The following is a 288,358-nucleotide window of genomic DNA, read 5'->3' on the forward strand; positions in this document are numbered from 1 at the left end:
TCTACTGTCCCTTGAAGCTGTGAAAAAATCAAACTTCTAAGCCAACGCAATCAAAAGATACAGCCGTTTATGCCGCAAATTTTCGACATTTGCAAGGGAATCAAAACCTACAGGGTGCTTCCCGTGAACTCAGAATCTTGAAATTTGGTACGAAGCAACGTCTTATAGCATAGATAAAGGAAAAATTACGAAAACCATAAATTGTACTTTGTAAACCTTGCAGGTTTGTACGGAACCCTCGGTGCGCGAGACCGACTACTCTCAATTTAAATTTCTGATTATTATTGACTGAAAAGATTCCATTTTCAGTTTTCCAGAAATTTCATTTGAAGAGGTTTTTATGTGTATTAAGGTAAATAAGTCTTTGTCGAAACCGTGACTTGATTCGTAGTTATTTTCAAATTGTAGATTTTAATAAATGGAGATATAAACAAGTTTGGTTGCCGACAGTCAGGCATTAATAATTATCTGAACCCAACGTGTGAACCCAACCATCCTAAATATAAGTCATACATATATAAGTCATATATAATACAGCCTCCTCAGATACATACTACATTAATAAAATGTAAATTAAATCTATATCTATCTTCTATAATATAAAAATGAATCCCAAAATGTGTTGGTAAGCGCATACCTAACTTAAGAACGGCTGAACCGATTTCGATTATTCTTTTTTTATTATATTCCTTGAAGTACGAGGATGGTTCTTATGTAGAGAAAACGTAAATATGTACCACGGGCGAAGCCGGGGCGGACCGCTAGTAGATTATAGATCATTGCTCTGTGGTGAATTCTCAAAAGTGTAAGTACTTACCTATCTTAAGTATTGTTTTTGAAATAGGTATGAAATATTCATAATGAAAAAGTCTTTTTTTCATAATTCACAAATGGTTGATTAATCATAGAGGTTTACTTGAGATAGGATGGGAATGGAAGCTTTATATATATTATTTACACATTTAAATTTTTTACTTCAATTAATATCTACTGCTACTAGATTTAGCAACACTCTTTAAAATTAAGAATAGCTCGATTGATTTATATCTACGTAAAATAAATAAAACCCAAAAAAGCAAATCCACTTGAAGAAAATTGACGAAGGACGAATAAAAATTCAAGGACTTCATTACAAATTCAAGAAACGAGGACAATAACATCTCGACAGGTAAAATATTAGAGTAAATAAAACGGTTCTTTTAAGACAAAAGGTGTAACGGGAAAATAATAAAGAAAAACCAGATAGGTACATATTTTCAGCGGCTTTTATGAACCATTGTGTGATTTGGATTTCCTCACATAAATACGTGTGAAATGTGATTCAATTTGTGGTGGGTAATAGTGGAAAATTTCATTTTTACCATTGTTATTTACATATACCTAGTTTATTTAATCAGATAAGGTACTTCCCATTTAAAATATTATATCTGTTCCCAGGCATTAGAAAAAGCTGCATATTGATATGAACAGAAAATTCAAGATTTGATATTCCGTCAAAATCAAAACAAATTGTTACTTATTATTCCCCTGATTAAAATTTATTTGTACATATATGCATTTTTGCAATCGCAAGTACGCAATCCGTCCGCGTCGCCATGACCATGCTTATCACAGATGCTTATGTTATGCCCGACCTCGGACATCCAAAATGGACGTCATCCATCACGCGGATAAAAATTTAATGCAACTTTACTTCTGTAAACAAATATGTGTCATAATGTAAGATGGAAAAGTTTTGCACCCCACATTGCACGGTACCTACTATAGTTTAGGAAAATTTTGGCTATATAGGTATAATCATTCTTAATTTTAATGCGTACCTATATATTATGTATTATCCTACTACTATTATAGGGGCGAAAGTTTGTAAGTATGGATGTATGGATGTTTGTTACTCTTTCACGCAAATACTACTGAACCGATTGCAATGAAATTTAACACACATATACAGGGTAACTTGGATTAACACATAGGATAGGTTTTATCCCGGAAATCCCACGGGAACGGGAACAACGCGGGTTTTTCTTTGAAAACGCGGGCGAAGCCGCGGGCGGAAAGCTAGTAATTATATAGACTTTAACCTATGAATAAACACATACAACTAAACATTTATACAAATTAATATGACGTTACTTTAACCTAGTTGAAAACTAGTTTTCTCAAATTATCACAATACCTCAATGAATAAATTTGCAATTTTGTAGGTATATTTTATTGAAAGAATAATTGTTTTTGCGCCAATGGTTCATAAAGGTCGTAAAAGTGACGGTTTAAATAAGCCTTGAATTTAAAAATAATACTATGTAAGACTATGTATAACATATCTAGGTATTATACAATTTTTGTTGCAGTGGTAAAACCAGACTTCATTTGAATGGGTTTGACGCATTTGGTGCACTTCTCAACTTGTACACCATGCTCAAATGGTGAACTTAGCAACTGGTGCACTTCTCAAATGGTACACTTCGCAACTGGTGCACTTCGCAAATGGAGCACTTTTTAAGATGAGTGGAGATATGGAAAAATTGTCAAAAAATGAAAAAATTTTTGGTTTTGCGTAGATAATTTTCTTAAAAATACAATTTGAAGGGGAACCCATTTGAAGGGAACAGTGGGTTGAATTAATATCTTTAAACCTAAAGGTTTGTATCAGTATGGCTGGTTGATAGATACCTATGATATGAAGAAGTCTGTTACTCTTTCATACAGCAACTGTTTGGGTTATTTTTACGTCGTTTTAATTATGAACTACTCTACCTGTATTAAATAAATATGTGAATTAAAAATTATTTCTTACTCTTCACATCATACATCATCATAGATATAGGTATATCAATAAATTCTGCGCGATAACCAAAATGTTTAAATCGCTAAATATTTGACTACCAAAATGTGTGAAATAAATATTTATTTCACTCGGTTTTCACTCCCTCATCTCGTGTTACATGTTAACTGATATAATTGAATATACTAATGGTTTATGGATATATTGACCACTGATGGATTTCCTGATTTTACGTGTTCGTGATTGCACGTTAAAATATTATTTGTTCATGAATATCTAATCTATATTCCACGAAGATTTGAGTAAGCGAGTGTATATAATACGAGTAATGTTTATACAGTGTAGCTATATATGTAAAGATTTGGTGTGGATTTAAAAATATTTAATTAACTACGCCGCGTTATAGACCGGGAGATACTGACACAAAATTTCGAGTCATTTGTAACAGGATGGCGGTTCTACAGGGTTCTAAATACGCAATGACAAAAAGAAAAACCATGGTGTGAACGCTGGTACCGGCGGCTTAGTCGCGTGGGCGTTAGTCGAACTCGTCGGAAAAATAGCGAAAGTCAAACGATTTGTAACACAAAAATTTTAGAATTTACCGATAGCCCATAAAAAAGAAGTAGGCGGTAGTGTCATGCCATACTTTTCCGGTGTGACTTACAGCCCGCCATACCGACGCGAATGTGTTGATTTAAATAAAACAATTATTCAATCATTTGTATCAGGCTAACTTTTGCACAGGTAACCATCGTCGTGCAGCCATTTACGAAAATCGCCATGCCATACTTTTCGGACGATTCCAAATGGTCGCCATACCGCCGAAAATCTGCAAACAATTTTTATTTCGCCAAACTTTTTGTACCAGTATTGCATTTGGATTTTTGGAGAGTATTTGATAAAATGTGACCATTATTATATTTGCCATACTTCTAGTAGGGGGAAAAAGTGCTGTCATACTTGCAAAATTAATTTAGTATTAATTTATATAAGTGAAGATTTCCAACACCTAGATCTTTGAAATTTTGTATTTATATTCGTTGATCCTCAAACTTACAGGAAAAATAAGTGCCATACTGATACAAATCGTTTGACTTTCGCTATTTTCCGACGAGTTCGACTAACGCCCACGCGACTAAGCCGCTGGTACCAGCGTTCACACCATCATTTTTCTTTTTGTCATTGCGTACTAAGAACCCTGTAGAACCGCCATCCTGTTACAAATGACTCGAAATTTTGTGTCAATATCTCCCGGTCTATTACAACTTCGATGAGCTTTGCACGCGATTGTGATATTGTGACAATAACTGCTAGTGGAACATAAATAAACTAAAGGAGAAAATATTGGATTGTTAATTTATGATGGACCTATCTGATAGTTTACAAATAAAACGCAGACTACTGAATTGATTCAAAACATTAGTAAAATACCTATGGAAAGCAGGTGTTACATGCCGGTTACAATAGTTTTTAAATTATTTTTTTCATAACTTAAATCTTATAATACTTATAAATCATTCAATATGTAAAATATTTTAAAATTTATGAAACCATAATTCAATAGCAGTAGGGATTTTTTTAATCCTAAAAAATAATAATAAATCCAGGATTGTTTGAATATTATCTATACTTTCTTAAATCAATGGTTCAAAAAATCACTGTGTTACCTTATATTTCATTGAATCAAACGCCATTTCTAGAATGAAATAAAAGAAGATATTTCGTAATCGTATAAGAATAAGATAATAATTTACAGGTGTGGCATAAACAAGGATTTTCCATAGGGAAAGACGCCTGAATTTGCATGAATTGTTAGTCAAGGTAATAGCTAATGTATCAGGAAATATGAAAACACTATTACACAGAAAATATAATAGCAGGTTTTTTATATTTTATATAAATAAAATATATTTTTTATTCTTTTTATATATTTTTTTGAAATGATAATTGGTATCAAGGAAGCAAATAAAAACGACCTATTTATATGAATAATAAAATGCCAAAATTATTTTGCTAAAAAATAGTGATTTTTTTAAGATTAGTATGGTAACCCTACTCTGTACTCAAAGCCTGTCACAATAATTTTAACACTAACCTTATCACTTGAGTTGATTCTCAAAGTAAATAATAATATTTCTTGTAATTACAATCACGAACTACTTTAGTTGATGACGAATTTTTTGTTTGAATAAATCGACATTATGCAATCTACTATAAGTTACAGAGCATAATTCGATGCTGAAAGTTTGAATGCTATAATCTCTGGTACTATACTACTGGACCGATTTTAAAAAATTCTTTCACCGTTGAATATGGACATGATCCTGAGTGTTTAATAATATTTATATTATGGCTGGCATGGTCTATGGTTTACCATAGGCAAAGCTAGCTGCTACTGTTACGAGCGCGCTTTGCAAGAATTTTAATAGATAGCTTAGGAAAGCTGTGTTTCGGCTGATGAGCTTATTGGTTCGAATTGAAAAAATATTATTGTAGTGTTTACTTGTACAGCTCATTTATCTAGGAAGAATAAAACCAACAAACAGGAGCTGGATAGCAATGAAAAACGAGGCAAATAGCGTTTTGAGATAGCTACCATAGATATGTCATATGCATATACAGGCACCGATGCTTAACAATTCGTCTACTAATATTATTATTACTTAGGTACCTAACTCACTCGAAGGAAACTTTGTAAGGTACTGCATAAATATTAGGTACTAGCTTCCGCCCGCGACTCCGTCCGCGCGGATGTCGGTTTTCGCGTGGATGGTTTATTTCTCCATTTTGAGTAACTCTGACAATATAACATCTTATAAATATCTATTGGACCCAAATACGGCTAGGCCTATAATAATACCCAACGTGTGTTCGCGGTTCAATGTCTATGTATAAAAATTAAGATTATTTTTTTTCTACGTATTTTTCCAGGATAAAAAGTATCCTATTTTACGCCCAGGATAATAAGGTATAATTATACCAAGTTTCATCGAAATCGAACCGTTAGTTTTCACGTGATGTCTTCACATACAGACAGACAGACAGACAAAAATTTTTTTAATCACATATTTGGGTTTGGTATCGATCCAGTAACACCCCCTGCTATTTATTTTTTCAATATTTTCAATGTACAGAATGGACCCTTCTACAGATTTATTATATGTATAGATATAGATAGTGAGTCAAACAAAGATGACCACGTCACGTGTGATTTATTATGATAAATTCCTCAGATGTTTATTGTTATTATATTGTTTTCAATACAAAGCAAAATATGTCAATCCGCAAAGAAAACATTGTTTTGAGACAATGCTCTATAAAAATTATATATTTCCGGATGTAAAGGTGTTTATATGGTTTATTCCATTGGGTGACTGCTAACAAATTTATTTTCCCATAACTGTTTGTAGACACGTAGTTTTTAATTTTTAATTTCTACGTGCAATAGATTTATATGAAATTGGTACAAAGATATTAAGATTTTTTGGGTCCTGAAAACTCAGAAAGGACATCTTTATCCCGAAATTCCACAGGAAAGGGAACTGTGCGGGACTTTCTTTGAATTCACGGGCGAAAAGCTATTGAAAACCAAAACTAAATGTAAACTACAAAAACTACAATGTAACTACGAAAGTAAACAAAATAATATTGGAACTTCAACATGTGGAATTAACTGTAGGTATCACGTGTGTTTATTTTACAAAATATTCTGAGACTTAACAATATTTCATCAAGTACTGTAAAAACACCCAGGCTAAGAGTGTTTTAGGAGTAAAGTAATAAGGGTTGAAGAAATATATACTTACCTACTAGCGGTCCGCCCCGGCTTCGCCCGTGGTACCTACATGTTTAAACTATCCTATCTCTCAAGTTGGATCGAACTGCACATGGTGTGCGAATTTTATTATAATCGGTTAATTGGTTTAGGAGTCCATTGAGGACAAACATTGTGACACGAGATTTATATATATTAACCCTAGAAGCCTAATCTTTAAAGAATGTACACAAAGCCTTAATATACGTCTCAGAGGCGTACACATATAAAAGCCCTTTTTTTAGGTATATTGTTTAATTATTATTGTTGTGAAGATATGTCTTGTTACAATTCATTTCCAAAATACTTGAAACCTTTGCACTTACGTTTAAAAGCGTACACGTCAAAAGATAAAATTCGTCACTGTCAACATTGTAACCAAACACACCATATGTATCGTCCTTATCAATAACATGTGTAATACGAGCCATCAAATTCCGATCTATTATCATTGATCATTGCAATCGAAACGATACAGTTATGTACTTGAAACTTGATCGCATGTTGCTGCTTCTGCGCATTTGTAATATAACAGTACTTGCTTATGCTCACGTCTTCACCTGTGTAGGTATAGGCATACCGTAATTAGAAAATTAGTAGGTACGCACTTTCGTAATTTTATTATCTTCGGCTTCCATATTCGGACCAATTTATTTAAGTAACGGACACCTTTTTCTGTGAGGAAATTTTGCATAGCCACGAGTCACGACCCTTTGTTATTTTATATCCTAGTTACCTAATTGTTTCTTTTTTTTGTTCAATTTATAGGTAAGTGGTAATAGTATTGAAAACTTAAACGGTTACTGTAGGCCGGAATCCATAAACCCGGAACTCGACTACATTACAAAATTCGAACTGGAAAAAAATTTGCACTAATGAGTAATCTATATCTATACATATAATTAATCTGTAGAAGGGTCAATTCTGTACATTGAAAATATTGAAAAAATAAATAGCAGGGGGTGTTACTGGATCGATACCAAACCCAAATACCTATTTGATTAAAAAAATTTTTGTCTGTCTGTCTGTCTGTCTAGGTATGTGAAGACATCACGTGAAAACTAACGGTTCGATTTCGATGAAACTTGGTATAATTATACCTTATTATCCTGGGCGTAAAATAGGATACTTTTTATCCTGGAAAAATACGTAGAAAAAATATAATCTTAATTTTTCAGTTTTATCCATAGACGTTGTTCTGTAGAACCGCGAACACACGTTGGGTATTATTAGCCTAGCCGTATTTGGGTCCAATAGATATTTATAAGATGTTATTGTCAGAGTTACTCAAAATGGAGAAATAAACCATCCACGCGAAGACCGACATCCGCGCGGACGGAGTCGCGGGCGGAAGCTAGTGTATAATATATACTGAGTAAGTACAAATGTGCACTAAATACTAATGAGTAATGTACAATAACTGGAGAAAATGTGCTCATGAGTTTGTTAATACGTACAACACAAGAACTACTGGTTCGAATTAAAAAAAAATCTCCTTGTTTTAGACGCTTTACCTTGGAAGGCTATAAACTGTTGATCAATAGAATCAGATCTTCAGGGAAGTAGGTATTCTAAAATAGTAGTTAAACATATTTCTTTTGGAAACAAATGAATTGCGTGGGTCAGCTAGTTATAATCATAAATTAATATAATGAACTGCTAACAAATTGATTTATTATAAAACATAATTTGCTACCCAATACAAGCAAGGTCTACTCGTAGATTATTATTTTTATAGTCCACTGTTGGTCTGTTGAGTGGTGAATCAAGGCGGTTAATTTATTTATTATGTATTGTTTTGTCGTGTCCGGAAGAATGTGTTTATTTTCCTACGTCCCATTATTATTAATACTTATATCTTATAAGCATGGCTTATAAGTATGATTTTTTATCATAACTCGGAATTTGAATTTGAAAATTAAGCAGACGTGAAGACTGTACAAAATCATTTACAAAATATGAATTATTGATAATTAAAAAGTAAATATTCTTAAATAATCTTTTGCTTTGATATTTTATAAGGCGCCAACATTCTGTTGTAATATTTGCTAGTGGGGACTATTGAAACTCCTATTATTACTCGTATTAGTTATTACTTATTGAGTTATTAATGTTAAAAATGTTTCAATCCGCAATATTTTTCATACAGGAATTTAAACTTCACGTAGTTATTACTTATTAGTACTTATTATGTTTAAATAAAAAAAAAACTCATGTGTTTCTTTTATTTATTTACAATAATACAAAAATAAATATTATTTCGTTCTATTTTTCATTCCTTCCCGTTTCTGTTTCTTTAATTCTCTATACGCGGCAACTACGTCGAGTCGCGCCCGTTCGCGCCGCGCCAAATCTGCCGCATTGACAGTTGCATTTTTTTTACTAGTGTTGCTAGATAGCATCGCGTTTAGAAGGAGGTCTTTGCGGCCAGGCTGGAAAAAAGTAGTTAGTAAAAAGTATTATTTAATGAATAATGATGATAATAAAAATGTTGGTTATTTAATAATAAACATCATTGTAGTAATTTAATTGAACTTGACATCATATTTTACTGAAAAATAATTCTCAAATGAAAAAATACAATAGAATTTGTTAATCTATATCTTCGAAAGTAGAAATATTTTATCTATAACATCAATTTATAACTATTCAATAAAAATCATTGAAAATAAAATTTCTAGGTAATCTGTACCTTCATATTCTTAGTTATTTACTAAATAGAATATGTCACTTTAACTTACTCTAGGTGCTCCCATAGCTGTAGGGTCTTGTCCCCTCATTTTGGGTCGAACCGTTAATGTTGGAGGCGCGTGCGTTATATCTCCAAAGCCCACTCGTTCATAGACTACTTCCTTAATTTGTTCTTCCTTGAATTTTAAACATATTAAATTAAAAGTGAAATATATAGTATGTGGGTGCAAGAATTACTTGACTTCGACTTGTGTTTGGCTCCAAATTGAACATGATTTTTTTTTACTTAGAAAGCGTAAGCTATACATATATTGACTGATTTATTTCATTGGTCGAAATCACCATATAAAGTAAGCAGGGATTCCCAAAGATGGTATAACAAAGACATAAAGACATGAATCAACTTATAACTTTCATTGGTTGTTATCTCGCCTGGGGGGGCTGAACGACTATATAATTCTTGGGATAAAACCTATCATAGTCCTTCCTCAGGTCTCAAGCTATCTCTGTACCAAATTTAAGTAAATCCATGCAGTACTTTTTGAGATTAGCCCGGACATACATACAGACAAACGGATATGAATGCAGTGTTATCTTAAAACAAAATTAACTATTGATTAGACATTTTCAGTATTTTCTTACCTCACTAGCTTTTAACATTTTGGCTTTCTTCTTCAAAGCTTGTTTTTGTGTGCGAGTCAGTTTAGGTTCGCCATCACCCTGTTTCCCCTTTCGCTTTTTCTTTCTCCACTCATTGTGATCTGACATCTTTTGACCTTTAACATCTTCTTCTTCCAGGTCTTGCTTTAAATAGGACAAGAAAATAATGTAATACATATATTAGACGACGCGGTTGGCGCAGTGGTAAAGTAACTGCCTACTGAGCCAGCGGTCCCGGGTTCGATCCCCGGTCAGGGCAAATATTTGTGTGATGAACTCAATTATTTGTTCTTGGGTCTGGGTGTTATTATCTATATATGTATTTATAATATTATATTTATCGTCGCCTAGTACCCACAACACAAGCCTTAATTGAGCTTACTGTGGGACTAGGTCGATTTGTGTAATAATGTCCTATAATATTTATTTTATTTATTTATTTATTATCTATAATCAATAAAATTCATACTGAAATCTGATGAGATCAAACCTTATCTCATAATTAAATTTTATATTCTCAAATCAAATATGCACTAAAATTACTTGCTTTTATTCAAAAACTTTACTTAAAAATGACGGCATTTTATTTATTCATATTTGCAGCCGTTTTCTACTTTTTATGGAAGAAGAAGTATTAAAAATTTAGAAAACTAAACATACGGGGTAATCCTCCTGGTCAATGGGATCATGTAGTGCTCGAATAGCACTGTTAATTCTCAAGGAAAAGCCTCTACCAGATTCACCGGGCAACTTTTTAAGCCTAGATATAGGATTATCACCAGTTCCCCTTGCAATAGTTTCTGAAACCAAATAAAGATTTAATTATTTCTTGGCATTATTTAATTATAGGATGAAAGCATCCTTGCATTACAACGAAACAAATATGAGTCAATAGTAATTAGTAAATACAATTTGAAGGTATGATATTTTGCTTAAACTTCGATTAAAATTAGGTTCTACTAAGCATTATTTAATTTTTGCTCCAATTACGAAAATTTTACCATCACTGGGTATGTGTAACCGCTTTTTCTTCTTTTTTACATCTTTGTCTTTATTTTGAAACGCAAATAAGCGCGATAACGAACGAGGCACAGGTTGATCATCAGGATCCGTAGGAGGAGCATTTATCTTGTCTTTAATACTGTAATTAGAAGTTTATGATATGAAAATAATAAACGACAGTAAATATAATCCTGCAGAGGCCAGAAGTATAAAATACCTTTGCATTCGGCGTGCATGTTGAACCAAAGGATCTTTGACGCCACGATGTTTCTTTGCAGGTATCTTTCGCCCCATTTTATATACTCTTATTATAGACGTACTTTAATTTGTAATTATATTCCTGAATAATTTTATTTTCTTAATTATAGTAATATCCTGAAATATTATGAATTTTTGAGTCAACAAAAACACGTGCAAAATGAAAACAAAGTTGTGTCAAATTATGTCAAGTGTCAATGTCAATTGTCAATCATAAGCACAGATATAAACAAATAATTATTATTTGAATGTGAACAAAAAGCATCACATTTAATTAATTATTGTACAAATTTTTATATAAAGAGAGATCCCTCAGATATATAAAAGAATTAATAATCTATGAAACCATCTTGACACGGTCAAATAGTTCCGACTTATTGCCAAAAAAAGATTGAAAAAAAAGAAAAAAAACTTGACAGTGACATAAGAATACAGTGTTGCCCGAATGAAATCCAAGTACTCGGAGCAATTAACAAGCCTGGAGAAGTAACAATTAATTGAACGTTTCTTATATAGTGGCTCTCTTTTATTCAATACCCTAATTAATGCGATAGAAAGAGACAACACACTGTTATCTGCTTGGCATTCAAATCCACATGTAGCCACTTTTTGTTCTAAAAAGGTAGTGCTTGCCTTTACTTTATCGAATACTAAAATATCGATAAATAAAAAAATTAAGTTATAAAATTGCTTGAACATAATTTAAGATTCGTTTAATTTTGAATTATTCATTTACGATGCGTATTGACTGCTTTGCATTGTATGGTAGTGGTATTTATAAAAAAATATTATTAGGTAGTTACTTATTTCGGTTTAGGTTGTTTTTATGGTTTCGTAAAAAGGTACGTATTTTTTCCTGTTTTCATAGATTCATTCATAGAATTATACGGTTGATCTTTTTACAAATCAATAGTCGTATCCTACTAATATTATAAAAGCAAAAATATATAAGAATGGACATATTTTGATACTCTTTCACGTAAAAACTACTGAATGAGTTTTTATGGAACTTTACTATATAGTTTAAACATCAGAATAACATATTTAAGCTACAATTTACCACAGGAAAATAACTCATTCCCACTGGAAAAAATTGGTACAAGTTTAAAATAAATTGCTTCAAATAAAACAAATAAACATTTATTTTTTAACAACATTTTATTTCGATACTTAATTACCAAATTACAATATTTATTATTTAAAATAGATGCCACCTTAAACTTGTGGCACAGCATCTCTGCAAAGCACTTTACTTTTCTTCCCGTCTGATTCGAAATGATTTGAACAAGGCCGAGAATGTTTTGAAGGCTTCCAATTTTTCCTGTGCTATAGCTTTAACTCAAACATCTTTTAATTGTTCTCAAGCCAGAAACCTGCAAATAACAATAAAATCCATACTTAAATACCTTTTTTTTCTCCTAACCTAAAGCAGTCATTATCAATGAAGTACTTCGTTCCTACTCAAGTATCGATAATTGCACAACACTATGGAAGTTATATTTTGCATTTTTTCTAAAAACTAAGCTGATTATGATTTCATTTCAATGATTACGGTTAGATAAAACATAGATGATTAAGAAAATAAGGTAAATTAACTTATTTATCATACAATTAACAAAAAAATTGATCAAAACACTAACCTGTGAAATGACAAATTTCTATCTTCGTCCGATTTCACATTACTACGGCTTTTACAGCCGTAAGCAACACAAGCCATGTTATCTTTAGTCAATTGTCTTTTCATAAAATAACAAATTAAACTAAAACACTCGTTTTTCACTTCAAAAATAATAATTAAAATCACCATGCGTCCGTGACCAGACTGGTCACTGAAACAAATTGACATGGGCACATGTCATTTCAAACTGTCGAACTGACATATATCTGTCCTCTTTTTTCGCATGACATTTTGCCATAAGCCAAAAAGGCCAAACTAGTGCTATATTGTTCAATTAATTGTTACTTCTCCAGGCTTGATAATTGCTCCGAGTCCAAGTAATACATACATTTTTTCTCAAACTTCTTTTTTTAAAATACCTAGGTATATAAAATAATTAATCACAATTTAAAATTCATTGAAAATACGAAACATTTAATAATATAATTATATATTCTTCTTTTGTTCTATACTTCTCTGCAATTGAGATTTTTAATACTGGCAACTTCTATCAATATGTTGAAGCAAAAATTGATGGCGAATGGCAAAACTGTGTGCGGGAGGGGGCTTGTTTTTAGCAGTCAGCAAGGTCGTTCTTTGTGTCAAAAATTAAGCTTGTGACGAATATTCAAGTTTTTATTATTTACATCTGGTGATTGACTGTTTGTGCGTGGTAACAAAGGTCGTAGTGCGTGTATGACGATAATATAAATTAGTTTAAAAAAAATCGTAATTACGAACGTTCCAATGAGTTTGGGAGGAGGTAATAGCACAGAGGGATCAAATGCAGGAGGAATTTTTGTACAATTTAACCAGGATTGCACGTAAGTGGACGTCTATTCATTTGTTATGCCTGTTACATAAATGGAAACACTTTCAGAAAGCGTTTATTTATTTACGGCTGCAAAATATAAATAAAAATAAAATATATTTTGATACAATAATGAACGTCAAGGCTGTAGTATCGAGTTTGGTAGTTGCTAAACCGCGAAAGAGTCACGTTTTAACGCTGCCTCAGTTAGAAACGCAGTTAGTTAGGCTTGGCGATGATGCAATATGTCATTGCCAATGTTTTCGTAACCATTTTCAAGAGCTAATTGTAAACATCGTATTTTATCAACGGAAGTTAAAAGTGCCTTCCCCTATGTATCTGCCACAGCCTTCGGTTAACGATCCTGGCCTCTTTTATAGGTACATCAATATCTATGTTTGTATTCTAAACAGCTGACTTTTGTTATGGTTAGTATGAAGTTTCCTCCTATACTAGGAAAACGATTGTTTTAATTATTGTTCTTGAGATAAGCCACTGTATGTGATGCATTATTGATAATATTAATCAATAAATAAAGTTTGTTTTTATTTTATTCTTAGTTAATATTACTTAAAGTATAATGATGATGGAAATGGTTTTTATTGTAAACTGTAAACCATTTAGTGGCAGTGTTGTTTTTTTTTAATAATTTATAAAATTTTAATTACATTTAACTTGGTTACAATTTTTCAGTTTTAATTTTTTTTGTTTATTCATAAAGTAATTAAAATATCAGCATAGGTATTTTTTTATTAAAAAACACTTCATCTATTTTTATAATTCTTATATCATGTGAGGTATGAAGGTTATAATTTTGTATACATCCAACTTTGGTTCATACACAGTACACACAGCATTTTCTTACAAAAATGTTTAAAACAGTTGAGGTCATAGGTATATCTAAAAAGTCAAGTCAAGGGTAACTTAATAGAGCACTTATTTTTTCGAACTTTAATAATCTTATTACAACACTAGCAATATAGGTTTAAACTACATTTAATAATTCAACACAGCTAAATTTTCTATGAGGACTAATTTTTTTGGTTAAGCTGACCTTGAATACTTCTTCCTTAAAAACAAAACAGATTAACCTAACATGATATGTGAGATATTAGTTCTAGGCTCTTTCCTGATTACTAAATATTTACTCTGATGATGCCAAAATTAAGACCAATTATTCACATAACAACAAAATATTCTTTTCACCTACTTATCTACACTAATATTATAAAGAGGAAAAGTTTGTTTGATTGATTGTAATGAATAGGCTCATAAACTACTGGACTGATTTTAAAAATTATTTCACCATTCGAAAGCTACATTATCCACGAGTAATATAGGCTAGTTTTTATCCAGGAAATCCCGTGGGAACAGGAACTATGCGGGTTTTTCTTTGAAAACGCGGGCGAAACTACAGGCGGAAAGCTAGTCCCTAAATAAAAATCAATCACTGAAACAGATGTACATGCGTAATGCATCTGCCCCTTACTCCACAGGATAGAGGTCTTCACGTTTACTACCACATATTACCATACCAATATAAAATGACATTTGGTGAATGTAACATGTGTTAATTTTGTTACAGCTCACTAGTAGCCGGTAGCAGTAGTGGTTACCACTTGTTTGCGCTAACGCCCGATGATGGAGTCGAAGAGATATATGCGAGCCGCTCCGGCCAGGAGACGTGTCTTGTTGACCGACTGTTCAGCAGTTCGCTGGTGGCGATTGTTACTGTTTCAGCTCCCAGGTTAGTCTTATAATAGCTGAAGAAATTGGTAATAATACACGGGTAATAATACACTTAGGGCTATAGTTGACTTACTAGTCAACATAGACTTAACCCAGTTCATCTTATGAACTATTACATAAAAAATCAGTCACTTAATGATTGGTAGGCAAGAATATTTGTTGTATGAATTATTAGTAAAATAATTCATCAACTTCAAAGAGCAAAATAGGATCTTGACCTCCAACACAAAAGTTTCCAGGTTTTACACATTAGCGCCCTGGTGTTGAGGTCTTCTATTTGAAGAATGTCCAGATCTTTTTGGACTTTGTCTCTGTAAATAGTGTAAGATAGAGTACTAACTTTCAATCAACATATTATTATATTACCTGTCATTTCTATATGGTCAAACATACAATAGAAATGTTCGTAACTTCATATACACAAAAATAAAACAAACAAGGCATTTTTTAAGTCGATTTGAATGTGAAAAAGATGTATAATACTGTTGTCATTAATTGATGTATAAATAATCTTAATAGTGTTGCACAACTCACTGTAATGAAGTTTAATAATGTTGAGTCATTTTAATAACTCAGACCCGGGAATAACAGACACAATAGAAAATCTATTGTGTCGTGGACCGATCGGGCCGTTTGGGGCTCAATGGGTTAAATAAGAAATTATATTTCTTTATTAATGACTACTAAACTATACGGACATTCATTATACTGTAACATATTAACTATAAGTATCTATTTTCGTAAATTCTGTAAATAAATTTTCTTTAACTTCTTCGATTTAGATTCATAAACTTGACTTAGGAAATAATCTTATCTTAATACCATTAGCGAAAATAGTAATCAGATAATATATCTATTTATATTGTATCAGTATTTATTACCCCATAAAGAAATGTTTGAGGGTTTGTCTAATAAGGCCCTTCTCTAATGTTCTTTAATATGAAGTAATTCTCTCTTAAATGTTTTACTCTGAAATATTGCACGCCTCATAAGCGAAGCGTTGAGGTGGGTACTACTGTCACTTCGCGCAAAACATCTGATTTTTCAAACTTAAAATGTCTTTATGTATCATACATTGCACTTGTAAGATAATACATACACACACATATTAAGAAAAAACACTATTTATAACATTCATGATATTTTTGATGTCATTTTTGTTATTTAAACTAGTTAAAAAACAGTTTAAAAAAGTTCTGTCTTGGACGTCCGTGTGTCTGTATGTGCGGAGGATTTTCTTGTTAACACGATAGCGACCGAAATACTTTACTAATCGAGTCTTTTTTTTTCTCTTACGCTTGAGTATGCTCAGGAATAGAACCCTTTCATTTTTCAGGGTCTGATTCGATGTGGTTTAATTGTTATTAAATAAACAAAAATAATAATTAATAAATAATTATTAAAAAAAAATTATGAGGCGTGCACTTTTGGATTTTCCAAACTATCTATTTCTTTGCCAGAAAGTTAGATGTTGGCAAGCGAAAAGAATGTTACTATTACATATTTATTATGTATACAAATAAGAACGCGTAATGGATTATTGATAAATGATAATAAATATGAGTAGGTATAAATGATAAATAATACATGAAACATAGACACAAATAGGCTAATTCTAATAGAATACATTTGTACAGCATTGTGAAGGAAAATGCATATCACACTATCGTGGTAACCCTGTGCTGCTATCCTTGACTAAATCTATAATTATTACAAATCTGAAGAGTTTGTTTGTTTGTTTGAACGCGCTAATCTCAGGAACTACTGGTCCGATTTGAAAAATTCTTCGGTGTTAGATAGCCCATTTATCGAGGAAGGCTATATATAATCAAGCTAAGTCCAACAGGAGCAGAGCAATGCTGGTAAAGCCGCAAGGCACAGCTAGTATGAAGTATTTAGCAACAGTTACGTAGCGACCTTTGTCGTCGCCTATGTCAAATGATCTATTTTTAGTATCTAGAGTTCTACTCTATTTTGGGAGATTTTTCTGACGCCGCGCTGACTGAGAGAAACTTTTGATTTTAGCTTGAAATATCGGGCGGAGATAATTTTAGTCTCATTATAGGTAAATGCAATGAAAATCATTTATTGGGTTCGTCTGGTTACTTTTTGGAATCGTCATTTATCTGGTTACGTCGAGTAAATAGCCGTTCCAGAAATAAATGTCTATTCATATACAAATAATAATTTTGTTATTTATAATTTTGAACATACTAATAAATGACTATAATATATCTTTATGGGAGTGTCAGATAATAGGGTATAGCGATATAATTGTTATTTGTTACGAATAATTATATTGCAGTAATGGTCTGTTTTTGCGACTTCACTCAGGTATGAGTAGAAATAACGGCAAATCTTTCACCATTTTAATAAAGAACACGCGAAGATTCATATCCTTATAAAGGGTCGTTAAACTTTAGTATTCCTTTGTGTTGTTTAAGGCTTTACTGTTATTCTATACGAGGGTGAAACCAGTATTATAAATACAGGTACTTTTTGTCCTACGGGTAATAAAATTCGCGCTTTTAAATGTTATCGCCAGTTTTATTATGTAGACCATTCTAAAAACAATGTTTGTGAAGCTCTCCTTTTTGTCTGCGATGGACGTTATCGATTCAGGGTTTTATTGCTTTTTTGTTTGCAGTGAATGACTTAGAAAATATTCAAATATTGAGCTAGATAACATGACCGCAGTTTAGAGTTAACCTTAAGCAATTTTTGTGGCCTTAAAGCGAATGTGCGTGGGATTATTATTACCAAAGATCTTATTAGAATTCATTGTCGAATTGACTCAAGTGTATTTGCAACTAATGTATCGTATGTTTTGTGTAATGTAGTGTATTTAGGAAGATTAGTGAAGATTCGTACTAATTGAGACCAATTAAAAGTGTCATGAATTATACCGACCTTTTTATCCAACTGCTCTAGAAAGAAGGTGGAAAAATACTTTTAACGGTTTAGAGTTAACAGTGTTCTATATTTTAACTTTATACAATATATATTTCAATTGTAAAAGTTGTACGAGGTATAATAGTATTAAAAAAGAGGTCATTGCAGTCATTGACGTCTTATTATATTCACAGTGAATTAAATTTTGAGCATATATTGATACTAGGTTTCCGCCCGTTTAGGCGTGATTGAGTAACAGACAGACAGACAGAGTTACTTTCGCATTTATAATATTAGTATGGATTATTATCGAGTGGTATTCATAACAAGAATCTTCAAATTATTTGTTTATTTGAGTTTGTGTTTTTTGTTTCACCTTTTATGGAATAAATTTCTCGCTTAGTTAGTGTGTTTTTTTTGTGTATAATGTAATCTATCCTTCTTATGTCCTCAGTTCACTCACTGCCCTATGTTCAATGATAAAAATATATATCTTCGTAAATAAATATAATGCGAATATATTATTTAGTCTTTCATGTTAGTAATAAAAATATGTATTGAAATAACTGAATATTTGAATGATCAGTATTCAGTAGGTAAACATGTAAAAACATTTTAAGATAATAAGATAAAAATATTACGTGTTTTTTATACATATTAGGTAAATATATTTGCATAACAAAAATAAAAATATATAAAAATACGTTTCTTTTCATAGTACGACTTCCAGAAAACGATAAGTATTTACAGAATAGTAATGTATTTTGATAACTTAACATCAAACGATATTATCCACAGACGGACATTGAAAATGTGTTTTTGAAACTTGTTTTTCACGAATAACTACGTATTTCGAACGTATTAAAAAATACGTAAAAATGTTTTGTTTGCGTGTTTTAGTGTCTTCGTATCGCAAATCGCAATGATATAATTATCGTTGCTTTGGTATTATGAATCAGATTTGTCGAATGTATGTAATCACAGGTGAGAATCGATAGTATGGGGAGGTCGAATTTCTACCATCGTCCGATCCTAGTAGGGATTACGACTCACGTCATTTATTTCAAAGGATTTATTTTTATTGTTTGTTGACTGTGATTATACAGAAATTTTAATTTTTCTAAATTGTTAATATTGTTATAATATAAAATTCGTATCAAGGATGCCGTTTTTGTCCATTTATATTAAAGTTTAAACTTTAAACCATACCTATGCAAATAACTTTTTTGCGTATTCAACTAAACGCTTATAATACTTAAGTTATCGTAACAAATTCCACTTAAATTTCTAGTTTCTAGCGATAATATAATTAATTAAATATTAAAATGATGCTTTCGTTGTAACAGTGTGACGTATAACTTATTTTTATACCATTTATTATTCAATATTCATTAATGTTGATTCGTAACGTATCGCGTATATAGACAGGTCGCTCTTGACCGAGACATTCACTCGCCTCAAATAACGTTATAACTGTACGATTTACGATAGCATATATTAACCTTATCTCATTGCTTATTTCCGTACACAAGGTGGAGTTAATTTCTTTATGAGTAAAAGCTGCGTAGTAGCTAGGTAATATGATACTGTATCTATGGAATAATCTCTAGGATTAATGCCATAGCCAGCTGATGTCCAAGAAACACGCCAGCTGTTGTCGGCTTTTCTATTAGATGGCGATGTTGATAGTACTGACTGGTACTAGATAACGAGGAACTTCGATGACGTCTGGCTTACGATGACGGTGTGATTCAAATGCTGCTAGAAGAGTAACTGACAGTATGAATGTAAATGATAGATTTGTGTATACAATTACGTATTAACAATGTTAAATATTAACAAGCTTGGTATTACTATATTGTATAATGAAATTAGTCTACAATTATTATATCAAACTACAAATTTGTAGATATTTCCTCAAACAACATCGTAAATCATATTTCTTAAGCCGCTTAAACAACCCGTATCTTTCCGCGGTTTTTTAATAAGCAAATTATAACAAATACAGGTTTAAAATATTACCTATCTGAACGACAGCTCATTTTTTTCAAAGATAAGATTCTCTGTCTGCATTTATGCAGAAACTTTCTTTTATCAGAATATTCAACTAGACATCTTGTGCTAGTTTCCTTTGAGATTTATACTTTATTTTTGCTCACGATTGTGAGATATTTTCATATTTGTATCGCTACATTTTTTGGAATATTAGTTTCACTATATTAAATATTTTAATGTATTCTTACTACATGTGTACTGCAATTTTATTAAGTATGTCTGTCTAGTACCTAATTAATCAGGTGTAAATAACGTTACAGATTTGATATGCATATAGATAATAGAAAGATGGAACTTAAAAAAAATTGGAAACAGTTCGCAGTGCCTTCTTTAGGATATGAAATGCATGTCATTTGTTCCCTAAGAGCGGGGGCACACGATGCGTTGCGGCGCCGCACCGCAAAGATTTCACCGTGTCAGTGGGCACACGAGCGGTGCGGCGCCGTAACGTTTTTATGTCGCAGCGGCGTCGTAGCAGCGTTGCACAGCGTGTCCTTCCTTGTGATGCAAGACAACTGAGCGGTGCCGCTCCGACGTCGCACCGCATTCACCCCTCCCCGCCTCGTCTTGGTGGTTACAAGTCCGGTGCGGCGCCGGAGCGCATCGTGTGACATGCCACAGATATTTCTATGTAAGACGACGCAGCGACACCGCTCCGGCGCCGCACCGCCGCCGCAACGCATCGTGTGCCTCCACCCTAACTTTTGACATTCCGCAAAAACTGGTAGCTATAAATAATAAATATTATACAATCGTACATGAGTTGACTCATAAAGTTATTCCCCACAGTGCGCCGCTTAGGGACTCGTCTTTGTGTTAAATTGATCATAAATAGTTATAATTTAAAATCGGTGTACAGCAAAAACTTAGTAATGTGAATGTTTGTTGATTGACTACACGATATTCTATTACTTACCCATATATGAAATGCTACTATAAAACGCTTTTGATAATTTTTCTGGATAAATTTTTACTGTCAGTTTTTGAACAGGTTTAAAACGCGATTTATTCCTTCGTTCAAATTATAACCTACCTCTTGTTATAACAGCTTTTTTTTGTGTGGTGTCTCTCAATGTTAGCCAGAAGGGCTTCTACATTTTAACGCGGACGCGTGGGTGAACTGAAGGTTCACCCTGGATATAACACCGCTGTGGTTGGTTGTATACAGGAGATAATTTCTGAATCGCTTAAATTATACACAATGGAAACGCTAGCCAATTACTTTTAAAGTATAAACTGTTTCTTGTTCTCAACTGAGTACTAATCTCCCATTTGTAATATTATGTTAATTCAATAAGATCATGTTCACACTTGTGTAGTGGAATGAATATAATTCATACCGAAAAAATAATGACCAAACATTTTTAAAGCGTTTTTACTATATAAAATATTAAATATAGTAATGAGGAAGCTAATTGTATTTGATAATGTTATTCATATGACGGTGACCTTAGCGCGTAGATTGATACGGCCATAAGGCATAATGACATGTATTGTTACGATAATGTGCTATCTAATTATCATAGAGCTTGTGGTATTTACCTGATAGTAAATGTTTTGAATGACTTTGCTCTTGGAAATAGTAAAATAATTTCAGAATATGTAATTCATATTGTAGAGCTGTTTAAATAGATTTATCTATGTTTTTGTTTGTATATTATATTATAAGTATGCAAAATTTCAAAGCTAAACAAAATATTTCCAGTACAAAATTGGAAATAAACAACATCGATATCGATAACCTAAGCTCTGAATGATAGTAATAGGCAACTAGAATACTCAAAAACAAAAATAAAAACATTTTAGTTAGTTACTACTCAAATTTCTTATTATTAATAAGCGATGCGTATAAAAGAAACAAAACACTACGTTATAGATGTTGTTTATACACAAATTAATTCAAATTATTTGCACGATTATCATACGCGACCTCGAATAATATGGCGTGAGCGTTACGCGATAAAGCGAAACATACGAAAATAATCTATACTAATATTTTAATACTGAAGAATTTGTTTGTTTGCATGAAGTCACAGATCTCAGGAACTACTGCCCCGATTCGAACTGGTCTTTCAGTGTTTGATAGCCCATTCATTGAGGAAAGCTATAGGCTCTATATCATCACGCTAAGACCAATAGGAGCGGAGAAATGCGGGTAAAACCGCCCGGGCACAGCTAGTGTTTGATATCAAATGAGCTAAATTAATATTAGCATTTCTAACTTGTTCTAAAAATGTATGCAATAATTTATTGATATCTTTATAATTTAGGGTTTAGTGAACCGTACGACAGGTTAGGAAACTCAATATTAAACGTATTGTTAAATAAAATTTTATAAATATGCTTGCGTGACTACTGACTGTTACCAAGGTTCAACGAGTGAGTGATACTACACTAATCGAGATAATGTGTACAATTTGCTTTGTTTACGTTTATTTAGTATACGTTTTGTTAACATATTTATTTCATTATGAATAAGGTGCGTTTATTTCGAAACTTTTTGAATCAACAAGAATAGAAGTTACTTTTCAATGTTAAACGTTATGAAAACATTAAACTAGAAGATTAATTATACTTTCTATGCTTCAGGTAAAATATGGTTATTCTTATATAAACACACTAATTGCAACACGCCAGAAATATAGAACTTAGTCATCTATACTTATAATAAATCTGTAGAGTGGCCAATTCTGTACATGAAATATATTTAAAAAAAAACTATGAAGGGGTGATAAGGGATCGCTACTGATGCCAAAAATACAATCAGTAAAATTTTTGTCTGTCTGTCTGTCTGTCTGTCTGTATATTCGTTATAGAAACAAAAACTACACGACGGATTTTAACCAAATTTGGCACAATTATTCTTCATACTCCTGGGCAGGTTATAGTAAAAGAATCATGTAAATCGGTGTAGAAACACCAAAGTTATAAATGAAATACGCTATAAGTCATCGCGCGAGAATACAGAATCATGCCATAAGGATTATTTTTGTGTATCAGTTGCCGCGTTCGACGCGCTTCGCGGCGGGAGCTATAAAAAGGCGGCGGGTCTGCACCCGTTTCGCGTTGTCACGGCATCACGTGTGAACGGCTGAACCGATTTCGATAATTCTTTTCTATTATATTCATTGAAGTACGAGGATGGTTCTTATGTAGAGAAAACGTAAATATGTACCACGGGCGAAGCCGGGGCGGACCGCTAGTAAATAATAATTTAATGATCTTATCAGCTGATGTACCTATGTAAGAAGTAAACTAGCTAAAGATCCGCTTTAAATACAGTAAGTTACATGCATCTTTATTTCTTTATCTATTGCAGTTAATTTTGGTTTCTTCTTTTTTGGTTTTATTGCAAACGAAAATTAAGACGTAAATCAGATCTCTCAGAAAGACCCACATCCTGTTTACCCAATTTAGTTCTGAGCTGACATTATGTTAAGGATATAGAAAACTTACCTGAATGGCCTGACTCTATATATTTTGTAGAGTCAGGCCTTATAGGTAGCAAATATTATATTTCAGATTGTATTGAAAATTGTTCTGTATATTTTAAATAAACATTACATACACTCAAGATTGTAGTCGGTATTTTAAAAATTCAATCGATGTACCACCCATTCGGATTTGTAAATATTTTCAATAAATTATTGGAACCGGTGCCGCGAACAGCTGTGCCAGAATAAAAACGATATTTCAAGCTGATTTGTACGCATTGTACTTTTATTTTGTTATTGTAGATAATGAAAAATAAAGGATATGATGCAATCATTTGTTCTAAGTAATCGCATACATTTGCGCATTTAATTATCGCGGCAAGAGAACAAAAGACATTGCTTCTCTTCAGTTTTTCCTGCGAGATGTGTGATGTCGATTAATCAATAATCAGATCATTCTGAGAACACTTTTAATGTATTATCGTACCTAGCTTTTAAACTAACTTGGGTTTTTGTACAATATATGTACTTTCATTTAGCAAGGATATTTCGGAGTGATTATTGTATGAGATGTCATACAAGATTAAAATTACCCGCATGGCTATCTGGACAGATAGCCATCTTTATCTTATTATTCAATTGAAATGCTGAATTATTATAACCACAGAACATGCTGTACTTTTCTTATGCATGCCATTTGCAGTACGTTGTTGTATCAATTGGGCATACTATTCGTCCACACACAATCTAGTAAAGAGATACTGAACTTTCACATAAACCATTAACAGCGTTAACAAAACAATATTATGTTAATAAATAACGTGATTAAATAAATAAAGTTGACGGTATTTAAATAGACTAAGAACTAGGTCACTTGGAGACGGAAAGCTCTGCGAGGTTATCAGTGTAGCGCTATAGATCCAGTACTGCTGTGGAAAAGATATCTGAATAAACATTTATGGAGAAGTTGTATAGAATTCTATAGAACGACTTTGGTAAGGCATTTTATTGTCTTGTCTTTGTCAATAGCTCAAAAGCTCCTACAATTAAAGCGGAACAACTACTTTTGACTGATGAAAATAAAATTGGAAGTGAAGGATGGAGAAGTAATTCAACTAACTTGCTCAAATTTTCAAAGAGAACATCATTCTGTGAGATCATCCATAAAGCCTTTCCAATACCTTTATTACATATGGACGTTTAAATTTGACCTTAACCTATCAACAAGATATTTACTTTCGATTATAACAGCTGACACGTATCGTTCCCCTAATGACACGTTTCCTCGTTAGTAAACAATTAGTTGAAATATCGAAATATTATGTCATAACTCAAATATATTTTTACGTTGTTAGTAGAAGTAGTAGACATCTTTGGTGTCTCAAGAAACTGTAGTTCATTAAACTAAGCAGATTTCTAGCAGCGAAACCCATGGCTTTTATATGTATATTTTCGCTTATGAATTCGGCTTTAAATACAGCTATTTCCTGATTTATTGTTAACCCAAATGCTATGGATTTAACTAAACCACGATATGACGTCAGGTGGCACGTGCATCGATAACGTTCGTCACACGTTTATCTGAGGGGAATAATAGAAAATTACGTCTAACTTTATGTTATTACGTATCAATAATATTATTTATTGTAAGAATATAATTACAGTAGACAAAGAAATATGCCATATTTTACTTACCAGCTGTCAGAACCGGTTTATATTGCCATGAATAATAAATATCATGAAGACAGTGCACCTTTTCAAGGATTAAGTTCTTGGTAAAATTTGGTAATTTGGAGCAATTCGTAATATTATGCAAAGCTGTAATACCTTTTCGAATGTTTCCCTTGTGGCCATTTTATGGAGATGCCCTTTGTCTTAAAGGCATTGAGATTGTATATTCATCAATATGTATGACTGGAGGACAAACAAATGTAATTGGAAAGTCAATTGGTATCTGATAAACGAAATAACCTTTCTGATAAGTTAGAAGCAAATTTGCTATGTAAACAACCAAATTTGGAGGAAATTCCCTGGGTACCTACTTGGGTCTAAATTGCCTAACTTTTCTTGGATTTCTGGAGAAACATTTGTCTTTAGACGCAACACTCGATAGAAAACTAATAGAAAATGTAAAATTTTGCCCCAGAAAAAACATAGATATGCAAAGTAAGAAGGTTAGTTAACTGAATACATCAGCATATGACGTATTTACTGCGTAGTCGATAAGTCTTAATGCTCTCTGATAACGTTATGACCTATTTCTCGCGACGTGGTTCACTTAATATTAGTAATTGAGAGTATTATTGTTCCAGATGATAACTTGTTAATGAATACATTATATCGATCCATGTTAAACAACATAATATTATGTAGGATATCGTATTGAGGTTAAAATTTCGCCAGATAAAACTGCGAAGTTAAAACTCGAAAAACGAGTTAATTCGTCAGCTATCATAGTAACTTTCCAATTCTTTATTTGAGACTATTTTGGGTATCGCAGACGGCAGAATAAAAATAGAATAAGGTATAGTCATAACAATGAATCAAGTCTCGACAGTTCATCGAGCTTTACCTTAAGTGGAACCTTAGAAGTTTGAATTCTTTAAAACACAAAGGAATATTTTTTTCTTAATTTTATTCTTAGCAAGAGGAATGTATTCCTCGCTTGCTTCGATGTGGCTTTACAATATCACCTTCAGAACACCTACGTCCTCTAACCTACTTATCTAGAAGTCAGCTTCCTGGAAATCTTGTCAGCACCCAATCATAAATTATCAACGCTCGTGTCAGACTGTTATACATGTTGTTTCATGATATGAACTAATCCACCAGCACGATTATACAATCTCTTATCGGAATCATAATAACGCGCTGTGTACAAACGCAACACCTATATTCCATCCATCCATCTTCTACCTAGGTCAATGCTCGTCTCCAAAAGTAAATAAAAGGTTCCTTATCTGCACATTTTAACGATTTAGAAAGGCAAAATCACTTCGTTTCTTGTAAATACATCGATGTACATAATCACTCCTTATCAACAGCGTATTGTTTATTTTCTGGTAAATCTTTTTTTAGATAACGCAGTTCGTTGACATTTTACTTGGGACAAGTTTAATTGCGAGAAAGGACGTTCAAACCCTTTTCGTATTGGGATTCATGACTTGGCAATTTTGCGGGACTTATGTAAATACTGAACCAACGTACGCGTGTCACTATGATATAAGAGGGGAAAGGGTCGAGAGATAGGCCAAGCTGACTCATCATATGGAACGCGACATTGTAAATGCTACGACTATGCCTTGGCGATCTTTTGTTTGCCTTTGTTAGAGACTTGTACTAGACAGCTAGACTCCCACGTGCTGAGTTTATCATTGATATGTTATACACATTTCTCTACAATGTAGCTCGTTGCTTGTTTTTGCTTTACATAAGTTATTGTAGTATGTACTATTGTAAAATTAATCGATTATGTAATTTAATTAAATGAGAACTGACATCAAATTTGTTTTTTCAGATTTATACCTAAAACGCAGTTGTGTTTTGGTTTAGCTTATAATGTGTCCTAAGTTACGGGTAAATTTGGCTGATCGTTAAGGTCAAAGTCTGTGTTGGACAAGTTTCAATCCAGTTATACGGAAAGCCCCAATAAAAATAAGTACATATATAAAAAAGAATAATTTGGAAAATCCAAAAGTGCACGCCTCATAATTTTTTTTAATAATTATTTATTAATTATTATTTTTGTTTATTTAATAACAATTAAACCACATCGAATCAGACCCTGAAAAATGAAAGGGTTCTATTCCTGAGCATACTCAAGCGTAAGAGAAAAAAAAAGACTCGATTAGTAAAGTATTTCGGTCGCTATCGTGTTAACAAGAAAAAGGATCCGCACATACAGACACACGGACGTCCAAGACAGAACTTTTTTAAACTGTTTTTTAACTAGTTTAAATAACAAAAATGACATCAAAAATATCATGAATGTTAAAAATAGTGTTTTTTCTTAATATGTGTGTGTATGTATTATCTTACAAGTTAGACCGGACTCTCAGTGGAGTTTCGTTTGCAAAAATACCGGACCTAAATCTGACTTCTGATATATATTGTATAGATCCCAGACATCCTATAGACAGATGTTGCCAACCAGTTTTGTGGTCCCCTTCCCCGCAACCCGGTAATTAAATATGGCATACAAAGAAAAAAATAAACATTTCCAAAACATGCCGCGTGGGGTATCAAATGAAAGAGCTTATTGAGTAGATCACGAATATATAGCATACTATAACATTTCTTACACTTTCTCTAAGATTTTTTAGAAAATTTACGAAAATGGTCCATTTTTGAGTTAACTTTAAACCACTATAGATTGAAAACTCATGAATATATTTTTTAAATTATTATTTTAAATAATTAACAATAGTCCATTGTTTACGATTCAATAGTTCGTACAGTGAAATAGTTGCATGGGGGAGTGGGGGGAGCATTCAAAGATGGCGAGTATATTTTCAAGTTTAGAAGAGGCTGATGAAGTTAAGAGGCTGATTCAAGAATGTTCTGTCATATTTTTCATTCTGTCAAACACAACGACAGTGCAGAGATAATTATTCTAAGCCCTGACACCGATATTTTTGTATAGGCCTTTATTTCTGGCATAAACTTAAAAACATACTCGCCATCTTTGAATGCTTCCCCCACTCCCCCATGCAACTATTTCACTGTACGAACTATTGAATCGTCAACAATGGACTATTGTTAATTATTTAAAATAATAATTTAAAAAATATATTCATGAGTTTTCAATCTATAGTGGTTTAAAGTTAACTCAAAAATGGACCATTTTCGTAAATTTTCTAAAAAATCTTAGAGAAAGTGTAAGAAATGTTATAGTATGCTATATATTCGTGATCTACTCAATAAGCTCTTTCATTTGATACCCCACGCGGCATGTTTTGGAAATGTTTATTTTTTTCTTTGTATGCCATATTTAATTACCGGGTTGCGGGGAAGGGGACCACAAAACTGGTTGGCAACATCTGTCTATAGGATGTCTGGGATCTATACAATATACATCAGAAGTCAGATTTAGGTCCGCTATTTATGCAAACGAACATCTCCTTGGAGCCTGCTCTAAGTGCAATGTATGATACATAAAGACATTTTAAGTTTGAAAAATCAGATGTTTTGCGCGAAGTGACAGTAGTACCCACCTCAACGCTTCGCTTATGAGGCTTGCAAAAGGTTGTTTGAATTTAGGATGCAGTTTTATTTTTATTTATATCAAGTCAATGTACTATTTAGCACAACTTAGAAGCCAACGAACGATATATAATTTTCATATTTTTTTAGGTTTATCTTCCACCCGGTCGTTTCATGATTTTTTATATAGCACGAGTGATTTGGTCGTACGATGTTTATTATTGATAACATTCGGCCAATTTTCAAATTTGTTTATTTTTATAAACAAATAAGTTGGAAAAATAATTGATAAATGGAAAGATACCAACACATATTTTTATTATGTTTTAGAAAAAAATTGATACGATTGTCATTGAATTTCCAATTTATTACCTACAATTTCTAAATACATATATTGCAATGCTGTACAAAAACATAAGTTTTCCACGTCTTTTTTAATAATTATTATTTGCAATAACCTAAAGTTTGAACGGCTATAAAGTGTAAATGTCGCTATAACCTGTTTAAATACTGAGTGAATGGTTTATTTAACTACTTATAGCTGCATAATTTTGATTAAATACAATACGATAATTTTCCGTCGATTGATCATAGCTAAACTTTTTTTGTGGATACATGCGAGACTATCTGACTCCCGTTGACTCTGAGGCTTTAATTTTATTGAACTGTATTTCCCGCTTGTTTTTAAGTATTATGTGGGACCAGGGATTTTTTATATCTGTTTCATTAATAGATTCTGTTTCTTTATATTAGGTAGTTGTTTGATAACCACTACTGTTCTGACTAAGGGTGAAATCGAACCTTTAGTTCCAACGCTTACAATTATTATTACCACAGAATAAACAAGACCACTTAATAATCACAACTTAAAAAAATCTTTTCTATAAACTTTATACGGTTTCTGATATCATAGAACTCTCATTAAAATATTTAAATTGAATTTCAGGAAGCTGATCGTGTGCCACTACAAGAAAGGGACAGAGATATGCAACTACAGCTACAGCAATACAATCTTGGCTGTAAAACTTAATCGTTCCGTAAGTTTTTATTGGTTTTGTATTTTATAACGTTCTTTTATTAGTTTAATTCATTTTATGGTTTGCTATTCAGTCAAAGTTATATGGAGAAATAAAATGAATTGGAAGTATTGGGTCTAGAATCATTTGCTTTATGACAATACACTGTACCATTAGGATTAATCGATTATTTTTCATTTATTATTATTTATTATTTCATAGTTGTCAGGAGTAGGTTTGGGCATCTTGGGTAGATTAGGAATAATAAAAGTAGCGTAGTCAGTAAGAAAAAGAGTCTTTAAGGAAAAGGATACAACAAAGCAGACATAGCAATATCGCGAGTGTGTTTCCAATATTTTATATTATAGTTCTAGTAATACTTAATTTTTTTTACCACATGCGTACCCACTACCCATATTAAAAAATAATCCATACTAATATTATAAATGCGAAAGTAACTCTGTCTGTCTGTCTGTTACTCAATCACGCCTTAACTACTGAACCAATTTGCATGAAATTTGGTATAGAGATATTTTGATACCCGAGAAAGGACATAGGATAGGTTTTATCCCGGAAATCCTACGGGAACGGGTTTTTCTTTGAAAACGCGGGCGAAGCCGCGGGCGGAAAGCTAGTAATAAATAAAAAATCATTTATTGAACAATTTGTGGGTATAATATATTCCCACCTTCTACCAACCACAAACCTTGCAGAGACTGATAGTATGCCTCGAGGAGTCCCTGCACATCCACAACATACGCGACATGAAGATATTGCACACGATCCGCGACACGCCGCCCAACCCGCGCGGGCTGTGCGCGCTGTCGCCGTGCGTCGACCACTGCTATGTGGCGTACCCCGGCTCCAGTGCGGTCGGCGAAGTGCAGATATTTGATGCGGTTCATTTGGTGAGTGTTTGAAAGAAATGTGCCGATTCATTCTTAGGAAGTATAAAAATTTCGAGTAAAAATATGTTTGTTGACATCAAATCGTGCGATTAAAAAAATCACCGAAAGTCAAAATGGGATGTTTATTATTTTGAATTTAATGAAAATATTTTATTGTTATATTTATATTACTTTGGTATGTAGGAACACTTAGACACCTTTAAATAATAGCCCATTGATAGTTGGATTTGACAACGATATACTCTTAAAAGTCTCACAGATTTAAGATTTGACTGTTTTACAATGAAATAGTAATCTTTCTGATCATGTTCTAATTCATAGTATTATCTTCCAGAACGCGAAGTGCGTGATAAGCGCGCATGACAGCCCGCTAGCGGCCCTCGCGTGGTCCATGTGCGGGCGGCGGCTGGCCACCGCATCAGAGCGCGGCACCGTCATCCGCGTGTTCGCTGTGCCCGAACGCACACGCCTGTACGAGTTCCGTCGAGGCGTGAAGCGCTGTGTGTCGATAGCGTGTCTAGCGTTCAGCGCTTGCGGCGCTTTCCTAGCAGCTACGTCTAACACGGAGACGGTGCACGTGTTCCGGCTGCAGGAGGGCGGCGAGCCTGAAGCCGCTGCAGCGCTGCCCGAGCCTGGCTGGGTGGACTGGATGTCGCAGACGCTGTCCGCGGGGCTCGTATATCTGCCCGCGCAGGTCAGCGATGTGCTCAGTCAGGGACGGGCCTTCGCGTCGGCGAGGCTGCCGCGGGCGGGCTGTCGCGCGGTCGCCGCTGTTACTAAGTACGTGCCGTTTGATAGTGTATTTATGTTTTATTGATTGTTATAGTTAATTGACATCAAAATATTAAAAATTTTTTGATTCAAATTAATGTAAAATTAGAATTCAACTTAAAAAATGCTAGGTAGATTCACAACAAGAGAAGATTATTCTTTTACGATTACCGCGACAAGAATACGTCACGTGGTTGTTTAAATTGACACTACTTTTCAAAAAAATCGAATTATAATTTTGTATAGTTACTTAAACACTTAAATTAGTATTCCCAATAATTGCATTTTACGTACTATGTAATATACTAGTATACATAAAAAGCAACCCTATTACAATGTACATACGTCACATTTCAGCGTGGCCCGCGCGGCTCGGTTGCTAGTAGCAACGTCAGAGGGTGTACTATACGTGTATTCCCTGGACGCGACCGACGGGGGTGAATGTGCGTTGCTGCGTACACACCCGCTGTTAGATACCGCACTGCCGGCTACTGATGGTATGACACACACACATATGCATGACACGTAAACATGTAGGTACATACACACACATGTACATACATGACATAAAACACGTACACGCTGAAAGTATTACACACACATATATATATATTCATGCATAGAGATACACGCAAACTCACTGGTAACACGCATACCAACGTTCGCAAACACGATGCGGACACGCATACGTGCAACCTGATGACGCTTATACAACATACATAAACACGACGCATATACACTACAACGACGCTTATACATACGACGTGATACACTAAAAATACTTTCACTCATACTTATACACCTGATGCGTATAGTGTACACTATACACGCACTAGAACACTTCATTATACAGTTGTACCAAGAAATTTTCGTAGAATGAGACTAATGCATATTATACACAATAAGAACACAAACTTCAACAAACTTATATACATAATAACCTGGTAAACACCTTCTACATAAATCATGTACGAGATATAGTTGGATAAACACATACACATATTGACACACCAATACTGACAAATCACATTTAATAATGAGGACAAATAAATAACACACACAAAACAATATGTTAACGTGCTTACTCATTTTAATAAATATGAATGAACATATGTGTCACAAAATAATAACTGGTTATAATACAAACCAGTGCGTTCACCTAACCTCAATTAAAATAGACACAGTTTTCTAGACTCTGTTTTAAATAAAACACTATCTATTGCATGAGTTAAAATACACTTGTCTCAACAATATAACAAAAGAACAACTCAGACATTACTTCCATGCATTCTTTATTTAATTAAAAAAATATAGTTAAGCATTATGTTATCGAATGTACACATTTGCATGAGTATACGTGCATTTTCTAAAAGTGCTTTCAAGTGTACAGTTAAAAGGAAAAGTGAATACCTGTACTCTTGTATGCACACATATACATACATATATATTAAAGTCTGTGTTATGGGGAATTAATAAAAATATATTGATATAAAAAGAGCTTTGGATTTTTATGTTCCCCATAACAACTGTGCCTAGAACATTTTACTATATTTTTTTTACAAGAACTAATTTTATTTTTGTTTTGCTTATTTTAACTTATGTTTACTTTGAGATAGATTTTCCATCTCACTTATGCAAATACAATCGCCTATATAATGCGGCACGGCGTGGTTTTCTCTCGCAATCGATTGAGAACCAACGTCACTGCCCTACATTTTAGCAGCAGTCTCGTCATTTTCTGTCTAATATTCTATTTTTGTTGAAATATCCTCTCCACTCCTTCCCCTGTTCACCGCTTGCCACGAACTGTCATCGATTTTTGTTGCATATTGTTTTAGCGGAAACTCCACGACATCTTTGTTCTCCTAACTTCTACATAGCATTATTAGTGATTACGTTGTAGCTGTAACCGACGTAACATATTCAAAGAATACTCCATTTCTTTCTTATTCCAATAGAGATTTCAATTGTTTGCGCAGTAATTCTCTAAATTTTATGTATGTATATGTATATTTTTTATTATATAAATTTTATTAATAGACATCCTCCCCAAATAAGAATTGTTTGTGAACAATTCTGTCCCTTCAGCCATTACGCCCGCACGACGCCTAATTTAGGTAAAGAATTCAATTGGACTTTTTTTTTTCGGCATTAATTCGGCTATTTATAATGTTGAGAGACAAAATTACATTTTTCGTAATTTTTTTTGTAAAAACATATTGTGTTATCTTGACAACACAGTTCTTATACAGATATTTACTTGGAACGATCACAAATATGATCATAGATATATATTTAACGTTGAAAGCTATTTCTAAACAAAATAAATTACTGTAGTGACACAACATAACATGGTTTATGAAATGGATTAGTTAACTGATCTATTTTAACTTTCTAGCAAATTTATTAAAATATTTACATTAAACTGTATGTCGCAGTACGAGGAGCTGCACATTTTATAAAACAAAATAAATGTGTACGTAGTAAAAATAATCAAATTAAAAGAAGTTGTTTTAGAATTGCTAACAGTATTCAGTAAAACACATCAAAATAGTAGAAACTTCCTAGTTTATAATAATGCTAAGTGTGTAAAATATAAAAAAAACATAATAGCAACTTGCTTGGGAATTCAAAAATCTGTCATCAACCTAATGAAAAGATAATAATAACTTGCTAAGTAATTAAAAAATCTGTAAACAGTCTAAAAGTCTGCATAACAAGTTGTAGATGAAAAGCGTCACTCTAGAAAGTTATTCTAAAATGCTCAAAATGTTTGCAAACTACATCAATATCAAATAATGAAGTAGCTAGCTGTACGGTATTGCTAGTTTAAAAAAAATGCTAGTAGAAGGTATAAAACAGGGTGTTTAAAGAGGGCTAGTAGTATTGTGATCGTTGCTAGTAAGCGTTAGGGTAGTGCGCGTAATGGCTGACGTGTTGTAACGTGCCCGCAGTCGCGGCCGGCTGCAGTTACGCGGGCGCACTCCGCGGCCGACACCCGGACCACATGACAGGTATAACCAGCTGCCTTTCCGAACATGTACCTTATTGTGTACCCACCAATCATTCACAGATCATCCATCAATCAAAGTAATGACGAATTATCCATCATCCAATCATGCACCAATTATTTTCCCAGTGACCGATTATCCACCAACCAATCTTACACTAATCAATCAGGTGACTCACTGACTAATCATTTACCCAATGAATAATCATTTTTTCGTCAATCCAGCAATCCATCATTTTCCTGTTCAATGTTATTGTTCTCAAACACCGTCTCTCACAAATCCTGTCCCTGCTTTTTTAATCCTGAACAAACGATCACATTCCGGTCACCCAGTCTAGTAAAATGAGTATCATCACTAAATTACCAGTTCAACATGCATCTATAGAAACAAACAAATATTTAAATTATCATTTTTACACTTCATTTTGTACCCAACCTTTCCACATTCCAGATACCATCAACCAATCATTCCCACATCATTCAATCATTTCACCAACCAACCAATCCCTCACCAATCACTCCTCCGCGTCGTCGCCTTCTGCGTTGTCGCGTAGGGTTCGATCAGGTCGCTTGCTTCGCACTATCGAAATCAAGAATATAAACTTATTGAACAATAGAAATTATTATTTTAATAAATGGATGATCTATTAAGTGTCAATTAAATGCTATGTAAAAATAACCAAGTTTCTACTGTTCAATTTAGATTATATTCTTGTCTATTTTTTAATTGTTTATCAGTCTAATTCGTCCTATCGGTCGAATCGAATGTCGAATTCGTCCTATCCCACCCTTGTATCCCATCGCTTTTGGTCCCGGCTTTGTTTGGCGTCTTTTCGTTATATGGCAATGTCTAAGCGCTCGTCGGTACCATACTGACGGGGGCTGACGACTGTTTTTGACAACAATAAGTAGTTATAAGGTTATGTAACTTATGTTAGTCACTAACGTAGCGTTAAGATTTGCTTGCCAGCGTTCGTTCGATATTTTATCACTTATTTATGTTACTTGGCGTAAGAATTAGTTTCTTGTGTAATTTTGAGCAAATGTTATATTTCTACATATTATATCTTCTTGAATAAGTGTGAGATAGAGATGGCATTATATTTTAGTATTGCTTCTCATGTAGCAATATCATTTTTATATTTCAATTACAAACAAATAAGTGTGAAACATCAAGCGTGCGTGCCCCATCGGGGATTAGAGTAGAGTAATAGAGCACTAGAGTAGAGTGCGGTGTGCGTGTGGTTGTGAGCGCGGTGTTTGTCGCAGACGCGGCGCAGCGGCGCGACGGCGACGCGTAGCGACGGTAAGTGCACACACACGCACTAGGGACTCGGGACTTGCCACTAGGTACTAGACTTGGGGACTTTGGGTCTGGGTACGTGGGAATGCTCGGGTACTTTGGAAAGTGCTTTGAATGCTTTGGAAGAGCTCTAGAGTTTGGAAGGACTTGAGTACTCTGCGAAGGCTCTTTGAAAATACTTTAGAACATTGGATATGTAGATCGTTAAATTGAAAGGACTTTAGTCCTTTCAAAATATTCGAATGCTTTGAAAGAGAGCTTGAGCTAGTACTTAGAACTTTGAAAATACCAAAAAGTTAAAAACGAAAGTTCTTTGAATCGTAATATAAGACTTGTGTGCTTGTTAGTTGTTACTACTGTACTCGAGTCTTTTAAATTTGATCATTAGATTAGATATAACTTTGTTACAATTATTCGACAACTTCAAGCATAACCAGGAAAACTTTATACGTCATGCGTCGCTACATACAGAAATAACGTTCGAAAAATATATTTTATAGATAAATGTTTTCTAATGTGTTGTATTTTTCTGTTGCATATTTCATATTTTTATTTAGATCTTTATGTTGTGTATTTTTATAATTATTGATAAATTAAGTTATTTAAATATTATGTTTCATAGTAGTTTCACTTCATAACTAAGGGGCTTTTAGCTTCAATTTTATAAGCCATAAGGCAGAGGGGGGATTTTAAAATGAGCTTCCTGTTTGACGAAGGATTATTTGAAGCAAGGCTTCGGTGAAGGAGTATATGTGTTTAATTTTACTAGACACTGTTTTACATAATATGAGATACTGAAATTTTTGTTAAAAATTAAGGAAGAAAAAATTTAATACAAAATGTAAATTTTTATTCCCATTTTAAATAAATTGTTTGTTTCGTTGTTATTTAATGCTTCTTTCAGCATCTCATATCATATAATGTGTCGGTCAATAATATTATGTAGTTAATGGACTTAGTGAAGTTTCTCTTATGTTCAATAACTACATACTAATTTTGTCACTAAGGTTTTGGTGTGTCCAATTTAATCTCAGTATGAAGGGACTAGTTGGAACTGGCCTTTAAGTTATGCCACACTCTTTATCATTTTTTCATTACAGTTTAATTTTTCAAACACTTATTCTCTATACACTGTTTTAATCTGTCTTATTTTGTCAATGTATTGCTTGGTGTGACCAGATGTGATATTAGGGGGGCAGGGATGGTATGTGACGTTCGCATTTCATAAGGGCAGACTATATTTTACCATGAAATAATAATTATAAAGAATCGTACAAAACGAATTAAAAAAGCGAAGGTATAAACAACGAGATATTTATTGGATTCTACCTGTGTGACATAATTTATTACCAGTTCCATGGCCCATCTAAAAAAATCACCCCCATTCTCATAAAAAATTATCTTATAGAAAAGTGCATAAAAATCTCCCAATAATCACCCAAAAAATCTCCCATAACCATTAAAAAGAACAAATAATTGAATATACAAACGGTGTTCAGAATCGGAACGCGAGCACGAGCTCGGCACCGCGCTGGCGGGCTCGCCCCCGCGCGGCGCGTACGACATCCGCGACCCAAGACACTTCCCGCCCATGCGTGCTCCTGATACTACCGCCGAATAGATAAATAACACTGACGATTCAATATGTATTGTTTACGAAACGGTTTCATAAGTTCTGGGGTGTGTTCTGTTTGGCCATGGTCTAATAATTCCTTCAAAGATTCATGTTCGTCATTATTATATTGAGTTGTGAACATTGTCGAAAATATAAGTCAAACAGGCAACTTTCTGATGCTGTCTCTGAGGTGCTATCAGACATTGGTGAAACTAGCCCTAACGATATTTGTAATGCTCTAAATATTCTTATATGTATGGTGATGTTAAAGAAATTTGTAGAATTCTGAATTCTGGTTGTGCAAACGTTTAAAACAAGTTTCACTAATTGCCTATTGAGTTTTACATACGTCATATGCCATTTTAACGAATAGAATAGCTAAACAGAACGTATCCGGAAAATGTGAAACTAGATATATAGATCTTTATAATATTCTTACAGTATAAAAAATTAAAGATTGTACAAGGTGCGGTGGGGTAGTTAAAGACAGTGGAGTAATTCTATTTAAAAATTTATATGTAGATGGTTGTTGTAATAAATAGAAATCTACTATATTTCTTCGTGTTTTGATAAGATTCTTATAATCAATGGATGTGAATTGTAATGGAAAACTTATATTAAGAAATTGGTCTACAAACTTACCCTACTGCACTATAATAGAGTAATGAAGTTTTATGACTATGTTACTGTAATAAAATTGAACACTGTTTCGTTATTGGGGGTCAAAATAGTGGAAATAGTATCTATTGTCAAGAATTTTCAAAATGATATTATATTCTTTTGAGTGGATAACCATATCCGACATAAATAAATAAATAAATCCACTTGCCTAGTGTTATATTGTAGCTTTTACTTTTCCTCAATGTCATTATAAAATTATATTAATGAAGAATAATATACCACTATTATAATACTTCATTACTCTATTATAAATTTAAATGTTATCTTTAATATCAATGTCTAAATGTATATTTACGCATACATGCACACTATACGGCACGATTATTTTGTTTAAATTAGGATTAGCATTTTTTTATTGAAAATTATGGGTCCTTTTTTCAATACACGATATATATTTTTTTATTTAGAGTCCTTTCGTTGATTGCAATTATTGTATTAATTTTATCAAATCCCTTCCTTCCTAAACCTGGGAACAACTGCTTACTAAATTTTCGAGTATTACCTACTGTCTTATAATAATTCTGCCATATAGTTGTGCAATAATTACTAAATGTAATATTTATATTTAAATTCCAACTTTGAACATAATCATAGTACATATTTACAGATAAAAAAAATTTATTTTATATAAATCAAGGTATATTATCGTCAGTGAGTGGTGTATTAAAGACGTGTTGTATTCTGTGACTTTGTCTCTGCCGACTGTTCATCATTCGGTGATAGAGCCTTATCATTATGTGATATTATTATATTACTTATTGATTTTTATTAGATTTCCCCATTTTATAAGTTATAACATTATTCGACTAATGGAGCTCCCCAAAAGTTGATGCATACATTTTCCACTTTCTATTAGGTTTTATCATAAAATGTATTTTTATTTTAGTGTTAGCTCAATAACTTGTGGAAAGTGTTGAAATGTTTATTGTAATTTGTATTGTTGTAAAGAATTTCATATAATAATGATTATTTTGTATGTAGTGTAATGTTAATTAAATTTTTGTTTATAATAATTGTATTTAATTATTAATTGCAATGATGAACAGAGGCGACCTCGTAATTTTAATTCAATTGACATTTATCTTGACCTGCATTAGAAGAAAAATAACAAAAAAAAATCATCTTATATTTTAGAAAGGTTTATATACCCTTATGTATTATATTTATGAAACTATGTAAGTAGTTTGGCTCCGAATATACGTATGTATGTCAAAATGTACATAGGAGTAAGTAATTTTTAAATTTTTAGATGTAATCTGACGATCTGAGCTCATTGAACATTTTAATATCGAGCGAAGTACGGGTTCAGCCCTTGTATATAGAAATTGTAATTATATGAGCCGTGTAATATATTTTTTATCTTTAGACTATGCAATGTGATAACGGTAATACTTTGTATGGCTATTTGTGTGATTATAGAGTTAGGGATGATTGACAAAGTTCGGCACATGACGAGTCCGCAAAAAAATTGAAAAAAATTGTAAATAGAAAGGCGGACGCGCTCTAAATTATAGTTGTAATGCACTGTGCATGAGGCTTTACGGAAATTATATATCGTACAATCTGTTTACTTCTAGACATTATAATGAATGTTAAAATATATGAAAATGATAAAAATAATGAAGTACAGGTAAAGCCGTTTGGGCAGTAGGTATAAGGGTTCGTTCGTTGTAACCGATTCAATGAATGGACGAATTGTGGCATGGGACATACAAACTTTAATATTAAAGCTAATAAATATGTAAGTGTAAAAAAAGATATAAAAATGTAATCAATTTACTATTTGTCGGATAAAAATTAGAGCGTGCGCACAATATGCGTATCCACGTGCAATTTTAAAATATTTTGTGTATTAGAAAAGATTTTAAATAAATAATTGCGCTCTCTGCTGTTTGTTCCGTGTTCGCTTCGACAGCACTGTCTGTACATGTCCCGTTCGCTGCTTAGATACAAAATTGTACATATTAAATAAATATTTTTACAAAACACCAATATTGTTTTTTATTTGCACCTTACCTACCCACACCCTAGAATGATATATTCTTCATAAACATGAAGAAATTATTGATAATGAAAAGATAGCGCTAGATTAAATATGAAACAAGCGGGCGAATCCGCGGGTGAAAAGCTTGTACCTAATATTTGTGTCTTACCTACAACTACGAGCTACGGCCGGCGCTGTACACAATAACTTAATAATATCCAATACAAAGCAAACTTATTGGAATGGTCTGAGTACATAATACTTTTATTATAAACAGCTTTGCGGCTGTCGTCAATTTTTAACCTAATGCTCTACCATCGTATCATTCGCCCTCAGAAACTTTATAAAAGGTGATTCAATATCAAGAACACCCCTTCAATCATTAAGATACAAAATCATTTATAATTTGATAAAAACATCCTCAACAAAAATACAGTAAACAGAAAGACAGTCAACATTGAGTGGACTTTTGATGCTTTGGAAATCCGACGATTCGATTTTTTGTAACGTCTCACGTCTCTATTGGAGAGCACTTAAGTCATAGAATACAATTACTCCTAGACTTAAGTGACTTTTCTCTGTAAATTTAGTATGTAAACACCGTAGAGGGAGAATGTACTAGAGATCACATCGGCGTATACCCGAACGAGATGGCGAATCCTTACGTCAATGTTGCCAACTATTACAAAAACTTTTTATCCGAAAAACTGGCAAAATATCTATAAATGTTTGGGTATTTTTTTGTAAGATAGGTTTATGAAGAAAAAGACAGATTTGAAAAGATTTTGTTATTTATTAACTTAACTAGCGACCCGCCCCGGCTTCGCACGGGTGCAATGCTGATACTAAATAGTAAATACACTACAGAAAAATTATGAACGTTGTATATAAAAACATAGCGGCCCGCTCCGGCTTCGCACGGGTATAAAATATATAGCCGGGCGGCTGGCCGGTACCGCCGCAAACGCTACGTCCCGCAATTTTTAAATCTATACTAATATTATAAAGAGGAAAGGTTTGTATGTATGTATGTATGTATGTATGTATGGTTTTCACGCTTAAACTACTGGGCCGATTTTGATGAAATTTGGCACAACCTTTTATTGCGAAATATGTACCACGGGCGAAGCCGGGGCGGACCGCTAGTATATATATATATATATTCACTGTTGTATTGTATTGGTTCTTTTTCCACACCACCTGTGAGGTAAGAACCTTAGGTGCGTTTTTTTTAAAGAGGTATCCCCAGTAGGCCTAGTCCTCCTTTTTGGCATGCATCAATATCTGGAATAAATCGGACATTAGGTACTTTATATTATATCTTATTATATAATTATTATATATAATTATAATATCTATTTATATTATATAGAAAAAAAATTGGACTTTGTATGGAAATCTGTCAGCTGATTAGCGAAGTTTCCTTACAAAGTCCAATTTTTTTTTTACGAATTCAGCAAAGTTGTAGAACAAAAGTTGTTCAGTTTCATGAGTAGAAGCTCCTGTCTAAATTTTTCAAATGTCTTACCTTTCACCTTGTATATCTATATCAAATGAACAATGTATTCAAGGTATTTAATTGGTTAAGTATTAATGCTGTATTGGTTAAAATCGCTTCGAAAATTAGCCATTATTTGTCGTAAAAAGTAAATGACAAAAAAAGTTATTGTGGGTTATCCATAAGAGATAGACATATACCATCGCGGACTTTTCTGTAGACCTTTTCAATGTGTATAATACTTAGTACATTATTTTGATAAAACTCGTAGGGTTCAGCCAGCGTTTGCAATGTAAGCGGAAAAAATGTAAATTTTTACGACATCACATTAGAAACCTCAAAAATAACAGTACTTCTCCACTATTTAATGGGTGTTATTATACATATAAACCTTCCTCTTGAATTACTCTATCTATTAAAAAAAACCGCATCAAAATCCGTTGCGTAGTTTCAAAGATTTAAGCGTACAAAGGGACATAGGGACAGAGAAAGCGACTTTGTTTTATACTATGTAGTGATGACTAATACAAACATAAAAAAAATCTTATAATTAAGAGTTAAGGATGGTGTTGAATCCTTGACCTTCAAAATTATTGACCTTTAAATAAAATTAACTTGTTATAAAAGTTGCGTACCTTGTCATCCACCTCAGACATTTTTTTTGTTGCATAGTGCATCCTAACTTTTATATATTTTCCGCAGATGGATTTAATTAAAAGTGAATAGTGACAGTCTAAAAATAATTGATTTTTAAAATGATCACTTATTCTTGAAAAAAGATTTTCATTAAGGCATCTTTTGAGACATTCTTGAGAAATAGTATGAAAATATTTTTTCTTACTCATATCTCTATTTTGACGGAAAATTTTCTCACTAAATGTACAAATGGCAACTACATCTTTACTAGGATATTGCAGTCCCCCCTTGTCTTTTTTATACAAGAAACTTTTAAATTTATCCGCAGTCAAAACTGACGTACAATCAGGACACTTAAGTTCTTTTTTCAGTTGACTTACAACAAACCCTGCGATATAAATAATAATTTGTTTCGAAAATTCGGTCAGTTTACTAGGATCACTTAAATAGTCGTGGTCATCCATAGTGCGGATAAAATCAATGTCACGTATCTCAGAATCATCAGTTTCATCTATTAGTTTAATTCTTTCTGTGGTTTTATTTATTGCAATTTCCGGTTTGGTATATGTTAGTATATTTATTTCCTGTAGAGGAATGCAATTACCTGTAGTGATGTGTTTAAGTTCACCATGGACTAGCATCCGTTTGAAAGCGGATTTAAATTGTTTGGCTGTAGGGTTATTGTTAAATCCACCTTTAGCCCTAATCGCGCTAAAGAAATACTCCAAGTGATCTTGGCTAAGCTTATACGTACACAGAAATTGTAAGGATTCACTTCTGGCATAATTTTCGTATAGAAAAATTATCCCTCGTATACAAATCATAAAGCCCAAAAATCCAGTCTTTCGGTTTGTATTAAGGATGGGCATGCCACCTAAATGTAACTTCATTAAATATTGATATATTTGTTCAAGAATCAATTTAGTATTTAAAAAGTTTCCCTCGAATAGAGGTTTTTTATGTGTATATGCATTCATATTTCTTGAATTTAATATGTCAAACAAGTCATTTATATTTTTAATAAATTCTACTGTAGCCTCCGAATTTGAGAAATTATCTATTTTAAGTTCTTCGTTACAAAATTCTATGGCATCAGCAACAGAATTACTGAAAGTCTGAGCAGCCAACTTTACTTTCATGATCTGTTGCCTAAAATTCATATGAGATCTTTTCAGTTTATTAGCTAGGTGAAGTCCTTCATTTTCCTGCAAGTCAATTAAATGTTTGATGTATTCCCAGGAAATAGTGCGTCCCTGCCTATCAATGATGGGTCCTTTCTGAGCCAAAGTATTCCGTACTAATTTAAGCATATGTGATGGATCTGGGTATATAATAATTTTTTTGTCACCTACTTGGAAAGTAGGATCTATTTGAGTATCTTGTAAACAACACCCTAATAATTTAGCCATTGCAAAGTTTGTTGGACAGCCATCGAATGTAAGTGATAAAATTTCTACTCCACATTCATCATGAACGGTTTTAATACAGGTCTGAACTAAATTGGCTTTTTGGTATGCCGAAATACCATCTATTAAAAAGTACCCTAAAGGTATTTTCCAACTACCATTTATAGCAGTTAGCATAAAGACAAGGGCTTCCTTAGCTAATTGACCACTACTTATATTATTGCCACAATCTACAAACCCTATACAGTTTTGACCATCAAAATCTACATGCTTTCTAATAGCCATTTCATCGAAACATAGGGCGCAAAATAATTTGCGAAATGGATTCACTATACTATTAGCTAATTTGAGTAGTTTTATTGCTTCTAAAGATTCTTTACTGATCCCTGGACTACCGTCTATACACTGGTACCACCGTGAAAGAGTTCGTGGGTGAGGAAGGCATGTATTGAAATATTTTCGAACATGATCGTAGGCTCTTGGACTTATAAAGTGGAGAGTTAATGCAAATTTTCTTAACTCTACAGAATACTTCCTAGGTGCGGATTCTTTACAAATATATCTTTTTAAAAAGTCCTTATTTGCCGTTTCTATAGATGACAAAACATCAGCAGATTCTTGATTTATTAAACATCGGGCTTTTAAATCTTCTAATATGCTGCACAGTTCTGCATTCTTTTTCTTTAACCGCCACGCCCTTGTCCTCAATACTGCAATTTTCTTTTTTCTTTGCTCGGCTACACGTTCTTTATTTATTAATTTTTTTCTTAATTTGATTTTTCTCGGTGTTTCCACCTGGAAAAAAAAATATTAAGTTATTTTTTGCAAACTTGAAACAGAAATATATAATAGAAAAAAAATCTTTAATTAAAAAGTATTAAAATAATACAGTTTATATATTTGGGGAAATTAAAGCATGTATTAGTTCAAACTTCAAAACTATGTTACAGGCTTTAGATTCCCCTCACAATTATAGTAGATTTGATTCCTTTTCCAACTTAAATAATTTTACAATTTTAAAAAATATAAGACCACACAGATGTACCTAAATAAGACAAAATATACTACTTATACAAATAACTCTAAACAGTTACAGTGCTCCCACGGTAACTCTTCAAAATATATTTTTTGGTCACGCTATAAAACCACGCTGTGGCAACATTTCCTATACGCCATTAAAGATATCACTTCGGCTGTTCTTTAACATTTGCTACGGTTTTAGTTATTGCGCGAGCACTATATAGTTTCACAACGGCGGCTCCTGCTCCTGGCCCCGTGATCGGCCACAAGCGCTGTCACCATGCGCTGGCACCGGCGTGATGAAATTATTACTATACTCTACTTCATTGTTTCAGAAATAAATGTATTCATTCATTAATTTATTGTTGTATATGAAATAATGATATACCTCAAAACTTGGTTCAGGGGCTTTCGACTGTTTGCTAGTACTAGGTAGCTCAATAATATCCTGTAAAGATAAAGTTTAACTTCGGTAAACCAGAAAATTCAAATAACATAAATGTACAAAATGTACCCAAATGAAATTATTACTAACTAGCTATGTCCCGCGGTTTCACCCGCATTGCTCCGCTCCTGTTGGTCTGTTGAGATAATATATAGCCTAAAGCCTTCCTCGATAAATGGGCTATCTAACACCGAAAGAAATTCTCAAATTGGACCAGTAGTTCCTGAGATTAGTGCGTTGAAACAAACAAACAAACTCTTCAGCTTTATAATATTAGTATAGATATATATTTCACCATAATTTTATAATATAATCAATTTACCTCAAGACTTGGTTCAGGGGTTTTCGACTGTTCTCTTGTATTAGGTAGCTCAACAACATCCTGAAAAGATTAAGTTAGTTGAATCAGATAATACTAAGAACATCCATGTACAAAATAAAAGGTGTAAAAAAACCGGTGACTAATCCAGGCTTCACACATTCATATGAGCCGTGTACATACACAACAACACCTCATAAACTTCCTCTCCACGGTATGTCGTGCAGTTCTAAAATAGTGCAGTGTTGTTGCTCGTGGGAAAGTGCAATGAAATTATTAATTTACCTGAAGACCTGGTCCATGGACTTTTGATTGTTGGGCAGTACTCAGTCGCTCAACAATAATATCCTAAAAAAATAAAATTTGATTTAGTATAAATAGAAAATATACCCCTATAAAAATAAATTAATAACTTGTTTTGTTTATTATGTAGACGTAGCAACAAAATCGGTCTATGAATATTTAAACTACAACATTTAAATCCAAACTAAATGCATCACAAAAATTACTCACTGTTGTAAAAAGTGTTGGAATTGCATTGGGCATCAAATAGGTTTTTTTTTTCGTTTTTCGAAAATAACGCGACTCAAAATGTATAGAACATATTCTGTGACTTTTTCCTGGTAACCAGTTCTTCCTTCCGGTAGCTCGAATCCATCTGTTTAATGTACTTGTTTCTTTTGGAAACCTAAAAAACATATTTAATATTAAAAAAACATTTCACGATTTTGGGGAAAATTTTACCCTGTACTGGTATCCCTAATGTTAATCACATGATTATACCATAAATTTGAAACTACGTAAAAACAAATGGCGTCCTGAACAACAAGAACACTTCGTAATTTAGTCGGATAACACAAAAAAATGTTTACGTCTATTTCGATGAAAATATTATATATTTGTAGATAATTTCACATTAGAGTTAATGAAAATGTATCAACTATATCCAGTTCTATAAAACAATATACTTCAAATAAGTTTACTTACGTGTGAAAGGTAATATTTGGTAATCTTCGTTCCGGCCGATTTTTACAACCAATCACACTACAACGCACCATATTTTCACTTAAAGTCGGATTAAAACAGATCACTGTCAACGTTTATTAAACTTTGAAGTCACTTAACAGCGAGAAAAAACAGAAAACTAGCAAAACAATGGACTGTAGCCGCTTGTTTGGGACAAACTGCCTTTGTCCCCAACAAAAGAAATCGCATAACATGAGAGAAACAAAAAACAATGTTTCTGTCTCGCTTGCTCTTAGCTTTATAGTCATAAGTGTATTTCTCTCACGCATTACTTGTCATTTTAGTGCCTCCTCTATGGTTCATTCTCACTCTACGGTAAACACCTATGGTAAACACCATCCAGTTCTTTTTTACCAAGAACGCATGCTTTGAATGCACTATACAGGGTTACTTGTAAAACACCAGCAACCTCGCAGGACAAGATAGCTAACATCATAAGTAACAACATTTGTTCTACGACTTTTGATAATTTGTTTGTGTTTTACAAGTAACCCCGTATACCTTTGCACCAGATCTCAAATTTTGCAGTACGGCCGGATCGGTTTGTAACCGCAAAATCGGATCAACTTCAGCAAGATTCGGTTTTTTTACCGTATCGATAAATCGAATGCATGACGTATGAACTCATTCATTGAAATACGGGTACCACTAAACCGAATCCTGCAAAAACCGATTCGGTTGAAAAAACCGCGACACCGTGTGAACACAGGGTTTGAATTTCTATAACGTTGAATTGATTTATCAGTGTATTTGTACATAGGTAGGTAGGTAGTTGTTTATAGTATCTAGTAGTTATAGTAGAGCCATTTTAATAGGCAACATTTGACAGTTCAACTAAATTCAACAACGTAACCTAGTAACGACGACATAGAATAACATGATATTTCGTTTTGTTAGAACTGCACATTTGCTTAACTTTTTTCAATTACGATTACATATTTATAATAATAATGACCGATACAAGTAATTTTAGGATTTGATTTTACTGATAAACCATTCTAAACATAATAAAAAATTTCTGATTTAAAGAACTGACGTTGCTACAATTTTGTGTCAATAAACCTTTTTTCTTTTTAAATACCAGAGACGTTACTCTAAAAATCGAAATCTGACATCTAGAATCGAATGCATTGATTAATTGGGAATAAAAATCATCATAAATTATTGACATGTGTTTTAAATTCGATTGACAAATGTTTCAAGTCCGTATCGATTAATTCACTTTAATCGATGTTTTTAAGCAGGTTACCACGCCCTATGAAGATAAAATTGATAGACGTCAAATGTTGCCTATTAAATTGGCTCGACTATAGTGTATATAATACTGTCGTTCTTGTAATCAGAGAAACAAGTTTCGAAAAAAATCGGTTCAACATTTATCGAGTTACAGTATTGTGGGATAAACATTCTTATTCAGTTTTCAATCTTAGTGCCGATATTTTTCACATGGATATTATAAAAATACTACTGTGTAATTTTAATTACAATGAATTGATTTATCAGAATAACGTTAATGTTTTATTTAAATACGACAGGCCTTATATCATTTGATCATAATATTCAATAGGGTCAAATCTATTTAAACTGATCTAAAAATAGAATAGGTAACACATAGTATTTTATTGTGTTTGATTTTCACGAGTATTATCATGGACTAATAGAATCTAACATATTTTAGAAATTAAAGACTAACGGATTTTAAACGCGATATTCATTAAAGAGCAACTATTGAGTTTCTTGCCGGTTCTTCTCCATAGATACTGCTTTCCGAATCGGTGGTAAATGTTAAAAATATGTAATGACGATTCGAAAGTTCTTCTAAAAGAAGTCCAATTGAATAAATAAATGTTTGAGTTTGAATTATATTATTATCCCGAAGTTCGCACACTGCAGCGAGTGGTCACGGGGAGACATCGTTAAGTCTTTAATTTCTAAATGAATAAGATTAAAGGATAGGATAGGGTTAAATAATAAAACGCAAATCTGTGTACGCAGCACACTGTATTTACCAGTTCTCATATAAAAAGTCGGCCCGTTCGCCGGCCCACATAAATATCATAAATAATATGCGTCTAGCGGACAAACACATCCATACTACTGCATTTGCACTTTATCAATAGATTAAGTTGTTTTTATGAATCAATTACATATTGAGTTTAGATTGTATTTCTAAAAATGAACAAAGATATACCATAATGATAAATTGCTTGATTTTAATTTAATTTAACTCATTTACAAATGCATAAGTTTCTAAACTTTTCACTGTTGATAAAGTGCAAATGTATCAAAATCAAAATTTGAGTAACAGCATTCTATTGTGATTTGTGATATGACAAAAACATAACCATCCTTAACATAATAACTAAGAGAAAAAAGTGCCTTGTATATAATTCCTTGCAATTACAATTTACACTAAAAAAAATAACCAACCACGCGTTCGTCTTTCAAAATCGAAAACAAAAAATTTGATTTACATTAAAATTATTTACAATGTATGCGTCGATATTTGGATTCAACTGGGAGGAAGATACATCGAAATAATAAATGGAATCTTTCTACCGTACAAACTCTAAATGAAATGTAAAAGTAACAACTAGCGACTAAAATTTATTTTTATAAACGCCTCGGAAGGCCCTCGGAGCGTCGCGTACAAAAATATGTCCGCCTCGGGACCGGCTCTGTAGGATCCACAACTACACCTCGCTCTTTTCTACATCGCGTTGTTTCTGAAATAAATATTATATCGTATTAGTGTAATAATATTTCACAGGAACATAAAAATATTTCCGTTTAATTAAAAAAATGTTTGACCGCCTCCTCGGTACAGTGGTTGACGCGTGAGCGTAACACCAAGGGGTCCTGGGTTCGATTCCCGGTGGAGACGAAGAAAAAAAATGTCTCGGTCTGGTAGGACACAGAAGGCTGATCACCTCCTTGTCCCTAAAGAAAATTGATCAGTGAAATAGATGTATAATGCATCTGCTTCTTACCCCACTAGGGGACATGGGACTTCACTTTTAGTGTAATAATGATAGGAAAAGTACAAAATTTCAAGAGACACGGGCTTTGCTTTCATCATTCCAAAACCGTTTTCAAAATCTGAATGAATGTTAATTGGCTAGTGCGGTTTACAAAGTTTTTCTAGTTGAGATTGTGAAGTGAGTGATGGAGTTTAAATTTAAGAGCTATAGAGATTGTAACGTGTAAGTGATGTGATGAGTGCGTACGATATTGACTATTGAGTTAGAATGTGTATGCCACCAGTGGCGCCAATGACGTAGTGAGCGAGTAAAAAGTTAAGTTCGATTAGCGTTAATAATGATCGAGTGTCAATTTAATAAATGTAGGCGATTGAAACTTTCAGTGAGTGAGTAACATGTGAATGAGTGTCATGTCCAATGAGTGTAGTGTCAAGTAAGAGACGTTGTGAGTTAGTGTCATGTATTTTCTAGTGTTTGATTATACGCGAGTATTATACATTTAGAAATTAAAGAGTTTTTAACGGATTTTAAATGCGATTTATTCATTATATTATTTTCCCGATGTTTCGAACACTTTACAGCGAGAGTGGTCACGGGGAGACCTCGAGACCACGAAAATAATATAATGAATAAATCGCGTTTAAAATCCGTTAAAAAGTCTTTAATTTCTATAAGTTAGTGTCATGTTGAGTGAGTTACATGGTTAGTGAGTGAGTGCCGTATCGAGTGAGTGTGTGTAGTGTGTATGTGTGTGAGTACGTATGTCACATTACCTGGGCATAGCGCACATCTCGCACGAGTCGAGCGGCGCCGCGTTGTGGAACGTGCACAGCTGGCACGTCCACACGCCGCTGCCAGAGCTGAAACATTACATGGTTTTATTTTAAATTCATCGTCTTGCAAAATATAATATATCGTTTTAGTTTCAACTTTTTGTAAATTAATCACTACAGATAATTAAGATGTTGGTGATTTATTAGAGAGCGCTAGAGCACGCCAGGCATGTTCATTTCGCGTGTTTGCAACAGTCCAGCTTAGTAGAAACTGTAACTTTTGTGGTAGGATTGTAGGGCAGAACAAATATTTCAGAATGCACACACCATTACCATCTTTTTATTTCGAATGGCAAAAAAAACCTAACGTTCGATTTAAAGAAAAAATTAGTTGTCTGTAAGTCTTTACAGACAACCGACTGGTTTACTGACGATAGTTGAACGTGACAAGGTCTGATTGTGCTTCTTTGTCGCTCGTTCCGCGCTCTCGCTCGCACTTCAAGCCTTCCATGGAACGCATCAGAGCGAGGTAACGCCGCATGAGTCATGTTTTTTCGTGCGTTCAGCCAGCATTGAATTATAAGACGTCACGTCAAAACCAAATGTTGCAGACGAGTGACGTAATTTCGAATCTTCATATACTGCTAGTTGGCTCACCTATGCGCAGGCTCGCTCGCATCATCAGCAGCCCCAGCGAGATGCAACAGTGTCGCCACATGTGGCTCACTGCGCCACGCTTCCGCTGCAACTGAGTCTCTCGCTCGCACAGCTTGTAACAGTGGCTCTAGTTGCTCCACTGTTAGCGGTAGCGCTTCGTTTGTCGCTAGGTATAACAGCACGTGGAGGTCCGACATCGCCTGTGTATATAAACATCGAGTTATAATCAACATGGTTGTTTTTAGTTAGCTGTAGTTGAAATGTAGTGGTTACATCATTTATGTATGTTAGGAACACCAAAGGACCAAGAGTGCATCCTTGCGGAACACCCAAAGGTATAATCAACAATATCATCGAGAAATTAAAAAAAAAAAAAAATGAAAAAAATCGGTCAAGAGACAGAATTTGAATTTTCTTTCGAAAATTTTCTATTCTTTAAAAATTGCAAATGCTTTAGACATTTTATAAAACTTATTATCAAACAGCATCATTGTCAAAAGCTGCCAATTCAATTCTATTAGAGAACTAATCGATACAAAAACAAAACTAATCACCTCTAAGAAAGAAGCAGAGCTCTGTATATGCTCATGAAGTCCCTTAAGGCTCTGCAGGTGCGCTTGCAGCGGGCGGTTAGCGGGCGGGAAAGTTGCGCGCGGGCTGAAGGTGGGCTGCGTGGTGTTGGCCACGCCGCACGGCACGTCCACGAGCAAGTAGGCCACTGGCAGCCGCTTGGCTGACACGCCCACCTCGTTGCCGTATGCATCACGTTCCTATCATAATTATAAGTAAAAAAGTTATAAGAAAGTTATGAGTAAAACCTACTTTTGGAAAAAGGTTTTTTTAAACATAAAAACCAGTAATTACGGTTACCAGGAACCTATTAAAAATCAATAACAATATTAGTAGTATTTCTTTTAAATTTTATTTTATTTTTATTATGCTTTAAAATGTAAAAAATCATATCATTGATGAATACCTAGTAATATACATAACATCTAATCTTACTACTACAACTCTTTGTTAGCGCTTACGCTTTGTTAGCGTAAAGATGATATTGTAAATATTCAGAAAATACGATTCATAATACACAAGATCACAAAACATTTTTTGTGATGTTGGATGTTGATGGAATTTCACTTATTTCGATGACATTTTAATGATTTTGAAATAAAAAATTGCGTTTGGCACCTATTTAACAACGAAAAAAACGTCTTGCAATAAAAAATTCATGTCTGATGGATCTATCTAAAGGCAAAAGATGAAAAATTACGCGTTAATAAATGACTTTAAATTACGGATATTTGACTGTGCAGATAAGATGCGCACTAATAAACGCAACCACTGCGGCCAGCCAGACAGCCCGGACTCTAACCTAAAAAATAGGAAGAGAAACAGTATATCAAAGAACCAACTACACATAATAAAATTCTCTCTTGTCAACGTCGCTAGCTCCTATACGAACAGTGCAACATATAATATCCTCAATTTTCGAAGGCAGATATTAATCAAAACTTCATCTCGCAGTATTGAAAGCAAAAGAAGAAAGACGTATGATATAAGATATATCTAATTTTCATCTTTACGAAAGCAATGTATGTTGAAGCTCGAATGAATCAACGATCCCATTCTTTGCATTATATCTACCTATCTATGCATTATTATATGCTGCTTCAATATTTTCTTATATTATATTCATAAGCTCAATATGCTTTTTCAAATTTTAATCAAATCAAATCTCGATTCAGAAACCGGTCTTATACCTAGGTATCTTGTAAGGATTGCCCCGGAGCGAAATGCTTTTATCCCAGTAAAAGGGTAACCAGATGACCTATCTCTATTTTAATTGGGTCAAGGCGAGCGGGCAGGACGGGGAGATAGATTTCCAGGAACATACTGACGTCAGGCAGAAATTGGGTCACTCATACAGGTGGAAATTACACCTACATGGAAATGTAATGTATAGAGAATTTCTTAGAATTGTTGAGAGGGATGGAGGATCAATATTGCAGTACGCTTCAATGGTAATCGTATTGAGGGCAGTACTTATTACGTTTTATTTATAAATTTTACACAAATAGAATAACGGTCTCCTTTCTACATGGCAATTTTTTTTTACTCGATTACATTTCGTGATTCTTTCTTCTGGATTTTTCGTTCATTTCAAAATGGAACACTATTTTTTTTATTATTTACCCATTAAAATTTATATAATCTAACTCAAAATAAATAAAATGATTATGATTATGTGAAGAATATTAATTTTAAAAAATCCTACGTTTTTCGTTTTTACAAATCCCTTTATTTATCCTGTGCCCATTATAATGTATTTAATAAAGTGTCATAACATAACAAATAGTTCCACATTACCATTAATAAACAAACATAACCAATCAGCTACAAAAATCAACAATGTCCAGCATTCCTTAGATGCGCATCATAAATTAGCATTCAATTCCGTGCACCGATACAACGTCCGTATGTCTCGTCGATCAATATAGCACACATAGACGCTTCAATGTTGTGAGTGGATGAGAGTTGATAACGCGAGTTTCTGACCCGCCCGGCTATCACGGCCCGGGGAATGGCGTGAAGCTGCCGCGGGTCAGCGAAACGCGGGGTGACTTTGTCGCGACGTTCTATTTATTTTAATATTACAAATCTTCATTGACATTATTTTGTAATAGTAAATTTTATGTTTGATGGATTGTCGAATGAATACGAATTTTCATTAAGCATTTATCGAAACTTATATTTGCAATCTTTTTGACTATATTTTGTTTCAAGTACCTATACATGTATTTTGTATTCTTGAAACGCGAGTGTCAAAGATTGGAAGCATTTGCATTTAATGTTCTTTATTATATTTTGATGTGTGAAACTACATCCTAAAAAGTGGTACAAAGTTTTCGCTTATCTTATCTTCTTATACAGGGTTACCGGGAAAGTCGTACAGAATATTGAAGGACGTTATTATTCAGGTCATTTCTGATCGAATTGGTCCCATAATATGGTATCCGAAACTTAACCGTTATGGAGATATTGAATTTTAAAGATATTTAATAAAAATATTTTTTCTTTTGGCTTTTCTATCGATTTTTTTCGATTGGAGCTACTAGGGCTCGGTTTTTTTATGTTTCCAATTAGAAGACATGTCAATTAATAAAAATGATCAATAAAAACTGAACCTATTACTAACAGCTTCATAAAAGTGCTCGAAAACGGTTAAAATTAAAGAATTTTCACTAATTGTTTTTAACTTTGAAGTCCTTTTATAAAAAAAAAATGTATGGTACGTATCCTGCAAGTAATTTAAAAAAAATCTACGTCTTTTTAGCTATTCAAAAAGGTATAATAGCAACCGGGTATGTTCATAAAATATTAAAATAATGTTATTTGTAGTTAGAGAAGTGGCGCACATCTTAACGGAACTTCGATACAAAAGAATCCGGTTTACTACCTGGCCCCTTTAAACAATGAAAAAGGGTCAGAGAGGTATTTTTTGTGCTCGGCATTGAATTTTTGGATCGTCAAATCGTGGCGTTTAGTCTGCTCATGCGATTCGTCCGTGGTAGATGTGTTATTTGTGCTCTCCGATATTTTTCTGGAAAAACGCGACTTGGCTTGGATTTTTGGACTGTATCATCTTCTCATTGTGTGACGTGGCTTGTGTGAACTGGACTTTGATTATTGTGAACATGGCGACGTTTACAAATGAAGAATACGCTGACATGCTTATGTGTTATGGGTTTTGTGAAGAAGTGTCGTTGCGTGCACGCAATGAATACGTGCTGCGGTATCCTACTCGCCGAGTACCTGATATTGGCGTATTTGACAGAGTGTATCGAAGACTACGAGAGACTGGTTCTGTTCAAGTAGGTACGACGGACTGACATGGGACGACCTCGTATTCTCGATGGCGACGCCGAAGAAAATGAAATACGACGTCTCTTTGAAGCCGACCCAACCACGTCAACAAATGTTGTCGCTCGACGGCTTGGTATTTCCCAGTGGAAAGTGTGGTACGTAATGCACAGTTCTGGGCAATACCCTTATCATTACACGCCAGTTCAAGTAATTGAAGAAGGGGATCCATTGAGGCGACTAGAGTTTTGCAGATTTATGCTCAATGCCGACATTGAAGATCCAACTTTTTTTTTGAAAATCTTGTGGACCGACGAATCAAAATTTGACCAAGACGGCATTATCAATTATCACAACGCCCATTATTGGGCTCCTAAAGCGCAAGGTAACCCGAACAAAAAAAGGCCAGGAGGGTCACAAAGAAGATTTAGTTTAAATGTGTGGATGGGGATGGTATCCGACAACTTAGTAGGGCCATACTTTTTGCCAGATAATTTAAATGGCGAGACATATGAAAACTTCTTGAGGGAGGAGTTACCCTTATTAATGCTAGACTTGCCACTTGCATTGAGACGAGGTATGTTCTTTCAACACGATGGTTGCCCAGCGCACTACAGAAGGAGTGTTCGAACTTGGTTGGACGAGAATTATCGAAACAAATGGATCGGAAGAGGCGGCCCCATAGCATGGCCGGCGCGGAGCCCCGACTTAACTCCGATGGATTTTTATGTGTGGGGTCATATGAAGTCTCTTGTTTACGACCAAATGACGCTGATCCCAAATATTGAAGTTTTAAAACAAAAAATTATGGATGCGGCTGAGGAAATGAGACGGAACCTGCGAACTTCTATAGTAAAAAGTAATTTAAGAAAAAGATTAAGAATTTGTGTTAGAAATAATGGCGGACATGTGGAACACGAATTATAAAATTATTACCGTATTTTTTTTTGTTTTATTTACCTATTTTAGCAATTTTTACCTCAAACTAAAATTTACCCTCTGCTAACTTAACTGTTATTTTGTCAATGTTTGGCCTATTTAATAGCAAGTGTTATACCTTTTTGAATAGCTAAAAAAACGTTGAAGTTTATAAAAGTACTTGCAGAGTAAGTGCCATACATTTTTTTTTTATAAAAGTACTTCAAAGTTAAAAACAAATAGTGGAAATCCTTTAATTTCAACCGTTGTCGAGCAGTTTTATGAAGCTGTTAGTAATAGGTTCAGTTTTTGTTGGTCATTTTTATTAATTGACATGTCTTCTAATTGAAAACATAAAAAAACCGGGCTCTAGTAGCTCCAATCGAAAAAAAATGATAGAAAAGCCAAAAGAAAAAAGATTTTTATGGAATATCTTTAAAATTCAATATCTCCATAACGGTTAGGTTTCGGATACCATATTATGGGACCAATTCGATCAGAAATGACCTGAATAATAACGTCCTTCAATATTCTGTACGACTTTCCCAGTAACCCTGTATATAAAAATGAATCGCAAAATGTGTTGGTAAGCGCATAACTCGAGAACGGCTGAACCGATTTCGATAATTCTTTTTTTATTATATTCCTTGAAGTACGAGGATGGTTTTTATGTAGAGAAAACGTAAATATGTACCACGGGCGAAGCCGGGGCGGACCGCTAGTATACAATATAAAAATATATTTTTTGAAGGAGGTACCTACACCATCATAAATTTATATGTGTACACTCATTGTTGATTGATTTATCAATATATTTATATTGGATAGCATTTAGAATTCCGAATGTGTTAATTTCACTGTCGAAACATATAACAAAAAACATTATAAATTATGGAAGTAACAACGCTATATTTATTAAGCGATTAAATAAGCGTGTGTCTATTGTGTATACTTTACCGAAATTATATATTTTTATAATATATCAACAAGCGAACGGACGTTTGAACAAAGCTATATGGACGGCGAATAATCTGTTGATCGACCGACATGAAGCGCGGCGCAGAAGCGAAAAGCAACATGGCGTGTGTACACAAAACGTAACATGATGTGGCATTCCACATCGATTTCGATATTTTAGTTAAGTAGCTTTTTAGTTTTAATTTTGAAACGGGTGACACGTGAACGGCTACTCGTAAAATGTGAGCTTAATATCAATTAGTGAATAAGGCCGCAGCGTTCCGCGATCGGCGACGACACGGTACAAAGTTCCGAATGGTCTCTATGATATTTCCCGCCTAGAGGGGCCGCGACCGTCTCTACACCATGGAGCAGACGACCGCCTCGCTGGAGGACCTCGAGGAGCTCGCGCAGTGCTCGTGCTGCAAGCGCGTGTTCGACGAGACCGACAGGCCGCCCAAGATCCTGTCGTGCAAGCATTACTTCTGCCTGCCGTGCACCCGCAGCGTGCTCGAGGCGGGCGCCGACGTGCGCTGCGTGCACTGCTGCAAGCGCACCGAGCTGCCCGCGGGCCGCGCCGACGCGCTGCCCACGCACGGCGCCGTGCTGGCCCTCGCGCGGCGCCTGGCGCCCGACCCGCCGTGCGCCGCGCACGCGCTGCCCGCCCTGTGGTGCAGCGTGTGCGGCGCGCGCGCCTGCCGCGCCTGCCCGCACGCGCACCCCGCGCACGCGCTGCGCCCCGCGCGGGAGGCGCGCCGCCTGCTGCAGCGCGAGGCGCGCCTGCTCACCGAACACTTGCAGCGCCTCGCCGGCCGCCAGCGCGACTTCCTGCTGCGCGCGCTCGACGCCGCGACGGCGCTCAAGGTGCGCCTCGAGACCGAGCTCGCTCTGCCGGCGCTCGCGGCCCCGTTCGAGAGATCCGCCGATGCCGAGAACTGTTCCCTGGCGGTCGCATGGGCCGAGCGGGAGCAGCTGCGGGCGCGCCACGCCGACGCTCTGTTGCAGTGCCGCTTGGACGATTTGATCCGCAACGCGAACGTTCCGCTCGACTTCGAACTGCTACGTCGCGCCCTTTCCGGCGCGAGCTCGAGCGAGATGTCTTCGCCGCTGTCCGACGAGCGCCGCGATCCGGTACTGTTCCTGGCTAATTATTGCATGGCGCAACTGTACACCCGGCACTGCCTCGTGAAGTCCGTTCACCCGCTCGACGTCATCGACTGCGTGAGCGCGCTGGAAGCGGACGCGGCCTCGGAGGCGGCGTCCCCCGCGCCGCCGACGGCCGCGCTGGGCTCGCCCGCGCTGCGCAACCCGTCCACGTATCCTTTGTTTTACTTTAACCTGGAGGTGAACGGCGCCCCGTTCGGCCGCGTGCTGGTGGAGGTTCTCGACGACGTGGCGCCTCGCATGGCGCGCAACTTCGCCGTGCTGACGATGGGCGACCTCGGTATAGGGTATCGTGGCTGCTCTGTGTTTCAGTGCTGGGAGAATGAGAGCGTGATAACGGGCGATTTCGAATTGAACAGTGGCCGCGGCGGGCGCTCCGTTTTCGAAGAGAACTTTTTCATGCCGGACGACACTAAAATGATAGCCGTTCGCGGCTCGGTAGGCATGCGCCGTTCTCAGAAACGTCACGACAATTTAGGTTTAGTCGGTTCGCAATTTCGAATTATATTACGTGAGATGCGTGGGTTTACGGCAATTTTTGCGTATGTCGTGGAAGGACTCGAGTTGGTCGACCGGCTGAGCCAAATGGGCGACAGCGCCGGGAAGCCTCAGAGCTCCATAATCATAGCCAGTTGCGGTAAAATCAACTGAATGCTCACGTTTTTCTATCGCTCCATTTCAGAGCATAATTTTTCCCATCGACCCGAATCTCTTGTCATCGCGTACCTTATTTTAATCTCAAACCGTTGGACCAACCCTGTCGTTTTGTCTACAAATTTTATTCGTACTGAACTATTTTTTATAACTTTAGAGAATTTTCAAGTATTTACACGGTGTAATCGAAGTTCGTCGGCTTGAGCTTATTAAGTTTCGTTCGCATAATATCGATGTTAATAATAATGTAAGGTAGCAAGTTGTAGTGCGTCGCGGCGGCGTCGCGTCGGTAGCGTCGCGCGAGCGTGGCGCGTGGCGTGGTGATATCGTATCGTATGGTCAGTACCGGGTAACAGGGATACGCGCGGTAGCCGGCCCGCGGCGCCGGTTACTCGTCTCGTTTCGTCCTAGCTATAAGTGTAGGTTAGATCGGCAACGCTTTGTTATACTCGTCTGATTAGAGTTAAATAGGCCTATTTAGGTATTATTGTTATGTTCGATAAATTCTATTGTATTTCTTCTATCGCGTTCGCAATTAGACGATAAGGAAAACGCATTATATTTTGATCATACTGTGTGTTGATAAATGTTAAATGTTATAGAGAATTTATTCTTATTGTTAGGAAAATATATTTCAGAGCTATCGAAGCCACTGACGGTCGTATCGTAAACTAAATCGATCGTTATATCGTCGTCTAGAATAAATTTATATTTAAAAACAAGCGTTACCTCTCGAAGAACGTATTTATGTGTTTACGGGAAGATTTACTTGGATAGATTGTGATTTGTTACTGATTAAGACTGTGATGATATCGGTAGGATTTGGGGAAGTTTGCAGAGACACCGAGTGTCTCTGAATGGTCAGTGCCTGCATATAGATTGATATATAAATATTTATTACTTATCGTTGTACCTTCGTCCTATTCGCGTTCATGCAGCCCTCGCAATCGGTGTCTAAGGGCTGCCGTGGACTTGCGGTTATTAGAACCGCGCGCTTATCTCGATTAGGAAATAATCTCGCAATATTTATTTTTGTAAACCAAAGTCGTATGGGACGCTACTGTCAAACCGTCCCCGAGGTATTTTGACATGTTACATTTGACATGTGACATAGTGAATATTTTTTCGCATATAGTTTATGTCATCGTAGTGATACTATCTGTTGTTTCGCCTGTGCGCATGGATATTGTTAAATATGTATATGCGAACAGAAACTGAATTCGTGATAAACAAATAAATATATGGAGCAAGAATTTTCATGTTTTATTTTCAAACCCTTTACTTTAAGCACAATAAATTTTAACTGATTTTAAGAACTTTATTATAACTTAAATTAAGGGCTATTTTTGCGATACATATAATTAATGCATGTTAGAAAACAGAAATATAAATTAAAAACAACCTGCTTTGAAAGTGTATATGTAATCATAGCAAATGCTGGGCCTTTAATGCTAAGATAATATGAAGATACATATTAGTTTTTTATATACGTATTATTGAAAAGCAAACACGCTGGGTATAAAATAATAATTGCAATGCTTAACTAAAATTGCATTACAAGAAGATCTGCTTTGGCTTATAAAATTACTCAAAGCACCAAAAATGTAAAATAAATGAACCTGGACTCTATTACATCTTCCGTCTTAGAAATTATTAGGAATTTTTATTATTCCCGAAGCTCAAAACTAAATTTGCTATAATTTAAGAGCTGTTTCATACTACATATCCATATTTTATATTGCAGCAGTTAAGGCAGGGCAAAATATAAATTATATATATTACAGACAAGGAAAAATTAATGCATACAATATAACGCACTTTTTAAATAATACCAGAAGTTAAAACGTTACATACAAATTTCGCAATTTTCTTTACAGTAACTTCGCACTAAAATGTAGTAAATACATTGTAATTTTTATACTCTAATTCTATAATAATATACAAAGCTGAAAAGTTTTTTGTTTGTTTGATTGTACGCGCTTCTCAGGAATTATGGGACCGTTTTGAAAAATCTTGCAATGCGGATAAAACTGCACAACGCAGCTAGTACATAACCAAGTAAATACTTAACCACAGCAACTGCCAAACCTTAACTAGTGAAGGTTCAACAAATTCAACCTTCAACAAATCTAAAGCTCCACATTCCCTATACATTCTAGTACCAAAAAAAAGAAAAAACGCACAGCTAAAAAAGTCAAGGCCGAGCTCACAAGAAATCTGTGTCACATTACGTAGGCGACAATTAGACGCTAGAGTTCAAGTTCACGGTCCCTCAGTGTGGAGCAAGCTTGCAACTTGTTTTCGTTCGGAAATTACTAATTTGCTTTGCTTTAAATATGAAATTATGCTGTTATAACGTTTTTTTTTTTTATATAAACTGGTATTATAAAGAGGACAGTATTATTTGTGGATATTTGTAGGGAATATAGTTAAAATCTACTGGACCAATTTAAAATTTTCTTTCAACAGCAGATTATTAATTTGTATGTTTTTTATGTCACATGAAATTTGGCAATGCGAAAAATGTTATATGCCATAGAAATCTAAATAACAAGACACTAGAAGTCGTAAGCGTGCGTGACCTTGTCGCCACTCAGGTGATTTGCACATCACCAGTGCATTCGTCACTGTTCAGTTGCTCTGGAGACGTATGAGTGTATACATGGTGTGTTTCAGCAATTCCCATTGCGGATATTCTTCCACAAGTTGTAATTATACTTATAAAGGAATAATATTTCATCGGAAAATATTTTTTTTTAGAAATAATGCCGTTTTTCCTTAAAATTATAGAATATTTACAAGTATTACGAGTGTCACCATAGTAATCGAAATAACAATGAATGACACAGTCGACCATTCTTATTATCACGTTTGTTCGTATTGGAGCAAAAAGTCTCATATACTTAGGGATGTTATTCTAAAATAAACCGTAAATTCGTGCGTTAGGATACATATTCAAAAGCTTAATTTAATAGTTAAGTTAGTTTTCACTAAAATCAAGCTGTCCAATAAAAGGCATAGTTTACTTGTGTGTACTGTTTAGCTTTCGGTTTGAATGTGTTGATTTTGGCGACAGCGGTTTTCATACGAATTATGACATTACAGCACTTCTATGTGTCTTGTTATTTAGATTTCTATGTTATATGCCCTCCATGTGAAAATTCAAAAAATGGTGGAATAAAATAAAGAAAAATCCGTTATAAATAGGTTTCACTTTACTTGATAAAGAACACAGGTAGTCTTGAATTAACTTGTAAAATGTATAATTAATAGTTATACATTTTACTATTTATTTACTATTTATAACGGATTTTTCTTTATTTTATTCCACCATTTTTTGAATTTTTACATGGAGGGCATATACTTAGTTGTCTGGTAACTTTACCTAATCCATTGGATAGCATTGCATACACATGTAAGTTCATAAAATTATAATCCACACCCCGGACACTCCATATAAAATTATCGTTTTGAGAGTCACACTGTAGAGACTTCAAATGTGTATGTTAACGCTTTATGGTTGGCACATTTGTGACTAGCGTAAAGAAATTCGCGTTTTCCTGATGAAATACATATCCGTAAACAGCATAATATCTAACCATTTTCTACGAAAAACGATAATCACAAATCCAAAATAATAAAATTACTTTAAGTCAATTTGATTAATGTTGTCAATCTTAGTTGCGTATTCGTCCTTGCAGAAAAATGCGGGCCATCTATAGCGTGATCGTGCGGGGGTGAGGTAAGTGTATAATTTTGGCGGGAGGCGGAAAGTGTCCGTTCTGTAGCGTTCAGCTACTATTATGTCCAGCATCCATACCAATACATCATGATTATTGGACAACTATATTCTATATCATTCCCATTCTTACTTCCTTGTTGACTACCACTCATACTATAGGTACTATTTATAAATCAAGAAACATATTATTTTAATACCAAAAGCCTATTTTATGTACTCCATCTAGATTTTTAGATCCACATATAAGAAAAATAATATACACCTAGTCTCAATCCTAAGTTGGTTGTGACACTTCAAACATGATTTAATACGATTATGATGTAACATGTGCTGCATATATCCTGCTGCAAAAAATGTGTGCGTGTACACATGTAAGAAGTGAAACTTCTTTATGACCTTATTTTTCAAAAAATAATGTACTATATGCAACTTTACAGAAATACGTCGAATCACGCGTGGTAGGGATAAGAAAAATGGCGCGTAACGGAAAAATGTCACGCGTAACGAAAAAAATGTTACACAAAATTTTTTTCCAACCCCGATAAAGAAGTTTCACTTCAAAAAATTGGTTGTCTGTAAAGTCGGTTTACTGACGATAGTTGAACGTGACAACGTCCGATTGTGCTTCTTTGTCGCTCGTTCCGCGCTCTCGCTTGCACTTCAAGGCTTACGGAACGCCTCAGAGCGAGGTAACGCCGCATGAGTCATGTTTTTTCGTGCGTGCAGCCGGCTATCGAAATATAAGACGTTGTCACGTCAAAAACCTCATCTAAAACCATTGAGTTACTATGTACTACGTACTAGAGAGGGCATCGCTACTACACTATTTGTAACACGAGTTAGAGCCAAGCGTCTCAAACATCGCTTATATCTGTGACTAACTAGCCGCCCCGCGCGCGCCCCGCACCGCCGCGTTTGTTGCACAGATTTTGTTCGTGGTGTCCTCTCTATACGTAGTAATAATACCTCAATGTCTAAAACTTACCTTATAATAAACATCGGGCACATACTGCGTAGATGTGCAGTCCCGTATGTACCCCAAGTCGGGTGCATCTCTTGTTGGTATGAGGATATCATCCCGCACTAGAGCCGCACACTGACCCGACACTTGGTAGCCTTCTAAGTGTATCTGGTTTTGGGTGTCGCCTGTATGACAAATGTTTCTTTTATGATATATAAATACATGTTTGGCATTTGGATAATAGAAAATGCAATCAAATAAAAAACTATATTTTTGAAGTCGGCTCAATAATCTATACTATTAATTATATCTATACTAATTAATTATAATATTATAAATTTGAAGTTTTTTGTTTGTTTATTTGAACGCGCTAATCTCAGGAACTACTTGACCGATTTGAAAAATTCTTTCGGTGTTAGATAGCCCATTTATCGAGGAAGGCTATAGGCTATAATATATCATTTCGATGAGACCGACAGGAGCGGAGCCACGTGGGTGAAACCGCGAAGCGCAGCTAATATATAAATACATAATTATTACAATTATAAACAACTAGCTTTCTACCCGCGGCTTCGCCGGCGTTTTCAAAGAAAAACCCGCATAATTCTCGTTCCCGTGGGATTTCCGGGATAAAACCTATCCTATGTGTTATTCTGATGTATAAGCTATATTGTGTTAAAGTTTCATTCAAATCGATTCAGTAGTTTTTACGTGAAAGAGTAACAAACATCCATACATCCATACTTACAAACTTTCGCCTTTATAACAGTATGGATTCTCACCCGTAACACAAACAGTGACGAACTTAGATCCAAAGTAACCAGACGACGCGTGGCGGCAAGCGTTCGGATGTTGGTTCTGATAGTGGCCCGCCATTATACACTCTTGTGCTGATAGGAAGTGTGTGTCCATCCCCCTGTTAGAAATATTACACGTTTTGACGTTATTTTAATGGTATAAATAGTAATAGATACCATTTTATACAAGACTAGCTTACCGCCCGCGGATTCGCCCGCTTTGTCTAAGACCTAAGAAATTATATACTAAAACCTCCTTCTTGAATCACTCTTTCTATTAAAAAAATCCGTTGCGTAGTTTTAAAGATTTAAGCATACAAAGGGACATAGGGACAGCGAAAGCGACTTTGTTTTATACTATGTAGTGATAAAGATTGGGAAAACCTATTTTATATTCATTAGACTGGGACATATTTACCCAAAAGTGCTCTTAATGTTCTTTAAATATGTTATTACTGTCAAAAGTAGATATTGCAATTTGTTTATTCAGTAAATTCCGCTGATAATTTGGTTTGGTTAATATTATTAAACACATTTGACTACAGTTAATTGTTTTCAAACAATATATAGAGTGTAACAAAGTCTCTAAATATCTGACGACGCGGCTATATTTGACGACGCGATTGGCGCAGTGGTAAAGTAAGCCTATTGAGCCGACGGTCCCGGGTTCGATCCCCGGTCAGGGCAAATATTTGTGTGATGAACTCATTATTTGTTCTTGGGTCTGGGTGTTATCTATATATGTATTTAATATTATATTTATCGTCGCTTAGTACCACAACACAAGCCTTAATTGAGCTTACTGTGGGACTAGGTCGATTTGTGTAATAATGTCCTATAATATTTATTATTTATTTATTATTTTTCTCTTTATATTTATTTTTTCTCCTCTTTCGAGGGTCAAATTGAAACCAATACACGGGCCTGAGCCAAGTGCATTATTATTATCTAGCTCTAGAGTCCAATTTTCCATATACCTGATAGTCTTAACAGTGCCAGCAGCGAGGTCCAGCGGCATCAGGTCGGTGAACATCCACCCGACTCTACGCAGACCAAGTCTCGACGCGATATCGTTGAGCAGCTGCTCCTTATCGTCCGGTGCGAGTGTCACGTGGTCGCGGGAGCATTCCTGCGGCGGCTCGTATATCGCTGCTACACGGGCGCGGATACCTGGGTGATGAGACAAAATATTTAATGGGAAATACGTGAAGATTTTCCTTAACATAATCGTCCCTATTGTATGCGTTAGGCAAACATAACGTAGCATTTTCACAAAGAAAAAAAATATCACAAAGATCTTTTTTCAGCCGTCAATTGGCAAGAAACTGCGCGCGATCGAGGAAAGTGGCGTGAACTCGTGTCGGAAGCCAAGACTCTGTTTGGGTCGCAGAGCTAGTTAAGTAAGTAAGTAATTAGTTTTGATGCTCTATGCATCATTTTGACATAGCTCGCCTTATGCTCGAGCAGCGCGCTGTGCCCGTGCGCTGCCCCACTGCCCCGCTGCCCACACTCACCCAGCGGCACGTCCGGGTGCCTCTCGTACTGCCCGTACAGCAGGCCGATTCGCTGCCCCACTGCCCACACTCACCCAGCGGCACGTCCGGGTGCCTCTCGTACTGCCCGTACAGCAGGCCGATGCGCTGCCCCACTGCCCACACTCACCCAGCGGCACGTCCGGGTGCCTCTCGTACTGCCCGTACAGCAGGCCGATGCGCTGCCCCACTGCCCCGCTGCCCACACTCACCCAGCGGCACGTCCGGGTGCCTCTCGTACTGCCCGTACAGCAGGCCGATGCGCTGCCCCACTGCCCCGCTGCCCACACTCACCCAGCGGCACGTCCGGGTGCCTCTCGTACTGCCCGTACAGCAGGCCGATGCGCTGCCCCACTGCCCCGCTGCCCACACTCACCCAGCGGCACGTCCGGGTGCCTCTCGTACTGCCCGTACAGCAGGCCGATGCGCTGCCCCACTGCCCACACTCACCCAGCGGCACGTCCGGGTGCCTCTCGTACTGCCCGTACAGCAGGCCGATGCGCTGCCCCACTGCCCACACTCACCCAGCGGCACGTCCGGGTGCCTCTCGTACTGCCCGTACAGCAGGCCGATGCGCTGCCCCACTGCCCACACTCACCCAGCGGCACGTCCGGGTGCCTCTCGTACTGCCCGTACAGCAGGCCGATGCGCTGCCCCACTGCCCACACTCACCCAGCGGCACGTCCGGGTGCCTCTCGTACTGCCCGTACAGCAGGCCGATGCGCTGCCCCACTGCCCACACTCACCCAGCGGCACGTCCGGGTGCCTCTCGTACTGCCCGTACAGCAGGCCGATGCGCTGCCCCACTGCCCACACTCACCCAGCGGCACGTCCGGGTGCCTCTCGTACTGCCCGTACAGCAGGCCGATGCGCTGCCCCACTGCCCACACTCACCCAGCGGCACGTCCGGGTGCCTCTCGTACTGCCCGTACAGCAGGCCGATGCGCTGCCCCACTGCCCCGCTGCCCACACTCACCCAGCGGCACGTCCGGGTGCCTCTCGTACTGCCCGTACAGCAGGCCGATGCGCTGCCCCACTGCCCACACTCACCCAGCGGCACGTCCGGGTGCCTCTCGTACTGCCCGTACAGCAGGCCGATGCGCTGGTGGCCCGTGGACCGCCAGTACGCGAGGAAGCGGTCGACGGGCGCCGCGTGCTCGAGCAGCACGTTGTCCACGTGCCGGTACGGCTGCCGGTTCAGCGTCACCGCGCCCGGCTGGCACGTGGAGCAGATGCCGCGCGGCCACGGCGGGTGTTCTTTGCACCCTGCATGACAATAAACCGAGGCCTAAATTAACTTTATACAAAAAAAATGTTCCTTACATAGGTATTCAGATATTTAATAAAATTCTTGCTTCTTCTTGAAAGACTTGCAAGGGGTTCGTCTTCCAGGATTTAAAAATAAATTAATTAAATACTTGTTAGAGAATTGTTTTTGCAACTTAAATTAATTTCTGTATAATATGAAAAATGTATAAATAATATAAAAAAAAATGTTGTGTGGTTTTATGAAACCACGGTAAAAGTGAAACTGTTCGAAAGGTTCCGAACACTGCTTTGTGTAGCGCATGTCGCGTGCCGAGTAGGTATACCTACTCGGCAGCCGCGATACACGCGACATGCGCTACACAGACCAAAAAGTTTGAGACGATGTAATAAAAGTTTCACTTTAATAATGATTTTGATATTTGATTGACTTTATGACTAGTGATTTATGTATAAAACTAATTTTAAGTGAAAATACTCCTGACTCGTATTTTTATTGTAACTAATCATTCTCATTCATTTTGTGAATTAATAATAATTATTGTATGCTATGTAGCTATAGTAAAAACATGAATGTTCTTTAATTTTGATCTTAGTATCTTTGTATGTACCATGTTTTTATGCAATAAATGATTTATTTATTTATTTTTATTTATTCATCCAATTCGATAGGGTTCCAACGCAAAGGGTAAAACGGGACCCTATTAATGAGATTGTCTATATGTGTCTGTCCTGTCTATATTTCATAAACTGTGATAATCAGACATTCGATTCATCAGAGAATATGTATTTCTGACTGCTTTGTACACTTTGTGGCTTAAAAAGGTTCAATACATCAAAACCGATAATTTCTTATGAACATTTCAAGTACATTTTTTACTTAATGTATTTTTAAAACAGGTGTATAATAAATTAACATAGAATATTAATCAAACAATCATTAAAATTCACAATTACAGGCCGTTGCTTTCTCTGTCCGACTCATTTTCAATAAAAAAAAAACGGTATCAAAATAAAATATAGCCTATGTCATTCAGGAATAATGTAAGGTACATTGCCAACTACAATATATTGGCCCAGTCATTTGGTGCCTACTGCCTACTTATTTCAAACAATGTTACAATCAAATCATTTCTCTATTTTAAAAAAAAAGACTGCCGCGGTAAAGCTATTGCATGCTATGCCTTCAAGCCCGTGCCCGTCGGAGTAGGGAGCGTGAGGTTTTTCGTTACTAAATTTCTGGATTCGGTCCCCGCGCTCAAGGCCCGCGATAGAAGCTATGCAATAGCTTAATAATTTTAGTTAAATCTAAAATATATTAAATATACGAATATATTTGCGTACCTGGCTTAATTTTGCACGACAGTTCATCCAGTGAAATAAACTTCCCCGATGTCATTTTTCGTAAATAAGAATGGAAAGACATGTGTTTAATATTATGCTCTTTGAGATAATTCTCATCCCAGGGTTCGAGGGGCGAGCAATGCACACAGCATCCTTTTGAGTTGTGACGACATCTGCAAATAAAGAAAAAATATATATATAATAATTTATATATGATAGTAATTTATTGAACGACATATCATTAATTTAAGCCTAAGTGAAGGGATCGGGAATCCTACTAATATTATAAAGGCGAAAGTTTGTATGGATGTTTGTTACTCTTTCACGTAAAAACTACTGAATGGATTTGAATGAAACTTTACCACAATATAGCTTATACATCAGAATAACACATAGGACAGGTTTTATCCCGGAAATCCCACGGGAACGGGAACTATGCGGGCGAAGCCGCGGGCGGAAATCTAGTACTTAATAAAAAAAAACGTGTGGCACTCGGAGACTGCCGCGGTAAAGCTATTGCATAGCATGCCTTCAAGCCACACCTCCGAGCCCGTCGGATTTTTCGTTAAGGAATTTCTCGATTCTGTCTCCGCGCTCTAGGCCCTCGATAGAAGCTATGCAATAGCTTAAAAGAATGAAAAAGAAATGATTGTTTAATGCATTATTCAACTAATAACTTTTAACTAAGAATTGGAAAATCACTATGTTAGAGATTTATGTGTTCGATATTTACAATATCCTTGATACTTATAATAGTTACAAGTCAATTTGAGTCTTAATCTGATGGCAGAAAGATCCCATTCGCCTTTTATATTTAATTATAGAAAGTAGAGAAGTTACATAGACAATTATAATTTATTTTATGAATTACTTTCGGCTTTTAAATCGAGAATTGAAATTGTTAAAATTGCATTCCTTGTTTATTTATGTATAACAATATATGCATACAAACATTGCAGGTTATGAACTTTGCATACAATTTGCATTGTAAATAAAATAAGACAAAAGAAAGTCGAGAAATATTGTAAATAAATTAATATATTATTGTGAGGAAGTGCGTTGACTCCAGACAAAGAATTTCTTCCTTTTTTTATTGTCATCGAAGTTTCGCGAACTCTGATGTTCAATTACTTTTTTTCATTTCTAAAAGAATAGTCTATTTAGGATAAGAATTTTTTACCTCACTTTTCATAAAATTAACTATATCACTATAAATGGTAATAGGGATTACTTTTATATTACTTGTGCTATTCCTATATAAAATCGTAAATGCAGTTCAACATTTTTCATGGATTATCATATATGAGGCATCACTACATAGTATAAAACAAAGTCGCTTTCCTTGTCCCTATGTCCCTATGTCCCTTTGTACGCTTAAATCTTTGAAACTACGCAACGGATTTTGATGCGGTTTTTTTTAATAGATAGAGTGATTCAAGAGGAAGGTTTATATGTATAATAACATCCATTAAATAGTGGAGAAGTACTGTTATTTTTGAGGTTTCTAATGTGATGTCGTAAAAAATTACATTTTTTCCGCTTACATTGCAAACGCAGGCTGAGGCCTACGAGTTTTATCAAAATAATGTACTAAATATTATACACATTGAAAAGGTCTAAAGAAAAGCCGCGATGGTATATGTCTATCTCTTATGGATAACCCACAATAACTTTTTTTTGTCATTTATTTTTTACGACAAATAATGGCAAATTTTCGATGCGATTTTAACCAATACAGCATTAATCCTTAACCAATTAAATACCTTGAATACATTGTTCATTTAATATAGATCTATATGGCCCTTTACACCGTATGATTTAAGTGAATATTTTCGAAGATATTACAGATTTAAAAATTGCGGGACGTAGCCTTTGCGGCGGTACCGGCCGGCCGCCCGGCTATCTATTTTATACCCGTGCGAAGCCGGAGCGGGCCGTAATGTTTTTATATACAACGTTCACAGTTTTTCTGTAGTGTATTTAGTATCAGCATTGCACCCGTGCGAAGCCGGGGCGGGTCGCTAGTTATTAATACAATGGATTTATAAATATTTGTGTTGATTAAAGAAACAACCTTAATGAGGAGACCAAGTCAATATACTTTAAATGAGTAATTGGAGCATTATACAGTTTTTTTTATTTCCATATTATAAAAATCATTCATAAGATTTCTGGTACAATTTTATTTGAGTTATTGTAGTTAAGTAAATAACACATAAATAAAAAGAAAATCATTTAAATAACAATAACAATAATTTGCATATTATTTATTTACACCTACCTGAACCCGCACTTTCATTTTCACTTTATCATACTTTGCCAAGGAATAGCTACAAAAAAATCAAAATCCATCCAGTAGTTTTAGCATGAATCCTGAACTTTAAACAATTTTCTACCATTTTATGACATGTATAGACTAGCTGTGCTGCACCAGCATGGCTCCTGTTGGTCTTATCATAATATACATAATTATCTATACTTATAATAAATCTGTAGAGAGGCCAATTCTGTACATGAAATATATTTAAAAAAAAACTATGAAGGGGTGATAAGGGATCGCTACTGATGCCAAAAATGCAATCAGTAAAATTTTTGTCTGTCTGTCTGTCTGTCTGTCTGTCTGTATATTCGCTAAAGAAACAGAAACTACATGACGGATTTTAACCAAATTTGGCACAATTATTCTTCATACTCCTGAGCAGGTTATAGTAAAAGAATCATGTAAATCGGTGTAGAAACACCAAAGTTATACATGAAAATATACGCTTAAGTCATCGCGCGTGAATACAGAATCATGCCATAAGGATTATTTTTGTGTATCAGTTGCCGCGTTCGACGCGCTTCGCGGCGGGAGCTATAAAAAGGCGGCGGGTCTGCACCCGTTTCGCGTTGTCACGGCATCACGTGTGAACGGCTGAACCGATTTCGATAATTCTTTTCTATTATATTCCTTGAAGTACGAGGATGGTTCTCATGTAGAGAAAACGTAAATATGTTCCACGGGCGAAGCCGGGGCGGACCGCTAGTAATAAATAAATAAATAATAAATAAATATTATAGGACATTATTACACAAATCGACCTAGTCCCACAGTAAGCTCAATTAAGGCTTGTGTTGTGGATACTAGGCGACGATAAATATAATATTTCATAAATACATATATAGATAATAACACCCAGACCCAAGAACAAATATTTGAGTTCATCACACAAATATTTGCCCTGACCGGGGATCGAACCCGGGACCGTCGGCTCAGTAGGCAGTTACTTTACCACTGCGCCAACCGCGTCGTCAATAATGATATATAGCATATAGCCTTCCTTGATAAATGGGCTATCTAACACCAAAAGAATTTTGCAAATCGGACCAGTAGTTCCTGAGATTAGCGCATTCAAACAAACAAACTCTTCAGCTTTTTAATATTAGTATAGATAATAAGTACTTACAATTTTTCATCTCTCTGTCTCTGTATATTCCCCGAAAGCTGATACAGCTGCAGATCCACTTCATCTTCTTGAGGAACATTCTGTTTTCTAAGGACACTTGGAGGTGCTGACGATATTGACGATGTTGATGGACCAGCCTCAATGGGTGCTAATGTTTTGATCTGTTGACAAATTGCAATTATTTAATCTAAAATCATTTTCGTATGGGGTTGCGAGATTCCATTGCAATGACCATACGAGTCATTTGTAACAGGATGGCGGTTCTACAGGGGTCTTAGTATGCTATGACAAAAAGAAAAATGATGGTCAGAACGCTGATACCGGAAAACTTAAGATACTGTAATATAAAATAGTACAGTATCTTAAGATAAAATATTATAGTATCTTCACCGTGTGTGACGCGCTTTATAAGGTAGGTAATTTCTTGACAGATTGGGGTAAAATATAGTGATGTAATTTATTGTACTGTTGTTTGTTAGACTAGATAGTTGTCATGGCAACAGAGCATATTTAACTATTATATGGTGCATGATGCATGGTGCTCTTGCTCTATGTTTGACCAAACAAACATAGAGCTAAAGCAAGACCATTATTTCTGGATCTTTTGGTGTAAATTAAAACTTGTATTCAGTGTTGTTCATTATAAGAACACTGCATAGAATCTTTTGGAATGCACTAAGAACAACAAAAAAATGCTCTTTGCCTGATTACACTAAAATAATTTCATATAGTGGGGTTAGAATGAGCATTCACTCGTTTCACTCGTTTGATCTAAATGCACCGTCACAGTAGGAAGTTGGATGATTCTGAAATATACATGCCTAATGACATAACTATATCAAATATTCAGATTCACACTCAATTAATTATAATTTATAATTAATTTCATGTCATGCCCTTAAAACCAATTCTATTTATATAATTCGGACTAATATAAAAAATTAAACTAATATAATAAAAGCTATTTAGCATCTATATAAGGAAAATTGACTGATTATAGTGTGAAGCAGTAGAATTTTATCTTAACCCTAGATTATATCAATATAATAATAGGATCATCACCGTAGTGTCAAGTATAGGACCAAAATTCTCATAAGAATTTGGTGACAAAGAACAATAACTATGTAATTATTCTCTTTAATATACATGTCTCAAATTAAATATAAAGCTTCATCTTACATTGTAAGGTATTCTTAATATTTTACTATTTGACCTTATAATGCTGATAAGAAAATATACCTCAGAAGTGGAAGGCTGATCAAAGAGTACAGCTCCATTTACTGGGCTCAAGTAGAGCATATCACCATGCTGCAAGCCATAGTCGCGGATCTGACGAGATTTGCTGGAGATAATCTCCTCTCTGTGCGCGCGATCTTTGTGTAACGCAAATCCAAACGTATTCAAATGGAGAGCTTCATATACGCGCTCGAAAAGTCTTGCCGTCACGTCCGACTCCTGCACTTCGACACGGCTCGTGCCCTCTGATGACTGCACACGCAGTATCTGTAAACGTAACGTTACAGGTCAACCACCATGCCATTAAACTTGTGACAAAGCATTCAAAATTTGTCGAGTCATCATTTTATGTTGAACATGAAAACAAAGCTAGGGGTTCTTTAGCTCAAATATTAACCCTTAAACATGCTAAAACACTATTACTTTCGAGTATAACGCCAAAAGTATGTTCAGAAATTCAAAAAGTTGACGCAAAGAGCGTATATGAATGAAGCTAAAAACTGAATTTGTATTGATACATTAGATGGAGATTTTGGTAGGTATTATAGAAGATAGACTGCTACATGATTTAGAATAAAGAATTACCAATTTTTTAGACCCTGACATAATGTTTTCCAAAATAACTATTTCACAGCACTATACTGACATGACATGACAAATTGACAATGACATGACAAACTTGAGCAATAGAACAACAACTTTTATTTACGTTCTGAAACTAAGTGTTGCCTTTATGGAAAAATTGCTTTAGAATTTTATTCTTTCCTATAGACTCTATATTTGTTTTTGATTGCTCTATAGTATAGAGCAATCAAAAACACAAAAACTATAATAATATAAGCTGACATTAAAAAAAAAACATGAACGTGTGCATGTTTTGATATTATGCTTTTGTGTAAGAACATACTTCAAAAAAAAATTTAATTATTTAACCGGTCATTCAATATATCGGTTGTCATCTCATAAAGTTTAATTTTATTTCAAATTAATTATAGAAATATATCAATTTTGTAATTTAAACAATATATATCACAAAGAAACTATTTTTGGACGATAAGGTAAAAATTGTAATCAGCTGGCGTTTGACAGGTTTAGGACATTGAACGTCATAAAATTGATAAATCATCAATCATGAAATTTTTTGTAAATATAAAACTATAATTATTTATTTACTCATCACATATGATCATCCATTTAACTTAACATGAATAAATAAGAATGTTATAGAACATACGTTCAATTAATAAATTTGAAGAGCTTCGAGTATGTTACCGACTTAAATTACATCTTATATCTCGTTGACACGGTACGTTTAATTTGTTAAATTATTGTGTAAGTATTTGAGATTGAGAATTCAGATTAGACGCGAGACTATGCCGTTATTAGCGGCGAATAGGTGAGAACTACGGAAGATGATTCCAGCGTCCTATAATTAGATCAGTAGCGTATATAGTGTGTGGGTGTCGCATGTATACGCTGAAACGGCGCCAGAACTGTGGAACGTAGATACAGGTGTCGTTTGCGTTGCACCGAAATGCGGTTGCATTCGTGATCCGTAAAATATTATCGTAAACATAGTATATTATTGAATTGAGTGCATAAGTGTCTGGACTGTTTAAGTGTATGTATTTGATTGTTTTTATCGTTATTTCACTTCAAATAATAAAACAATTAAAGAAAAGCAAATTCAGTATGTAAAAATAATAAATTTATGAAAAAAAAAAATAACTATAAATAACATTTAATATTAATTATTCATAAATAGTAAGCTATTTGAAACTACTACAAATGTGTAAATAGAATCATTTGACAGAAATCATTGTGATGTAATAGTGCATTATTCGCTAGTTATTCATAATGTGCAATACATAATGGCTATATTTTTAAGTATATTAATATTTCAGAAAGTATCACTGTATGTATTACAATACAATTCTGCATTTAATTAACCTGTCCGACATTAACAATTATACATAATTAATTAACATTTAAATTGAACTTAATATATTCCGCCGAAAGTAGCTTTTTATATAACATTGATATAAATATATAATTCAGTTCGGTTCATTGGTAATATCAGTGTGTTGGTGATTGTGATAACAAACCAAAGTAAATTTTAATTTTGAGTAGGTATAATAATAAAATTTGAGATTTAAAATTGTTTTATCTGGAAACTTTTTTAAGAATAATAGTCTAAAATTTATTAAAATTAGATTTCTCAGTGGTTTAATTGCTCCCTTAAGTAACAATTTATTGTTCTAATGCCCAATTTATAGTTAGTTATATTTTCTGAAAGTACAACAAAAGTCTTTAAATAATTATTTCAACAGGTGCGTGATATAAACTCCAAAATGGTTTCGGAAGGTGTACCTGTAGATCTTTACATTTACGACCTGACTAATGGACTGGCTTCCGTTTTATCACCAACTATAATAGGTATTATGTTTTACATTTTATTTTAAATATATAAATATAATAAAACAACAAAATATGTAAACAAAATTTATTTATTAACAGCAATTTTTATTTTATAAGTAATAAAACTACTGAAAAATACATTTTTTATGATATGAAATATTAGTTAAAAGGTTTTAAATGTTTGAAGATTGCTTCATTCCATTAAATTATTATTTTTTTTTTATAATTTATCAGTGAATTTGTTTATCTGCAATTTATTAAAATTAATAGCTATGATCTGTAGAAATACTTTCTTTAGTTCTTTAGTACTTCAAGTACATCAAATATCAATCTACCTACTATTAGCAACAATTTGAATTTATAAGCTTATGTTGTAAAAAAATGAATGAACACTTTTTTCTAAATTGTCATTGTTAAAATAGAATTGTTATATAATTTATTATGAATAACATTTTTTAAAACCTCATAACCCACAGGAATCTATTACCCTTAGATCATTAAGTAATGGATGGAGCACGCTGGCAAATGTTCTAACTAAACTTTCTGCCGATTTTGGTGCGGGGAGGGTAACTCACACTTTGAAAAACAATCACACATTCACAAAAATAATTTGTGTCTTTACAAACTCAAACTAATACAAAATTGGCAGACTAGCATGTTTTTGCACACATACATCGATTACACAGAAAAATCTCTGTACATATACGTAATAATACAATCGGTCTAAAGGGATGTAACCATATCGATATTACAAAAATAATAATTTTGTTGAAATTAGAAATAACATTAATATTATATTCATAAAAAATACTACATAGGTCATTTGTAACGTTTTCATCATTATTATATGCATACGAAAAAACAATAAAACGCCATTTTATTTGTATTTGAATATGTATTTATTCAACACATCACATATTATATTCAATAAAATAAATATCGGTACAGTCTTTTTTTATTTCTGTACCGAGGTGTCGCTACAGATATAATAAAAATTGTAATTCGATTTTTTGTAAATCTGAAATATACGCAATATTAATACATACATATAAACAAATTACTTAATAGAAAGGTTACAAGATTAACATTACAAAAAAACGGCTAAGTGCGAGTCGGACTCGCGCACGAAGGGTTGCGTACGATTAAAATGTTCTGCCAGTTAAAAGTAGCCGAGCGTAAATTTTAATAAATATATACAAGATTTACAAAATAAACATTATACTCCTTTTTAAGCAGTTGTGTAAAATTGTAATATAATAAAGATTAATTCTCATCTCATTTCAAATTATATTTAGAAAAATATTTTTTTATCGACGTTCAAGTTAAAAGCAGTCCGTCACTAAGAGAGTCGTAAAAATTTACGACCTTTTAAGCGACGAGTTTTTAAATTCAACTCTATCACTAAGTTCATAAAGATTAAATTTGAATTTCTCTGCAAGATAGTCTCGCTACATCAGTTTATAGTCTCGTGGGGAGTGCGGTTCAATATCGCGTTCTAAATTCAACTTTATCGCTTAGTTCATAAAGATTAAATTTGTATATTTTTTCTTCAAGATAGTCTCGCTACATCGCTTTATAGTCTCGTGGGGAATGCGGTTCAATATCGCGTTTTAAATTCAACTTTATCTCTTAGTTCATAAAGATTAAATTTGTATATTTTCTTTCCATGATAGTCTCGTGAAGCCGCATCAATGATCGAGTAAACACATGACTCGATTATTTGTCTTGATCATATCGCTAAACGATACATCGACGATTATTAGAAATTGCATTTAATTAGAAATGTACGTTAAAAAAATAAAAAAATATACACAAATGAAAGGTTATTCCATCTTTTTTAATATTCGACATGTTTGAATTGCTTCTGCAAGACATGACAGTGCAAAACGGCATTTTTAGCGGAGCACTCGCAGACGTCCTTTCGATGTTTTACGAATACGCAGAGTGTTCGTAATCGATTACGCAAATAGTTTTTATGAAAGCATAAGATTTTTCGATTCGAATAATCTTATACCTCGGCAAAAGGGGAAACGCCTGCGTGTGCTATCCATTACTTAATGATCTAAGCTATTACCTCAAAACAACTGTGACCTAGTTGTACATTTTTAGGTCACCTCTAATGAGAAGCTTAGCATCTATTTCAATTATTGTTTTCTTTGCTATTTATTGTTGAATGTCATAACTAATTTTATAACCATTTAGTGTTTGTTTGTCTGTCTTTTACATTGCTATGCAGCAAATGTATGGTATGATTCTAGACAGTTATGAGGCTAGAGAATGATATATCGCTTTTTACTGTAGAAACATCTTCTTCTCATGGCAATTTCGTTTGATGTCGCGCTCAAAGCCGCGGGCGAAGTTTTGATACTTTTACAGGTCCTTCTAGACAATTTGTGTATACAAATTTTAAAATGAATAAGAATCTTGGAATTAAAAGATGCTGTAAAAAATTAGATATTTTGTGTAAACAAGCTCTATACAAAACTCTTTATCATGTTAGCAATCAATGAATCACCGTAAAATTGTGTTTGGTCATTATTCCGTATCAATCGATCTCTGTAGAATATTTTTGATACTTAATTTTCAATGATGTAATTTTTTGTGTTACAGGTCGCAAAGTCGAAGGTGTTTGGCATACGTCAATCGTGGTTTTCGAGCGGGAGTATTTCTATGGAGCGTCGGGAATCACTAGCTGTGCTCCTGTAAGAATCGTTCAATTATTTTACTAGATAGTAGATAGAGGCATCATTATTTTGACTCATTGATTTTATTAGTGTTACTAGCGGTCCGCCCCGGCTTCGCCTGTGGTACATATTTCGCAATAAAAGGTAGCCTATGTTCTTTCTCAGGGTCTATAGATTATCTGTGCCAAATTTCATCAAAATCGGTCCAGAAGTTTATGCGTGAAAACCATACATACATACATACAAACCTTTCCTCTTTATAATATAAGTATATATATACAGTGGTGGACGTTTAATTAGAAACTCGTAACACGATGAAGTAGTCATCAAATTCATTTAACATTTACGTATTAATGTATTAAAGATTAAGTATTATTTCGTATGTAATAGAACACCCGTTTATCTAGTTTTATAAGACAATGCTTAATTTTAATCAAACATTAGCTTAAATTAATAAAATTAAACAACTTTAAGTGAAACCTGATTTCCGAGTATTTTCAGTTTGGACAACAAATTAGAAACAGCATGCTTCGCGTGATCCAAAGTCAAAACCTGTTGAAATGCCGCCAATATTCTTTCTTCTACAAATATTTTCACCGTTTTTTAAACATTCTATCTAAAAGTTCCTGAAAATTAATTTGCTTTACAGTATAAATGGTTAAAAGTAGGGATGTAACGATACCGATACCGATACCGATATATCGGCCGATATATCGGCAAGCCGATATATCGGTATCGCCGATAATAAATCAACCGATACCGATATTTTTTTATTAAATTCTTTCTTTTCTTTTATGTTTTTGCATTGTATTCATTCATATTGTTTTATTTCTGTTTCTGTAATAGTGTTAAGGAAGAGCGGAACCTCCTGACACAAGCATTTTATTTGCTTACTAGGAGTGTTCCAATCACAAATTTGTTTATGTAAAGGAAATAAATAAATAATTTTGAATTTTTTTAATTTTTAACGTGATAACATTTTTAAAATCGTTTTAGTCGGGTGACATGTTCATAAACTTGTGTCACACCAAAACCTCACGAGCGCGATCGCAGGTATAACGAGAGAGAGACGGACCGATCTCCCGTTTCATCTCGAGCGCTGCCACTGCATTATATTATCACGTAAACATCTCGATCGTAAACCTACTTTAAAAACAACCAATTTTTTTGATATCAAATAATTCAAAAATCCGCGCCCAATGAACGATGCGGGAGGCCGCCCGCGCGTGCGCACTTTGTTTTCTGAAAAAACTCTACCAAATTTATAGTAAACTTTTATTAGGTACTGATTGTATGTGTATTACTTAAAGTTTAACTGACTTCGTAAAATAATAATACTAAAATAAATGGTTTTGTTGTTTTTTGATTTGGCATTTTTATTTAAAAGAATACGATTAACAGTTGTCTCTGTTAAATGTTGGTAACTTTTTATGCATAATTCACTATTTGTTTTTCTACCAAGCCATCGATATCGGTATCGGTATCGGTATCGCCGATACATTACTACAAATATCGGTATCGGTATCGTATCGGCAAAATCATGTATCGTTACATCCCTAGTTAAAAGTATGATTTGTGAACAATCAACAAGAAAAATAATTTTAAGTTTATATTTTGACAAAAACTAGAGTTACAGGAAAATTGCAAATCATTTAGAGTGTTCGATAAAAATATATTCAATGCTATAGTTTATTTAAAAGAGCATGGTACTTCCGAAAAAGTGCCTAGAAAAGCTCTATCATGAAAAACCACTGCACGCGAGGATAGGCAAATGATACTTTTGGCAAAGATGGATCCATTTAAAAGTTCAAATTCTATTATAAAATTAGTTTTTTCCGAAGATGAACTTCGCAATGTGCCGATGAGATCGGTTCGCAGGCGGTAATTTGAGGCAAAATTTTTTGGAGAGACGCCAGGAAAGTACAGCTTCTTACAAGGAAGGGAACAACGTGTTTCATTTACTTAGAAATAATGCTAGTGGACAGTACGCCAGTGAAAAAGTTTTATTTTGGGATGAAACTAAAATTAATTTAATCAATTTTGATGGCAAAGGATACACGCGTCGTTAAGTTAACCAGGCCTTAGATAATAAATAAACAGTTAAGCATGGCGGAGGAAACATTATAGTATGGGCATGTATGGGGTTGTTTTTAGATTGTTATAATCTTTATAGACAACAACGGCTTTACAACGTCGTGCCTTAGATTGTATGAGATTTTAACACGTTTGCAAAAACATATTTTCTAATAGAATTGGAACCTTTAAATGGATCCATCTTTGAGAAAATAATTATTTGCTTATGCTCGCGAGCAGTGGTTTTTCATGGTCGAGCTTTTTTAGGCACTTAATCAGAAGTACCATGCTCTTTTAAATAAACTGTAGCATTGAATATCTTTTTATTTTTATCAAACACTCTAAATGATTTTATTCTTTCCTGTAACTCCAGTTTTTGTCAAAATGTAAACTTAAAATTATTTTTCTTGTTGATGGGTCACAATTGTTACTTTTACCCATTTATACTGCAATGCAAATTAATTTTCAGAAACTTTTATACGGAATGTTTAAAAAACGGCGCAAATATTTGTAGAAGAAAAAAATAATGTCGGCATTTCAACAGGTTTTGACTTTGGAACACTCGAAGCATGCTGTTTCTAATTTGTTGTCCAGACTGAAAATGCTTGGAAATCAGGTTTCACTTAAAGTTGTTTAATTTTATTAATTTAAGCTAACGTTTGATTAAAAATAAGCAATTTATTATAAAACTAGATTAACGGGTGTTCTATTACATATGAAATAATGCTTAATCACTAATACGTTAATACACAAAAGTAAATAAATTTGATGACTACTTCATCCTGTTACGTGTTTCTAATTAAACGTCCACCACTGTATATATATATATATATATACAGTGGTGTAAGTATATATATATATATATATATATACATATATATATATATATATATATATATATATATATATATATATATATATATATATATATAGATATTAGATATGCACTTTAATGTAGGTAGTATACAGAAAATAGGTAAGTAGTAGTCACTAGCTTTTAATGAATTTAAATAATTTTTAAAGGAATTCTTCACTCGGGTTAGAAGTTAGAATAAAACAGTTTTTTATTGACAAAATTTAAACAATACTCGATGTATACTAATTAATAGGTAAAGCATTCTTTGAATGCTATTCAATTACATAAATTTTATTCAACATTGGTATTGTTCAATGAGTGATATAAGAAAAAATACCTACCTGTTTATGTCTATTATCCAACAAGGATACAATACAATGGAATTATCATATTCAAATTAATTAATCTTATATATAAAAATGAATCGCAAAATGTGTTGGTAAGCGCATAACTCGAGAACGGCTGAACCGATTTCGATAATTCTTTTTTTATTATATTCCTTGAAGTACGAGGATGGTTTTTATGTAGAGAAAACGTAAATATGTACCACGGGCGAAGCCGGGGCGGACCGCTAGTATTAGATAAAACGGAGAATAACAACCTAACCTACCGAACTGTCCGACCATAATAAGTGTATAAATTAACATAAAAAAAAATCAACTTATTTCCAATAGGTAACAGACATATAATTAATGAACCATTCAATACGTAATAACAATGAAATAGATTACATAACTCGGTAGCAATTAGGCAGTGTCGAAATTTGCCTCGGTACAGTGGTTAATGCGTGAGCGTGGCCTGGGTTTGATTCCCAGTTCTAAGAAAAAAAAGGGTGTGCCGAGCACACGTTTAATAAGTGAAACTTCTTTACCAAGATTCAAAATCGTCGCTTTTCTTCACCGAGTGACGGTATTGCCACATGATGCGACCTAGAATTTGTACTCTCATCGCGCCTATAGAAGTTTATCTTCAAAAAAAATGTCTATCGGGCAGGACACAGCTCTGGCTGATCACCTAGATGTCCCTGAAGAAAGTCGATCAGTAAATAGATGTATGCACAATGCATTACCCCACTAGGGGACACGGGATTTTTAGACAGTGCGCGCACGAGCAACTTTGTCTCCGCAACTATTTTGTCTCCGCAACTATTTTGTCTCTCCCACCTATGGGCTAGTATGAAAGTGCGCGCACGTAGCGATGCAACTCCCCATACAAATTGATGGGAGAGACAAAATAGTTGCGGAGACAAAGTTGCTCGTGCGCGCTAGCTCTTAGATGCGAGATGATTGTCGTATACTAATTACTTACATGTTCCACGTGCTATAAATGCACTGACGGTTAAACGTACACATGTTTTCGTATTTCTACGTGTGACAGTGTGTTGGCAGTGGGCGGGGTGCATGCAGCCAGCTTGTATAGGTACCTACTACGATGTAGGCAGTTTTTTACGTATAAGTTCATGGACATTGTAATTTCAAAATGAAGTGGTGGAAGTTGGAGTGGGGTAGAGGGAACTCGATCACTGAAATATAGTTCAGGGTGCAGAAGATATGGACGTTTTAATGTGGAGTGGAAACCTCAAATAAATCTGATTTATAGATGGTCAGTTTGAAAACGTAATGGACGTTTGAAGCATTCCCACCCAATTTTAGGCCCCATTATTATGAAAATTTGTTTTCTTCCTATCCTCATAACGTCAAGAATTTGTCTGGTTGTACTTTTCCATCCAATCTACGTAAAAAAAGACGTGTGGCACTCAGGGACTGCCGTGGTAAAGGTATTGCATAGCATGCCTTTAAGCCACACCTCCGAGCCCGTTGGAGTGGGGAGCGTGAGGTTTTTTCGTTACGGAATTTCTCGATTCGGTCCCCGCGCTCAAGGCCCGCGATAGAAGCTATGCAATAGCTTAATAATACAATCATAAGGTATAAACAAGGTTCTATGTTTGATCACAATTCCTACATCCACGTAGTGTTCGGAAGATCGCGATTTCTTATTTGAGTTCTAGTAGTAAGTCTGCCTAGATTGCAATAATCCACACTGTAACATCATAAATATCGGCACACAGCACCAATTTCACTAGAAATATGCAGTTAAATTTATCTTGTAAACGTGGACATTTCTCTACAATGTTATTCATCGTATGGGCCAATTATAGATTACTGATATCATCATGAAAGAAAGCACAGTGGAATGCCTTTTTTTTTTTTTTTTTTTTTTTTTTATAGTGGGGAAATCTTCCAAAGATACCCACGGCCCCCGGGGAAGGAGCCGTGGGTTATGTCGGATTCTTACCGACTAAAACCCCACTGTGTTCCGTCGAGCCGCTTTAATGATGGGGCCGCGGGTATTTGTTGGAATTCTTCCGCGACCCCCTCGGCGGCAGCCCATCTCCAGGCCAGGCGCAAGCCAAGAACAGGAAAGGTAGTTTGCCTGCTCTTCCCTCCCGTTGGCGGCATGAGCGGAACACGTCTCAAGCCGCCTCACCGCACCGGACGATGGATTACATTCCCCGTTCCACCGCCCGGCGCCCTTCGTCAAGGAGGCACGTTGCGACCGTGTAAAGCGGCCGCAACACGGCGACGACGCCCAATAAGACGTCTGCGCCGGATCGGGTCCGCGTGAGGATCCCTCTCGCGCACCCGCTCTGCCTCCTCTTTCTGCGAGATCACGCTCTCCGAGAATGCGATCACCGCACGCCAGGATCTGTCGCCATCCACCATTGCACGAACAACGGAGGGTAGAGAGAGATCCGGCCCAATTATCGCGACTAAGCGAGCACGGGGCTCGGCCCACGCGGGACACACGGCAAGAGTGTGATCTGCCGTGTCCTCCAGGCAGGCACACCAGTGGCAGACCATGCTGGGCTCCCTCCTCGCGACTTTACACAGGTACCGCCCGAAGCAGCCGTGCCCGGACAGTATCTGCGTAAGGCGGAAGGTTATGGCCCCGTGCCGCCTGTCGCACCACTCTTGGAGGACTGGACGTATGGCCGCAACCGTCCTCTCACCCGCGCTGGGCTCCTCGAGCCGGCGTTCCCACTCCCGGAACCGCCGCTCGGCAGCCTCGACCCTCCACTCCTCTACTTCCTCGTAGGAAGGGTTCACCCCTTGTGACCTAGACGCCGAGACGCGGCGATACACGTCCGCTAGCATCTCGGCGTCCAGATCCCATGGCGGCGTTCCGGCCATTACGCAGGCAGCCTCAAAAGACACCGTGCGGTATGCCCTAACTACCCTGAGCGCCATGACCCGCTGCGGCCTCCGCAAGAGGGGTCTGGTACGGGCGCTCAGGGTGTCTGCCCAGATGGGGGCCCCGTAGAGGGCCATGGAGCGGATTACGCCAGTGTATAGCCGGCGACACCCACCCCCAGCACCTCTAAGGTTTGGCAGCAAACTTCCCAGTGCTCCGGCCGCCCCTACAAGACGGGGGGCGAGGCGACGGAAGTGCTCCGTGAACCTCCATCGGCTATCCAACACGATGCCTAGATATCTCATGGTGGTGGTGACCCTGATCGCTACCCCATCCACCCGGATTTCTGAGCCTGCGCTATGTAGCCTCCGGCGACCGGGAAAGAAGATGGCTTCGGATTTCTCCAGCGCCACCCGTAGTCCCAACCGCCGGATGCGGCACACCACCTGCTCAACTCCCGTGGTAGCTAATAAAGCTGCCTCCTCGTATGTGGCCCCACGCGCAGTCACCAGAGTATCGTCGGCGTAACAAGTTACGCCAACACCACAGTGGAATGCCTACGCGACGGCTATTCCTGTCCGCGTATATATAAACAACTCATTCAATTTCTTTTGAAATATGAGTTATTTTCCTGGAATATTACTTCAGAGAGGTACTTACGTGTTACTTTCATCTCAGATTAGATATTTGTTGATGCAAAAAATTAACTCGATTTTTTTTCCACTTTATTATAACTAAGAAACTAGAAAGTAAACATCAAAGGATATAATTACATTAACATTACTGCTTATTGAAGAATTAGCCTTGTATATGTATATGTATTAACAGATTTTTAAAAATACCCTGATGTTCTACACATTTCTGAAGGATTATGAATTATGATGGAAAACAATTGAAACTCTACACACATGTAAATCTTTTGTAGTTGACAAGGGTCCATCTAGAACATAAAATATCGAAGCCACTATATTAAAAAAACTTGGAGAATAAGCAAAGAGATTACAAGCCAAAGTTATAATAAGTTATCGCTACAAAGTATACGCAAAAAATTGTTGACAGGAAAGTAATAATTATCAATTTGTTTGTTGGCACGCAACATTTACATCTCGACTATGCCAATAAAGGCCGGGTAATAATTCGTCGTATTGTCATCATTAAATAGCGATCGATGTTCTCGATTTCGGCATTGTTGATGATATAAATAAATACTTCGTCATCAACTGTCATGTAATCGATGTGTATAAACAATAGATAAATGTTGCGTGGAAGGTTTTCTAGTAGGATTTCTGCGTAGCGTAGTGTAACTTTTGTCTAATGACTTCCTTAGACTACAAGAGAGGTGCTAGAACTCTCCTTAAATTGCATTATTAATCTTGACAAAAAATATGTACGCTAATTAATGAATCTCCTATTAGGTCTAACCAAATGGACATCTTTAGCAACTTTATCCATACAAATGCGGATAAATATGGTCGCCGGATGGTTAGCGCTACCACCGCCCATGAACATTTGCAAAGAGTCGTTTGCAGACCTTACGTCTCTAATTTATCTATACCAATGATATTGACGAAAATTAGACGGTATAAATGTAATAAAAGACGAAATGTTTAATGTAACGTCAATTCAAATAGTTATCCTCCTCAAGTCTTGTCTATTTCGTTCTCAAGTCTATAGTTCTAAACTCTTTGTAGACTGTACAAAAGACAAGCCTATGCTTGTGTCTAGTACAGTCTACAAAGAACCGAATTTGAATAGCACCAGTTTGTTTCCAAGGATCAAATAATATTGGTGCTTGTTATTGTTTCATCAGGCTGTAAATTCTTGAGCGGGCGAAGCGCCAACCTGACGATTAGGAAATAAACACAACGTCTTTACGTCTTTCGCGGTATTCCGAGTTGCTCTTAATTTATCGTTTATTTCATCCTTTTGCGTCTTTGATCTGTTATGAATATTGTTTAAGGAAGCGTTTGGAAACATTAACCGGGTGAATGAGATGATGTAATTGTTGTATGGTTAATGGATGACTGTATGTCTTCTAATTCGTTTGTATAATAGTATTGCGATACTGAACTCGTCACTCATTTTTTTTTTTGCATTATGATAATAATAATAGCTTCAAAATATATCGTTCCCATAGTGGTGACTAGATAATATTTCAAGCGTTTGTGTATAAGTATGTAAATTCAAGACGTAGCGCTGAATAAAATACAATTTTTTCATACAATTTTTAAATCACTCAAATTTCCAAAATTAAACTAATTTTAATTTTATTAAAAAATAGTTAAATAATATACTTACTTCAAAAAATGCTGTTTTAAAATACTTATTTTGGTGTCGGAGGCCAAGATCCGCTTGAGGTCGTTGCGCCGTCGAAGTAAGTAAGTAAAATATTCACCAATAAATTATCACATACAGTTCCACTAATTAAAATATACATCAAACGGGAATGCACTTCTGCACGTCCATCTTCGTTATGCTCTATATTCCAAGCCGGGAATAGTTATATTTTGTCCTTTTCACACTTGTGCTCTGAGATATGGTGAAAGTATTGCTGTTTCAGCTGACCACTTGAAATGACGGAAATATGCGTGCAGGTGACTTTTTGTTTTATGCGGACATGTGGGTTATTTTTGGGTCGGTATTTCAGGAACCGCATTTAAATCGAAGAAGAAATGTTTTGATGATTATTATTTATTTGTATGCAAAATGCTCAAAAAAGACCACCTCAGAAGTTTCTAATCCATAATTATTTATTAATTACTTATAATTAAGCCTGTATTAATTTCACTATACATATCTATAGAAAACTAGCAGTCCGCCCCGGCTTCGCCCGTGGTACATATTTACGTTTTCTACATAAGAACCATCCTCGTACTTCAAGGAATATAATAAAAAAGAATTAACGAAATCGGTTCAGCCGTTCTCAAGTTATGCGCTTACCAACACATTTGGGATTCATTTTTATATTATTAGATTATAAATAACATATAATCTAAGATTTATTAATGTAATGTATTATTTAACAGGGGAGCACGCAGCTGGGCGCACCAATGCAAGTAGAAAGATTAGGATCTACCTTTGTACCCTTTCAAGTTTTCAACGAGTATATAGAAGGACTCGCTACTTCAACGTATAAGTAAGTTTATCAATGTCACATTTGTAGCATTTTTTTCCCCATTTATTTAAATGTTTTTTTTTTTTGTGAAGTGAAACTTCTTTAAAAATATGTAATGACGATTCAAAAGTGCTTCTAGAAGAAGTCTAATTGAATAAATTAATGTTTGTTTTTGTTTGAGTTTGAATACCGTCACGTCATGAGGTACGGCGACGATTTTGGTATCTTTGAATCTTAAAGAAGTTTCACTTCTGACACGTGTGCTCGGCACACACGCTCTTTCTATCTATTATATTTATCCTATTATGCACGTTTAGTTTTGCTTGTAATAAATCTTTACTATCATTATGGTTGACGACGACGGACGACGCGGTTGGCGCAGTGGTAAAGTAATTGCCTACTGAGCCGACGGTCCCGGGTTCGATCCCCGGTCAGGGCAAATATTTGTGTGATGAACTCAATTATTTGTTCTTGGGTCTGGGTGTTATCTATATATGTATTTATTAAATATTATATTTATCGTCGCCTAGTACCCACAATACAAGCCTTAATTGAGCTTACTGTGGGACTAGGTCGATTTGTGTAATAATGTTCTATAATATTTATTAAAGTGAAACTTTTATTACATCGTCTCAAACTTTTTGGTCTGTGTAGCGCATGTCGCGTGTATCGCGGCTGCCGAGTAGGTATACCTACTCGGCAGCCGACCGTCACGCGACATGCGCTACACAAAGCAGTGTTCGGAACCCTTCGAACAGTTTCACTTTTACCGTGGTTTCATAAAACCACACAACATTTTTTTTTATTTATTTATTATGACTATAATTTCCAGCGGTTCCGCGTATCACCTCCTAGAGCACAACTGCAACAACTTCAGCGAGGAAGTTGCGCAGTTCCTGTGCGGTGGGCACGTGCCCAAGCACATTATATCGCAGGCTGAACGGGATCTACCGGCGCCTTTGAGAATGGCCCTGACGTCCATGTTGGGGCAACTGGTCCCGGGGGGCACTCAGGTGTGATGATGTAACACTATGTTATGTAGTGGTAGATATAGCTAACGCTTTCTATTGTGAACAAATTTCTTACAGATATTATGAGTAAAAATGTAGATAGGTTATTAGCTCTTCGGAAGTGGCACGTCAAGTGTGGCTAATTAACCACATGTTTGTTCGGTTGTCTCTTTTTCGCTCGCGATAGTTTAATCACGTCATCTTACTTTGACGTCTAAATAGTGTGTGCGTTCGAGCGCCCTTTTTGAAGAACGAATGTTTGCTGGTAACCTGTCTAAATATTTTTACTAATAATAATTGTATTATGTAGTGTCATGTATGTAGTAGCCGTAGATAAAACTAACACCTTCATATGTATATTTCCTTACAGACATAACCTGATAAGAATTTCCGCTGTTTTTAATGTATTGGTGTTAGGTAATAAATATACCTAACACCAATGATATAATTATTAGTAAAATGGTATAGATAGGCTAGGATAACATAACATTCGCACATACGATTCAATGACAAAGTGGGATAGCACGATTCAATTATCGTGAGCGAAAAAGAGACAACTGAAGCAAATTCTGGCTAATTAGCCACATTAACAAATGCCACTTCCGCAGCGTTAATATCCTATCTACACCTTTTTACTTGTAATATCATTGCCTAACGCTTTCAGTTGTGTATGTAGTAGCCGTAGATAAAACTAACACCTTCATATGTGTATTTCCTTACAGACATAACCTGAAATGAAGAATTTCCCGCGCTTCTTAGATCTTACTACTAGCTTTAATTGTTGTTCCATAAATATAACTAACATGTTCAGTTGTATATGTAGCCGTAGATAACCTAACACATTCTATGTGAAGAATAAGACATAACCTGATATGTTTTTCTCGCGTCTTTTTAATGTATGTAAAATTTGCTTTAATTGTGACAATTCCATAGATAAACCTAACACTTGCAATTGTGAATTTTTGGTGCTTTTTAGTGTAGTTGCCTAATTCTTGTAATGTGACGTAGAAATAGCCTGTGTATGTATATAATATAATATAACACTGTTAAACAAAACCTATTCTAATATGCAGAAATATCTATTTTTGTAATTATGACGAAGCTTGTATATTCAGCTCTTTCCGACCCAATCTGACCTATAACCATTTTTTGGCTTCCTTCTAGTGTAGCGCTTACTCTTATAGATCACCTTCAATTGTTTAAATATCCCTTAGAGACATCCTGTTTATACCTAGTGATAACTCTATTAAAAATAACCTAACCTGACAAACTGAATGAACACAATAATTTATTCAGTACAATCATCACGCGGCCAGACACGAAGGAAAGCACATGCGCTCATAATTATACGATATTTACCTAATTCGTCATACATTTGCATACGAGGGCACGTGCTGAAACATATGACATTGTCAAGTTTTAGAACATGTGCTTCAATGTATATGCTGACCATGTAAATAAACTAGCTTACCGCCAGCGGCTTCGCTCGCGTAGTCAAAGAAACGCCGCATAGTTCCCGTTATATAGAGACCTATCCTATGTCCTTCCGCAGGTCTCAAGCTATCTCTGTACCAAATTTGAAGTAAATCCATGCAGTACTTTTTGAATTTAGCCCGGACATACATACAGACAAACAGACAAAAATTCTAAAAAGTATATTTTTGGCTTCGGTATCTACAGTAGATCAGTCCGTAATTAGTTTAAAAAATAATATTGAATAATCTTCTTATATATAAAAATGAATCGCAAAATGTGTTGGTAAGCGCATAACTCGAGAACGGCTGAACCGATTTCGATAATTCTTTTTTTATTATATTCCTTGAAGTACGAGGATGGTTCTTATGTAGAGAAAACGTAAACATGTACCACGGGCGAAGCCGGGGCGGACCGCTAGTAAATAATAAAATTGAGTGGACAGTTTTGACTTTCGTACGATTTTATTATATGTACAAGTGACATTATGTCGAATTTGCGTATTCAATTGTAAGGTCTCAAGGTCTAGCCTCATTATATTCCTTTATCATATCAATGGTATTCCTCATTACATTTGCAATACTTGCGCATTTATAATAGGATTTATAACGTCATTCATACGTAGGTACATGCATATTTATAACGACATTGAATATTGAAATCGTAAGACTCAGTCATAGTTTTACAGGCCTTTTTTTACATCCCGTAACCACTATAAAGTCGTACTGGTAGACTATCCATGAAAGTTATCAGAAATTGAAGAAGCGTGTGTGCCGAGCACACGGCGTGTTAAAAGTGAAACTTATTTGGCAAGATTCAATCGTCGCCTTTCTCCATGACGTTACAGTATTGCCTTTTTACTCTCAACGCGCAACACCTTGAAATTTTACTCCCAACGCGCCTAAAGAAGTTTCACTTCAAAAATGTTATACCGCGTAATTTTTATTAATCGGTATTAGAGCCATATAGTAGTTTTCAAATCAATGAAAGCCTTGACTCAAATAGTCCCCGATTATTTGGTAAATTTGTAGAATGTTTCTTATGAATAAAATAAAGTAAATTTTACAGAAAACGGCTTTGCAAAATTCGGAAAGTAGAAATGAGAACGATAGTGGCCCAAGTCGTAGCAATGATCAATAAATGCTGTTGTAAGTTTTAATATTCCTTATATTTTATTCTATATACTAGTTTGTTGCCCCGGATCTAATCAAGAAATAGACTTTAAAAATTTTACAGAATATATATCTTTATGCGAATTTATATGTACTCTATCACCATAAATATCCACTTATATAATGTCTTTAAATGTCCTAAAGTCACCATATTCTTCCGAAACCGCTAAACCGATTCTCATGAAATTTTGTGTGCATATTTGGTAACCTACCTAAGTGATAAAAGCAAAACAACGTTTTCTGGGACTGCTAGTTATTTATAAATTTTCATAATAGTAGTAGATTGTTTTATAAATAATCATATAACGTTCTTATCGTCTGTTGTGGACTAATAATCTATTTTATATCGGCTATTGGATAATGAATTTTATACTTCTATAACAATGCAAACGTAAATATTTTAATAATATATTAAAATATTACAGTTACCATCCTTTTTTAATATAGAGACTCATAAAGTAGTGTAAATCATGTACAAATTCTTCATATAAAATATATAATAACATAATTAATTTTAGGCTCATATAATATTAAGTAGAGATGCAACGAATAGTTGTTTGGCCAGATACCGGATACCGGATGTTCGGCCTGACCACCAGCCGAATGTTTGGTATCCGGTCGCCGAATATTCGGCCGGCGGTATTTTGAGTTTGTAGGTGCGTGTCGCGCACCGGCACGCCGCCCGCGCCGTTCAGGTTTTGACTTGTTTCATAGTGAACGCTCGCGCGGTCACAGTTCTTGGTAGAGACACTTTTATCGTGTCATTCAGCACGAAACAATTTTGTTAAAAAAATTTAGTTAAAAATAATAAAAACCTTCAATTACAACTGTGTCTTTATTTAGATTATATTTATAAAATCTACCAAGTTTACTATCCGGTATCCGGCCTGATAGTACATTACCATCCGGTATCCTGCCGGATAGTAAAAAAGGGCAGGATAAGCCGGATACCGCATAGGAACCGAATACCGCATAGGAACCGAATATTGGGTGCATCTCTAATATTAAGATAATGAAGGCAACATTTAAAAACGACAAGTCCATTTTATTCCTATGTTTTTTAAATAAATAAAACTATCACGACTATGTTAAAAATCGAATATTTAATATAGTTTTTTCAGTGTTTCCTTAATGCATTATCTAATAAGTTAATTAATATAAGCATGAATAGTCAAATATTAAAAAAAACCTTGAAGTAATAACTTTTACCTCCATGTTAATATATAAATTCCTGAACCAGCATCTTACTTAGGAATCCAATATGAAATAAAACTTATTTGTTACTAAATATACCTATATATATGTGTACTGCAATTATTTTGAATAAAAATGCTAATTTGTGTAACGGTAGTGTAGATAAGAAAAGCAATTAGTTTATGTAGCTAATGTTATATGTTACATATTTGATATTTGATTTCTAAGTAAACCAGTTGAATTGAACCACTATTGAAGTATTTTTTTGCTTTAAAATCAACGGAATATCATGTTATATTATCAATATTCAATATAATTTACTATTCACGCAGTAGACAAGGACAGAGCTATGTAAAATGTATCTTGCATCTCTGTCTCACATTGTAATTGACTTAACTTTTAATAAGATAATATAACATGGTGCCCGACCCTTATAACGTTTTCCTGCATGATATATTATCTTGTAAATAAAATAATCTTTGTGCACTTATATATTATTATTTTTAACTATAAGTAATTATGTGTATAAATAATTTACAACCAAATTGTGTCTTTTTTACCCATCCTTCTAGGAAGTATCACTTAATTTGCAATGCAAAAATATATACTTACGTTAATAGCTCCTAATTTGAAAACAATGTGTATTTTTAAAGTTCATTAATATAAATGTTGAGACATCTAATTCATAATAAGAGCATATTTTCGTATAGAGCGTTAACATAATAGGGTATATGATTTATTTAATCTAATAAAAATTATAAAATCTGCCTGTTTTATTTATTCTTTCGGAATTTTGTCTCGTCCTAATGAGAACAATTTTAAATAAATGTCTGAAAAAAAATTCTCATTTAGTTCTAATAATAAACAAAAAAATAAAAATAGTAATGCCCTTTATAAATGTTTAAATTTGAAATTATTTTCTACTATTCAATAGATATTATTGTCCATATTTACAATATACCTACACAGATTACTAACCCAATAATAGGTAAATATTAGAAAATCGAATGTAAAAATGAAAAATATTCAGTACACCTTTTAAAATCATTAAAATAGACACAAATTAGGTATTATGAATATAATGTAATATAGAGTTAATACAAAATTATATAAATAAACTAGCGGTCCGCCCCGGCTTCGCCCGTGGTACATATGAAAAATAGATGTTGGCCGATTCTCAGACTTACCCGATATGCACAGAAAATTTCATGAGAATCGGTCCACCCGTTTTGGAGGAGTATGCAGACTAACATTGTGACACGAGAATTTTATATATAAGATTAATGCCTAAATAGAGCAAATAAAATAGATTTCTATCTATACCTTGATTAGAAAGAGAAAATCGCGGTATCAACCTGTCTCACTTGCGCATACGCAGTTAGCGCAAAGGACTGAATAACGAATCGATGCTCTTTGTCTTCGCAGAGAGAGATAGATAGTGTACTGCAATCTCCTCTTTTACTCGTAACTATAATAAGCTTTAATGATTTTAATAATATAAATACAAATAATGATAAATATATGAAGTTTAAGACTACTACTCAGCTATTAAAACATGTACGATACATACATAGTCTTTAATACAGCATTTATGACAAAATTAATTCATTGTGAAATTTGCCCTCTTAAAAAAATCATATGATCATAAAAATTAAAAATAAAGAAATAACAATAAGGAAGCTATCTATAAATTTTAATGAATCATGTCGTTTTTAATACGTCTATCATATTATGTATAGTTAAATAACTATAAACATACCGTTTATATTATCTGGCAACTCCAATAATTACCTTTATATTTTTTGAACGACGTAGAGCATAGTGTGTTCACTTTCACTAAGTTAAATATAACATGTGCATGTCAGTTGTCACTAAATACTTAGAAATAATTAAAATATTTGTCATAAATCTGAAAGAAAAAAATTTCCCAGTTCAAAAACTGTCCCTGCCTATTACAATATTTATCAAACTTCCAAAATTATTCGTATACTTATACGAAGTAGTTAATGCTAGAAGCATCTTTCTAACTTAAATATTATCTTAACAAGTATATTATATACAAATTTTATTCTATAGAATATATGATTTATCATTAATGAAAAAAGACTGATTGAATAAATGAAATGAATTGTTTACCCTAAAACAACAACAAAATACTTATAATAGGATGATATATTTTCTTCTAACAATTTCATCTGCGTTAATCAAATATCGCCAATTGATGTCAATCCGGCTTGAAGGACCAAATAATATACTGCTCCTATTAATAAATTCCTATACTAACTCTTTCGGTGTTTTCAGGCGGTGTACGCAAATGGAGTTCGCCACAGTCGTCAAGACAGTCCAGAATATCTAACGCTCAATAACCAAATCGAAGAAGCCAGGTAAATAAAAGATTATAATTTATTATTATTTCCACTTTTTCTATGAATTTTACTATCACACAATTTTATCATTTTAATATGTACTTTTACTAAGAATCATCCGGATAAAACGATACAATTTTCAAAAACTTTTCTACAGTGGCTCAGACGCCCTTTTCTTAGTCTTAGTAGTTTCCATTTTTTACTCGCCCTCAATACTTTCCTTATCCCTGACCCTTTAAAATCAGGTAACGAATTTGCAGAGACAAAAAGGGTGGTGATCGCTTACGATTAGGCAAAGTACTAGCTCGGATGTCCGCTTCAAAATAAAATAAAAATATAAAATACAAGTTATAATGTTTTCATACATAGGTATCGTCCAAATCGTCTGCAATCTTTACGCATTGCTGCTACTGGGTTCTGTGCGTTTATTTTGTTACTGCGATCATCGAGATTTTATCGAACGTTACATAGAAGGCTTCAAACGTAAATAATGTTTCAGTTTTTATTACTAGAGAAAATATGGATAGTTTCTAAAGACTGAAAATCACAAAACAATCGCTGTAGACCTCATTTCTTCTACTCTTTCGTAGTGTTATATTTCAATTTGTTTAACTAGAACTACCCTTTTATTAACGAAGGTAATATAAATTACGTAAACAGGAAGAAAGTATTCATTTTCTACTTCAAATAGCGATAATTTGTTATATATTACAAAACAATTGTCACGTAGGTCCAACGGATCGGATCACGTGGCGTCGCTCCGTGCTGCGGCTGCGGGACTCGCAATGATACTGCGCGCTGCGAACATTTACCGCGTTCTTCGTACCACGCCGCGTGATCAGTCGAGACCTTTCTAGAATGTTCTATGATTCGAAATTTGAAATTGTAACAGCTACATTCCATATTGAAATGTAAATAAACATTGAAAAGTGATTGTGCGTTGTTATTTGTAGATATTTTTTTTTCCAGTAGTTAGTTACATTTGAATTTAATCCAGTAACGAAAGGTATGGATGATAGATCAACTTCATTCAGCTTTTTCCTTACGAAATAAAAGCCAAAACTCAGTTATCAGCAGTTTGTAAGCACATACTCTGGCACAAATATAACCGTAACTATCAGTGAATATGAATCTAATAGGTATTCAAAAAAATTGGTTGTCTGTAAAGTCGGTTTACTGACGATAGTTGAACGTGACAACGGCCTATTGTGCTTCTTTGTCGCTCGTTCCGCGCTCTCGCTTGCACTTCAAGCCTACATGGAACGCCTCAGAGCGAGGTAACGCCGCATGAGTCATGTTTATTCGTGCGTGCAGCCGGCTATCGAATTATAAGACGTTGTCACGTCAAAAAGTTAAAGATAAAAAAAGCAATATCAAGCATATTTGAAAACCTATGAATGTTTTGTCATAGGATAGTGTCTCAGGAACTGGACGCAAAGAGGAATACAATAGCAGAGAAAGTGGCGAGGAAGGAACGGAAAAAGGAGAAGAAACGGAAGAAGCTGCGCGAACAAGGTGGCACTGGGGATGATGCTGATGGTGAGTTAATATAACTAGCTGCGCTTCGCGGTTTCGCTCGCATGGCTCCGCTCCTATTGGTCTTAGCCTTCCTTGATAAATGGGCTATCTAACACCGAAAGAATTTTGCTAATCGGACCAGTAGTTCCTGAGATTAGCGCGTTCAAACAAACTAACTCTTCAGCTTTATAATATTAGTATAGATTTAACTAGCTTTTGCCCGTAGCTTTGGATAAAGTTTCCAGTTAAAAAATAGTCTATATTACTAGCAAAAACCACATCTCCGTTGTGACATGAAATAAATATAATTAAACCAACCCCCTTTAATATTATGGAGGTGAATTTTTGTATAATATATTGTGTAACGATTAAAAAATAAGTTAAATAGCAATAGTAATTGATAAATATATTACACACTTATGATAGACAGACATGTAAAGTTTATTCAATTGAATCAGAAAATAATTCAAAGTTTACTGAATGCCTGGTGCATATTAATGCAGAGAAAGTGAATAAAAAAGGTAATAAAACAGTTTGAAAAATGTTTTCTATTTTGAGTATTACTTTATCTAATTTTAAAATTTCAATCTATTAGACACCAACTCTCTATGCGTAGGTATTTTATGTTAGCCCTTATATCTTAAACACCTATATATTAGATTATTAGCTATTATGAAATTATCGATCATTTCCTATCACATGCTAATCGATCTAATCAATAAACGTGCAAGTGCAAAACGTGATCATAAAACAAAGGTGACGATTGAAATCTTTATAGAACAACGAGCAACGCTAGACAAATGTGATCGACCTCGTCTATTTATTCCCTGATCAGTTGAACGCTCCTCAAATAGGCCGCGACTCGACACCCTATCGCCTGCTCCAAATACGCATATAATCTTACCATCACTTAAGAATTATAAAAATGCATGCACATCAAAATGTTTTCCAATTTATGAATGTATGGGGTATGCCATGGTTCGTGTTTAGATTGTACGATTATAAATATAATTGCGATGAGGCATCGTCCGCTGTTTTTTGGCACGTTGCCAAAACGGAGCGAACATGAGGCAGTTTCCTCGCGGCAAGAGACCTGTTACCATCACTTGGTGACTCGTGGCTACTTGAAGGTAGGTCAGGTGGTGAGCAGGTGGATTTGTGGATGGAGTTATTTTTGGCGCAACGTGGGCCGTACACGTGCTCTCTGGAATAGTTCGGAGTCAACACTATTGGGAAACCGTTCCAAACCGGTGCCGTGATCTATTTGAGGTGTCGCTCTCTTCCCTTCTGTCCAGTTGTCGTGCATATTACTTTGTATATAAATTAATTAGTGCAAGTAAGTTGAGAACACGTGGAAAGTAAATCGTTCGTTTTATCTGTTCGTTTGAACTAATGTCGGTACGTTCATGTTCCAGTTTTAGTGAATAGAAAACAACTTTAAATAAAACGCCCGAAATATCTTCGTATAAATGTCTTTGCGAAGATATTTATCTAGCGTACGAAATTGATTGTATTCGTTTAATTCGTGATTTTATTTTGCCGGTAATATATACATGATCTATTTAATGTAAGCGCGCCAATTTCTGGTGTGTTTAGGAATTGTTATTGAACAATTTAAAAGCGTAAAGATAACTCTGCGATTTATTATAAATGATTTTATAATTACTCATAGTCTATTAGTTTTGTTTTTATTAGCTGTATGCTTATAAATTTTTAATGTAGTTTGATCAATTATATTATTTATGTTCGAGGCTTTTTCCACCTTTCCGATCTCGATTCTCCATCAAGATTGTATGTTACATTAATTCCCTTACTTTTCAAAGCAACACTTATCCCTTTTAAAAGTATTCAGATATTAACTATGCTATTCATATAGAAATGGCAGAAGCAGTAGAAGCCGTAGAGCCCAGAGAGCCAGTGTCCCTAGCTGGACCTAGCTCTCGGGACCTTGAAGTGGAGGCAGAGGAACGTCGTGCTGAAGAACAGAGGAAAAGGTCCAGAGACCCACCAGTGGTTTACAGGGATATTGATGTAAGTCTGCGATTGAATTGTGATCTTAATCAATTGAAAATAAGAACTATATTTAAAAGTAATTAGATAGGTTGATGGAAATAGGTGTTCATAAATTGTACTACATACTTTGTTGGATAGAATAGAGTTCTCATTGAAAGTGAAAAATAACAACTATTACGCGTGAAAAGAAATCAATCGTAATAAATGGGTGTTGATAATTAAAACAGAAACATTTGTAAAACTTTTATACTTTGTAATTACAGTAGAATCCGTTTATTATGACTCCGCCTATATTGACCAACCGGTTATTATGACGTAATTGCACTACGAAGTTTGGTTTTCATATAAAATTCTTTATAAAAAGTCGGATATATTGACTTCCCTTACAGTGACATGCCGCTTATTATGACCCATTTTTAATAAATTATGTCTGGTTATAATGACCGGCATGATTCTTTACACGGAAATGTGGGAAGATTATGTTGTCATTGATAGCGATCTCCTCACATCCGAAGAACCCACCGATGAAAATATCGTAGAGAACATTAGTGTTAAGGAACAACTGGAAAGTGATGGGGAAGAGGAAGTCGAGGAATCACCATTACCTACAATATTATAATATAAATTACAATAAAATGAAAAAACAAAAGCAGACAAAAATTACAGTGTACGTACAGTAAAAAAATACACTTGTATGTGTTATTATAATAATTTGCTGATTACGTGCAATTTTGATTTTGATTTAATATGTACGTATACATATGCAAGTATACTATATTACTGTATTAAAATACTTAAATACATACATATTTAGATAAAAAAGATTTTTCATTTCTTCTTCGCTTTGTATGACGTCCGCTTATTATGACGTGTTTGTCGATTCCCTTCGATGTCATTATAAATTAAAAGCTCGTCTTAAACTAGTATAAAAGTCATTTTTTTTAAACGAATTCGCATTTCCAGTTTTAACGTTGTATTCTTTTATTTTGCCATGTGCAATCGTTTGAAAAGTTTTTACAGATACTTTTACAAAGTATAATTTGGCAGGATATGAATAAAATGTTTTACGACCACTACTTTATAGCTGAGCACATGTTTATGCACTCGTTAATGCATCCGAGTCATTTCGTTATTTTCAATATCAAATTTAAAGATGGTTCTAATGCGTAAGATATTTCGTACATAGACTTATTCATGTTTATTTATACGGCTGATGTGAGTCTAACGTAAACATGTTTTGGCGACTTTTGGGAGTTTATGACCAATATGGCTTCCATGTGCCAACATTTCTCCAGAATATTTCCATCGTATAGTTTATGTATATGTAGACTCAAATTAAATAAATATAATCTAGATTCATTAAATTGGAATATTCTCTTTTTGATTCTACAAAAAAATCTGTTTTGTTTTTTGTTTACTTTTTGAATAATCAAAACTTTATTCATCAATTCTTGGATAAGGTTTTTTAAGCTATTGCATAGCTTCTATCGCGGGCCTTGAGCACGGGGACCGAATCCAGAAATTCCGTAACGAAAAAACCTCACGCTCCCTACTCCGACGGACACGGAGGTGTGGCTTGAAGGCATGCTATGCAATAGCTTTACCGCGGCAGTTCCCGAGTGCCACACGTCTTTTTTTATAAATGTTTCTATGAATCATTTAATGTTAATTTAATAGGCTAATGTTCTAATTTACAGGGCGCACAAGAATTTGAAGCGTTCGCGAAAAATCTAGAAGGTGTCGAACTTTCGCCTGAAGAAAAGCAAAGTCTTGATGAATTACAACAATACCTCGTTCAGGGTGAAGGTAGCTGGGTGCTTGGGGATGACTTTTTAAGTTTTATTGGTAAGTATACTGCAACGTGACACCAAAATATTTACCCAGTATAAATGTTTTGTATCACATTTTAGACATTTAATTTAACATGATATTATTCCTTATGTATTTTTTATTATACTTACATACATTTTAAAATATTTTTGATATAAGATATTTACGAAGTTATTGTTCACTAATAGGATAACTATTTATTATTGAGTAGGTATTATAATGACTTTTTGTGATGAAATCTACATCCAACTATAAAAATTATCTGACCTGCTCAAGCAGGTGGCCAAAAAAAAAAAAAAAAAAATGGAAAACATATATATGAATGTTATATTTTGTATACCAAGTGCAGCATACTATGTTACGTGTAAAACGTGTTTTGCTTTGTTTATCTAAAAAAAATTAAAGTCATACAAAATGTTTTAGGTAAGCGCAACGCGAATTCAATCCTAATGGTCAAACTTACACCGTATGACGCTGGTATACATAAATTTCAAATACATTCCCATTTTTGACTGGCCGGCTGGCGTGGTTGGTAGTGATCCTGCCTTCCAAGCCACAGGTCGTGGGTTCGATTCCCGCCCGGGAAATATTTGTGATATTATATGATAGATGTTTGCTCTGTGTCTGGGTTTTAATTATCTATATAAGTATTTATTTAAAATTATATATGTATGTTTATCAGCCATCTGGTTTCCATAACACAAGCGAAAGCTTATTTATTTATTTATTTATTGAAGTGAAACTTCTTTATCGGGGTTGGACAAAAATTTAGTGTAACATTTTTGCGTTACGCCGTACGCGTGACATTTTTGCGTTACGCCGTACGCGTGACATTTTTGCGTTACGCCATACTCGTGACATTTTTAAGGTCATAAAGAAGTTTCACTTCTTACGTGTGTACTCTAGTACACGCATACATTTTTTTATTTATTATTTCCCCCATCAGGTCGCATCCTCTCCGACCCGAGCATCTCAAGCTCAGCTCGTATAAGCGTGCTGCGTTGTTTGGCCGCAAGTGCTCTGCGTGATGATGTGTCTCTAGTGCTGCATCAGGACAGACGCCAACACGCTCTCCTGGGCTATGCACATGGGATTGATGCACTGCCTCTGGAGGAGCAACATGCTTTGGCTCTGTTTGTAAGTATTTTAGTTAAAATGATCAAGTGGAACGTTTTAAAATAGTCTCGTTTTAGCAATTAATGAGACAAATAATAATCAGTCGATATTCTTATAAATGGCTATGAAAAGTGAGATCATAAAGTGTGATTTTAAGTAAGCCTTTGATTACGTCCATTTTAGGTAATATTTAATTGTAATTCATATAAATATTACAATAATCTTATAACTATAAGTTTAAGAACAATATCAACTAAACCGTGTAGTATGTATGTGTATCTCTCTGTATCCCTATGCCATTTGATTATATCACAAGGTGTTCCACCAGGATCTATTCTAGGTCACATATTTGTCCACAGATGTGCAATCTGTTCGAAAACACGTCGTCATCAGAATGGCTGCTGTACATCAGTGAATGGGAACATCGTGGACATGCGCTGTCGAATATCAGAGTTACTACTAAAGTAAGTAAACATCATAAATAAAAACTTATTTTATGAAAGATAACACAATTTTATGAATGTAAAATTTTTCATCGAGAATACAAGAGATAATAATTTAAAATAAATCTCTGCTACTTAAATCTATATGAAGGATAATTAAAAAAGAAATGTGAAGTTTTTTAATAGGTAATTCGTTGGTATAATAATTTAAAAATTTTAATTTAGTAGGTTAGAATTGTCATAAATTGAACAAAAAAATGTAATAGCGATATAATTGACGTGTTAATGTATAAGGAACAAATTTAATTTAACCCTTATAAAGTAGTTTATTTAATTCATTACATACTTTTCTGTTAAGGTATGCGTCCAATGCATGCTAAGCGAACAAACAGAGCTACGTGAGTGTGGAACAGCGCTGCTATATAACATCGCCAGCAAGGAGGTAAAGACCGTGGTCTGTATCCTGATGTATTATTATAGCTTAGATTTATGTGTGTCACTTACTTAAGATTTAAAATTATTGAATTGTAGTGATTTCTGGCTATCGTTGAATTATTTCCGTCAAAGAAAAACCATAAAATGTAAGATATAAATGTCATGTCAATACCTATAATATTATGGTCTTTCTTCTGAACGACTTCAAAGTTTAATTTTTAAATAAGAAATAACATTTGCTTTAATGATTAAGAAACAGGAACATAAAATTCTCATTGGCCAGTAAAATAATTGCCATATATCTTACAGCTTTGACAAAAATAAGAACATTAATAATATGCTTATTAAATACGAATCATTATTAAATAAAATACTACGATAAAATATTCTGATAAAAAAATACAAAAAAATGGCGGTGTAAATTTATTCTAAAACATATCTGACAGTAAATTTTTTCCATAAAATTTAAAAAGAAATGCCGCAATGAATCTATCAACTGAATCAACCTTTACTATTTATAAAATTATCACTACAGATACAACATAATAAATATTAACACTACAGTTTTCATTGATACTAATTGAACAGGCGTTATCTCATATTTTTTAATTAAATAACATCATATCAATTTCCATGACATACAAAATCCTATGTCTAGATAACGTGAAATTTCCTTTGGCGCAGCGAACCAATGGTAATCCAAATATTTTATGTTTGTTTGTAAAAATGCGTGTTACGCAATTGCGTTTTCTTAACGGTCCTTAAGTATACATATATCTGCGCTAATATTATAGAAATAAATATTAGATCAATATATCACATAATACAACCTCGTGTATGCAGTTTATAGGGACGTCCATTCTCCTTTAGTTTCGGTACAATTTCCAATTATACTGACATCCCATGTAACTCCTTGTGATGTTTATTGTGTTGGAATAAGTAATAACCAAGCAATTTTTTTTGTTATTTATTGCATTTTATGCCGAGTTTTGTTATGAGTATACCTAACGTGCTTGAACCTCTTTGATAAAATTATGCGTTTTTTATCCTTTAATTTCTGTAATAAAATTGATTTATCTTTTAGTTTCTCATGATTAACTTGGTTCAAAATCTGTTCTTCTATGTTTCGCTTCATTCGTTTAAACCTCGTTTAAATGAGGAACTACTTGTCCTTTAACATGTAACAATGTTCGTAACAATCCTAATAACTTTGCCATTCTAGTTTTCAAAATCACACTGATTCTTTAACTTGTCTTTTAATACTATTGACTCTTCCTCTGGCTTTTCAAAATTTGCTTGGTTCGATGGTATCGCTGCAGAGCTGTATATCTTTCAGCGGCTGGGGTTAGGCGGGAGCATTCGTAAGCAGCTGCCCGCTCAAGCCAAGTTTAAGGTAAAACGTTAGGAAACATTATATGTATGTATGTTTGTTGTTTTCCAATGTCTGTTCGGTTTGATTTCGTATTATGAGGGATGTAAATAATACGTTAGCGTTATTTTCTCTTTTGATTTGAATATTCTGTCAATTATCCTTAAATATTGAATTAAAATAAAATATGCGATAATGCGACGAACTAAAATCAAAATTAGATTATCTGGTTCTGATTGCATAACCATGTCAACTACTATCCCTTTCATATATTTGAATAACCCCTGTTGAGCATGACTGTTATGTGTATTTCTAATATTTATATTAACGGATTATACAGCTTATTTCAAAGTCTTCTTTGTATAAAAATTGTATTCTAATATTTAATCATCTCATGCTTTTAACTAAAAGACAGTGAAACTGAAATCGTTACTCTGTGAAATACATTTCTTTCGGTCTCACTTTAATTCACTTTGTCAGTGTTAAATTTCGGTTTTGGTTACTGCGTTTTATTCGAATAAAAATATATATCACGTATTGTGTATTTACGCATTACAATTAAGACTTTTGTAACAAATTAAGAAGGAAGTAAAGTAACATAATAGAGTACTTAATAGTACAAATATTAGACAATGTAATTTTAACAAACAAGTTCTAAGAAACGTTCATATAAGCGATATCTATTTGTTTGCCTGCCAATCTGTGTTAGATACACAGACACTGGGAAGTGTCCTGTTTGGTGATGTGATTAATGTCGTACAAATAAATAGTTATTTCGACAGAAACGTTTTGGGCCAGCTTCTTTGTTTAATTAAGTATTTTGTAGATGACTCGATGACATGATGGGTTGAAGAAGTAGACAAAGCGTAAAATTGTGTTATGATTAATTTCACAATTTACCATTGGTAAATCAAATTCGTTAGTTAGGAATTGTATCTAAGATCATGCAGACAGTTATAGCAGTTCTCTAATAGCCATTGAAAATATGGTTACTTCTATTAACGTAGTAGACCATTTCATTGTGTCCAAGTCTTTAAAATGTTTCATTTTTGTCTATATCTTTACTCGATCTTTCTCTCTTCTAATAGTAATCTTTTATCGATTCTTCTGAAGTTTTCCTTTCATCAAAGTCTCATTTGCATATATGGATATTACAGTACATACACTAAAAGTTAACAATATTTGAATAATACTTATTTAAACGCAAATTGTTTTCTCATAACATTATATTATTATGCAGTTGTATTGAGACGTAATATAAAGTGACGAGCATATTTTGGAAAACACGCGAGAAGGAATCCCATGGCCGTGAAATGAACAAGTACAAAACGTTATCAAGTAAACAATTTAATTGCGTTATAAATTATGTTTGTTTTTGTTTAATGTACTTTATGGCTTAAAGGCGTTGTTTCATATTAATAGCTCATGAACACGGGCTGAAATAGCGTATCTATATCATGATTGAATAGATGTACTGCGATTGGTCTTGAACTTGGTTTATACCCTTGCTGGAACTGTTATCTTAACACCTAACATCCTTAGGCATTCGGATTTCTTCATATTTACCTATACAACAACTAACAAAATAACATACACTACAGACATATGCCATATTGCCATTAAAATAATTAAGTTGTTATAATGTGTTGTGGCTGTGCATAGGTCCAGGCACAACAAATGCCAAATTTGTTCTGCCAGAAACAAAAGTATGACAAAAGCGAAGGCAATAGAAGAAAAACACTAATACTAAACATAAAACACCAACAAATAATCAACTGAACGTTGATTACTTAACATTATTGTCATATAGAGTATGTCGCGTTGAGATAATTGCATTAAGGTAAAAATAGAAACAAAATAAAGAACAACGGAAAGTTTATACTTTGAGGAGTCTTACGAAAATATTTACAAGAATTTAGATCTGCAATTAAGTAAATTCATATAATCCTGCTATATTAGCGTATCCATTTCTCTTTCTCTAAACCACATTTTTCTTCATTTCTCTATACATAAAAGGCATTATCCCCATTAAATATACTATGTAATATATGTTAATTGTAAATCATTTATTTGTGGCAATATTTGCCTCGGAACAAGTTATAAAATTTTATCATTTTCGACAACAACAGGGCGACAGAGGATTACCTTTGTTGGTACGTCAATTAAGAAACTTTACGACGTGCGTCTTTTGTTTACATTTCATAAAAATATAACCGCTTTTAATGAAAGAGTTCAATGTTAGTTTACTGTCGAGCTAATCAGATATGTTCAAATGTCATTCATGAATTTTATGTTCTTGTTTATTTGGTTTATAGAGCAGGCTCCAAGGAGATGTTCGTTTGCAAAAATCGCGGACCTAAATCTGACTTCTGATATATATTGTATAGATCCCAGACATCCTATAGACAGATGTTGCCAACCAGTTTTGTGGTCCCCCTGCCCGCACCCCGGTAATTAAATATGGCATACAAAGAAAAAAATAAAAATTTCCAAAACATGCCGTGTGGGGTATCAAATGAAAGAGCTTATTGAGTAGATCACGAATATATAGCATACTATATACATTTCTTACACTTTCTCTAAGATTTTTTAGAAAATTTACGAAAATGGTCCATTTTTGAGTTAACTTTAAACCACTATAGATTGAAAACTCATGAATATATTTTTTAAATTATTATTTTAAATAATTAACAACAGTCCATTGTTTATGATTCAATAGTTCGTAATATAATATAAGTGAGCTATGTGGTGGATTTGATGAAAATAACTATATACTATATGAACTTGAAAATATACTCGCCATCTTTGAATGCTCCCCCCACTCCCCCATGCAACTATTTCACTGTACGAAATATTGAATCGTAAACAATGGACTATTGTTAATTATTTAAAATAATAATTTAAAAAATATATTCATGAGTTTTCAATCTATAGTGGTTTAAAGTTAACTCAAAAATGGACCATTTTCGTAAATTTTCTAAAAAATCTTAGAGAAAGTGTAAGAAATGTATATAGTTTGCTATATATTCGTGATCTACTCAATAAGCTCTTTCATTTGATACCCCAAACGGCATGTTTTGGAAATTTTTATTTTTTTCTTTGTATGCCATATTTAATTACCGGGGTGCGGGCAGGGGGACCACAAAACTGGTTGGCAACATCTGTCTATAGGATGTCTGGGATCTATACAATATATATCAGAAGTCAGATTTAGGTCCGCGATTTTTGCAAACGAAACTCCACTGAGAGTCCGGTCTATTAAAGTAATTTGCTTCTTTTTGGCAAATATGATGTATTTAGTGGCGAATGTTTTGTTTAATATTTCGTCATTACCTCCCCGCAACCAATCAGTATAATAATTTTGGAGTTTCAAACATATTGAACTTTTATTTATCAAAAAGAAAATGAAATATCTTTATGCATATATGTCAGAAGTGAAACTTCTTTGGCAGGACTCAAAGATACCAGAATCGTCACCTTACTCCATTACGTGACGGTATTGCCATGACATGGCGGTATTGTCATGATGCCACCTTGAAATTTTACTCTCAATTGCCTAAAGAAATTTGACTTCAAAAGACTCGATCCCACCCAGTATTGCCAAAAGATATCTCTGCGAATGTCCCCTCCACAGGTGTTCGACGAGGTATGCGTAGAGCTGGCAATGGCTGCTCTGCAACTAACCCAATGGGCACCGGCTGAAGAACATCTCTGGCGTACTATGACTGCGCTGGCCAGACTCGCGCAGCATTCTGCTGAAGTGCCGCAGTTGATAGCAATAGTAGGACCCGATCCGAGCGCTTACAGGTATGAAAAAATAGGTTTTTTAAAGGCACATGTGTTCGACGAGGTTTGCGTTGAACTAGTGCTATGGTAGTTCTACAGCTGACCCGATGGGCACCGGCTGAAGAACATCTCTGGCGTACTATGACAGCTCTGCCCCCCTAGCCAAGTGGCTTTCTATTAGCGTAAAGTTCAATAGAATAGATTATGAATGTATGAGATTGACGTTTGATTACGACGACGACGACGATTGATTACGTCTATCTCATACATTCATAATCTATTCTATTGAACCTTACGCTAATAGAAAGCCACTTGTCTAGGGGGGCTGGCCAGACTCGCGCAGCACTCTGCTGAAGTGCCGCAGTTGATAGTAATAGTAGGACCCGATCCGAGCATCGTCATTACATATTTTTTTACAATTATTACCGATTCGGAAAGCAGTATCTATGAAGAAGAACCGGCAAGAAACTCCATAGTTGCTCTTTTAAAATCATGTCAATACATAGTTTTACATAATATGTATAGGAGAAATATTATTTACTTTGCAATTTTAACCTTACTTTCTAGTGAAATACCTATCTAGTATAAAGATATAAATTGATATTACAATTACAATTAATTTATAATTTGTACAGTTCATGGTTTATCTTCGAAATAATTCTTTTGCTAATGTTTAAGAAGACGGTATGGTTTTTATGTTGTTCATGCTGCGTTTTGAACTTTTGAATTCAATAAAAAATAAAAACAGTTATTCGTAAGTAAGTCTTTTGAATTAAAAAAAGAAGAAATTCGAATATCTCGTTTTGGCGGCAATAAACTCTCAGAGGTCACTAAACCAATTGAAAAGTGACGTAGACCGTACGAAATTATTAACTTGCGTTGAAATTAAAACACAAAAAATACAATGTTGAGTGAAATATGTAATTGCATATTGAGTGAAAATCAAAGGATATTTAGTAATGGTATCAAAATAAAACTGTTATTATTTTTATTTTCTAAAAAAAATATTTTTTGAAAATTAATACCTACTGCAATAATAACAATGATCACATCTCAAGATACTATTTTTATTCGTTTTTTGCAGAGGTACGAGCGCTCGTGTAGACGAACAGATAGATTTAATCATGAAGAAAGTCAAGTAATGGGATATTCATTTAATTTTTTTATTGTTAACATCGTTTTAATTTATTATAATGTAATTTGTTGTAATTTATTTCATAGCTTTTAATTAATGTCCCTCAAGCTCATAATATTCGTCTATCAAATATGTAAATTAAAATTTATTTATATAATGTACTGAAAGTTAATATGTACTCTAGTGTAAGTACCTGAGGAATTGTTTAGTATAAATATGAAGATTGTTTATGTGCATTTACTGTATGTGTATACAATAAACATCGGTTGTATAGAATAAATATATTGGTATTAATATATTGTTGTTTTATTAAAACCGAAAGTAGTCGAAACGAAATAGAATTATAACTTATGCTTAAATGTTCCTAATCCTAAATATGTACTTGTGAAAAAAGTAGGACATTTTATATTAGTAAAATATGTAGATGTATGTATGTACATTGTACATAGAAAGAAGCATGTACCTATTTAGTTATTTACGATGAATTTAAGACAGAAAAATTCTGTAAATGTCAATGATAATAATCACCTAATTATAATTTATTTTATTTCATAAACAGATTATATTGTTACGACCCTTGCAATTATCATTAAGATTTAAATACCGAAGGGCGAAAAAGCTTCTCTTCATAAATACTATTTGTTACTAGGGAAAGTAAGATAAGAGTGTTAGTTTTGTATTGTCATGAACTAATAATAATTGTTACAAAAATAACATCGTTATGCATTTTATCTTAATCTTCAGTTGCAGCTCTAGGTCAAAATCCAGTCATTTATTATTAGTATAGTTCCTACTCATAGAAATGTATATATCCTTCTGATGTTCGTTTTGTACAAATGATAAAAATTAATGAAAAACGTACAGAAATTTGTTATGCTATAGTAGTGAAGAACCAGCTAATAGTGTAATATTGTTAGATTGCATATTTGTAATTAACGAGTGAATATTTGCTTTACATATATTATTGTTGTAAAAGATAAGGGAAAACCGACATTGACATTAAGCGACTTTGAATTGTTTTTGTCATTAAATGCCGGTGAAATACTTCGATGATTTATATATGATGTAGCCTCAGAAGTCAATTAATTCCTAATAATCGATCGTCTTTCGTTCACTCATTTTAAAATGAGTAATAATATGAATAATAAAAACACACCACGCGCTCCCGGTTTATCGTTCCCGCTAATTATGTCACACGAAAAAGCAAACGGACTTATCGAACTAATAGCGTGTGTATAATGGATTAAAGGTCGCAATGTGTTAGAACAAGAAGCCATTATCAGGATAGTTGTACTGTTTGTCGCAGCCTCGGACAGGTTCTGTCTTAAAGATAATGCGGAGGCATCACCACGCCAGTACTCCTGATAATAGCAAGGTGTACGAACGGGTGCTAAATATTTGTATGGTTTAGAAGTGTTGTGATATGGAGGCGCAAGAAATTACCTTGACGAAAAAGAAGTCGGGGGGAGGATGGTTGGCGCAATGTAAGAGAAGATTGCCCATACTAGAGTGGGCTCCGAAATATGATAGAACTAATGCTATAGCGGATTTGATAGCTGGGATAACGCTCGGATTGACGCTCGTGCCGCAAAGTATAGCGTACGCTTCGCTCGCTAATCTCCCGGTGCAGTATGGACTGTATTCCGCGTTTATGGGTTAGTATTCAAATTATTTATGTGAATATTAGTGTAGGATCTATTACTTTTTTATTCGTAGTTTAGAAGTGAATAGTATTGTACAATTTTTTTTAAAGTGGATATTACAAATTTTGACAAAAAATAATGGGTATGGAGAATTAATGAAACGTATTAAAATATATACATAGTAAATATTATAAGACATTGCATTACGAGGAAATATTTAACCAAAAATTATGTAGGTCGTAGTCGTAGTCGTAGTTCAGATTTTTATTATCAAATTTATTTGTATAACTTTCCTATTGTGTAAACAGGATTTAAAAAGAACTCTACATAATATATGATGAACAAACAATTACAAGGGGAAATTAATAGCTGTCTATTAAAATAAATCCGCCTACTTTATTAAAATTAGTAACAATCACAGGCGTTGTAGTTTATTTTACTACTAGGTACCTACTTTTCTAATCATGAGTATTCGCAAATAAATAATTTTGTTCCATTTCAATATCGCTTCGAAGTTTTTAGATTCGAAATTATTTTTGATATGTTGGTATAGTCATTCCATTATTTCTATTCTTACTTTTTTGTGTTAACTATTTTTATTAATTTTGTGAGGTCATTGAGCCTTATGAAAGGCTGCGTACCTACAAAAACCAACTTTTATATTATTCAACTTGATCTCAGTATTTATTCCAATTTTTTAAGTGCCAAGAGAAAGGATAGATAGAAACATACCTGCATTTAACATTTACTTAACTATTTGCTTAATAATTATTATTTTATATCAGTAGGTAATATTGAAAAATAAAAGTAAATGAAGTACTTTCATTAGCTATACTGCGATCTTTTTTATACTGCATAAAACTTAATTTTCAATCGATATTGAATGAACATTTTAAAAATTTTGTAGTTAATTTTATGTAGAGTCAGTTAGAGTTTCTTCTATAAAAATATTTTTAACCGACTTCAAAAAAAAAGGAGGAGGTTATCAATTCGGCCGGTATTTTTTTTTTTTATGTATGTACACCGATTACTCCGTGGTTTCTGAACCGATTTACGTGATTCTTTTTTTGTTCGATGCGGGATGGTGTCGAATTGGTCCCATAAAAATTTTATTCGGATAGGCCCAGTAGTTTTTATTTTATGAGCATTTTTGTCTGTATTTGTAAATGTTGCAAGTGCAAGTTTGAAATCGGTTGTTTTTAACGCAGTTATTGACTTGTTAAATTCATTGCTATAGGTAGGTACTTTTGCAAATTTTCTTTTTGCGAAGGTACCTAGTAGGTAGTAATGTTGGTAAATTATTATCTATTAAAGAATAGAAAAAATTCGAACACGAGGCGGGAACTTGCCTCATGTTCATTTTTTTTCGATGAATGAATTTGAATTAATTTGTTTTTTTTATTAATTCGATTTTTTCTATTATTGTTGTCTTTTGCATTTTGTCATTGTAACGATTATAAACTTTTTTCATTTATAAAAATATTATACAAAATACTATTTTTACATTGTTTCAAAGACTTTCCAATGGTCTATGTTCATTACCATTGTATTCTGAAATAGTTAACTTCACAATATTCACTAATTTCAGAGTAGGTAATACATGCTATTTAAATTCTACAAATCATGATACATATTAGTCAATGTCCCAGCAAGACAGACATTGCTACTCAGAAAAAATTGCAATTAATCTACTATAGATGAAAATGACATTAAAATAAACAAATTAAAACACATTTTTTCCAATAGGTACAATGCTATACATGTTCCTGGGTACCGTGAAGGAGGTATCCATAGGGCCGACTAGTTTGATGGCCCTCCTCACTTTGCAAATATGCCGTGGCTTGCCGATCGAATTTGTGGTGCTTTTGACCTTCTTGTCCGGTTGCGTGGTCTTCATCATGGGATTGTTAAAACTTGGTAAATATATTTTGATGATTTCTCTAGAAGATGTTACTAGCAGATAGAGCTTTAATTATTAGTAAGTACCTTCTGTGACGATTTTTTTTACCGTGCAAAAATTCATGTAGGTAAAACAGTAAAATTTAATCGTTTTTTCAACAAAAATAATTACCAGTAGATTAATTAAATTCTTAGATAGCTTAACCGGTAATAAATTTAGATCTCTTTAGAGCTGTGACGTAGGTACATGCAATCTGACATTACATTATCTAATTTATAATTAAAGTACAATATACATATTTGCTAAATGTAATCATTTATGCAATACATACTAGTATACGATTATACAGATTCCAAACTGTACAAAAGCTTTACATTTGTCTAAGATAAGATTTAATTGTTGTATACTTAAAAGGTTACCTACCAATAAAATTAGGTATGCAATCGTATACATCAAATCCTTATCCAAATGGTTCATTTGTAAGACTTCTTCATATGAATTTCGCATCTTTGCTCGCCCTGGCCCCGCCCGGGTAGAATTATTTTTTGTATGTCATATTTTTAATTAATTATTATCATAATCCAAGCGGAGACAAATTCAACAAACCAACAATCACAATTATTTTGAGTCGTAAATAGTGTTATAACACGACATTCTTTATCAACAGAAATTATAGTTTACCTCCCTATAGAAAGAAAACATAATCATTCAGGTTCTACTTTACATAAGTACTTATTACACTAACATTGTTTCCTATTCCAGGTTTCCTAGTCGACATAATATCACCATCCGTAACAAGTGCGTTCACATCAGCAACCGCTGTGACGATCATAGTGGCTCAGCTCAAGGGTCTATTGGGGTTGAGCTTTATCGCAGAATCCCTTGTAGAGAACTTAAGTTTTATAATGAAGAGTTGGTCGTCTGTGCGTTGGACGGACTGTGCTCTGGGCGCGTCTTGCTGTACTGTTCTGCTGTCTTTACGGGTTGGTTATTGTTTTAATTCAAAGGATAGATATTGCATAATCTTACTACACCTGTTGTGCTTCACATATGTAATTACCCATATTCTAACATACATATACTATTTTATGATTTATAGATACTGTAGATACTACGGGTACCCGTGCCCGGTACCTGTCTTAGTTAGAACGAAAACACTTTCATTTATTAGACACACATAACAGTCAGTAAAAATACAAAATAAATCAGTTCTTAAATTTTTGTATAAAATGTGTAAATAAACGTAACTAATTGAATCAATAAAAAATATTAATACGATTTCTCCAATTCTACTAACGCTTATGAGAAGTCAGCAATCGATTGTTGCTATTTAAAAAAATAATGTTTACATTTCAGAAATTAAAAGATATAAAAGTAAATCCAAAGAAGTACAGGTTGAAAAAAGTATTATGGATGATATCAATCGCTCGGAATGCATTAGTCGTTGGCATCGCATCTACAGTCGCTTATTGCACTTATAATCCAGAAAAACTGCTCTTCAAATTATCTGGTAATTATCTTCTTATTATTTTATTATTCATTTGTAACAAGATGTAAACATTACACTACTAGAAATAAAACATTGAGTCCTATAAATTTGTTAAGTATTATAACGTCTATATAAGGCAGTTAAAATGCAACGTTGAGTGCCTTTTTAGATTCCCTGTATAAAAATAGTAACATTTGTTGTTTATGTAAGTACATATTTAGCACCTGCTACTTCACTATTAGTATCTATATTCACTACGTAATTCCAACTCTAGTTGTTATAATTTCTAATATTATAGAATAGAGCAAAAAATGGTGCTTACATTTTAGTTATTCGAGCAATCGAACAAAATTGTAGTTACATTTTTTCATGCTTATAATTTTTCATCCATTTATATTTTTAATTTTTATTCCAGGTCGAGTAGAACCAGGTCTACCCCAAGTGAGTCTGCCTCCTTTTAGCGCAGTGATGAACAATCAGACACTAGGCTTTATGGAAATGATAGACCACCTGGGTTCTGGACTGATCATAGTCCCTGTGGTTATGGTACTCGCTAACATAGCCATCGCTAAGGCATTTTGTAAGTATACTTTACGAAAAAAAATTTTTTTTTTGAAAAATTTTTAAACATCAAATTTGTAATAGTATTTTTTGTGTAAACTGTGTTATGTTTATAAACGGTTTTTATTTTATCTTCGTGCGTGTATCTAAGTGTCACACCTACGTGAGACATTATTTATAACAGGTAGCATTTATTAGGGAAAAGATAACGAAAATCTACATGAGCATTTGAAAAAAATCTAAATTGAAGAGTCATGTTTAGAAACACTAAAGTTTCATAATGAAGGGAAAGGATATTCTTTGAATATTTATAATGAATGAACTGCCCCAGCAGACTTGCAGACATTGCTTCCTTATGCCTTATGGAACTGAGAACGATAAAAAAACTTATCCGATTTGGTAGAGTCGAGTTTTACTCTTAGCAATACCTACCTTTGGCGAATCATTTTTATTATATAGATATTCAATATGAAAAAAAACGAGTTCTCTTCAAAAATAATTAACATCTTTTTTTAACACTCTTTTATTGACTTCACCTGTATGTCTGTGTGTAACTGACTTTAATTTTCAGCTCCCGGAGGTCGTATAGACGCAACACAAGAGATGGTGACTCTTGGACTATGTAATGTGGCCGGTTCGTTTGTGCACGCGATGCCAACCTGTGGAGCGTTTACAAGATCAGCTGTATCACATTCTTCAGGAGTTAGGACTCCCGCTGCTGGGTTTTATTCAGGTATAGTAGCTTGCAGTTGAAAAAAGCGTGTGTGTCGGGCACACGTGTCAGAAGTGAAACTTCTTTGGCAAGATTCGTCGCCTTATTGCGTGACGTGACGGTATTGCCATGACGTGACCTTTAAATATTATTCTTAACGCGCCTAAAAAAAATCTCTTCAAAATGTTTTAAAAAAATATGCTACTCAAAAGTAAACGTTAGTTAAATGTAAACAAACGAATGAGCTTTGGGTGGTTTTTTATATATAGAATAGTTTTGGACCTATATTAAAAGTTCATGTCCTTGAGTGTCATATTGATAAAGTATAGGGTAAAGGAATCCTTATAAAATGAGTAAAATTGAAGCTTTATAAATTAGCGCTAAGGCTTAAATGTAATCGATTGTTTTATTAACGATAGACGCAATGAGTTTCTACCTATACTAACATTGTTTCATTCAAATACGCAATTCGATTATTGTTGATCTTATTACCGTAGTATCTTAATAAACATAATAATACTACACTGAGATAATATGATAACGCCTCAATTGTAATCATTGTTAATATTTATTTTATGGAGTTTATCTTTCCAGGTTTAATAACTCTATTGGCTTTGAACTTCTTGACGCAATATTTCTTCTTCATTCCGAAAGCATGCCTATCTTCCGTACTAATATGTGCTGTAGTTTTTATGGTAAGTATCAAAATATTAATCCATACTAACTATTTGACTTAGGGCCGATTTTTCAATGCTTGGATAAAACTTATCCGTCCAATAAAGTATTACACGATAATATTAAAATGTCACTTAAACTGTCAAATACGGGCAATTTGAATACGTTTTTTAAATGGTAGTTTTATACTTTATTCGACGAATAAGTTTTATCCAAGCATTGAAAAATCGGCCATAAAAATGTATAATTAATGAAGTAAACTTTATAAGTTACTACTCTGGAAGTGGAACTATTTAAAATTAAATAAGGCTCTTGTACTAATTTGTAGTGTGTAATTTTCATTTTTATGTTTAATACAATGTTGTTGCAGTTGAAGCTACATACTATGACATACTTAATGCGTTTTGTCACTATAAACTTTTGTCTATGATCGCAAATATTTTCAGTAACATTTTTGACGTGACAACGTCTTATAATTCGATAGAGCCGGCTGCACGCACGAAAAAACATGACTCATGCGGCGTTACCTCGCTCTGAGGCGTTCCATGTAAGGCTTGAAGTGCAAGTGAGAGCGCGGAACGAGCGACAAAGAAGCACAATCGGCCTTAAGACGTTGTCACGTTCAACTATCGTCAGTAAACCGACTTTACAGAAAACCAATTTTTTTTTTCTCATTTTTCTATAATACACATAATTTTCCCATTACAGATAGACATAAACGTAGTATTCAACCTATGGAAAGGCAGTAAACGGGAGTTAGCCATCTGGTTCCTAACCTTCATGGTTGGGGTTTGGAAGAGTCTCGAACTTTCCGTATTAGTGGGGGCCATGGCGGGACTTGCGGTACTGGTCAAGGATGTCATGCAGTCGCCTGTTGATATGACGCAAGTTAAGGTGAGTTGCTGCACAATTCCACATATAATGAGAACTAGAAAAAACAAATTTCTTTCACTAGATTTACGATTTCTCAAAATTACATTGAACTTCTGCAATTCAAGAAAAAAAACAATAACTTAAAACGAAAGACTAGCTCATATGTTTTGCATGAAATAAAGTTGACTCTACATAAACAGCATTTTTTAATAAACCCAGAGCACAAAATGTTCATTAGTTAGAAACGTTACTATATTAATATTGTCCTCTTCTATGTAATAAAATGAATATGAATAGTAATTATTATAAATATTATTATTCAATATTCAATAAGTAGTCTAATATTCAATTAGTTTTAAAATTATCTATCCTTCAACTTCCAAAGCAATATTACAAAAAAGCTATCAAAACCTAATTTCCTCTTACAAAATGACAGGCAAACAGCGGTGACGTCATCCGCGTATCCGTCCGTCGCGCGCTAGTATACGCGAACGCGGAACGATTTGCCGCTATCGTTCTAACCACGGCCTCGGCTGCTGGCTGTCCAGTACTGATTGACTGTTCTAGCATCGCTCTCTGTGATTATACTGCTACTCAGGTTGGTTACAAATAAATGAATTATTTTTTTAATACAAAATGTATGCTATAGAAAATGCGTTGCGTTTGTAATGACGACGTAAACAGCAAAATTATACAATTGTCCTGCGACATAAATTTTTTTACAAAATATAATTAATTAAAACACCAAAACAATAATAATTAGCCAGGGGTACGAATAGGTGGAATGCGAGGTAAAGACGCTGTTATTAAAATTGGTGGATAGATTCTGTAGGCGTAGAATATTTGGTGATTTGTAGTTAAAACACATGTGTTGTCACTTGGCCCCTGAGTATATATTATGTTCTGTGCACTTGGCCCTTTATCAACTAGAACAATATCCAGACGTTTGAACATTTATACACGTTATTACTATAACTTTTTAAATTATTCGTAATTAATATGGAAACAAATAAATAATGTACCCAGTAATATGTTACCTATTACATAAATTAATTAATTAATCATACACCATTATTCCCAGGTGATATCCCGCTTAATAAAGAAGTTCAAAGAAATGAAACTACAACTAGTTTTCTACAGCGCCTCACCAGACAGTCTCAAATGGTTGGAAAGTATTCCTGAACTCGATAAAAGAGCCCTAAATACCAAAAAAGTCCAGGAAGCCCTGGATGCTGTAGCTACCAGGAACCCTGACGCTGATGATGAGACAAGTGCCCTGTTGGATAAGAAGCCAAAGAATGAAGAAATTGTATGAAAAACAGATTAACTTTTAGGCGCTTTTATGGTTTTCTTTAGTCAGAATATGACGGAAGAAACACTTTATAGAATTTTGGTTCAATGTAATTATAATAGTAATGTGTAAATGTTGAAAGTATTATAAGTAGTATGCTTTTACCTTAAAAGCTGGATGCATTGAAAAGTTTTGATGACTATCAATAATTGTTGAAAATTATTTATAATAGATTATATTTTTGTACTGAGCATGTTGTGTGTGAAAGATTTTATAACTGAATTAGCTCAGATTTAAACTGATACAAGTTTGTAGAAAATGGCAAGAATGTCTATAAATTTAATGTTTAAACATTTTTGTGGACATATTTAACCTATAACAAAAGTTATAAAAAAACTGTTACTAGAAAAAACAAATATAAAAGTAAATTAATAAGATGATTGTTAATTATTGTAAACATGCTTTGTGAATTATTTTAATTCTATTTTTTTTAATACCTACATCATGAATACATTTAAACTACTCCTGCATGAACCACCCTGAAATTAATTAAGCATATAAAAAGTATTTAATTATCTCAGAGGTTGATGAAATTATCATAACTAGTCTGGTGACATGCCATTTGTAAAAACTAAAATAGTATTAAAGTGTTCTAATAATATTATTTATAATCAGGAGCCGTATAACGATCTCTTATTTCCAGACAGTTTCCATAATTAACCATGGCTAGTTATTGCGTTCATAATATGAATGAGCCAGTCAGCTCAATTCACGGCGTAAACTGTCTGGAAATAAGATGTCATAATACGGCCCCTGTATGATGATATAATATTTAGATAGCATTGTAATATAGTGTAAGTTTAAAATCTCAAATAGTATTAATATATTGCATTTTAAAACTGTAGACAAAATATACGTTTTTTGGATATCTGTGTTGGAAGAAGTTCCTAATCATTAAATGGGTATTTTAATAAATTTTACTTTAAACATGAATAAATGTGTTTTTTTACAACCCTATATAATATATTTTTGAACCATACCTAGATATATTATCATTTTAATCAAATGAACTCTCAAAACAATATCTTCTTATGCCTTTATAAGAGATATAAAAATGAATCGCAAAATGTGTTGGTAAGCGCATAACTCGAGAACGGCTGAACCGATTTCGATAATTCTTTTTTTATTATATTCCTTAAAGTACAAGGATGGTTCTTATGTAGAGAAAACGTAAATATTATGTACCACGGGCGAAGCCGGGGCGGACCGCTAGTAAGAGATAAAAATATAAATTTGAATCTTGGAAACGTCTCCAACAATTTCCATGAATTTTGTTTATAGGTTTCGATAAACTCGATCTATTAAGATTCATTCTAAAAAAATACTTAGCAACAGGCATCAGGCTTGATTTCACAGCTGTTCATAGTTTAAAAAATACTCGCTACCGCTGCGCGCTCTGATATTTGGATATAATTATGATCCCTAAGCATAATTATTTCACGTAAGAAAAAAATTCATGCATTTTAAAGTTGAAATAATTTCATTAATTACATACAATTTACTGTGCATTTACCAGTTTAGTAAAGTTCTACTGTTACTATTTTTTAGTTCTAAAAGCCTTGTATTCAGAACCTGTGTTCAGAACCAATAAAAGCTCTTGAACTTATCAGTAGACTGCAGTGTTGCCAAGTATATAATATTTATTTGCATACTTTAATAAATACAAAGATAAAGAGATTATTAATGTTGAGCATGTTTGATATTTTGGAATGGTATCCGTCTTACGCTTTTTCGATCAGGTCACGTGTCCTAACGCGAGTTTAAGATTTTATACCTATTACAGAAAAAGTGCTCAACGCCGCTAAAGAAGTTTTCACTTCAAAAAAACATAATCAATAGTAGGTAATACTGCGGCTAATAAATAAAAATAAGCTGGTCAATATTTAATAAATAAAAATGACCATAAAATAAATAACTGACGAATATTGAGCAGAATAACTGAATTGCCCTCGAAGATAACTATCTCAATAAAATAAATTCAATTATTTATTTGTTTTGAGCATTCTGACAACAATTTATTATTGACATACATTATACTTATGTAGTTTCTTGCCTTATACAAATTACATACCTATATTGTTTTGCCGGATCCAAGTCTTACTCAAGCTTTTTTTGTAAAGAAGACTGTCAGAAATCGAGAATTTCTGTAGTATTTTATGTTATCTGACTCTGAAGTCTAAGTTAATTATGAATACCCGTAGTGTTATTATATTATGCTGTAGGAGATTTATACCACGGTTCAAATGTCATTTAATAACTCTTAAAAATAAATCATAAATGTGAACTTGACTTTTTTTTTAACATCAATCGCAAGTGCAAAAACACGTGTTTCTTTAATTAAAAAGTATCTAATGAAAATAAACTAGAGTACATATTATACAAAAAGACATTCATTTATATAATTAATCGAATTACAGTTGAACCTCGATAACTTAAACCTCGGTAACATAAAAACCTCTGTAACTTCAAAAAATAATATGTTCCCTTCCCATCAGAGCCCAAAACCTCTTTAACTTAAAATACGCAACCTCTATAACTTAAATAAATAATCTCTGTATTGGCCCTCAGTAACTTAAAGAAATGTTTCCACAACCTCTATAACATAAATTTTTTTGTCAAATGAGTCATTTTGAGAGTGTCAAAACAAAAGGTTTCGGTATTTATTGCTTGCACGTGTTTACTATGTATTGTTAACGTAAACAATACATTACCAATTGTTTGCTTTATCGAAATTCTTCAAAGCTTTGCGGCGGTTAGCTTTATGACAACAACTTACTTGCATCATAAGTTTTTGATTGTTGCCCTGGAAACATCACTTTACTTACTGTGTGATAAAACTGGCTTAAAATGAGTCCAAAAAGAAAACTAACAACCCTCACCTTCGCTGATAAATTAAAAGCTATAGAAGCAGTGAAAAATGGATAGACCCTTGATAACTTAAAACCTCTATAACTTAAAATATTTTGTGTTTCCCTTGGACTTTAACTTATCGAGGTTCTACTGTAATATCTAATGTAAAAAATATGTTAGCTTAATGTTGTTAAATAAACAATTTCCCACAATTGGGAGTATTGCAATAGACGTGGCAACATTTAACGCTCAGCAGAATAAAAAAAAAGAAAAATCTGAGTCAGATTCGTTCGTCGTTCGCGTCGGGCGTGTTGTGTTTTGGTTGGTTTGGCATATATTGTAACAAAAGATTTTTTGTTAAATATGTAAATCTTAACTTAAAACGTGCGTAGAATAAGATAAAGACTCTTTATATTCAAGTGCCTGTTTTGTCTTTCTTATATTTGGAACGTTTCTCTTACGACTTCTTATCGACCCGAATCTGTGTTTATTTATATTTATAGTACGGGTATATTTGTGTGTTTGTTTTGCAAACAAATAGTTTATCTCGTGCAAAAATCTCTTTAACTGCCTTACTTTGTGATGATGAATCTTTGAGAAGAAGAAAAATGAGTGGGTGCGCCGGCAAAATGTGGTGTGCAGTATTGTTTTGTGCCTTGGTTGGTAGTGTAGCGGGGCAGTCGTGGTTAACAAATATCACAGATAATCTTCGGGATGGGCTCTCCAGGGTGCTGGAGACGTCTGTTGTTAATTACTCGACGCCTGTGATCAACGCAACTTATGTGGCGAGAGTGGAATTCGACATGCGCGCTATGGGACACCTTTATAATTCGAGTCATATTATCCTTGATATAATATCTCGAAAACAGGCGTACCCAGAAGGTAAGATTGTTGTGTATATCAATTATTTTTTTAGTTATTTCTTTTTCTGTACAATAATTTGAAACCACTACATATTTTGATTGATATGTGTGAATTAAACACAAAAAAATTAACCTTTCATATGAAGGAATATATACACTCATTAATGATGGTTGTATGATACAAATAAGTTACTTTATTAAGCTCTCAAAGCTCTTCACAATCCAGCAAATTTATTTCTGTGTTCTCGTCAAAAGAATGCAAAGTACTGATAAAAACTCTAGAATAAAACGGGCTTAGTATTATTTTATTTGTTTATAACAGTATCATCAATTTGCTATTATTAAATGCATCAATCCTAAAGAAAAAGACCAATAATATGTACTTAATTGTAGCATTTGTCATATAAGTTTATCAAGAAGAATATAAACAATATTGGGTTGCGACAATAGCTTTATTTAAATCAACAATATGTCTCCAGCATTATAATAAGGCGGATAGCATTACCAAACAATAGGAATCTGAAACTTTATCAATAACACCATAAGAACAATAGAGACAGACACTGTGAAATGTGCTGAGAGTGATGTTTTGTCGTTCTGCATCATTTATTTATAGTTATACTTTGCACTATCATTGAGGATATCACTACATGGTATAAAACAAAGTCGCTTTCTCTGTCCCTTTTTCCATAAGTATGCTTAAATCTTTAAAACTATGTAACAGATTTTGGTGCAGTTTTTTTTAATAGATAGAGTGATTCAAGAGGAAGGTTTTAGTAATATAATTTATTAGACAAAGTGGCCAAGGTGCAGGCGGAATGCTAATATTACATACACACATAGTTCTCGTTCCTGTGTGATTTTTGGGACAAATTCTGTGTTAATCCAAGTTCCCTCTATATGTGTGCCAAATTTAAAGAAATTTGTTTCAGCAGTTTTTGAGAAACATACAAAAATTTATAAGCTGGAAGTTGGATATGATATATGATTTATACAATTATGAAATTAACATTACAATCATAAGTAATCTTAGCATATAAACCTCAAAGGTGATTGAATGACATAGTGATCTATCAAAGCACAGCCCAAACCACTGAACAGGCTGAAATTTGGCATGTACGTAGAAGGATATAGACATCCGCTAAAAATGGATTTTGATCAATACTATCCCCAAGGGGATGAAAGTTTGTACCATGAAAAATTATGTTCCACCCAGGCAAAGCTGATAGCAACAAAATTATTACATATAATCTAAAGTTACTGCAAATTACTTAAAATTTGAAATTAATTTAAATGAAACAATTTATTACTTTATTTAACCACAATGTGTGATAGGGATTTTACTTGTGTGTTTATTAGTACTAATTAGGTATATCCTGTATATTTTATATTTCCTGTTGTTGATCCAATTATTAATTTATTCATTGGAATGCACAGCATTGATTTTATTTCTCATAATAATTAAGAGTATTGTTTTTTGTAATTATTGGTCATAGTAAAAGCAATTAGTTAATCTATAGTAGTTTGTAGTAACTTCAATAAGTTTAATTTCTTATCATATTAAACATTTTAATTAGTTAATGATGGTATCAGTAAAAAAAGTATGAAGCCAAAATCATATTTATTATCTTGAGGTATACCTACTCAAATTTCTATGATTTTTACATTGTAATTTATATTGGAACACGTAATTTATGCATATTATATAAAAAAAAATGATGGTTTACATTTAAGTATATAAATTTTTCTGCTACTCCAACTTCCACACCTTGCACTACTATCTTTAATCTGAAAGCGTCATAACTCTTGATTCAATAAAAGCTCCGAGCTACAACTTTATCCAATCTTACTAAAAAGGGCTAAAAAGTGTACCAGTGCTCGTGTACTAGAGTCTAGAATGAGCCTGCGCGCACGCACGCTGCGGTCGCGGCCGTCGACCTTGCGTGTGTCGCGGCGCATGCTAAGTGCTAACTGCTAACTTTGTACTGCCGACTGCGTTTGCGCACCCCGTACGTAGGACGTTGTTCCATTGGTGACTATGTGCAACTTATTTGGGGCGTCATTGTGTTGCAAAATGTATTATGGAGATTTTAATAGAGTAACTACTACAGAGTATTACAATAGAAGTCGTACTAAAAGAAGTACTGTGACCTACCTAGATAAAAAGGCTGAGCTTATTCGAGCAAATTAATGTGCGGTTTCCGTATTATGTGCAGAAAATAATGATACCTATTCTTTTATTTAAAACATTATGCAACATTGTCTCAAATGACAAATGCAATGAGAATGTATGAATGTCTTTGTTTTGCCAAAATTTTATTTCATTTTGCCGTTCCCAGCGTTCATAAATAACGGTTGACCTTACATAACAACAGATAGAAAACGTTCAATTTTATTTTATTTAAAAATTAACTCGAGTCCTATAGTTATGTGGAGTGCATTCATACGAGTACTAAGTTTATGTCGTCATCGCTGTAAAAAAGCGGTTAATACCAGATATTTCCGGATCAATGCACTTCACAGAAGCCCCGTGTGCTTAGATTCCTATTGGCTGCGCCCGGTTGCCACGCTCCCGCTGAGATACCCGTTTTTTATTGTTCTCGCCTTAATTATCCCGCAACAATCATCTCGCGCTTTAAACCGTCGCAATGAAAAGCTTACAAAAGCAAAATGCCCCAAATATGAGACAAAGCCTCGTATATTAAAGTCAGAAATGTGCTCCATATTGTCCCACTTCCAATGTGCTAGACCCGCTTTGAGGTCGACTGCAGATGCGTTTTTAACATCAACCTCCATCCCCCACTTGATATAACATTGAATTTGAGTTTAGATAGCAATTTGGAACCGAACAAATCTGTCAGATTTGACTTTAATAAAGCAGACTATACGAATATCAATACGGAGCTAGGATTGATTAACTGGCATGAACTATTTAATGACCTTAGGGATCCAAATTTGATGGTCGATATTCTGTATGATCATGTCAATGATCTAATTAAAAAATTTGTTCCTACAATATCTAATAAAAAACGTAATAAGCCACCTTGGTTTAATAAAAAACTTGAGAGATGTATTCGGGAGATAAACAAGTACATAAAAAAAATTAACCTTTATGGAAACCCCCTCGATAAAATAGCTCTTCGTTTATGCAGTAAGCGTTGTGAGAAGTTATCCAAGCAATGTTATAAATGGTATATAAGTCAAATGGAACATAAAATTAAGGAACAACCAAAGTATTTTTGGTCGTATATAAAAGCTAAGCGAAACGGATCGAGTACGTATCCAAAATGTATGTCAAATGGAGTGAATTCAGCATCTACTGGACAGGATATTTGCAATTTGTTTGGCTCATATTTCCACTCTGTATACTGCCCAGTTAGAAAGTCTTCCGAAGGAAATACGTCATCCGCCAACTTAAATATTATAAAAAATAATTCTGACTGTTTCTCTTCTTTATATATCCACAAAGATGCTATTATTACCAAGCTTAAAAAACTAGATATCTCTAAAGGGTCAGGAGCTGATAACATACCCCCTATTTTTCTGATAAACTGTGCTGATCAATTAGCTATTCCTCTTTACATCATTTTTAATATTTCGCTTAGCACTGGAATATTCCCAGATAAGTGGAAGCTAGCAAAGGTTGTTCCCATTCACAAATCTAATTCAAAAGATAATGTATGCAATTATAGGCCTATTGCAATTCTTTCAACTCTGGCAAAAGTTTTCGAAAGTTTAGTTTGTCCGAATATCCAAAGTTACTTTAAAAAATACGTATCCGACTACCAACACGGTTTCACTACTGCGAGGTCTACATGTACTAACCTGGTTCTATTTGTAGAAAATACTATCGAGTCTGTGGATGCTAATGGGCAAGTTGATGTCGTCTATACAGACTTCTGCAAAGCGTTTGATAAAGTCTCGCACAGTGTACTAATTAATAAACTATCTCTTTATGGGTTCACAGGACAATTTCTTAAATGGCTTAACTCTTATTTAGAAAAGAGGTATTTTTATGTTGTTGTTGATGGCTATAAATCTAACATATTTGATATAACCTCAGGCGTGCCGCAAGGTTCACACCTAGGGCCCATCCTGTTTAACATTTTTATAAATGATCTGCCGAATTGTTTTCTTAACTCTATTCCTTACATGTTTGCCGATGACCTTAAGTTAACCATGACTATAGGTAGCATTGATGATGCTTTGTTACTACAAGATGATGTCAACAATTTGTTCACCTGGTGCAAAAGCAATTGCATGGAGCTCAATATTAAAAAATGTTCGTGCATTACATTCACACGCAAGACCAATCCAATCATCCATAATTATACATTGAATGGGTCACACTTACAAGTTGAATCATCTATCCGAGACTTAGGGGTAATTATGGACAAAAAGTTAACATTTGTTCCTCATATTGACGCAGCGATTAATAAGGCTTCAAAATCTTTGGGTTTTATTATAAGAAACACTAAATCGTTCCAAAATGCTGAAACCAAAATAATGCTATACAATACGCTGGTGCGCAGTATACTGGAGTACTGTGTTGTTGTGTGGAGACCTCACTATGCAGTGCACAGTCTCAGGATAGAGCGTATTCAAAAGAGATTTTTAAATCATCTTGCGTTTTCTGTAGGCAAAGCAAAAGAATTAAAAGGCTATAATGACCGTCTAACCCACTTCAAAATTAAAAAGTTAGATAATAGAAGGAACGCATTAGACTTAATGTATTTATTTAAAATTTTAAACGGTCATATAAACTGTTCGGCGTTGCTATCAAAATTCAAATTTAGAGTTCCTTTTACATATCCCAGAAATCCCGTTAACCTTTTATCTCCTCCATTACGCAAGACTGTCCTTGGTTCCAACTCTCCGATTCCCAGACTATGTAGACTTTACAATAAATATGCTAAAGATTGTGATATGTTTTCCCTTAGTCTAAATAAATACAAGTACCTGGTTAATCACTTAGACTAATGGATGTTGATTTGTTGTTTAGATTTAAGTGTAACTATTTTTTTTTTTCTCACTGTATAATAACACCTTTTATAGTTTAATTGTACGCATGTGGTGTTTACCTACTTAAATTGTGCACTTAGTTTTAAGATTATTTTTTGTATACTTGCTTATTTGTGTAACAATTACTGGTAAACCTAAATAAATAAATAAATAAATAAAAATAAATAAAATCAACCTAATTAGTTGGAGCTAGCAGCGATGTTGGTTCGCCTTTGATCCATAATGTCAGGGTTAATTATAGTTTTGAAAAGGTTGTGTTTTTCCACGTTGACATTTATGTTACCTCTGGCATATGAGGAAGATCCTATTCACACGCGCTTTTACCGGCGAATGCGCCCACGTAGATATGTACCTATTTATAAACGAAGTGGGAATAATGTTGTGAATAAATTATACTTATGATATAATGAACTTTGTTATTTGTTAATGAGTTTGCAGCAATCTATTACCCAGAATAGATACAAACTCTTTAATTGAGTTTCGGACTTGGCTTAACCCGTTGAATACCAATGTTGATAGAAATTTAAATTAGAATTTATAATGCCAAGTACAGTTTCCAATTATGTTTTTAATTCCGTAGGTTTTATGAATTCTAAACAACAAGCGTGTGTTTATCTCGCATTGTACTAGTAACTGCAATTTTAATGTTTCATTGTGAGTCAATACTACTAATTTAATATGAAGATAATTACAAATTTACAAGTCATTTGACCACATATTGCTGTTTCGACTAGTTTAAAATTGTATCATTGCTTATGACTTCATCAAAGGAAATATTGATGTAAATACAAATTCTATGAAATACCTACAAATGTTTTTGTTACGGTCCACTATATTTCCTTTTAGTTGGTTAGTAATGTTTTAATTTTTAAACGGTATTCAAATTACTATGTTGCTGGCAAAAAGGGGGTAATCTTACTATAAGCTGGTATTCAGAATTCTATTATACTTATTAAAAAGGGTTTCGTTTTCAGAAAACGCACATAACGCAATGGCACCGAATTCCGACCACTGATCGATACGGCTAAATGAATCCTTTAAAAGATAAATTAAATACTCTAGAGGTCATAAGAAAAAATGATATTATGAAAGATTACGAACTTATATTTTAAAATATGCACATAATTGTATTTCATAATGGCTTTTTATTACCTAAATTTGGATTTTAACTGTCACGACTGGAAATTAACTGAAAGCACCATTTTCCGACCGACTGAGTACAAATACACGTGTTTCCGACCACTGAGTAGCTAGATTCCGACCAGCCAAATATTTTCTACTAAAATCAACTTTATGATAATAGAAATACAATGGAAATTCGTAAAAACCCGTTTCGTCTTTTCACTTCATCACGCGTAGACCGATTTCGATAATTCTTTTTTTATTATAGTACTTCAAGTACGAGGATGGTTCTTATGGAGAGAAATTTTAAATATGTACCACGGGCGAAGCCGGGGCGGACCGCTAGTTTTAAATAATATTTGAGCATTTATTATAATAACAAAAACTAACTCTATGTTAGACTGTCAGTAGAAGTTTAAAATTACATTTAGTCAAACTCAAACTCATAAAATGCCTCACTGGTCATCCACACTAAATTAGAATGTCCCATTGACTACTTTGCCCAATTCTAAAATCCATTTCACCAAAAGAATTATTTCAGCTAATGAGAATACTTCAGCCTCTTTTTTATCACTCATGATGATGACCTGAAATAAACGTATGCAATTTCACTCAAGCACAGCGCAAGCAAAAAAAAGCAACCCAGTTGGACGGAAACAGGGAAATAAATCGCACCTAGATTCCGACCAAACCTACATTTGCGTAATAAAGCCTCTAAACCGAAATTGATATTCATTTTTAGTTCATTTATATTTCATATGTACACTTATAAAGATCTCACAATTTCGTAGTTATGCAATTATGTGTCATAAACGTAAAATATAGGGTTTTTAAACCAGACCGGTCTTTGTAAATGAATAACAAAAAAATCAAAAAACAGTGTCAGTTAAAACGAATATTACAAATAATCCATTAAAGTTAGCATTGGTCGCATACAGGTGTTGTATATAAGCATAACGTTTAGAATAAATAATTTAATACGAAACCTCCACAAAACAACATGCATAATAGAAAATTACCTTCTTTTAAAAAGTGCGAAATTCCTTTTACCGACCGATTCGGTAGGATTTCGGAATGTTGTTATTTTGACAAGCTCCTCATTCCGTCCATAATTATTTGTCCAAAAAAACGTATAAAAACACGCTATCTTTGCATTTATATTTTAAAATTAATAATTTAAAACACCAATAAAACGTTTAAAGTAAATTAACCACAAACTTATCAGAGTATTTAGCGTAAAAATCCACATGTTTATTTTCACCGTTTTATGTTTTTTTCGCATTCAATCCAATACAAACTACTCCCTCGCCTAGCTTTTGTTGGATTGACGAAATGTCGGTTAAAATTTTAAAACCAATTTTTTACAAATGACGTACGATAAGTGATTGGATCGAAAGCCTTCCGTTTCATGAGTGTCGCGCGTATTGCACGCCTCATAAGCGAAGCGTTGAGGTGGGTACTACTGTCACTTCGCGCAAAACATCTGATTTTTCAAACTTAAAATGTCTTTATGTATCATACATTGCACTTGTAAGATAATACATACACACACATATTAAGAAAAAACACTATTTTTAACGTTCATGATATTTTTGATGTCATTTTTGTTATTTAAACTAGTTAAAAAACAGTTTAAAAAAGTTCTGTCTTGGACGTCCGTGTGTCTGTATGTGCGGATCCTTTTTCTTGTTAACACGATAGCGACCGAAATACTTTACTAATCGAGTCTTTTTTTTTCTCTTACGCTTGAGTATGCTCAGGAATAGAACCCTTTCATTTTTCAGGGTCTGATTCGATGTGGTTTAATTGTTATTAAATAAACAAAAATAATAATTAATAAATATTTATTAAAAAAAATTATGAGGCGTGCACTTTTGGATTTTCCAAATTATTTTAAACGTTTTATCAAATAAAAATCAAAATGGTCGGATAGAGGAGGCTAGTCGGAAACCGGTGCCGTTACGTTAGCGACTGATAGAGGTTATTACTAGAAGGTAGAAACAAACATTTTATTCTTTTGATCACACTTTTATTAGCTTCACCTGTATGTCTGTATGTAACCGACTCCTTAAGACTCGTTTATAACCGACAGATTTAATTCTAACTTTGTTTACAATCAAGGATCGATGACAATACTATTATTTCCACGGCGCTTAAGTTTTTTTTAAAGTATTTAATATTTATCTATATTATTTATTAATACATAATTGCATTCGTATTATTAATTAGAAAAACTTATCTCACAATGTTTTTCACAAAAAATTAACCCGTTGTTTTACGGCTTGTGCCTACCAGACCATATGAAAACATTAAATGATTAAATATAGCATAAGCTTGTTATTTCAATTTGTAGGAAGAATGGCTGTGATAAAACTGTTTTGGATAAAAAATATGAATCACGTCATGTTATTTTTGTGGTATTTAAGTATGAATGAATACTATTTTCCTGTAAATTATTTTCCTGTTAACTCAACACACATAATTTATTTTAATTTGTATATTTTGTAACTTTGTATAAGTTTAAATATTTTTTGATGTACATATAAATATTTGTTAGTTACTGTATGTACATATCATGCGCGATACAAGGCAACACTGACTTTGAACATAAGTACATATTTTATGTACATACATTTTTTAGGTGTATTCGTATAGCAATAACTTTCGATTGTTTGCATTTCTCTGTACAACTACAAACGACAACATTTACCGCTTTTTCATAACAGTAAAGTGAGACGTGGTTGTACTTCGGGTCTAGAAGTCGTATGCGGTATGAATCACCATTTCAAATATGTAATATGGTGATTGCCTTATTTACTCCGATAGCAGCTGCGTTTGATATTTATTTAGATCAATCACGTTATGCATTTAAAGCTTTATCTATAGTTTGTTAACAAGTGAAGCTTTGTAACACAATTTTTGAATGTAACTTTTCTGATCTTACCTTCGTAAGGTTCTGTAGCTAATGACTTTATTTTTAATATGAAATAAATCGGATTCTATTTTAATAGTTGCGTGACTGAAACTATGTTTGTAGCCCAAAGAGTCACGTCATCTACAAATTATGTTACTGACTAGTGACTAGTGAACGCCCGTAATTTCGTGTTGAGAAATATTGAGAGACGGAATATGCAGCTGCTACGAATTACGATGTCCTATAGGTTAATTGCAAAATTAAGTAATTAACTACCTTTTTATGAATACCAACGTAACTGCTATATGCAAGAATAACGCGTCTTTAATTTAGAGTCTCTGTAGTCTGTAGTGAGTCTTTGATTTAGAAATAATTCAACAAGCACTTTAAATTAATATTCGACTGGATTAAATGTTGCATGAATAGGACTTGATTATAATCTCCTCTCAATTATGGCTGGTTCACACTTTGATTAGTGCGAGTGCAGGTGATGAGTAGTACTACGTGTGGACAGCGACTGTTTAGTGCGAGTGTTTAGTAGGCTGTGTAGTAAAGTGAATAGAAGCGTGTTCTATTTTTTTGCGAGTGGACTGCGAGTAGCCACGTCCCGCGCGCCCTCCCTTCCCCCTCACTCGCAGTGTGCCTGCCTAAACACGTCTGGACAGGAGTGTTTAGTGTTTAGTGTTTAGCGTAGTGTGTAGCGTCGCGAATTTCACCATTGTCCTGCACTCGCACTAATCACCTGCACTCGCAGTTGAATTGGACACTACTCGCACTACACACCTGCACTCGCACTACACACCTGCACTCACACTAATCAAAGTGTGAACCAGCCTTATAGACAGTCACGTAGATTGAATCTATTCACATCTATGTTGCAACTGCATTGAAGCGGCACTGGCTTGGCCGAATTGGGCCGCGATTATTGTGTCGGCTTGTGTCGACATAGTACTGACAAAATAGCATCATTATTGTATGTGTTATTTATCAGTGTGACTTTGTGAGGGTAATTTCTATCGTTTTGGTTTACAAATAACCTCGAAAAAAATTTGGCGAGATCGGGTGAAGAGTTGTATTCGGAAATTATTTCAATGCATCTTTCAAGTTGGGGTAATTTGTTTATTGATTTTTATAAATTAAAAAGATCAGTTGTTTATTTTGGTATTCTTCATGTGACCTGCTTCTTATAGCTTTTGATCTATGTCTGCTTATAAAACAGAAAATAATCTGCAAGCAATATTATGAGTTATCCAATTCAAAAGAAAATCTGATTCATTCGGTTTTATAGTTTTGTCCACAAGTTTGCGTTAAACATCGAAGCGTGTTTCATTTAGGATAAAATAGTGTCGCAACTATCATTGGCTCACTCAGCCATAATCTCGCTTTCTCATTGAATTTTCTCGACAAATTCAAATAACTATACGTAAATAATGAGAACACCAACTATAGCACAATAGGCCAGCTGATTGTTATCTGGAGTCTTTGTAGAGGAAATAGGTCTCTTTAAAAATATTGTTAACAATGGAGAGTAATCATACCCCTCGTGGTCCACGAGTGTATTAAGTAGCTTCAAGTGTGTATGTTTTAATAATTCTTAATTTTAGTTCAAATGAAACGCGCGTGAAACGGAACGCGAGTTATAAATATGCAGTTTATGCAACCTAAATATTATTCGAGTTAAATGTTTCAAGGTTTTGCGCCAGATGTAACTACAATTTAGATGAAGTAATAGTTTAATATTTTAATGTAATATTATGCAATTTAATTTATTTTGGTAATTGTGTTACGTTTTTAACTAGACGAATTCGGTTGCGTACGCGGTAATGTGTTGTCTTTATTAACAGTATTCGTTTAGGTACTTTTGTAAACATACACTTCAAAATAACAATCACACACAGGCTAAAAATAAAAATTTATCTTAATCTGCCTAATATGTTTTTTAAAGGTGAATGATAAGTAACAAATTACCTACGGCTACAATAATAACTGCAGATATAAAATTATCTACGCGAGATAATCACATGGCTGTTCATGTAACGGAAGAATGAAAAGCGGTAACTAGTAAACATAACAAAAGTGAAAATGTTTACAATTTCAAATAATACGCAAGGTCAGCTTCCGTATTTAAGTTTTTAGTTGGGTTTTATATTCGTACTAATGATGTGTAATGAACGGGAGTTTCGTTGGCAAATGAGTGGCGTGATCTTTGCTTTAAAAATGATTACTGAATGTGTAGGTATTTGGGGAATATTTTCGTTCTAAATATAGTTTAAATAGTCGTATTCAGGTACGTAATTACCAGGTACAAGAAAGACGGTAATTTTCAGTTAAAAATGTATTAAATTATTCATTTCTAGTAAATAAATTAAACGAATTTAAAGTTAGCCTTTAATATGCTCTATAAATGTATGATTTAAGAAAGTTTTCTCCGATAAGTTTCATACTGTCGTTATTAATTATTTGTAATCAATACCCACATTTGAATCAGTAGTAAGTACTTAATTCACATGTGACTCAGATTCTATCGTTTATTTGCTGTTAGACGCTGGTTAAATATCAATTAATAGCCAATTGAGTGTGGGGATGCACCGTGTACACATGACATTTAATTAGAATCTTGATTAAGATCAATTAGATGTAATTCATACTGGAGACTATGTAAATATAGGAACTTTGGCTTAATAGGTTATGTATTCTCCCCCTTTTTATTATGCTTTTTATGGTATTGATTTATTGAATGTTTATATGGATGCTAAAGTGTGTTTCCACGCTTAGGTACATACAGAAAAGTACAGTTACTAAAGGTTCGTATAATGTAGGCCTGTTATATTATTTCTCTATCTATTCTCTTCATACTGCAGGGAAACTGTAAAACACCATAAAGAGAGATTAAAACGGGAAATACCCAACATCTAACTGTGTTTGATAAGATAAAGATAATATAATTATAATCCACAGACATAACAGTTATCTTTGAATTATAATAATCTTCCCGTACATAATAATATTATTATGTTGAGAATACATGACTAACCATATGTTGGAAGGATGATTGATGTTGGATGTAGGCGAAAGGTGTCAGGGACGATCCGTATGATCGTCTTATAAAATTGCTTGATCATCGCCATACTGTGGCCATACAATCTACGTACATCAATATTATTTAGTTTTTAAAGAGAGAGAGAGAGTTTAATTTTTGAAAAGAAATTTCTTTAGGCGCATTGAGAGTGAAATTTCAAGGTTGCGTCATTAAAAAAGCTGATGAATTGAAATGAAAATGTCAAAAAGTTACTTCCACGCTAGTTATCACACGATACTTGCCATTGAGATAAGTTGAAAATGTCCTGCAGTAAAATGCATCTTAGACGTTATAATTTTATTACTGTTTCATTATAGGTTTATTTACCTTGATAAAAATTATCACTGAGTGGCCACACCTTATCTTGGCATTGATAATGAAAATGTAGAGTGGCGTGTGTATGTTATTTATTTATTTATATCTCCAAACTGCGTTTGTTCCTATTTAGTTGGATCGTTAGTATAAATAACCATTCGTATGTTTGTTTTATCGACAACTGTATAAACAATGGCTTCTATTTAAAGTTCATTAGTTATTTGGTTGTTGTTTTTAATGTGAGATACATTGAATATATCTTTGTGAAAATACATAGACAAAAGATTCTCCTTGTGTTTCTTTGATTTTATCTCACTTATGGAGTACTCCGAGATGTCTAGCAGATTTCACAGATAATGTTAAGAAAATTGGTAAAATTATTAAATAAATTGCGATAAACTCAAACATTTATTTATTCAATTACACTTCTTCTAGAAGCACTTTTGAATCGTCATAACATATTTTAACATTTACCACCGATTTGGAAAGCAGTATATATGGAGAAGAACAGGCAAGAAACTCCATACTTAGTTGCTCTTTTAAAATTATGTCAAAATATTAACATTAGCCAGCCTGATCGATGTCTATTATGAGGTTGAAATTTTCAATTACGATGCAAAATTAAATTAACTTTTTACCAAGCGCTGTATAGCCGGTTTCTCGGAGCTTGCAATGAAATCTGCAACCTTAATTCGCGGAGTATAGGCGCATACTGGGTCACGATGCTGTGCCACTTTGCGCAGTTTCATAATATAATGATGTAGCAAAACCTTTAATAAAAGGGTATTGATGTGTCTGGCTTGTTTATCTTTTATCAGTTATCCGTACGGATATCAGTATGGTATTATGTATTTATTGTAAAAGAGGGAATAGTTTTCGATTCGTACACCAAGTCGTTCGTATACTTTTTGCTTATTAATTTCTTTCTACAAAGTTATATTTAAAAGATCTAAGCTAAATTGTACTTAAATAAATTCTATAAAATTATTTATCTGCGTTTTTTTTATAATTCGTGTCAGAAAATGGTCTTAAATCACTTTCGATCAACTTTATTGGTATTTGGTTCCAGATGTAGGGCTCCGTTATAGTTTTTGTTCAGCGGACCGGAGACAATATCTCGGCAACTAATAAACCAATATTAGTTTGTTGATTCGATCACGTAGCTTATTGTTTAAATAGGCGTATAGTGTAACTTGGTTTTGATTTGACCGCAAATACGCAATCGATATATCAATTACACCAATTTCTATATATTGTGACAAGAAAATTCTTCTGGAAATAAGTGTTATCTGAGTCACCTCTCGTAGTTTATTATTTGTAAACAGTCAACTGTCCAGTTACTGTTAAGGGGCGCTACTAAAGCAGTTCCTTTCAACGTGGGTGTTTGACCCGAATCGAGTAATGGCTTATATATCCTTAGAATTTCGCGTTCAAAACTGATTCTTCCACATCTGCTCTAAGATACAAAATGTCTTAAACCTCTCGATGAGTGTTCCTGTTTGTTTTAAGAAAACAAGTCTTTATGATCTTATCTTAAGGTTCATTCATTGTATGATGTCCCTTTGAGGCGGCTGACAAAAAGATAAAAGGGAAAAATGGTCTTTATTGCGTGGGCAGCTATGGTTAAAGTGCTGTGTCATTTCGGATAGCACTATAGTTAAGTGAATAAGAGTCAATGTTGAAAACTAGGCGACGCATCCGTTCCTTTCGAGCCATTGAAGTCAGCATCTATCTGATAAAATTAATGAAAGATTTCCTTAATACTCAATTATTTATACCCCCGCTATCTGAAATTAAAATTTGTCTTCAGTATAATGTCTTGATCAGATAATTTATGGAGAAAATTTGTTATCTTAACCAAAGTTGGAATTGTGACTTAGAAATCAAGTTGAAGTGGATCTTGTACTTCAAAGTTAAGATGTAGATATTTTATTGCATTTGTTTTTGTAAAGATAATTGAAAATAAAAGTTCTTATAAAGACACCAGATTAAAATTTTGATTTATAGCGCACCTGTGGTAATAAACATGATCAAAATGTTTATATTTTCGTCCTATTTACGGTAGCCTTCTTTGTATATCCCTATTATACAGCTTTAAACGTGTACTGGTAATTATACTGGGTATATTAAACAACACTAGCGAGGATACAAAACCAGAAAAACATTTCTATTTCCATCTCAAAAAACAACTAAGCGGTCGTTGTCTATGTTAATTCTTCTTTCGCCCAAAACATTTACTTACAACTAAATTTTGATACGAATAAAGTTTGTTTAAAAATTAAGATATTCTATATATATGCTTTTTATATTCGTAATAAGGTTGCTTGTGCAGAATAATGCCTATAAATGGTGGAATTATTTTATACTTTTCCTGTTGTTGTAGTTATTACGAATGATTGCATCTCTACAACTCAACAATAGAGTATGATCTAACTGTGACATGTGTGTAAGTTTTGAGTACGAAAAACTGCCTAGCAACAAGGCAACAGCTCAGCCCCCGCACCATAATGTCTTAAAGCAGTATTATTTCCAGTGTGTGAAAGTGATGGTTTTTCGTACTTATAAAACTTGCAACCATCCATACACGTCACAGTTGGATCATACTCTATTATTGAGCTGTAGAGAAGCAATCATTCGCACAATTATTGTAAATTGTAATATTGTAATATTAAGACATCACGGTAACACCCCAGATGTCGTATCCTGACCACGTGGCTGCACCAGCTGTTTAAACAGGCTCCCATGCATCGACACAGGTCGTTTACAACGGTTGCTAAGGGTGATATTGTGGTATAAAACACCGTGTTTACTTTCGGCACAGAACTTTCGGCTTTTATGTTACTAGTACGAACAGCGAAGGCACGCTACGGTTAACTGGGATTTAAAAATACAGTGTAGTTGGTAAAAGTCGCGTTTCAGGATTAGGTATTGGAGCCATTAACTGTTTGTTGGTTGGAAGTCGTTTCATTTTAAGCTTAATATTATGTCGAGCTGTTATTTGAAGAAAAGGGAATAAAGGTTTGTTAAAATTATTTGTTGGCCTGTTTTAGAACTACTCCAATAATGAGAAAATACATACATATTTTCTGGGCGTTCGGTAAATAGATGAAATTTTACTTCGATAAGATAGATGAAATTTTATTTCTATAAGATGTAGCTAGAATATATTTTTTAAATTAACTTTAGATTTTAACTAGAAGTAAAACAATGATTTTTTTATTATTCAATTAATTGATTATTGGGAGCACATAAATTAATTGTAAATCGTTCAATGTATTACATGAAACATAAACTGGAAGCCAATAAAAGCGTGCGGTTGCGGTTGAAGGGTCGGCGCCCTTTCGCTATCGTTCATCCCTTCCGCCGCATCATGGCATTCATGACCCAATTACTGTTATTTAGATACTGGACTATTTGGTAGCAAATAATGAGGTCTGTGGTTACATAAGAGAAATTCGGGCCAGTGTTAGGCAGGTTAGGAATTTGTGTAAGAGATGTTTAAAGAAAAATTACGTGTATGCGTGCACATAATTTTGACGGTATGAAAAGTTTGAATTGTAAATAATAATTATGATTTATTGCTTACAATAAATGTGCAACTTATTATTATATTGACGTTAGGATATAAATTATGCCGATATAATTACTATTTAGTCACAGCTGAATGTATTTGTGGAATTAGTATGAAGACCTACATCCGTAATAGGTACTACCTATGAAGAAGTTTAGTTTTTTTTTATCTGCATAATAGACTACAAGCCCGCATAGGACAAAAATATGGGTCAAATGAACCACCAGGGGACATATCTAGAACGATAGCAGAGCAAAAAATAATAAGATTCATCACTATGCCGTCACTTGTAAGCTGTCCAACTGAGTGCAGATGAGAATTGAAAAGTACAGGTAGACTCGGTAAATTTTGGTCATATATTTTTGTACGGCATTCTTAACCATCGATAGATCCATTAAAAATAATTAGAAACCGCTCAGTGCCGTACAAAAATGGTGGTCCACCAAGTCGGAATTTTTATTTAATTTCCGAGAGTTACCGGGGGTAAATTTGGTCATTTGACCATGTACGGCATCTGTGTCATACTATTGCTATACTGCTTTTAATCCATTTTTCCGCAACGCCGTACAAAAATCATGGGGACAAGGGGAAAAAATCGAGAGATGCAATCCCCTCTCTTTCCCCACTCCAGGGGGTCATTTGACTAAGTACGGCTTCGGTTCCAAAACATTATCTAGCACTCAAAAGTACTATTAAAAGCAATGCCGTCAAAAAATAATTGTTCTTTTAAATGTATACCAATAATCATCTTAATTTCATCGAATTCTTGATATAAAGAGCTGTAAGGTCATTTGACCCTGTACGGGAACTTTTTTTTTAACATGATATTGTAAAATTCAATTGTTGTATAGTATTGCCGTTCAAAAGAAACCGTTCTAAAAAAAGTTATTGAGAAATGCAAAACCAGAAATTTTGTTAAAGTTTAAACATCGTAGATTAATGAAATATTATAGTTTTCTACACTTTATCCGTTGTTTTAAATAGTATTAACATAGATAAATTAGGAAAAAACGATGCCGTACATTTTTGTGCAGACCACATCTTTTAGGCTGATGAAAGCGACGAAAGCTACAATTTTAAGAGTGCTTTATGGCCATTTGATACAGTACGGCATTAACATATTTTTACCCAACTACGGCAAAGCAAAAGGAGGGTTATGGTTGTTTACAGGTCATGTATGTATGTTCATCTATTCCCTCGTAACTTCTAAACTACTTATCAGAATTCGACAAATGACATATCATTAGAGGCGTCTGAATTGTTCACTGGATAACCAACGACCAGCTAGCTAAAGGCTATATGGGGTTTCACAAAATCTAATGTGGCGCCCTCTAGCGGACAAAACATACAGAGTAAAAATAAAGTTAAGATAAATATGCAGTGTTTGGTATCATTTGAAAGCGCTTTACTTGTACATTTTGAATATGTATATATTACTAGCATTTGCTTGTGACTTTACCTGTATTCATGGACTGATTGCATATAATTCACATCTTTTCGTTCATAGCTTTTTTATTAGTTCATCAATTTAACGGAGTCCATTCCACCTGACTCCGACTTTCCAAGGTGATAATTAACCACCTCGAGCTTCTTAATATTAATGTATATTTATATTTTATTATAAAAATATAAAGCAAACATTTCGTTATATGGATTTTTTTCTTTTTCAGATTTTTCCCCTTTGAACCAACGAAAATGTACGGCACATGAAAAAATATTATCTATGCATAAAATACTTTAAAAATAAATTTATTTCATGTTGTGTCAAATGACCCCCTGGAGTGGGGAAAGAGAGGGGATTTCAACTCTCGATTTTTTCCCCTTGTCCCCATGATTTTTGTACGGCGTTGCGGAATAATGGATTAAAAGCAATATAGCAATAGTATGACACAGATGCCGTACATGGTCAAATGACCAAATTTACCCCCGGTAACTCTCGGAAATTAAATAAAAATTCCGACTTGGTGGACCACCATTTTTGTACGGCACTGAGCGGTTTCTTATTATTTTTAATGGATCTATCGATGGTTAAGAATGCCGTACAAAAATATATGACCAAAATTTACCGAGTCTACCTGTACTTTTCAATTCTCATCTGCACTCAGTTGGACAGCTTACAAGTGACGGCATAGTGATGATTCTTATTATTTTTTGCTCTGCTATCGTTCTAGATATGTCCCCTGGTGGTTCATTTGACCCATATTTTTGTCCTATGCGGGCTTGTAGTCTATAATTAAATAATGACCTTTACTCAAACTCTAAAGATGTGATGTGTCAAAAGTGATTCGTAAGCAAAAGTGAGATACATGTCAGACGATTGTTCTTTCTCAGACAATGCAAGGCGTTGTGAGAGAGACGTAGAGTGCGGTATGCAAATAAGTCATTGTGTGTGGCTTGGGTGTGCTGAGACAGTTCGGAAATCGTATACCTAATCGACATGTGGTTAAAAAATTCAATAATATAACGACTAATGATGTCACTTTTATATAAAACTTGCTCTTTTGACTGCACCCATTGAAGGATGTACCTAATTTTATTGCTATAACACAAAATCTGGCAAAAAGGACAATATTTTGTTGGATAATTTAGGATAGTACTTACTATATAAAAGATGTCACATTTTTTGTCTCTGAGGTATGAGACATGAATCTCCCTTTAATGTATACAGGAAATGTTAATTTTTTTCGCAGAAATATCTGAAATTTTAACTTAAACAAAAAAAGCAGCCAATAATTTGTGAAAATTGTGGATTTTCTGCGAATTTTCTCGATTTTCACCAGGTGAGCATAAGCTGCAAGTAGGTTGTTAACGGTGACGATTATTCGCCGTGGTCGCTGATAACATATCGCGTGTAACTGTGGTTAAACACAGATGCGTCGCGACGTCACGGACGCCTCCCCCCGCCCGCGCCGTCTCCCCGCCGACACCCGCACTGATAACAATACTGCTGTTACATTATGCGAGCCTAGTACCTTTTCAGGAGGAGCACCGTGAAAAGTGTTTTTCAGCGTGACGTCATTGTTAACGTAAAGTATTGTTGACAAACGTATGATGAGCATCCTTATGCACGGAATCACAATATTCATACTATGGTATTGAAATTTAAGATTCATCTTAAAGATGGTCTTGTCGCAATATTCAAATAGAAATTTGAAAGACTCATGTACGTATTTACTATTTAAATTAACCTAGTAAGGTTTAATTATAATGCTTTCATCAAGATGCATAAAACATGACCTCATTCGTGTATATTCAAAGCGTTTTAAAATTTCCCTAGTTTAGATTTAAGTATAGACCGTAATTTATCATCGTTTGATAGAACTTTTTCTCGCACCTTTTAATTACTGTTATGCTAATGAGAAAAACGACCTTCAGCCATAAAATAAATCGTTTGGATTCAGTAATTTGCGTGATTCAGGCAATAGTACTATTTACGTACAGATTCGTAATTATGTTTTATATTCGACATGATTTAGGCTTTGATACATAACACTTGCAACAACATATTTTGTAAAGTTCCTCTATTTTTATGTTTTTAAGTTACGCTGTCATTTAAATGTACTTTTATTATCATTACATTGTGATGATTCACGTGAGAAAGTCTGTGAGATAATGTTCTATGTAATCAGATAAATATTATTATATTGCACTTGTTAGAATGCCTTTACTAAGAGATCGATTAACCTCTTAGTAAAGGTATATGGTAAGTATTATGGTGTATAAATGATTTAAGTTCATGTATATTTATTTGTTTTCCTATCCTACTAGGGCAACTTTGAACTTATACATATTTTGAAATTTCACACAGTTTTGTGTTTCTAAACTAATCTTTAAGTCCAGTATAGCTCCAAGTTTAATAGTTCTGTGCCGTCACGAGTCACGACCGACTACCAAGCCAAGAACATTTTAGATTTTTATCTGAACGCTTGTATAACGCTATATTCAATGTGGATTTATACAATCTGTCGAGTGTAAGTGTGTCTTTACTCATATCTTTAAAGTAAGCATTGCCAAGAAGTTATTTTGAATACCTACCCTGTATGTTTATAAATTTGTGTTACATAATAGAATAGAACAATTATGGTTTTGGTTTGAAAGATAATATTTCATAAGTGTAAAACAAAAACATTTTTAACAGTCGGCTCAAAATTAAAAGTCTCCCTGATTCAACGAAACGTCTCCGAATTAGACGTGTGACGTATATATATGTCGGCGAAAGGTGTAGAATGTGGATCTATTTTCAAGCTGTGGGCGTTGCGTTGGGTAATCGAGCAAAGAAACACCTCTAACTCAAACATTTCTTTATTTACCACCGATTCGGAATGCAGTATCTACAGAGAAGAACCGGCAAGAAACTCCATAGTTGCTCTTTTAAATCATGTCAGTTTTACAATACAGTCATTTCTAATACAATCACTTGGTATTACAATTATGACCACTAATAAAATAAACTTCACTAATAAGTTATAGTAAGCTACTACGTAATAGATGTGCACTCGGCAACGGTCGGCGAACGAATGACCCGAGTCGTGCGCGCGCGCTGCTTTATATCGGTTCGCCGTTCGTTATTTTTTAAAGCTTCGACGGTGGCGCCGTCACGGCCATTCTGACATACGCTCGTCCTCGAGCGACTTCTGAACACCTGGGAACAAGACAATTAAAACAATGTGCTGGTCCGGCAAGCCCTTCAGCAACCGTGCTAGTCCGGAAATCTCTCCAGATTTCCCTCTAGCGTGCCAGTCCGGAAATCTCTCCAGATTTCCCTCTAGCGTGCCAGTCCGGAAATCTCTTTAGCTTACTGCGCTAGACCAGATTTCCCTATAGCGTGCTAGACCGGATCTGCAATCCCTATAGCCGAGTTATTTGACCGGACTCCCTTCAATAACTCGCTCTCTCTTTTTTTGCACCATTCTTTTTGCTCTCCTTTTTTTTGCATCATTCTTTTTGCATCATTTTTTTGCATCATTCTTTTTGCATCATTCTTTTTGCATCATTCTTTTTTGCATCATTCTTTTTTGCATCATTTTTTTTTGCATAATAATTTTTTTTAAGGATTATTTTTTTTCCTTTTCTTTTTTTTTACACAATATTAAATCCAACTTACGACTCTCTCCACTCTCTCCACTCCTCGGCCATACTGACAATCGTACGTCCTCGTACGTCTCTTCTCTTACAGCACTACGGTATTTCATCCCGGGATTAGACAACTATACCGCTCGGCCATACTGACCTTACAGAACACCAACAACATCCACATAACAGACATGACGAACCACAAATGAAGGCTCAACTACCGTGGACTGCAACCCAGATAGCACGCACAATTCCTGCAATGAAATCATTACTGTTACAATAATGCACGTTACAAACTTTTACTTTACACAAGTTATCTCCGATACAGTCATACTTGCGTCCTCGTACGCCATAATATCTCACACTACATTACTACGATAATTCATTTTCATTTTTTTTTGTCAAAATAACATCCATCCTGCCTCAGCCTACACTGACCTTACAGGGTTTCCACACTGCCCCGATCCTACTGACCGGTCAGAACACACATGTTTTATCCTGGACCTCATGCCAGATAGCATATCACTTTCTTCTAATAAACGACATTACCGCAGTAATATTGGAATATTACGTAAATGTGTGTTGTGTGGACACAACACACATTTACTTCGTACAGCGTACGAGTAAACAGATGTCAGTATGCTACTGGTCAACTATGAAAACTGAAAACAGAGTGTTGCCGCAGCAAATCAGTAAAACGGTACGCGACCGTATCCTCAACGTTTGTGCTGCGTCATCCTGGCATCGCGTCATCGAGCCGTACCATTGATGATGCTACGTTGCTCCATATGCTACGCAACCGCTGCGCCGTACTGTTAACTGCCTCGCTTCTAAACGCTGTGTCGTAAAACGCTCTCTGTAATTTAGCTAATTAAAATCAATCTGACATTACCTGTCGTTAATTATGATCATTGACTATAGCGCAAAAATTACAATATCTAAAAAAGTTTAAAACGAATAATTCGTAACTTAACCACAAAAAATCACAAAATTTCGACTAACTCAAAAAGTGGCAAAAGCTTGTTCTCAAACTTAATGATTTACCAACTTGAATTTAATGTAATCATGTGGTTAAAATTCCTTAACGGTATGTTAACTTTTGAAAACTCAACTTAAAACAATTGATACTGTAGGCTTAAACTCATCTGTGAATCTCATATCGAACGGTAAAAGGGCTGAGCTAAATTTTAGTTTCAACGTAATAAGAATGTACTGCTCAACAACTACCGTACAACTACCTAATTGATGTATTCAGTTGATGTCAAACTGCAGCTAGTCACAAAAACTATTATCAAGGAATTACATAAAATGCACACAATGTAAATCGATTATACTATCGAATACTCCACGTTTAGGATTTGCGTTCTTATATTTTGAAGCTACAAAATAACCTTCAGAAAACCTGGATGGATTTTTTTTCCTTTTCTCTATTCAATTAAACAGACATTATATTCTGACGACAGTATGTAAACTGTAAATGCGCGATTAACCTTGAGATTATATTCAGTTATTTTTTTTTTTTAAACTATGGTAATATTTAACGGACCCTTACGTTGATGGGATAGTTAAGAGTTTTTTTTTTTTTTTTTCTCTTTTTTTTTTAAAGCAATCAAATTACATACTAAAACCGAATCTAGACCCGTACTCCAATCATAACGTTTATCTTACGCCAGATGTTTATTTGAACACACTATAATTATCTGTGACATTGTATTAACTATGAACTGCCTAAATAGGGACTTAATAAATTTTCTAAGTAAAAATTCAAAACGAAATGCCTCGATTTATCTTTCATTCGATCAAACTAAGTCTGCCACATTTCATAAAACTGCATATTGTAAAAACTGTATACTGTGAATTGTTCACGACTTAATATTTTTTTTTTATAAAGAAATGACCTCAAATATCACCCTAAATAAAACCTACGAAAAGTTTATTAAACCTCTAAGCACTAGTTAACGCATTGCTTTTCGCTTTTAATCGAATGGCAATAAGGCTGTCTTTGTGTAGCAATTAATTGCTATTTGTCTAGGGTATAGTCTAAATAAAAACTAACGCAGGTAGTTCAAGAAATGAATGCGGGTAGTCAAGAAACTAACGCGGGTAGTTAAGAAACTAATTTAAAAGTAATTCGCATACTGTTTTTTGTTCCGATACACGGACAAGTGAATGTTTATTGTTTACGTTCGATTGAAGTATCTGGATGCAGTGTACAAATTATTGCGCTTTCTTTCTTTAGTGTTAGCTCACAAACCAACATTAAAGCAAGTCGTTACTTAATTCATCTTGAAGACAGTGCTTACGCCGCGAAGTGTTTTTTTTTAAATAACGTGAATTACCTACTCAAGTAAACGTGTCCCTGAATAAGTGAAATACAAGTCACATGACCTAGGTACTGATAATAATTTATCACTGCGTAACTAAGATGGGCTAAATGTAATGGAATAAGATTTAACTAACTACAAAACCGTAAAGCAATATCGCACGGCCTAATAATAACATCACTGCGTGAATAAGTCGAGTTAAATGCAATAAGATTTAACTATACACTGGTCTTGTAGGTTACAACTTTTAACAAAATCTGTACGGCCTGTAAATCAGCGCTGTTTTTATGCAGCATTTAGCTGAGGCTGTGACGATTTTCCTCAATTAATTTTAAGATAAATTTTGTTTTTGGCAATAAATTTCTTTTTCTTTCAAATAAGTTACTACATTTTAAAAACCTTACTTTCTTTATCTAATTGCACACTCAAAGTGAAATGTTATCTACTGACCTTCTTACAAGAGAACATCAGAAACATAGTAATAAAAATAGTACGACTGACCAGATTCACCAGCACTTAGCCTCATACATATGCCGAGTGGCAGCTGCCAACGCGTTGTTTCGTTACACCATACGGTCCTCTGCCATGAACCACACGGCTTGTAGGCGCACCGCCCGCGCCACTGCTACTGCGATAACGCTGCGATGCCAGACTTGTGAAGTCATGATGAAGCGCTGCTCTCGATGATACGGGGTCCATACGAGCACATAACGAGCTCTCCCTTTGTCACCGGCTGCTCAGTGACACGTATGCTCGTAGAACTGTAGGATGCCTCTTCCCGTTGAAACTGGATCGAAGTGCCACGTGGTTGCGGCATTTTGTCTTTTAATCAGCGCACGCATCAATTGTATCCAGGTTATCGCCACGTGTTTTCTCATTTGCTCGATTTCATCCCAATTCTGATGTCGGCGAAAGGTGTAGAATGTGGATCTATTTTCAAGCTGTGGGCGTTGCGTTGGGTAATCGAGCAAAGAAACACCTCTAACTCAAACATTTCTTTATTTACCACCGATTCGGAATGCAGTATCTACAGAGAAGAACCGGCAAGAAACTCCATAGTTGCTCTTTTAAATCATGTCAGTTTTACAATACAGTCATTTCTAATACAATCACTTGGTATTACAATTATGACCACTAATAAAATAAACTTCACTAATAAGTTATAGTAAGCTACTACGTAATAGATGTGCACTCGGCAACGGTCGGCGAACGAATGACCCGAGTCGTGCGCGCGCGCTGCTTTATATCGGTTCGCCGTTCGTTATTTTTTAAAGCTTCGACGGTGGCGCCGTCATATATATAAAGAGGTGTACATCATCTGACTGGTCCATCGTACATATCGTAACAAAAAAAAAATACGTACAGAAATGGTAATATACAGTGTTTTATGTGTGTCATATAAACACTGTATATTACCCGTCATATAAAGCTCTATAAAATTGCATAACGTAACAAAAATAAACGTCTAAACTTTTATCTATCCACGTCCACCGCAAACATGCCAGGGAGCACTGCCAAAATCCTTGCAGCGAACTGCATGGACATTCGGTGGCCATGGCATCTGGGTCGCACCTGCAATGCGGCGACCTGCCTCCACAGACCCGGCAGCCTCTAATGCAGCTCCACTTGAATGCTGACCAATTATGTAGTTTCTTGTATTGCAGTTTGCAAGTTAGACTCATGTTAGACTTTATGTAGATGTAGATGGTGTGGTACTCTTGGATTTGTTTGTATTCTCACAAAGGAAAAGCTGATGGTAGGCACGATTAACTTTAATGAAATCATACTTCTGATTTTCTTAATAATTTATCTAAATTCCTATCTAGTTTAACGTAAGGAAAATACAGAAATCTAAAATTGAAAACGAAATGTTAATTAAAATTATACAGAGGAAAAATCGTTAGTTAAGACCTAGATTGAACACGAAATTTTAAAAGTTCGTTAAAACACAGTGCTTGCATAGCAAAAGGAATGCCTCAAAGGATTGCCGCCTTTACGTTCACTGAAAAAATGTGGACTTTCATCTATTTGCTCTACAAACATCCTTTTAAATGTATTAATGTGTTCTCCAGATAGATGTTAATCTGCCGGGATTTATTGATCGTGATAGTGATTACAAATACGTGATTAAAAGCTTATTCAAATAGTGGTATAAAATCAATATTGGGGTAGCGTCCTTGACATGATTTTCAAGTAATCTCAGTGAGATGAGTATTTTTTGTGCTAGCATTCGTTTATAAAAGGCTGTGATTTACTAGTTTGGATTTTTTTTTTATTAGTCTAGACTCTAGTAAATGTACTGGTGATAAATGCGTTATCACTTATATGCCACATAATGCTCTGTAAATAAATGTATTCTTTATAAACTTTAATAATGAAAAACACATTTATTTTAATAATTACAACGATATTAGGCTATGGTCTCAGCAGGACATCGTAGCTAAACATTTAAATAAAGATTTGTGTTTTTCATTAGATACTCAAATTGCTAACAGCTTTTCGATGAGAGCAGATAAGTGTGAGTTCTTACAACTAAGCAGTAAAAAAAACAACCTTGATTTGAAAGCTATTCAACGAATCGAGTGATCGAACTCGAAGTATGTGATGAATATTTATAGCAATCATTTTTAGACAAAACAAAATACAAAATCAATCGAAGAGCCAATTGATTTATCTAAATATGTTTAAGTTAACGAATTCAAAACGTTTATCTCATTTTTCTAGAACACTTATATAAAACGGTAAAGTTTATTGATCTAATCCAATTCTCTATGAGATTCAAAGCAAGCTCAGATAAGATAGCTGGCTGAATGGAAACGTCACGGCCGTTTATTTGCGTACCGAGAGGGAGCACGGAGGTCGAATCAATTGCACCTAACTATTGGGACTAGTACCGTCAACAACCGCGTAATTGTAATGAGGTAATTAGTTCCTATTATCGAAAGGAGGTTAAATTACAAGAAAAAAATCAGTGATAAATAATTACTAATTAATTGAAAGGAATTGAAAAGGTCTCTTACAGCGTGTAAAAATAAATCGACTCGTGCGTTGGCGACAGGAAACCGTAGGTTAAACAAAAATAGACACCAAATCATTAAAGATAATAATACTTTATCGATAATTTGTTTCCATTGGATCGCTCGTAATTATTATGCTAGTAAAGACTCGCCCAGGGCGGAAGTTATCTACATAGGTACATATGTTGTGTATTGTGATGCATTCTTCTTTTTGCAATTCTTATCGTTTTCGATATGCTCATTCATTCAGACATCTTTGGTTCTTTACATTGTGATAAAACATGAGTTGGTCAACAAAAAGGTCAACAAAAAAACTAACTAAACTACTATTTTAAGAATTTAATATTGAGCATGATATAGCAGTCTGATTTATTAATAAACGTTGCATTTAAATTCCCGTGTGTAAACCCGTTAAAAATCACGTTTAATTTGCTAACGGTACAGCTAAAGCGCAGTGCAGAATGAATTAGTGGGGGAGTGTCTGCCTGCAGGGAAATGTGTTTTATTCTCTACACGTGATTATAGCGAGGATGGATAACCGTTTTATTTGCTATGCTCGTGTGATTGATTTTTTATACTTCAGATTACATGGTTCTTATCGAACGATTTTATTTTAATACTGAGCGAAAATTGGAACGGAAATTGGTTTTAGAAGGGTGGTCTGAAAACTGATGGAGATTTTAAATTCGTAGCGTATTGGAACTAGGTTCTTAATCTGGTAGAAGTCGGCACGTAATGAGCCTTCTCCGCCTCTAGAGACTTGCTAGTGGTTTACTACATTGCAGAATAATTAAATCCTTAACACATCAGCTCTTTCAGCGCGTCTACTCGGAGGTCTACTTTCAGCTCACCATTACCACATTACGAAGTGATGCAGTTTAAAGATAATGTTATCGCTACGCCGAAAATAAAAACAAGATAATATTTCTTTTTTATTTAAAACTAGCTGTTCTCCGCGGTTTCACCCGCACTGCTCAGCTCCTGTTGGTCTTAGCGTGATGTTATAGCCTATCGCCTTCCTCGATAAATGGGCTATCTAACACCGCAAGAATTTTTCAAATCGGACCAGTAGTTCCCGAGATTAGCGCGTTCAAACAAACAAACTCTTCAGCTTTATAATATTAGTATATATACTATTTTAAAATACATATCTCTATTTTCTGGATTTTAATTCATTAGAACATTGATAATGTTATCTTTTCATCCTTATCTCATTTCCTGTTCAAGGGGAATTCCGTCATTTTATTACCTTCGGCTCTCAGTATAAGGATCATAAATGTTTCAATTCCTATCAGTATACGGTACGTTAAACTTCTGTATACTCTTACATACGTCACAAAGTAACAGTAATCTAATCTGTGGTGTTATTCCCATTAGCAAGCCGTCAGTCTCCCGGTTAAGCTCAGCTACATGTCATACAGGCGTTTCTACGTGGACTGGTATCGAGGTTAATAGATGCGACAACGGTTAACGCTCTGGCAGACGTGTCAATTGCGTTTAGTCGGATAGGTTCCTATGGGTAGGTATGTTTAGATAGGTAACTATGGGTAGAACGCACGTGTGAGAATTGGAGATTGAGGCTCTTATTTGAAGATGTATAGATATAGTAGGATAGAGGATTGGGAAGTGTTGCATGAAATATTGGGTAGGCTGTAGGACGAACTCTTGGCGAGTTCTGCTATTAGTTTTCAGAATTCGAAGAATTAAATTTAAACGTTTTCAAATAATTATGTACTCTTTCATGAAAGCGGATCAATTGGGTTTTTAAATTAAGTAGTTTAAATCCAAGTTCAAATGCGTATTTTTATAGTATTTCTGCAATTCAACATGGAACTGAACGGTAATTATTCTACAAAGTGAAATGACTTATTTTAATAATGACGTTAGTTTTATTTCCTCGTGATAATACAAAAGTGAAGCGTGCGCATACGCATGACGCACATCCCAAATATGAACATTGAACATTAAATTCTTTGTTGACCAATGATTCATTCGCCTGCAGTTTCGAAGAACTATTTTATTCAGTTTTTATTTTGCGCTTGTAATGTGCCTCTTAAATTTATATGACAAGTAAAATATTTGTTGATCGATAATGTTGAATAATATTTAGGACTTTTTACCTTTAATACTTCAAAAATATGAGCTACAAGTAATTTATCCACTTCTATCACGAACACGTATATTTTCGTACCCACTATAAATTTATTATTTCAGAAACTTTGAAATAAAATATAAACCAAAAGAAAACGGTTATTTAAAGTTAGGCACGTTGGATGGATGTTATGAATCACAAAGTTTAATTATTCAAACTAAACTTGAATTAGCTTTACTAGTGGTAGTGGTCGACCTTCACTGTCCAAAGCAGTACAAGGATAAAATAATCCTTTTCATATTCCAAGTATTTCATTATTAGGAAAACGAACTTTGAATTGTATAACTTAATAAAACATGAAATGAATTGCGAAATTTTATGGGTTTAGAGAATGAAGAAAAAATATCTTTGACTAGTGATTATCTTTCATGTTAAAAAAAAGAAAGATTATCAGCAATAGATAAAATGAAATCAAAGTGGATTTTGATGTCAACGCTAGACGCTAGAAATTGATGGAAGGAAGTGCTCTATTAACACTATTCAAACTTCAAAGCAATACGTCAATGATGCCCTAATATTTTTGAACACATACTGAAGTGACTTCTTATATACTTTAGCACCTAAAACAATTAATGACTCCTATCGAACGAGTCATCTACTGACCGTTAAATGTCGTAACCTACTCGAGACGTGATCCAGTTGCCGAGTTGTGAACAGATGGCTGGTCACTTTGATCTCTAGAGTATAACGGCCGGTGTATTGTCTCGTTTGATAAACATCTGGGAGTAGGCTTGGCTATTGTGTTGTGAAATTCTTATGGGAATATATGGTCTGTGTGATTGGTTGTTCTTTTAGGATTACAAATGTAATTAGTTTTTGGGTTTAAATGTGAATAGAGGATTTTTTATCATTTTTTTTTTATTTTAAAATGTGTCCAGTATCTGTAGGTATGGGAGAGTTATTAAGAATGACGTGTTGTTACATCTGTGTATAAAGGATTGAACATATAAAATGGTTTTTTCGTGTACAATTTTCGTCCAACGGTATCAGGCTATTGGAAAGGCGTAACTGTAGCTAATGCTATTTCCAGATCAATAAAAAAGTTATTATGTTCTGTACCGTATTCACTATTATCTGAATTCTTAAAATATTTAGTGGGCGAAGTGATCGTGATTTACAATTACCACGTAATCAAAGTTGTTATTAATCATTCAAGGATTTGTAGTACACATTCATTTCTTGCAATTTGGTTATAATATTCATAAATAGCTGTATTAGGAAATGATGATTTAATTCATTACAGAGAATTCTACTTTAAAATTATATGTAATTAAAATTGTAAAAAGTTACCTTCATTAGGACCTAGTTCATCCTTGAATTATATTTAATATATTATACATAATTTAATTTGAATTATATTGAAAAATGTAACAATAAATCTAATTTATAATTTATTTAAATTTACCACTTAAATGTTTCGTCTCACACTTTTATCTAAATATCAGTTCTGATAGAGAAAGAAAATATTTAAATAAAACTGGAAGATAACGTCTGTTGCTAAACAGATCAAAGCGTGTCATTACTAGAAATTTAATACGAAAATTGACAGTCCCTGCATCGATAACTAGCTGGTGAAAGTGAAATTGCAGTGCACCTGATCGACCACAGTTGATTAGAAAGTGGTTGTGTAGCGACAGGTGTCAAGCCCTTTGGGCTATTCTATAGAACCGTTGATAGAACCACAACATATAATAGACCATAGTGAGCTGTTGTTTTAAGCATCGCTAGTAGGATGGTAGCTAAGGGAAAGATTAAGTAGATGGGTTGCTATGTTGCTATGTATTTGCATTGCAATGATATTTTTTGAAATAGTCTCCTGTGTATTGAAATTGATTAAATTATTAGGGAGGTACTACTGGTACTGTAAATATTCGTGCGTTAACAATAAACAATTTGCTTTACTCGTATAGATTTTCAAATAAAATCTACATATTAATTTAACTGTACGAACTTAATGATTACGATAGTCTGCATGTTGACCTATCGAGGGTCAATGTATTACGAGAATTGTTTTAGGACGTTGGAGGTAAAATATCATTCGTAAACTTACCTATTTCGACACTGAAATATGTAAAAGGTTTGTACTTTGTAGGTATTGGGCTAAGAATATTAGCAATTGTTACGTGTTTTTTGCAAAATCATTCAGAGTACAGGGCTTCTATGGATATATCACAATTCACACAAAAATATTTCATCTACTAAGTATTGTGGTGAAGCTCTGGTAGAACTATTTCTCTTGCATCATGCTGTAGCGAAAAATCATTTTGTTTATAACCTACAAAATAATTTAACCTCTCCAACATGCCTACTTTGTAATATTACTTTCATTTTTCAGTTTTAAATGCTTTTGTACTTTGCCTGGCTTCAGCTACCCTTTACCCTTAATCCTTCGTGGAAGCAGTGCAAAATTGTTGACCTGAATACTAAAGTTATGGTTTTAAAGTGTCGCTTGAGTTATATTTTCATAATCATTTTAATGCTAGGTCGCGGTGAATTCATTTGCTATGGTTTTTTTTGATGTGATAATGAAAAGTGAACTGTGTAGATTTCACTATCAATAAGTATAACTAAAAGTACCTATTAAATCACTATCATCCACTATTAGTTTTATTTATTTTTTTGTTTATTTTTTGTAATCAAATATAAAGTGACAATGATAACAGTTTAAAGTTAACGTTGCTTTTAAATCGTGACCTGTTATTTATTATTTATTTATTATTTACCAATGAGTATACTTGGAGAGGCCTTTGCTCAGCATTGGGACACGACAGGCTGATATAATAATAATAATACATATGTTTGGTTGTGGCAAAAGTCAATATTCTAGCTGTTTGGGCAAAAATGTTTTTACCCTAAACAAAATAAGACTCTGAGCTCAGAAAGCTCAAAAGCTCATAAAGTTATACGAAGAACTGTTCCCGAACTCTCTCAATACTTCGTAATTTAATATCAAAAGGATTAATATAAATCACTGCGAAGTTCATTAATTAGTTTGCTATTCCGATAATTCACGTAAAGAAAGTTGATCTTACGGCGCGGCAATAATATTTAACACACATTTCTTCACATTCATTCTGGCTCATATATTTACTGATGTAGGGCACCTACCGTCGTTTATTTACGCGAAAGCTGAAGTTAAACTATTTGAATGGTCTCTTTGGTGCCTTTTTACGAGAATAAATGGGTTTCGTGAACGTTTGTTACACGTTGAATTGAATACGAGTGCCTGTTGTTGTCATGTTTTTGATAGCGTGCTGCTAGGAAACTTTTTGTATGAGTTATGAAGCTTTTTGTAGTATTGAACGATTGTTTCATTTTTTATTTGCATTCATACGTGATTTGAAAACGATTTAGACGAAAATAGTTCATAAATTCTGTGAAAATGGAAAACCTACGGGTTTAACTAATACCTATAGATTTTCCTTATTAATTAATATAATATTACGATGTGTTATTAGGATGTGTTTCATGTTTTCCTGTTTCCTTCCAATATGAACTGTTGTATTACTTTACTATTATGGAAATATTGTTTTATATGAATTTATAAAGATGTGACTCTTTACTTAATATGTAATTTTCTTTGTTACAGGTAAATATCGCGATATGGTTGTAAAAGGCTACCTTATGGTTATGTATCGTCATATAATTTTTAACTTTTATGGTACCTACTATATAATTGGCTATTGTTTCTTACAAGCTATCATTCGAGCCGTGTTTAGTTTCCCTGTAGATACTAATAAAAAAATCTTATTATCACGCCAAAAAACCGTACTATGTATCACGACACATCAGGATCAATAAAGTAATGTCAGGGAAGTAGTGTATTCTTCGTCGAAGTTCCATCAATCTTTATGTGTATCACAGTTAGCGATAACACGAGATAGAAACAGAATATCGTAGCTCTCATCTCTAAAGGGAATCTTCCATAAATCACGTGATGATTTTAAGTATTTCTAAAGTTTAACTTGGTGAGGCTTGAGAGTTGAGACTAATCACCTCTTCTCATCTACGCGAAATCACGTGTACAAATTCTTAAAAATTTAAGATAGGTAATATCTTAAAATTTTAAGATAATATCTTTAATTAGATACTTATTCGTGGAATTGAATCGAATTCTCGAGATAAGATTGTTCAAACAGGATACATTAAGATTGTAGAGTGTTTTTCATTGGCATTTGGAAATCACATGTTTAATGACAGTATAAAAATAAGATAAAAATATACAATGTGATATCTTATTACACCACCTTGTGAAATCTCTTATTTTAAGTCGGACCACATCCATCGCTTACTTACGTGACTAATGTACGACCCCAAATGTGTGCATAAATGCGACTGGATTAGGTTTGAAATAAAATAGTTAAAGCAATAGTTTTGCCCGCGACTTCGATTGTGTGGGAGTCGATATGAAGAATGCTTTCTTAAACCGTCTACTCACCTACCTGCAGTAGGGGCAATATTGACATTTGACGGTTAATTGTGATGCTATTATTATGCTGCTTGCAGGGGCAATTTAGAGAATAACCGAAATTAATTAATAATAAAAATTGCCCCTGCTGCAGGTGCTGCTCCTTCTCTGTTGGTCCAATAATATATTTTTATTTACATCAATACTTAGTAATTAAGATAACAAAATTGAAGATAAAAAAATTGCGACTTTATCACATTGATTAAAGTGTAGATTAGAGAATTGATATGTATCGATCAAAATAAACAATATAAGCGTACCAAATTCCAAGAAATACTATAAATAGTTATCAGAGGAATTCATTATTTATCGATCGCAGAAAATTAGGAATACCCTTGCTTTGTTTATGCTTTTTTACTGCTTATGGAATCTCTAGTATTTATTATAGATGTAGATTTTGTTGTCGTTTTTGTGTTATTTATTCATATTTGATTAATTATCTCTTGCATTATTAATTATTCATAAAAGTGCAGGTGAACGACGTCAAATAGGTATTTGATATCGACTTCTTTAGTGGTTAGTGATTTTTGTAAATGTAATGTTATTCCAACTGTTCTGTGTTTTACATTATCAAGTTCCTTGTAATAATTATTATCGATTATGATAGGTAAATCGATATTATTTAAATAGATTCGCTTATTTCCTGGTTAATATGCATATTCGTGCTTTTAAGAAGAGCCGTTTAATGTACAGGATGTAGTTAATAATAATAAAATTTGATAACTATTTTACTGACTTTAGTCAGTTAAAAAGAGTCTTTCATATTTTTCCTTTAATTATAAATCACTCTCATAATATCAGAGAAACCAACAGCAAAAAATATTTTCTCAATTCTTTTAGCAACGAAAAACTGCGACAAACTACTTTTATCAAACAACGCTCGAAATTGTGAGATCAAAATCTAGGTCAACGGTAAAGAAAATGTTTGAAAACAATTTGAATATTTTCTCCATAAATATTTTACAAAGACAAAGGAGAAATGCTCGTAAAAATCATTGAAAGGCCCTTGAAAAATTTGTGAAGAGGTTTTCGTTCATCAGGTTAAGTGATATTACTGAGATAGTCTTTCTTGGAGATAATGTGCTGACATTAAAAGAGCAAGGTTATGATGCACTGCTATTTAATTTTTTAGGTGTAGATTGAAAAGTATATAAACTGTTTGCTGAAAACGAGTATCGCGATGTGACGGTATGTTGTATTGTTTTTTTTGTTACGTCATATTATAGTTCAGGCTTTTGTTTTGTCTTTATTTTTAATTGTTAAAAGCATGATGATTAAACACAATAAGATGCAGATTTTTTTTTTTATTTAGCTTGCGTTGGTTACCCAATTAATGATTTAAACACATTCTGACAAGTGAAGATTATCGTGTAGTTCGGCTATTTTTTAAAACATACAAAAGATTAAGTATATAAAAAATAAACAAGTACTCAACTAAAACCCTCATCGTACAAACTCCATAATTGGTGTAAAATACTTGCAGCTGACAAGTTGTGGAGTTAAGAAAAACTCCGTAGTTCACGCGTCAGACTTCCGTTAAACTTCCGTTCCATGTTTGTGAGATTGGTGGAAGCCATTACCCTTGTAGAGTTTTAAAAAAATTATGATTTGAAGTGGATTATTAATATTTGTAGCTAGTATGACACTTATTTTAGTTACGCACTGTAATAGTACATGCACAATGCACATATCCTTTAATTGAAGTAATTATATAATTTTGGTGTGGAGAGGACAGGTGCTTTTAAGTGGTACAAAGTTTTATTATTCATTGATTGTATTACCCTTCTACCAAATGTCTGCTATACATGAAATACATTTAGGATGTCTTAGAATTCCGTTGTGAAAGTTCTCCACCCAAAAAGTTTTCTATGACCCCATCCTCTCCTCTTTACAAAAAACCCAGTGACAACAGCCATGTTTAGACGTTCTCAGATCGTTCTAATAATACAGCTGACTAATGTTTTAGCCATCCACTGTATCTGGGCGTCCTTCACCTGGCCGTTGATTCGCCTTTCACCAATAAGGACAATGTTTTATGCTAACATAATTATTGGAAGTAGTTCACTGTAACAAAAAATACAAACACTATGCTGTTTTCACTATACTAAACGACTAAACGTTAACTTATTAGGTACTTACCATTAATGCTATTTAGTGTTTGCGATTGCGACAGTTTATTTGGGTTCATAATTGATGAAACGCGTGCACGGATTTGGAGTTTAAGTTTGTTTTAGCTCAGCTGATTTGTTCTGTAAAAACAATCGAATGAATATAGAAATCTAGAGGCCCTATTTGCATTTGCTGCATATGCGTAGGGCAAAAGTTCAGGAAAAGTAGCGGTTTTAGATTGATTTTTCAACAGCTGATCCTCTTCGTTGTTTCTATCATGATTATTCTAATTTCTAATATTATAAATAAGCTGTTTTTCTTTGAATTCCCCATTAATACGCACTGTGTGGGAATGTTGTATGAATAAGGTGTTTCAGAAAGTTGTATTTATTCGAAACACGATGTATACAGTTTCAAATAAACAAATCTTCAATACTTATTGTAAATACATTCGCATTAAACAGATATGCTCTACTCAGAGCTGTGAATGAACGCTTGAAGTGCAATGTTTCACATCTACGTGATAGTTGATACCATGATGAGAAGCAGTTAACTCTGTATGCATAAACAAAGATTGCAATGTACCTAGTTACGCTTGAATACAACTAGAATTGCATAATTTGCATTGTTACAATACTATTTTGAAATCATCAGAAATTAGCATTTGAAACGAAACTAAAACCCAAATATTAATTCACCAAGGTGTCTTAAAATTTACTACAAATGGTTTGAAGATGAAGGTTTGATACGTCTAATCCCCGTGGCCGTGCAACGACAAGGCGTGGGTTCGATTCCTTTGTCTGAAATATCGTGTTGTGTCTAGACAAGCGTCTTTTATTTATGTCTGTATGAATATATTTTGGAGATGCACCAATGGAGATTATTTTGATTGAAAATTGTCATTTCGATACCTATTTTTGGAAAGATACAATATTTTCATGAACACATTAATTTGGCTGGTACTAATTGGCATATTAGTCATATAATATTGCCTCGATTTCAATGAAAACAATGATTTATTGCAGGTGTTTTTTTCTATTGAACTTACTTCATGATTCATTCATTCCACATTCAGTATTTATATTGCACGGTATACACGTGCCGACGTATGTAGCTAGTTACATAGTATCCTAGCTCAGACAGGACGGGAGCTATCGATCCGTTGCACCGCTCACAAAGGGCTGCTGATGGCCCCCTTCGCCCCTCTACAACTCCCCCCTGCCCCCTCACACGCCCGCCGTCCTCGATACTTGCAAAACTGCGCGCCGCGCATATATAGCAACAGGCTGCAACTGCGCGATTTCAAATACGGGGGAATCAATAATAAAAAGCAGATTTTGTCTCTATTTTTGTAACGCCGCAAGATATGTAGAGATATTTCGACTGCTCTTTCAACTCCCGTATGGTCTAGTGGCTAGGATACCTGGCTTTCACCCAGGAGGCTCGGGTTCGATTCCCGGTACGGGAAAACTGTTTTGTTTTTTTTCTTTTAATTTAAGATTTTATTGTTTTTTTTTTAAAGATTTGGATTTTTACCTAATTAATTTTAAGATTAAATATTTTTGTAAGTTTTGAGTTCGTTTGCGAGAGATTAAAAGATATAAAAGTAATCTTTAAATTTATTTATCCGATTTTCTTTTCTATTCACATATAGAAACGCTTTTCTTTTATATGTATTTTCTTATAAAAAATTCATTATATTATGTTACGCAGACGAATTTCATTTTCTTCTTCGGACCAAGCTACGGACACCGGTAATTATATTTCGCAATTTGTAATTTAGATTTGCGAGGCACAAGGGTCTGTTGACCTGGTGTCTCAAGGATGTAGGACGTTACGTGCCTCCTTAGATACTGACGACAGAGAACTTTTTATATATGTAATACTAAGTACACTTGACTTTCTCTCATTTCAGTTCTTTGAGGTTAGGACTTTGTGGGTTTCTTTTTTAATTCAATTTCAATTCTATCTCGCTTGAGAAGGGCGATTATAATTGATAATGCTCCTTGAAGGTAGCTCGTTGAATAATATTTAAGGTGAACATCTTGCTTTGTTTACAATACTTTTGCTTTGTTTTCTGTTGAGCTTTTCAACCAGTGTTATTGTTAAGTTAAAGGTTCTTACTTCTTAGTTGCTTACAAATTTAGTAAAAGGGAAGGCTTTACAAATCTTTAGAACTGTGTACCTACTGGAGAATATCTCGAAAAAGTGGTACAATACGTAGATAGATAAATAAATTCCGACAGAAAACATAAAACTTTAAAAAATAGCATCAAGATATTGCTATGCTTAAATTTTATTCAATAAATTTAAAAGATGTATGTCAATTATTTTATCTCGTATAAATTACAGTTAGTTGCACTTGTTTTTTTTGTTCGCTAGTGGTACACTAATAAATTCAATCTAATCGATACACGATTTATGAGGGCGTTAAAATTGCAAATTGCTCCACTTATTTTACCTTGCCTTGTTCCGATTTTGCCATATTAAATGCTTGCGTGATCGTTTGGTTTATATTTTACTGCTTTCCGTGTTTAGCCAAAATGTATTTTTTCCGATAAAATTTACGAAAACCTATTTCCTTCCTTCTATTATAACAACGCAAACTATATTGGAAATTTTTCAGTTTTGAATAAAATTTAAAAAAAAATGCGATATGATATCTTATTCATTAATCATTTGTACCTTTTTTAGACAAATTGTTTCATTTTTTACCGTATTTTAGTTATTTATTATTTTTATTTATTATCAAATCAAATATTTAGATTGTAGATATGTTTCTCAAATAAGCTATTTTACCAGACCTGGGTTTTACCATTAGGTAAAATCCCATTAGTGAAATTTCTATAAGTAATATGATTAACATATTTTTCCAGTGTTTGCTGTTTATACATAATACAATTAAAAATAAACAATGTCTTTAACGTTAAGCTTACAGCTTACATCTATCGAATTCTCAAGGTTGGCGCGATTACACACGTTTCAGTAGCATATAGCCATGCCGTAACTAATATGCACGATAAATGTATAAGTATTGGTAGGATTGGGTTACCAATGGCTTCTAATGAGATTATATTTTAATGAGATCATATTATATTGGTATGAATAATGAAATATAAGAACGAGGATGTGAAGATGTCAAGGTTGTAAAGCCGAATAACTTTTGGGTTAATAATTTTTTGAGTGTAGGTCATTGGTGTAGACTGTAGATACACATAATGCTGGTTATCTTTTGGTATAAAATAAATATTATATAGTTATAACTAGTATTTATGCTTTTCTTATCTGGATAAGAACTATTTTTATATAATTTTAATGAACCTTGGCTTTTATCATCTTTCGAGGCTGTATGTATTTGTCCGACTTTATTGTTTTAGAAAATTACCTACCTACTTAATTAAAACAAAGAAAAAAATAGACAAATTTTAATTCATAACTGTTTACTAAATCAATGGTAAAAAAAAGTTGTCACAAACACAAGCCGCGTAAAGTTATGTATGGTTTAATTAACTAATTAACCGAGTTTCGTAACTAGCAGTTACCAGGATAGCATAACAATGGAGATGTTTGAACGCGTGGCCGGCAGTGCGGCACGGCCAAGGTTTGTAGTTGCAGGTGGTTATCGTAATGATGCTGTCACTTGGAATTATACAATGCCGTGATTAAGCATTACTGTATGTACATTGACATTGTGGAATTATGATTTCTGATTAGATTTTTATGAAAAAAAAAATATAATTGAGGAAACATGTATAGATTTATATTTTATACTGAACAATATAATTTTGATGTATACTAAAATGAAGAAAAAAAAGACAAAAGGGGTTTTGCGGGCTCGTCCGGGATTTGAACCCGGGACCTCTCGCACCCTAAGCGAAAATCATACCCCTAGACCAACGAGCCGCTTGGGAGGTTGACGAAATTCTGTGTCTAAAACTACGCATCGTTAGATCACACTGTGATGAGGTAAAACAGTTTCAACACATTTCAATTACGTTCAAATACATTATTATATATTTAGTTGGCTCAAATTACACAATACATATTTACAATCCTATATGACAAAGTTTATCACATTTTTTTCTGATTGATAATATCATATTATCTGTACTCTGTTATTAGTTCTTGCTCTTTTGATGTTCTAAGCAACATTATATTAATTTAGAAATAGTATCTATTAAAGACAGTATATGAGTATAATTTAAAAACCAGTATCAAAGTTGATATGAAATATAAAACTTTCATAACACTTTTAAGGTAAAAGCTTTCGAATGAGGCATTGGCATGGCCCGATTCTCCTTACATGACAAATGTTAAATAAAAGCATATTAACATCATCAGTATTGACCGTAAAGTGGAGATAAACACAGCCGGCCTATAAATTAGCGTCAATGACTTGTTACTGTCCCACATATCAACCCTATGCGCCCACAGCTCTTATCTCATTAACCATACGTGTCATATTGCTCTAGCAAATGTATTGAACCAATTGAAGACGCCTGTAGACGAGATAAAATGTTAAATAACGAACTGTTGAAGCGGGAAGTCTATATTTAATATTAATTATAACTTATACGACGAAGGCAATATTGAAGCAAATCGTAGAATAAAAATGCGTGACCAAAGAGTATGGGAAGTCATTGACACTGGCTCTTTATAAAAACGTTGATTGTTATTCATGGTAATAAGGCGGAAAGCGTAACTATTGTATTTAGTAACAAAGCATCGACATGCTTCAGTATTAAATTGATTTTTAATCTAGAGTACTTGATTGATGTAAAGAAGATATGGTCGAAGTACATAGTATGTATTGGCATTGATTTTAATTTAACGATTATTATGGTTATTATGGCAGGGGGTTTGAAAGGAACTTAAAACATTTCTTTATTTAGCTAATCTTCTTTCAAGTTAAGACTAATAAACTAACCTGAATATCAAGAATGGAAATGTATGCAAATCAACATCACCAGCTCTCTTTCCAGGGTTTATAAATTATAAGACCTTAATCTTTACCGCGCAGACGTCATATATCGTCAACCTTTTGGTTCCTTACATGCTATTTTAATGTCTTTACTTATTGGGCATATAAAGGTACATATAACGAGATAAATAAATTGAAATTTGAATTTTTACGCTCGTCTAGACTTTCGCATGTTCGTTCTAAGTCATTAGTCGGAGTGTGTCAGTCACGATTCTTCGTTCTCCTAACAGTTCTAACACTGAATCTAAAACATTCTGAGAATCCGTTTTTCATAATATAAAACTGGGTGTAAATGGAAGTGCGTGCCTCAATTAAAGTTCACGTAGCTGTATTAGAAATGACAGTTAAGATAAAAATCGTTAGAACACCGCTAGATACCGGTTCTCATAGCCTGTTGAGTGCCTGCTATAAACGATTTCCACCTGTTGCTATTTATTGTGGATTTTATTGGAGGTGATGATACGCAAAAATATTGTAACTGGATGAATGGATATCGAGGAATTGGGTTCTAGAAGGTTTCTTTCGTAAAAGTCATAAGAGATTAATAATGTTTGCATAATTGCTTTGCGTTTTTTTTTTGCCTAAATTCGTTTTTTAAACATTTCTGGATTCTTAGCATAAAGAAAAAGAAAAAAACACATTGCAAAAGAAAATATATTGAAATAGGGATACTCTTTAGTCAGACGATACGTCGTGAAAGTATCTAATTGCTGTAAAAAGTAAGGCTTTAAATGAATTGCTCAGAATAAGACATGATTAGTAACATTAGCCCACTTGGAGATCCGCTCCAGTGTAGAGGTTTTAAATGTCGTGGAAAATTCTCTATATAAATTGAAAAGAGACTTTGTAAGCACATAGCTCTAGATTTTTCATTGACTGCAAGGAAAGATTTTCTTGCCATATCCTGCAAGAATGTACCTACTTCATCATGACTGCCTCCTTGCTTAAATCGTATAAGTCTACAACCGAGAATCGCCACTTTAACTGTTTTTTTTTAACACAATCTAATAGATATTTATTCTTCCAGGCATCGTCTCCGTCACCGATGGCCACATCAACATCGCGAAGATCCAGGATAAGTGGAAGCCGCTGCTAGCGCATTACGCAGGGCCAGTCTCCGTTATCGTTGTAGTGGTCCTGTTAATTGCGATACTGCCGCTTACTGGGTTCGTAGATTCTATTATAATGTTAGTTATTTTGGCTAGTGTAAACAATGGTATCTGATTCCATGTGTGAAAAAGATAGGAGATCAAATAAGGTTCAAATTATATTCCGTCCGTTTTCTAATCTACATATTGTGTTACATTTTTGCATTAACAATGTTATATTGTTTGCTAATATATAGAATGAACAAGAGGTGTTGTAGCGACACCTCGCTCTGAATCGCGCAAGCGAAATGTTTTCGCTACAAAGCATATATGTATATACAACTTTCCGACATCATCCATCGGGGCCTTCACGGCCGGCCAGTCGAGTAGACTGGTCGAGGATCCTCCCTTTTTCGATGGAGAAATTCCACCTTCCTTCCTCCACAGGTGTTATTCAAAATTACGACCACGATAAGAAATGGTGACTAAATTGTAAAACTGCTATTTTTAATCTCTAGTGTAAAAGAATATTTCTTTGAAACTGAACCTTATGACCTAATGTTTAGTAATATAATCAAAATTTCAGGTTATTTTGGTGCTGCTGTCAATGGTGCAAGTCCGGTCACAGAAGGAGGCCGTTCGATAGAAAATACGATGCGTGTCTCAAAGGAATATTGGCTATCGTGCTCATTGCATTCCTTACGCTATTCCTGTGAGTGTGCTTTATAACAGTATGATGGATTGATGTATCTAGGGCATGTTATTTTGTTAATCATAATATAGCGAAAGATTAGATTGGCTTGGATTGATCAAGCGGAAGTTTATATCGCTGTTATTTATGTTACATATCAAAGAGGTTTTGGACAAACACTTTGGGGGTTTTTAATTCAATGTGTTTTAATTAATACTCGAATACATTTTATTCCATGTTCTTACTCATGTTTTACAATAACCGAGTTTTATTCCTTCTACATTTTTATCAAATTCTACCTGATAATTTAACTCTATCTGGTACAATTTGCTTAAAAAGCCACTTTTAATCTATTCATATTCTTTTCATTGAATTAAAAACATGCCAAAGAGATCTATGAAACTTACTGTCCACTAGATTCGGAGTGGTAGGCGCTTTCGCTACAGACTCCCAGATGGACACAGGTGGCTCAAACGTAGTGGACACAGTGCAGGCGAGCGTGCGTGATGCGCAGGAGTTCCTGAACGCGACACAGGCGCACTCGCGGCATTTACTAGTCACTAACTACCAAGAGCTCGAGGTGGAGCTGAATGAAATGTTAACAAGTGAGTTAGATGGTTGTAGGAGGTGTAGAGATAACTGGGATGGCTAATATTGTGGTCAATGGGATGTAATGTTTAATCCAGTAATCATATTGGATTTGGCAATTTTTCTCTCTCTGTTGGTAATGTTTCCAAATTATTCCATGTGGCTCGTCAAATTACACGTGGCTCTTCTCATAATTACAAAATAAGAAAGATGATAACTAGTTTCGTAAAATTAGTTTTCTGTCTTCAAATTTCTACGATTTTTCATTTCATACAAAATCGAGAGTGAAATATTCTATGCCAAATAATCGAGATAATCAATAGTTTCTTTGTATTCTAGGTAGCGGTCAAACAGTCCTCCGTGTGCTAGATGACTTTACGAGTGCCACATCGGTTCAGAAGTTGAATGGAATGGTGCAGCAATTAGATAGGGTGCCGGATGACCTGCGGGCGGTGCAGAGGTCCACTGCGGCGTTGAGGAGCAAGGCGGAGGATTTGGATTCTGGTAAGGACTATAAGAGTAGGGTATATATTAGTAATGGCAGGCTCTTGTAAAACTTGTTTCATTGATAGGTTTAAAAAATTGAAAATGTTTACATTGGATATGTTGCTCCCTGAATCCAAAGATTTTTTCCTTGCCATTGAATTAAAATGATTCACTGACTAATTTGAATGTAGATTAGGTTAACTTCCCCAATCGCATAATTAGCGACATAGATCAAGATATAGAAATTTTAATATGTTATTTATGTTTTACAGAATGAGCAAGATTTTTTGTATTTATGTTTTATAAAAAAAAATGTGAGGAGAGGAAACCAAATCTGGGAAACCATATTTGAATTTTTATTTTTCAGGTCTGCGTCAGGTTAAAGCTTTCTTGATCAAAACGATGTCGGAATGTCATGAAAAGGAATGTGTAAAGTTGCAAGAGAAGCACAAGCTTGGACAATTGGGAACGGAAATACAATACAATTTGGTAAGATTAAGTTTAATATGTATTGTTGAAATTATTTCCCGAGTGTTTACTGGAGATTGCTACAAAGTTCAACAGATAAAACTTTTACATAAAGTACAAAGTTGAGAACTCCATTTATATATAAATGTTTCTAATTATAAATTTATAAAGAATAGAAAAAATTCGATCACGAGGCGGGACTCGAAACCCGCATCCTTTCGCGCCATTCCGGGGCGGATGCCTGACCAACTCAGCCACTCGTGACCTCGTGACTCGTTATGTGTCTGTAGGGACACACCGCGCGCCATCTATTGAGATGATTAACAACCATTTCAACCAATATGAAGCACTATTCAGTGAATACAATATTGTAACGATGGAACACGACCTCTTTTGTTGAATTTATCTTTTGTTGAATTTATAAAGAATAGAATAAATTCGATTGCAATGGCGGGTCACGAGTGGCTGAGTTGGTCAGGCATCCGCCCCGGAATGGCGCGAAAGGATGCGGGTTCGAGTCCCGCCTCGTGATCGAATTTTTTCTATTCTTTATAAATTTATATTTATAAAGCATTTGAATGCCATAAAACCAAAAAATATAAATTCATGTTTCTAATTCTCAAACTAATGGTTAAATACTTCTACTTGATGTCTCAATTACTAATATGTTATTTTCATTGCACGCTATCATTATGGAATAGATGCTTGACAAATATTTCCCTACGGTAAGTTTATTAATTTCAATAATAATTAATTAATCACACGTTTTCGGATGTACCAGAGCTCATATTGATCTCGCGATTGTCTACTCACGAACCGCTCGATTGATTAAAACTCAACGTCACATTCATATCTTAAATTTATTTCCATTTCTAGATTCCCGACGTATCCGAGCTCCTCTCAAACGTGACACAACTACTGGAGAGTAACATCAAGGACGACGTCGCGGCCGGCCTCGAAGTGTTCAACGGCATCAAGAAGACCGTCGACCAGCACATACCGCGCGTGCAGGAAGCTATCACTGAGACTGGTTAGTGTGTTTATTTTCGTTTGTTTTCTGTATGTTATATGATGTTGGTGATGACGATGATGATGATGAAATAAATATATTTTCTCGTGCAGGTCGCCGACTCGCATCAGTAGCGGACGATATAACGTATAAGGCGGGCAACCTGAGCGAGCAGCTGGGCCGCTCGAAGTCGCACACTGAGAGACTACGGCGCGGCTACTCGCGCGCCGGCCCCTACCGCCGGTACGCGAGCGGGGCCGCCGCCGCGCTGCTGCTGCTGGTGCGTACTGTGTGTGTGTAGCGAGCAGCTGGGCCGCTCGAAGTCGCACACTGAGAGACTACGGCGCGGCTACTCGCGCGCCGGCCCCTACCGCCGGTACGCGAGCGGGGCCGCCGCCGCGCTGCTGCTGCTGGTGCGTACTGTGTGTGTGTAGCGAGCAGCTGGGCCGCTCGAAGTCGCACACTGAGAGACTACGGCGCGGCTACTCGCGCGCCGGCCCCTACCGCCGGTACGCGAGCGGGGCCGCCGCCGCGCTGCTGCTGCTGGTGCGTACTGTGTGTGTGTAGCGAGCAGCTGGGCCGCTCGAAGTCGCACACTGAGAGACTACGGCGCGGCTACTCGCGCGCCGGCCCCTACCGCCGGTACGCGAGCGGGGCCGCCGCCGCGCTGCTGCTGCTGGTGCGTACTGTGTGTGTGTAGCGAGCAGCTGGGCCGCTCGAAGTCGCACACTGAGAGACTACGGCGCGGCTACTCGCGCGCCGGCCCCTACCGCCGGTACGCGAGCGGGGCCGCCGCCGCGCTGCTGCTGCTGGTGCGTACTGTGTGTGTGTAGCGAGCAGCTGGGCCGCTCGAAGTCGCACACTGAGAGACTACGGCGCGGCTACTCGCGCGCCGGCCCCTACCGCCGGTACGCGAGCGGGGCCGCCGCCGCGCTGCTGCTGCTGGTGCGTACTGTGTGTGTGTAGCGAGCAGCTGGGCCGCTCGAAGTCGCACACTGAGAGACTACGGCGCGGCTACTCGCGCGCCGGCCCCTACCGCCGGTACGCGAGCGGGGCCGCCGCCGCGCTGCTGCTGCTGGTGCGTACTGTGTGTGTGTAGCGAGCAGCTGGGCCGCTCGAAGTCGCACACTGAGAGACTACGGCGCGGCTACTCGCGCGCCGGCCCCTACCGCCGGTACGCGAGCGGGGCCGCCGCCGCGCTGCTGCTGCTGGTGCGTAGGCTACGAGCGTGCCGGCAAAAATAATACAAATAACGACCCTAACTGCTAAGCAACAAAGTGCAATTCAGCTTGCATAAGCGATTAGCACCAAATGAGATATTCGTCAAAATTAGCAACTCTGTTGTGGTCCGGCGCGGAGTGACTAAGACTAACTAAGCTAGCGCAGCTTTTGTGCTAAAAATATTTTCTTCATAAATTGACAAATAGGCCACCAAATACATTATCAGTTATCACTTATCAGCTAGTACCTGAAACCAAAAAGAAAAAAAAGCATGAAACAAAAGGAAAAAATTATCCATCTAGTACAAAGGTCCCTTCCGCTGGAAGGAAGGGGAATAAAGCAAAATTAAATAAAAGTACCTGAAACCGGCGCTTAATCACGTATTTTATCCAACAGATAGTGCTAGTGATGTCGTGGGGCCTGCTGTGCGGTGTGTGCGGCAAGCGGCCCGATGTGTATGGAGCCAGTGATTGCTGCAATAAGGGCACTGGAGCGTCCTGCTTGCTGTGGTGAGTACTTAGTGCAGACCTATAGGTTCCTCAAATAACAATCTTAACAAAGAAACATTTAAAAATAATACCTAGTTGTTTATTTTTATTGAAGTGAAACTTCTTTATCGGGGTTGGACAAAAATTTAGTGTAACATTTTTGCGTTACGCCGTACGCGTGACATTTTTGCGTTACGCCATACTCGTGACATTTTTAAGGTCATAAAGAAGTTTCACTTCTTACGCGTGTACTCTAGTACACGCATACATTTTTTTCTTCTTTCTTTTATTTCCTGACATATTACTTGTTAAAATATTGGTAACCTGAGAAAATTTATTATAATGTATTTACAAATTGTAAGGACAAAGAAATATGAAAATTGGGTTTGAGTCTAATTTGCACAAAAAATTGAAATGTTGTTATGGCGTATTGCCTATATTCAATTCAGATTTAATAACTTAATTTTTATGACCAATTAACTATGCGTGATCCTCAACAATCTAGACTTCCTTCTTTAAATATGTAATAATAGTTATTTTGAGCAAAGTAAGAAGACTGATATGACCAAATAAAAGTGCAAAACTTAATTTATGTGTTTTTTAAACAGTGGAATCGCGCTAACTCTGTTCGTGGGAGGTGTTATTGCATTGATGATTCTCATCTACTTCGTGGTGGGCGTGGCCGCGCAGAGATTCGTCTGCGATCCGCTTACGTGAGTATAAAAACTTTAAATTATTTAGGATAAAGGAATTTGGACCTTAAGTCTTTGTTTGAAAGTACAAATTGACTTTGAACTGAATATTCGACCTAGTGATAAAGTTATTTGATTTTTATTTCCAAATTAATTTTAGGGTTAAGTGCTAATTATAAATGTGTAAGCAAATAAGGACTTTGTTTCCTATTTCCAAATTTGATATTGTTTAACGCCTCAGTCACTTTAAGTTAACTATTTGATATTATTTAATAGTTAGAACAGAACACATCAAGATAATGTCTATGTTAAAATATACTACATATTTGTTTCAGGGAACCGCGTGACAATCGCGCATTTGAAGATATAGAGAAATTCGTAGATCTCGAGTATATGATGTTCAACGAGCGGCAAGATCCAAGCTTCAATATGACCTCTATTTTAGTTGACTGTCATCAAAATAAGACTGTATACGAGGTAATTATTTTACTAACAATTAGAATTCATTAAATGGGATTTAAATTATGTCATTTTTAAGTATATAAAAGTTTATTTAATAAAATCAAATGGTCAAAGTGATATTTATTTTCAATACTATATTTCAATATTATATTTTAGGACTGACTGGTTGGCTTGGTTGGTAGTGGCCCTGCCTTCCAAGCCAGAGGTCGTGGGTTCGATTCCCACCCGGGGCAAATATTTGTGTGATGAACATAGATGTTTGCTCTGTGTCTGGGTGTTAATTATCTATATAAGTATTTATTTAAAATTATATATGTATGTTTATCAGCCATCTGGTTTCCATAACACAAGCGATAGTATGGGATCAGATCGTGCCGTGAGTGAAAATTGTCCTGAATATTTATTTATTTATTTATTTAATATAAATTCAGTTTAATACATCGATGCGTAATTTACACTTATATGAAATTATGGAAGAGGAGAATATTTGAAGAAATTTGAAAAGCTTAGAGTCGGCAACACAACGATTCTATGAGTTAGGAGTAAAGCTTGCATTACATCAAAATTGTTACATACATAATACGTCAGTATTGACAATACATAATGTCTACAATAGGTATTATGACAATACATATGTCATAATGCCTATTTATTTATTTATTTATTATTTATTTGTTCCCAGGTGTTCCACCTGCACCGAGTCCACGATCTAGAAGCGGTTAAAACGGAAGTGGAAGGGCAGTTACGTCGCCGAGTGTCCTCGCTTCGAACGGACTACCCTCCACGTGGTCGGCCATTGCGTATATTAAAACCGGCAGCAAGGGAGAAGTTGGATAAATTAGCTGAAACTGGCCTGTCGGACTTCAACTTTGATAAGATTCTGGAAGCGGTGAGTAATCTTGTCCTAAACTTTTTGAAGTGAAAACTTCTTTAGCGGCGTTGAGCACTTTTTCTGTAATGGGTATAAAATCTTAAACTCGCGTCAGGACACGTGACCTGATCGAAAAAGCGTAAGACGGATACCATTCCAAAATATCAAACATGCTCAACGTTAATAATCAAGTTTTCACTTCTGCCGGCACTCCCGGAGTGCAACCCGTCCTTTTTATTGTTTTAGCCGCTTCCCTGCCACTGGTATTTCTGACTATAATTCTGATAATTCTGACACTTTAACTTTTGAGAACTTTGAGCATTATACAGAAAATTAACAGCCTTTTTTAAAGTCCAAAGGTTAGAAAATTCTACAAGAACATTAAAAAAAGATCACTTCCTCCATATTAGCATAAATATGTAAGTAGATATTTCTGCTTTCTGCATTGAGGTCTTTTTAGAAGTAAAGGCTCTTTAAGAGTTGCAAATGTAAATTATCTTCACGCATTTTGTACTTAACACCCTTTTTTGAATTTTCCCTTCTAGCTGGAGACGAACATGACCTCCCTACCTCTAGAGACGCTATCAACACAGCTACAAAGCACAGCTCGAGCATTATCTAGTAGAGCTGGTTTTGCCGAAGTGGCGAGGAATTTACGTCAAGCTGCGGAAAACCTGGATAGATTGCAGAGGGATATAGTGGTGCCCATGATTGAGCATACGCATCAGCTTAATGTGAGTTTTAAATGGAATGTACATGTTATTTTTGAAGTGAAAACTTCTTTAGCGGCGTTGAGCACTTTTTCTGTAATGGGTATAAAATCTTAAACTCGCGTCAGGACACGTGACCTGATCGAAAAAGCGTAAGACGGATACCATTCCAAAATATCAAACATGCTCAACGTTAATAATCAAGTTTTCACTTATGTCGGCACTCCCGGAGTGCAACCCGTCTTTTTTCTTTAATGTTCAATTTTTCCAGCTTCTCTGCAACATGGTAATTTGTTTCTTAGAAAAGACTATTTTTTTTGCGTCATTATTTTTTTTAATATGCCATCAAAATCGGACTAAATTGTTATGTTATATTGAGTAGTTAAGTAAGGAAATTTACATTTGAAGATAAGGATAGTGAACGTTGTGTTGCAACATTTTGGTTTCTAGTTGATCAAAAATGATTGGGCATTTTCGATCGATTTAAACATAAATCGTGCCATAATTTCAAGTTCCATTTCTCAGTTGAATCATATAACATTGTTGATGTGAAACTTCTTTATCGGGGGTGGACAAAAATTTAATGTAACATTTTTGCGTTGCGCTGTACGCGTGACATTTTTGCGTTACGCCATACTAGTGACATTTTTAAGGTCATAAAGAAGTTTCACTTCTTACGTGTGTACTCTAGTACACGCATAATTTTTTTTTTTTTGTAGAAAACTGCAACGGAATTGCGCGATGTGTTACGCTTCAATCAGTCGTCGTTGAAGGAGGCGATCCAATACCGCATCAGGGACACCACTGAAGTCGAATTGTTCCTCAACACACAGGGGCCTGATCTCGTACAGAATGTGAGTCATTTTTTGTTTAATTTGTAAAAAAATATCGCATTTTCATCAGTATTGATTTAGGAAATATGCGAAAGTGAATTTTTTCCTCATATTTTACTTAAGCTTTTGATCAGGGTATGATGGTTGGTTTCATTGCAGCATGGTAGTATTTTAACTTTCTTGCAAAAGAGCTGATTGGTTTTTTGAAACGATAATACATTTTGCGTGTCAGCTATTAAAACAAATTTTAAGCTATTGCATAGCTTCTATTGCGGGCCTTGAGCACGGGGACCGAATCGAGAAATTCCGTAACGAAAAAACCTCACGCTCCCCACTCCGACGGACACGGAGGTGTGGCTTGAAGGCATGCTATGCAATAGCTTTACCGCGGCAGTCCCCGAGTGCCATATGTCTTTTTTTTGTTTAATTTGTAAAAAAAATGTCGCATTTTCATCAGAATTGATCTAGGAAATATGCGACAGTGTATTTTTTCTCATGTTTTACTTAAGCTTTTGATCAGGGTATGATGGTTGGTTTCATTGCAGCATGGTAGTATTTTAACTTTCTTGCAAAAGAGCTGATTGGTTTTTTGAAACGATAATACATTTTGCATGTCAGCTATTAAAACAAATTTTTCTTTTTTGAAGTGAAAACTTCTTTAGCGGCGTGGAGCACTTTTTCTGTAATGGGTATAAAATCTTAAACTCGCGTCAGGACACGTGACCTGATCGAAAAAGCGTAAGACGGATACCATTCCAATATCAAACATGCTGAACGTTAATAATCAAGTTTTCACTTCTGCCGGCACTCCCGGAGTGCAACCTGTCTTTTTTTAAATTTAAATGTATTTTTCCTATATAGTTGACTCGTGAATTCGCCGAGGTGGTTGGTGAGCGTCTCCAGGAGTACCTGTCCCGAGTAGTGCACGCAGCGCGCTCGCACGTGGGCCGCTGCGGCCCGCTGTCCAACGCGTTCAACGCCACGCGCGACTCCGCCTGCCGCGCCGTGCTGATGCCCGCGGTGAGTGGCACGTGACACGTGGGACGTGTATAATGTGGCACGTGAAAAGTGGAACGTGGCACGTATCTAATGTGGCACGCCACGTGTGTAATGTGACGTCACGTGTGTAATATGGCACGTCACGTGTGTAATTTGGCACGTCATATGTATAATGTGGCACGTCACGTGTGTATGTGGCACGCCATGTTTGTAATTTGGCACGCCACGTGTTTAATGTGACACGCCACGTATTTAATGTGGCACGCCACGTGTGAAACGTCATAATATGTGAAACGCAACTAGTGATAAATAAAAATGTGAAATGTGTCGCGCTAATGACGACTGACAAAATACATATTGTTTTGTATTTGATCGATTATACATATTTCATGTATTTTTGAATAAGATGTAAAAAATTCAAATTTCATCAATTCGATTTTAATGACGTGCACTTTATTCGAAATTGACATATCCACGGTACTAATTCCAGAACGGCTACTGGATCTCGCTCGCGTGGTGCGTGGTGCTGTTCGTGCCGCTGGCGGTGCTGGCGCAGCGCCTCGCGCGGCTCTACCGCCACCCGGACCCCTACCCGGGGCCGCTTGTTGAGGCGTAAGTGGTGTACATACATACATACACACATACATATACGCACATATACATACACGTAAATTGTTGCGCATACATACATACACACAAACATATACGCACATATAGATACGTACACGTAAATTCAGACTGACACGCAGATAGATATATGTGGAGAAAGTGATAGTGATAGGGAGAAACGCGACTCATAGCAACTATAATTTTATCTAAATATTATATGATCTGTAATAGAAAATTTGAATCATTGATTTTGATTGACTAGATTTGAAGTCTAGATTTACTAAGGACATATTTTGATCTATTCCGTCTAACAGTATATCCGTTTTAAGTATTTTTCTAATTGAATAAATAAATGTATGAGTTTAAGACTTTACAATAATTAACAGCAATTAGATCCATAATTAACTAACATGTGAAATGTTAATATAAAATATAATATAAAAAGTATGATTATAAGGTTTACTCGTACACGTGATATTCATACACGAAATCCTACTCAATAATCAAATGTTTAGTTACTGTTTTAGCTCCGTCTATTACCTCTGCACAAATACATAAATACAAAAAACTGTCATTTAATTAATTTGATACTAACATTGCATAAAAGTAACATATTATAGAGAACAAAAAAGAAAATAGTTTTGATAAGTTAAATAAATATTTTTATGAATATTAGCCTTAAATTGATATTATACACTCATACACAAACAATACGCTTCTATTATTTTATAGTGGACAATCATCAAGGAAGAAGCTACAACTCTATATTGAAATTTCTATCAATCCAAATTTAAACCTTCTACTATTGAAAAGTAGCTTCTTCTACCAGAAAACATAGCACCATAATGGAATTTGATATCTTGAGAGATCTTTTTGTAATGTCTACAAATAGATTCAAAAGAGAAACATAATTTTTAAAGAAACTCTTGTTGTGCTATATTTTCATAAATGTTAATTTATTAATTTAAGAAATCATTCATCTGCCATCATCATCGTTGTTTTTCGAATTGTTTGCAGATAAATATATCTTCACGTAAAATGCTGCAAATGATTCATTTATTTTTTAATTTATATTTATGTTTTCGTATGATTTTATATGAGTTGTTTTACTTGAAATGTTAACCCCTGTATGAGTTTGTCGATGGTAATTAATTTAATTGCTGTGCACCCTCATCCTCGTAGTGAATGGAAGACCTTATTTACATATTTTGATTAGACGAGCCCATAATACTCGGGCTCTATGGTTCTCGAGAGAGAGGGAAATATTTTTAAACTAAAATAGTTGTCTTATGACAATATAATGCTATAGACGTAGTAATAGTCCCACTCTCTCGTTCTAACACATCGCGGCTCTAACGCATACGAAAGAGTCCGAATGCTTTTTTTACTTTCTACTTAAAATGTGAGCATGCCAATGTGTGGTTAAAGAGCTGAGAATTTTTACGTATGGTATCACAAGATATTTACATTGATAAACTTTACAATTCTGCTTTTAAAGTATACTCAACTGAATTACTAGTTTTCTTTGATTTAATTTTTGAATTTATTCAGTTGATTAGTATTGAATAGTGGTCTGAGTTTTTGTTTGCATTTGTTTTCTTTATTTTAATTTTCTCACCGCCATATAAAGTTAATTACGATGCATATAGCATTCAATCTATAATTTACTTTCATTAAACACGTTATGAATAACTCAATGACGCAAACCGATAGAGAGCATTACAATCGCGTTGGTCATGGCGCTAGTATAAACTAAGTATAAACGAATCGTGTTTGTAAGTTCGTTCGTCTGACGTAATGGTGTTGTCAGCAGCGAGTACGAGCCGATGTGCCGTAGTCGCGGCTGGTGGCGGTGACGCGGCGCCAACTCGGGTAACACTATACATACCACCTCAATACGCCATACCATACTCGATACAGTACGTTTTATCTGACAATATTTAGATCGATGAGTAAAAATAGGGAAAAAGAAGCTTGTCTGTCTCGAAGGACCAATTTAAAAGTTACGTTATAATAAAATGGTAAATCCGGCTTGAAGGACCAATTTTCAGGTTAATTAATTACATTATTTTTAATCCGGATTGAAGGACCAGTTGAGATGCATTCAAAAGATAAATATTGTCAGGTAAATAAGAATGACTGTTGTAGATCGTGATGTGCGCTCTTTGACCCTACAGTGGCTTGCATTACCCCCTAGTTACCCAATGGCTCATTGGAAATAATACGATTAACCATATCTTAATATACGTGACTTGGACACGGCTCTATTGAATTAGGTAGCATAGAAACTGATGTAGGTTTTTAGTGTCAGTTTAGTTAAAACCACGTGTCATGCCTAAAAAAAAGAAAGAAATAGTTATCCTCGAATGCCTTTGTTTTGACTAGAGTTAGTTTGTTTTGACTAGTTACAGACCTAATGCATGTGTTCCAATGAGCCAAAGTGTAATGTATCGACATCGTCGTCTCGTTGTTGTGATGAGGTCCCCAGTATATAGACGTATGGGCATGTAACGCTATACATTGCTTACGATCCATACATTTTTGGCGGGTTTCCATTGCGGGTATCATACGTCAGCCGCAATGCATCTGTTGCATTTGTAAATAATCATGATAGTGGTAGATGTGCCCTTGGTATGTTTGTTTACCTTTATTTTCCTTTTTTCAATTCATTCATGAAAACACAAATTTTATTTCACAAATTAACGTTAAAGATATCATTTGTAGAAAAAAGAAGAACTTAACTATATAACTTAGATATCTACACAATTTTTTATGTTTTATATATTTTTAATAGTATCTAAAATAAGAATATTCTGTGCATTTTTTTTTCTGAAGGTGTTACAAGTGTTATAATAATAATCCAATTGATTGTGTCGTCCAATTGGTTCACTCGCTATGGAACTTAGTGAATTAAAATATCAGAGGTACCTATTCTTATTATAGGCCAAATTAAATATAACCTTTGACTATTATTGAACAAAAGGAACATTGTGTCCTCGATTATTCTTAGTGTAACAAATTACACTTACGACCGGCTCAAGACGCACTGGTAGTCGTCGGCTTAGGTTTAGCGTGCTTAGTATAAAAATAAAGCTTACAAGTAAACGATCCATGAGTTCGCATAGCGCGTGTCGACGCCCTGTCAGCCTTGTCTGTTTGTTGCAGCGAGTATTTGTATGACGCGTACGCGGACCGCGATAACGTACCCCTTGCCAAGTAAGTGCCCTACACTAGCGACATGCGACGTGGTATTAGAGCTTCACGATGACGAATAGAACTTTCTAGATGCATCTAGTAAGATGTTGGTGTTCATAACCAAAAATAAAAGAAATTCCCTTAAAATTTCATGTAATTAAAGAGTTTATTAGGTGTGAAACGTCCTCGTGAAGCCTTGATCCATAATAAGCCCTTCACATACCTCTGCTCCCTTGCCTTTTGCGCATGCGCTAATATTACATCCGCTTCGTAAGGTGCGCTCTCGACTTGTGAAATGCGTATCAAGCATACTCTTGGAATGATATCGAGCGTGCACTTTAGTAATTTAATTTTCTTCTAATATGGTGTTTTGGCAATTGGATTTTTAATGCACGTGTGAGTGGATTTTGATTTTAATCGCAACATACTGGAGGAGGGCTATCTAAGAGAAAAAAATGTAATCGACAAATTGTAAAGACATAAAATTGTAACTTGCATGATACAATGGTTTACAAAGAAAACATGCATGTTAGCAATCCTGCACGGCGACCAAATAAATACCCGATTATGTTACGTTCGATTATGTTGTTTTATTTTTATTTCGGTTAGGGACATTCATACAACGCATAGCCGTCATCGCTTAGCTATGATCGATGGCCGATGATAAAGTCGCGCATAGTGCATATGCGCGGTTTTGATTGATGTTTGTGTGGGCGGGGCGTGCGCAGAGGGTCGAAGCGTAGCACGCTGGACATCGAGGGGAAGATCGCGGAGTGGCGCGGGCGGAACCGGGCGGCGGGGGGCGAGGGAGGGGGGGAGGGGGAGGGGGAGTCGCCCTCGCGCACGCAGTTGGTGGTGGGCGGCCGCGGGGAGGTGGTGTGCGCACTGCTGCCGCCGCCCGCCGCGCTCATCGACGACCTCAAGACGCGCCTCGACGCCAAGGACGAGGACAACGAGTCGGGCATACATGAGTCCGAGTAGTTCTAAAATGTTCCGGGCATACCTACATGTGTTAGCTCTCGAACGTTCTACAAATTGTTATCGTTTAGACTTTAGGTTGACGCACATTGTGAATTTGATTCCCTGTTTTTGGACGTTTGTTTTTAATGTTGTAAAATGTTGCAAGTAGGTTCGTATTCAATTGTACCTTAGAGGTAAAATCGAATGAGCTTCCGCGACGTCCACGTAGAATTGCAATTGTTTCGACCAATTTTACGTAGTGCGGTCGATGTTTACGTCTTCCGCTCGTTGTAGTGGTTGTCTAGTGGTAACCACTTTATGTCCATTTTTTAGACACTTTTAAATGTTGTCGAAATTGCAATATGTGACGGTTGAATGTTACAATCTCGTGAAATTTTTTGGGAAGATTTTTGGTAGCAAATATGTGTAAGAATATTTTGTAACTTTTATAAAGTAACTGGATAAAGCTTTGTATAAATATACGTCCATAAGTACCGCTTATCGCTTTAAAGTGGGATTTAAGAATGTTTGGAACAATACTGGTTATGTTGAGAAAAAAAAATAGATGAGAGTACTTCAGTGTTGGTCCCTATGTTAAATAAAATTGTATACTAACTGCAACGCTTGTACAAGTTTTGATGCTATACATATATGCTATAGATACAGATCTAACCAAATTTTATCGTAGTCAAAAATAATTTTTATTTTCATAAAACTTTTCATTTTACACACGGAGCCCAGGCTTATACAAGAGTAGATTTTGATAAAGCGTTTTGATACTATGTATTTATACACATAAATCCTAAAACTTATATCTGATTATATGTGAAATGTGTATGTGTATTAGTCCTTAAAATATTACAGATTATTCTAAACAAACTATCATATCACATTAGGAATCTAACCATGTAATCGTTTAATTAAGGTAATCAATAGAACAAAATTATTATTAAATTTATTTGTGTATTTACGTACTTTTAAGACATTTTTGACACAGTAATGTGATTGCACTGCAGTGAATTGATAGTTTTATATACAAACAACACACAAACATTGTGAATATGTGTCTGTTATAATCGCAATCTTGTAATCTCTGGATGTTGTATCAGTGTAACTTATGGATTTTATAATAATTCTAGAATTAAGATATACGTAATGTATCATATCATTTTATTCAATGTATAATTGTTATGGAAAAATAATCTCTATCATAAGTGCATAAGGCAGTATTTAGAAGCCCGAATGTGGTCACTCGGAAGGGGGATTCAGTCGAGCCCAATTTGGTAACTAACTCATTCGTGATTTATCTTGTTTTCTGTTTTATCTTGCATGTACTATCACCCAGTAACATAGCATTACATGGTTGAAGTAGAATTGGATATATGTCTTATTGGAAGTGTTTTTTATTAGTTGTACCTGCTATTGGACTTTAATTTGTTTTATTTCTTCTTTTTCGTTTCTCGTGTTGTGGTATTTCTTTTACTTTTGGGTACTTTTTAACCTTTCTAGGCACGCAATCTTTATGTAGCATGCGTTTCCCCGCTATGAGTGTTCTTAATTTCTTCAAAGCAGTATACAGATGGTTGTTTTTTAAAATTAGTTTTGGTTGTTGTTGAGTTCCTTTTTATTTTCATCTGAATCCTGTTTTGATATAACCTTTAACGACAACTTTCGACTATCGACTGATACTATTGTCCCGAATCATTATTAACATGAGGTGTTTATAAGAGCGAGTTTTTTAAAATGCCGATTAAAAACTAGAAAGATCGTGTAATAATTTTCTTAACAGATAAAAGTGCAATTATAACTTATTCTCATCAGGTTAATATAGTAAGTAATCATTTTAAAGTCTAAAAAAAACTGAATGTAAAAGACGTATTATAGTTTAAAAAAAGTTTACTTAACACATTTTAAAAGATAGCAATACAAGTCATAAACCTAACTATTATACAGCACTGCTTGGATTCGTCTTAATGAATAAGATATCTGAGTTCATGAAACGGCCCATCTCGCTCTTAACCTCTTCTGTCCCTATCTCACATAGTCGAAAGTGGTCACATCACACTACCAAACAGGTTCTATAACACACGTGGTATTGCAGCGCCTACAAGGCAGAGAAGCGCGCGGGGCGCGGGCGGCGCGAGCGCGAGGGTCGCGGGGAGGTGCGCGGCGAGGGGCGCGGGGGCGCTGTCGGGGGCGCGGGGGGCGCGGCGAGGGCGCGGGACGACGGCGCCGCCGCGCTCGCCCTGGCGCCGCCTGTCGACGCACACCACGCGCGCAGATATAATGATATGGCGCCAAAGTTAGTAAACGCTGATTCTAATTATCTTACTCTTCTTCTACTTCTTGTTCTTCTTATAGTGTAATAAGCTTTTTCGATTGTTACGAATCTCTTGACGTTTTAAAAAAAATAATTATAAGAAATCATCCCTTTAAAAAACTATTTTTGTTTTTGTATTTCAAAATTGTATTTTCAAAAATGATGCACTTAATATTTTTAACTCTAAATCTAATAGAGTAACTCCAAAAATCAAAAACTATGGTATTCATTTTCTTTTTAAAAGTGTTTATTAATGGACTCTAGAATCTCATTGCAATTTTTATTTGGTAAATGTTAACGGTTATTATAACGCTATTTCAGACACTGGGAGGAAGGACTGCCTCGGTACCACGGGCCTACTGAGTACGAGCGACCACCACCATACTACTATCCCGGACCAAAGTAAGTATACTCATATGATTTTTATACCAAAAAGTTCTTTTTTAAGCATCTATACGTTATTATTTTATTCTATGCTATCTTTTCTTTCCAGTGATAGACAGTAAACTAGCGCTCACCGAACTAGACGACGACGTACTGAAGTATTAAGTCCGGTCCCCAAATCCACGCAACGTATGTACAACACAACCTGACAATCGAACCCCATAGATATAGCCTCATAGTATTTTTCCATGCCCTAGATGTATTGAATCATTCAAATAATTATCGGTTACAAGGATACTAATATGTCATTAGCTTGCACCAATTTTTACTCTAAAGAAATTCTGTATTCATCAATACTTTGAAAAGTAATGAATAATGATACCTCGTCAGACTTGTAACGCATTCCATAATGTGATCTATGTCAATGAGCTTAGAGTTGAAATTAGTGTAAACAATTTTAAACTTTTACCAATCGGTATTGCGTCTTTTGCATTTGCAAAGAATCGAAGTCCAATGTAAACGCGCATCGAAATACATATTTTTCTAGGCTAATTTTGACGTATGCCATCTGTAACTGTTTAGTAAAAATAATTGTAAGTGAACGTTCTTGGACAGTTAAAACGGAAAAGTATACGAATTCTTGCAGACTTCTCAATTATTAAGTGTCTTTTGGTTAAGGAATAAGGACTTACATTCTGATTTTTTAAAGCATTTTGCAAAAATAACGGTTTTCTCTTTGGAAAGTCGTTTTAACCTGTCCAAGAGCGAATGGTAAAATAATTTGGTACTCTATACTTCTAGTTGTAATGTAGACGCGTGCAGTGGGATGTCATGTTTGGGGAAGTCGATTCCAATCAAAACTGCCATATTTCGACTGTCCTGTATTTATACAATATTAGCGGATTTATCTTTTTAATAAGCGTGCCCTTTTGCAGACAGATTTAATTAATCATTTTGAGTTGTCAAAAAGTCTAAAAAAGTCTAAAGTAGAAGCATTTTGCAAAAAAACGGGGTTAAATTTTCCGGATGGAGTTTTCCGCTTTTCCGGAAAGGGAAATTTATTTTGGGTGTATGGTTACGTTGAGTTCTTATGGACTATAATTGCACGGTATAGAAATGTTTTCATAAATTTTTGAAGTGAAAACTTCTTTAACGGCGTTGGGTATAAAATCTTAAACTCGCGTCAGGACACGTGGCCTGATCGAAAAAGCGTAAGACAGATACCATTCCAAAATATCAAACATGCTGAACGTTAATAATCAAGTTTTCACTTCTGCCGGCACTCCCGGAGTGCAACCCGTCTTTTTTTTTTCTGAAAAATTTGTCTACAAAAGGGTTCGTCTAGCTCAAGAGTATATTGTGTGATGATGAAGGCCCCCAGGGCCGTGTTGGCTTTAAGTTAGTTCGAATGCTTTACATGTTGTATCTCGCGGCTCTCCGCACAAATATGACTTTCAGAGGTTCTTTACTTAGCGTTGGAAATTTTTTCTCTAGGTTAATAGTGGGGTGCTTATAAGAAACTAAATTGTTTGGACTTTATTGATAGATTGAGAATCTTGTATTGGATGTTCTAGGTGCGTTTGAAATTAGGGATTTCTTAAGTGTATTCTGTTTTTATGATGTTTGACAATATGGTAGGGCAAATTGATTGAAATATAAGTACTCAGATTTTTTTCATAAGTTTTTTTTAATTAGTATGTCATTTTCATGGTTTCTTATAAGCGCTTACAAATATTAAAATTTTGTAGCCTTTTTTAATATCTTGCACTTTTTTGAGTGTGTTAAAAAGGGTAGTTTGAAGGAAAAGGATTGGTAAAGAAATTGTATGTGATGTTTATTCTTTATATACTCTTCTCGAATAATAAATATGTATGTAATATTATTTTGAAAATAACTGTTATTTAAAAAGTATTCCCTTTTTATTGAACTAAATATTATTTCAAGTAATTTCGAAAAGTTATATAAAGAGTAAAATTATATAAATCTTGATGAACATCACGGTATCGAGATTAGAAACGCATTTATTATTAGGATTAGTAGGTATAATGCTAACTCTGTAATGTAACGTAATTAGTCGACTAATTGTAAGCAGGGATGCGATATGGACGCCATGCCAAACTTTATCAATTTATTCGTATTGTAAGTTAAAAGAGTGGATTAATTTTCTGGTTAAGATAGTATGGGCTGAGTAGCGAGATTAGTTAAGTGTAGAACCCCCTTGTTCCCAGTTGGCAAAGTTCAAACTTCCTATGTCTTTCCAAAGACGAACTAGGCACTTGAAGACAAGCCCTTTTTGTTAGTCACTTGTATTGAAAATAGACTTGAATTTAGTAATATTAAGTTTCCTACGTGTGGACGCATTTTACTCCCGACTCTAATACTCGTATGCGTTCACACTAATTGGTTAGTGCTATATACTAGCCATTTATATCCTATTTAGTTATTATTAAACAATTTATATTTTATTTTAGGTTATTTTCTAATAGTTGACGCGTATGTTCAAATAATTAATGTGTCATATCTGTTAGTTAGGTTATGTTGTGGGATATGCCAAAAATGTTTAAAAAATTTTTTTCGACTTTGTTTTTTGTGATTTTGAAAACTCGATGTGGACAATTTTATTTCAATATTTGTTATAATCTCATTGAAATGTCAATAATTAACTGGAATATTGCTAATTGAAATGTAATAGTGTCTTTTTATGATATTGAATTAAAAATTTATATAGTGCGCTGTAGATCTCTGTGTGGTTGTATCGTCTTTCAAGCTCAGTTTAAAAGAAACTTCCAGAAATTGTATACTCTATGTGAATTTAACCACTGCTCAATAATTCTTCATATGTTGGTGCTATACGCATCGGAGTAGTTTATTTAGTTTGAATTGTGGACAAGAGAACGGAGTAAGGAAAAAATATGGATATTAAGTAATACGTTATTAATTATCCATTTTGGTAAAAAAACGTGTATGCCGAGCACACGTGTCAGAAGTGAAACTTCTTTGGCAAGATTCAAAGATACCAAAATCATCGTCTTACTCATGGTATTACCATGACGCGACCTTGAAATCTTTCAACGCGCCTAAAGAAGTTTCACTTCAAAAATGTATGAAGACAAGAGTTTAGTATGGATGGAGGAACTCTAGATATCGATTGAAATGTTAGGAAGAGTTAGTTATTATTTAGACCAATCTCAAGGTGATTATATAACGTTATTGTTTACGGTACGTAGATGTAACCAAAAAGTTTTGTATGAACGTCCCGGAACGGCTGTGTCCGCTGAGCCGGAGTGTATTGAGAATGTAAAATAAATTTGATTATCTCCAAGTTGTTGTTTTCTTTATAACCCTAACCCTATGTAAACCTGACATAGTTATGTGTTTAAGTGAAAAAGTCTTTATAAATTTTTGTTCTATGTATTATGCCAGTTTAATTAGGTAATGGAAATAAAGATAAAATTTATTAGACCAAGTTCAGTTTCAACCAACAAGGCAAGTTTCTTGTTAATTTGTTATTCATCAAAGTTAGTTCAGTAATCTATTTGAATTTAAAAGATACAGACCGAAAATACATTCGAACTTGCGAGTGCTTATGGTAATTTCCTATTGCAATATCTCGCAGACTGAAAAGATAGATCGATTTTACCAAAAATCTTGTCACAATCATTGAGTTACTATGTACTAGAGAGGGCATCTCTAATAAACTATTTCTAACACGAGTTAGAGTCAATCGTCTCAAGCCATTTTTTTTTTTCGTTACATTGATTGGTTTTAATTGATAATTTTATTCATATTTTTTTAATAAGATAAATAATATTATTTTATTTGTTACATTGATTGGTTTTAATTTATAAGTAATAAAAGGCAGAATATCTACAAAGTGTCTACTGACTAGCCGGCCGGTGCCGCCGCGTTTGTTACACAGATTTTGTTCGTGGTGTCCTCTCTATAATAATACCTCAATGGTCACAATGTTAGTTGCCATACTCCGTGGCAACGGTTTGATTGGTTTTTAGAAAGGGCTTTGAGTAAAGTGCGCGCGTCGTGATGAAACTTGGATATTTTAAAAGAGCAATATATTGTAATTTGTAAGTAAAAGTATTATGGACACTAATCTCAAAACGTATTAGGAACAGAGATATTTGATTTTGTATTATTCATTTACCTAGAATCTAGATTTATTATAAGATTTTTCTGAGTTTTTTGTGTTTCTCCTTTATTAATTTAAGAATTATTACCAAAACGATGTGTTTGAACGCTTATATACGCAATATCGCTCTTTTAAAATATCCAAGTTTCATCCTTCAAGTAATGTTTATATATCTGTGGTTTCATCACTGTCAGCGAAAGTTCATCACGACGCCACTATAGTCGTATTTTTAATTGACGAAGCCAACTGACAGCAGTTAATGTCACTTTGAAAAATAACTGTGCCAATTAATTATTTAAAGTATATAATAGTGATGAATTCAGTTCTAATTCAATTAGATGAATGAACAATGAGTGTGAATACATTTGACGGGTTAGAGTATTGAGTAAAGTTTATCCATATAATTGTGCACTGCAGTGTTTATGTATTTTGAAGATTGCTGTAAGGATAGGTGTAATAAAAACAAAACAAAAATAACTTTAGAAATCTTTATTCCATCAACAATAAGATAATACTGTAAAGATTCTTTTGCCTCTTCACACAGCACACTACTCAAATTGTCTATTACATATAATATTTAGTTTTACATACAATTTTATTTACTTACAAATATTTTAACTCATAATTATAAGATATTTTTTACAATTTTTTAATTTAAAAAAGAGCAATAAATTGTGATAGGAAGTATAAATAATCGATTATCACAAACATTTAATCTCTCTTTGTACCCTGTTTCTTAGTGTTATGTTCATACTTCGATATAGTTGAATAGAAACAAAGTCCGCTCGTCTCTGAGGAAACACCACCCATGTCTCGGAAGTTGGTTTCTGTAAGAGAAAAATAGTTAACGATTTTTGTTAAAATTGTCTTTCTGTAAATCCTATTTAACTATCTATTACTCTCAAGGGATATTATACACAAAAGTTGTAATAAGAGCATTAAAGTTTAGGTACTTATAGACAAATATGATTTATGGGAGACAACGAAAATTCTCCCTTATTTTGCAATTTATTAAATTGTACACAGTTAAAGTTGAGATTATGTTATCTAAGAAATCTATCGTACTGCTAATCTCTATTCGAAATATAATACAGACAAAGATGTTTTTTGGACGCAAGTTAGTTTCAAATTCGTCCAAATTCTATGTCGTATCAAATGCCATGGAACCTAAGCATGGAACAGTTCCGCGATGGCGGTCTTCACGTAGTACAAAAGTGTCTGCACACACACACACACACACACACAGGCTACACACACAGGCTACACACCAAGATGGCTGCTTCGTCCCTCTAGTGATGTTCAGCAGCAGTCTATCCAACTCCGCCCGATGTGAGCAGTGCAGGAACTCGCGCGGACGCACGCCGCGGAACACTTCCGCTATGGACGGCTTCACGTTGTAGAAGATTAGTGTCTGTCCGCGAGCGTGGAAGTCGTCTATGAGGGATTTTATGCCCTGGAAGATAATGGATAAATTAGTAAAAGGTAGCCCTAAACCAATAATTACATACTATTGTAAAATTTTATAAACTTCCAGAATGTTTTATAAAGTTATAACTCAGTAGCCTACATTTAGTGCGCACCGATAGAATAATACAAGATTCTGAAAGCTTCCAGAACATTCGTGAACGTCCCCACGCCCGTGCCGTAGTGACCTCACACCTGTCAAAAGCTTCTAGAACATTCGAGAACGTCCATTCACCTGTGCCGCAGTACTGTGGCAGTACTGTCAGCCGCCGCACGTTGCCCACACAGAAAGTTTTTTCGAAGCTTCTAGAACATTCTTTCCACTCACCCTTGCCGCGGTGAAGTCTGCCGCCTGCACGTGGTGCGCATCCAGCACGAGCGGCGCGTCGGCGGGCGCCTTGCGCAGCGCGCGCCGCACGAACTCCGCGGACGGGAACGCGAGCGCGCGGTCCACTGTCGCTAGCACGTACGGCACGCCGTCACTTGACTGGAATAATAATAATAAATATTTCAGGACAATTTTCAGACACGGCACGATCTGATCCCACACAGCTTTCGCTTGTGTTATGGAAACCAGATGGCTGATAAACATACATATACAGTGTAAACTCTATATAACGACACCGAAGGGACTGTGCATTTTATGGCGTTATATAGAGTTGTCGTTAAATGGAGAGAAGAAAAATCAGAATTATAAAAAGAGAAAAATTATTTCAGAAGCGTTTGCCAACATCACTTATCTTCTCTCCCGTTTCTATTGCGCGTATCAATAAAACTTTTTCGTCAATACACAATGATTTTCTTTTACTAGCCATGTTAACAGTTTAAAAGTTTGTGAGCAACTAAGAATATGATAACGTATAGAAAATCCATGACTCATACTTATTAGTCATGGTCCAAAACAGTCTACACGTGCAAGCAATCCCAATTTGTAAACAAAAGAACGAATTTCTTAGAAAGTTCGGTATGCATGACGTCGAGTTTATTAGATACTTAATTGTTGTCGTTATTGAGAGTGGGTGCGATGCTATGTAGAGTGTATCATTGTATGGTAGATAAGCTAAACCAACCAAAGGCAATTTTTGACGCTTTAGAGAGTTTGTCGTTAAATCGAGTGTTGTTATATAGAGTTTACACTGTATATAATTTTAAATATACTTATATAGATAATTAACACCCAGACACAAAGCAAACATCCATTGTTCATCACACAAATATTTGCCCCGGGTGGGAATCGAACCCACGACCTCTGGCTTGGAAGGCAGGGCCACTACCAACCAAGCCAACCGGTCAGTCATAATAGTTACAATAGTTCATTATACAAAGTGGAAATTTTACATAGGTCCTAAAAGTACTTTAAATGTTTGAGATCAAGTCGCTACAACGTACGAGACGCCTTCACTTGACTGGAACAATAGTTCGTTATACAGAGTATATTCTATAAGCCCTGGAGGAGGACTTTAAATACTTTAAAATTATTAAATAAATAGCAGTTAAAGATTTTTGAAAAGTGATTTTTATTATAATTTTGAATAGAACTATGTTCAACAGTGAATAGAAAATGTCTGAAGAAAATATGATAAAACTTTTTAGCCACCGAGCAATGTACGCGCAAACTGTAAATCTGAGTAATCTATCAACATAGAGTAATCTTGAAGTCTAAACATATCGTTGGAATTCGCATACTTTTTTGTTTATGTAACTTAAAATATTATAAGTACCTACGCAATTAATAAAAGTACTTCACTAAAACGTGTTTTTTTTTCATCCTTCCTTTTACCTATTTTCATTTATCAAAATTACCATCTACATATAACTTTGACTCATACTCACAATAGCTCTAGACACCCTCACAGACGGTCTGGCAGACGCATACAGCAGGAACACCAAGTTGACAGCAATACCAGCCACGATCCCGAGCTCCAGACGGACCAACAGACATGTCGCGAATGTCACTACTGCGGGGATTATGTCTAATTCTGAAATATAATAAAATACATATAGAATGAATTTTTTTTTTTGTGGAAGTCGGTTAAAGAATTATTGATTTTAACAGCTAATATGTCGCGATAAAAATATGATGAAACAAAATAAAGTAAGTAATTAATGGGTTAAAAATAAACAAAGAGTTCATAAACTATAGATTTTTAATAACTTTCTCCGAGATTGAATTTTTTACGTAATTGACTATGACTATAAAATTACACAATAATGTTAATTATTAGGTTTAAAATGCAATAATTAATATTTGCAATATTTGTTTTAGGATTATTAATGAGCTATTGTTTATTATTAAAAAAATAATGAATGATGTTAGTTATATTGTGTAATCACTATAAATAGATAAATAATACCAAAGGAATCTGAAAGTGACTTACTCTTAGTTCGCCAAATTGGTTTGAATACATGCAACTCCATCATAAACACTACAGCCGCTATTATCACTGCCGCCAACGACGCTTTGGGTATGTAGTAGAAGTATGGAGTGAAATACTGTAATAGAAAATGATACTTTAAATAAATTGTGTATTATTTTTATGAATTTCAGCTAAATGAATCTCTAGAGCTAGTAGAATAAGTCTGTAAGAACCATTAAGTCTCCCTTGTAGAGCTAGAAAGCATACCCATTAAAAGTGAATAACAAGTGATGTAGAGCCCGCCGTCTTTTGTGGCATTTTCCGATGAGAGGCACTGACAAAGAGGCAGAGATAAAGAGCCACTATTTTGCAGCGTGAGGAACACAAGTGATGATCCCACCGACACATCAGACGCGTTCTAAAGTAAAATTTGACCACGGTGAGTTTGTGGACCGGTAGAGCATAATAAGAAAGAGTCAAGAGTCAGTCAGTTGTAGATTCAGCAGCACATGAACTCCAGAAGCCAATGCAGCGGCGAAAGACATGTTCATTTGTAGCACCGTGATGACTGTGTGTTCATAGGGTCTGCTAAAGATTATTTTGATAAATTCAGTATCTCACCTGTAGAGCCAGCACGAGGACTCCAGTGTAGAGCCCGCTCGCGATAGGGTGGTATAGTCTTCTAGACTACATTATATAATATTATTAGAGAGTATAATTAGAGCTCTCTCACTTGTAGAGCCAGTAGCACAGGCACTCCAATGTAGAGCCCTCTCGTTGGTACAATGCGTGGTTCACTGAGTCGCGTCAAGGCACAATGGTAGAGCATATTAAACATAGCCAGTATCTCACTTGTTGAGCTAGCAGCACAAGCACGCCATTGTAGAGCCCGCCACAGGGGCACGTGCGTCTAGCACGCCGTGATAGAGTGGTAGAGTTTAGGACAATAATTTTAGTAGAGCTCTCTCACTTGTAGAGCCAGCAGCACAAGCACTCCCGTATAGAGCCCGCCCGCGGGTGTGGCGACGCCCGACGCGTGGTTCACGGCGCCGCGGGAGAGCGCGCCCGACACCGGCATGGAGTCCACTACGGAGGATACGATGTTGCACACGCCGAGCGCTATCATCTCTTGTGTAGCGTCTACGTGTTTGCCTTCCGCTGTGGATTGATAACATATCTTAATATATATAAATCTCGTGTCACAATGTTTGTCCTTTATGGACTCCTAAACCACTTAACCGATTATAATAAAATTCGCACACCATGTGCAGTTCGATCCAACTTGAGAGATAGGATAGGTTTTATCCCGGAAATCCCACGGGAACGGGAACTATGCGGGGTTTTCTCTGAAAACGCGGGCGAAGCCGCGGGCGGAAAGCTAGTTAGAATATACGATATTAAACATGCAATATAGACATACCTATGCTAAAAAGAAATGAGAATTGAAATCGTTTTGACTCTAACATGGTACTTCTCAATCTTTGTTACAAAATCATTATAGTATCGTAAACACAAAATAAATTATTAGATTTCAAAAAGTCAGCCACAACTATCATAGACAGTAGCTTCATAATATTATCCCCTAAATACTTACAGAAAACTTTAGCCAGCGCGATGTTTTCCAATATAGATAACAAAGGCACAACAAATATGGCAGAACCAAGCGTAGAAGTCATCTCCATAAACGTGTAGGTGTGGTTTCCGACCGTCGCTGAGAACGGAGGGGGAGAGAATTCTGGCAAGCCTGGTTTAACTGTACCTGGGAAAATTAAATTATTTATGTTACAAAGACTTAAGGAAAGAAATACTAAGAAACTAAGCAGGTTATTCTACCTGCTGAAGTGAAACTTCTTTAGGCGTGTTGAGAGTTAAATTTTAAGGTCGCGTCATGGCAATACCGGAGTAAAGTGACAATTTCTCTCTGAATCTCGACAAAGAAGTTTCACTTCTGACACGTGTGCTCGACACACACGCTCTTATTTTCTAATTAATTAAGGAAAACAACAGTAAAACTAAGAATGCATCTAGGGATCAAACCATAATTATAGGTTATGTTTGGCAACTGTTACCCCTCGTTTTCACCAAAGTATAATACATGTATTTTACAAATTTGATGCAATGTTTTCGTTTCTCATAGACATGTGTAAAACATGTTGTATACAAAATTTGATACATGTAGGATAACTTATATGAAACTTGTTGGTTGAAAACTTCTAGTTGCCTGATCTAAGTTGCCTACATGTTTATGATCTCTTGTTTTTGTTGTAGCAATACTTGTAGAATTCGAGACAAATTCAGTCGTACCTACTTTTATAATGTCTATTAAAAAAAACTTGTGATATGTATGTATGTTGAAAACTTTATCCAACAAACATGGATAAAGTTTAAAACTTGTTTGTTACTAGTATTAAGTATACAGAAATTGCAATAAAATAAACAATACTTATCTAAACCACGACTGTGTTTTGTAGGTGAGAACGCTATCAATGGATCAGACAAGTTCTACCATGTCACAGACTTCAGTGTAAACGCAAATGTGTTTTATACTTGTATAAATACTTTTTGGCTACAAAGTGTGAACGAAAGAATGTTTGAGACAGTCTCAATACATGAGTAAAATAAATAATTATGTTTTGAAAAGTATTCTACAAGTTTTGTATCAAACTAGTATTTAACTTGTTTCTTGGTGAAAACGAGGGGTTACACGTAAAATACTTATTGCATTGAAGTTAAATAACATGTGTACATGTATTTCGTTCTGCTTATTGGACATAAACTTTAATGTAAGGTTGTTGAGGTTTAATGTTAGGTTGTGTTTTCTTAGAAAACGCTGTTAACTTTGCTTCGTGGAATTCATTTTGGGTCGAACCACTTAAGCTACAACTTAGTGACTATTTATTATCTACATGAAACATGAATTTATATATCAATTTATACTGAATTTAATGATCACATTTCAAAATGGAAACTCTTAGAAATCAGACTTTACACATGCTTAAAAAAGGGCGCTTAGGACTGCTATTTCAGTGGAAACATTCTCAGTTCTAAAAAAAATGCTAACCTTTTCAAATCAACCATTACAAAAATCTATACCTTTTTTTAATTTTCAATTTGATATCTAATATTGTCCTTTCTACCCTGTAAAAAACACTCACAAAGCGCCTAAAATTTAAAAGTTTTACCCATCTTACATTATCTAAAAAATACCCGCATAAAATCGAAACACATACCAGTCAACATGAACGGCGTCTGGTTCTTCGTATCGAAGTAATACGCGAGACCTGAACACACTAACACCACCAATATATTCCTGGTTGTAGAGAGGAACCAGAGCGCTTGCGACGCACCGACCCGCGCGCGGCTCTGCGGCAACGTCGCCGGGATACCGGCAACCTCGCTTGCGCTGTCTGAACTGTCGGTGAACTTGATGTCTTTTACTTTCTGTAATGTTAAATCAACATATAATAGCTAGGCTATGGAGGAAGAATATGGAGGAAAGGAAGTCCTGCATACTAAATGGGAGGATTTTCGATCAGTCTATGCGAGGCCAGCTGGTAAGGCCCCGGCCCGGGAAAGTTGTTGCCCACGATTTAATAAGTGACATAAAATATTAAACTTGAATGCATGGTTACTGCAGAATTATGGACAGATGTTGATAAAGGACAATTATTATTATCATGAATGCTATTTTTATAATACTAATGGATACAAAAAGATCGGGATTTAATTAACTTTTTTATTAAGTTTTTACAATACTATGAAGTTAATTTAAAAAGATAATTTGGTCATAAATGTAGACCGTGTAGGTACTTATTATTCTCATTAATAGCGTTCTACAAAGTCATTAGATAATAATGTTTCTTATTTTTTTGTTGTTATGTGAGGTTGAATTTCAATTACCAGTTCCTAAATATTTTTATAATCGCTGTAGTAGGTTTAACCTAAGTTTCTAATCTAGAAAAACTATATTTCCTTTAGTGAAATAATATTGAAAACTTTAATTAACTACGTAGGTAACTAACTACCATTCATAGTGCTTACTCGATCGAGGCGAGTTAAACACATTCATCAACTATCACTTAGAATACGCCGCAGGAAGCTCAAATGTATGTTATTTGCAATTATTACACTCAATTTACTTGCTTATCTTATGAAACGGCACGTGTATGAGCATTTATATATTTATCTATAAATAACCCATCTACAATCAATCTACGTTTTTTTGCTACTACAGCCTAAGGACTAAAGCGTTGATAAAGTTTTGTATGTATGTATAAGGTATGTATATTGTATTGGTATTAGTTAATTTACAACATAAAAAGATATAGGTAGCTTACATACTTTTGAAGCGACGATCTCAAAAACTACGGAAGTTCCTAAATTGCAATGCGTATATTATGTATTATCGCTATAGCAGGTATGTGTTTTTTTAAGAATATATTTTGCACTAGCGGTCCGCCCCGGCTTCGCCCGTGGTACATATTTACGTTTTCTCTACATAAGAACCATCCTCGTACTTCAAGGAATATAATAAAAAAAGAATTATCGAAATCGGTTCAGCCGTTCTCGAGTTATGCGCTTACCAACACATATTGGGATTCATTTTTATATGTATACTAGCGGTCCGCCCCGGCTTCGCCCGTGGTACATATTTACGTTTTCTCTACATAAAAACCATCCTCGTACTTCAAGGAATATAATAAAAAAGAATTATCGAAATCGGTTCAGCCGTTCTCGAGTTATGCGCTTACCAACACATTTTGCGATTCATTTTTATATATAAGATAAGATTATGTATATCATCTGAACTTGAAATCCACACAAAAGTTTCTATTATCTAAAAATTGAATGTCAAATAATGCACAAAACGTATGCACAGACCACAGTAGGTACACATCTCTATAATTAACGTTCACTACCTCCAAAGCAAGTAGGCACACACTACACATGTCAATCGCTTATTTGCCAATAAACTCACCCTAAGTAAAAGCAACACAATAATACAGGACAGTCCCAGCACCGAGTCCCACAGCCTCGTCTCGCCGATGTGCTCATAAATACCAGACCACACCTGAAACAAACATTTTGCATGGAGTTCAATGCACTTTCAAGTACCTAATGTCAATAACTTAGAGCTTATGTGAAGGAACCTTATTTGTACCGTTTGTACGTCCTCTGACTTATATTCCTCGTGTTTTTTTCTCATCTATGATCTTACATTTTAATGCATCATCATCAGCCATACGCTCCCACCACTGGGGAGTGGGGCTACGGGCCTCCTATGAGGGTTCATTTTAATTCGTATGTATAATTTATTTGACTATTTTTTAGTTCAGAAACTGTCAATTGTAATCTTTTGAGACAGAGCAAGAAATAGCTATAAAATAACTGAAAAATAATCTTTTGTATTTTTTTTAGAGAAGTATAATTGGGTCGATCAACTTTTAATGGTCCGACGGTACACGCATCATGTCCCTGAACGATAATTAATAAACATGAAATCATAAAGAGTTAAATTGGTTTTAATTATATTCTTTTTAATATTTTCTAACATTATTGTAAACAAAATTTTAATTGTTTTATTAATTTGTGCGTAGTTGCATGGTTGTCCAGAGACTAAATGCAATTTTCCAGTACTATCACATTTGTCCCCAAGCTACAATGCATTAACAAACTTCGCATCACGAACACATACTATCACGACCATAAATACCAAATACACTTCTTGTTTCAGTTAATGATTATTGACATAAAAACATACAAATAATTTTTTTTTTATTGGATATAATACGATTTTCAGGCATTTTACTTTTGTCCCCATAAATCATCTACATGGCACAGGTCTCACAGACAACCGTAATTTAGTTATGAAAACAAAACACAGATGGCGCGGTAGATTCCTAAACAACAAGCTAAACACAATAATTAACTGTCGGGCTCAAACGCCATTTTGATTTGTATAAAATCACGGCAACAGTCGTCCGAGCAACGTTGGTGAGTGTGGGGTGGCTTTATTGTCAGTCCGTCAGACAACTGTGATTAAAACATAAGTACTTGATGCATTGTTATCAATTATACTACACGAGATGCGCTTTCGTCTATAATTTAGTGTGAGCTGAGATTAATATATAAAATAACAATAGTATTTGCTTGGCGGGTCAAAATTTTAAAAATGTCCCGCGGACAACCAGTCACTTAGCCAACAAAAGTGGTTGTACCATGGACAATTTGGTTGTCCCTAGGACAATAATTATATAAAACTTATACTTTAACAGTTAAATAGTTCATGTTTTGTTTATTACTCGGCTGTTTCGGGAACACATTTTTATTACGCAATTTTATGTCTAGTTTAATTGTAATTTTAACATTTCAAAAATCAAGACGACTAAGATGTCCCCATATGAAAATCACATTATACTTCATTCATTCAGTTATATCGAGAATCAGTTCATTTTAATTAAGTAAAATCAATAATACGATACGTAACAAGCTCGCCTTAATAGTTTTTTTGTAAAAAATATCACTATTTCCGCTTTACTGAAACTTTTTTATATATGAAACATTGTTTGGTTGTTCAAAAGACATCATTCGTTTCAATTTTAATAAAAATATTTCGTATTTTGGGTGTAAATAGAACAAATATCAAAATATTATTTATTATTTAATATTAGAAGAATTTATTTTAATTCTGAAGGGAATTTAACATTTAAAAAAGTACTATTGTGTAAGTTGTCCAAAGGACATTATTTCCCGTGAATAGATCGGTTCGTGAAGTTAAATCCACAAATGTATGTAATCAACATCACTGCTGCCTATATAATCTTAATCTACGAAGAATTATCTTCTAAATGAAATAGTAAAATGCTGAAAATTAAGTTAAAAAAAAAAATACGAGAAAATTATGATCGGGACCTTTAAAAATTGATTGACCCAATTACTGTTTTTTAATTGCGTAGGATTTAATGACCATACGTTTTCCATCACCTAGCTAATAACATACAACAATGTACAGAAAACACACCTACAAATACAAAGTTAATTCAAAATACAATGATATAACAGTTTTTAATAATGGAATGTCGAAGGCCGATAGAATGTCCCCTTAGTGAATAAAAAACTACGTTGAGTAAAATAGACAAAAAATCATGGAAAAAAGGGTAAACACAATTACTATTACCTACGTAGAGTTTGAATACGATTTGCAAATAATATCAAAAAGTAGTACATTTTTTTTTATACACGTAATTCATAAAATTATATGCACTACTTCTTATGTTACAGGGTTAAACAGTTGGTCAATATTGTTTGTTAGGAAAGTCTGCCGGGTCCAGACTGGTGAAACGTAACATGCAATGTAACATGCAATGAAAGAATTCACCGTCCACATTGCTGCAATGTATCATGAAAGGTAACACACTTTGTAACAATTTCTCATAGTTTGGACGTCTTGCGCGCGCGAATTGTGCATTACACGCGCATGCTACGAGCATTACAAGCCGCGCGCGGAGCGATCCGAAATTTGTCGGTTTTTCGACGAACACAAAGGGGCGCGTTGTGTGCGCGGAGCAGCCAATGTGGACGGTCGTTTGAGAACGCAACGAACATGGAGGACGAGACTGCGTGGAATGAGCAAAAGAAAGGGTCTTCGGCGTGTTTTCATGAGTTGATGTATCATTAATAATGAAGTACTGATAATCGTCATAGCAAGAACGTGGTCTTCGGACTCCATGCTTCGTGTGATCTACCGGTTTGACGCGCATGAAAAAAACGTGTATCGAAGGGCCGTGTTCGCGGCAGAATGGCGGAAACAGACGAACGCGGGATGTTCGTATTGAATGCGCGTTATGAGCGCGCTATGCGTCCACACCAGCAGCGAACATGCAATGAAAGGCAGAATGTTACATTGCATGTTACGTTTCACCAGTCTGGACCCGGTATAGTTTTTTAAGTTCTGCATCTTTTAAATATCTAGTAACCTGTATATTAGAATGGAAATTTTTAAAAATTCGCAGACAAGCATCAATAATAATTTACATTTTTTTTGGCAAGTAAACAAGTTAGCGTGAGTGAATTTGGAAAGAATTAAAATAAATCAGGTTTTTCAAAACCTATAGAAAGTGGCATAATATGCTAAAATAATGTTAAATTTATGCAGCAATAAATTAATGTAACTACCTAAGGAAAACAAATAAATGAATTTTAATTGGCGTATCTAATGATCAAATGAATTCTAAATTTGTAAGCTGTAAACGTAAGGAAATAAATAACATAGTATAATTACGTCATGTAAGAATAATAATAATTGATTCGAAGTATAATTTATTCTATTTTATATTAATTTTTATTATTTATTATGTACCTGAAGGAACTTGCCACCAGGGAAGCTCAAGCCAAGGATATCCTTGACTTGCGTGGTCGCGATTATGATGGCAGCTGCTGACGTGAAGCCCACAGACACTGGGCCGCTTATAAAGTCGATGAGAAAACCTAAAGAAGAATAATTAATGTATGAGAAGTTTTTCAAATTACCTTTGCGCTTCCTGGTATTACGATGGTTTAAATTATAGTCGTTATCTTTACGTCTAGTTAAGTAGTTACTAAGCTAATAAGGACAAATTTAAACTGCGGTACTAAAGACGATGATTGAATAGTCTGAGCTTAAATAAGCCGAAAATGATCTAGATTCCGTGTAAAATAAGACGTATAGACAGAAAAGCATTCAAACAAAGTAATCGTATCGATATCATTTAACAAAACTTTTAAAATAGTTTTATATATTTAAACAGAATTGATGAATTCATTTTTTAAACATTTTTGGAATTCAGGTGCGTAGTATGAACACATAAAAAGTCCACGAGATTTTCAGTTAAATTCTTACTTATGTCCAAGTTAATTATTATTACAAGTACTTGAAGCTAAGATAAGAATTTTCCTGCTTCACTGTTCTACGTAATTATTAATAATTCACATTATTCTTAGTAGAAATACATACATCGTTACGTCTGTTTTTGTAACAGCAGACTAAACATTTATTATTTAATTAAAATAGTAAAAATATATATATTTAATTTGTGTTATCATAATGATACAATTTTTCCAAGAAACAATATCTAACGATTACAAAAACGTTAATATTATATTTTTATTTGTTTTTATATCGAATTAAATTACGACGTTATCTTTTAGTCTTAAGTTTACCATTTTTACACATTTTACGTGTTATATTTTAGCGTATTACATTTTCTAATACTATTAATAATGAATATTTTATTTTTCTTAACATTCAATATCAAGATCGAAGCCGCGGACTGAAACTAGTTATTCATAATAGTCATATTTTAATCTATGTACTTCAAAAAAGCTAATATACGTTCGCGGCTATTTATAACAACTCTATAATATTTAAATTACTTCCTAGTTGATATTTTCATAAACTTTAAATTATGTTTGCTCGACAACATCGTGTGACTAACAAATATATTTATTGCTAATAACATAACAATGTATGCAAAATATTTATATTGTTCTTGCAATGTTTTATAATCACGAACTGTAAACTGTAAAAAAATGTATGACGCGTTTAAAATAACTATACGTATAGACGAGCATTACCGATATTTACGCAAATTATTCCGGGTAATAAGTGGTATATAAAAGGGCTATTTAATATATATTTGCTTTTTCAACTATTACGTAAATTAGGTGTAACGGCACGACTGTAATGTAAGCGATTATATGACATCATTACAACAATAAAAAGAAAATTTGTAGGAAATAACAAATAATATCATGGACATTTTATACCAAGTATAAAAGGGCACAGATAATAAACTCTTTGTCTAACAGAACAAATAGTGTAAATCTACATACTTATAAATTATATTTTTCAATGATTCAGTGACTGATTATTTGTCTGTTTGTACAGGCTATTTTTCGATATGGTACTTCAACGTTTATTATTGTAGTTGTTTGGTTTCTTGAATTTACGCGAAAGGTTGGTTACCTGTACTGAAGTTAATTAAAAATTGTTTAAAAAGTTGTATTTTATGACTTACTAGCGGTCCGCCCCGGCTTCGCCCGTGGTACATATTTACGTTTTCTCTACATAAGAACCATCCTCGTACTTCAAGGAATATAATAAAAAAAGAATTATCGAAATCGGTTCAGCCGTTCTCAAGTTATGCGCTTACCAACACATTTTGGGATTCATTTTTATATTATAGATGATGGGATATAATTTAAATTCAACTTCAGTATAAAAATATCAATTGGTCGTCAAAAGCTTCAACATCAGTTCCATTCCAAATTAATCTGACCTTATTTTTTATTCACAAAGAAACAACGCATATTACCTGAGGTAGGTACATTTTGTCACCGATTTGACACGCATTTTGTTAAATGCAGAAGACAATTGAATAATGTAAGTAAATAGGGGCGATTCGCTTTGTAAGGACAAAGGCTATATTGACGACAACCATTATAAATTAAATGCATACATTTATACATTTAAATGTCGTTTATTCTTTGTAAATGGCATTTATGTACTTAAATGTTAAAAATATATATTATGGTCTTTTTTGCACGAACCGATTCCGACTAAAGATTTGAAAAATATGCGGACCTTTAATGGTTTATTCAATAATTAAGTTTAACTGACCGTTACGAAAATAAGAGCCCGTATGTTACTGACAGATAAATTTGAATACCTAAATTAAAACTTATAACAAAACATTGTAGTTGGTATTTGTATCACATTTGTATGTAGCAAATTATGTCATTTATGGGCTCCATAGTTTGAAATCTTAGTAGTAATGTAGTCATTATCTTGGTGTATTTCACATTAAAATATTTATGATTTTCCAAAGATGAATTACATAAGTATCTACATATTATAATTTAAAACAGTTTTATTTTTAGCAAGATTCCTTCAAAATGTAACTAAGGAACGATTTGTACAAGAACAGAAACTTTCTGACGGATTTAGGTAATATATACACACAATTAGCTGATATCCATTCCCATTAAATTAAACTAAAATTAAACTTGACTGACCGGTTGGCTTGGTTGGTAGTGGCCCTGCCTTCCAAGCCAGAGGTCGTGGGTTCGATTCCCACCCGGGGCAAATATTTGTGTGATGAACATAGATGTTTGCTCTGTGTCTGGGTGTTAATTTTCTATATAAGTATTAATTTAAAATTATATATTATGTATCATGTATGTATATCAGCCATCTGGTTTCCATAAAACAAGCGAAAGCTTAGCATGGGATCAGATTGTGCCGTGTGTGAAAATTGTCCTGAAATATTTATATTTATTAAATAGTGATATTTAATGGGATATGACTCTTAAACCATAAATGGTTGTAGAGTCAAAACTCTTCTATACAAGTAAAAAAAAACTTACCCAACTGTAAAATGCCCATAACAAGTTCGACGCAACCAGACAAAAACGCCAGAAGCACTGCGAATTCCGGGCCCAGACCATGTAGGTTTTCTCTCGTCAGTATAGCAGCTATTGCCGTGGGTCCGATAGCGGAGTCCTTTACAGAACCGAATATTGTGTATACGAAGCAAGCCATGAAGGAGGAGTATAGGCCATACTGCGGAGGTAGACCGGCTACGTTCGCGTAGGCTATCGCTTGCGGGATCACTGTCAGACCGACAGTCAGACCTAAAAAGAAGAAGAGATAAAGGGTTAGGAAATGTATTTAGAGATAGATGATTGGATGTTTATTTTTAGAATGTTATAAAGTGGTGTGGTGCAATACCTAATTAAAAAATTAGATTAGACTCAGAAGTCAGACGTGGACGGTCGGGGACAGACTATATAAATCACAGACAAGAAAATAGGCGCGTACTTCGTATGTGTCTGGAAAACTTCATTAAATCGTTGTTAATTAATAACTAGCGGTCCGCCCCGGCTTCGCTCGTGGTACATATTTCGCAATAAAAGGTAGCCTATATGTTCTTTCTCAGGGTCTAAAGATTATCTATGCCAAATTTCATCGAAATCGGTGCAGTAGTTTATGCGTGAAAACCATACATACATACAAACAAACCTTTCCTCTTTATTGTATTAGTATCTATAGACAAAAGTTTTTTAATGTGACAATAAGATTTATATAATTTATATGCTCTGTATACTGTTTCTGTTTTAAGAAATGCTTGAATCTATCTGTATGTACAACATAACATTCATAAGATTACATAAAGTAAGGTTTCTAAGGTTCTCAGTAATCAAATGCATTTCCTTGACAATGGACAATGGACACTTTCAAGAAATGTGCTACAGATTATATGATTTTCAATATAATTGAAAAATTACCCTATTACGTGGCGTTTACCTCAGTGATAAGCATTGTAATTTTATTGAACAAAAAGGTTTAATTGTATAATTATTGGGAACTTTTACTATTAAAGGTCATAGTAGTTTTGCTGTGTTTCTTTTTATCAACGTATTTAACTGTCTTTTAATTGTAAAATTGTATGTTTTTGTGAGGAAAAGTACAAAAAAATATTGGTATTGCGGGTAGAGTTATGTCTTGAATAGATTGAACTTATTTGTTGCCTGATTTAGGTGGAGCTAATTAGCACAATGTTTTTTAAAGGTGGTTAAAGAAACAATTAATATGGACAGATTACAAAATATATAGGAAATGCTTCTATTAGTTTAATATTCGATATTATATTCCGTAAATCGTACTTGTAAAAAAGGTAATAATGTACCAAAATTGTATGTGTTGATATCAGCGCTTTTTTAGTGTAAAGTTATTATAAATACTAAATAGTTTAGTTTCTAGTGTCCAAATGTCGTAACAATCTAGACCCGAGACGTAGGTTAGTGCTTGCAACAACATAAAGCACACAATAGAAATCTCACTAATTTCACGCTCCGATACCTGTTGTTGTAGACTTTTTATTGTAAAACATCACAAAGGTCACTTGTTATATTTCGCAGTTTAGAAAATAAAATGGTCATTGAACTTGTAATAAGCATTCTGCATAAGTTTTGTATTAATATATTTTTGATTACCTACCTACTTCTAAAGAGTCAACAAAAAGCTATCTGAAAAATCTCAAAATTTTGTTGGTATGTTGTTTTTGACGTCAAAAGAATAAAAAATAATCAATTTATCATACCGCCTACAAAATAAGTTTTTTAAACTTGTCACCGAGAAACGGTAGATATCCGACACAGTATTCATCCTGGGATTGTTTTAAAACCGGGTAAAATGCCCAAAGTCGGACTTTAATTGAAACTTAGAATGCTCTGTACTTTGTCCTACCTATCTGTTAAAAGGTGAATTTTTGATACTGGGGTAAAATAAACGTTTATGTGCACGTGTTTCATTTAATTTATGGCTACGACTCATTGCTTATGGCGTTATCTTTAATCAAGCGTGCCCGAATGATTCGTTATAGTCACATTTCTTTAATAGTAATTTTATAATATTATGTGTGATGTTTTACACCGTATGTTATTTAAAATATTTCTCAATTTGTAAATATATTTTAAATACCTCGCGAACTACAAATTTTTAAAGATCCCTACAACTAAAAGTAGAAACACAAACACTGTTAACAATAAAATTATTATGAGTCATGAATCATGATAATTGGTGTATTACCTAATTCCAAAATTTGTATAATTTGAACAAACATCGTTTGTATTGTACAAACTGTAATTTACAATATTATGTTAATACGAAATTGTTACCTACATCTTCATTCTCATTACGGCACTAGTAAAACACCAAATTATCAAGGTATTGAAATTCACCAAACTTTATTGCATCCACTTAACAAGTACATATTTTTATTGGTAACAATAAAAATTCTGTTGCTTTTATTGTGTTGCGAATATAAAGGATGTTGTGTGAAAGAGATGCAAATAGGAAGTCATCACTCTAAGCATACTGAAAATGTCATAAAAAACTAAATGCAAGTGCGAAATTACAATTGTAGTTAAAATTATAACACAGTAATAAAGTTATTTATCACATTGTTCAAATAAAACATTTATGGTAAAGGTGATATTGGAGTAACAGTAATAAATAAACTAGTTTATATTGAAAATGTATACAATAAGGTTATTTATAAATAATGTTTTCTTTTCTCAAGTACTTTTGCGGTATATTATTAAGGTATTGTATGTTAAATTTTATACAGGATATCTTATTGCACGCCTCATAAGCGAAGCGTTGAGGTGGGTACTACTGTCGCTTCGCGCAAAACATCTGATTTTTCAAACTTAAAATGTCTTTATGTATCATACATTGCACTTGTAAGATAATACATACACACACATATTAAGAAAAAACACTATTTTTAACATTCATGATATTTTTGATGTCATTTTTGTTATTTAAACTTGTTAAAAAACAGTTTAAAAAAGTTCTGTCTTGGACGTCCGTGTGTCTGTATGTGCGGATCCTTTTTCTTGTTAACACGATAGCGACCGAAATACTTTACTAATCGAGTCTTTTTTTTTCTCTTACGCTTGAGTATGCTCAGGAATAGAACCCTTTCATTTTTCAGGGTCTGATTCGATGTGGTTTAATTGTTATTAAATAAACAAAAATAATAATTAATAAATAATTATTAAAAAAAAATTATGAGGCGTGCACTTTTGGATTTTCCAAACTATTTTTTAATATTAATAAATATTGTTGGAAAAAACTACGCTAAAAATCACGCTGTAAATTGTAATAAACTGCGAGATTATTGTATTGTGGCCGATCCTTGATAAGTGTACAAAGTCTGAATTAGATCTGTCCGTTGAAAGTGGGTCAAAATCGAGTCTAAAGGAGTCAGTTACATACATAAGAATGTACACAGTACCTACACTGGAATCTTGTATACAAAAAAGCGTATTAAAAAGAAAATGAGTTCTGGACTATTTTTCGTAGTACAAAATCTTAAACTTTATAATATAGCTCGGCTAAGATTCGGCATCTTACCTGCAATGGCATCAGCAAGTCCATGCCTCACATTGTAGTTGGGAAGCCAAGCCAGGATGGGTATTCTTCGGAGTAAAGTCTTCTTGGAACAGCACGCTTTCGCTCGCTTCGCGACGTCGCCTCGCCATCTACTCTTCTTTGTGTAACCGGGGCCGGGGTAGGAACCATTTGTATCTGTGGAAAATATGAATTGTTACAGCTATGTTCTGATAGGTTAGCCACTAAGGCTATAAGTGCGTGTAGATTTTATATTATTCCATTTTAGGGTAAAGGACAGATGACGTCACATTTATTACAATGATAATATTTTTGCCTTTAAACCACGAAGAGGACGGGTCAGTCTTGATATATCAGTTTACTATTAAACCGAGTTTTTTTAATCAAACTACAAAGGCAAATTGGATCGATTCATGGAGATGGTCAAAGCGCAGAAAAAATACCACTTTAAAATATTAGGTCATAAATTCGCGAACTATTAAAAAAAAAGAATACTGTTAATTTAAAATATCTTTGTCTGGAGTTTTCATTCGCGATTTTGTAGAGATATATTCGTTTAATATGTTAATGTGTGATTTACCCGGTTTTAATGTATTTTTAACTGGAAGGTCAAATCGCGTTCAAGATACGTCTGAAGATACAATTTAAGTTACACGATACGTGCATCGAATATTTTATATTTTTAATAAGGATTTAACAATTTAGTTATCCATATCTAATTAGATTTTACGTATGCAACACTTCACTTAAAATTATAGTTAAATTATTGCCTTATAAATTTGTATGTTTATCATTTGCATTTTGACGTCAAAGTTAAAAGTTAAAACAGATGTATTAATTATCATAAAATAAATTAATAAATACTTAATTATAATAATATGGTTACTTTTCCGCATTTGTGAATACAAAGAGACAGTTGAATACTTAACTGTCTAAATTCATGTTGAGGGCATTCAGGATAATTAGTTACCCTGTATCCTGTATAGTATGTTACTAGTATAATAAGTTGATTTTATATTGTGATATATTATCTATAATAAGGTAACTTACGTAAATAAGTTTAAATAATTATTTTTCGTTGAGTAATTCTTTTAAATTTATTTGAGAGAGATCTTCGATTAAATTTGATACATTTTGTTTGTTATTATAGAAGAATTTCATAAATCCTGTAGCTTTACACTTCACACTTATACCTACATAGAATTTATAAAGTAACACAAAACAATTTTCGCATATAAATGCGCGTATAAATAAATAATTATTTCCAACTTCCAATCCAATAACCATAGAAACAACTTAAATAAACAGAAACGTTATATAACCAAAAGTATATTTAATTTAGAAATTAAAGACTTTTTAACGGATTTTAAACGCGATTTATTCATTCTATTATTTTCCCGACGTTTCGAACACTTTACAGCGAGCGTGGTAACGTCTCCCCGTGACCAAGCTCGCTGTAAAGTGTTCGAAACGTCGGGAAAATAATAGAATGAATAAATCGCGTTTAAAATCCGTTAAAAAGTCTTTAATTTCTAAATGTATAACACTCGCGTAAAATCAAACATCAGAAAATACTATATTTAATTTGCAAATTGCGGTCAATGTCCAAGCGCTTATCAGCCAAAACAAGAAAGCTGAAAAGCAAGCGAACGCCAGGTGTTCAGGTGACCTTGGTCCTTGACCTTTTGGCAATGTTAGTTTCAATTTAATATCCATAGAGAAATGAGATTTAATGCACGTAATGAATTCGGCATAATTGGAGATGTAATTATCGTCTTTTGTGTAGATGATAACTAAAATATTAAATAATATACAATAGATGTGAAGATAACATTTAAAATACCTACCGTTTATATACATATATTATCCTTATATACTTAGAATATTTTAATACATAAACTAGGGATGTAACGATACCGATACCGATACCGATATATCGGCCGAAATAATCGGCAAGCCGATATATCGGTATCGCCGATAATAAAACAACCGATACCGATATCAAACAATTCAAAAAACTGCGCCCAATGAACGATGCTGGAGGCCGCCCGCGCGTGCGCACTTTGTTTTCTGAAAAAACTCTACCAATAGTAAACGTACTACTACCAATAGTAAGTTTTATTAGGTACTGATTGTATGTGTATTACTTAAGGTTTAATTGACTTTGTAAAATAATAATACTAAAATAAATGGTTTTGTTGTTTTTTGATTTGGCATTTTTATTTAAAAGAATACGATTAACAGTTGAGTCTCTGTTAAATGTTGGTAACTTTTTATGCATAATTCACTATTTATTTTTCTACCAAGCCATCGATATCGGTATCGGTATCGGTATCGCCGATACATTACTACAAATATCGGTATCGGTATCGTATCGGCAAAATCATGTATCGTTACATCCCTAACATAAACGTTTACACAGTTCCAATATATTTAATGTCGATTAATTGTTTGAATAAAAATATATCCATAATTTGAAAAATCTGCGAAAAGTTCACATAATATACTAGTAGGTACATATCTACATACACTACTCTCTAGATAGAGTTTACATTCAAAAGTTACAGTTTGAGTTTCAGTTCAACGACGTCGTTTTTAGGGTTCCGTACCCAAAGGGAAAACGGGACCCTATTACTGAGACTTCGTTGTCTGTCTTCAGGCTATATCTCATAAACCGAGATAGCTAGAAAGCTGAAATTTTCACAAATGATGTATTTCCGTTGCCACTATAACAACAAATACTAAAAATTAAAAAAAGTAAAATATTAAGGGGGGTATCCCATAGTACCTACGGAACCCTTCGTGCGCGAGTCCGACTCGCACTTGGCCGGTTTTTGATCAATAAAGCAACCTAACTTTACCAACAAATACAGTAAAATACATTGGCTACACGAATACTGTCAAAATGGTACTTTATGTATGAAATACAGCTATGTGACATTTCATTGGCTGTACTGAGGACAATCAAACAAGGCGAGTCAATGCCTTGGGTTCGGTTTCTATACCGAGAATACTGTAAAGGCGTATCTAGATTTCACTGGATTTTGTGCTAAAATCTAAATGTAGATATGGTATTCGCGGATACTCAAAATCAACGATGTATAAATAATGCGGACTATTAATGAAAATTCATTAATAAATTACATTAACTTTTAAAGTAGTTTAACACAGTATTATAATATTATGTGATACAAAACGAAAAAGCTAAGTTATCTCAAGGTATAAAAGCAGGTTCCAACTTCCACTGTACTGTATACGAAGAAAGGATTTACGCCTTCTGTGTATTTGGACAATGGTTATTCATAATTGTATGAAGAAAGATACAATATTTTTTACTCTACAAGTTAGTACAAATGAAAAAAACGTGTTTGCAATTCATTTTATCATAAAATTAAAAGGGCTAGGTTATGGAAGAGTCATTGATCAGTAACAAATTAAAATGATCTTGACATCACTGCATTTACAAAGTTTAAATTTTGCAATATATATGTGTGAAAACGCAGTGTATGTGATGTGTACTCACTTCTGCATATTTACGACATCACTTGCTAAAGTGTAAGGATGAATGTATTAAGAAGTATAAATTTTTGTATGTTCAATTTACTGATTCCATATTGTTAGAATTCAGCCATAATTACGAATTCAGTTTCTCGTCATTATGATGATCATTCAATTTGAAAAGTATACAAATACGAGGCGATAAACCGCAAGACAAATTTCTTGTTTATATATTTCTCAGTTGATTTAAGAGCTCAATACAAAAACAGGGAAAAGGCGGTCAATTAGCATAGCCAAGTGATCTAGGTTGATTAGCATTTGGAAAGTTCTTGCACATGTTGTGAGGACTGGTTTTGGCCGCGTTTGTCAATGGCTCGACAGGGGGAAATTGATGTTCTGTTTTCTAAACGTATTTTGCATTTGTAATTAAAATTTTCGCAATAAATACGTGTGCTTTGGTGTTGTCTTACATCAGGTTTAAAAGTTAACCGTTTATGTTTTGTTGTTGACAAATTTCACAAAGAAAGCACATTACTTTTTTCTAAGAAAGAGCAACATAAAATATTTCTTTTCTAAGGAAGCAATCTAGAGAATTTGTTCGATTTCTCCAAATATAGCGTAACTCAAAGTCAGTGCCAAATAAACGAGTTGATAAAATTACATAATGTACAGTCCGAAGAGACGTGCCATGAAAATGTAATCATCCGTTGCTTTTAAGTATACATATAGGCTCCTTAATTATATGACAATTTGGTTATATTTGCTTTAGCTCTATGGACGGACGGATTTAGAAAAAAGTTGAGTAAATCTTTATGAGGAAAATAACTATCAAAAGAATACGAATGCAGCGCCCAACAAACAATTATCTTTATTAGACATGTATTTCGGTTCTACTTAGATATTTAAGAGGTAGCGTATTTCTTATAAGAGAGTTATAGAGTGTAATAACACCTTTATACCCTCGATTTTGGCACAAAATTTTGCAGGCTAAGCCTGTATAAATCCCTATATAGTGGTTCTACAAAGCCTTTAGTTGAAGTGTGTAAGAGGAACAAGAACGTCAATTTTAGTTTGAAACTTTATAGCGCCTTTAGAATGGAGTTAAGTTGAAACCTAGAGTTATATAACATATCTATAGTGGTGTTAGTTAGAACTAAGACCGGTACGTTGATACCTTATAAGTCATTTGAAAAGTTTTCTGTGTCAAAATCAGATTGTAAAAGCTTTAAAGTAAAAAGAATTCTATTAATTTATTAAGTTATTATTTGTCCAAATGAGTGCTTCGTTTATCTGCCGACAGTATGCCGACATTGCAATATTCTCATCACAAAATGTATTGTGGATTTAAAGTATTTTTGAGTTAATTATTAGTGCGCTTGCCAGTTTACTGTGATAGTGTATCGTGTTTCTCATCTCAATTTTAACGCGCCCTCAAAAAATTATGAATTAGAGGAATAAAAGGATAACATTTGAAAATGCAAATAACCTAAAATAGTTTTTTTTTTTTTTTTTTTTTTTATACTTAGATAGGTGGACGTTTGACCCCAGTCCCACCTGATGGAAAGTGGTGACGAGATCTAAGGTGGTAAGTCACGCCCGCCTAGAAAGTGCCTGTTAATTCGTCTCTTGAAAATTCCCATGTTATACTTCTCTGGAAAGATGGACGCCGGCAGAGAATTCCACTCTTTGGCAGCTCGCATTAAGAAGGAAGACGCAAAGCGTGCTGTGCGTGCAGTCGGCATTTCTACCAGATAGGGGTGGTATCCCGCCGTACGCCTGGACGTCCTTAGGAAAAAAGGGGAAGCTGGGATAAGGCCATGCAATTCAGTTGCACATTCCCCGAAATGTAGTCGATAGAAAACCGACAGACTGGCGATTTTGCGGCGATGACCAAGGCTCTGAAGCCGGTTTTCGAAAAGCTGGTCGTTTCCTATAATTCGCTTGGCGCGACGTTCCATAGCATCAAGAACTTCGAGGTGACATTTGGCGGTGCCTGCCCAGAGGTGGCAGCAGTATTCCACACAAGATCGAACTTGAGCTTGATAAAGAGTTAGAAGCTGTTCAGATGTGAAATACTGCCGCACCTTAGCTAGTATGCCAAGTTTTTTAGCTGCGAGTTGAGCTTTGGACGTAATAAACTGGCCAAAGTTGAGGGTTGGCGATAGTGAAACTCCAAGCATTTCCAAGTTGTCGGCTAGTTCTATCGACACACCGCGGAAAGAGGGAGTTAAGGTGAGCGGACTCCTTTTGGCAGAAAAAAGACACGCCTGTGTTTTGGCAGCATTAAACTTCACTAAGTTGGCATCTCCCCATTGAGACACTTTTTGTAGAGTCTGGTTTATTCGCTGCACCATGGCCTCTCTCTCGTTCTGGATGGTAACACTAGTTGCACGAGCATTTGACAGGTATCTCTCCACAACTGTACAATCGTCCGCATACCCAAAGATGTTTGATTGGAGAAGGTCATTTATATGTATCAGAAAGAGAGTTGCGGAGAGAACAGACCCCTGAGGTACGCCGGCGTTTATTGCCAATTGATCAGACGAGCAACCGTCGATGACTACCCGAATAGATCGTTCCCTCAAGAAGTCGGCTATCCAAGCTATGAGGTCTGGAGGTAAGCCGTAAGATGGGAGCTTGCTTAGAAGGGATTCGTGCCAAACCTTGTCGAAAGCTTTCGAGATATCCAATGATACAGCTAATGCTTCACCGTGGTTCTCAATGGCTTCTCCCCATAGGTGCGTTGCGTGTACTAGGAGGTCGCCAGTTGATCTTTTAGGGCGGAAACCGTATTGCCGATCGTTCAGTAGATCGTTGGCCTCTAGGTACGTGAGGAGTCGATAGTTCAATGCACGTTCCATAATCTTACAAAGTAAGGACGTGATTGAAATTGGACGGTAATTGCACGGGTCAGAACGACAACCCTTCTTAGGCACTGGCTGCACGTTGGCAAGCTTCCAAGCTTTAGGTACAATTCCAGATGAAAGGGAAAGGCGAAATAGGCGTGTCAGAATAGGAGACAACTCAGGTGCACAGGTCTTCAAAACCACCGCAGGAATCCCGTCGGGTCCACTGGCTTTATTCACATCTAGATTTTGCATAATTTTTAATACTTCTTTGTGGGTAATACTAATTTTTGACATGTGCGAGCCGCAGTGGGGTATGATCGGTGGACTTAAATTGGTATCGTCGAGATGTGAATTTTTAGCAAAGAGTGAGGCCAGAACATCGGCTTTCTCTTTTGCTGTATGAGCCAGGTTACCATCGGGCTTCATGAGTGGTGGAAGTGAAGACTGAGAGAAGTTAGACTCAATAGCTTTTGCTAGAGACCAAAAAGCTTTGCTACCGGGTGGATACTTAGCAAGCTTGTCACCTGTCCGTCGGATATGTTCATGTCGAGCTTTTTTCAAAACTTTTTTACATAACTTGGCGGCTCTATTGAAGGATCTCTTTTTTGCACCAATATCGGGTAATTTGCGAGTGCGAGCATCGACCCATGCTTTGAAGGCGTTCTGTTTAACATGATCAGCATGTCTACATTCCTTGTTGAACCATGGTCTAGCTTTGTCAACCGCGAGAACGTCAGAGAATGGAATGTAATATTCCATTCCCTGACGGATGACGTCGGCAACATCGTCTGCAACTTTCGACGGGTCGGTGGAGGAGAAACATACTTGCCGCCAGGGATATGATGCAAAAAAGTGACGCATCTCGTCCCAATCAGCTGACTTGTATCTCCATATTCTTTTTCTTCCTTTTATTGTGTTGTCTGGAGGAGAATATGTCGACACTGACTTTACCAGACAGTGGTCGGAAGATCCCAGAGGAGCGGAAACCGTAACCACATATCGGTCTGGTTCAGTTGTCAGAAGAAGGTCAAGACAGTTGGCCGTGTGGTCTTCTATATCCGGGACCCGAGTAGCTTCATTCACCAGCTGGTAAAGGTTGAAAGATGTGGCGAAGTTAAACGTCTCTTTTCCAGCATGGTCAGTCTTCTGGAATGGGTACAACCAGTCTGCATGACACGCATTAAAATCTCCCAGAAAGACGAGTTGGGCTGTAGGGTATAGTGTTTGTGTGCGGTCTGCTGCTTCACTGAGGTAATTGAATAGACGAGTTGTCTCAGAATTTCCGCTATGCGATCGGTAAACACATGCATACACAATTTTTTCACAGCCTGTATCGACGAGGGCCCATAGGACAGAGAAACTGGGTTCTTCAAGGTGACGGAGACGCAATAGGCAAATGTCATCGCGGACATAAACACATGTGCCTGCCTTGAGGTGAAAGTTGTATTCAAGAGCATAACCGGGGTACATGAGGTATGTCGCGTCAGCTGGACACTTTATCTGAGTCTCCGTGAGAAATAGTAAGTGAGGCTTTTCTGTCTCGAGATGGTGGTGGACTGCGGAGAGATTGGAGTGCAGACCTCGAATATTTGAGAGGTGCACTGTTAAAGAGAGGATGTGCAGCCGCTGTGGAAACTTACTACTTTTATGGACCTTTTTCATGTTGTTTTTTGGAATAGACGAAGAATAGGCGGGGAGATAAATAGTAATTGGATTCGGCTTCACGAATAGTGCCTCCTAAGTGAGCAAAGATCTGTACACTTACGGGAGTCTAGATTGGAGACTGCGGGGACGCCCGAAACCCCCTGAATATCGCCAACGGGTCCTCTCGTCCGGTCGCCAACCGGCACGTTGGAGCCAACTCAGGATTATACACAGGCGGCGGGGCAGCCTTTCACGGGTGGCTAACCCGCTAATTGGGCCCCCTACAACCTGCGGTCGGCCAGCGGTTAACCGTTTCTTCGGATCCCGCTACCCTCCACATCTAGACACCCGGTGACGAAATACTATGCCACTGGATTCGACTCACAGACGTAAAGCAAATTATCCAATACATTTATCATCCCAAATGGTTTCACCAGACCTCACACCGGAACACGACAACGAACGTCATCGCTTGGCGGCATGGCGTCGTCAGGTGGGTGGTAACTAGCCACGACATAAAGTCTCCCACCAGAATAAGAATGCTCGTTTTGCACAACCCAGGGGGCACGTGTAGGGAATCAAGTGTTAACACCTACGGACGCGAGCATTAGCGCCCCCCAAAAACGTCGTTTTAAACGTCGTTTTAAACGTCATTTTCAAGTGTTGCTAGGTTTTATTAGTGATTATATACATAAAACTAAGTAAAATAATTAGAAAAATGTAAATATATCGTTATTAGAAAGTGATTTTGTACCAATAAATTTTTAGGTTATGTTTACAGAAAGTAATCAAAATGGCGATTTGTTCTTAAAGTTACAATCTTCCCTTAAATCAATTATGACACTTGATGAACTACAACGCCGGTGGTAAAGAGTATTATACGGTCTTGGGTTGATATAAGAGAGGAATTATACACTTATCGAAGACATTTACCTGCTGTGGAGACTAAAATACTGATTTTAGCTTTATTTATACATGTTTTGATTAGGGTTCCTTACAAAGTAATGAAACCCCTAATCTTCAAGTCACCCCAGGCGCAGGTTTCATTTTAAAGAAAATGCACAGCTTACAGTTCATACATTCACAAACACAAAAGATACACAAAAATATTGTCACGAGCTCAGTTCGATAAATGTTTTCAGAATTTGAGGTTAGGTTATGCATAAACTCTTTAAGCGTTCGAAACATTTAATGGTGTTTTTACAGAGTTACAAGTAATTCATCTTACACCAAAACCTTTTATATAAGGATCGTACAAAACCACTGTAACTATTTAACCTATGATTGCCTTTAGTATAACAGGCGTAAACTGTATATAAGGGTTATACAACGTATGTAGAGTTTGGTGTTACTACACTCTTATTTAACTCCCTTGCAGAACCGCTAACGTTACTGAAGTTGAAATAAAGTCTTATGATCTAAAAGCAACTCCGTTATAGCAGATTTGTAGCAATAAGAGTTAAAGAGAGTTAATGAAGATCTTTCAACAGGTTTTAACGTTGTAAGCAGAAACAAGCTTTAACGTCTTAAGTATATACGCAGCCACTGATACTACACTAACTACTAAGGAAATTGTGATTCGTTATTTACAGTTGTAATGCAACTTGAAGAGCTGAACTTATTTAATAAGTGTACTGAACCACCTTTAGTGATAACTGAATCCATTATAAATCAATAGTAGTACCTTAAACATTAAAATAGCCTGCAACCAACGCATAATTGTTTGTTGGGCGGCTTTAATGTCATATAAAAGTTGACTCAGGAAACTTGAGGATATTGCACTTTATATTCTTTCAACAAGATAACCTAAACCTGCACCAATTATGGATTCAATATCAACATTGTGTTTTCAAATCTAGGAAGCCTAGTGTTTAACATTGACGTTCAATAGCACGTCCTCTGTTACAATAATATGCACTTGTTTTAAAAACAAGACACTCTTTACGCGAAGCTGATTATACACATCTTGATAAACATAAAGTGAAACACCATCTTATTTCAAAATTATTATGGTTTACTCTCCGCATAACTCTCATAAAGTTCATATTTAAAGCCGATGTAGAACTTCTTGATCCAATGTATCCGAGTAAAAAGCCTTATTTCATCATATATCTCGATGTATTTCATTATCCTTTTCACAAACGTACGTAGGTACGTATATAATTTATTATAAAGTAAAAAGCGGTGGGGAATACACAATGTATACAAAAAGCTTTGATCAGCATATTGCATATGTGTGTCCCTACAACCGAGTTACTTACACCACTAACTAAAGAACCGCAAACTGAATGGGGAACTTATTCTGAGCAAACAGTGTTCACCTAAATCAGTTTGGTGGTTTTCAACGGAATTAAAACAATACTAAACATATTTCACTACATACAAACTTTGCAATCGTGACGTGAAATTGTATGTGACTAATGTTTGTATGGTAAATAATAATATTAGTACAAAGATGTCTGTATTAGTTTTCTATTTCAAGGGTTCACAATAATCATTGTCTCACACAGCTATGGCTATATACTACGTAGGTAAATAGCAATGCCTTTGTATGTGGTCACGGTTCATCAGATAACAATGTCATTCCGAATTATTCAGATGTTCATGGTATGGGTAAAGAGTATGGAATTTAACGAGACAAACTGTGGTGACAAACGTTTTGTTGGTAATATTTTGACAATTTTCTTGTTTGTTGATGTCATAGATATTATAAGAATTAAAGAAATCATTTGGTTTGGGTCTTGATTAATTGCTAAAGAAGAGATCTTATCATACACGATATTACATACTATTTTTTATAAAAATTAGATCATTTTCTATAGGTAGGTACTTATCTATACTTAATTACTTAATCTATACTAATATTATAAAGCTGAAGAGTTTGTTTCTTTGTTTGAACGCGCTAATCTCGGGAAGAACTAGTCCGACTTGAAAAAATTTTTCGGTGTTAGATAGCCCATTTATCGAGGAAGATAATTTGATAATTATGTCTGAATGTCATCATAGACATCGATTTAGAATTTAATTCCAATGGCCTTCTGTGTATTGTTAATTCAGTAAAAGTAAAAGTTAAATCATTCAAGAAGAGCCTTTTGTATAAGACTGTCAACGTATTTAGGTTTTAACGGTTACACTGTAAACTGCAAAAGGTTTTTATGAGCAGGAAATGTTTTCCTAGCAGGCAGATACACAAACACTTTAATCAGTCAAAGTATCATTACTAGTATCCTTTATTCATACTGATGTGACTTTTATGATCGGTTATTGGATAATACACGCTGCACCCCGCCGGTTATAACTCACTTCTAGTCTTTGAGAACAACCTTGTAACTTTGATGAATTCGTTACCATCATGTTATGTACATTGTACACGTGGAAACTGTCTATAGTTTAATCCTACTATGATATTAGGTACCTATATTATTACCTGTGATCTCTTACTTTTATTATACATATAACTAGGCCATAGTTTGGACTTTGGATGGATGTTTGGCATTCATTAGTTGGTTTTTAAAGTATGGAATGTCGTAGGGATTTGGTACTCATCCCTTGTCCCCTCTTATACTACTAAAATATTTACGCAAAAGGATAACTATGTGGATACTTTTTCAGAAAAAAATCGTAACTGGATGAAATTAATTGGTATGGTGGGTAATGAATAAATGTTCACAGTTTGCATTTAATACTAGAGAACTAAGACTAAAGAATAAGAACTTGGTATTTTTAGTTCGAATAGGCAAAAACAGTCATGATTCATGAATATATCTTTAAGCATCAGTATTCTAAAATTCACTCGAAATATGTCTGAGTGATATAAATGTATTTTTACACCCAAATCGACATATAAAATTAACCGTAACCGTAAAAAGCACAGCACTACTGTAGGAAGGCCCACTCGAATAACTGCCTTGACGGTCTAATTAGGAGATAAAAACCTAATTAGCCTTTCCAATCGCGCGCAGGAAATCGGACAGCGCAAAAAACTAAGTTCATCTTTTAGAAGATACTAGCAACTAGGCTCTTTGTCGTGTTACCACTGCTATTTTATTTATTTTTACTCAACTGTGTACATATAAAGATAATCTGTATCTATTTATCAATCTATATAATAGAGAACTGAAGAGTTTATTTGTATGTTTGCGCAAATCTCAGGAACTACTGGTTAGGTTTGAAGAATTATTTCAGTTTTAGATAGTCCATTAATGGAAGGCTTAATTATAAGGCGGTGAATCCGCGGAACACAGTTAGTTATACATAAAATACAAAGATAGAAGTAAGTATAATTTGTGTGGAATGTATATTGGCAGATTTATGGCTCTAACATAAACTGTTTTTGATTCATTGCATAATATGATATGAAAACCAATTCATTGTTTATTTTGATTTCATCTTTTACTTTTAAAACGATCATTATGATATAAATAATATGACATAAAACATTATTACAGGCTTACAGCGTTTGTTAAAGGAATTTCATTGTTAGTGCGATTTTAATTCAATTATAGATATTGAAATATTGCACGCAAGATGGCAGGCAAAAATAGAAATTTATAAAAAAAACCTTATTGGCTTTTTTGATTTGAAAGTCACGCGTTGTTTTGTTTTGGTACAGTTTTTTTTATTTTTAAAAAGCACAGAAAGTCACTGTGACCTTCGGTTTGGAATGTTCGATTACCTCAATAAAGCGAAACAATTTTTGATTTTGTGTTTATTTTGATCGAATTGTAGACTTAGGTAATAGCACACTACTTATAGCGCAGATTACTAAAAGAATACTAGGTGCTTAAAGTATAATTTGGCAGAAGCTTTCCGCCCGCGGTTTCGCCCGCGTTTTTAAAGAAAAACCCGCATAGTTCCCGTTCCCGTGGGATTTCCGGGATAAAACCTATCGTATGTGTTAATCCAAGTTACCCTCTATACGTAATCGGTTCAGTAGTATTTGCGTGAAAGAGTATCAAATACACACACATCCTCACAAACTTTCGCATTATTAGGATGATTGATGCCTTTCAAGCCACACCTCCGAGCCCGTCGGAGCGTGAGGTTTTTTCGTTACGGAATTTCTGGATTCGGTCCCCGCGCTCAAGGCCCGCGATATATGCAATAGCTTAAAATTATTCCGAATAGACGCTACGCACTACCCAGTATTCGGGAAAATTATATTGAAATATATCATAACATTTTCCATCCTATTGCTAGATTTAATTATTAGTTTGAATTTTGATGTTTAGCAATGTTTATCTAGTATCGTGGGTGTAACTTTTTGTCTGTCTATGGCATTGTAGCTCCTAAACGGATAATCGATTTGGTTGCAGTTTTTAAATCTAGTCTTATTGTTGCGATTGTAGCTATTCTTAGTATTTTTTTCGGCTTTTGCCAGTTGCTCCAGGATTTCAATAACTATTCAATATTAAAGTTCCTAACAATGTTTTATGAGTTTTAGTTCAATTTTAGTATATTTAAATTATTGGTAAAATTCCTTTACCCCGGCACAGTATAGTGAGTTGGTCAGCGGGTAAGCGGGGAAGTGGCTAACTGGCTGGTCTTATATAAAATTAATTTGTTAGCACGCTAGGATACCTACATACGTCATCAGCTAGTCACCTTGAACAACGTCCCCTCACTATCCTCTTATCGAATTTAAAACGTTGGAGTGAGTCAAAAATGATTTATCCACCAATAAAATGAGGATGTCGGGAGGAAAATTTTATGAATAAATTGCATTGTGCATCTGTAAGAAAGTATTTTTTGAAATAAGGATAAAAAGGTGACAGAGTGTAGCGGGAATTATGAATAAAGTCGACAACTATGCAACTAGGTTAAAGGAAAAATACTATTTAAAAGGCCTAGATGGTGTTGGGTGGAGATAAAAAAAAGTTTTTTAGTCTTTATTTCTAAAAGTATTTCTAGAAACACGAATTTGACCTTGAAATTTGCAGATTTATGTTTGGTTTAGTTAAGTTGTAGTCAATTGTTAAATATGTCATTTTATACATGATTTGATTTCTCAATCGTTATAGGTACAACCACATAAAGGCATCTACTCTAATTAACTTAAATTATAATATAATATTACTATTGGGCGATATTTTTACATTATTTATTTATTATTCCGACAGGCTATAACAGTACAAAATACCAATTTTGTAAATTGCACCCAGATATATGTGTTTCAATGTGTTTAAAAACTCTCATTTATTTTGCGTACGTACATACGACATAGCAAATCGATTATTTAAAGCGTAACGGATAGTTATAATGTTATCAGGCTTTGCTTACTCAACCATAAAAATACCTCAGTTCTAGTTCTAAAGTGCTTAGATTCAACTGCCTTCTCAATAGATAGTTTTAAAAGTGCGTTTCAGATTTGTATTGAGTGTGTTATTTTGGATATATTTATTTAGATTTTTATAATAATGAGTACGTGCAGTCGTGATATACTTTCTCATGGTCTCAAAAATAAAGAATTAATAATTTCTCTAGATCACTATAATATACCTAAGCTTGTTTATTCAAAAACTAATATGAAGTAAAAATAAAGAGGAATGGAGCGATGCAAAAGAGGGTGAATTTGGTATTGAAGGCGTTTTGCTGTTCTTTTTAAGAATTATTATTTCTACTAAAATCCCTTTTCAACATGGTTTGCTTCCTTCACCAGAAACATGACGTCACGATATTATTACATACGTTATTATGTAGGACAGGAATTGAGTTATAATAATGAACTGCGAATGCTCTCTAACTGTAATTCGATTGCAATAACATATCATCATACGCCCACAGTCAGTTATACCACTTATACTTCATCCCTTTTGTTAAACTATTGGATTAACCATCGGACTATAAAGTACACAATAAAGAGGAAATATTTGTTGAAGTCAACATTGCAGTGAAACTTCTTTGCGCGTTGATAGTAAAATTTCAAGGTCGCGTAATGGCATACTGTCTTGTGGTATGGTGTACCCTCGGCTAAGGCGACGAATTTGGTATCTTTGAATGGTCAAAGAATCTACACGTTTTTTTCATTGTTGAAAACAAAGCAGACCGTCAATTCGGGAAAAGCGAAGCCATCCCGTGAAAATTAGCCGCTATTTACATATTATAATATTCCTATATTTAATAAATATATTAAGATAGGTTAGTAATAAACGTATTTATTCAAAATCGACTCGAGTCGTGATTCGTGACCAATTTGCAACGTTTCTTTCAATACAATTAATTGTGCATTGTTATACCATTATAATGTGTATTATAGCTCTTGTTTGATAATTTCATATAGTAGGCCACACACAATGTCTTCATTTTATTACTTTTCAATAAGCATGTTCAACAGACAACTGCATCTAAAGCCGGCTAACTACTCACGTACCTGCCGCAAGGGGCAATATTGTAACAATCTCGGTTGCACAGCGATCGGAGCAATTTCAGATTTTTTCTAAATTGCCCCTGCTTGCATAAACATTAAACACATCAAAATTAAGGAGCCAATTAAGAGTGCAATTCCAATATTGCCCCTGCTGTAGGTAGGTGCGAGTAACCGGCCTGGTATCAATATATGACAATCGAGATATGTTAGAGACGATCGCTGGTGGGACATATTATAAAATACCTATTTTTTAAGGCTAAAGCACATTACTACGTTATTTCAAAGAAATACGAATAAAGAAGATATTCATTACCATATAACAAATAGCACCCGTATTCATCCATTATAGTCAAAAATGTAAATCAAAAACCATTCAACAGACAAGTATCGGTATAACTGCTAATTTAAATTGAAAAAATATTCGGAAATATCAGATAATAATCACTTATAAAGGTGCTAAATGCGGGACAGGTTTTTATAGTTTATCCTATCCTACTACTAGTAATGTAATAAATGCGAAAGTTTGTGAGAATGGATGTACGTCTATGTGTATGTATGTTTGATACTCTTACGCATATACTACTGAACCGATTACAACGAAATTTAGCACACACATAGAGGCTAAATGGGACACATAGGATAGGTTTTACCCCGTAAATCCCACGGGAACGGGAACTATGCAGGATTTTCTTTGAAAACTTTTCCCTAGCCCATACCAGTAGAAAAATCAAAAACCTCCACTCTAACTTGCTTCATCATAATATTATGCTAATTGTATTAGAATATTTGATACATAAAATGATAAATACCTTTAAATAAAATATATTTAAGGTGACATGTTTTTGATAAAGGCTATATTTCAGGTTTTTAACGTTCGTTTATATTTAGCTTTAATACTAATGCAATATTTTAATCGAAATATCTAGATCTTATAGTATTGCAGTGAAGGGTCGCGGAAGAATATAAATGTTATGATCAAGGCTGATTTATTTGTAAAATGCGTATTAAAAGATTCCTGTTAATTTATCGCAATCTTAGAGTTCTCTACATTTTTTCATATCGTTTGTAACATGGAATTACATTTTTCTTATTAGAATTAATTGATGCCTTTGATTTATAGTTAACTAGAGGTCCGCCCCGGCTTCGCCCGTGGTACATATTTCGCAATAAAAGGTAGCCTATGTCCTTTCTCGGGTATCAAAATATCTCCATACCAAATTTCATGCAAATTGGTTAAGTAGTTTAGGCGTGATTGAGTAACAGACAGACAGACAGAGTTACTTTCGCATTTATAATATTAGTAGGTATGGATTAAATTTTCTTAGGCGGTAGAAAGGATAAAATTATTTGATATATCGAATAAAATATATCTTAATTATTAACATGGTTTGGAAACAATCTTTTAGAAATTAAAATTAAGTATCTAGAAGATAATATGAGATAGAGATTAAAATTAAGAATCAAGAAGCATATGAAACAGGAATAAAATGAATTTGCTTAAAAACGAATGAATGAAATAAATACAGTGGATTTTGGACGATAAAATTGCGTTTTAGAAATTTCCACATTTACTTATAGCTTATTTTATGTACCGTTAGGTATATTACATATTTTATAATACGCAGTGCCTAGTTACTACTGGATAAATCATTAATACAAACTCATAAATAAATTTTATGAATAAATTCATCTTCTAATAGTGTTTATTTTAATAAGTGATTTCATAACACAGGTGATATTTTATTGTATAATAGATACATGGCTCTATGTAATATTAGTATTTGTCATATTCCAATTAAATTGTTTATAGCATCCGCACGTACATATTTCACAGTTATGATAAGGTTTAGATAAATGTGTTGGATTTTTGTAAAATTCCATTCAGACATTGTATATCTTATATACAAAAATGAATCGCAAAATGTGTTGGTAAGCGCATAACTCGAGAACGGCTGAACCGATTTCGATAATTCCTTTTTTATTATATTCCTTGAAGTACGAGGATGGTTCTTATGTAGAGAAAACGTAAACATGTACCACGGGCGAAGCCGGGGCGGACCGCTAGTTATTAATAATAATGAGGTTTACTTAGTTTTGACAAAATAGGAAAAATAAAGACGATGAAATGAAGTTGGGAAATTTTTTTTAGTCAAAATTAGAAGAAAATGACAAAAACATAGTTGGAAAAACGTTATCTTTTCAAGTCAGTTTAGCGTAAAATCTAAAATCAGTGTTAGTTATCATTGATAATCGTTAAGTTAATTTATGAAAAAATTGGTAAAAAAGTATATCTAGCGCTTATGTGTTATTTTGGTCTATAGGCGAAGTATCATCAAAATCCGTTAGGATTTCGTTATGTTTTGTTTCAAATTTAACAAAATATAACAAACAAACATGTTTTAAAGTGATTTTTTTTTTCAAATATTTAATTTTGCTTTGTATAAACTTTAATTTAAATTACGGTTAAAGTGCTATTCTCGTTACTATTATACCTACTCGGTTTATAAAAAACTGGTTAATAATGAGATGACATTTATAACATTGAACACAAATAAAGTGATAATTATTAATTTTATAACACTTTAACAAAACTCTACAATTATTTATGAATGAGACGATGCAATATGATACATATTATACAATTTATTTGGCGTATTTTTAATAAATTGAAAAATCAGGTTCAGTGAATTTGATATTTTTGGTTTTGCGGCATTCAAATGCTTTATAAATTTGTAATCGGGTTTAGTATTCATTTTTAAAGTTCTTCTTGCATTTGACTCTGAATAAATTTTTATTGAACGGTAATTTAAAAGCAGTGATAACTTACATATTTTTACGTATTGATAATAGGTCAATTCTAATAGGAAGTTCTTATACATATTAATTATTATGTTTATAATGGAAGATAACACGGAAAAAAATTGTTCGTGATTTACTCGTGATTTGTTTATATATCGTATAGAGGTCATTAGGGGAATATAGGCTGTCTAAAGTTTAAACAATTTAATAAATATGCTATGATTTGAGAATTTCTTCGTTTTTCCGAAAGTCGGTTAAAAACTAAAACACTTGGATCTGTGCGTCGTTTATTACGAGATGTTTCTGAATAACTATTTACTTTGCGTAGGTATTTATTTTATAGAACTATTTGTTAAGCATATTTTATTTGGTTTGTTATAATAATAATGCGCTCATGAGCAAATTAGGTATATTTTTAATTATCTACTAAATAAATGCGAAAAATTTTTAAATGTCCTTCTGGCTATTTGCATTTATCAATTGTTTATTATGATTTGTGGGTATTTATTTTCCTTATTAATAATTGTTATTTATAGCAAAGTATGGAGCAATAAACTTTATGTTAGCGAAAATATATCGAAAAGTTAATAATTACCTACTGAAGATTTTTTAGTTAAAACACAAATAAAAATAATATAATAATATGTTCTCAGTATGTTAAATACAAATGTAAGTATGTACATACTAATTTCGTAAAGAGATTGGGAACGATTACATAAAGAAAAATTATTATGCTCTAGGCTTAGCTAATACATAGTATGATAATATCGATATATTATGTGTTAAAAATTAAAATAATGACTTACTAGAATATAAGGAAGTTCCGTGACACGAGAGACACTCCTTTTGACCACCTTCCAGGTTGATGGTAAGAGTTGGCGCCGGGCTGGACCGTGGACACAGTTTACACCCACCATTGTACCTCTCACACAGACACACCTCTTCTAAATTCTCCACTTTTAATTCATTCAATCCGAACCTGCTACAGGACTTCTCTAAAGACGCAGCCAGCTTCCCGTTGTAATCGCAGGAACTAGGACACACGTTGCATTTACCGTCTATAGCGTCTAACGTCTGGTTCGAACCAATGTTTTCCGGGTCCATCTGTATCTGATAAACGTTTTCCTTCTTCCCCTCCATACTCCCGGACATGTAGGACGTCAGGGTGACTTCCGAAGACGACCGCACCGTGTTGTTCAATTTGTATTTTGTCATTTTCGATTTTAAAATACAGTTTTGAAAGCGGAGGCGCGGGACATTTTATGAATGGAACCGTTTTAAATTATTCGTTCTGTTTTTAAATGTCGAACATAATACGAGTATCACAGATAAAATATGGAATGTTTTTTTTTTTCGCGTTGCGTCACTCCGTGCGTCTTACGCGGACGGCTGTGCGCTAACGAGTGGTTCTGAATTCTGCGTTAGCTTCTGTTCGAATTTTTAATGCGAGGAAAAAAGGACATAGCATTGTCGATTGTTGTCGTGAAATGGCGCGAAATAACGTTTGTTACGTAAATACGTTGAAGGGTTGGCATACAATAGTGACAATAGTTTTGGTGTCAATATTTGCGCGTATTTGTTTTGAATTTAGAACATTTGGTTTTAGTTATTGCGTATAATTTTCTTTTTTTTTAATAGGTACGGTCTACTTAGGTAGGTATATGTATAGTGTCTTGGGCAATATTTCATAAGCACTTTTAACCTGATTGTAGGTAATTTTATAATACGGGGCATGTGATGAAAAATTGTTTTTAACAAACTCAATTTAAGTAAATAATAATACCATAAAATAAACCTATACAATTTTCAGAATATCTACAAGTACATACTAAAAAGTAAAAATGCCTAGTAACTTCTTACTACTTAATTAATTATTATTTTTATTCTACTAAAACTACTTTGAAAAGTTGAAAAATAAATACTTAAATAATTTCTATTTTAAAACGACAAAAAATAAAAAAGCCGCCCGAACAGGGACTTGAACCCTGGACCCTTGGATTAAAAGTCCAATGCTCTACCGACTGAGCTATCCGGGCCGATATGTGACTGCTTGAAATATGTTATATTAAACAGCATTGACAATCTAGTTCTGTTTTTCTTCACTTGGAATGTTTTTATGTATTTGTGACCACTTCATAGACCGGGAGATACTGACACAAAATTTCGAGTCATTTGTAACAGGATGGCGGTTCTACAGGGTTCTTAGTACGCAATGACAAAAAGAAAAATGATGGTGTGAACGCTGGTACCGGCGGCTTAGTCGCGTGGGCGTTAGTCGAACTCGTCGGAAAATAGCGAAAGTCAAACGATTTGTAACAGTATGGCACTTATTTTTCCTGGAAGTTTGAGGATCAAAGAATATAAATACAAAATTTCAAAGATCTAGGTGTTGGAAATCTTCACTTATATAAATTAATACTAAATTAATTTTTCAAGTATGACAGCACTTTTTCCCCCTACTAGAAGTATGGCAAATATAATAATGGTCACATTTTATCAAATACTCTCCAAAAATCCAAATGCAATACTGGTACAAAAAGTTTGGCGAAATAAATTTTTTTTGCAGATTTTCGGCGGTATGGCGACCATTTGGAATCGTCTGAAAAGTATGGCATGGCGATTTTCGTAAATGGCTGCACGACGATGGTTACCTGTGCAAAAGTTAGCCTGGTACAAATGGTTGAATAATTGTTTTATTTAAATCAACATATTCGCGTCGGTATGGCGGGCTGTAAGTCACACCGGAAAAGTATGGCATGACACTACCGCCTACTTCTTTTTTATGGGCTATCGGTAAATACTAAAATTTTTGTGTTACAAATCGTTTGACTTTCGCTATTTTTCCGACGAGTTCGGCTAACGCCCACGCGACTAAACCACCGATACCAGCGATCACACCATCATTTTTCTTTTTATCATTGCGTACTAAGACCCCTGTAGAACCGCCATCCTGTTACAAATGACTCGAAATTTTGTGTCAGTATCTCCCGGTCTATCACGTATTCAATCACGTCTATCACGTGTTCCTGAAATAAATCAATTTTAATATTACTTTGCAACAATGCAAAACCTTCGATATCGGTAGATATCTTTATTCGTTGGTTTGTATGTTGAAAAGTCAAGTTCAATCATATACCTCTATAGTCTATAGTGCTGTCGTTTTCCTCGGCAAAGCCCCGTTCACACTTACCGAGATGCTTCGCAAGCGTCTTTCCAAACTATACAAGGCCAGTACGCAACCATAGGAAACTAATCACGTATAGTTTGGAAATAACTTTTTTACAAAGTTCTTCCAATCTATACAACAGCAGTACGCAAATACTCGCGTATACTTTGTAGTGAAGTAAGTAAGAATAGCGCTCCAAAATATACAGCGCCAGTACGCATGCGGAATAATCGTGTATGCGGAATAAGCGCGGCGTCTTTCCATTTCTTGCGTTTATATTATTGTATTGCTGTTTTGAAATCTATTATTAAAATGCATGTGTATTGTGTATATAACGTTGCGTACTGATCGTACATTTTTTGGATCGAGGATGCTTGTATCTTCGTTCCTGACTATACTGCACGACTTACAATTGATAATAGTGCTAAAATGTAAGAGTCTAATAATTCCAGAAGAAGATGGTTGCGAACCGACGGAGCCCCGCTTCGCGGGGCTCCTATTTTTGTGTAGTTAAAAAAAAACACGAACCTAACCTAACCCATAGGTAACCCTTATATCTGTTACCTATTTATTTTTCTAAGCTTACCTAATAATATTTTTATTCCATATTTTACCGAATCAACAAGAATAAAAGTAGATAAAAGTCTTTGATTGCCTATATATTTATTATTTCGCTCAAGCGTAAGTGGTGTAGTAGCTATATTTAATTATACATATTTTGCGTACTGATCGTGTATAGTTTGGAACGAAGAAGCAAGCATCCGCGTTACAAAGTATACACGATCAGTACGCAAAATACGTGTATATGTCGTGGTCATATCGTAGATTTGATCATTTCATGATATGAGTGGCCATTTCACGAAATGGTCGCATTTCATGAAATGGCCAACATGGTTTGATCAGATCGTTAAATCGTCAACGTTTCACGATATGGTCATCCACATTTGGCCAGATCGTATAAAATATATAAAGTCCATAAAACATTAAAAAATTCTGAATATTTTTAGATCTTGTTTATTGTCATATAAGTTAGTGCCACGGCAGTGGCCGGCGACTGCCAGAAGCGAATGGTTTTTGCAATAGAAAACATATAGGTTAGGTTAGGTTAGACTTTAATAAAGAACGCACGAGCCGAGCGAGCAAAGCGAGCGTGCCGCGGCAGCGGCCGGCGAGTGCCAGAAGCGGATCGCTTTTTAAAAAACAAACAATTATAATACTTTAGTAAAAATGCGTCTTAAATTATTTTATTTAAGACGCATTTTTTCTTCAATACATATAAGATATCCACATTTTCCATAGTACTCGAACCGTCGTAAATTCTTTGCTATGACTTTCTTCATATTGTTATTAAACGAATTATGAAGTTTTTAACTGCGAATAATTAAATTTTCGCCAGCGGCCGCCATCTTATCACATAAACACAGAGCTTGCAGCGCCTCTACCAATGATTAATGTAACTATTTTACGATATGATCAAATAATTTTGATCATTTCATGAAAAAACCGCGCGTTTAGTTGGCCATATCGTGAAACGATTTCTTATCATTGATCTGCTCAAGCCACATCATGATGTGGCCAAACTAAATTGGCCATTTCACGAAATGCGACCATTTCGTGAAATGGCCAATCATATCATGAAATGACCAAATTTACGATATGGCCACGACATATATATTGTAATAACAAACTTAAAAACAGCATTACAAAGTATACACGAGCAGTTTCCTATGGTTGCGTTCTGGCTATGTATAGTTTGGAAATACGCGCTTCGCAAGGCAATTGCCTCGTGAGGCTGTTCGCTCTGTATGGACTTGACTTTATTAACACGTTCACTGCGGCATGTCCAGTATCGGGCCATCAGCGACTACACCACAGTGCGGCGCCCAAAATCGCAGTTTTCACCGTGGTGCGGCGAGGTTTTTTGTATGTTAATCAATGACTAGAAAAGAGACAAATATATTTTTGTGATCACAGTTTGAAGTAGGACTCAATTTCGTTTAAAAATCGTATGGCAAAATATTGGACACACGCATAGAAAAGAAACCGTTTCTTTTGTGTGCGGCATGTCAAATATTTTGCCATGGACAAGCAACTCATGCCGCACTGTACTGCGAGCGCGCCGCGTGTCAATCTCGCATAGTGATGTACCAGGACCGCACGCGTCGTTATCAAATTTTTAAATGACAATGATACCTTAGAGGCTTTAGTTTTTTTACTTTCTTTTATTTCGTAGCATAAATGCAAAAATGTGATGACAGTTGTGAAAATAATATAAAACATTAAAACAAAAGTTACTGAACAAATTAAAACAAAAGTTACTGAACAAATTAAAACAAAAGTTACTGAACAAATTAAAACAAAAGTTACTGAACAAATTAAAACAAAAGTTACTGAACAATTTCCTGATAGTACTCTATCAAGTACCTTGTTTTATATGTGTTTTTTCTTTGTATCGACGATCTCGTTATCTGTTAACAAACAGACACAATTGATTTATATCGATATCGATGTTTTATTTTACAGTGTTTCCCATCGCTATTACTGTAAACATGCCGTATCAACGCAGTGCGGGATGGCAAATAATTTTTCACAAAATCAGGGGTTTACATTTTCCCTCATATCTTTTAAACTATTGAGTCAAACTAAAAGCTATTAATGCGGTATATACAAGACTATAATATATACTATTATCCGAAAAAAAAAATTTTTGAAATATCTTGAAATTTCATGAAATTATTAACCTTCAAAGTCAGTAGGTGCGATGTGATAAAAATGGCTCATGACGCACAGTGGTGAACTTGCCGATGTGAAGTATTGAAGACATGCCGCAACAACGGTAAGTTTGGCATTTTAGGTGCCGCAGTGAACGTGTTAAGCTATTGCATAGCTTAGCTATCGCGGGCCTTGAGCGCGGGGTTCGAATCGAGAAATTCCGTAACGAAAAAACCTAACGCTTTCCACTCCGACGGGCTCGGAGATGTGCTATGCAATAATGCAATAGCTTTACCGCGGCAGTCCCCGAGTGCCACACGTCTTTTTTGATCTTGTAAGAGCGATGAAAAATAAATGTTGTTTGACATTTAAAACAATAATGCATAAGTATCTAATTTGTGGTTAACTATATAGTTATTAATAATAAATATTAAATAATAATACTTTTTAATCATGACAAATAGTTTTACCTGATCATTTTAATTTTCTATGTATATTGTACTTACATATTATAGGTACATACTTTTTACAACAGTCGAGTGTCGAAGTCGAATACGACAAAATTATTAGAAATTGATAAATGAAGGAATTTCTAAATAAAAGATTCCTCTATGTGTGTGGTACAGGGGACATAGGTCATAGAGCATGATAAATCTTTAGTTATTTTTATGTAAGATAAAAAATAATATTATCCATATAGATAGGTAGGTAGTTACTTAAAATGCAATGATATTAATGTTATAATGCGGTCAAGTACAAGTTTCTTGAGTGCAGCGAGAAAGGTTTTTATATTTTTTATACATTGTATATTTATTATTTTGTTGCAATATGTCACTGTGAGAATTATATGCGGATTTCGTTACTTTATCTTGAAATTTATTATATTAGGTACTATGTTACCGCCCGCGGTTTTGTCTAAAACGGTAAAACCTAATAATATACTAAAACCTACCTCTTCAATCACTCTATCTATTAAGCAAACTGCATCAATATCCGTTGCGTAGTTTTAAAGATTAAAGCATACAAAGGGACATAGGGACAGAGAAAGCGACTTTGTTTTATACTATGTAGTGATGTACCTACATTTAATTTCTACCTCTTTATAAGTTATTTCGAGTTTTATTCAAAAGTTAAAAATTTTAATTGATTGAGCTAGCAAAGCTTTAAGTACTGATTACCTACTTCTTATAAGAGAAGCAAATTAAATATTTTTTCTTCGTCTAATTTCTATGGATCTATTTGAATTACATAACTAAGTAGGTACATATATATTATTTAATAAAGCAAAATAAATATGAGTGATCAATTTAAATTAGTTTCTAAATTGTGTACTTATATATAAAAATAATTTATAATAAATTTATAATTATTTGCAAATGGAACCCTAAACGGATAGCTAGTGTCAGGAAATAAATATAGGTTACCTAACTACAACTCGGAAGCTGTATTGTCCTTTATTTTTTCTTACATTTCCTGTTATCAGGTTTTAGGAAGTTATAAAAAATATGTATTGGTATCCACACTTATGTTCTTGTGCATTATATTACCTACATCTGTTTAAGTAAAAACCAATCTACTGGGTTTTTCATACTTAGTAGGTACTAGCCTATGTTGGAATAAAACTACGGTCTAATCGGCTAGGTTTTCATATATGTACAGTCGCTGGGGGGTCATTTTAAGAGTTTATGGCCTATGTTATGGCCCAGAACTTCTTTAAAAAAATATATTAATTATCTAATGATAACACAAGATCACAGACTTCAAATAGAAATAATTGTTGGAAATTCTCATACGATTAGGGCGACTATGTTATATCTTTTAGATAGAAATTACTAGAATGTATTCGAACTTTCGGGTTAATTTTCTACACCATTTGCATTATTGCAAGATTACAACAAAAACGGTTCACGAGCTTAGAGTACAACAAAATGCGAATCATTAATCATTACGTAACTTATTACATCGACCACTTTATCTAGTAACTAGAGTCACTAATACCATAGTAAAAAGAGAGAAGTATGATAATCTTCGAACCAAGGTACATACGTATCGTTCGCATGTACGCAGAGCTACGCCCCCCGTTCATGTTCGTACATTACTAATTATATTAGTATACCCTAGTGTCACAGTGCTGTGAGCGGTCGGTGTTTCTTTATAAAATTATTTCAAAATCCCTGTGACAAGTAACAACTCTGCGCCTCGCGCGTTTTGTTACCGTGCGCTCCTAAACGCCGGGAGTTGGCCTACTTCTCTATTTTTACTATGCTAGTACTTAACGTGTAGAACCTATAATTATTCCTAGATAGCAGTTCATGTATTGTTCTTGATGTCAGAGGAAGCGGATGATTATCTGATAATGACCCTGCAAAATTACAGATACCTACGTTCGTCTTCAGACATCTCAAGGTTTAGGTCGTTATTAGAACTTGGTTTGTCCATAGAATCAATCTACTAATATTTTATAGTATAAAACTTAAGATATTACTAGGTTCCTAATTAGAGATTACTTTTAAGTTTTACGTGTCTGTAAGGCTGTAGGTATTAGTATACCTAGATTCGACCCATTCGACCCCTTTCAATCAAGTTACGAGTTAACAAATTCTCTACTTACCAAAATGTGCATGAATTCTTTACACCCAATTAAGTGACAACAAACCAAGCGTATCAATTGCATCTGATGATCTTATTGCACGCCTCATAAGCGAAGCGTTGAGGTGGGTACTACTGTCACTTCGCGCAAAACATCTGATTTTTCAAACTTAAAATGTCTTTATGTATCATACATTGCACTTGTAAGATAATACATACACACATATATTAAGAAAAAACACTATTTTTAACGTTCATGATATTTTTGATGTCATTTTTGTTATTTAAACTAGTTAAAAAACAGTTTAAAAAAGTTCTGTCTTGGACGTCCGTGTGTCTGTATGTGCGGATCCTTTTTCTTGTTAACACGATAGCGACCGAAATACTTTACTAATCGAGTCTTTTTTTTTCTCTTACGCTTGAGTATGCTCAGGAATAGAACCCTTTCATTTTTCAGGGTCTGATTCGATGTGGTTTAATTGTTATTAAATAAACAAAAATAATAATTAATAAATATTTATTAAAAAAAAATTATGAGGCGTGCACTTTTGGATTTTCCAAATTATTTACATTTTACGGTGAACTTTATATCCAATTAAAAATAATACTTTTTATAAACTAATAATTATAAGCTGAATAGTATAAAGAAAAAAATAATAATACATAATACACATCTATGGCATAATAATAATAATTGGTTTTAATTTGACCCTCGAAAGAGGAGAAAAAATAAATATAAAGAGAAAAATAATAATAATATGAAGATATAAAATTTTAAATATTATTTTATAGACGTTATTAATTTAAAAATTATATTGAATTTCCTCCGACAGGTTGTCTAGATATTTATCTATCAAGAACAATAATTATTACTACAACCGACAACGCGACGTAAATGTTAAAGAAAATTAGTTTTACTCTGTATCCATCTGCTCTACATTATTATATTGTCCTTAGATTTAAACAAAACTTTTTAAGTTTTAGCAAAATATTTTATTGTATTTTCGCAGTGCATTGCTAGCAAAGTTACAAAAAAAAATCTACATAAATTATATACAAAAAGTCCGTTATCTGTACTGCACCTAAGCCTGAAGATGTAGTGTGTAGTCTCATCGTTACGGTAATCTGTTAATTTGGCGGGAAACACGGAAACATGGCGGCCTCGCAACTTCCGTATGGCAAAAAGTACAATCGCAGCACCCTAGGAACCACGGACGATTGTCAATTACGCGACAATACTTGTTTTATACAGTTTTAAAAATAAACTACTGGTTTTATTCGTATTTCTCACTATTTAGTGCAAAATATGTCGATCATTCAACAAGAGAACAAGATGAACAAGATATAAACTAAACATGGTTTTGATATTTTAATTAAGTATTTAACCGAATAAGATTGATTGCGTAATAAATAAAATTAAGTTATGGGTTTTTAGTTTTTACTTTTTATAATTGAATAATTTTTAATTGACATCAAGCTTAATTTACTTTCCAAACAAAGAACGCCATCTAGTAGCGAATTATTAAACTAAATAATAAAGTAACTGACATAAACGTTGACGTAGTTAGTAATCAAATCGCTAGATGGCACTGTACCAAAAATGCGATTTAGTATTTTATGACCTAGATGGCGCTGTAATCAATAATATTTTACGAAATTTTGTCTTTTCGACACTAGATGGCATTTTGAGGTATTGAATTAAAAATTATGAGCCTCCTCCAAATTCATGATAATTTTAAGGAAAATAATTATGCCCACTTTTCATTTATATAATTTTTGCTTACAACATTTAGAATTTAATCGGATTGATAATGTAGATATTATTATAGTAGCGTTAGTAGCGTTATACGTAGGTAGTAATTCTATAGATCTCTGATAACTAATAATATTACCAATTGCACATAATATTATTATCACAAAATAGGTTCGATGAAATTTCTTAAATAGGTTATCAATAATGCTACTTTTCTTGTTGAAATTAATTATCTGTTTCAATTTGGAATATCTAAGTTTACAAATTCATGTCTTCTACAATTTTACGTGTCTTCTAAAATCACAATTTACAATTTAATTGATTTAAAATTGCTTCAAATATCTAATAATTTCTTGTAGCAACAAGATGAAGAATAATAAAAAAAGGTTGTCGAGTTATCTCATTGATGACTTATCAAGGTTGTCTGTCAGCATTTAAAATATTGAATAGCAAGAACGATTGTATTTTTTAGATTTTTGACACGCGAAAATTGTGAAATCAATTTTGAATCTGAGTGAGATTGAACCACCAGGCCGAGTAATATAAGTTAAAATGGCGCTACTTATTGTAACTTTCGGTTTTTTCAGCGTAGGTTGTAGACTGTAGCGGTGAAACTTTTAAGTTTTTATTTATTTTAAACCATTAGACTTCAAAAAACGTTATTTTTTCATTTTTCCTTTGTTTTCACACAATTTTAATTAATAATATTCTTATTTCTGATACATTTGCTGCTGATAGGTAGATAACTCTCCCATTATTATTATATTTATTTTTTTACAAAGACACATCACACAGGCAATAGTAGTGTAATATAGGTGTACCTACTTTGGATATTGATTTAAAATTTATAAATAATTTTCATGAATGAATCACTAATGTTTTGATGAATCTTAAAAAATATTTATCTGATAAGGGTATATGTAATTTATCGAAATTGATACTAACAGGTCTTAAGATGTAGGTAATTCATATGTTTTATCATTTGCAGCATATCAAAAATAATAAATGATTCATTTTAATGACTAATTACAGAGAAATATTATTGCATAACTCCTTAAAATAAATTTAATCCAACTTGGTCATATTATAAAAAGAAAATGAGATAATATGTAAAGGTCGAACTGTATACTTTTCACAATTTGTTATTTATCTGTCTTATACTTAAGACAATGTTTTGTACCAAATTTCAATTATTCAGTTTTACGCAGCTTCAATAAACAGCAGGCTTGAGTATTTAATATAAATTTCATTCCACTCGTTCCTGTAAAAACGGGTCTTGACAGACAGACGAACGGATAACGAAATGATCCTGAACGAAAAACTAGTACCTACCTGTGGCGCTAATCTATACTAATATTATAAAGCTGAAGAGTTTGTTTGTTTGTTTGAACGCACTAATCTCGGGAACTACTGGTCCGATTTGAAAAATTCTTTCGATGTTAGATAGCCCATTTATCGAGGAAGGTTATAGGCTATATTTCATCACGCTACGGGCAACAGGAGTGGAGCCACGGGGGTGAAACCGCGCGGAGCAGCTAGTTATTTATAAACTGCAATGTTTTAATAAAAGTGAAATATAAAATGCTAATAAAACAATTTAATGAATTCAGTAGATCCAGAGACTTTATCTGAAGTGAATAAATGTTATCTGTAAGTTGTACGAATACTGATTGATCATTATATTACTTTTGTCAATTTCAAATTCAAATTCAAATTCAAATTCAAATTCAAATTATATTTATTTGCAAGAATGTAGTTACAAATTATAGATGTTTTTAATTACAATATTATGTGGCTAATACATTCTACCCATTGATTGGGTGTGCAAATATTGAAAAGAAAGTTGATTAGTCTAATTATTTAAATTTCAGTTGATTAGTCTAATATTCATTTCTTATCTAGTGGCTAGTCATTCAAATTACAAGCATTTTTATAGAAATTTTAACAATACAACAGATTTTTTTGTTCTTCAGCCCATATTTTCCATTTCAGGAATACAGGGCTTCTCTCCCAGTTTTGGATAATATAACCAATGATATATTAACTCACCATTTATTAGAGAAATAATAAGAATTAACAAACAGTTAACTTAAAGATAGCTTAAACTAAGTACAATTGGCGGTCTAGAGCGGCGCTTTAGAGCGATTTCTTCCAGAAAACCTCTTGTAGCATTATGATGGTAATATGCAGACAGGTCCTTTCGTTTTATAATCTGAGAGAAAATACATTTAAATTTTGGCATTCCCGTCTGAAAATAAAGTGTACTATATTATCATCCACAAATGTTTACCTCACGTAATTAGTAATTACGGAAAAGCGAAGAATCTTCACCAAAAGTTTCCCCGAACCTTACGTAACCGTTCTATCCTTATGACGTCACAGTCCTCTATTAACCGACGTGGTTGCAATACAAATGACGTTTTACCACTAGATGGCAGTAGTTCACCTTGTGTGCGGCCTTTGCGCATTGTCAAAGGTCTAAAATGTTTTTGTTCTTTTTATTTATGGGCTTATGATGTTGACTTTAATTTGTGAAACATAGGTATATAGATTTTGTCAAAAAACATGGGCGGTGACGAGCTAAAGGTTTCATTAATCTGTACAAAACTAAAAATAAAATGTAACGATATTTTTATAATTTAATTTTAAACATAACTGAGTATTGGAGATAATTAAATATTATGTTATATAGAATCTATTTTTAAATTTAAAACAAAAAATAACATTAATCACGTCGTAATATTATTCCAAATATAATATTAAAATATCATGTAAAACGATTGTATCTAGAAACTTCAGACTTATGAGTATATAATAATATGATCATTATTTAAATTTAATATACATTTAATGTAAAACATGGTAGTTATTAATAACAATAAAAAGTTTATTCTAAATTGGATGTATTCCCAAACTCTACTTCTACGCCGTAGGTGGCCGTAGCTTCAATAAAACATTATCTTCTTACAGGCGCAGTCGGGACTGCGCCTGTAAGAAGATAATGTTTTTGAAAATGAGAAAAATAGCTTATATATAGAATAAATAAATTAAAATTCTCAATTCTTGATACTTACCGTATGAAAAAAGACGTGTGGCACTCGGGGACTGCCGCGGTAAAGCTTTTGCATGCTATGCCTTCAAGCCACACCTCCGCGCCCGTCGGAGTGGGGAGCGTGAGGTTTTTCGTTACTAGATTTCTGGATTCCGTCCCCGCGCTCAAGGCCCGCGATAGAAGCTATGCAATAGCTTAAAAAATATAGTAAATGTTTAACAATCGTTGTTTATATATTGTGTGATCAACATTGAAGTAGTTTGATAATGCTCAGGGCTTATCACTAAGTCATGACAATAAAATCTTCCCATAGCCTTTGCGTGATGACATCTAGAACAAGGAAATCTGATTATTGTAAGAAAAGGAATAAATTAAAAAGATAGGCGTATAGTTCCTGACCTAAACACTTAAATAAAGGATTGGGTGAAAATAAAAAGAATCGGAACAAACAAACAAACAATTTTGATTCTATGAAGTTTAGGAACAAAATATGATAATTTGTTAATTGTTTTTTTTTAATTTGTTGTACCTATAATGTATTTTTTGTTATATATATTTTTTGTTATATTCGTATTTGATTACACTGATAAATCGAGCAGAAGATACTAAAAATTTCAATCTATAAGAAATAAGGCAGTGACCAGTGTGGACGATATATTTTAAAGAAAATTACTACTTTTTCATTTAATACTGGATATTATTGGACTTATTTTCCCATTTAATTTCTTAAAAGTTATGCTTCACATTAAAAAAATAACCATTTCAGTCCTGCATGGATTACTTACTAACCTCGAAATCTACAGCCAAAAACAATTTTGAATTATTTTGATATGATCAACATCTAGTTTTCAAATAGGTCACTACTCATAACCCTGTGTGGATCCCCTTGTAGGTCCGTGTCGCACATATTAATGTCACATTTAAGATGCGCAGGAGTCGTGGGCCATGACAGCCGACCCTGGTCGACATCTCTGGGTCAACGTTACCTTGGTGCAAACAATGCTCTGAATCACTGTTATGTTAAGTGCTGTTTTTTATTATTATTGATGAATGTTTGATTTATTCTAGTCTTGGGGTGGGTTAAAGGATCTTTTGGTGGCCTTGGGATTGATTGTTGTAGTTTTGAATGTGGAGTTTACAAAAAATATTGATATTTTGTACCTACAGTAAGTTTATTCAAATTCTTGCGGATTTTAGTAAAATATAAATTGTACTTTGTACCTAATGTATATTCATCATGTTTGGTAGAATCTATTAAATAATTATCATCACTACATACCTAATATAAAGTCGCTTTCTCTGTCCATTTATCCATACCTATGTACTACTATGCTTAGATTTTGATGCGGTTTTTAATAGATAGAGTGAATCAAGAGAAAGGTAATTATAGTATATAACTTATTAGGCTATATACAAAGCGGGCGAAACTGCGGGCGGGAAGCTAGTCAAATAATATGAAAAACATGTACATACTTCAATTTCAAAAAGGATTTTAATTTTCCAGTTTTTATAACAATTCGTTTAATATTTGCTGTAGCATATCATCGTTTTGGGTTTTTACTGACTAATGTACACCAAGTATAGAGACTCTCAAACGGCTACATTTTGATAATTCGACCACAGTGCACTAATTAATATTATCTCGAGTTCATGGCGTAATGGCGACGATAATTTTACCATAAATAGTCAATACCCCGAACATGATAACCGCTCGGTTGAAGGCGATTAACGGCTAATTAATATGACTCTGAAATTAATTGTGTTAAAAATATTTTGTCACTATAGAAACTATGGTATGAAAATGGCGGAGACTTAAGTTCGTAGGGTGTATTGGTTTGTGTTCTGTGAATCATTATTTACCTGTTGTAGGCAGTTTCATTCGCACAATCAGAGGAAATTCTCATGGACCCGCGGTAAAGAAGCCAATATCTACTTTTTACCTTTATCTAGACAAAAAAATAAATAAAACCATAAAATCGCTCCGATGTGACTTGTCATTGGTAGAAACCATTTGTGGAATAATTCATTAACTGTTGTCTACAGTTTCGTCCGCACGGTCAAAGAAAATTGCCACGCTACGATATAATATTTTACCCTTTTTTTAAGTGTTCCGTCGAGCCGCATTAATGATGGGGCCGCGGGTATTCTGATAAAGATATTACCCTGGTTAAAAACATTATCTACTGATACAAAAATCATCTCATAAAATAGCTCCGTTGTGGCGTGACGGAAAGACAAACAACCGTCCGTACGGTCATAGAAAATTCCCATGGTACAATCTATACCGTGGTAAAAAGTAACAACTCTATCTCCCATATATCTATCTACAGAATAATTTTAAAAATGCTTGCAACATAATAAAAATAAGGATATGAGGAACTAAGATTTATGCCCAATATGTTTAAGCTCGTAGGGGGCGTCATAGAGGCACAAAAGAGCTACATATATCCACAATATAATGTAATGTGGGCGAACTATAATAATATAATATGTACCATCTCTATTAAGAATATAAATAGAAAAATAATATAAGGATCCGCGCGCTTTGAACAGGGAAAAACTATACAAAGATAATTTAACCGGTGAAAGAATTTTTCAAAATTGTGATCATGTTGTTTAGACACGCAAAAGATAAAATTTTCCTCGTGATAATATTATAAGTGTGCAACGTAGATTTAGATAATATTATATTACCTATATAATATAATATATCAATCTTAAGATTTGAAATGATATCCTGTCTTGTTCTTTAACCTATATAATATAATAATGTGTTGGTAATAAAGTTCAATGGAATAAAAAGGGTTCAACTTTATAATTATTAATAATAAAAAGCACAGCTGCTGCAGTTAAGTATAAGTACATTCTGCTTCTCTACAACACGTTATTAACTTCCATTGCTTTGAAATAAACACGTCTGAATGATTGACCAACAGAACTAGTGAATCACCTGATGGTAGCTCTTGCTAAGAGTATGCAATTGCACCAACTTTTGATAAAGGGGTAAAGAAGATAAGCAATAACAAATATTGAATGGACTGGGAAAGGCAGAATTATACACATGCTACCTACTATTTTACGTCGATCTGCTCTGGGGTTGTGTTACCTTCCTGGAGGAAGCCAAATTCGTGCTCGTGCTCAACTCCTACATCAATATTATTTCAATATTTAATTGCAATAACTCATTGATTCATAACAATTTAAAAAAATGGTGTGGTGTTTTAAACGTTACATTTTACACATTTAAACGGCTTTTGTTATAACGTAGTAAGGTAATTTGTCCTTAAGATATTATAAACACTTAAAAAATAGATGATGCAACGGAATAAAAAGGTCATAAATTGCAAAAATCATATCTTGACTCATCTGGTGGTCAGATAGAGGAAAACCGTATATTATGTGACTACCACAAGAAATATTTTAATTTCACCATCCGATTGTAATTTGTAGACGCACATGACGTCAAAAGAATCAGGTGACGGTATAAGTAAGTTATATCACCTACATGACGTAGGCTAACGTTATAGGGTAAATTACATAGCGTTTTATAGAGGGATAAAAAACATTTTTTCCTTATATTGAATCACCTGAATGAATAGCGGATTCGTAGATCGTCATAATTTTAGGATCACCAGATTAATAAACTTTGTAGAACTAAATTGAGACTTTTTGATAAGGAAAATATGACAAAATTCGCAAAAAGAACCGGAAAATAGAATTAATAATGCAATAGTATTTTTGGACATAAAATTGGATTTAATAAGATATCTATTAATATATTTAATACTTAATAATCAACTCTATTTACTTAATTCACTAAAAATTTTCATGTAAACTTTTACAAGTGATCAAGAAAATATTTTTTTTATCATTTTCAGAAATAGACAAATAAACATAACAAGTGGGACTTTGAAAATGGATTTTATTGATACCTACATGAAGTCCATTCTTACTAAAAGGCTTATCTGAAGAAAAATCAACCTACAGTTCATAAGATCTTCGTGTGCTTTCTTAGTTCTTGGTCTTTGATTTCAATAAACTTTGGTAATAACCACTGTGTTAGTAATAAGCATAAAGTTTCAATTGAAAATTTAAACATTAACTTTTTTCACTTTTCTTGTACATAGAAATTGAGAACCCTAGGATTCCCTGTGAACAAGAAGTGGGAACAAGTTTCTTCCAGTGGTACATACAGTTTACTCCTTAGGCTAAAAAATAAACTATTACATTAAAAATCTTCTACATAAACCAATTTTTTATCACTTAATAACAATTTAATCCCAAATCCCAAATCATTAATCCCAAATCTTTTTGGAAGTTTATTAACAATAGTCGGGTAATTAAAAAATCTAAACATCTGGTTAGCGACGATGGCGAGGTGATGACTGCACAGCAAAGCGTGGACGCATTTTCTGAATATTTTAGGTCGGTTTATATTCAGCAAAAACCAAAGTTAGATGTAAACTTAGCGATAACGCAAGCAAATTGTTTAAACGGAGCAGTAAGAGTGCACATCGGGGAATTACAGCTTTGTGAAGTGCTGAAGGCGCTTAGTCAACTTAAGCCAAAGACATCTTCAGGTCCAGACCAGATACCGCCATATATATTGAAGGATTGCCGCATGGTGTTGGCAAAGCCCCTTCTCCATATATACAACTTATGCCTTAAAACAGCTGTTTTCCCAAACTGTTGGAAGATAAGTCGCGTCGTTCCAGTGCCCAAAGGGGGACGTGGTAACAGAGTGGATGAGTATAGGCCTGTTGCAATATTGCCCTCACCAGCGAAGGTGTTTGAGTCTGCGGTGCAAAAAAGCATATTGATACAGATACGATCGCACTTGTCAGACGCTCAACATGGCTTTAGATCCGAACGTAACACTGCTAGCAATCTACTAAGCTATATGGCGGATATTATACCCGTAGTCGACGGTGGCGGACAAGTCGATGCGGCCTACTTTGATTTCAAAAAAGCATTCGACCTGGTCAACAATGATGTGCTGATAAAAAAGTTAGCAGAATTTGGATTCACTCCGCATCTGTTAAACTTTATGGCTAATTATATGACGGATAGGCAGCAATACGTAAATTATGCTGGACATACATCAAAACCGTATTTTACAAGATCTGGTAGTTCAGGGCAGCAATTTGGGCCCCTTGGAGTTTATTTTGATGATAAATGATCTTCCAAAGGTAGTTCATTATGCGAAGTGCTTGCTTTTCGCTGATGATCTTAAGCTATCATTGCCAATAAAAGATATAAGTGATTGTGAGAAACTTCAGAGCGATATTGATAGAGTTGTAGACTGGAGTAAAAATAACTTATTGCAGTTCAACACCTCAAAATGCATGATTATAACTTTCTCTAAAAGTACTCAAAACCAAACAAGGTATAACTACCACGTAGATGGGGCACAGATGTCGAGGGTAACTGAAGTTAAAGATCTTGGCGTTAATCTCAGTACTGACTTGAGTTATAGTAAGCACATAACTAATATTTGTAAGAAAGCTTTTAAAAACTTAGGGTTTATATTGCGGATGTCTCGAAATTTTTCGAATATTAGAGCTATTGTTAACTTATACAATACTCTAGTAAGAAGCCAGTTGGAATATAACTCCGTTATTTGGGGCCCGCATGAAATTAAATATAATCTCATGCTAGAGCGCATACAAAATAAATTCACTCGTTACCTTTACATGAGATTATACGGGGTTTATCCTTTCTATCCGCTTATGTATCCGACTTTATTCGTTTTGGGCATGGTGGGATATAACGAGCTGAGGGTTAGAAGGGACCTGGCGTTAATCTCGTACCTGTTCAGGATTTTTAGAGGTAGGATACATAATGCGGATATTTTGGGTAAAATGTATTTGTATGTACCAGATGGATACGCGGGGCGCCGGCGCCGGCCGCCGCTGCTGCTGGTGCCGTCCGCTCGCACCAACTTGCTAGGTCAGGCACCTATGACGCGTGCACTTCGTTCACTCAATGAAATAGCAATCAAAACGGATATATTTTGTTGCACTTGGGATGAATTCACGCGAGTAGCTTTATTTGTAATATGCTATAAAAAGTAATGTTAGTTTGTATGTAGTTATGTTATATATTTCTAATTTCGATGTAACCATGATGTAACCAATAAAATGTAAAACCACTATCGTATTGGGAAACTGTAATGTTAGTGTGTGTTTTCAATAAATAAATAAATAAATAAATTTAGGTAAATCCATCTAGTTTAATAAAATATATGACTGCGTAAATTCCATGTAGCGTGTTGGCAGCTACAGCGACCACTAAAAACCAATGATTGATAATTATTCAATTATAAATAGAATGACATATTAATTATTAAATATTAATATTTAATTCTCTACAAAATTCATAACGTGATGTAGGTCACGTAAGCTTCTGTTTTTTGAAATATCCTTATTTTTTAATATGTACCAGTAATTTCTATGATGTATTTTTCCCTACTTTAAATAAAATGTATGAAATTGTGTGCAAATAGTATGCACTGTTTATTAGAGGATGTAATTTATATCTAAGAAATAACACTTTAAAAAACATAATTTGAACAATTATTCTGGTTGATAACATTTTACATTGGGAGACAGAACTATTAAACAAACATACATCGCCGGAAATTTAAACTAAATAATTTAAAGTGTTAATCATATAAATTTTAACTTATTACTTTAAAAACTTAATACTGCATGCAAACTTTTTTTTTATTAAAATAGTTTTGAAAATCTAGATATTTAATATTTTATGAAAATGAAGATATACATTTTTATCCTATTTAAGATGTATTCATTTATTATTTATTTTATATTGTAGTTGTAAGATGTGCATTTATCATAATGCAGTTTGACCTTATCAAGTCCAAAACCAGTTTTTGTTGTGCCATTTAAATTTATAATTATGTTATATAATCACACCCACATGACCAAAAACTTTTGAGTTTTTTCAAAAAAATCAAAATCATCGCGTGATAATTTCAAATTTTGGAATCACATAACAATTATTTGTTATGTACTAATGGTAATTTTATTCAAAAATTTATATATTTAATTAAAAAAGCATTAAAAATTATAATATTGAATCTACTGGTTCAGGTTCTCATGTCGTGTTTCGTTTTTGATTTATTAAATTTGAAGTAGGTATACCTACCTACTTTGATGATATTGCATGTTAAGTTTTTTGTTGTCTCTACCGACCGAAAAAAACTCTACATATAGTTTTCTTTCTTTAATTTAGAGTTCTAACACACGAACGGCAAGTTGTGAACGGCAGTGGCTACTTCAGCCGTCGCCACATGCAGAGGCGGCTCGTCCTAAGGAGCGCTGGTGCAGTGAACTCCCATAAATAATTATAATAAAATCATACTCCTTAATTTAATTATTAACATTAATTATTACTATTTAAAATCAATCGTAATCTTTAAAACTACTGTTAATACCAATGAATATATCCATCATTCCATCATCCCATACACCTGTATAATACCTACTGTATTATGTAACGCGCGAAGCGGAGCGCTCACGATTGCGCTCCAATGAAAAAAGATTTAGTACATTTCCTAATACGAAATCCAATAGGAGTGAAAGAGAGGGTTTTGCCAGAGCCCTGCGCGTGAAACAAAAGATTTTCTATGGAAAAGTAGCAAAATTCGGAGCGCCGCACCCGCAAACGTTGCCGGTTCGTTTTTATAATGTGGCGTTCATTAAAAAGTGTGTTAAAACGTTACAAATTCGGCTTGAATTAAAAGCTAAGGGACTGCCACGGCGCGGCCTGAACTTGACCTTACGCAAAAATGTACGATAAAAACGAAAACATATATACGCGTGTGTTTAAATCCGAACAATATTATGTGAAAACACCGTAGTTGTGTGGTTGTGATGAAAGCAACAGACATTCGTAAAGCTAGTGCTTTACGAATGTCTTAATGTTACTTTAAGTTATAGATATTTTTGCACACCAAAAAGAAAGACGTATGTATTTCCTTTATAAGTAATTTTTTTGATAAATGTAATGCTTTACACCATGTATTTTCAGTGTTTTATTTCAAGTGAACACCCATAAAATTTTGTCACGAGCCGCCTCTGGCCACATGTCGACGGCAGTCGACGGTGGCACGTCGGCGGCAGCCGTTCGTGTGTGTGAACTCTTAGTTAAAAACAGTTTTTAAGTTAAACACTACCATGGGCTCTTTAGTTATCATTAGGCATACTTACTACTACACATCTACTACTAGCTGTCCCGGCAAACGTTGTTCTGCCTGATCACACTTTCTTTCACGATCTTATCACTATTGGATTTGAAAAATAGATGTTGTCCCATTCTTAGATCTACCCAATATGCAGATTGCATACAATATTTCATACGAATCCGTCAAGCCGTTTCGAATGAGTGTAACAACTAGCACCGTGACACGAGAGTTATATATACAGAGGCTAGATGTGCTCCGCGGTTTCACATGCATTGCTCCGCTCCTGTTGGTCTTAGATTGATGATATATCCTATAGCCTTTTTCGATAAATAGGGCTATCTAACACCGAAATATTTTTTTTAATAGGACCAGTAGTTCCTGAGATTAGCGCGTTCAAACAAACAAACTCTTCAGCTTTATAATATTAGGCATAGATTAGGTATTACTATGGATTGTCACAGAATTAATCATTCAATCAAAATACAGCTTTTTCACTCCTGAATGGATAAGCTTTCTATTAGTGAAATAATTTTCAAAATTGCATCACTTCCGAAGATTAGACACAAACGTAAAAACAAATATAGACACTTTACCTCTAAGAAGTGAAGATTAGATAATTTTATTAATAGTTCATTTATTGTATTTTTAAATTTATCTTCTTATTGGTTCACTAGCTTACCTTATTAATCCGGTACTAAAAATAAAGTTGATGTCACTTTATTCGATACAGATATTTCTATTTGATACATATTTATGTGTATTTCTATTTAAATTTAAAATATCGGGATTTACGGCTAATGAATTTAAATTGCGATTATATTTCAAAAAAGTACTATGTACATATAATATTATACCTAATATAAAATTCAATTTTCTAATATTATGTCTTACTTATTTACTAGAGTGGCGCAGGGACCCAAAATGAGTCTTGGCCTCCGACAATAAGAGTCTCTATTTGACTCTATGCGCCATCTCTGGCCAGTCTTATGAAATAATCTAATATCTATTTTTATAGTTGCGATCATAAGGTAGATTTGTTAATCTTAACCTATCCTTACAGCTATCCTACTCTTATCCTACTTTAAACCATTGAGCCCCGAACGGCCCGATCGGTCCACGACACAATAGATTTTCTATTTTGTCTGTGGTTCCGGTGCCTGAGTTATTAATACCCAATAAATTTATTAAAATTACATATTAAATGGTTTTCCTCCCATATTAAAATTAACAAAGCATTCCCCACTTTATATGGATTTATAGTAGCCGCAAAGTCTGCCTTGATAAAAGCACACACACGTACACATTGTATTTTGATAGTGTAGTGTATAATATGAATTCCAGGAAAACAGTTAATATAATTATAATAATGTTTAAGCAATGGTATAAGTTCTAATTAATGTTGTTTGATTGTCAGCTGAAGCTAGCAATTAGCGGCTTTTTTGACACTACAAGTTCAATATCATTAGTTTTAGTTGAATATTAGGTAGGTATGTACTATTTATTTATTTAATTGCTATCGACCGCGTTGTTCTTCCAGGATAGGCTTATCACTAAGGGGGATACAAAATAGTTAAGGATATCGAAGTGTGTCATTTTTTTATGTAGTTACTTATTCTAATTTATATAACAGCTGTAAAATGTGGCATTAAATTTCAAGTGTTTTTAAAAGCGAGCCATTAGAATACAAATATTTATATGCTTTGGTTACCTATTTTCAAAACAAAAAATCCATGAATTTTCACTCCGTATTTTAAATGGACAGTTTTCGTAAAATTGCCCTATTTTTAGCCTCAGGTATTTTATTAAAATTATCACTTGGCTCTTGGCTGCCGCGTAATACGTATTTTTATAATAACGCAATTTATTAAACACAAAAGCAAAAATAATTAGGTACCGAATGAAAAAATAACCTTCAAATCACCAAATTACTATTGTAGTAGGTGACTTTAATTTTTATTTAGTTGAATTTATTTTAAAATTTATTATAATTTTAATATTGAACAGGCAATCGGGCTTCTACGTGCGTCGTGCGCAGAAGTTTGTTGACTTATTGTGACTGTTTCGGCATAGCAACAATGTTTAATTCGGTTCAATACAAAAAGTAAGGAGGCTATAAAGGAGAAATATTATGATCGAAATAAAATGTCAAGAATATTGCTGATTATTTGAAGCAGCCCTGAAATTGTTTACCGACTATACCAAGGAAACGTAAGAACGTAGACTTAATTCAGTTACTCAACTATATATTCAATTGAGCCGAGACTTCAGTGGCATATTAATATAATATATTTAATTACCAAACTTTAAAAAACTTCATGATCCTATGTTAGTACGCACAAACTCTTCAAGATCCTGTCTTCACTTTTTATGATGCTTAATATGCAGTTTTTGCATATGAATGACGTCAGTATAAGATTGACTGCCATTCTAAAAAAATACAGCAATCATTACAATATCCCATCAATCAATTAATTCTTCAGCTGGATTAGCTGATTGGCCCGGTAACTGTTTAAACTTTGATCTCGGAAACTAAACCGATTTTGAAAATCTTACACTATTCAAAAGCTTTAACATTCCTGATCGACATAGTTTATTTTAGGTGTTATATTATATGTTAACTCTCCTTCCTATAACGACCGAAGTTTTGGTCTTCCTAGATAGAGCCAGGTAGAGCCGGGGCGAGCGTTTCTTTATCAAATCAAATTGATAAAATTCATAAACGCAACCAATTATTTACTCGTATAAATTCAAAGGTGTTATACCTAATTATTTCCTCTCATAAAATTATTTTATCTAATTATGAAAGGAAATTATTATGTAAGTAACCAAAGTATTGTCAGTATTACAATTCTTTATCCTCCTAATTATTATTACAAATATTCTTAGAAACACAAACTCATAACGTCACGTTCCTTCACAAGACCGTCATCCCTCCATCGCACGTGTAAGCAATATTGACATCCGAAACATGTTGATCCCGTCAACAATGACACAACCGTTTAACTTGAATTCCGTTGCTCTTATTCGAGAATCACGTAAAAAACATTAGAATCATATCTCGTGTGGTCAAGGCCTTTTTTGCTTCAAGGCCGAGATCCAGAGACTTCCTAGCGCGTTGGATACACGCGAAACGCTTACACGAGTAAGTCATACGCGGACGTTGACCCGAGGCCCCGGGGCCCGGACACGCAACAACACTTGTGCAAAAATTGTAATAATACATGGCAACGGTAAAGGCCTGGAAATGGCTGTGCATGTATCTGTAGGAAATGTTCATGAAATTTCGCTGTTCGCATTATAAATATTTCAATTTCGTAGAATTCCGGATAAATAATATCAATTAAATCTTTCGAATCTAATCTAATCTAAATATAACTTTTTCCTTGTTTGAATATATCAATGAATCTAAAAGAATACAATAATTATAATCAATAGCGAAACCTGACAAGTAATTTCTTCCTTAATATATTATAAATTTTTCTAAAATGTAAAACTAAATCCAAATCCCTAACACATCTTTACAAACTACACAACCAAAAACTTCAAACACCCAACTTTCATACATTGACCTTACGCATAATTTTATTCAAAGAGTCCGTACCAAAAGTAAGCAATACTCGAGAAATGGCTTCACGTGTAAGCAAAATGAAATAATTAATTTTTTGTTGAAGCTCAGTTCCGTCCTTGACCTTACGGGGCCTTAGAACGATTCATTTCGGCACTCCAGTCTCCAGCACGTGTAAAATAAACAGGTCGAGTTAAAAAACGTAAAGCGCCCTCTACAGATCAAACTATGGATAAAGTCCAAGCCAAATTGTAATGACTGATTTTTGGTTGTGTTAATATATTTTATCGGACGATTAACACGCTGCGGGTATAAGGTATGTAGCTTTTTAAATTTTTTTTGGAAATTTATGGACCTAAGTTATTTAATAATCTGATATATTTTAACTATTTAATAATAAATTGAAAACTGAAAACGTCTCCGAATAAAATTGACGAAAACAGCATTAAATCGTAATGGCCTAACTTTTTACATTCAATTTTTATCTCCTGATAAAAAAGCTTTAATTCTGTCGTTTTTCATGAAATACGTAAAGCAACTATTTCGTACACGTGTATTAGGTAGAAAAACATATTATAATTTGTCTAATTAATTAAAGATAGATCATCCCGGATCAGTTGCGGTTCAGTATTTGAATGTGTATAAAATTTTATGTGTAGTGTAAAATAATGTTTTACGTAAGGGTTATACTAGATCAAAACGTCATAATCATTTTTTAACGACTATATTTAAATAATGTACAAAACTATTTATCTTATTTTTACAAAGCTATATAAAAAATTCTCGTGTAAAAAACAAACAAAAAAAAAAACCACAAACCCTCTGGGTAACAAAGCCATCGAAACTAAACGGATTAAAACTATATTTTTTTGCAATAAATTCAGTAGTTTCAAGAATTTTATAACATTCAACAAGTGAAGTGTGCGTTCTGGCAGAATTTGACGAGTTAATATTTATATTACCTATATGTAAGCAGAACAACGAATACCAGGTCAGGTAGTATTGTTTTAAGTCCTTTGAAAACATAAAAAAAACACAATTTAAACTAATTTTATTTAATTAAAGAAAGCCTTAGACCTCAACATTAACAATAAATATTAATTGCCTAATTTAAAATACACATGATTCAAAGATTTGACAGGTCTAAAATTTTCTTAATACATTGTAAAGGTTGTTAAACTTAAACGTTCAAATAAAATTATAATTGTTTCCAGCGCAAGGCAACGATTGTCCAATTTTAAACAAGAAGTACTTACCTTTGTTAAAATATTTTATATTTTAGCACTAATTATTGGATTTAAACCGTGATTTATTCACTCTTATATAATATTGTAATGAACTTAAATATCACTTCACAACGGGAAAAGCCGCGAGTTGACCGTTCTTAGCCTTTGATAATATAAAAATGGTTCTTATGAGTCAAAGACCATATTAAAAGCTTAAACTGTTTAATTATTCGGATGGTTACACTTTATGTAGAGTTTTACCTTTAATTATTAAATTAAATGATTAGTTAAATCATTTTTTTTTCGAAATTTTACACGCATCTAGACTTGACATAGATATTGATATGTATCTTTTTGAATATAACCGTTTAGACCGCTGCAGCTGGTAAAAATGCAGAATGCAGTGTAAAAAATTCACAATAGTACCTAATTTTATAAATTATAAAAAAATACTTTAATAAATAACTTCTAACTTCTTCGGGACCTCAAAGTAGATCTCGTCACCGACATAATTAAAAAGAACGCCGATGCTCACGAACGCAGACTTCATCATCATGTGAACGTCGAGGCTATCCAGCTCCTTGACAACACGGACATAGTGAGAAGACTGAAAAGGACAAAACCTTTTGAGTTAGTTTAGTGAAGTGTTAGTGTAATATAGTGAGTGCTATACATAAAGAACACATGAACGAAGTGTCTTCGCCTTAATAGAGACATTAAGAAAAGTGTTAATGGACACGTTCTTAGACATACTTTACCTGGCAAATTAAGTTAGATTTATATTACTCATTAGCCTATAGTGTAAGGCTAGATCGTAATTATCAATAATGATACTCTAGTTAGGTTCATTATATTAGGTAAAAAAAATATATATGTAACTTCTAAAAACCTTACGTTATCACTACATAGTATAAAACAATGTCGCTTTCTCTATCCCTTTGTATGCTTAAATCTTTAAAACTACGCAACGGATTTTGATGCGGGTTTTTTTAATAGATAGAGTGATTCAAGAGGAAGGTTTTAGTATATAATTTATTAGGTCCCACCGTCGCAGAGTGGCAAGTTTATCGGTATTTTATCGGATACACTTTGGTGAGTGCGCTGCGGAATTGCACGATTTGATTCCGCCATCCCCTTTTTTCCATCGATCGTCGAGGCGCACAGACTCTAGGCATCGCCATATGGTGGATGTTCCATGTACCCGGACAAAGCGGTTCGGATTGACATTCTTCATCCGAACCGCGAGGGACTGGAACATGCTTCCTGAATCCTGAGTATGTGTTCCCCGACGAGTACAATATGGGGGTCTTCAAGCGAAGAGTGAACGGGTACCTTCTAGGGAAGCGCGCTCCATCTTAGGCCACATCTCAGCTTACCATCAGGCGAGATCGTGGTCAAGCGCTTCCCTATCACACAATAAAAAAAAAATAAAAAAAAAGGTTTAAGACAAAGCGGGCCAAGCCGCGGGCGGTAAGCTAGTCGTCAAATAGAATTACTTTGTTTTTGTAAATTGTGAATTATTACCAGTTTCACGTGTAATTGTCTCTTCATAGAGCTTTTCTCACTTTTAAATTCAAATAAATTGAGTGATATATATACCTATGTAAATAAATAAAATAAATTTTTAACGATCAATAATAATCAAAACTTAATAGTTTGGTGTGGTTGTTAGTAATACGTAACGAATTAATAAAATTTTAATAAACTGAAAATTGTATCATTATAACGATAAGATGTGAAACGTAAGATAAAAAATTTATAAATCCTAACTCGGTACAAATGTACACGAGATTATTAATACTAAAAACATATCAATATAATATTAATTGCTGGTTAATGTAAGAAAACAACATGTAATTAGGTATCATGAATCGAAGAGAATCGAAACTAAAGGGGTTTTAAAGTGCGCTAAAGTATAGTTCTGCAATTTATGTCCTTATCATATGTTGGTGCTATGATTAGGAAGGATATGGTACCTGCTGCTGCTGCTGCTGCTAAATTGCAAATTCACTTTATATTACTACTAGATTTCCGCCCGCGGCTTCGCCCGCGTTTTCAAAGAAAAACCCGCATAGTTCCCGTTCCCGTGGGATTTCCGGGATAAAACCTATCCTATGTGTTATTTTGATGTATAAGCTATATTGTGGTAAAGTTTCATTCAAATCCATTCAGTAGTTTTTACGTGAAAGAGTAACAAACATCCATACAAACTTTCGCCTTTATAGTACATATTAAGATAAGATAGCATTCCGCCCGCGGCTGCCGCATAGTTCCCGTTCCCGTGGGATTTCCAGGATTCTATCCTATGTGTTAATCCACTAACCTGTATGCTAAGTTTCATTGTAATCGGTTCAGTAGTATTTGCGTGAAAGAGTAACAAACATACACATGCATTCTCACAAACTTTCGCATTTCTAATATTAGTCGGACGTTCTTTTATTGACTCTGCATATGGATACTATATTATTGTGTTATGTCAGATTCCCATAGGATGGATGGACTATCGTATTGTGTAGAATTATTTATCTGCGACCCCGTCGGCATAACTTCCTTCGAAAAATCTTTGGTCATTATTAATATCACATTGCATTCTATTGTGATGATAATTGAAGCGCTTTTTGAAGTTAGCACTGCCAGTTTTTAATGATTTTTATCTTATTTTGGCGTTGGCAATACCGTACTTAACTTACCGTTATATATTTTTACTTTTTACCATATATGTATTTTGAAAAAATTGGGTTCCATGTTCCGTCGGGTCACTTTTAGTAGACGTGTTCCTTAAAAATTCAATAATTTCCTACATGTTCATAGTTTTTGTGCAGCCACATAACAGATATTTCATACAAAATTAAGATTCGCGAGATGTTTATTAAATTATTATGGTTAACATTATATTATTTTACGAATCATAATTAACAATAGATTCTTATTAGATTCATATAAGTGTAGCATGAATTGATTTTGAACTGCTAATAAACCTAGAACTTAGAAGGACAAACATGAAAATTATGGAGTTCTGTTTCAAATTGCAATCAATAGCATGATCATACGACGATGTGGATACCATAGTATAAAAAATGTGTGCGTGTACTAGTGTACACACGTAAGAAGTGAAACTTCTTTATAACCTTATTTTTCAAAAAATAATATGTAAATACTATATCCAACTTGACAGAAATACGTCGAATCACGCGTGGTAGGGATAAGAACAAGATGGCGCGTAACGGAAAAATGTCACGCGTAACGAAAAAATGTTACAATAAATTTTTTCCAACCCCGATAAAGAAGTTTCACTTCAATAATTTATACCATGTGGATACTGTATACAGATAATCATAGTCATCAAAAGGCAGATTGTAAAAACTGTGATTGGAATGCCTAAAAAGAGCTTCTCCGCTAATTCTTTTGATGGCTTTTAAACTGTAATACTCGTATTTCGCGAAAACCGTAGCTCTGGTTGTTCAACTAATTGCTTGCTTTGATTGCTTTCTATCAGGCATTGCAGCATTCTAAAGACTGCCAGCTCTACATTAAGAGAAATCTGATATCACAAGTTTATGCGTATAACCCTTGGAGCGTCTGTAAGAACCAAGACGTATACAATTAGTTCCACAAAATATAGATCTACACAACGCGCTTCTAAAAATTATATTAAGCGTTTTCTTCACGAGTAATTCCAATAAAGTATTACACACAGTATTACACGATAATATTAAAATGTCACGTAAACTGGCAAATACGGGCAATTAAAATACGTTTTTAAGGTTAAAATGGTAGTGTAATGCGTTATTCGACGAATAAGTTTTAACCAAGGGTTTTAACTAAGAATTGAAAAATTAGCCCTAGAATATCAGAAAAGATCTGACTTTTTTCTAATCTCAATATTTCAATTTTAAATTATTACTGGTATTACTAGATTACACACAATATAATTAAATTGCTTATCTCAACACTGTTAACATGTAACAATTATATTGATTGTGGTTGTACATACATTTGCAGCACGCATTATGCACCAGAGATCATTCAAGGAGCATCAGGCGATTACACTAATTACATCAAAACCTGTTTATCCGGTCTGTGTATCGTTTAAACCGTGAGCTTTGCTTGATAAATCGTTTTTAGTTATTTCATGAGTCCAGTAAATAATAATTGTTTAGGTATGTTTTGTATTTGTTTTAATATTTATTTGCATGTTTTGCATGCTTAATTATAGTTTTAATATTTATTAGTTTCAAAAATTAGTTTTGAATATAATTACTTTGAAGGCCACGTCTTATAGAAGAGGTTTTGAAAGATAAAATCTAGGTAGTTAGCTAGAATAATTAAAATAAAAATTCAATTTAAAAAGAACAGATTTTTGAATCTGTTCTTTTTTAAATAAAATTATTAATGTTGATTTTTTGAACGCGATATTTCTTGAAAATTAGCATTTCGAATTTTCAAGAAAACTTACGTTTTACTGAAATATCTATGTAGAAAAAACTATGATGTATGTACATCATAGTTATATATTTGTTTTGGACAGTAATTGTGAATAAAATACAATTAGCATTATGTACCTGATCATCATCAGCCCATATTTCTTCCCACTACAAGGACACGGGCCTCCAATAGGGTTCGGCCATAATCCACCACGCTGGCCAAGTGCTGCTGATTGGCTGTAGTTTCATATCGTCCAACTTTTGATTCTTGGACATGCCGGAAATGTTTCTTGGTAATGTTTTTCACCGATTGGAGGAATATTAAAGCATCTTATTGTCACTCTTATGATGTAGACTCGGACCTTGAACTCTTAGATGAATATTGGTGTTATGAAATGGTAATGGTATTAATGTGCAATACCCATAGTAATACCACCATGTATAACAATGATAACTAAATATGATCTTATGGCTTTTCATAAGGAGGATTCTGAGGATTTTACTTTGAATAAGTACCTACTTCTTATTTTAGGAACAATTAAAAATAAACTGACAATAAACTAACTTTCTACTAAATATACACGTTTAGGAAGTTATCATGAATCTAAATGATAAAAAAAATGTGTGCGTGCACTAGTGTACATACGTAAGAAGTGAAACATCTTTATGTTCTTATTTTTCAAAAAATAATTTACTATAATATGCAACTTTACAGAAATACTTAGATCATTAAGTAATGATCTAAGCAGAAATACGTCGAAACACGCGTTATATGGATAAGAAAAAAATGGCGCGTAACGAAAAAATGTTACACTAAATTTTTTCCAGCCCACAATAAAGAAGTTTCACTACAAAAACTTTGTTGTTTATTAAATCTTATTAGCAAAATCTTTGAATATCTGATAATTAGTAATTTAGATCCTGTGGCATATTTCCTATCTTCGAAACATAATTTATGTAAATATAAATGCAATTTTTTTTATCATTTAGGTAGATTATTAATATATGAATATGTGAACATATTCATATATATCTAACACACATCACATAATATGCCTGGACGTGTTGCTAAGCCCCCAAATATTAATGAGCTCCTCCCACTTGTTTTTTGTGCATCTGCTTTTTATAGGTATAAACGATAAACAGAATGGCGTCTAGTAGGTTTTCATTTATTCACTTCTAATAGGATATTTTTAAAGATTTATTATAGTAATATTTACAAAATGTTAATTTTTATAGTTTTTAAAAGTAGATATTGAGAGTAAAACATCTATATCTACCTACTTAATATTATGAAGAGTTTGTTTGTTCAAACGCGCTAATCTCAGGAAATTTTAAAAATTATTTCGGTGTTAGATAGCCCATTTATCGAGGAAGGCTAGCCTAGCAATAGATAAAAAAAATAGTACTAGTGTACACACGTGAGAAGTGAAACACTTCTTTATGACCTTATTTTTCAAAAAAATAATTTACTATGTACAACTTTACAGAAATACGTCGAATCACGCGTGGTAGGGATAAGAAAAAGACGGCGCGTACCGGAAAAATGTCACGCGTAACGAAAAAATGTTACACTACATTTTTTTCCAACCCCGATAAAAAGTTTCACTTCAATAAAAGTGTCGATATTCGACATTTTCGAAATTAATATTAATATTAAAATTTTGTGATGATTAAGCAATAATAAGAATAATAAAGAAAACGCACAAGACGAGACTTGGGCAACAATTTCAAAGTTAAAATTTTGAAGCAAGCATTTTGAAGGTTGCCGCTTTCACAATTTCTTGAAGTTTTATTTACCTTTCGGACTGTTTAAATCACAGTTTAAATCTACGTGGAAATGTACGTCATAAAGTATCAAATAGACTTTTGTATAGAAATTGCTGAAACTGGTGCTCAAAGTTTCTAATTTAGATACTATATTAAATACATTTTGGTATACATTATGATTTATGGTGTAAAAAGAATGTAAAAAAATTGTGGCTTCAATTTAAAAATCGATAATGAATACGATAGAATTATATAAGTATGTTTATCAGCCATTTTGTTTCCATAACTCAAGCGAAAGCTTAGTTAGTGATAACTGATATATATGTGTTCAGAACAAGCCGTGTGTGAAAAATGTCCTGAAATATTTATTTATTATGTACCTATTGATTAAATATACATATATACCTATGTATTTATCATCTATACTAATTTTAGAAACAGGAAAGGTTTGTAATTAATTATGTATGTATCTATGTAGGTATCGTTTTCACGCATAAACTATTGGAACGATTTCAAAAATTCTTTCACCATTAGAAAGCTGCATCTTCACTGAGCAACATAGGCCATATTGCATTTTCAAAAAAAATAAAGATCCTTACCAAAAATGCAATAATATAACCCAAGGTGTAAAAAATTCCTTAATAAAAATTCTGTCATCGCGTGCGCTGTGGAATCTATTGGAGATAGAACAAAAAAATGTTCTACGGTATTATAATATGTATATATAGAATGGATCAATATCTACAAGAAAGTCCGCGATACCATAGTACTAGTATTGTATAATATGTTATTGTCTGGCAATTATACTCAGAGTTACAGAATAATTTTATGAAGCTTATGCTATTTTGGAGCGAAAAAGCTCGTTATTTTTAAAGAAAAAGAGAATTTTCCGATTTACGTACAGAAACACGCAGTCTTATTTTTAACGTTATAATTAAATAATTATATGTATTCATATACGTAGGTACATAATAGAAAACAAAATTTCAATTATACTATTCTACTGCTATCAAAAATTTAGGAAAAAATAGAGTTAGAAAATCCTCAAAAATCAACTCTACAAAAAAGACGTATCTACACATACACAAGCTGATATCATCAATATTTTTTATTTGGTATATTTAATATTTTTCAATCTACTTTTTGCAATAAAAAAACCTGTTACAGACATACATTTTGAGGAAAAAAAAGTCAAATAGATAATATATGAAAATTAACGTGTATACAGTGGTATCTATACAGTCTTCTTGTAATTATTTGAATTCATAATATTATTTTATATACTAACGACTGGCCAAGCTTTGTTCAGACTGAGCCGTGATAAAAACAATTAATAACCTATATCACTCTACAATATATCATTTCATACCCGAATCGATACTTCTGAATGAATTATCCATGTATTTATAATCAGCTTTTCCTCTGCACAATACATTGCAGATTTTTAATGTAGCTATGCTATGTCTACCTATGGTAGGTTCACATATTATCAGTGTTGTTCTTTAAGAAAGAAAAGCTTCAATTTCTATCATAGATTGTTTCTATCTCCTTGTATATGTTTCATACTTTTTATTTTTTATACAGGACTGGCAAATTCGTATTATACTATAACTAGCTTTCCGCCCGCGGCTTCGCCCGCTTTGTCTAAAACATAATAAATTATATACTAAAACCTTCCTCTTGAATCACTCTATCTATTAAAAAAACCGCATTAAACTCCGTTGTGTAGTTTTAAAGATTTAAGCATACATAGGGACAGAGAAAGCGACTTTGATTTATACTATGTAGTGATTAACCATTGCTGGTTATTGCAATTATAATGGTCCATGGTGGGTCGACTGTTTGCAAGCGCCTTGATACTCTGTAAATGTTATGAAAAGCTCTACCACTCGAAGTAAGAAACATTAACAATTGCATGCTATCTCAAGCCCCTACAGAAGCACTCCAGTGTGTCTGGACCGATTATTAAATAAAATAATAATAATAAATAAATAAATATTTCAGGACAATTTTCACACACGGCACGATCTGATCCCATACTAAGCTTTCGCTTGTGTTATGGAAACCAGATGACTGAGAAACAGACATATATAATTTTTAAATAAATACTTACCTATATAGACAACTAGGTTTCCGCCCGCGGCTTCGCCCGCGCAGTCAAAGAAAAACCCGCGGTTTTTCGGTCTTTCGGTTAGTTCCCGTTCCCGTGGGATTTCCGGGATTGCGTCATTTTCCCGGTATAAAAAGTAGCCTATGTCCTTTCTCGGGTATCAAAATATCTCCATACCAAATTTCATGAAAATTGGTTCAGTAGTTTGGGCGTGATTGAGTAACAGACAGACAGACAGAGTTACTTTCGCATTTATAATATAAGTATAGATTAACACCCAGACACAGAGAAAATATCTATATTCATCACACAAATATTTGCCCCGGGTGGGAATCGAACCCACGACCTCTGGCTTGGAAGGCCCTGCACCAAGCCAACCGGTCAGTCAAAATTACATACTGAAAGATGTAGTAGCTAGTATTCAATATTTATATCGTATTTCTGTGTGATGAACATATAGATGTTAGGTATCTTGTCCTGCGAGGTTGCTGGTGTTTAACAAGTTACCCTGTATATATTTTAAAATGGAAATTATAATCGAATACCTATTCGATTTCATTTAAAAACGACTCATATTTTAACAGTCATACTGGGAAATACAGTCCCACCATCAACCATATACTATTCGTCGTGTTAAACTAAATTAAATCTTATGCTATACAAGTAAAGTTGGTTATAGAATATTAGATAATCGTGCTATAGGTGTTTTAGAATGTTATTTGTCTGGTAGGTTGGAGTAAAAATTGACCAATGGGAGACGTTTAAAATCATCCGAGTGCATAAAATTAAATTTATTATATTTCACACACGTGTCTTTCTGTGTAGCAGGATATAGGTACATACGCTAAATATAATTACTGATTAGTCTTTATACTGAGATTCGTCTGCGTTATTTTTTTACGTGAATTTTTAATTTTAAGACAGATACAGGCGTATAATATTTCCAAAACCAGAAAATTTTGGACTAATAAAATATACGCCTTATTAAAAAATTTAAAACTGGAATATTTTTATCTTTATAGGGTTCCGTACGCATAGTGTAAAACGGCATATACAACATTAGGTACCATTATATTAATTATTACCATTAAACTATAGATAATTATTGCTATTATAAAGATTTGTCTGTCTTTCAGTCTGTTCATATGTCAATTTTCAAAATCGCTTCACCCAGTCAGATGTTTAGTGGTAACAAACATATAAAATACAACCGAATTGAGAATCTCTTCTTTTTCTGAAGTTAGTTTGAAATTGGAATTGAATAGATTTTTTTTTATTTATTGAAGCTCAAAGGCGAGCGTGGTCAGTGGGAAGACTAAATATTACACGCGTAAAATAAAACACAAGAAAATACTATATAAAACTCTATTTTACATTTTTTATTTACGATAATCCACAGTTGAAAATGCTGAATGTCAACTTATCGTTAATCCATTGAAAAATACCTCAATATTCACTTGAAATTAATTTCATCAAAAACAGATAAACTACAGAACTTAGCAGCGGGATCTTGGGCTATAAAGCCTGCATCTGGTTTGTTGACTTTTTGTTTATCCTTCAAAATGCGAGTCAGCGTTTCATGTATAAATAAAAACCTGTATCAATCTCAGACATACGATATACTAAATACCTACCTACTATTCAAATGTGTTTTTTTTTTTCATTTTTTGCGTTATCGTCTACAATTTACAAACCAAAAATGTTGTCTAAATTGCTTTATTTTTTAATTTTATTCAAAAATGTATTTTTTTTCTTTCAAAGCGGGTATTCGAGTTGGTGTTTCGCTTTTATGGTGAGCGATCACTAGCCATGGACATTTGTAGACCGCAGAAGTAGGTCCTCTGCAAGGATTGACGACGAGAATAAAGGAATCTAGGGAAAAAAACGGAGCTCGAGCTTCCATACTCACGATAGGTTCAAAATAGCAAACGCACGCTTTTTCACGTTGATTTTCTGTAAGTATGTGGTATCTTCTCCGGTGCAAGCTGGTCCAATTCTTTTAGAAGCGTATTAGTTGAAAAATATGTTAAATGGACATAAACCCCATAAACACATGAACGATGGCTCTTTCGAGTAACATATTCACACATTTAAAAAATTGCAAGAGAAAGAAAAGGCATTTCGTTTTTCGCTAATATCTCAATGATGGTCAGACAGACAGCGAAGACTCAGAAATAAGGTTTTTCATCTCAATTTGAGTTTGAGTTCATTACGTTCCCAGATATGCACGGAAAAGATCTAAAATTACGTAATCTTTTTATATATTGGATTTTATGTCAGGGTCATGACAAAAAAGCGCCATTGTTCACAAAAATTTTACACCGAAAACTCAAAATTGAACATAAAATTAAAATGCCTTAAAAAAGTAAAACATTTAAAATGCAAACACTATTTCGACTTAATTAAATTTTTTGCTAAAGATACATAATTAAACATTCATTTAATGATTCACTTAATTATATCTTATCTAATGTATAATTAAAAATCAGGATAGAGACTTTTATTCATGTATTTAAAAAAACCTTCAATAAATATTCAAACATTACCTCGCTCCATAATAATTATAAATTAACATAAATGACAATCCCACCAAAAACATTTTCATGTAAAATGTTGCCAAGACGAGCCCATATGACTCGCACTGTCAAAAAGTTATCAGATCTCATGTAGAGCCAAGCTTCTAACACTACACGCCCTAACTCTACAAGGCCTAACTTCACAAACTCTACACGTTAGTCAAAATATGTGGCTTGACCATTTCGCTACATTCACATCGGCGTAAGGTGAAAAATTAATTCACTGTTCATTACTTTTGTGTTATACAATAGTTCTTGTAGTAACGAACGGCCAAGCCACATATTTTGACTAAGGTGTAGAGTTTGTGAAGTTAGGCCTTGTAGAGTTAGGGCGTGTAGTGTTAGAAGCTTGGCTCTACATGAGATCTGATAACTTTTTGACAGTGCGAGTCATATGGGCTCGTCTTGGCAACATTTTACATGAAAATGTTTTTGGTGGGATTTCATTTCTTTTTGTAGGTTGTTTGTAACAATTTTTTTTTAACAAGGAGTACCTATACATATATATATCTAGGGGAACCAAGTTTTAGATTATTAGATTAGACCTCTAGCGTCATCAAAATTTAATTTAAAATTACAGGTCTCATACAAACTCCCATCCCCTAGTTTAAGGGGTTGGGGGATGAAAGTTACAAGTTTGTGTGCTAATACTAGCTTACATACAAAATTTCAGCTTTCTAGGACATTAGGAAATACCTTAAGAATTTTGATGATCATCAGTGAGTCAGTGACGAAATTAGCGTTTTTTAGATATAAATAAAATCTGAAGTATAAAAGCTAATGTAATTAAAACTTAACATGTTCAATAAGTCCGCTATTGACAATATATCCCGAAAATTTTGTTGATCTAGCATAATCCAAACCCAAGTTATGAGGGTTCAAAAAAACGTCGAAGCGCTTCGAGAAAAGGTAGGTAGTGCCCGTGCGCCTCGCTTGGCTTGTCTTGGCGGGGGCACTACCGTGCCCCCAGATTCCATTGTTTGAATAGAAAACAAATTATTTAAAAGTAAGAAAAATTATTATCAATAAGAAAGAGTCCTTCAGGAAAAAAATGTATAGATTTATATGACTAGGAAGTTGCATTTTTAGATAGAGTCTTATTCCATAAAACAGACGAACAAACACACAGATCACATTTTTTATAATATTGTGATAAACCTTCACAACAACATTAATTCACTTTTTTAAGTTCCTCGCGGTTTTACCGCAATGTTCGATTCCTGTTGGTCTTAGCGTGATGATGCCTTTTTCGATAAATGGGCACACAACACCGAAATAATTTTTCAAATCGGACCAGTAGTTCCTCAGATTGTAATAGTATAGATAGTATAAATATTGATAAAATCAAACGATCGGCTACCTAACTTCATAACAGGAGTCAAAAATGAAAAGCCAAAATTAAAAAAATGTGTGCGTGTACTAGTGTACACACTTAAGAAGTGAAACTTCTTTATGACCTTATTTTACAAAAAATAATTTACTATACCTATTCAACTTTACAGAAATACGTCGAATCACGTGTGGTAGGGATAAGAAAATGGCGCGTAAGCGTAACGGAAAAATATCACGCGTAACGAAAAAATGTTACACAAAATTATTTTCCAACCCCGATAAAGAAGTTTCACTTCAAAAACTACAAAAGTAAAAATACTGTTTAAAGACTTTAAAGAAACTAATTAACATTAAAATGAGTGTAAAATCATGTAACTTTTATTTAAATATTAATGAATAAACAAAAACCTATCGCTCAACCCATTTTTTAAGTGTCTGAAATGAATTAAAAATACTCTACTTTTTTTTCATAGTTTTATTTTTATTTTTTCCCATTTTCATCCCACTAAAATCGATATTAAGTAACAATGACGTGCTTAAAGTTAAATATCATATTTCGCGACATCAAAAGGAAGGTAAACCGTTAAATTACGCAACACTAAGTTTCCTCAATCAGAAATATGTCGCTTAGGATTTCCTCGTGCAATAATTAAATCGACTGCTACCTAACTGATTTATAGAACTATAATTTATATGTGTATGGTAATTATAATGGGTATTGTATCACGTGGCCCTTTGAGCACGCGTCTTTATAATGTTTTTTTTGAAGTAAAACTTCTTTAGGCGCGACTAGGGAGTAACTCAGATTTTTTTTCTGACGGAAGTAACGCTGTGTAGTTTCCGCCATTTAAAAATAATAATTCTGATTGGTTGTAAGTATATGTCATATACTACACGCTTCTTGACAGCCAGCTAGTGGCAAATATCATAATCAATTAGGATTATTTATTTTCAAATTTTCAAACGGATCAATTGTGAATAGCAAAGTGAATGAAAAATTCAACAGTTTTAAAAACATTAAGTATTTTAAATTGCAAAATTTTTTGAAAATCTCTAAATATACGGTACTTGTTTATTTATTACTTTTAAAATAAGTAAATTAAAAATAAAAATAAACATGTTGCGGATTATAATCAATCTATTTTAAATATTGCTGAAGACATGCTGAAGACAAAGTAGTATCCATAGCAACAGATATGTATATAGGTTGTCATTCAGTTGAACAAGAAGCATATGTACGCCAACAATTTCATAAAATGTCAGTTATTGATACAGGAGGATCGCCTTATGAAATCATATTAGTTCTTAACAAATTTTACATTATTACAACCAATATTGATGTATCTGATGGCTTAGCCAACGGTTGTGTTGGAAAGTTAGTGTATATTGAACGTGATGACAGTGATAACATCATACGCTTATGGCTTGAGTTTCCTGGTAAGATAGGAGAGAAAATTAGGAAAAAAGCTGCCCATCATATTCAAACTCTAAACATTAGTAGAACAGGAGTCCCAATTTTACGAAGATCGTCATCTGTACCAATGAATAGAAATAAGACAATATTTGCAAAGAGAAATCACTTTCCATTAGTATCTGCTTGTGCGCTTACGTCAAATCGTTTATGAATACAATAAAAGTCACAGTCAGCAGCTGTTATATGTAGCATTATCACGAGTAACTGATATAAATGGATTGTTCATTGTCTCAAACACCGATGACAACAAATTTTATCATGGAAGAAAGCGTCCAGGGGGAATAGTTGATTTACAGTGTGAATTTGAAAGACTTTCGAATTCTCGCCTAATAACACAACAGGAAGAATTATATAACCTTGTAAATGAGAGTAACATTACACTATTTTCCTTCAACTACCAAAGTTTACGTGCTCATGTTTCTGATCTGAATGATAAAGTATTAAAAAGGTCCACATTGCTGTTATTTTCCGAAACTTGGATGAAAAATGACGAACAAATTCTTATTGAAAATTTTTATTGCGTTATCCAATACAAACGACCCAACTCAACTGCTGGTGGAGTAGCTGTATATCATTCATCTACAGATACACTGAACAATGTAACACCAATTAAAAATATTTCACCAACTATATTATCACAAATTTCCGATGAGGTTTCACAAATTGGTGACATCGCCTTGGTTTGATGTGTTAATACGAATGACCAACCTGTGATTATCGTTGTTATTTATATTTCTACAAATACTAGCCTGACAAATATCATAAAATTTATTCATCAGCAATTACTTCACTTCACAATTGAAGGTTCTCGACTTTTAAATAGTAATTATCATGAATTACCGATGATTCTAACTGGAGATTTTAATGTTAATTTTCGCTCTCAGGAATCTCAGCCGTTAATTGATTTTTTAGAAGAAAAATTTGATTTATCTATGAATACTTCTCGACTTCATTCAACAACGCGTTTCGGTACAACGATAGATGCTGTATTTTCAAGAAAAGTAGCAAATTTAGAGAGTAAAATTTATGTTTCACATTATAGTTACCACAAACCTATAATTTCGTACGTAAGAAGTTATGATGACATTCAATTACCTGTTTCGAATGAATAATATTTAATATAACATTTAAATAATCTTTGTAAAGCACATGAATAATAAATATAATTAAATTATAATATAATATTTATTTTTTATTTAAGTTAATATTTAATCATTTCAGTGATAAATGTCGTCAACGCCAAAGAAGTTTTACTTCAATCGCGCGTAAAGGTTACACGCACACACTTTTTTTTTATTATTTACTACTTTTTTATTATTTATCTGAGTCATCTAAATAATGGTAATATTATGTACTACAATGTTTTATACTTGCGTGATTAACTTATGGTGATTTGATAAAGCCGTATAATACAAGATTATAGAAACTTGTTTTTGTAAATTATTTATTAGATTTCCTCCCTTTTCTTAAACTTAACCAATTAGGTAGATACTAGGATACTAATAAAACAGCTCTCTCTCATTTCAACTCACGCTCTATATTCATAAAAACGTTCAAATTCCGTTGTGTAGTTTCGAAGGTACATAGGGATATACAGAAAGCGATAGCGACTTGGTTTTATGCTATGTAGTAATTTAATAAACAATTTATCGATTTATTGTAACACGCCAATCAAACATTTAATTATTAATATTTACAAAACAGGGATTATAAAATTCGTACATATGACCTTATTGCTCGTGAGCCTGACATCAAAATTTAATAAAAAAAAAACAAGTTTTGTATCCGGGCTGAATTTTGAATTAATGTTTCTTTAAAAAAATGATATAATGATAATATCTATAGTAGATACAGTATACATAGATAAAGGATGTCAAATCTTTATAGGCTCTAGAATTTCAACTATTTTGCTGTATTAAAAAACAAACACAACTTTGAAATATTTACATGTATTAAATATTTTAATTGTATGTTTTTTAGTGGTGTTTTACATATCTTGCTTATTTCCCACAGTAGAAGTTTTGCTAAGTTCGATAATAGATGGCGCTATATGAAATATCAGCGTATATTTATTTTTAAGAAATATAAGTAGCCAAATAATAATAATAATATTATAAGTTATATATGTATTATGTAGCCAGCCAGGATGATTTCAAATAAGTTTTGAGGTTTTGTAGTGGAGATTTCATCCAAGTACCTGTAGGTTGGGATGGGTGGCAGTGGCTGTTACGTTGTTGTTGCCATATATTAGGAATAAAAATGATTTAGAGATCGAAAATGATAGGAAATGAGAGTTTTGAGAGTGGGAGTCGAGCATGCTTCAGCACGAATTGGGCCACGCTCGCACCGGCGAAGGTACCACACCCTCACAGAATATCGGCACCATAGTGACAGTTTACTGTCGCGTTCCGTACGGTGAGTGAGGGGTCCGGAGGCCCACATCCCTTCCCATCCCCTACCCATCCTCTCCTTCCCTATCCTCATTCCCTCCCATCCTCGCCCCTTCTCCCTAACTCCTTCCAAATCCCTTTGAGGACAGCAACACATCCTCTTCCCAGTGGAGTGGATGCTTATGGGCGGCTTAACACCAGGCGACGCGTCTGCTCGTTTGCTATCCTATAGCATAAAAAAAGACCATACAAATTCTCAAAAGCACTTTGCAGGGTTGTATACTCAGTATAGAAGTCTAGGAATATAGTGCTACCATGTTCGCTGCTCCAGTTATTTAATCATAGTTTGTTGTTATCGAACGAATTGTAGCTTTCCACTAAATGTGTGTCTAAATGCGACCTTAATTACGCAACAGATTTGGATGGGGTTTTTCAAATAAAAAGAGTGATTCATGCGTAAGCTTTAAAATATAATTTGTTAAGTTAAAGACAAAGCGAAAGAAGCTGCGGGCGGGAAGCTAGCTTGAATGCAAAACAATATGTACCATAAAAATGTTCTTTATTTGCGTATAAAATAGTAGTTTTTATATCGATCAACATACACGTGGGCTGTCAGATTTGGATCGGATATGTAACTGCGTCAATGGAGTAGGTAGAGATTTCTAGTTCGATGCGCAGTTTATTTTTTGCATCTTTGGTTTGTGTATATTCGATAAGATTATATGGTAATTGGAGTATATGGGATGGAATGGGAAGTTATATTTTAAGGTCTAAAAAATATGATCAATACTGACAAAGTTCATGAATGGGATTGATTGATAATATTTTGTGACCATATTGGTTGGATAAAGTTTTTGTAAAAATTAAGTAAGCAGAAACCATTATGAGGTCCAGTGTTCATACTGTTAAAGATAATACGGTACACTGTGAAATATTATAATATTATTGGAAATCAAAAAGGCTGGGATAAGTATAATAAACAAAATAACATGACCGTACGACTCTATATTATAGAGACTCTTTATATTATACTAGAGGTCCGCCCCGGCTTCGCCCGTGGCACATATTTCGCAATAAAAGGTAGCCTTTCCTTTCTCGGGTATCAAAATATCTCCATACCAAATTTCATGCAAATTGGTTCAGTAGTTTAGGCGTGATTGAGTAACAGACAGACAGACAGAGTTACTTTCGCATTTATAATATTAGTATGGATTATAATATGCAGTCATCAGTGCATGCATATGGTATGCAAATGGATACCATGCAGTCTCAAACACTAATAATACAGTCCAGATTGCATAGCTTCTATCGCGGGCCTTGAGCGCGGGGACCGAATCGAGAAATTCCGTAACAAAAAAACCTCACGCTCCCCACTCCGACGGGCACGGAGGTGTGGCTTGAAGGCATAGCATGCAATAGCTTTACCGCGGCAGTCTCCGAGCGCCATACGTCTTTTATTTATTCGTCGTACGATCTAATTATCCTGCATTATACGGGACACTTAGATCGTACGTCGAATAAACTACGTCAGAGCGTCAAATTACAATCATACTGCCACGGATGATACACATCAAAGCTGAAATATCACGAAAAATGACATCTGTATCTCGTAGAATAAATGCAGTACCAAAAATATCAACTTCTTTTCAGACTTGACGAAATACTAATAAACATAATATGTACCACCATAACAAACTTTCACGATACCCATGACGTATTAAATATAACATAATATCTATCTACGTCATAATAACGGGTTTGATTATCCCACAAATAATTATTGTTACGTCCATATAAAGTAGGCGTGGTCTAACTGACGTCCATTTTAAAGGTCAGAGGATAGGAATTTCGATAGAATACCTGTTTGGAACTAATCTGAGCGTCATCAGCGTCCGTTTTGCAAAATCAAAAATATTCACTTTAAATGCGTATACACAATTCGCGATAAACATTATAATTTTAAATTTTTTCGAGTTGTTTATCATCTGTAGGAATTTATGGAATTGTTACATAATAATATGATGATGCATGTCTTTCACAAGGAGGCAAGTCGATAATACATTTTTGAGAGTGATTTAAGTTGGTCTGCCTAAAAGCTTCACAGTTTCTTTCTTTGACTTCCCAAAAATCTGTATTACCGAAGATTGCTTGTGGTGTGGTTTTTCGATGGCCCGCTTTACACACTACTAAGTTACTAACTTAAAAAAAATCAAAAAGGAAATAATATGTCTACGTACAATCAAAAATTAGATAAAATAATTCGACCCCAGCATATTCTCAAAAAATTATCTCATACGATATGATCTAAGTTGTTAATTAAAACATCTACATATACATGAATATTTAAAAACATTAAAACAAAGCAATAACAAAAAACTGCTTCATATTCGCCAACACATTTCGATGTCTGCCGACCTTAAAGTGGTATGGAGTCGCGTGCCAACTATAAACGTGAATGCCGCTAAAATGCCGCTTGCTTATTCATTTTCTTGAGTAGGATCTGTTACTAGAATAATAAATGGCAAGAGGGCTCTTGACAATGGGCAGTGTTGGGCGAGTAGAGGCAATCACGATAGTGTAGAAGGCTTAAATGTCTGTGATCCGTCATTATTGTAGATTTTTATTCATAATCGCCGCAATGGCGCCTGGCGGCAAACATCGGCGGTCATTAGTTGGGCCAAGAGAACCCGAAATACATAGCATGTTGTTGAATATATTTCAGCGTCAAGAATATAATAGTAACGTTGAATATTCAAAAATGTTTTCTAATTTACATTGATAATAATATGAAATCATCACGGATGTATATTTTTCTAAAAGCTTGATAAAACAAGCATTATGTAATTTTGAGATTTGGTGATCGAATATTTTACATAAATTTATTTTTATCATACTCAAAAGCTAAGTTATTCTTCTAAAGTATCACAAGAGTGTTATTATTGCAAATTTTGGTTTCCTGATTTTTTTAAATACATTAAATATCAATCTTTGAATAGAAAATCTAGACATTTTACTTTCACAGACCGGACACAAAATCCTCATATCTAGTAATTATTCTTATCAGTACGATAAAACAACGCTTCTGATTTTTGATGCGTGACCTTAGCTAGCTCATTAAAATAGTAATAAAACTTGAGCGCAATTTTAGCACTACACCGGTTTGACGGTAATCCCCCCGTAGCTGTAGACTAGGTTTTTCCCGCGTTTTCCCTTGAAATGTTATCAAATGCTTGAGTAAGGTAACTTTCATAATAGTGATATAGATGTTTATATGACCTTTGTTCATTTAATCTGTATTATATTATTAATTTGTCTCCATTTGCATTCAGATCTTTTTAGCGAAAATGATGTCATTATAGTTTTTTCTTCGGCTAGCGTTTGATTCTGTGCTTCAGTTTCATAAAAACACATTATATAGAGGCATATTTATTAAGCTATAAGTAGTACTACAGTAAATTAACAATGTTACTGGAAATAAGTTTTTCTCCACTTCATTTTTATAAGGTAGAGAGAGAAATCATATAATTGTATTAAGAGATTGTCTGTGCGAGTTCCGTTACATTCGCAAAATATAAAATAAAAGCTACAATTTAAAATGGTTCCTGTAAAAAAATTCTTATTGAAATCTTCTTTTAGCCATAAAAATAATTGTAGGGTCAAATTAAGCTGTAAACCTAAACAATTACCTGTAGAGTCATAATATTATAATATTATGTTTTAACTGGTTTCATGCTCTACTAGATTAATCTGTAAGAGGTGTGATTGCTAATTAAAATTAAACCCTACTATTTATTCTTATAAAGTCGCCATAATAAATATTTATCAGAACAAATGCAATATGTATGAGAAGATGGATATATTTTAAATGTAACTACGTCGCAAAGATCTTACAAAACGCAAATTCTAAAATTGGTAGTTTAGTGATTAGGTACTGCAAGTAGTTGAAGTAGTTTGAATTAAGTACCTACCTACTTTTAAGCGAGTAAATAATGAAATGGTTGCACATATTTACATACCTATCTATACTAATATCATACTAATATTGAGGCTGAAGTGTTTGTTTGTTTGAACGCACTAATCTCAGGAACTACTGGTCCCATTTTAAAAATTCTTTCGGTGTTAGATAGCGCATTCATCGAGGAAGGCTATTGGCTATAATATATCATCACACTATGGCCAACACAGCGGAGCACTGCGGGTAAAACCGCGGGACACAGCTAGTTGTAAATATAATAGCATATCAATTATCATGTAATAACCCTTTTTTTTAGTGGGAAAATCTTGCATAGATTACCCACGGCCTCCGGGGAAGAGGCCGTGGGTTATGTCCAAAACCCCACTGTGTTCCGTCAAGCCGCATCAACGACGGGGCCACGGGTATGTGTAGAATTCATCCGTGACCCCATCAGCGGCAGCCCGTCGCGTCGCCGGGCCCAAACATCATGTAATAACCATGTAATAACCCTAAAATAATTTAAGAGTACCTAATTGAATTGATATAATTTTATGTCAATAAAGTTTTTTTTTTTATTTATTATTTATTATACTATTAGGTTATATACTTATTTTATAAAGTTTAATTCATATTATTTTGTGGCTTTAATGCAATCTGACCACTGACGAATATCAAATGAAATTGTGCTGATTCATTATAAAACGAGAATTTTATGAAATATCATCGTAAATTTTATGCTTATATTTTAATCTACTAACTATCGACCGCGGCTTCGCTCTGGTGATTGAAGGCAATTAACTATTTATTATATGACTAACAATATTTACTTATATTACAATCTAAGTATCTAGCCTCTAAATTATCTACAAACAAGAAATACACAACAGAAGAATTCCATACACATAATATATTCATTGCGAAGGGAAAGAAAGACAGACATACAAATGCACTTTCACTAAGACTCACAATATACTATTAGTAAGGATAAGGATGAATACATACTTATTAAATCCTTGTAAGGTCATGGTGATACTAAACTTGATATAAAGCTATGGCCATATAAAAACATGCAAAAACTACTATATGTAAGAAATAATTAACAATCCAATCTATGGCATTAATGGCCGACAATAGTTTAAATTCTTTAAACTAGGATTAAAATGTAATGAGGATTGCAAAATAAATATGCCAATTTAAGTGAGGAACCTTGTACAATGGTTGAAAAAATAATGTTTTTATTATGTTTTGCTCATTTTATCAATGTTCCCAGACTATATTTTGTTCTCATTATGGGGTCACATTTCTCCTATAAGAGTTTAGGCTACAATCAAGATCCTGACGATGATTTTAACTTAAATTAAAATAAAAGTGAAAATACTGAATTGTGTGCTTCATTAAAAAAATCTAAATATAAGAAGAAGGCAGGCCAAGTATGGATTGTTCTTAGAATATTTTACATATAATTTTCTTGTGTATGTCTTATGTTTTCTTGTGATTGACATGTCGTCACATTTTCATTCTTCAAGATGCCGGTTTTATATTTTTCTTGACCAATCTGAAGCAATGGTAATGTAGTGTTAAAATCATAATATTTTATTATTAAAGTATCAACTTGTTATTTAAAAACGGAGGGCCTAACAACTGAGCATTTTTTATTTTTGATTGAAAACGAAGGTCACATTACAACTGGGCAATCATTGGTTGGTTCTGAGGTTCCCAAAAACGACGATTGATTTTCAACCTGTAATTTAGTGTTATAAGTATTATATATGTGGTATTATAAAAAGTGTTTAACTCTGGGTCCTTTTTCATGTCTTTTTGGAAAGATCGAAAAGGTCAGTATTGACCGAAGTGTTTATATATACTAATACTATAAAGCCGAAGAGTTTGTTTGTTTGTTTGAACGCGCTAATCTCAGGAACTACTGGTCCGATTTTAAAAATTCTTTCGGTGTTAGATAGCCCATTTATCGAGGAAGATTATAGACTATATACTATCATCATGTTTATATCAACAGGAGCGGAGCAATGCGGGTGAAACCGCGCGGCACAGCTAGTGTTTTTATATTGAACACCAAAAAGAACAAATAAGCTAAACATAACATAGAGTTAGAGAATAATTATGAGATACTATTTGAATACAGACAACGATTGGGAGCTTTAAGATGAAATATTAATGAGGGTACTTCTATGTACGAAAATATTCGAAATTGTAAAACCAAAAATTTTAATAAGATTGCCCAACCCAATTTATTTGCACTTATTGAAAGCTTGTAGCATAAAAGTATATCAGTTCAGTCTAGAAGTTAGTTTGTACATACACAAAATCCAAAAGTACCCCATTAAAACCACATACATACCCATAGTGTTTATTATTATTATTACGTAAGGTATTCACACGATATACCTAGTAGTAAAAAAATTTGGCACGTGTAAACTTCGTGTAAATTTAACAGTACCATGCTTGGCGAGTTATGAACCGGTTTGAGATGATTAATCTCTAAGGTTAATCTATTTTATATTTAAAATATATTCGATTACATTATACTATAATTTATTTTATACTAGTCATAAAAATGCCCATGACTTTGTCTACTGATATAGTACGTCTAGGAACAGGTTGATGATAAGGTATTATGTAAATAATCTGAGGAATAAAATTCATTCTTCATGTGTCTGTCTGTGTCTTAAAAAATGCTGAACCAATTTTGATGAAACTGGGAACAATTTTATAAAAAAATGAACTTTTACTAAATTAAAATATGGATGAAGAATACTCGACTCATTTAAATTAAATATCAAAAATAAAGTTTTTTTTTTTTTTTTTAATTATAACTTATATTAAAAGGACTTGAGAACTACATAATTGTATATTGACATGAGGTTTAATCGTGTACGATTTTCACACTATTTTACATCAATGTGGCCCATATTTTTGTTCAATGTTGGAATAATTTAAAATTTAATAAAATCCGTTCGATAATTTATAAGATACATACAAATGCATCTCAAGCGGTTTATTTAAACATTTACATATAATATTAGATAAATTTTCTCCGATAGATCACAAACATGGTCTCTTAGCTCCACTATAGTGCTTTCTATTGCTACAGCTGATCGGCGTCTAGAAAGAGAAAGCTATATTTATTTCGAGCTGTCTTACTCTTTCCTGGTCACTGCCTGTTAACTAGCTTTTCGTCGCGATTTCGCATGCTAGGGCAATGAAGATACATGTCACATTTTAAATATAGCGCCATCTATCGGAATTATAAATTTCGGAGGGATAAAACGCGCATATTATATGACAATGTACATAATATCATCGACATTAATATGATTTTACTTCGGTAAAAATATGTCTATGTCAATCTAGTAGATTCTCTTTATAAAATTATATCATAAAATCGCTGTATTGCGACGGACAGAACAAATAAACAAAACAAACTTTCGCATAATATTTGTAAGTTTTAGAAAAGTGTAATTAATATTTAATTCTAATAGGAATCAGCAAGGAATCAGTCACTACTGTTGCAATAATGGTAATCTATGGCATTAATAAGCTACTAAACCAAAAAGTTTAAGATAATTATATATAACTAGAGGTCCGCCCCGGCTTCGCCCGTGGTACATATTTCGCAATAAAAGGTAGCCTATGTTTCGGGTATCAAAATATCTCCATACCAAATTTCATGCAAATTGGTTCAGTAGTTTAGGCGTGATTGAGTAACAGACAGACAGACAGAGTTACTTTCGCATTTATAATATTAGTATAGATTAGCTCTACATTTTTGACAATCTGTACACAATACTTCAATTTAATATGAATGATGTCATTTTTGGGTATTTTTTACTTCCAAAAAACGGCGGAAAGTTTACAGTTGCGATGTCCTTCGAATTTTTAATAACCTTTGTATTCAAAATGGTCATTTTTTTGTGAATTAAACATTAAAGAACGCAATTAAAAGACAGTAAACATTATATTTTATTTAACTTCACTTAGCTACATACCAACCCCCCTAGTCAAGTGGCTTTCTGTTAGCGTAGCGTTCAATAGAATAGACTACGAATGTATGAGATTGACGTAACCTGTAGATCTACAGCCTACGTCAATCTCATACATTCGTAGTCTATTCTATTGAACGCTACGCTAACAGAAAGCCACTTGACTAGGGGGGAAGATCATGTCTGCAGCTAAGCAAAATGTAACTTTCTTAGCGAATGCATAAATAGGTATACTTAACTAGACGTGCCCCGCGGTTTTACACGCTCCTATTGCCCTTAGCGTGATGATAATATGTAGCCTATAAGCCTTCCTGAACTATCTAACAGTGATATAATTTTTCAAATCGGATCCGTGGTTCTTGAGAATAGCGCGTTCAAGCAAACAAACAAACTCTTCAGCTTTACAATATTAGTATAGATTCTAAAGCAATAAGAAAAGAGTTCAAATTGAAAGGGATTTAAAAAGAGCGTGTTTGCCGAGCACACGTGTCAGAAGTGAAACTTCCTGGCAAGATTTAAAGATAACAAAATCGTCGCCTTACTCCACGACGGGACGGTATATAATTAATATATTTTACATTGCTAGTGCAGTGATCTTTCAAGTCACAGAGGTCATGTCACAACCTTTAGTATATATGTTTTAATTATATTATTATCCTTATTTATTGAAAAGCCTCTAACTGTAACCAAAACACGTCATTTAGTTATTGACGCAATAACAATAATATGGTCTCATAGTGTATTTGCAGATTCCTTTTGTTACAATCATGTTTTGTTGTTTTTATATGGAACAAACATGTTGCTAAAAAACATATGTATTTTATGAGTATTTGTGAAGTGAAGTCCCATGTCCCCTAGTGGGGTAAGGGGCAGACGCATTATACATCTGTTTCACTGATCAATTTTCTTTTTAGAGACAAGTAGGTGATCAGCCTTCTGTGTCCTACCAGACCGAGACATTTTTTTTGCTTCGTCTCCACCGGGAATCGAATCCAGGACCCCTCGGTGCGTCAACCACTGTACCAAGGAGGCGGTCATTATGAGTATTTAACCTGTTTAAAATCAGTAGTACAGCAGAAATTAGGTTATTTCGGATTGAGAAGTAACTTACACTGAGTTTAATACGATTAATCTATTTGTCAAATTTTATTTAGATCCTATAATGGTTACTATTTAGAATGTGAATGGAACTCTTTTCCAGTTTGTGATATATTCGCGTTAATTTTAACCTAAATGAAGCAAAACATCACATAATTTTAAATTTACCTTAAGAACTTCTTCAGTAACTTCAAACCCTTGATTCCCTTCCTTCCTACTGTTTTAGCCTTTAGGTGTTTCATCGACTTTAAAAACAAACATGCTTTTTTATCCAAACCTTAAATAGTCAGAAGCAGTGAATACGATAGGAGTGATATTCTATGGTATTTGTATAATCCTCTGATGATGATACAATATAAAGCAAGTGCCTTGCATATAAAATATGGATTTGTATTTTGTAATACGTGTTTAATTTTGTTCAAACGGGATGCACTTTTATTCTGTGATTTTAAATACTTGAATACAAAAGGTAGATTACGCATGCTCATGTTATTTCTTGTGTATCAAACATGTTTAGTCACAATTGGACCAATTTCACGCCAGGGTACGATTTATAGTCGCGATTCCCACATTGGGTTACGGGAATCCCAAATTTCTGATGACAGCATGCTTTAAACAAGTGTTGTAGATGTTTCTAGGTTATTATATGAGGTTGTTCAATAGGCGCAACGTCTTCTAATATTATAAAAATATAATTTGTTTTAGTACCATTAAACAATGTTAAAATTTACGCATCAGGGTCTCGTTTCTAATGGGATATTGGGCAGATGCACATTATGTTATTTCACTTTTCATTTTTTAACACGATTTTATTAGCTTCACCTTCACCTGTAAGTTTGTATGACCGATCTTATATAACCGAAGAACTTTTATAACCGACTTCTTTAAACTCGATTTTTACCCACTTTAAACGTCCGTTTAAAGACACAGACAACAAATCTGTCCAGATTTGTTCAAATTTTGTACACGTCTTATCAAGGATCAGTGACAATACAGTAACTGGATTATTTTTTGTTTCTATAATTGAATAATTATGTACTAAAATACTGATAAATCATAATAGTCAATAGTAGTCAGTAGTAATCATGAGTATACAAGCGGGTCTGAATGTAAATAAACCTATATAGGTACATTATACAGTTTTATATTATAGAATTTCCGATTTGCTATTTGTAATATTTCATATTAATTATACAGTTAAGCATAAACATACCATTACCATACATAACATAGTCTATCACGTGCGAAGAGCAGGAAAACATAAAGAAATAAGCACGTGCCTAAGAAATTTAGTTATTAGCTGCATGTTATGTTGTGTAATAATTGTTTAATTCATTGTTATGGTGATTATAATGCTGTCATCCTTGGCATGGGTTTGTGGCATCTTTGGCATGGGATTAAAAATACAGGCTAAAAATAGTGTAAGCATAGTGTAAGGCTTTGTTGACAGGCGTCAGTAAATAGTCCAACTAGATTATTATAAATGACGAGCTTTCCGCGCAAGGCTTCGCCCGCGTTTTCAAAGTAAAATCTGCGTATCTCCCGTTCCCGTGGGATTTCCGGGATAATTCCTAGCCTATGTGTTAATCCAAGTTACCCTCTATATGTGTGCTAAATTTCATTGAAATTGGTCCAGTTGTTTATGCGTGAAAACCATACATATATACATAATTACAAACCTTTCCTCTTTATAATATTTTAGTACTATAGATAGTATAGAAGACTCCATAATATATAAGTTGGGTTAATTACAAACAAAGCTTTTACTTAGATTTTCTTCTCAAATCCTAATCTTCGTTCGCCCAATATTTAAATGATTTATAACTATCACATAAATGTGTATTTGACATGGAGTTGGGCAATATAACCCGCATGCTTTTGTACTAAAAATCTAATCAACAGAACAGTCAAGGCTACTGTTTCTACTTGATTGTTACATTGAGAAACAAACATTTCTGCTAGTAAAAATGTTTTTGAAGTGAAACTTCTTTAACGGGGTTGGAAAAAATGTAGTGTAACATTTTTTCGTTACGCGTGACATTTTTCCGTTACGCGCCATCTTTTTCTTATCCCTACCACGCGTGATTCGACGTATTTCTGTAAAGTTGCATATAGTAAATTATTTTTTGAAAAATAAGGTCATAAAGAAGTCTCACTTCTTACGTGTGTACATTAGTACACGCACACATTTTTTTAAAGATACATTCTGTTAGTTCTTATCGTTAATGGGTACATTTTCATAGAAATTTTCCGCAACAAAAGCAGTAGGTACAGCTCATGTTTTAAAGATTTTAGAATTAAACGCGTACGAAGCAGCACGAAATAATTAAAGAGCTTAAAATTAAAATGCTAAAACGAGAAACAGGTTTAATTAAATTTTTGATAAAATATAAATGAGGAACAATTTAGTTTACAAATTCACACTTATGGTAGGGTCTATAGGATAAATTTTTGAAAATTAAAGAAGTAACTGAAATATAAATCCGTGAATTACTTTACTTAATTATCTTAGCGTGTTCAAATATATAATTAATGTTCTGGACATATTTCTATGTATCAGTATCGTTACAATGAGGTAGGTTGCTTTCCGTACCTTTTAATCAAGTATAAACCAAAACATTGTACTTGTCAATAAGGAAAATCATCATAGGGTTTTATAGAATAATACGTATAATAATAATATAACACTTGGAAACTATAAATAGAAAACAACGAGAGAATTTAAATGCGTTGGGATTTGCCCACTTGGTAAAGCGTGGTAAGCTCTATGACACATAGTAGTTTGGGATTTTGGGCAATGATGTGGCAAGAAAGCGGGTTTGGACGCGTTTTATAAGGAAAATTAAAAAAATGTGCACTAAATAATTTTAATAAAGAGTTATTTTGTTTATTTAACTTGCCAATTTCAGGAACAATTCGTTTGAATTGAAAATTATTTTTGTATTTTGTATAAATAATAACAACCTATTTATATACATATTAAATAGCCGCGCCCCGTGGTTTCACCCGCGTGGTTCCGCTCCTGTTGGTCTTAGCGTGATGATATATAGCTTAACCTGATGATATATAGCCTTCCTCGGTAAATGGGCTACCTAACACCGAAAGAATCTTTCAAATCGGACCAGTAGTTCAAACAAACAAACTCTTCAGCATTATAATATAGATAAATAAGACTATGTATAAAATAGAAGAATATTATATCCTTAAAGGAAGGCTCTACAACATCACGCTACGAATAATATGAGCGGGTCAGAAACTTTTCTATGAAGTATTTTTGAACCCTAACAACACCTTAACAAAACGGATGATGAATGAATAAAAATTGATTATTTTTATTGATTTATTAAGATCATAAGAGATCTTGTAGATTTGGATAAATCACTGCAGCTTTAATAATGATTTCTAACCGGAAAATATGTCGATATATTTTCCTTAAAGACACGTGGTGACTTCTTTAGTTCTTTCTACTTGCCGTTATAATTAAATCCAATTTTAAGGTAAAATTTACATAGTTATTTATTTTAATGAAAAAAGTTTTATAATACGAAATCTATAGAGGTAATATAATATATTGATACCCTGGTAACTAACCACTTCTCTTCAGTTAAAAAAAAATGTATGCGTGTACTAGAGTACACACATAAGAAGTGAAACTTCTTTATGACCTTAAAAATGTCACGAGTATGGCGTAACGCAAAAATGTCACGCGTACGGCGTAACGCAAAAATGTCACGCGTACGGCGTAACGCAAAAATGTCACGCGTACGGCGTAACACAAAAATGTTACACTAAATTTTTGTCCAACCCCGATAAAGAAGTTTCACTTCAAAAATATTTTTTATAGCCTTTACTTTTGCAAAAGCATCCAGAACGGGCTAATAAGCTTTATGAGCTTTTCTTTACAAAGTTATGGACATTGGACATTGGACATGAATTTCTATTTTATTTTTCATACTGTTAGTAACGTTTAATAAGTATAATATAATCAACAGTATAATCTTCTTAAATAATTGTGTAATCCCCCTTGCGTTGTATTCATGTTGTGTTATTTCAAAATATTTTTTTTCAAATGAAAAGCTTAGTAGCAATGATCAACACTTAAAATAAATTAATTAAGGTTATTTTTGATTGCAATATTGTTTTTTATTTCCAGAATTAGTCACAAAAGTACCAGGGCATCATAAACGATCGGAAGTTAGAAGGAAAAGGTAAAAATGCCGTGTCATCGTGCAGGTAACATGCTTATTTCGTCAGCATGTTTCCTCAGCCTAACAAGTTCTTAAGATGAAGGTGTTGTTTTATTTTTGCAGACGTGTTTGCAAAAAATCCGAGGACTTACATGCAATTGTATCACGGTCGTTGAAACCTCATTCGTTAAGAAAAGGTTAAATGAGTTTTTTAGGTGACTGATGCTTTAGTGTAAAGTTAAATATTGTATTATTTATTATATTATGGTTACAATCGAATATACATTACAATGTTATGTAGTACATATTTATAATATTGATAATAATTATTGTTAATTTCATCTATTCTAATATTATAAAGAGGAAAGATTTGTATGTATGTATGTATGTATGTATGGTTTTCACGCATAAACTACTAAACCGATTACAATGAAATTTAGCACACATACAGAGGGTAACTTGGATTAACACATTGGATAGGTTTTATCCCGGAAATCCCACGGGAATGGGAACTATGCGGGTTTTCCTTTGAAAACGCGGGCGAAGCCGCAGGCGGAAATGTAGTGTTTTATAAAATTATACGTTTGTCCTATTTGAAGGAATGAAATTCAACTATAAAAAAATGCCTATACACACAATAGTAATAAGAAACTGCAACCAATAGGTACCTATGTATACCTACACAAAAAACTTGAATAGAGACGGATCATGGAGCGCTGGTTTTCAGTTTTATCAATTTTAAAATAATTATATTCATCGTCAAGTGGAGATATTACAATTAAACACAAATCACTAGCCTTATCTATAACCAAAAACTGCTAATTTAAAAGCGGAAAGCAAAACATATCTTATCAAAACTAAAATAGTTAGTTGCTTTCGTTACAATTATAATAGGAAAAATACGAAAAATAAGGGGAATTTTACGGTTATAGCACGTTATAGGGTGATATTTCATGGCGGTTTAAATTAATTATACGATTGTTTAACACAATTCAGCATATCACGAGGAAAACGCCATGAACCTATTTAATTACAGTTTATAATATTTTATGTATCACTGATTGTACGAGGAAACCCGGTTATATGTTGCTAGGATACATTTTTGAGTTTTGTGTGTGTATTTCCTTAATATTTTACAGTTACGCAGGATATGTTTGTGCACTTACTGAAATTGATTTAATTTGGGTAAAAATTATGTTACAATTTAAAAGTGCTACTATGTAAGGAAAATCTGTTATTGGGAAGACACAGAAAGTTACAGCTTTAGCAGAAAAGCAAAAATTTAGAATAAGGATTAAATAATAACCAACGACAACTTTTAAAGGTCATGTCAGAAATGTTATTTTACTTCGTTTACGTATGTTATAGTTATACTATTTCTGCTACGACCAGTCCACTGGATTTCCCTGGAGCTCTGGAAGTGCTAAAACTAATTCGCAACTCAAAAAAATAGGTCAAATTGTACTATTAGCCTAGTATTGATAAATAGGTCACATTTATCTATTTACATACAAAATGCAAATCTAAAGGTGAAACAAGGATAATAACCACGATATTGTTATTCTGAACAAGAATAATATATTCTACTGTGTTTAAAATACTAAATATATTGTATGTATTAATGTTTTAGGAGCTTTTACGTACAAAGTTAAGGAAATCTCAAACTACAATTTTTATTTGTAAATTTAAATCATCTCTAAGTAAATATAATATCTATGACATAATAAATTTTCACCTTCTAATAAGTTATAATAACATAACTTGCTCACGGGATTAGTAAAATTGACAGTCTATAATAATAAAACAATTAATACTTAATAGGCGGGTTCACATAGAGTGAGCAGCCTCGCGAAGCAATTGCTACACTGAACAGTGTTAGTGTAGACCTGCCTTATTATTCCACGCATTTTCCTAGGCCGTGTCACGTCCACAGAGAACGAGCTGCTTCGCGTGGAAAATGCTTCGCGAGGCTGCGCGCTCTGTGTGAACCCGCCTAATTATATTCGCTGTTATTATGCACTACTTTGACCTATATTTTCAAAGGCTTTGCGTATTCCTCAAGGTGTACGTCAATAGATATACCTAAATAATATAATCCACACACATTATTTGTTAGTCGAGGTGTTTCAGCCGTCATAATTTTCCAATAAAATCTTATGGAATTGTTTTTTTCCTCGTGGATAATATGGAGTAGAATTGCATCATATATCTTCTATGACGACTGTAGGAGTCAATCAGTCTGTCTGTATGTGAAACCCGCATTGATTCATACAATTGCGTACAATGTAAAGTTCAATAAATGAAGTACTTTTCGCGGTTTCTATTGTGTTAAGGTAATTTTAATAAAAAACAACAGATAATTTTTTATTTTGCCCAAAAACTAAAAAAAAGGAATCTGTCTTCTGTTGATTTCATAATTTTGCCCTAAAGAAAATAAAATATATTTTCCCTTTACGTTTAGGTAACTAATAGCGACCAGATGCGGATACAATGTGAAATGACTACAAAGTATGAAAGTAAAGTTCAATTGATTTAGTTTTAAAATTTGATTATTGCACGCCTCATAAGCGAAGCGTTGAGGTGGGTACTACTGTCACTTCGCGCAAAACATCTGATTTTTCAAACTTAAAATGTCTTTATGTATCATACATTGCACTTGTAAGATAATACATACACACACATATTAAGAAAAAACACTATTTTTAACGTTCATGATATTTTTGATGTCATTTTTGTTATTTAAACTAGTTAAAAAACAGTTTAAAAAAGTTCTGTCTTGGACGTCCGTGTGTCTGTATGTGCGGATCCTTTTTCTTGTTAACACGATAGCGACCGAAATACTTTACTAATCGAGTCTTTTTTTTTTCTCTTACGCTTGAGTATGCTCAGGAATAGAACCCTTTCATTTTTCAGGGTCTGATTCGATGTGGTTTAATTGTTATTAAATAAACAAAAATAATAATTAATAAATATAAAAAAAATTATGAGGCGTGCACTTTTGGATTTTCCAAATTATTTTCACATTTTGAATAGTTGTTTTAATTGTCTTTACTGTGGTATACATTTTAAAATATTTAAGAGTATAGATAATTGTAACGATTCATCTGAATTTAAGATGCATAATACATACATTGTAACCATGGATTAACAAGATGCGTTTAATTATCGCAAGTTAATATTAGATGTAGTAATAACTAATTATAGGCTTACGATTTCACATTTCTCCCTGAGGAATTTCAAACAGATATAAATTTATTACTCAACATGTTTACTTGATCAGGCGAGATATGAGTTATATTTATACAAGCAGGAACCATTAAAAAACTTTCTCACTAGCCGGCGCCATTTAATTACCCGGTTATTTTGCGAAACGACCACTTGCATTAAGTGTACGTAACACGGTGACAGAATGATGATTAATTGCGGTTTAGCTGTAACGAAAACGTGACTGTATAAGCATTAGCCTGAACAATGAAAGGGGCGATAATGGCCTACTTTTTAATCTAGGTTGAATTTTTATCGTTCTGCCTATATTTTGTCCTCTGATGTCTATCTTATTAACGTAAGAATTGAAATTAATAAACTGTTTTAGATAGAAGTGCTTGAAGGGAAGTGAAGATGTTTGAACTTATTAAATTAAATAATTATTTTTGAAGTTATAAAAATATCGACTATCGATCAAAAATAATAAAAAAATGTACTTTTTCATTCAAATCAAATCAAATATGTTTGATTTGATTTGATTTATTTTTTTCATTGCGCCTTTGCTTGCAGCTGAAAACTGAATCCAAACAAATTACGATGTGGTTAATTTTTGTAAAATATTAATACTCTATTACATAAAGTGCAAAGCTATACTAGCATACTATTTTAATTAAATATTTTGATTAAATGGTGTAAAATACTAATTTTACAATAATATGGCTTTACAACGCAATCATTGCAGTTTACAATAGTAAAAAGAAATTGATAGTAGCGTCACGATTGTGGATTTCGTTTCATGAGAAAAAAATAATATGACGTAGAAAGAAAAACGAGACACTTTAAAAAGTTTTATTCTAATCACGTGTACGGTACACGCATTTTTTTAAACAGGCCTGTAGTATAATATTAAAAAACGAGCATCTGGGCCGAGCACACGTGACAGAAGTGAAACTTCTTTAGCAAGATATACCAAAATCATCACCTTACTCCATGACGTGACGGTATTGCCATGACGCGATCTTGAAATTTTACTCCCAACGTGCCTATAGAAGTTTCACTTCAATATAACTTTATTATATGTATAAACTATAAGTGGATATAGTTTACTTATTAATATAGATTTTTCAGATTAAAATAATATGTTTTATAAATTCGTTTAATCAGCAACCTATTAAATATTTCACTCTCGACGAAGTAATTTCAAGAAAGTAACCGTGATTTTTATAAGTAGGTATTTATCCCAATTTTAGAAATTAAAGCGAGTTTTCTTATTTTTTTACCTACGCATACAATATATATATATCATCAAAGCTCTAAATTGCTTGTAGCATAGGAACTTCGTGTTTTGACTATTTTTGTATGAAGAAATTTAAAAAAAATGGAATTTCAGATTGCGGCAGGGAAAGTTGTAATTTATACTTTTTATGATTTGAACAAGAAAATTTTAGGATCTTCTATAAACGTTTGTTATGAAAACTTTTTTTATCAATATTTTTCTAAATTAATTCTCTAGATTATATCGTTATGTATCAATTTACTTTACCCAACATTTAATTTAATAAATATTAGATACAAGAAAATGTCATGAATCATGATGCTTAATAATGTACGGTCTAGAGTCATGTAGAGTCAGTCAGAAAATATTTTTTTTAATTTCAAGTTCATAATATATTATACAGTATATTAATTGTATTTTAAAATATAATTTATATGTACTTTGACTCATTTAATGTCAATCCGTAAAATTTTGGGCAATCAAAATATAGTTATATACTTAATTAATTTGTTATCGTAGAGTCTTTTGAGGCATCTCAATATTATGATCATAATATTAAGTATAAAAATTTTTTTGCAATGAAAATTAGTTTATTAAGGAAAATATAATAACATAAACACAATTTTATATTTATTTCAATATCGATAACGAAATAGTGTCTCATCATCTTTATCAAATTGTAGGTATACAATACAACAATTCCATATCTAATCAAAGTACATATATCCGTTATTACTTAACACGAGTGTATCCTCTAATAATCGAGGATATCAAAACATTTATTCAATGACATGTTTGCCAAAATTGAGTGCCTTTTCGTAAACAAAAACAATAGTACAAGAAAAGCGTGTCCTACTAGCGTACGCAGCACGCAGATCACGAGTAGCGAGAGTAAACAAAACTGGGCTGAGATATCGCGGTATGAATAACGCGCACCTCGCTCCCGCCGCCCATTCTGTCGCGAACCGCCGGCAACTCCGCACGTTGCCATGATTGACTACGCGCGCCCTTACGATCAAAACATGTGTGACTATTATCTGCCGCAGTCGCCGGCGCCCGCGCGCCTCGACGACTTCCAAGTTTTCAAAAAGGGATCCGCTACGTGCACTTACGGAAACTATTACACCACTTATGATGTTCTCGCCGAACCCGAAGTTGATTCTGCCACCAATGTATACCACAATCTCGTCAACCTTCGCGAATCTTACCGCCAGGAGGATTGGAGATACAAAGGCGTCATCGACTGGTCAGCTGATGATACTTTCTCTTGGATTTACGATTGCGCCGTCAACGAGGGATATAATTGCTATGATATACCTTTTTACAACTTGAGAGTTCCCGGTATAGAGTTCAAAAACTTTGGACGTGACGATATTTTTCACAGAATGATGCACCCTAGCATTGATCCCATCGTATCACGGAGGATAGCAGATATATTATATGATAAGCTGCAGATTCGCTTGAGTGAAGAAATGTTGCGGCACTCCACGGTGTTGAAATATGCGGATCCCTATCAAAATCAAGAATCTGTGCAAACTATGTTGGATTTGGACTCTATTGATCACAATAAGAATAGGTTATATGCGTCTGATTATAAGCCGAACGACGGCAGTTTTATGCAGCCAGCTGACTCGAGTGATGACGCTGAGGATGTTTTTGGATCACCGGAAACCGCATCACCTGAATGTGCCTACGGTAGTGATGGAAGCAAGTCAAGTGATGACGAAGACAAGCGGAAATTGTTTAAGAGACCTCCCGGCAGGCCGAAAGGCAGCGGCAGAAAAGTTGGCAAGCGTCCACGAAGCGTGTCCGTCCCGGAGTTCCTAAGAAATTTATTGTTTGATGAGAAATATTGTCCATCTATTATAAAATGGGAGGATTACTCGCAAGGAAAATTCAGGTGAGTTAGTTTCCATGAATTTAGTGTTGTTGTTTATGTATGTGATTTGCACAAGTGTTCGTGACTGGAATTTCTGTTGTTGAATGCATTTAGATCCTTTAAGACACGTGGGTTGGCACATGCTAATTGCAATGATATGAAACGTTGAAACAATACCTCTCGTACGTGCTGATGGCTGCGATGAATGCATTTTAGGACCCATTGTTTTATCATAGAAAACATTAACTCGACAATAAACTGTAAATACATATTAATTACTTTAGAACAATTAACTAATGAAGGTGCGAAATTGAAATTGAAATGAACAACTTTTTAATTTATTAAATTGAAAAGGAGTAGTGATCTACTACAAATTACAGTAAAACTATCTAGATACCTTATTACGTTTAACTATGAGAAAAGTGATTCATACAGTTAAGATTAAATACACGTGATAAAATATTAACTGATTTTTCAACTTCTTTATAAGGAATATAAGTAAAGTGACTTGTTTTGCCTTTAATGCATATTATGTAGTTATTTATGAAAATACCTAACTGCCATTAAAAAATGCTATAAAATTCTTAGAACTTGACAATTCCATTAAGAATAATTAGATTCGATTAACTAGTAATTGAGTATACTTTTAAGTGTAATTTGTTATTAAATAATAAATTTTTAATTGGTAGAGTCGATGTAGATTTTATAACATAATTACACGTGACTGTTTATTCTTCATTCGGTTTAAAAACAAAAGGCTAGAATTGAACAATTTTCTTTATTTTCATATTTCTCTATGAAAATTTATAAATTGTATTTTCTCAGTTATGATGTTTTATACCTGCTTGTTGAATTGCATCATCGGAAATTAATAACAGAATAATTGTTGAACTAAGACTGGTTATGAATCAAGATTGAGACTTGTTGTTTACTCATTATTATTTTTTTAAAGCTCTACATAAATTCAAACTGTGTAGAGCGATTTGAAATATATAGGGCTTATGTTTAAATTAAATTTTTATCTCTACAATTTGCCTTTCGTGTTAACGTTGAAAACTATTTACATATTAGCAATACTTTTTAATGTTACTTTTTATAATGTAAATAAAGCAAGGGAAGTTTTCCATGAACTAGTTTTATTTTTCACATTGCTAAAGGAATAACGACATCTCCATGTCCATAAGTACATTATTTTCTGATTCTTAAATCATTATGCGTCTTTAACCTATGTAATTTTTTGTGTTAAATATATTGTTATATTTTTTACATAGCTTAGCAGCTCTTATATATCATGTTAGGTATGATGAGATTTTCGGTATAAATGCAACAGATTAACGACTCTTAGTTTTGTTGTATCTTATAGTTTTTACATCTTTTGCTTGTGATTCTCATGCCCACGTTTTTATGCTTGCCTTAACCTTGTGGATCTGTCCTTGCTAATGGCTCACACGTTTGTGATGTACACATATTGAGTTTTATTACAATGTCATAAAGTCTCAAATGGTGTAGCATCATCCGCTGTGGGCAATTGTGTTCCAACTTCGCGATTCTGACCTTCATTTTTATTTTATTAGGTTTTACGTTTTTTTTTTTCATTAATCACATATGCAAAAGCTTAGTCCAATATGAATGCATTAATGCATTTTCTTTTATTTCTGTCACTATTGGTCACTATATTTAATCATTATATAATCAAATGTCAAATTCGTTTTAGGAACAGGTTGTTCTATTTTCAGCTTCGTTATTTTAAATAATTTTTTATTAAAAATATAATATAAGAGCTTTTAAAAAATATGACATGTCTCAATGAATTAACGTTAAAGATATTTGGCGAATTGGTATTACACACACATACTCAAAAGAATTATGTTAATATTCCTCTGCTTAAGGAACATTACATAACTAGGACACACCTACCGAATGTATGTGTATTATATACAAATGCTCGTATATTGAATTGTGAGCATGTGTGCAATGTAAACATTATTTTCTATGTTTGGGTATTTATTAACTCGCATTGTAACCGGTTTTCAACCTAAGTGTTCTTAGAATATAGTACATAATCGTGTTTACGTGGAATACATATAGTCTGGTTATTAAGTTCAATTAAAATTGTTAGCTTTTAATGTTGTGTATGTAATTCTAAAAATTATCATTGAAATCAAAGTCGACTTATTGCAAATAATTCAATTTTATTGTTATGAATAACAGACAATACATATCCGCTTATAGATGGTGTAACTTATTAGAATTATTAATGTTGTACACAATATACATATTATTAGTGTATATACGTCTTGCTATAAAAACTTTTAAATTTACAATTTGTTTCGAATCGATTATAAAGATTCGTGATTTTGTACAAAGCAAACCTGTTCTAATGCCAAAATTCGATAAAGGATTTTTCGAAAATACCTTAGTACAAAATGGTACAAATTCACGTTTTTTATCTGCCAACTGCCAAAATACGATTATTTACTCAAATAATTTTGGTAAACAAAAATATAATAGTTATATAACTAAAAAGCTTTTGTACACAAATTTTAAGTAGATATAAGGCCCGTAGATATTATATGTGTATGTATTGTTAGCGAAATAAATAGAAACATTATAGTTAATAATCTTTAAGTTTAAACTAAAAATAATGATAACTCTAATATACATTAATTAATAAAAAACAGGGTTATGTTAAATAGCCTAGTATAGCAATTTATCTAAAAATGTGTGCACATATTGTGTATTATTTACTAACTTTAAAACAGAGTAATGAGTACATAGACTGTACAAAATAATACTAAATATATAGGAAGGAGAAGGAATAGAGTACAAGCCACGTCTCCGGGCTAGTATAGTAACTAGGCCACCCCTCTTGTTATAGATTTTTTTTTTCGTTGCCACGGAGCCTCAAGGACGCCTCTCCACTTCCGGTACCGCTTTCTTTGGCGTAGGTGTTAAGAATTTTTCCTATAGATAAAATTACCAAATGCTTCTTTGTTTTTCTTAAAAATGTTTTTAAAGAATTCTCTGAAAATGCTGGGTTTTTTGATATCGTTTCATATTTGGAATAAAGTTCAGTTTAAGGTTATATTAGACATTTTAATAGAATAATTAGAATGAATAGGACGAATAAAGGAAGAAAACGTTGTTTGCCAAATAATACTACTTTTACCGTAATATATTTTATCAATGGCCTTACATAATGATATGTATGATAAAAAATTACGTTTTCCTTAAGAACAGCATTGAGCATATACAATAGGTTGAATAATTTTCCTTTTACGGTAAAATTTAGGGTAGGTCATTTGTGTTATACAATTTTATGTTTTACAACATCCAACTATTATCTGCAATGTATTTGAAGACGAATTCCCAAAAAACACACTTTCATACGCAGAATATTTTTAACGAAATGTGGATAAAAATAAAAAGGGAGCGGTTGCCATGGCAACCCCGGGCAGCATCGAGTCACGTGTCGCCGCTTCCGCTCGGCGCGTTTTTCTCTCGCATTTTTCCCCTCACGGGGTGGCGCACCCCCAACGGCTCGTGTACGCTAGCCTTAATTGCGTCTGTGAGAGTGTGGTCCAGAGAAATTAGAACGAGACTAATGTGACACAGAGGCAACCGAAAAAAAATATAGACTAATTAATGTTTTTTAAGGATCTTAGTTCTTATACGATATAATATACATAGATAAAACATACAGTGCATGCAGGCGCTATATGGCATTGAATTTTTTTAAGTTCAGGAAGTAGGTACAATGATTTAAATGATAATGAATATACAAATAAATTGTATGTTCATATTCAAAAATTTTATTCATCTTCTTGTAACATAAAGCGGGTTTAATCGATTTTAGTGCAATGTATGAGAGGCTAGAGGATAAATATTTTGCTAGGATTAACATCGTAGATAAACCATCGAGATAGAGATAAACAGATAAAGTCGAATATCAATAAACATTTCTCCTGATACATACCTATTGATAATATTATATATCATTATCACATTTATCAGAAAGATGCGCCTTATCGTCGTCATAGAAAAGACAATAAATATTGCGATAAATAATCAGAATGAATAATCACTAATCAGTTTTTAAGTTAACACCGAAACGTTCATATGTGATAATAATGACTTATCAAAGATAATGTATACTGATTGATGAATGGTGACTAATTAAAGTCGATAAATAATATTTATAAAAATAATTTTTCGTCAGTTTTTCTCTTAAGAAAAACAAATTAAAAGCGGCGCGCATGTATAAGAAATCATCTTTCAAGAAGAGCGCAATAATAATAAAACATTATTTATTATTATTATTTATTAAAGAAGCCTTTCTGTGTATATATTTTGGTGTTACTTTATTCGAGCTATATGTATAACTGCTGCGCCCCGTGGTTTTACCCGCATTGCTCCGCTCCTATTGGTGGATAATCATAATATATATTATAGTTTCCTTGATAACTGGACTATCCATCGCTAATATTTTTTTAAAATCGGTCCCGTGGTTTCTGAGTTCAGCGCGTGCAAACAAACTTTTCAGCTTTATAATATTATTGTAGTACGTACAAGTATGGTAAGACATGGGTGAGCCTATCGCACTGTAACTTTGACATAAAACATTATCATTTGTCCTTGTTTACACGGCCTAATAATAACCAATTAGTACAATAATATAAGCTGACCATAACGCAAACAATACATAAATATATATAATGTAACGCAGTTCATCCGGTGTAATTAATTTAGTTTTGTGCTTAATTGGCTCTCGTGTAGTAATTATTATGATTACTTATTGAAGTCATACATTAAAAATGGTGATTTGTATACCGTAATGTTTTCTAGGATTGTATCATAAAACATAAATTAGGTACTAAGGGCCGATTTTTCAATGCTTGGATAAAACTTAACCGTCCAATAAAGTATTACACGATAATATTAAAAACGTCACGTAAACAGTCAAATACGGGCAATTAGAAAACGTTTTTAAAATGGTAGTTTTATACATTATTCGACGAATAAGTTTTAACCAAGGATTGAAAAATCAGCCCTAAGGGTGATATATAAACATGATGTACAATATTTTACACATCAAAATCTTCCAAAAAAACTTTATTTACAATAAAAATATATTCATTTAACACTACCGATGATTAGAAAACTCTCTGAACATTATTACTCTGTACACAGCTTGCACCAAAGTCCCTGTAACATTTCTTTTTCGTGAAAATCTATTTATAACTAGGGCAGCCGCGTGTAGAGTGATCCTTTCCGATTTTGACTCTAGTCCTGTAGCAACAAAGTCGAATTTCGCTTGCCAGGAAAGATGCGTAAAACATCTACATAGGTATATGTATCAACATTTTTTTCTCATAGTGGCTCTATTATATTGATTAGTAGACCCCCCTTCCGGGTAGGCTTGCTTCAATCGGCCTTAAGTTTTCTTTGTTTTTCGGTCGTTCCTTACTTTGTTAGATGAATGAAATCTTTGAAACTAACAGTTTTTCTCCTTAATTTTGATAATAGGTTTATAATAGCTCTCTAATTTTATTTTCTAATTCATTTCGGGTCATTAATGTTTGAGGAACCTTTAATTGTCAGATTTTTTTTTGTTGTCGGTTAATTATGGACATTATTTAAAGGACATAATCTTGTTTTTAAGTTTTTATTTGAAAAAAATATAATAAATAATAATGCAACTGCAAAATAATTAAAAAAACATTTCCTTTAAATGAATTCACATCCTCAACTTCCGGAAAGTCTTTTATATACTCCGTTAAATAATAAATTATAACATATAAGAAGTAGGTACATAATAATATCTTTGCCAAACAAACTCATAAGCGAACAAAAAACCGTAAATAAAAAACATATTTATGACCCATTATGTCAAAAAAATCTACACGTGTAAGAACGGTAGGTACTTGAATAAAAATATGGCGCGATTTGAAAAAAACATCTGATTATAATATTTTGGAATAGGCTTCTTTAATCATAATTTTATTTTAATGTGAATTGACATGTTAATTGTTGAAACTTGTAATTAATATTTGTGTAAAT

At 34.0% G+C, this 288,358-nt stretch overlaps 9 protein-coding genes and 3 non-coding genes across 16 annotated transcripts in view; 7 read left to right on the plus strand and 5 right to left on the minus strand.

Annotated features, from left to right (window-relative positions):
- Positions 1 to 8,813: 8,813 nt before the first annotated feature.
- On the minus strand, positions 8,814 to 11,382 carry LOC149906699 (uncharacterized). Its single transcript, XM_090104684.1, has 6 exons — positions 11,173 to 11,382; positions 10,955 to 11,094; positions 10,614 to 10,753; positions 9,936 to 10,097; positions 9,344 to 9,469; positions 8,814 to 9,034 (listed from the first exon to the last, which is right to left on the minus strand). The coding sequence occupies exons 1-6, from the start codon at positions 11,247 to 11,249 to the stop codon at positions 8,858 to 8,860; spliced, it is 822 nt and encodes a 273-aa protein (XP_089960810.1). The 5' UTR covers positions 11,250 to 11,382; the 3' UTR covers positions 8,814 to 8,857.
- Positions 11,383 to 13,419: 2,037 nt separating this feature from the next.
- On the plus strand, positions 13,420 to 37,739 carry Atg18a (Autophagy-related 18a). Of its 2 annotated transcripts, XM_090104876.1 has the most exons (8): positions 13,420 to 13,694; positions 15,267 to 15,428; positions 29,960 to 30,050; positions 30,743 to 30,937; positions 31,272 to 31,717; positions 32,066 to 32,205; positions 34,663 to 34,722; positions 37,521 to 37,739. In XM_090104876.1, the coding sequence occupies exons 1-8, from the start codon at positions 13,618 to 13,620 to the stop codon at positions 37,640 to 37,642; spliced, it is 1,293 nt and encodes a 430-aa protein (XP_089961002.1). In that variant the 5' UTR covers positions 13,420 to 13,617; the 3' UTR covers positions 37,643 to 37,739. The 2 variants fall into 2 exon arrangements, with proteins under 2 accessions (XP_089961002.1, XP_089961003.1); XM_090104877.1 differs by lacking the exon at positions 34,663 to 34,722.
- Positions 37,740 to 48,633: 10,894 nt separating this feature from the next.
- On the minus strand, positions 48,634 to 73,610 carry Npl4 (nuclear protein localization 4). The gene is made up of 12 exons (XM_090104879.1): positions 73,526 to 73,610; positions 72,944 to 73,207; positions 71,705 to 71,865; positions 68,259 to 68,431; positions 66,699 to 66,914; positions 65,094 to 65,286; positions 64,102 to 64,235; positions 63,344 to 63,504; positions 51,617 to 51,832; positions 51,063 to 51,262; positions 50,406 to 50,492; positions 48,634 to 49,377 (listed from the first exon to the last, which is right to left on the minus strand). Exons 1-12 carry the CDS (start codon positions 73,544 to 73,546, stop codon positions 49,362 to 49,364), a joined length of 1,842 nt encoding a protein of 613 aa, XP_089961005.1. The 5' UTR covers positions 73,547 to 73,610; the 3' UTR covers positions 48,634 to 49,361.
- On the plus strand, positions 56,893 to 59,703 carry LOC149906702 (uncharacterized). The gene has a single exon (XM_090104878.1). It carries the CDS (start codon positions 57,165 to 57,167, stop codon positions 58,611 to 58,613), a length of 1,449 nt encoding a protein of 482 aa, XP_089961004.1. The 5' UTR covers positions 56,893 to 57,164; the 3' UTR covers positions 58,614 to 59,703.
- A 420-nt stretch (positions 73,611 to 74,030) lies between the features above and the next one.
- LOC149906703 (uncharacterized) lies at positions 74,031 to 108,434 on the plus strand. 4 transcript variants are annotated; one of them, XM_090104883.1, is made up of 15 exons: positions 74,031 to 74,246; positions 75,271 to 75,376; positions 77,969 to 78,060; positions 87,190 to 87,299; positions 88,111 to 88,291; positions 94,429 to 94,511; positions 95,905 to 96,032; positions 97,888 to 98,042; positions 99,722 to 99,869; positions 100,801 to 100,991; positions 101,330 to 101,434; positions 101,772 to 101,855; positions 103,185 to 103,241; positions 106,852 to 107,024; positions 108,088 to 108,434. In XM_090104883.1, exons 2-15 carry the CDS (start codon positions 75,292 to 75,294, stop codon positions 108,143 to 108,145), a joined length of 1,650 nt encoding a protein of 549 aa, XP_089961009.1. In that variant the 5' UTR covers positions 74,031 to 74,246; positions 75,271 to 75,291; the 3' UTR covers positions 108,146 to 108,434. The 4 variants fall into 4 exon arrangements, with proteins under 4 accessions (XP_089961009.1, XP_089961006.1, XP_089961008.1 ...); XM_090104880.1 differs by lacking the exon at positions 103,185 to 103,241 and having other exon boundaries at positions 74,033 to 74,246; positions 101,772 to 101,867; XM_090104882.1 differs by lacking the exons at positions 74,031 to 74,246; positions 103,185 to 103,241 and adding an exon at positions 74,318 to 74,336 and having other exon boundaries at positions 101,772 to 101,867.
- Positions 108,435 to 109,442: 1,008 nt separating this feature from the next.
- LOC149906704 (sodium-independent sulfate anion transporter-like) lies at positions 109,443 to 118,269 on the plus strand. Its single transcript, XM_090104885.1, has 10 exons — positions 109,443 to 109,793; positions 111,528 to 111,698; positions 112,444 to 112,664; positions 113,038 to 113,191; positions 113,586 to 113,750; positions 114,303 to 114,464; positions 115,038 to 115,138; positions 115,827 to 116,012; positions 116,428 to 116,589; positions 117,073 to 118,269. Exons 1-10 carry the CDS (start codon positions 109,562 to 109,564, stop codon positions 117,304 to 117,306), a joined length of 1,788 nt encoding a protein of 595 aa, XP_089961011.1. The 5' UTR covers positions 109,443 to 109,561; the 3' UTR covers positions 117,307 to 118,269.
- Positions 118,270 to 120,475: 2,206 nt separating this feature from the next.
- On the plus strand, positions 120,476 to 178,622 carry LOC149906705 (prominin-like protein). Its single transcript, XM_090104890.1, has 18 exons — positions 120,476 to 121,074; positions 162,230 to 162,368; positions 162,877 to 163,002; positions 163,399 to 163,586; positions 163,909 to 164,073; positions 164,423 to 164,544; positions 165,400 to 165,553; positions 165,646 to 165,812; positions 167,150 to 167,262; positions 167,850 to 167,954; positions 168,269 to 168,410; positions 169,078 to 169,284; positions 169,812 to 170,000; positions 170,696 to 170,830; positions 171,671 to 171,829; positions 172,299 to 172,420; positions 175,583 to 175,633; positions 176,341 to 178,622. Exons 1-18 carry the CDS (start codon positions 120,801 to 120,803, stop codon positions 176,591 to 176,593), a joined length of 2,811 nt encoding a protein of 936 aa, XP_089961016.1. The 5' UTR covers positions 120,476 to 120,800; the 3' UTR covers positions 176,594 to 178,622.
- Positions 157,618 to 157,689, plus strand: TRNAE-UUC (transfer RNA glutamic acid (anticodon UUC)). Its single transcript has one exon. It is a non-coding gene; the product is annotated as a tRNA-Glu (tRNA).
- TRNAP-AGG (transfer RNA proline (anticodon AGG)) lies at positions 160,053 to 160,124 on the minus strand. Its single transcript has one exon. It is a non-coding gene; the product is annotated as a tRNA-Pro (tRNA).
- A 5,272-nt stretch (positions 178,623 to 183,894) lies between the features above and the next one.
- Positions 183,895 to 221,746, minus strand: LOC149906708 (sodium-independent sulfate anion transporter-like). Its single transcript, XM_090104886.1, has 13 exons — positions 221,160 to 221,746; positions 202,201 to 202,374; positions 198,645 to 198,911; positions 195,601 to 195,728; positions 192,220 to 192,312; positions 190,472 to 190,682; positions 188,836 to 189,000; positions 188,212 to 188,399; positions 187,263 to 187,377; positions 186,718 to 186,863; positions 185,213 to 185,371; positions 184,689 to 184,873; positions 183,895 to 184,247 (listed from the first exon to the last, which is right to left on the minus strand). Coding segments are annotated over exons 1-13 (2,241 nt in total). The 5' UTR covers positions 221,569 to 221,746; the 3' UTR covers positions 183,895 to 184,246.
- A 570-nt stretch (positions 221,747 to 222,316) lies between these two features.
- TRNAK-UUU (transfer RNA lysine (anticodon UUU)) lies at positions 222,317 to 222,389 on the minus strand. The gene has a single exon. It is a non-coding gene; the product is annotated as a tRNA-Lys (tRNA).
- Positions 222,390 to 281,360: 58,971 nt separating this feature from the next.
- The window catches only part of LOC149906710 (uncharacterized), a 20,217-nt gene continuing 13,219 nt past the window's right edge, over positions 281,361 to 288,358 (plus strand). The window contains exon 1 of the mRNA XM_090104887.1: positions 281,361 to 282,319. Coding sequence (XP_089961013.1) covers positions 281,409 to 282,319 — 911 coding nt within the window. The 5' untranslated portion in view covers positions 281,361 to 281,408. The remainder of the gene's footprint in view (positions 282,320 to 288,358) is intronic.

Source organism: Colias eurytheme, chromosome 8, assembly GCF_061535395.1.
Source record: "Colias eurytheme isolate Ceu_HAF_F1 chromosome 8, ilColEury1 Martin Lab GWU primary, whole genome shotgun sequence".
Lineage (NCBI taxonomy): Eukaryota > Metazoa > Arthropoda > Insecta > Lepidoptera > Pieridae > Colias > Colias eurytheme.

Coding starts and splice junctions, on each gene's coding strand:
- LOC149906703 (XM_090104883.1), top strand. CDS start 75,292: ATGGTTTCGGAAGGTGTACCTGTAGATCTTTACATTTACGACCTGACT. Junction 103,242..106,851: donor CCGCTCAAGCCAAGTTTAAG/GTAAAACGTTAG, acceptor TCCCCTCCACAG/GTGTTCGACGAGGTATGCGT. Junction 107,025..108,087: donor CCCGATCCGAGCGCTTACAG/GTATGAAAAAAT, acceptor CGTTTTTTGCAG/AGGTACGAGCGCTCGTGTAG.
- Atg18a (XM_090104876.1), top strand. CDS start 13,618: ATGAGTTTGGGAGGAGGTAATAGCACAGAGGGATCAAATGCAGGAGGA. Junction 31,718..32,065: donor GCGGTCGCCGCTGTTACTAA/GTACGTGCCGTT, acceptor GTCACATTTCAG/CGTGGCCCGCGCGGCTCGGT. Junction 32,206..34,662: donor CGCACTGCCGGCTACTGATG/GTATGACACACA, acceptor ACGTGCCCGCAG/TCGCGGCCGGCTGCAGTTAC.
- LOC149906704 (XM_090104885.1), top strand. CDS start 109,562: ATGGAGGCGCAAGAAATTACCTTGACGAAAAAGAAGTCGGGGGGAGGA. Junction 113,192..113,585: donor ACTGCTCTTCAAATTATCTG/GTAATTATCTTC, acceptor TTTTTATTCCAG/GTCGAGTAGAACCAGGTCTA. Junction 113,751..114,302: donor AGCCATCGCTAAGGCATTTT/GTAAGTATACTT, acceptor TTTAATTTTCAG/CTCCCGGAGGTCGTATAGAC.
- LOC149906699 (XM_090104684.1), bottom strand. CDS start 11,249: ATGGGGCGAAAGATACCTGCAAAGAAACATCGTGGCGTCAAAGATCCT. Junction 11,095..11,172: donor CATGCACGCCGAATGCAAAG/GTATTTTATACT, acceptor TTCTAATTACAG/TATTAAAGACAAGATAAATG. Junction 9,470..9,935: donor AAATGTTAAAAGCTAGTGAG/GTAAGAAAATAC, acceptor TTAAAATTCAAG/GAAGAACAAATTAAGGAAGT.
- LOC149906708 (XM_090104886.1), bottom strand. CDS start 221,568: ATGACAAAATACAAATTGAACAACACGGTGCGGTCGTCTTCGGAAGTC. Junction 198,912..202,200: donor ACTTGCTGATGCCATTGCAG/GTAAGATGCCGA, acceptor TCTTCTTTTTAG/GTCTGACTGTCGGTCTGACA. Junction 188,400..188,835: donor CGCGCTGGCTAAAGTTTTCT/GTAAGTATTTAG, acceptor ATCAATCCACAG/CGGAAGGCAAACACGTAGAC.
- LOC149906705 (XM_090104890.1), top strand. CDS start 120,801: ATGAGTGGGTGCGCCGGCAAAATGTGGTGTGCAGTATTGTTTTGTGCC. Junction 165,813..167,149: donor CCGCCGCGCTGCTGCTGCTG/GTGCGTACTGTG, acceptor TTTATCCAACAG/ATAGTGCTAGTGATGTCGTG. Junction 171,830..172,298: donor GCGCCGTGCTGATGCCCGCG/GTGAGTGGCACG, acceptor TACTAATTCCAG/AACGGCTACTGGATCTCGCT.
- Npl4 (XM_090104879.1), bottom strand. CDS start 73,546: ATGTCAGGGTCTAAAAAATTG. Junction 63,505..64,101: donor CGTCACTGTTTGTGTTACGG/GTGAGAATCCAT, acceptor TTTGTCATACAG/GCGACACCCAAAACCAGATA. Junction 51,833..63,343: donor TGCCCGATGTTTATTATAAG/GTAAGTTTTAGA, acceptor TAATTATGATAG/GAACGTGATGCATACGGCAA.
- LOC149906702 (XM_090104878.1), top strand. CDS start 57,165: ATGGAGCAGACGACCGCCTCGCTGGAGGACCTCGAGGAGCTCGCGCAG.